The sequence below is a fragment of the Martes martes genome (genome assembly GCF_963455335.1).
Source record: "Martes martes genome assembly, chromosome: 1".
In the NCBI taxonomy this organism is placed as follows: domain Eukaryota; kingdom Metazoa; phylum Chordata; class Mammalia; order Carnivora; family Mustelidae; genus Martes; species Martes martes.
The window spans coordinates 119378152-119666509 of NC_137888.1; the positions used below are offsets into that span (position 1 = coordinate 119378152).

General features: G+C 46.8%; 2 protein-coding genes across 7 annotated transcripts; one reads left to right on the top strand and one right to left on the bottom strand.

Moving 5' to 3' along the window:
• Nucleotides 1-28610: 28610 nt before the first annotated feature.
• On the top strand, nucleotides 28611-175622 carry ADCY5 (adenylate cyclase 5; the record flags this gene model as incomplete). Its single annotated transcript, XM_080809387.1, has 21 exons — nucleotides 28611-29744; nucleotides 113232-113381; nucleotides 117766-117887; nucleotides 129792-129903; nucleotides 131464-131591; nucleotides 133319-133477; nucleotides 134396-134537; nucleotides 136430-136570; nucleotides 140965-140987; nucleotides 141834-141978; nucleotides 143023-143120; nucleotides 146071-146158; nucleotides 157832-157948; nucleotides 158317-158481; nucleotides 161320-161495; nucleotides 163430-163459; nucleotides 164814-164946; nucleotides 168608-168871; nucleotides 169901-170105; nucleotides 171082-171206; nucleotides 173179-175622. 21 exons carry the CDS (start codon nucleotides 28611-28613, stop codon nucleotides 173305-173307), a joined length of 3786 nt encoding a protein of 1261 aa, XP_080665513.1. The 3' UTR covers nucleotides 173308-175622.
• A 9543-nt stretch (nucleotides 175623-185165) lies between these two features.
• SEC22A (SEC22 homolog A, vesicle trafficking protein) lies at nucleotides 185166-250443 on the bottom strand. 6 transcript variants are annotated; one of them, XM_080809400.1, is made up of 7 exons: nucleotides 250404-250443; nucleotides 242997-243197; nucleotides 232702-232865; nucleotides 231158-231352; nucleotides 209715-209830; nucleotides 195216-195281; nucleotides 185166-185789 (listed from the first exon to the last, which is right to left on the bottom strand). In XM_080809400.1, exons 2-7 carry the CDS (start codon nucleotides 243176-243178, stop codon nucleotides 185589-185591), a joined length of 924 nt encoding a protein of 307 aa, XP_080665526.1. In that variant the 5' UTR covers nucleotides 243179-243197; nucleotides 250404-250443; the 3' UTR covers nucleotides 185166-185588. The 6 variants fall into 6 exon arrangements, with proteins under 6 accessions (XP_080665526.1, XP_080665528.1, XP_080665530.1 ...); XM_080809402.1 differs by having other exon boundaries at nucleotides 231173-231352; nucleotides 250404-250441; XM_080809404.1 differs by having other exon boundaries at nucleotides 185166-185467; nucleotides 250404-250441.
• Nucleotides 250444-288358: the final 37915 nt, after the last annotated feature.

Consider the following 288358-nt stretch of genomic DNA (forward strand, 5'->3'; position numbering starts at 1 on the left):
CCTGAGAGCACAAAATCCCTTTCCTTTTTTTTTTTTTTTTAAGATTTTGTTTATTTATTTGACAGAGATCACAAGTAGGCAGAGAGGCAGGCAGAGAGAGAGAGGAAGGGAAGCAGGCCCTCTGCTGAGCAGAGAGCCTGATGTGGGGCTCGACCCCAGGACCCTGGGATCATGACCTGAGCCAAAGGCAGAGGCTCTAACCCATTGAGCCACCCAGGCACCCCACAAAATCCCTTTCCTGCTCCAGCAAGACCTTACGCCCAAGAAGCTACCCAATCCGCCAGCCATCTCTGAGAAGCGGGATATAGGAAGGAACAAGAACATAGTGGCACCACAGAGCGACATCCCTTGCCAGACTTCCCAGAAGACTTGGCCTGCCCCACTCGAAGCTCAGTCTGTCTGCATGGCCCAGAGCTCTCCTGCTTGCTCATGGTAGGGCCAGGCAAGGCTGCCCAGTGCGTCTCCCTTCTTCCCCTCAGGACAGGCAGTCAGATTTGCTGCTGTCAAGGAAAGCACCAAGACCCTCACCAAAGCAGGAGCCCAGACTCCACTTAGGGGCTCCGTTGGCCTCTGGGATCCCACACAGTGATCACTCTCAAAGCAAGGCTGTTGCTGGTGGGCTGGGCGTATGCCAGAGGTGACCAGTTTCCCTGCATAGTCAGCTGACAGCCACACCTTGATGTGGACATGACCTCTGGGGGCTTCCAGGGGAAGAAAGGGACGTCAGCCACATTGACTAAAGCCAGTAGTTCTGCAGCAAAGAGCTTCTTCTAGCACAAGCAGAAACCAAGCCATAGCCAGGGCCGGGCTCTCTCTGGAGGTCCTAGGGGAGAACCCTTACTTGCCTCTTCCAGCGTCCAGTGGCTCCAGGTTTCCCTGGTTTAAGGCAGCAGAGCTCCAAGCTCCACCTCTGTGTTCCCTCGGTCTCCTCCTCTGTGCCCCTGTATCTCAAATCCTCTTCTCTTTTCCTGTCTCATAGGAACACCAGTCACTGGATTTAGGGTCCATCCTAAATCCAAAATGACTTCATCTTGAGATGAGATTGAAGTTTCATTTTAAGATCTTAAATGCCTTAATGGTATTTGCAGACTCTATTGCCAAATAAGGCCACATTCACAGGGTCTAGACATATCTTTTGGGGAGACACCATTTAAACCACTACACTTTGTTTCCTCCTCTATAAAATAGGGCCAACAGCAGCACCGTGCTCACAATGCTGTCAGGATCTCCTGGGTTAGTACAAATCCAGTGCTCAGAGCAGAGCCTGGCACGCCAGAACTGCTCAGGGAAGGTTAGCTCTCACCATCATTCCTCATCCTCCAAGATGCCACCCCATGAACTTGCTCTGAACCAGGCCCATGTCCTTGCCCTCACCCAGACAAAAGCCCTTGCCCCACACAGATGCTTCCTCCGTCTTGGTAGACCCTCCAGCTTTATCCCAGGGCTCGGTATGAGTGGGTGGAGGCTGGTTTCCTCTGCCAGCCTATTGGCTCCTTTTATAAAAAGCTGGATCTTATTCAGCTCCTTTAAAAAAAAAAAACCGTTTTTGAGTCATATGAAAATATCTTGATCACAAAAAATAATGTGTATATGGAGACATTATAGGGAGAACATATCTCGTCATCGTAAGCCCAAATGTTTCCCAGTTTCCTCCCGACCATTTGACTGGTCCCCATCACCTCTGTCTCAGCAGCAGCCAGTACAGAGCTGTCCACGTGGGGCTGGGGCCCTTCTATCAGCTGATAAAATGAGGGAGGATGGCAGCCTGAAGTCAGAGCAGAAATTAAGGAGCAACTGAATGTATTACCCAAGGACCCAAGGACCCTTTGACTGGGGGGACACAGGTTGACGGGAGGTTGGAAGGAAATCCTGGAGCCTGGGGCCCCAGAATCCCAATGAGAGTCAGCAATTGAGTCTGATGAAATGGTAGCTGGCATCCAGGAAAGCTCAGCCCTGAGAGCGAACCAGGAAAAGAGGCCCACTATGACCACTGGCTTAGCTGTGTGAAAGGCACAGCAGTTACCTTTGCTTTTGTGGACTATTTACTATGGATGACTAATTACCATGTAGCATAATAACAGTTTTGTGTATAATTATGTGGCAGATTAATTTGTTATAAGCTTTATTTAATTATACTCTAAACTCTGCTAAGTCTCTACTACCCCCAAAACAAAAACAAAACAAAACCAATTTCAAAGCCCCATTGCTCACCTCTGCTTTCTCAACTGGAGAAGGTAGGTGGGACCTGGCCCACCGTTCACAACGGAAGCCCATTCCCCAGCAAGAGTTACTCTTGTGGCTGTTGTTAAAAACTACCCTCTTGGGCGCCTGGGTGGCTCAGTTGGTTAAGCAACTGCTTTTGTCTCAGGTCATGATCCTGGAGTCCCGGGATCAAGTCCCACATCGGGCTCCCTGCTTGCCGGGGAGTCTGCTTCTCCCTCTCCCCTCTCACACTCTCTCTCTCATTCTCTCTCTCTCTCTCAAATAAATAAACAAAATCTTTAAAAAAGAAAAAAAAAACAAAAACAAAAAACTATGGTCTTGCACTGGCCCATGCTGCCCTTGGCTAAGGGACTCATGCCCAGCATGCATACTGCATGGGTGTCTCTAAAGGCCTAGGATGGGCTCAGTCCCCTCTACTTACCCAGGATGGGAGAGGGGTCTTTGGGCTCCAGCATTGGGGGATGGCTGGAAGGGACTCGTGGCTCCTGTTGGGTATGAGTTCACTCCAAGGGGGGTCTCTCCTGCCCCTCCCCCACGGCCCTGGCTCTGCCTGAGGCTTGGCCACTACTCCACACGTTCTTCAGCCTGGCCTACCTCACATTCTCCTGTTCCTTTTCTGTCTCTCCTGTCCCTGGTTTCTACGGTGACAGTGACAGCACAGAGCACCACAGAAATGCTGACGGACTCCTCAGGTTCTAGCCTTTGAGCCGAGTTGGGAGGAGGCCGGAAGCCACGGAGAAAAGCCAGGCAAGTTGTGCAGCAAACCTGGGACCCTACCCTTTCCAGGAGACAGTGAAGACATGTGTGGGAGCCCCGCCAGAACTCTGTGGGGTCCGGCCAGCCCTCCGCTCCATTCCCACTAGGGAAGTTCTTTCTCTCATCTAGCCTCATTCTTCTTAGAGGGCAGTTTCCTTGGTCTCTCTCCTCACAACGGGCCAGCCTCCAGTCCTGCCCCTGGCCAGCACACACCAAGACGGCCTGGCCTCAGTCCACAACAACAGTAGGAGCAGATAATTCCAGCTGACCACAGCAGGCACGGTCTTCACCGACACCTTCAGACGCGGTCTCACATGCTCTTCTAGAAGCCCCATGACGTGGGGGCTGCCACCACCATCCCTGTTCCACAGACGAAGAGGATGGGGCTCTGACACCCAGCTGGTAAGTTGAGAGGTGGGATCTGACCAGGTCTGTCCTGCTGGAAATCCCACGCTCCTAACCGCTGCATTAGAGCGCCTTCTGTCCTAGTGTGCACTCAACACGTATTACTGAACATCTCTTCAGGCAGAGCGTGTGTTGGATGCTGAGGATGAACCCACGCACAGAGTAGAGACGGATGAGCCCTCGTGGAGCTTACATCCAGGCCCACCTGGTACCAGGGGTTTGAGAGGCCCGAAGTGGGCCAAGGGGAGGGGCCAGTGGGCAGCAGTAGCGCTGACCACATTCCCGGCCCAAGAGGTACATTATTTGGGATGACCTGCATGTGCGGAGCAAACTTCCAGCAAGATGCTGATGCTGGACCTCATGGCTTCCCTGGGGATTCTACCCTACCCCAGGCTTGCACATCAGCTGAACCTTCCTCCTGCTGGGCTAGCCCTCCTAGGGGCACCCTTCTCCCAACATCCTTCTCTTTGATCCTTCAAGCAGCCATTCGTTGCTCTAGCTGGAGAACAGGCCTGCAAGCCCAACTAGCTCCCTACCTGATGTCATCGCACAGGAGGGAGACTCACTAGTCAACCAGACTGCATCTGTGAGCTAATGAAAGACAGGCAGAAATGCTAGGGGCCCTGGCCAGGCGGCCTGACCTTCATCCCTTCAGAGGAGCGCAGGGGAGTCGGGTGGAGGGAAGGGATACCACCTCCCCCTGAGAGCCACCTGGTGCATCCTGAAGGGTGCATCCTGAAGGCAGGAGACTCTCTGCTGACCCCAGGCCTCTGCAGACCAGTCTGAGGCCTCGCTGGGAAGGGCGGGGGAGAGAATCACCAGGCTGGACACCCTCCCCCCCCAGAAGCCCTGACTCAGCCCTGATGAGGACTTAGCTAGAAAGGACTACCCGTCGCAGAGTAACTACTGTGCATCAGGCCCTTGACCTACCTTGGGAGAAGAGATGTTTTTATTCGGTTGATGAGGAAATTGAATCTCAGAGAGGTGAAGTGATTTTGCTGAGGTCACACAGAGAGCCAACAACAGTTCTAATAGGTCTAACTCCAAAGTCAACACCTTTCTCCACCATGTCAGAGAGCCTCCTTTAGGGGCCAGGACTGGAGAGCACAGCTTCTGGAGGCCACCCTACTCCTGAGAGAAAAGGGAGGAAAACCTAATAGCTACAGAGAAGCTGCTCTGTGCCTGATCCCTACGCACCCACATGTGTCAACCCCACTGCCCTGCCCCCACTTTCCTCATATGGATTCTCCTTGTGAGATGGGCCCCCCAAACTAGAAGGTGCTGGCTCCTGCGTGGTCCCCACCCTGCATGATGGAGGGGCTGCTCCACTCCTGGGGCAATTCTCCCCCAGACCACAGTCCCAGGATCACAGAGACCTTGGGCCCAACCTCCCAGGCAGGCTGCAGCCAGGCTCTGGAAGGGAGTTTATCCCCAGAGCAGCCCAGGCTTCCCAAGGATGGCTGGAGGCGGCAGCATCCGCCTCACCACCACTGAATCTGGATCAGGGGCGCTAATCCAGTCAGTGGGATAACCAAGAGAGCGAATTCATTAACTAGAACTTGGAAAGGAGCTCAAAGCATACACTTACCACGTGTGTGCATCAGAGAGAAAAGCTGTCACCGGGGCTCCCTCCCTGGGATGGGGTCCTCACTTGCACAGGCATCCTTCCCAACCCACCTGGTTAATTCTCACCTCTCAGGTTTTCTCTGAAACATCACTTCCCAGGGAAGCCCACCCCAGGAACTCCGGGGTACCCGTCCCTCATGATCACTCTTGCTCTGCATTTCTCCCTTGGGGCCCTGGGACTGGTGTCACTGCAAGACCGTGCAGCTCATAGGTCAGCGTCGGTCTCCCCCTGTGGAATGTGGGTTCTGAGAGGGCAGGGAGTCGGGCCTTGTTGGCGCTATATCCCCAGCACTCGCACTGTGTCTGCTGTATGGTCGACGCTCGGGGATATCTGTTGAGGGCACAACCCTGGGTGGAAAGCTGGGAGGAGGAAGCTCAGGTTGAAGGAGAAAAATGGGGAAAAGAGACTTTACTGTGTGATTTGCAGGCCTGTCCCCATGCAGGAATTGCTCGGCCCACATAGGAATTTCACAGGGCCGTGGAACCCTCCCACCGTAGAATCATCTCCCCACCCCAGCCCCGGGTAGCATGGTTTCTGCCCGCATCCTGGCTTGCCCACTGTTCTCAGAAAACCTGCAAATGCACGTTCCTTAGCTCTCCTCTCATGTTCCTCATGCCAGTGATGTTAAGGAAGCTCTTCTCTGAGTCTGACTCTTGTGTTTCCTCTGCCGTCTTTACCCCCCTTTCCCTGTCCTCTTGAACACAGACTCCAATGATAACAGAACTAGACAGGAGCTTAGAGATGATCTAAGAAAATAGCTCTCAAGTCATTTTCTTTTATCTAACAGGAAAATCCCTTTTGTAAAACATCAGAATCTGAATCCTGAAATGTGAGGCTGACAAGAGGGGAGAAATTCTGATTGATATAGAGGGTGGGAACCCCAGGAGGATATAGAGGGTGGGAACCCCAGAAACTCCCGGAAACTAATTTGAAAACCAATGAGAGATCTAAGCCTGGCACTTTGTGGAAAAGAAACTCCAAAGAAGGGAAATGATCTGCCCCCGCCAGGATCACAGCCCAGGTCTTTCCTGCCTGAAGTCCTCAGCCAACGTTGTCAGACCTTAGCAGAAATGGCAACATTCGGGGTACTCTGCAATTGTGTGTTTTAAAAGTATGTTCCAGGGGTGCCTGGGGGGCTCAGACAGAGGACAATGTGACTCTCCATCTCGGGGTTGTAAGTTTGTGCCCCATGTTGGGGGTAGAGATTACTTAAAAATAAAAGTGAACTTAAAAAAATAAAAATACATAAAAAATTAAAGTATGTTCCAGTATCATTTGGGGGCTTTGAGTTTTGTGTTTTCTCCTCTATGATATCTGGCACTTAAATATGCCAAAAACTCAACAAGAAATTGGCAAAGGAAGTTATACAAACATGTCTCACAAATCTCCAAATCTTTGAACAAAGATGGTCATCGTTTTTTTCTCAAGCATTTCCACATAGGGCTGCAGAGTGAAGCCCATCTTTTTTGTATTATTTACTTATTTATTTCTTTTGGAGTGTGTCTTGAGCACAAACCATGCGATCACAAGCGAGATCCAACTGGAACGAGAATCAGTGGCATGCTTTGTGCTGGGACTCATTAAGCCTCTCAGCCCCAGGGACCTGGGGATTTTCATGGAACCAATTTCCTTCTTGGGATTGTTAACATAATCCCCTAATTGGAGCACTGAGGGTTCTATTAGTGGCCAGAGAAGTGCTCTAAGGGAGCACATTCCTAAGGACCAGGAGGAAGGTCTATACCTCCTCTTGGATTTCCCCGTGAACCCCCATGCTCTCTACCCCACACTCTCACCCTGCCGTCCCCCTCCAGCTGGCTCCCAGACCCCAGAGCAGGGGAGTGTGAAGTACCTCAAGTGAGTAGGACTAACAGGGACTGGACAGTAACCCCACTTCCTCATCAGACATCTGCCGCGTGCTGCCCTTAGAGCATTAGTCCGTATAGTCAAACTGTGGGTGCCATTTGTTAAGCTTCTAGTATGTTCCAGGCACTGTGCTAGTTGGTCTAATTCTGAAAACCAGGAATCACGATATTGTTATCTCCATTTTGCAGATGAGAACACTGATTTGTCAGAGGAGCTTGGGCTGAGCCAAATACTACCTCATTTAATATTTGCATATGTCAGTTACTCTAATACTGATAATGGTTAACTCTTAATGACTGTTCGCTATTTGTCTAAGAGCTTTACTTGTATAAACTTGCTTAATCCCCAAAACAACCCTATGAAATTGGGTATTATTATCATACCCATTCTTTAAAAAGATTTATTAATTTATTTGAGAGAGAGAGTGGGGGAGGGCAGAGAAAGAGGGAGAGGGCCAGAATCTCAAGCAGACTCCCCACTGAGCACGGAGCCCAACTCAGGGCTCAATCCCATGACCCTGAGATCACAACCTGAGCTGAAATCAAGAGTCAGACGCTCAACCAACAGGCTCAACCAACGCCACACAGGTGCCCCAGTCATCCCCATTTTATATATGAGAAAACTCAGGCACAGAATGGTTGAGAATCCGGCCCAAGGGTACGCTGCTCTCAGCCTCATCATCAGCTCCAAGAAATCTCAGTTCAGCTCAAGCACAGGCTGTGCTCCCTGCACAATTCAGGGGAAACAGCACAGGGAGTGAAATCAGATACACGTGGGGTCCAATTCCAGTTCTGTCACAGACAGGCTGTGTGGGCAAGCGCAGGCAGATTAACTATCTATTGCTACGTAACAAATTGCCCCACCACTTGGCTGCTTAAAACAAGAAACATTGGGTATCTCCCATTCTGATAGTATCTCCCATTCCGGGGGTTTGGGATGTGAGAGCTGCTTCACTGGGCGGTTCTGGCTTGGGGTCTCTCATGAGGTTACTCTCAGGATGTCATCTGATGTCTCAAGGCTTCTGACATCTGACATCTCGGTCATCTCAAGACTGAGCTGGGGCAGGAGCTGCTTGGAAGTTCACTGCCATGGACATCTGCACACCTCCACACATGTGGGGACTCCCTCGAGGCCCGAAGCTGGCTTCCCCAGGGTGAGTGCTCTAAGACAGGAGACACCCTACCCCAGATGGAAGCCACAGTCTTTCTGTAACTCAGTCTCAGAAGTGGCTTTCCATTACTTCTATCCTATCTTGTTTATTAGAGATGGGCCGTGAGTGCAGCCTGCACTCAGAAGGCAGGGGATTACACAGGAGCAGGAAGGTGAGGAGGAGGGCCAGATGGGGCCAGTGCAAAGGGCCTACCACACAAGTCACTCAGACTTCTGAGCCTCAGTCCCCTCATCTACAAAATGGGAATCCTAGAGTTCCTAGCTCAGAGAATTCTTTGAAGGCCTCAATGAGACAATGCCCATAGAGACCAGAACAGTGGGGCGCCTGGGAGGCTCAGTGGGTTAAGTGTCTGACTTCTGCTCAGGTCAGGATCTCAGGGTCCTGGGATGGAGCCCCGCGTCAGGCTCCCGGCTTTGTCCCTCCCTCAGCTTGTGCTCTCTCTCTCTCTCTCAAATAAATAAATAAAATCTTTTAAAAAGAGAGAGAGAGAGACACCAGAACAGTGCCCAGCAAATAGGGAGTGCTCCGTAATTATCAGCTGCTGTCACCACCAAGGCTGTAAACTACTTACGGGTGGAGACACTGCATTTTTCTTGATCACATCTGTCCCTTTAATGCCTTCCTAGCTCAGTACCTGGCACTTGCTTTCACTGCACAGATGCCTGACGGCCAGCATGGGATAGGGGAAAGATGAGACAGCCCCTGCTCTCAGGGAGCACGCCGTTCACGGCACTCTCAGTGTCTGTGGGAGAGAAATCAGGAGGGCATTAGGGATGGGAATCAGGAGGGCATCAGGAATGTCCCCTGTGAACCAGCCAGGACGGGAGGTTTAAGAGTCTCCAAGGGCCCTGGCCCCTGCTGGTTCTCAGCGTACTCTACTCAGAGATGCTTGAGCAATGCAGGTTACCACGGGGTAAGCGGGCCTGGGCATGAATCTGCCAGCCCTGCTCCTGTGGGCTCTGGCTTGGCCGATGCCCAAACACTGACCAGACCGTTCCTAGGAAGGGCTGGCACAAGGTATAGGACAAGTTCCAGAAAGACCACCCACACGTGGCAACAGTAACTGTTTGTGGCTCCCTTAGGCCTGTCATCAAGGAGTGCCATGTTGCCCTCTGTGTGCTTTGGCAATGGTGACTGCTGCCCACCATAACCGACCCGGGGCTCAGGGAAAAGAGCAGAGGAGAGAGGACAGCGCGGAGGCAGCCGAATCCTCAGCCAAGGACCGCATGGCCAGCCAGACTGCAGACCCCGCAAAGAGGTGGAGCCCCTCAGGGAAGTGGGGCTGTCCTGGGAGGGTGCATGTCATTGAATCATGCCCTTGGTTGGTGGCTCTATTGGCCGTCTGCTGGGTGACTCTGGACCGGCTGCTTTGCTCGCCTTCATCTCTGCTCCCCCAGCCACAAAATGACCTTCCACCTTGCACAGAGGCCGTGAGAACGTACAGGGCAGATGTGCCATGCCTGGCATACACTTGGGTGCTCCATCAGCGGAGCCATTGTTATTCTCAGGGTGGGACAGGGCTTAGAGGAAGACAAAGGTTGAAAGCTGGGTCTATTTTGTTTTGTACAGTTCACTGAAGTGTATATACACATTAAAAAGTGCGGGGTGGGGTGCTTGGCTGGCCTAGCTGATAGAACGTGTGGGTTGTGAGTTCAAGCCCCACGTATCATAAGTGTACAGCGAGATAGAAATTGACAAAGGGAACACACATGTGTTATCAGCATCCCCATCAAGGAACGAAACATCATGGACACCTCAGAAGCCCGCTTCGTGTTCTTTCCCGATTCTGACCCACCAGCTGGAAGAAACACTATGCTTCTAACTTCTAAGATTCTGCTTTTGCACTTTGTTAATTTTTTTTTGAAGATTTTACTTATTTGTTTGAGGGAGAAAGAGACAGAGCACAAGCAGGGGGAGAGGCAGGCCAAGGGAGAGGAGGAAGCAGGCTTCCCACTGAGCAGGGAGCCCAGTGCGGGACTCTATCCCAGGACCCTCATGCGGGACTCGATTCCAGGACCCTGGGATCATGACCTGAGCTGAAAGCAGGCGCTTAACCAACTGAGTCACCCAAGCATCCCTGCACTTTATTGAAATAAAAGTAAATAGTGTGCCCTCTCTTGTGTCGGTCTCCTTTGGCTCCACACTGTGTGTGTGATACTCACTCATGTTGTATGCGACTGTAGTTTGTTGGTTCTTGCAGCTCTGTCCTGTTCCACAGTGTGACTATGCCCCCGTTTATTTATTAATTCCACTGATGATGGACTTTCAGACTGTCTTTTGTTTGCGGCTCTTAAGGACAATGGTGCCATGCACATTTGACGGGTTTCCCCCGGACTTAGCACTTCAGTTGGAACTGTTACACAGTCTTCCCAAGGGCAAGAGCGTAAACTCCTGGCAGTGAACAAGCGCCCTCTTTGCTCGACATCCCTGTACACACTTGCATTTTTGCTTTCACATCCTACTGAGTATGTAGCGGGGATTTTAATCACAACTGAACTTGACTGTACTGTGCATTCTCTTGATGGCTAGTGGGGAGGGCCACCTCTTCCTACATTTATTGGCAATTTGGGTGTGAATCTACATAGTTTAATTTCAGCCCGTGATGGGGCTGCTCTGGGGGACTGACCCTCCTCACTCCTGCGGGAATGATTCGGATTTCCGTGGTTCAGCCACCGAATTGCCAATGGAAACAAAACAAGCTGCCATCAGTGACAGATGTTGCCGACTGCTCCAAGCAGCCTCCTCTCCCCTGTAGCAGGCTTTATGGCGTCAGGTCCCTCCATAACCCATCCTCTGCCCAGCAGACATGCTGGTGTGACATTGGGAAGGCAGAAGCGTGGCCAAGCATGTGCTTCCGTGGCTGCCACTGTTTCTCCCAGCTACCGCAGGGATGGAGACTGTCAAGGTGGTGGGGTCCTGGAGCTGGCAGACGGGACCAGTGGCTTCCCACTCCCCACATTCCTGATGGTGACAAGGCTGGCCGAGCTCTTGTCAGGCCAGTTTTTCTGGGAATGCCTCCCAGAAGCCCAGCCTAACCCTGCTCCACCAGCCCTTCCAATACTTTGTGAAGTCCTAAATCCCTGTAGTAAATTATTTCTGCTTAAAATAGCTACAGTGAGGGGAGCCTGGGTGGCTCAGTCGGTTAAGTATCTGCCTTCAGCTCAGGTCATGATCCCAGGGTCCTGGAATCGAGCCCTGCAGCAGGCTCCTTGCTCTGCGGGAAGCCTGCTTCTCCCTCTCCCACTCTTTCTGCTTGTGTTCCCTCTCTCGATGTCTCTCTCTCTCTGTCAAATAAATAAATAAAAACTTCAAAAAAAAAAAAGCTAGAGTGATTTGCTCTACCTGCCGTTAAAGTCTGACTGACACATTATGATATCCTGATACAGCCATTCCTTGAAAGAAAAGACTTTTAAGACCTACATAGTAAGAAGAACCTAATCCTAAAATAAAAGAACAGTTTCTTATATTTCATTAAATCAGTCCCACGAAAAGCCCATTTTCCTTTTCTTGTTTCGCTAGTGGGAATTTCAACACTAGTGCACTTCAAAGGAGGAAGTGAGTTTAAGAAGAGGAATTTAGAGGGAAAACATAAAGAGTGGCCCCTGAAATGGGACACGGGGAAGCTGAGAACTCCCGGGCTGTCATTTATTGATTGCTTACCCATAGCTCCAAGAGTAGCATGACCCTGGTATCGAACTCATTTAGAATGCCACAAATAGGGGTGCCTGGCTGGCTCCGTCAATAAAGCATGCAACTCTTGATCTCAGGGTCATGAGTTCGAGCCCCACAGGCAGGGTAGCATATACTTCAAAAAAATTAATAATAATAAAATAAAGTCACTTATTTAAAAAATGCCATAAATAATATTATGTCTGTACGTTCTTTCGCCCTGACCTGGATTTGAGGCTCAAGGAGGGCTTTTGATGAGGGGGTGTGTCCGTCAAGCAAGAGCCACGATAGCTGTGTCCCAGAAAATAATGTGAGTGACCATTAGAAATATTTGAGTAGTTATTTGGTAACTTAAATATTAATACCAGGATGTGGGGGAAACAACTCCTGAGAGAAGAGGGAGGAGCTGGAGTGAGGAGCCATCGGTGGTGAGGAGGTTTGCTGGGTATTTGGGATCTAGGAGGATCTGCCTGCCATCCTTGCTCAGCCGCAGCTGTCCATGGCAGCAAAGGCCTCAGTGCCGAAGACTGGCTGGGGAAGCAAGTCTCAAGGCTGAGAGTCAGCTCAGGCTCTGGCTACAGTAGCAGGAATTGGAGGTGGGGGAGGGGCAGCTCCTGATGTGGTCCAGTCCACAGAGTGGGGCTCTAGAGACAAGGAGAGGGGTCAATGTCCCCATGCAGGAACTCTAGGGATGGAAGGGTCTCAGTTATCTTTTGCCCCAGCGATGTGCAGTGATGCCTTTGCTCTCTGTTGTTTTTTTCCTTTTCTAATGGTTCACAGTGGAAATTTTCAAAGATACACAAAAGTAGAGAGAATAGTACAATGAACCCCCACGGACTCATCATCCAAAGACAACAGTCATCAACGCATCAATCCAGTGATTTTTAAGCTGTTTTTAGCCCCTGGTTCTCTGCTCTCTTATGTATGTGTAGCTGAATGGAATTACGAACTGTTTACTTAAGTGTTTTCCCTATCCCTTTCTCCCTTTCAAGCAGATGTTAAGAGAACTAGCAGTACCAAACCAAAATCAACAACAACAACAAAAACCACCACACACACACACACACACACATACACACACACACGGAGGGAGAGAGAGAGAGAGAGAGAGAGAACTAGCAGTACCTAGGAGAACATAAAGGGCTCCCAAGGGAGGTAAAAGAGGGGGAGGGAGGGGTGCGCCTGGCTGGCTCAGTCGATAGAGCATGGGACTCTTGATCTCTGCAAATCTTGATCTTGGGGTTATAAGTCCAAGCCCCATGTTGGGTGCAGAGATGACTTAAAAATAAAATCTTGGGGCACCTGAGTGGCTCAGTCAGTTAAGTGTCTGCCTTTGGCTCAGGTCATGATCTCGGGGTGCTGGGATAGAGCCCCTCATAGGGCCCCCTGCTCAGTGGGGAGTCTGCTTCTCCCTCTGCACCTTTCCCTCCCCACTAGTGCTCTCTGTCTCAAAGAAATAAATAAAATCTTAAATAAATAGAAATAAATAAAAATCAAATCTTAAAAAAGAAAAGAAGGGGAAGGAATCTGCATTCATTTGCTAGGGCTGCTAACGAAATACCCTCCACTGAGCGGCTTGAACAATAAAAGTGTACTTCTCACAGTTCTGGGGCTGGAAGTCTGAGGTCACTGTGTCGCAGGGCTGGTTCTGTCTAAGGGCTGGGTAGGATCTGTCAGTTCCCCGCCTCTCTCCTGGGCTCACAGATGGCCATCTTCTCCATGTGTCTTCCTGTCATCTTCTTTCTAAGCCTGCCTGCATCCAAATTTCCCCTTCTCCTATTGGACTAGGACCCACCCAAATGGCCTAATTTTAACTCAATTACCTTTGTAAAAACCCTATCTGCAAATGAGGTCACATTCTCAGGTTTTGGGGAGTTAGGAACCCAACATATCCTTTTTTGGTGGTGGGGGGGCACAGTTCAACCTACAACAGGACTCTCTGGCATAGACTGACTGAATGTCATAAAAAACACACACAAAGAGGGAATTCTCTCTAGGCTCCAAAGGGTTTTTCTGGGATGGGGTGTGAGCTAGAGAGAAGGGTCTGTGGGATGAGGATGAGAAAGTCAGACAGGGGACATTGGTCAGCTTCCAAAGGCACCCATGTCCCAGGGATAACACAGAATCAGCAGAGGCAGCTGGACCCGCAGGGGACATGGACAGAGATGTGGCTTGTTAGCAGACACCCATGTCCCAGAACTGAGCCACTGCCTGAGAGGAAAATTCCAAGAATAATTGGGGTGACAATTTCATCCATTTCATTCCATTCTGGGAATGGGTCCTGGGAGTCAGAGATTAACTTAGAAATTTAGACAATAAAGGAATTGATATTTCCTGCATCTTCTGGGTTGGTCAACTGAGAATTATATCTGCCAAACATAAAACAGATGAAAGACTGTTCTAGGTGGAGCTCACTCCGGATCCTGGTTCCCCTTCTTATATCCGATGGCAATCCAAGGAGCCTGAGGGTTCCAGGAAACTCAGTTTGAAAACACTTAAGGTCCACCCCCATCTCCACCTCCCTAATAAACACACAAGGGCAGAGAAGCTCAGAAGAGGAAAAGGGCCAAGGCACAAGGCAGATTCGTGGAAGAGCCAGACTAGAATCCAAGGCTCTTGATTTCTACCAGTGTACTCTCCTGGTGGTTTCTTCAAAGATTTCTCAGGGAGGCTGATACTGTGTCTCTGCTCCATAGGCAGGTGCTCATGGCACAGCAGACAGCTGGGGCCCTGAGCCGTCCAGGAGCAGGCATGGAATCACTTCTCGGGGACTTGTCAGGTTCTCGTTTTGTTCTAACCCTTCTAATAGATGTGCAGTGTCCTATGTGCTTTTGACATGGCCCCACTCGTCTTGGAGGGCATCTTTGCATTCTAGCCCAAGGAGACATTCCAGAGTCAACTTGTCCTTTCCTTACCCCATGAAGTTCTCCCTGGAATAAGCCATTTATCCCTGGTTCTAAGTTGAGTTTTGATAGCAGCTTCACAAGAAGAGGATTTGGGAAATTATGACATGTTGTGGGGGGAACACTGTTCAAAAGCCAGATCTCTGATGTAGATTTCATTATTCTACAGTCCGCTCATTCCCCACACACCGAGGAAACTCCTATAGGCAGAAATGGCCGCCAACCTCCTCCTTGAACTTGTTTCCAGCATCTTTGAATACATCCACTTCTGCTTCAGCTAGTCAGAGTGGATGCCGTTCTCTGAGATTAGATATCTGACCCTGTTGGATTCGAAGGCCACGGTGATCCCATTAACATTAGGAGATGGCATTCGCTATGGCAATACAGTTAACCTCTGTGGTCACCTTTGATGAAGGCAGGGTTTCAGAGAACAGAGCCAGCACTGAGATAAACCACTGTAGTGAGAAGAACGAATATATAACCTGGGGAGCAGGCTGGTAACTTCAAACCACAGAGAGCGTTTAAAGAAAATAACAACTTCAGGGTTTCCCCCCTCCCTTCCTCCTTTTAAAAAAAAGTTGTAAATACACTGTTGTATGTCGGTTATACTTCAATTTAAAAAATTGCTTTATTTGCTATAAATAGGTAATTTATTAAAGTGGATATGTATATTAACATAGGATAAACTGCATATATTTAAAGTGTACCATTTGATGTTTTGAGATTTACATGTACACACATACCCACACGCCCCCCCCCCCGTGAAACCATCACAACCATCAAGACAATTAAAATCCATTACCCCTTAAAGTTTCACCTGTGTCCCTTTGCAATCCATTCCTTCTGCACTTTGCCCCCTTGTCATTTCTGGGCAACCACTGGTTTGCATTCTATCACTATAGATTAGTTTGCATTTTCTAGAATTCTTCTATAAATTTAATAATACAGTATGCACTATTTTTTTTTGTCTGGCTCCTCCCACTCAGGATAATCACAATCATTTTGAGGTTTATTCATGTTTTGGATGTATCAATAGTTCATCCCTTCTTATTGTTGACTATAGTCCACTGCATGAATATACCAAATTTATCTATTCAGTTGTTGATGGGTTTGGGGTTGTCTCCGGTTATAAATAAACCCGCTATAAATATTAGCGTACAGGGCATTGTGCAGACATATGCTTATATGCTTTCATTTTTCTTGGGTAAATACCTAGGAATGAAATTGATAATTATATGGTATGTGTATGCTTAGCTTTTTAAGAAACTGCCAAGAAGTTTCCCAGTAGCTGTGCCATTTGACAACCGCATGAGCCTTGTGTAGGAGAGTTCCAGTTGCTCCATATCCTGCCCCACACTTGGAATGGTCCCTCTTGAATTTTAGCCATTCTGATGGATGTGTAGTGTTATCTTGTTGTGATTTTAATTTGCTTTTCCCTGATGACTAAGCATCTTTTCACGTCCTTGTGTGTTATCCACATATTTTCATCCATTTTTGGTGAAGTATCTGTTCAGATCTTTTGCACGTTTTTATTGGGTTGTTTTCTCATTATTGAATTTAGAGTTCTTTACAAATGCTGCATACAAATCCTTTATCAGAAATGTGGTCTGCAAATAATTACCCCCCGCCCTGTCTGTAGCTTATCTTTGCATTCATTTAACAATGTCTTTTGAAAGTTCTTAATTTTTTTTTAAAGATTTTTATTCATTTATTTGACAGACAGAGATCACAAGTAGGCAGAGAGGCAGGCAGAGAGAGAAGGAGGGGGGAAACAGGCTCCTTGCTGAGCAGAGAGCCCGATGCGGGGCTTGATCCCAGGACCCTGGGATCATGACCTGAGCCGAAGGCTGATGTTTAACCCACTGAGCCAATCAGGCACCCCTCTTAATTTTTTTTGATGATTTCATTCATTTATTTGACAAAGAGAGAGACACAGGGAGAGAGGGAACACAAGCAGGGGGAGTGGGAGAGGGAGAAGCAGGCTTCCTGTGGATCGGGGAGCCCTGTTTGAGGCTCAATCCCAGGACCCTGGAATCATGACCCGAGCCGAAGGCAGATGCTTAACAACTGAACCCTCCAGGTGCCCCTGAAAGTTCTTAATTTTAATGAAGTCTAACTTATCAATACCTTTTTGAATAACATGAAAAAGAATGATTTTGACTTTTGGTATTATAGCAAAGAAATCTTTATAACCCAAAATTACAAATATGTTTTTCCTGTATACTCTTCTTTCAGTTTTAGGTTTTACCCTTAGGTCTATGATAAATTTTGTATGAATTTTTGTGTGTATAGCATAAGATTGAGGTTGGCAAACTTTTTGTGAAAGGATCAAATAGTAAAGATTTTAGGCTTTGTGGTCCATCTGATCTCTGTCATAACTACTCAACTCTGTCACATAGTGTAAAACCAGGCTGGGACAATAAATACATGAATATGTCTGTGTTTCAATAAAACTTTATTTATTTAAGTTTTTTTTTTTTAAGTAATCTCTACATCCAAAGTGGGACTCGAACTTCCAATCCCGAGATCAAGATTCGCAGCCTCCACAGACTTGACTCAGCCAGGCGCCCTAAGACTGTATTTATAACAACAGGTACTGGTTGCATTTGACCCACTGGCCAGAGTTTGGGGATCCCTCTTCAAACACCACTGAAAGTCCTCGGCAACAGAAGCCGCTCCATCCATCCCTGCCTATTGGGTCGGGTCCTGCCTTGCTCAACCATTCTCAGGGACCCCACCTCAGGCAAGAGAATGACAATTCTTTTCATGCCCCACCTCTACACTCCTTCGTAGCTTTCTGACCAATAACTAGGGGGCATATTCCTGTAAGCCCCCAGAGGACCACGTCCAAAAATCTGACTCAGAAAGTGCTGTCCACATGCCAAACAAAACCAAACGGTAAGGTTATTCAACTTCCTCGTCTCTGCCTGCTCTGGGTTAACAAGAAAAGTCAAGAAGGTTGGGTCAAATTCTGCCCCTACTGCTGTGTGATACTGATCAAGTCCCCCCACTTGTCCTTCCTCTGTATCCCCATCTGTGTGGATTGGGGGTGGAGGAGTTTTCTCCTCACACTTCCAATGTTATTGAGTAGGTAAGAATAAGACAATACATTTCTTACCCACCTGGTTCATTCTTTACCAGACAATTCCAAAGCTGCCTTCTCCTTGAATAGTTTTTAAAGACTGCTTTCAGTCTTTTTAAAAGCACTACACAAATGCAAGGTATTGTTACTATTTTCTGTAAGTAATGCTAGAAAACCCAACCCCAGGATTTCGCAATCTGTCGCTGTCCCTTGGTGCCTCCGCTTGTTGCCAGGGAGAGAGATTATCCCAGCTTGGGGAAGGTCAGCCAGCCCCAGCAAGATTTCTAACACAGCCTGGTTTGCCATGCCGTCCCCAGCCGCAGATGCAGTCAGTGACACCAAAGTCAGCGACACCGAGACTGGTCGAGACCACTCCAAGGCCAAACAGAGTAGCCGCGGAGAGGAGAACAAAGCACTCAGCCCACCAACTCCCCACAGGCCACTGTGATCACCACCCACGCCTGCAGGAGGGCCCAGCTCTCCAGTCTGCCCGGCAGACAGGCTGCAGTCTGTCAGAATCCTGAAAGAGGGAATGTCTTTGAGAACAGAGACCTCATCTGCATGGCCCTGGGGGCCCTGCTTTGAACACAGCAGAGATGAAAGCAGATCTCCCAGACTACTAGAGGAGCTGGTGCACACGCAGCACAGACATAAAAATATTTATCACAGTCATCCATAAATGTATGCAAGAGCCTGAGACCTGGAGATGTACCTTACTCCGTGCTTACCTCTTAAATGAACATCTGGATTTATTAGGAATCAATTTATTCATTGGCTGTAATTAAGAATGACTCCAATTTTACCTAAGGATGAATCATTTGAGAAGGAATTTCTCATCATTGTCCTGATCCTCCTAACAAGGGGTCAACGTGGGTAGGAGAGCGTTGTCACCCTTCCTGGCTGGGAACTGCTGATCTGAGCGGTGAAGGGACTCGTGAGACATAACACAGCTAGAAGTTAGTCAAGCTGGTGTGGGACCTCTGGGTCTTCTGATTCTAAGCTTAGAGCTCTTCCCTTGTTGAATAGGCTCTGCCCACCAATAGGGAGACAGCTGTTAGGGTCAGACTGGGGAGGGGGGTTCCCCCCCCAACCACCAGCTCCCCTCTTCTTACCTTGCAACATTGCCCCTGGCTTACAAAACAAACACATTAGGGAGTAAGCAGCATACTTTCTTTACAAAAGGATTTGCCATGTACAGTTTTTTTTTTTTTTTTTTTTAAGATCTTATTTATTTATTTATTTATTTATTTGTCAGAGAGAGAGCACAAGCAGGCAGAGTGGCAGGCAGAGGCAGAGAGAGAAGCAGGCTTTTCACTGAGCAAGGAGCCCAATGTGGGACTCGATCCCAGGACCCTGGAATCATGACCTGAGCAAAGACAGTGGCTCAACCGACTGAGCCACCCAGGCATCCCTGCCATGTACAGTTTTGACTAGTATTCTCCCCAAGGGCATCTAAAAAAAAAAGGTTCTAACTATAAACGTGGTATGTAAACACAGTTTGGGGAGATATCATTACATTGTATGAAGTTCGTATACATGGTCAATTACATGTACAGAGAGCCACTGGGGTAATTAAGTCAAGGTGGGACAAAATGACCTCTGTAGCCTATAGATAGGAGTGCTCGATGCTTTCTCTCTTATACTCCGTAAAGGGGTGGCGGACTCTGTGTGTGTGTGTATACTCATAGAAAGGGGTGTATACACAGCAGAGGAAAGCCTGATTTTGAACTACTAAGGCTGAAGTTCAGTGATGCTGCCTCCCAAGAAGGTAGCCCTTGACTTTTCTAATGAAAAATTAATAGGCATTTACTTGCTGCTGCCTTTAATTACATTTGCTAGAGACAAGTGTCTGCCAACCAGCATGGCTCTGGCTGTCGTCTTTGCTGGATCTACTCTCAGCAAAGCCCACTGGTTTGGGAGAAGAAAGGGTGCCATTTTGGCTGAGCCCTTGAAGAGGCAGAAACATATTGGGTGAAGATTGTACCTTATTGATTGATTGATTGATTGCTAATGGGCCTTCATCCATGAACATTCACCTGACAGAGAAGTTGAACCAAAAACACCTTGGTAGAGCATGGACCAGAATTCTAAACCTGTGGCCTGATTCCTCAGATGACTGAGGAAATCTTGAAAGAGGGCCACAAAGCCCTGTCTGTAGGCAGAATAATCATGCTTCCCCTACAGATACAGAACCATTTTTCTAACATGTAGATGCTATTGGGATTAATAAAATATCAATCAATTGCTAACTTCAAATAGCCTTTTACCATTCTGTCTTTTGTTAACTAAAATTGGGGTCCCTGAACATTTTTTACCTTAAAAATGGGCTTTCGGAAGGAAAAAAAGCGACCTTCATATAGGAAAAAACTAGGAACTTAAAACTAGGATATTCTTTCTACAATTATGAAGCAGCGTTCCTCATAATTGTAGGAATGACCATTGAAGGAATGGTCTTTCTGGACCTCACTTTTCCCCATTTTTTAAACTGCTTTATTGAGATATAATTTGCATTCCATAAAGTTTATCCATTTAAAGTGTGTAATTCAATGGTTTTAGTATCTTTACAGAGTTGTGGAACCATTGCCATGATGTTTAGACAGTTTTCCCCACCCCGTTGTACTCATTAGCCATTGTCCCCACCTCTCCTCGAGCCCCTAGCTCTAGGCAGCCACTGATCTACTCTCCTATCCCCATGGATTTGCCTCTTTGGGGCATGTCATATAAATAGGATGGTGCAATAGGTGGTCTTTTGTGACTAGAGGAATGTTTTGGATCCTGGGAACTCCATCTAGCCTTTTTTTTTTTTTTTAATTAATTAATTAATTAATTTTAAAAATTTTTTAAAAGATTTTATTTATTTATTTGACAGACAGAGATCACAAGTAGGCAGAGAGGCAGGCAGAAAGAGGGGGAAGCAGGCTCCCTGCCCGATGCCGCAGGGCTCGATCCAGGGACCCAGGGATCATGACCTGAGCCGAAGGCAGAGGCTTTAACCCACTGAGCCACCCAGGCGCCCCTCCATCTAGTCTTTGATACACAATTTCTATGTATCCTTAAGGCTCTTCTGACCCCTCCCAGAGCCTTTCTTGCACCCCCAGCCTATAGGAATATTTGCCTTCTATTAGTAAGTTGTTTATCGTGTTCCAGAAGCACCAGCATAAGCTGTCGGATACGCTCTCTGCTGAGGTGGGACTGCTAGGCAGCCCTTCTTGTGATTCGCTCCCCTGACTTCTTGAGGGGGCCATCTTGCTGGCACATTTCTTGAGCTCCACCCCGCCCCCCAACTCAGCGCCCAACATAGTTTTCTGCTTGAAATGGATAATCGGTTTATGTGTGTTGAAAGAATAAATGACTCATGGGGATGCTTCCAGACTTTTAGGATAAAATGCAAGAAAGCAAGCAAATCAAGGACCGGGGCAAAGACAAAGCATGGAACGTGGACATTAGAGTCCAGAGGTTTGGCAGCTGCTGATCAGGCATGATCTTGAATTGACTGGAGGGTATTAAAAGGCCTCCGGGCAGCAAAGGGTCTCTCACTTACCTTCTGTAGCAATTGAAAGAAGTATTAGTCACTCCTTCAGCTGAAGGCATTAACCGCCTCCATTAAAATGCAAATGTCAACACCTGGGAGAGTGGCAGATAGAGCTATTATCAGCCATTTCCACCTAAGCTACAATCTGAGCTCTTTGAATATTTCCTGCTCTGTGAGGCCCAGGGGTTTGGAAGAGTGTATGTAGGTCTGGAAAAATCTAGGGCCCGGTTCCCTATGGCCAACTGCAAACTTCTTATTATCCTCGATTTCCAAGCCAAGGAAGCCAGAGGTCGAGAATGAGAGGGTTGATATCCTTGGTTCTTCCTAACTGCCAGTGGGGAAGGGGCTAAAATGGTGAATGGTTCCTAGGGACAGCAGGGACCTCTGCCGCCCGTGCCCAGTGTCTTAGCCACTGGGCCCCAAGCCTCCAAGGATGACTCCCTCAGGCCACTCCGTGCTCCATCCTCTTAGCGACTCTCTGATTTGGGGATAACAATGAGTTAGGTCTTTGTGGGGAAGGTAAATCATCTAGTTTGAAGGGTGGGGCTTCCTCTCAAAATGCAAATGTCCGGGGGTGAGTGACACATTTTTGGGAATAGGGTGATCTTTAAGATTCTTTCACCCTACAGAGAGCCCTAGGCGTTTTAGCAGTCCTTAATTCCAGGTGAAGAATACATGACAGGGGAGGGTAAATCCTTTTTTCACCTTCAAATCCTAACTGGCTTCTATTCTGCCCTCTTTCTTCCCCACTCCCTGGCACCTGTGCCCTCTTCTGGTTCCATTTGTCTTGGCAAATGCTCAGTGGTCCTAGGCGTTCTCTCCTTCCTCTCCCTCACTTATCTCTGTTCCTAAGCAGCAAGCATCCATTCTCTTATTGGCCCTGCCTTGGTTGGGCATTATTGGGGGAAGCCTGCCGATCAAACTCATTCACATTGACTTGATAACAACCAACAGCCGCGGCATGAATCCTTCAGTCTCCAAGGGGTACCTGCATTCATTTTTACAACTACTTTATTGAGATATAATTTACATACCATAAAGTTCACCTGGTGTGTTAAACTGTGCAATCTAATGGTTTTTAATACATTTCTTGAGTTGTGCAATCATTACCATAATCTAACTTTAGAGCACCTTCATAACCCCCCTACAGAAATCTTGTGCCCATGAGCCATCACTCCCTATTCCTCCTCAAGAATTCCAGGTAGCCACTAATCTAATCTACTTTCTGTCTCTAGGTTTGTTGCATTCATTTTTAGGGAATGATTTTCATCCCAAAACATGACTATCTAACGGTGGAATTTTAAGCAGTGTGAGGGAAGGTATTTTTAGGTAGGGGAGTAGTACTGATACCCACTTCTACAAATATTTCTAAATGTTCTAAAATATTAATATTCTAATTTCCAAAATAGAAATATTCTTCCAAAAAGGAGCCCGGGAGAGTGCAGAGTGAAATCCTAAAGTCTAACTGAGGCACAAGAGGGCCTCAGTTAGACTTCTCCTGGGGGGAGAAGGAGGTGTCAGCAGATCTCCCAAAGGACCTTCAGTGCCCTGGGGTGTGTGGTCACCTCACCTCTGCAAACCAAGTACTCATGTCAGCAGGAGGCCTGCTGTGGCGTTGGGTCAGCCCCTATCTGATGACAATAGCCAGGTGTGCATCCTGGAGTTGGTCTTCGAAACTTCTGCCTTTCGTTCCTTTCCTTGTCTACTTCTGACCTTGAGGACTTCTCCTTTTCCCAGGGGTTGACTCCTGAGTTTCAACCTTCCACAGATGTCTGTCAGCCAATGGCATCATCTCCATCACATCACTCTGGGCTCAGTCTACATGCACTGGGCAAGAGCTTCCTTACCAGTCCCCTAAGCTCTTAAATCTTGTTTTCTCAGTCTTTATATCATTGCCAGAGTTTGCCTCCTAAAACATAATAGACCAGAACACACCTGAACCCAGATTCAGGGGCTTTTTATTTTTTTAATTTTTTAAAAAAGATTTTATTTATTTATTTGACAGACAGAGATCTTGAGTAGGCAGAGGCAGGCAGAGAGAGAGGAGGAAGCAGGCTCCCTGCTGAGCAGAGAGCCCATGTGGGGCTCGATCCCAGGACCCTGGGATTATGACCTGAGCCCAAGGCAGAGGCTTAACCCACTGAGCCACCCAGGCGCCCCTCAGGGGCTTTTCAAACAGAGGCCCACCCTCCCTCTACACCGCGTTCAAGAGTCCACCCCACCTCTCCCTCTCCGTCTACTGTTGCCAGTTGCCATGCTCCCCATCCTGCCCCTCCCCCCAGCAGACTCCGTTCTGCTCACTATTCCTCAGCTGTACCATTTGTTTATCAACAAACAGTTATGGGGCATCTCCTATGTGTCAGACGCCAGGCTGAGCACGGGGCACAAGAATGAGTAAGATACCAACTCTGCCCTCAAGGAGTTCAGCTGACTGTGGAGAGAGTTCTGACAAGTTAAGAAAATACAATGTGACAAGTGCTATAATAGAGATTAAAGCAAGGTGTGCTGGAAGCTGAGGAGGAGGGAGCGCCTCACAGCCTGGTGAGGCATGAGGAAGGGTTTCACAGAGGTGCCATGAATGTCATCGGGGCAGAGTAGGAAAGGTGCTCGCTACAGAGGCTTAAGGGGCAACTCGGGGTGCTTCGGTGACATGGGGAAGTGATGGACAGTGAAAACAGGCCAGTGGGAAGAGGCTGTTTTGTGGACAGTTTTCAGTTAGGGGGCGTGACCTGCAGGATCAAAGTGGGGCACAAAGTGGAAGACAGATTGAGGGCAAGGAGGATGGAAGAAGGAGAGAGCTGGAGATTGTCCAGGCAAGGAGCAGGGAGGATATGTGGGAAGGTAGCAGCTGGAGAATGTGGAAGAAGACAGATGTGAAAAGTTGAGGGTGTGGAAGCAGGAACCTGCGACCGGGATAGGAGGGGAGGAGGGTTCACAGCTCAAAGATCAGGGAGACTGGGGGATACTGATTTCTCAAGTGGTGAGAAAACAGGGAGGAGCAGGCTTCTTGGGAGACAACTTGAACTTACTTTTAGATGAGCTGAACCTTTTCCCTGGTGGGTACCAAGGAGCACCATAGGAAGCTCGCCCGAGGACAGGGCTAACTAAGCTTGGTACTGGGAAGGGAGGCAGGGGCTAAAGATAGACATTTCCGAAATACCTTAAAGAAAAAAAAAGTTTATCCTTAGACCCAGCAATTCCCCTCGTAGGACTTTCTTCTAAGGATATAAAGATACATGTGATTTATCTGCAAAAATGTTCATCTGCAAAAAAAAAAAAAAAAGCTTTTACTGTTTATAACCGTAAAAGAGTGGAAACTTTCTATAAACTGCTATGATAGTGAAAGATGTCCAACCACAGGGGACTGGTTAAATAAATTATGCCATTTTCATGTAATGGAATTCTGTTTGGACAATAAGAGGAATATTGTAGATGAATGCTTACTGACACGAAAAAACACAATATTTAGCTAAGCAGAAAAATGCAAACTGTAAAATCATTTGTCCAGTAAAAGTCCTATTTTTTTTAGCCCTATTTTTTGTTAAGAAAAAAATTAAGATGTTAATGGTTTTTTTCTAGGTAGTATGATTATGAATGTGTTTGCTTTTGTCTTTTTTTGGTAGTTTTTCTATGCTTGATCATAAATGGCTTTTTGGTAAGTTGATGGTTATTTTATTTTGTTTTTTAGAAGATTATTTATTTATTTATTTATTTGGGAGAAAGAGAGAGGGGCAGAGGAAGTGGGAGAAGCAGGCTCCCTGAGGAGCAGGGTGCCTGACATGTGCCTCGATCCCAGGACCCCCTGATCATGACCTGAGCTGAAGGCTGTTGCTTAATTGACTGAGCCACTCAGGTCCCCCAAGATGATGGTTATTTTAAACATCTGAATAAGATGAAAAGGAATGAACTAGGGAGAGCTTCAGGGAATCAGAGGATCAAGGATGGAACCCAATCATCTTGATACCTCTGGCCATCTGGGTCTGTCCATGCAGCTGCCTATCTGGGGGTCCCTCTCATACCATTTACACTACAGGCTGTGTGGTAGAGTACAAGGAGCAGGCTGACCTTAGGTTCCATTCCACTACAAACTACAGGCCTTGATTCTCTAAGTCTCAGTTTTCTCATCTTTACAGTGGGGAGAATAACATCTTCCTCAAAATGTTTATATGACAATAGGATATCTACAGATACATAGTAGTTGCTTACTAAATGCTAAATATCAATCCATTCCTCCTTTCTTCTATTCATCCTTCTCTGCTAACCTGATTTGACCTCTAGTCTTTTTTTGGCCTTCTCTTAATGAGAAGAAATGCCTCCTCCCTAAACTCCCTAAATGACCAAATCGTGGCTCAAAACTGCAGTCAGTGGCTAGCTACTCTCCCTCCCTCATGGTAACCAAAGTTGGCTCATCTTTTTATCCCCAGAGCACCTAGCACGGTGCTTGACACAAAATGGGTGCTCTACGAATGTATGTGGGCCAAGTTCATGGTGCTTTTTTACGGCTTAGCTAATTATGGATTGATTATTCAAGGGCTGAATTGTTCAAGGGTTTCTTATTCAGATCTCTTGGATTTTTCCTCCCAATTTGTGACTCTGGCAAGGCTTACCTTGCAATCTGCAAAGAGATGATCAACAGAGAGAGAAAGGGAAGCTCACTCAGACTGCAGGCTCCTTCTCAGAAGTTCTGCAGAGAGAGCTGGAGGAAGAAGAGTAAAGTGAAGGTTGTTTCTCTCTCTCCAGCAGAGGTGTGCTACCCTCCCACGTGCCGGCCCCACTGTCTAGACTGCCAGAAACTCCAGTAGAGCAGCTTAGGGGCAAGGAGAATTGGGTAGATACATCATTCCACAGATCTAGGTCCTCATTGATGGGCAGTGAAGTCCTTTTCTCCACTCCTGACTCTTTGTGGCTGGTGCTGTGCAGGAGTGTCTGGTCATCCGAGGCCCAGGGGGGACCCCACTTCATTCTGGGTTAACAGCTTGCTAGGTGTACAGGAGGCAATTTGGTGGCGAGGAAAGATCTTTCCGTTGCAAGTTAGGGGAGTTGTGTGACCATGGTAAGCTAACCACACTCTCGAAGTCTCAGCTTCAAATTTATAAATTGGGAATAGTCACACACGCCCTGTTTGTTCTCTGTCACACCCCAGGGCTATTGAAGGAAGCCAAATGAGATTTAAAAAACGAAGGAACAAAGGAAGGAAGGAAAAAGGAAGGAAGGAAGGAGGGAAAGAACGGGGGAGAGAGGGAGAGAGAGGAAGGAAGGAAAAAAGGATGGAAGGAGGAGGGAAGGAAGAAGCAGGAAAGAAAAGAAGAAAGAAAAAGTGTGAACAGGCAAAAGCTCTTCACAAACGCCAGGTGTTCCTAGTGCTGTCTGCTGGGCTCCCTCTAGGTAACTACCCATCGAAGTGTTCCTGTCCGCCCCGCCCTGGCGGCATCAGCCTCACCCACTGCATCTCCATCTTTTCCGTCACTGCCTTCCTGCGTCTCAGAGATCCTCAATTTCTCCATCTCCCCCGTCCATTTCCGGGTCTGGCTCTCGCGCCCCTCCGGGGAATCTGGTCTCTCGCTCCCTGCGGCAGTCGCTGCCCAGGCGCCCCCAGCCCGGTGCGCCCTCCTTTGGCACGGCCGCCCGGCCACAGAATCGCCCAATAAGAGCGCGGGGCTCAAGTCTGACAGCTCAGGAAGCGGCCAATCGAGCCGGGCCAGGGAAGGGGGGCGCAGCGCGGGGGCTGAAGTTGGGTTGAATGGGGGGAGGGGGATTAAAGGGGGATACAAAAGAGGGGAGCTTGGACTAGGGGCGCAAGGACCTAAGCAGGGGGCGGGGGAGGAGCGCACGCCACCCAGGTCCAGCGAAGGGACTGCCGGCTGGACGAGGCTCCAGGCGCTTGGGAGGGAGGGGGCGCGGCGAGAAATTTAGGTGAGGAAGGGGAACTGGGGACCCCGCGGCCCCGGGCGCCTCACGGGGCCTGGCCTGAGGATGCCGGCGGGGCGCAGAGGCGGGGGCCGCGGCCCGGCCGGGGGCGGAGGCGGCCGCCCGCCTCTCTGAGCCGAGGCCGGAGCGGCGCGGGGGGCGGGGAGGCGGCGGGAGGAGGGGATGCGGAGGGCTCTCCGGCGGCGGCGGCGGCGGCGGCGGCGGCGGCGGCAAGCGGGCGAGAAGGGAGGAGCGGCGCGAGCGGCCGGAGCGGCACAGGGCCCGAGGCATGCATGGCGCGCCCTGAGCCCGGCTCCAGCCGGCCTCCTCGGAGCGCCCCCGGGCCGCAGCAGCTCTTGGGCGGACCCCTCTCGGCCGGCTGCGTCTGAGCCCTGGTCCTCGATCTCTGGATGCCGCACTGCCCGGGAGAAGCCCGCCTGCTTCGGGGCACAACGGCGGCGGCGCTGCGCCGGATTCCGCCCTCCGCCTAGTCCTTCTGCGCCCGGCGGCGGCGGGCCCGCAGCCGGCGGCGAGGAGCCTGGGGCTTACGGAGTCGGCGCGGCAGCCCTCCTGGGCCAGCGGGTCCGGGCCAGTCCCGCTCGGTTTGGGGGGAAGGGGGAGGCGAGAGGGGAAGGGCCGCGCCACTGGAGCCGGTCCTCGCCCCCGCCCCCTGCGCGGACGCGCTGAAAGCTCGGCTCGGCTTTCGCGGGGGCCTCGCTCCCACTCTCGCTGTGGGAGGTGGGGGATGCGGGCGACGGCCCCCCTGGGCTCCAGGACCCACCCCCCAGGGCCCCGGAGCTGTTGCTCCGCCCGCCGCCCCCTCCCCCGTCCTCTCCACCCCCCATCCCACCTCCCCACCCCTCGTAAGAAAATAATGCTGCCTGGCTCCCGCACCTCCCAGTCGCTCCTAGTCCGCCGCAAGGAAAGGGTACCCGCTCGGTCTCCACGCCGGGACCCCCGCCTCGCCGCCCTAGCCGCCGCCTCGCCGCGTGTGCCGCTGGGCCCCGCTTAGACAGAATCTGCGAGCGCCGCGCCCCGGCATTGCCAGCCCCGGGGAGGCGCCGCCCGCAAGGACACCTCTCCGTCCCGCCTTGTCCGCAACAACTCCGGTCCTCGTCGAGCTCGACGCGAACCAGGAGTCCGGACGTCCCTCTGCGCGCGGCGCAGCCACTCGAGCAGTCCCAGCTGCCCCAGCTCGGAGCCAACTCCATCTCGGACCTGGGACTCCGGACGCGGATTCTCAGCCACTTCTCACCTCGGGGCTGTGCCTGCCTACCCGCTTGCCCTCCTGCTGCTCTGCTTCTCCGCTCAGGACGGGGGTGCCAAGATGCCCCGCTGCTGCGCAGGGCCCCGGGCCGCCCTCGACGTGTGACCCCAGCCTGGTCCCCCTGCTCGGCCGTCCGCCGTCCCCTTGGAGACCCCCGGCCCGGCCCCGGGGGGAAGAGGAAGAAGACGACGAGGCCGAGGGGGGGATGTCCGGCTCCAAAAGCGTGAGCCCCCCGGGCTACGCGGCGCAGACAGCTGCGGCGCCGGCGTCCCGGGGAGGCCCGGAACACCGCTCGGCGTGGGGGGAAGCGGATTCCCGCGCCAATGGCTACCCCCACGCCCCCGGGGGTTCGACCCGCGGCTGCACCAAGAAACCCGGGGGGGCGGTGACCCCGCAGCAGCAGCAGCAGCAGCGCTTGGCTAACCGCTGGCGCAGCGACGACGACGACGATCCTCCGCTGAGCGGCGACGACCCCCTGGCCGGGGGCTTCGGCTTCAGTTTCCGCTCCAAGTCGGCTTGGCAGGAGCGCGGCGGCGACGACTGCGGTCGCGGCAGCCGCCGGCAGCGGCGGGGCGCGGCCGGCGGGGGCAGCACCCGGGCGCCCCCTGCGGGCGGCGGTGGCGGCTCGGCGGCGGCGGCGGCCGCGGCCGGCGGGACAGAGGTGCGCCCTCGCTCGGTGGAGCTGGGCCTGGAGGAGCGGCGGGGCAAGGGCCGCGCGGTGGACGAGCTGGAGGCCGGCGCCGTCGAGGGCGACGAAGGGTCTGGGGATGGCGGCAGCTCGGCAGAATCAGGCGCGGGGCCCGGCGCAGTGCTGTCGCTGGGCGCCTGCTGCCTGGCGCTGCTGCAGATATTCCGCTCCAAGAAGTTCCCGTCGGACAAGCTGGAGCGGCTGTACCAGCGCTACTTCTTCCGTCTGAACCAGAGCAGCCTCACTATGCTCATGGCCGTGCTGGTACTCGTGTGTCTCGTCATGTTGGCCTTCCACGCGGCGCGGCCCCCGCTCCAGCTGCCCTACCTGGCAGTGCTGGCGGCTGCGGTAGGTGTCATCCTCGTCATGGCTGTGCTCTGCAACCGTGCCGCCTTCCACCAGGACCACATGGGCCTGGCCTGCTACGCGCTCATCGCCGTGGTGCTGGCCGTCCAGGTGGTGGGCCTGCTGCTGCCCCAGCCACGCAGCGCCTCGGAGGGCATCTGGTGGACCGTGTTCTTCATCTACACCATCTACACGTTGCTGCCTGTGCGCATGCGGGCCGCGGTACTCAGCGGAGTGCTCCTGTCTGCCCTCCACCTGGCCATAGCCCTGCGCACCAACGCCCAGGACCAGTTCCTGCTCAAGCAGGTAGGAGACCATCTGGCCGTAGGGCCATGGATTGTGGGGTGCACAGGCCTCGGGCTGACTCCAAAGAGAAGCAGCCCCATCACCCTTTCCAAAGCAGTGAAAGAGCCAGAGCGACTTGGCTGTTCCAGTCAATGGTGTCTATAGAGCCTCTTAACCCTCTCTGAGCCCCAGCATGTCCATTTACAAATGATACCGTTGCCCCCGGAGAGGACACGTAGCCACTAGTGTGGGGAGAAGGCGTGAGGAAGGAGAGTTGGAGGAGAAAATTCTATGGCGAAGTCCCCCTCCCCTCCCCTGGCCCCGTATATAAAAGGCCCCTCACAAAAAAAAAAAAAAGAAAAGAAAAGAAAAATGCAGCCTCTCCCTCCTCGTTTGTTTCCTGGATAGAGGGTTGGGGAGGGGAGCTCCTGGGCTCCCCTTGCCTGGTCTCAAGGAGGAGAAATGATAACCCTGCCAGTTGTCTGAGGCCAAGGGGGTTTCCATCTCTCAAGCTGGAGAGATCCCTGAACTTGAGGGAGGACTGAGAAGTTTGTTTTGTTTACGAAAGTGCCCTAAACCAAAACCAAAACCAAAACCAAAACAACCTGCCTTTAGCAAAGGTGGGAAGGGGCCTCTGAGATGTGTGTGTGGTAGTCCCGCTCCTGGGCTGAGCAGAAAGCTAGCGTTGGGTGGCGTGACCCCTTTCCTAGGGTGTTCCTGGCTATTGCTTGTGGTGGGGGCTCTTTCTTCCTGCTGAGACTGGTTCCATTCGCTCAGAACGGTGGGCTCTGGAGGAAATAAAACCTCTGTTTGGTTAACTGGTGACTCCACTGAAGGCTTCTGGGAGAAAGGTGCGCTTGGTCTCCCCACCTCCGGTGAGACCGGCCCCTCTGATAGGCACACCTGCTTCCTTTAGCAGTGGCCTTGTCTGGAGCTGCATGGGGCTCAGGCATTGACCCCTGCTTCAGTGCAGCTCAGCTGTGAGACTCAGGTGAGCCCTTGACTAGGCTAGTTTCTTGACCGTGGACCCCACTGCACCCCACCCCTTTCCAGATGTCTGCGTCCTCTGATAGACCCTCTAACCATATTCCGTTGGCATACCCTTCCCCTTCTCCCCGCTTTTGATGCCTTTTCTCAGGCTTTGATCCTGTTGAGTACTGCATATTCTTTGAGGGATTTTTCTGTGCCCCCAGCTTCCTGGGTGTGGTACCCATCTCTCCACAGAGAATAACACCCGTATGGGCTTCAGGGAGCTGGGCTCTAGCTGCACCTCCAAAGTACTCTGTAACTGGGAGGGAGAGGATCTGCAGCCTCTCTGGGCCCCGGGTTCTTTTCTCGAGAATGAGAGAATTGTGTATGTTCCTTCCAGTTCCCACCTCTGTGCCAAGCCTCACTCTCTGTGCCAAGCCTCACCTCCTACCAGGAGCCCCTCCTTCCAGTCCAGCCACACTGGCCTTTCCCTCTTCTGCATGGTTAACAATAGAGTGTGAGCCACACAGCGGAGCACTTACTTATTTTCCAGCGCCCATTGGTTTTGCTCCCCGTCCAATGTAAGCTCCTTGCATGCAGGATTCTTGATCCTTCTCCACCCTCTCCCTTGTCTAGCACATTTTCGGGTACTTAGTAGGGATTTAATAACTGCTTGCCAGTTTGGTTGTGTTCCAGTGAGTGGAGTAGGTGGGGCTCTTGAAGCTTCAAGTTTTTCTGATCTGGGATCAGAAGGAAAAAAAATCTTCAGAGATCAGCTTTGAACTTGACAGAGAAACCTATCGAGAGGTGGGGGTATAAGAAAAAGTTAACTGGTATTGTTAGTGCTTATATAGGCTCCGAGTCTTTCTGACCTGAGGACCCAGGCTCTCATAGGGATGTCGTATCTTTGGGTGTTGTTCCTGGCTTGGGTGGGAGGCAGGTTGCTTGGATGGGTGTAGCTTTTCTGCAGAGGGAAGTGCATGTCATCCACATGGAGAAGCAGAAATTTCTAGGATCGTTCAGGGTATTTTCTCTGAACTAGCCCTAAGCCATCCTAGATGTATGGTTTCAAGGGACTGGAGTCAGATCCCAAGAAAGGAGTTCTGGTCCTGGGGTGCTCCAGCCCCATCTTAGCATACGAATGCCCTGGCCACAGCAGAGGAACTGTCTGAGGGGCTCCCCTTCTTTCTCCAGCAAATCTCCCTTCTCTCCCCCACCTTCACCACCTCCCCATCCAGGTTACTTTTACCTGTTATGGTCTTTAGACTTGGCTCTAGGCTTTTGGGTGGATTTACACTTAACTTCTCACATTCTGCTCCGTTGAGGACAGCGAAGCTTGTTAGCAATGGTCCAGGACGAGGGAATGCAAACATTCTCCTTGCCTTCAGAGAAAACTGTATTTTAGCGGGGTTTGTATTTGGTTATGCCTGGTAGAAAATTTGTGTTTCTTGACCAAACGGTGATGGATGGTAGGGAACCATTAGTGGGACAGTCTAGCATTAACCTCTGCCTCAGAGCAGCCGTTGTTTGAGGTTGGCTTGCATTACATGCCTTGTTCTTTTCTGTGATAAAGACACATGTCCAGGGAAATGGGGGAGTAGTGCATGGTTTCTAATGTTGGGGCATTGGGAATCCTCCCCCCCTTCGCCGCCCCACAGTGCCTCGGACACATAATAGGCTCTCGGAAAACCGTATTCTTCTCTTCTCCTGCAGGGCCAGCCCCTTTGCTCCCATAGCCCACGTCCTCAACATCATTATCTGACCCGGGTATTTTCTTCTTTCCCTCCCCCTCCTTATGTTCGGGGCTCCATCCTTTGCTCCAGTTAGGAGGAGAAGTACTTGGTTTCTGAACCAGTGCCTCCTGACGGTTTTTCCTCAAAAGATAAACGAGAGGTAGCCGTCTCTGGAGGACGGTGTTTCTTCCCTTCCTATGTCTTTTGCTCTAGCTCTACCCCCAGCATCCATCACCCTCCCCCTCTGCTTTCTCTCTCACTTCCTCTCTCCTCCCGCCCCCCTTCCAGTTCCCTGTTGCTCTCTGCCCACCTTTCCTCTCTTATCTGCCTGCCGGCTTGTGCTACTTCCCCATCTCTCACTCCCTGTTTGCAGCCTCCCAGCTTCTCCTGTGATCTTGTCTCACCGTTGTCTGCTCCGTGGGGTACAGTAGGAGCATCACGGGCTTGTTTTTTTTTTCTCCTTCTTTGCCTGTTAGAAGTCCCTCTGCTACACCCATACCATAAATAACACTCGAGCATCTGCCAAACACATTCCTCACTTGTGTTAATAGGGCTGCAATGATGCTGGAGCCTGTTGCCATGGCAACCTCATTTTTGTTTGATTGTATCCCACTCTGCTACATAAAGCCTCTGCACGCACTCACACACAAACAAGCACGCTCGCACAACCAACACATATGCTCAGCTATTAAAGATCATTTTGGAGAAAATCTCTCTGGGCTCCGTGGGTGCCGGTGGTCATCTGTTCCGAGGGGATGAACATTCCTACTGTCCGGTGTTACTCCACGTGGTGATGACAGATGGGAGAGGAAAGTAGAGAGTGCTGTTCAGACGTGGGGTATCATTATTATTATTTCTGAGAAGATTCTGACCCTGTGCGGGTCCCTGTGAGCTTGGGAGAGCTTCGAGAAGCTGCCCTCGTGGTGTGGGATGACCAGTCCTCCTCCCCCGCCCCCATCACCTCCTTCCTCTCTTCCAGCCATGACCCTTCTGGAGAAACCCCATGATTGCCTGTGTTTCTTCCTCTGTGCCTGTTTGAACCTGTAACCATCAGCAGTTGTCCCAGAGATCAGAGAGGCACAGGCGCTGTGTGGGTGATGTTCTGTGGCTGTGAGCACGTGTGAGTGTCTGTAGCGGGCTGGCTGGTGGGGGGAGGGGCTGCCGAGCGTGAACTGACTGCTGTGCATGCGCGGGTGTGTCTGCCTGTGTGCGTGTGCACACATGTGTCTGGTGTGTGTGTGTATGTGTGTCCATTGCATGGGCTGACACCAGCAATGGAGGTGGGCCTGGGGATGGCTTTGTGTTGACTTCCAAAGGAGATCACTGCAGCTCTGTCCTGTTTCTTCTTGGCTGGTGGCTGGTCTTTCTGATTCTGGGCCTTGACTGCCTTCCGACCTTGACCTCTGGCTCCTTGGGGAAGTATTCTGGGTACACATCCCCTACTATCCCTAATGAAGCTGGGGGCTAGACTCGAGTGGCCAGCTCCTCTGAAATATAGGGCTCTGATCCTTCCCTTTCGAAGATTCTGCCTGCTGCCCACTCACTCAGCTGCCCAGTGAGCCCCATTAAAAGGCTGCCTCCTTGCTCGGGAGCTCGGCGCAGAGGTGTGTGTGGTGGGTCACTGGGGTTGCCGCCGGCCACTCCCTCCTTGCTTGCTGGGGTGCTGTGAAGGAGGACACTCTTCCACCACAGTGCCTGGGAATTTCTGGCCACTAGTTACTGCCCCTATCACTCGCATTTCTGGACAGGAGAGATCTGGCAGCAGTCTGTCTGGGGTGGGGTGGGGGTGGGCTCTGAGTTTGGAGCCCAGGAGGGTCTGCTCATCTTAGCTCAAGGCTAATTGTTTTTGCCAATTTTTTTTGCTAATTGTTTTCAGTTATGTTGCCCCCTTCCCGATGCCACTGGGCAGGGGTGTTTGGAGGGGAGCAGAAGCCTGGGGGGGGGGCGTCAAGCAGGGCTTCTGGGTAGGGGGTTGTCTTCCAGATCCCGGGGTGCCTTGTTTCCGAGTGGGAGGACGTCAGGCAGGCCAGAGACCCAGCCGAGGAACATGACCAGCTTCCGTATTTGTGGGAATGTTCAGTGTTCGTAATTCCATCTAAGATTTGATCTGGAGCAAGAGCCTGAGGTGTGTGTGCCGTGAACACAGAACAGCGTGCTCACGTCTGTCTATAAAGAGGACACAGACGCTGTGTTGAGCCTGGTCGTGGGAACCTGCCCAATCTCACAGAAAAGTTTCAACAATCAGTATAAAAGTTCTGGACAGACGCTTTCCCATGCAGATGGGCCCTGGCCACCGGTCACCTGTTCTGAGGGGCAGCTGGCAGCAGAAGCAGGGCTTTGGCCTACGCTGGGCCAGGCCTCTTGTTCTCCTAAGGGTCATGAAAAGTACAGCCTTGGTCCCAGCCAGAGATGGAGTGGGTGTTGGGCAAGGCCAGATGGGATACTCCTGTGACTGTACCAGCCTGTCTATGGGAGATGTCCTGTCCATGACGCCTGCCTCAGTTAACTATGTGTATCTTGGGTGGGGGTCCAGCTCCTGGTCATTTACTTCTCAGGTAGGGTTGGAAACTCATGCCCATCAATCCTTTGGGTGCCGTTACATAAGTTATGTTTTACAATCGTCTCCTTTCATCCATGCTTATCAGATGGGGGCAACTAGCTAACTGAGGGCAGGATCAGCATTAATGTTCTCTGCCAGACCCAAAACTTCATGGAGAGAGTTAGAAAGCCCTATTTCCCACCTCCTCCTCCCAGTTTTTCAAGGCACTGTCCAGATGTAGGACAGGGAAGATCTCTCTTCTTATAAGGTTGCAAACAAAGTCTGGGGGTTTCTAGGTAATGGACTGTGTGTTCAAAATGAGCCTGCATTTCAGACTGGCTGTTTGAGAAGACCAGTGGGTTAATGGACATACCCAGTTCCTGGGAGGATTCAGGCCTCCTTTGAAATACTGTTGTTGATCCTGGAGTTTAGAGGAAGGTGACCAGTTGGGAAGGGGACTGGAGACTTGACTTCCGAGAGAACATTTGAAAGGCTGGGAGAGATTCAGCTGGGAGGAGAGCAGGCTATAGCAGGGTAAGAAAATAGCTGGGCAAGACATCATTGCTGGGACCCTTGTTACCAGACACTAGAAGAGGGACTAAATTTACTTTTAGTTGCTCCCAAGGGCAGGGTTGGGGTAAGTGGGTGGAAGCAGTGGACAGATTTCAGCTCCAGGAAGGAAGTACCTTTCCAGACTTTGGGGCAGCAGCCACTGAACCAGATGCCTCCCGGGGCAGTGGAGGCTTTCAAGTCGAGGCTGGCTGGCCTCAGCTGCACCTGTTACTGAGGAAGTGGTTCTGCTTTCAGAGGTCTGGCTTGGGCTCCAGGAATGGATCTGTTTTTTTAAACAGCTTGGATCTAGTTTTCAAAGTTCTCCAGGTGATCTTGATGGATGCTTAGGCTTGGGATCATTGACCAAGATGACTTCTTGGGTCACCATTGACCCTAGGAGTCTGGGGTTTAGTACCCGGCATCAGTGTGACTGTCCCCTAAGCCCTGTTGGGGTGTTCTGTTGTCATGCCCATCTCAGGCTCTGTTTGAAAGAAGCAAGAGCAGGGGAGGGCACCTGGCTGGCTCTGTCAGTGGAGAGTATGACTCTGGATCTTGGGATTGAGTTCAAGCCCCACGTTGGGTGTAGAGATTACGTAAACGTAAAAAATTAAATAAAAAATTTAAAAAAGCAAAATCATAGCAGACCTGATGTGAGACTTTCAGGTGGGGCTGGCCAGGATGTGCTGATGGGAAGATGCAGGTCTGGAAGGCGATGGGTGGTGGTGAGACAGGATGGAAGGGATGCCCCAGATCTGGACTCATATTCTCCCCCCAACTTTTCCCATCCCCTGCCTCCGGTTTGAGACATAGCCCTCTGTGGCCCTCTGTGGCTCACCCTTGGTGGTGGTGCTGGGGGGCATTCAGCAGAAAGGTCGACCTCGGTTTGAGTCCTGGTTTATTCATTCCTTTGTCTGGTAGTGGTTATGAAAAATACCGAGGATACCCTGGTCCAGAACAGATGCACAGGATGGGGAGAACAAGGAGTGGGGCAAGAGGTAGGTTTGAAGGAGGAGTAGGGCTTCAGGAAAGCGAGAGGAGATTGCAGCTCTGAGGATGGGGCCTGGCCTGGCCGTGGGGGCAGGGATGCTGTCTGGGAACAATGGGATGTAGTTACCAGAAAAGGGGGAAAGACAAACAAACACGGGGAGACAGTAGTGGCTTTATTCTTCAGGCCAGCCTCATGTGTCAGCGTGTGATCCTCCCACCCCCTCCTTGCTTGTAGTGGGTTATGAGCTGTTGCTTTCAGGCTTGAGGCTTCCTGACCTCACACTTGGGTGGTCCCCTCCCTTCCCCATAGGGGTCCCTGGGCTTTATCGCACAGCTCACTGCAGTCTCAGTTGGCTCTTGGAAGGGGTCCTCGGGGACCCCAGTGCCTGGCACATAGTAGGTGCTCAGTGAGGGTTTGAATGAGTGAATGAATGGGCGGTGGGGTGGGTGGACGGCTGCACACAGACTCTGTTGTGCCGAAGTGCTAGACCAACACCTCCACAGAAGGAAGCGATGCAGCTTGGCTTGGAAGCCTATTTTGGTGGATTGCAATCCGAAACTCCAAGCAAGGCTTCCAGAATCCCTCCTGCTGCAATCTAAAACGTGTGCCTTCTTGGAAACGGAGAGCTGTCGCCTGGCACTGCCGATACTATATCACTTCACAGATCTGAAAACCATTATTAAGTCATTCTTTCAGCCTTCTCCCCGTTCAGTCAGACAGCAGCTGTTTATTAGGCACCTACTGTATACCAGGCACTGTGCTAGGCCATGGCAGGGGGTGGGGTGCGATTCAGAGGCTGGCTCCCGGCACCCAGGACTGCCAATAGCCCAGACTCTAAGTGTCCTTTGGAGGGATGTTAATAGATGTTTTGCCTACACACATTTGCTTCTGTGTCAGATGAGCTTTGGACATACTGCCTTAAATAGAATTCTTTACCGTAGGACTTCAAAGCTTTGGATGTGTTAATGCATACTAAAATTTGTCAAGGGGGGGATATCATAAGCCTTTATCAAGCATATTTGACCCTAGAATCCATTTTTTAAGGAACATAACAGGGGTCAGTAGTGTTTGTTGGGGGGCGCTTGGGTGGCTCAGTGGGTTCAGCGTTTGCCTTCAGCTCAGGTCATGATCCCAGGGTCCTGGGGTCAAGCCCCCGCATCGGGCTTCTTGCTTGGTGGGAGTCTGCTTCTCTCTCTTCCTCTGCAGCTCCCCATGCTTGTGCTCACTCTCAGGCTTTCTCTCTCTCTCTGTCCAATAGATAGATGAAAACTCTTAAAAAATAAAAATAGAAAAAATAGTGTTTGTTGGAACTCACTTTAGGACACAACTGCTTCAGGAGCTGGGAGCAGGCTGGAAATTTCTCAGGCATGGGCCTCTGGGATAGGCCTAGGCAAAGTAATCGAGATGGGGCATTGTCTGGGGGCTTTCCTCCCTCAAGAAGGTTTCTCAGCCCACACTGGCTGCCTGCCTGTTTTAAAGTCTCATTCCCCATCTGGGTCGGAAATCCTTTATAAAATAGAGGGTTTTGATGGAAGGGACCACGAAGATGCCTCCTTTAATCTAATTTTAGTTTGTTTTTGTTTTTTTCTGCCTTTTTTTTTTTTTTTTTTTTTTTTTTGCTATCATTCGACATTGGAGCAGGTTGGTTGGGTTTCTGTATAATGACCCTTGGTGGGTCTGGGGTCCACTGAATGTCTTTCCAGAACTTTCTTCAGGCACTGATTATATGGCTGTCTGTAGGGAAGTAAGTGGTGGGTGATTCTAGATCATTCTTCTTCCCTAAATTTTGTTTTCTTCCTACCTCAACCCTCCAAAAGTAAGAAGTCTTGAAAGATTATTGATTATATGGGGTGCCTGGGTGAGCCTGGGTGGCTCAGGCGTTAAACGTCTGCCTTCAGCTCAGGTCATGATCCCAGGGTCCAGGGATGGAACCCCGCATCGGGCTCCCTGCTCAGTGGGAAGCCTGCTTCTCCCTCTCCCACTCCCCCTGCTTGTGTTCCCTCTCTCTGCCATGTCTCTCTGTCAAACAAATAAAATCTTTAAAACAAACAAACAAAACAAAACAAAAAACAAAGATTATTGATTATAAACCATGAGTATATACTGAATGTTTACTAGGAGCCTGAACCGGAAGGAACTAATCCCTTCCATACATGACCTCATTAAATCGTAATATCCCTATGAGAAAGACATTTTTATCCTCATTTCAGGGCTCGGATAATGAAATAAGAGAAGGTAAGTCACACAGCTGGTGACAAGGTCACACAGCCTGTGACAGAGCAGATGTTATGGCGTGCCCCCATATTCCCTGGGCGTGTACCTTTCCACTCTGGCCAGCCGTAAGTACCTGAGGGATTTTCTGGCCCTGAGCTTCTCTGCTTCCCCGTGTGGCAGGTCAGATTGCTGGGCATCTCCAGCCCGAGAGTGGCTCTCAACCAGTGACCATCGTGTGCTGGTGGAGGGATACCCCAGCTCCCTTGTCCCTGGGGTGTGGGGAGTCTCACTCTGAGACATGTGTTCTACCGGCTCTCCACCCCAAGGAAGTTGTCGGCCCTAGTTGCCCACAGTGGTAACAGGCTTGATGATGTTTCCTTTTTCTGGGCCTTCTTCCTTTCCTCGTCTCACTCCTCCATTCCCCTTTAGTGTTTCTTGGGGTCACCTCCCAGGTAAACCACTTGTACTTGAATCCTTGTTGCAGGATCTTTTCCTGTGGGGAATCCAAATCTAGAGTTGAGAAATGGGGATTCTAATCCAGGTCTGACTTAAACACCAGGAAAGGGGAGAGGCGGCTTATGGGGGTAAACATGCATTGGGTGCAACACTCGGTGGCAGGCTCAGAACTTAGTCTTGGGGCGCCTGGGTGGCTCAGTCATTAAGCCTCTGCCTTTGGCTCCGGTCATGATCCCAGGGTCCTGGGATCCAGCCCCGCTTCAGGCTCCCTGCTTGCCGGGAAGCATGCTTCTCCCTCTCCCAATCCCTCTGCTTGTGTTCCCTCTCTTGCTGTGTTTTTCTCTGTCAAATAAATCAAAACAATTAAAAAAAAAAAAAGAACTTAGTCCTGCCTGGGCCCCTCACTCCTACCTGGTAACCTTTGTCACTAGTAGAGTGGTTGTTGCTGGACGAGAGGAATGAAGTGGAGTATAAAAAACAATTAAAAAAATATATCTCTATAAATATACACTGCCTGGGTGCTGAGTGAGGAGCCAATGCGGGGCTTGATCTCATGACCCGAGATCCTGACCTGATGCTTAACTAACTGGACCACCCAGGCGCCCCCCATCTCTTTTTTAATGACTCACTTTCCCATTTGACTAGCACTTGACTGATAACAAAGGACTTTACCATGTGTGATCTCCCCTGCTACTCATGAGGGTTCTGAGGAGATGATGGGTTTGGATGGGGCAGACAGGAGCTCTAAGGCCCAGAGGCCCAGAGAAAACCCTCATTCTGTCCCAAGCTGAGCTGCTCTGCCCCCTCAGTGTTTCCTGCCTGTTCACGGGGTATGATAGATTCCTGATTGACAGGATCTGACATTGGGTGGCCAAAACAAAGTAATGCATTCCCAATTCCAGATCTGTGTTACTGATATTATGCTGGAGAGGGGGAAGTAGGGGTTCCGAGGGGTTCAGTGACCTCATTTAGGTCACACAGCTAGTCATTTTGCTTGGAACCTGCCCCATAGATCCCGATCTCTGACTCCAAATCCAGCGCTCTTTTCACATTTGGACTCAGCCTTGCCTCCACTTCATGGTGCATACAGAAGCTAGAGAAGGCACAGCTGTTGTCAGGCAGTTGTCTCGGTTGGGTTTTGGAATGCATGGTGTTTTATTTGTGATAGCCTTCCTTCCTTCATGGTGTCTGGCTCAGGTGGGCATTCAATGAGTTGTCATTTCCTGAGCCTGCGATGCTGCGAGGGAAGGCAGCCTGGTGGTGTTCAGGGGCTGCTTGGGACCAGATGTTTACCGATGAAGAGCTCTTGAGTGGTTTTATGGTTGTGCAATAGGGACTGAGACCCAGGGGAGGGGTCAGAAGTGACACTAGGATGGCTTACCTCGGGGGAGGCCGCCTCCTATCCACTCTTACAGTGGCATAAGTGGAGCAGGGGAGGGGAGGGAGGAGGCTGCTGGGGATGCGTCATGGTACTCGTTGGTACAGCCTGGAAGTCAGACCCCGGGTCTTTCTGACAGCACCATCTAGTAGATGTGCGGTTTAGTGCTTATGAGATTGTTCCTACAATATCGTTGAAGCCCGGCTCCTCACAACTAGCAACATCTTAAAAAGTACCCCAAACATCCTGTTTCACATCCTATTCTCTCCCTGTCCCTCTTCTCAAGAAGATGAGAGGAAAACATTAACTCCTACCCAAGTGCCATTTTTTGCTAAGTGGGATTTCAAGATCTTTATTTTCACATTCTCTTTTGGGGATGGGAAAGCTATTTATTTGTTTACTTAGCCTGCCAAGTCCCCAGTCTGCCTCTGGCCAACGCCCTGTTCCTGTCAACATTTTACCCTGTTGCACAGGAGGGAACCATCCGCCACCCTCCCCCACTTCCCAACTGGGTACCACCAGCAGGCAGCATCTTAGCCCTACATCTCAGCCGAGGAGTCTGCCAGGGGAGCAGTGCGTGAGCTGAACCTTGGTGAGCAGGGCAGCCTTGTGCCCCTCCAGGGGCCCTGCCTTTGCAATTGAACCCTGTGGCTCTTAATTAGAAGGTCCTCTTCTTTTACCCTGTAGTACTTACACTGGTATGTAATTTGTCTTGGCTCGTTTTTCCATCTTTCTACTTGACAGTCAGCTTTCTGAGGGTAGGGGTCTGTGTCTGCTTTAATACCCGGGTTTTTACGGAATGCTATTGACTGTCTGGTCCCTACTTGCCCAGCAGTGTGGGAAGACAGCGGACAGTTCCCATTCTCAGGTTCCGCAGGGATTTCTGACTTGGCAGAGAGGAGTCCCTTGTGGTGTCCCTCCCTGGACCAGGGCAGGCTCGTCCTCCACTGGCGGGGGACCACGTGCCTGGGGTCATGGCGTTAGAAAACACTGCTTTTCTTCTGTACCCTCTTCCCTCTCTCGGATTTCCTACTGGTCTGGCTGGTGGCGTCAAGCAGGACCCCTGCCGCTGTTTGCTCCCCACCCTACCCCACCCCATCCTCAATCCCCTGTCTTTTTTTTCTTTTCTTTTTTTTTTTTAAGGTTTTATTTATTCATTTGACAGAGAGAGAGAGAGCAAGAGAGCAAGAGAGCACAAGGAGGAGGAGCCGCATAGGGAGAGGAAGAAGCAGACTCCCCGCCCAGCAGGGAGCCTGATGCAGGGCTTAATCCCAGGACCCTGAGATCATGACCTGAGCCGAAGGCTGACCCCAACTGACTGAGCCACCCAGATGCCCAATCCCCTCTTTTTCTCATCTTTCCTGCTGCCTGAGTCCTCCCCAACTCCACCACTCCTGCTGTAAGGTGTGGGGAAGACCCCCAGAGACTTGCCAGGAGTCAAGTTTAACCATAAGGACAATAAATATGGGCACAGATAACTACACAGATGCCAGAAAGTGTTCTTCATGCTTCTGAAAGCAATCCCGTGGAATCGCGGTTCCCGCAGTACATTCTCAGCTTCCTTCGAGTTGGTTGGCGCATGCTCCCGAGTGCTCCGCTTTTCACCTCAAACTCCCAGGGCCAAGACCTCAGCTCTCTGGGTGGGTTAACCTCAAGAGACCTAACGGAGTTTAATGTGTGGGAAGTGAAGGCACATCTAGGGGTTCTTACGTAACCCCGGTACCCAGGCTCATGCAGGGGAAGGGGCCCCGGGGGTGGGGGGGAGCTGGGCGTCTGCAAGTTCTCATGTTCCTGGTGAGTCGGCCGCGCACCGGGGCGGAGAACTACCGCCCTGAGCTTCCCTCCCTCCGCCGAGAGACCGTGTAGATGACACTGAGTCTGATTTATGGCTATACTGAAAGGCAAGTTGTTCATATCGAAAGGGTTTATTGTGGTGATTCAGGAAAGAGTGATGGCCACTAAAAATTATTGCAGGCATGTAATGGGAAGAAAACTTGGTTGGTGGTCGGTGTATAAAATCTTGTCAGGCGAGGCTGTGGCTCGGTATATTTATGTTGCTCTTATCACCAGCAATTAGCCCCAAACGTGGCTCGATAAATGGCTGAGCATGGTGCTGTAATAACGGCAGGAATATTTTTGGAAATGACTGCCGCACCATGTGCTCGCCCGAGCCGCCCTAGCAGGGGCTCAAATCTCCCTCTATGGGCTGCGGCCCCGGCAGCGACACCTGGGTCCCTTCTGGTCCGCACGAACTCCGTCCTGTCTTCCGTACATGGCCTCTCCCTTCGGAGTGGGTGGAAATTGTGCAAACACCCGTGGCCTTCCTCCCCAACCTCAGCAGTGTTCGTGGTCCTCTGTGAGTCCCTCTACCTAGACTGTAAATGAGAACAGCGTCTGTAGTAGATGCTCAAAAAATATTTGTGGGATGGATGAATGAAATTGCCCTGAGGGACACAGCAGGTCACTAGCGAGGTTTGTCTGGCGCTGTTAACTACGGGTACTCCTTCTTTGACTCTTGATTTCTTGAAAAGCAAGGGATGATGTTGTTAGTGACTCCCTGTGTGCACTTAATGCTATAGCCTGTGTGGCGAAGACACCTTCAAGTTACTTCTTCTCCAGCACCTTCAGATCAGGGCAGGAAGCACAAGGGCTCTGCTTCAACCTTCACGCTCTGGGGACACCTAGAGAAGCACAGGAAATCGGGGTTCATCTGAGAACTGGGACGATGGAAACACACCAGGTGTGTGGGGTGGAGGCCTGGAAAGCACCCCTATCCAGGACAGAGCGATGTCCTTGGGTTAAATTGTACGCGAATGGCCACATGTGGATTACGCCGTGGTCTTTTTTGGAAAGGGGTTATCTGGGGAGAGTTAATTTTGGATTTTGCTTTACATTTATTTTTAAAGTGGAATATTTCTCCAGCATTGGTGACAATGGCCTAGAAAAGCCAGTTAGTCACCAGCTGACATCTTCCCTGTGTGGGGTGTTTTGCCCCTGCCTGTTTCCCACCTGCCTTTCTTCCGTGGGGTGGGTTTAAACCCTCTGCCTCTGAGGTGTCTGGGGAGATCGCACTGGCAGACAGGTCTCTAGGGAACTTCTGCTGGGTCTGGAGTGGTGTCATTCTCTGCTTTGATCCTGGAGTGTGGGTGTGGGGGCAGGTGAGAGCTTATAGGGGTGGCAGAACAGCCCCCAGGGGTGCTCTTTGCTTCTCCTTGGAGGAAGCAGTGGCATCCAGGTGAGGCTGTGTCCAGGTCTGTAAGACAGGTTCCAGCCTGCATTCTCCTGTAGTCTTTTGTTTTGTTTTCGTTTTTCTTTAAATTTGCTTTTTATCTTCTGGAAGTAAAAGGAAAATCACCCTAAACCCAGGTTTGGAAAATAGACCTGGTTTCTCTTAAGGAAACAGATGTTGGCTGCCCACCCCACTTCCCCTAGGGTCCTCTTTATGTTCCACTGCGGAAGGAAGAGGGTGCCTTGGGCCCCTGGGCGAGGAGGGCCCCCTCCACACCCCCCAGGCTGGCCCTGGAATGACAGGGAGCACTTAACTCATTCACTACAGGCGAGTAAACACTACCTGCTTGGAGACTTCCACTAGGTCTCCACAGCCCCAGCTGGAATGAGCCTAATAGGGATGGCTCAGGCCTGGAGGGAGCAGGGCAGTGGCTGAGGGCAAGTGAGCTTGGGAGGACCCATTGCAGTCCGGTGCAGGTGTGGGGGTGGGGGGATTCCTATCCTCCTTAGAGTGCAGGCGCTGGCAGCCTTGGGTTTCCAGAGAGCTGAGAAGCTACCAGGTTAGCCACACCCTGACTTCTTCCACTTGCTCCCACCACCTTGGCCAACCCCATCCCCTGGGGAATGGGGACTCTGGTGGTCTCGGAGGAACCTAGTTCTCTCTGACATTCAGGTAATTCAGGGGCTATGGGAACAAAAAATGACATAGCCCTGCGGGGACTGAAAGTCATGCAGCAGACACGACAGGGTTCCTGGATGCTTCTTTCCTGCTTTAACCTCCGTCATGGGTCCCTGTCCACCAGTCCTCCTGGTCAGTGTCCTTCCACCTCCTGGTACTTAGTATGTCCTAAACCAAAATTCATCAGCATCCCTAACTTGGCTTTATTTTTGTCAGTGTCATTTCTCTCTCTGCCTAGGTCCTGATGTCCAGGTTGGTGGACTGAGTTGTTTAGCAAATATGGCCCATGTGTTAAGCACTGGGAACCAAGATGAATCAGCCACAGACCCTTCCCTTGAGAGGAGACCTATAAATAGTGTACCAGGCTCTGTTCTAAGTGCTTCAGTTGTGTTAAGTCATTTAAACCCCACAACTGCACTATGAGATAAGCACAGGTGTTGTCACCCCCATTCTGCAGATGGGCACATTGAGACATGGCAGGTTAGAGCCAGCTGAACCGATGAACCGGGCAGCCTGGCTCCAAGTCTAGGCTCTAACCTCGCGCACCCCCGGGCTCAGTGGGGCGCCCTCAGTGTTGGCACCAGAGATAAAACGTGCTGGCTTCTTCCTGGTGGGAATGGGAAGTGCTGCAGCAAAGGGGAGCCTGGCTAGTAGGTGGGACTAGGTTGGGAAGAGTATAGATTTCTGGGCCAAGTCTTGTTTGTTTGGAGGCAAAGAGGATCTCTAGAAGGTTCTTATGGACAGTGAGTGGATGTGGCCCCATGTGTATTTAGAAATGTGGTTTTACTGTTGGTGTTGGGAGCTGAAGTGGGGAGGGTAGGATGTGAGTGGAGAGACTGCTGACCTTGGCCCTGAGACTGGGTGAGGTGGGGAGTGGGAGGGTGGAGATTTGAGGGTCGGGGCCTTCAGACAAGAGAGGGAGGTTCCCAGAGAGCACCTGGGCATTAGCCTATTAGTTTCTTCTTGCCTTGGTTTCCAGCTGCTCCCTCGTGCTCTCTAACCAGGACACCAGTTCTCCAATCTCTGGGCAACTGGATATCACCTCCTTTCTGGGGAGATCTGGGATGGATCCTTCCTTTCCTTTTCTTGGATTTTAAATATCCCATGTCAGCCTCCCCGACTTCGAATCCCTAGGGCTCTGCCTTTGTCCAGATGTTAAGCACTCAAACATTCAACCTCTGAGTTCTCCCTGGGGAAACCCTTTGGGACCCCCGGCCGCAGCCAGCCCAGCCAGGTACCCAGAGATCCCATGTCTCTGAGAACATTACCCTGCTCTGGGACCTGGTGTCTTGGCCTCGCTGACCCCCAACAGAGCTCCTTGCACTCCCAGAGTCCCATTACGTATTGTCCTTTCTCAGAGACCCCCCGACAAAGTGCCTATGGAACTCACTTGTTCATTGCTTGCCTGCCCGCCGTCCCCAGTAGGAGTGGCTGCTTCCCCAGGTAGAGCCTCATGCTCAACGACTGTCTTCCCTATGCCTACACGGTCGGAAGCCCCAGGTCTGCTGCATCCCTCTGGGCCTCCTTAGCAGGCCCCTGTCCCTTCTGAGCCTGTTTTGCATAAAATAGGATCTAATACAAATCGTGAGCTCGGAGGCTTGTGTCAGACATTATATGTGACGATATACACAAAGGACTTAGCACAGGGCCTGCCCAACTAAAATGCCCTGAATAAATGACCTGTGGTCTGTCCTGGCTGTGTCTAGTTTGTACTTTTAAATTCCCACACATTCTAGAAGAGCCTAGTGTTTTTCTCCAATGTCTGTGAGCATGGATGGCAGTAAAGAGGGTAGAAGAAAATTGCACTACCTCCCAGAAGAAGGCTAAGTGGAGGGAGGGCTAGGTGCTGGGGCGGGGGTTTTGATTTCAGGCTTGCCTCATCCTTATTCTGGCTACCAGATGACTGGCATAGACCCCCTAGGAGTAAGGCAGCTTCCAGAACCGACTGGGACTAGTCTGGGAACTGGGGCAAGACTTTCCTGGGTAAGCGTGAACTGGGGAGTGGGCTGGGCAGTCCCCCCCTGAATATGGTGGTGGCTGTCGCTGAGGAGGCTGTGAGAAGATAAGGCCTGTGACCAGCATCCCCTATCAGGACCGTTTTAGAGAGGCCAGTAAGTAAACTGAGAGTGGTTTTCAAGAGTCAGAGGCCCTGGGGGAGAGGGGGATACACATCTACTTTTCCCAGACGTACTTTCTTCTGTAACTTCATTAAGACACGTACTCAGGCAGCAAAGGACAAAAAAAACCACCCACGGACCACCAGAGGCCTCAGTGTGGAGAGCACTCTGAGCTGGGGAGAAGTCCAGAGAGAGGCCAGTCTAGACACTTGAGGGATCTGGTCTGAGGGTGAGGGACAACCAGGCCATTGAGACACATGGCTTAGCCCCTCAGTGAGTGTCTAGGTGGGACAGGACCTGGTCAAGAGATTGGTGATGATGTCCAGAACATTCCCCCAGCTGGTTAGACCTTGGGGCTAGAAACAGGGCTGGCCAGCTGGGTGGACTGTTGGAGAACTGCTGGGAAGCGGCCTGCCGGCTTCCTGCCTGTTCCTAACCTCGTGTGCCCCAGACAGGGCCCCTTCCCTCCAGTGCTGCTACCCTCCTGGTGCACCAGGGGCCCCCTGTGCCTGGGCTGCACTCAGGATGCCCAGGGAGGGGCTAGGCCAGCGCCAGAAACCACAACAGACCCTGACCCTGGCTAATGGAAGCGGTCTCGAAATGGACCTTTTTTCTTTTTGGCTAAATTAACATTTGGCATTTCAGGGTGCTGGCCCCATGCCCGGCTGCTCTGGCCTTCTGCCTGTCAGCTCCTTTGAGGCTATTTTTGCCATTCACTTATTTATTAACTATTATTGCTCCCCAGGACAGATGGGCACACAAACACACACACACTCTGACATGCATGTGTATGCATAAACACACACCCTCAACCCAGAGCCCATTGGAAAAGCTAGCCTGCACCCACCAGGCTGAACACAGGGTGCACAGGGGGACGTGATTAAAAGGATGGTCACTGAGTCAGGGTGGAGGAAGGGCTGATGGAAGGCAGTGGCCTCCCCAAGCTCATCATTCCCCAGAAATGCCTCCCACCCCCACAGAGCATCTCTGTTCCTGTTCTCTCGCCCTCAGGGATGTTCAGTCCTAGGAAGGGCTCATGGGGGAGAAGATTGTTAGCCCTGTCTGAACCATCATCTTTCCAGAAAAATAAGCAGGGCGCCTGGGAGAACTAAGGGCCCTCTTGGTAGGACTTTTCTATCTGGTTCCACCAAGCCCACGTCTTCCAGAGGAAACGTCACTTCTGTCTTCGGAGAGCTCCCAGCCTGGTGGGAGTAGCTGTGGGCTCTGTCGGGGAGAAGAAGAGTTCTCAATCCCACCCTCTGACAGCCAAAAGCATGAGAAGGGACAGGCATGAACCAAGGGGAAGTGTGCACACAGCACTGCCCATCATTTGATCCCCTTGAGAGCAGGTTGCTGGAGCAGAACAGATGCTAAGTCCCACAGCACATAGACCCGTGGGCCCCTCCTGCGTGCAGGGCACTCTGTGCAGTACAGGGGTGTACGACGTGGACCCTAGAGTGCTGCGTGATAATGCCCACATTTGTTTCCAGTCTCCTTGTTTCGGGGCCAGCCTCTCTGCTCTGAGGCTGGGGCCCTGGCCACGCCCCCCCTTCCCCACCCCCCCGCAGCCCCTGACACTGGGGCTCCCAAAGGCAAGTGTGGAGCCAGTGGGAGAATAGAATGAACAGCAGAGACCTTCCGCTTGAGGCTCTCTGGCCCTTTTCCTGGGCGTTGGCTTGTTCATGTGAGAAATGGGACTGACGCTCTTGCCACCTCCGAGATCAGGGGCTGGGGTGGAAGCTGCCTGGGAGTGATGGTGACCCGGCCTGAGTCCTGGGGTAGCTCCCTATTTTCTCCCACTCTGCTGGCCAGCCCCACCCTTCCCTTCTTAGGGTGTGTGGCAGCTACTTTCCTCATCCCTGATGAAATGCCTGCACCATCCTTCCAGAAAAATAAGCAGGGGGCCTAGGATGGTTCTCCGCCTCAAGGAGACACCGCACTCCTGTCCCTGGATGCTGTCTGCAGAGGGACAGCCAGCTGCTGGGCTCTGTCCTTTGGGGCTTCTGCCTTGGGACCCAGTGCCAGCCCTTCTCAGAATGTCAGAGAACTTCAGAGCAGAGGGCTTGCCCCTTCCATCAGAGTGGGAGCTAGGGCCGGGGCTCCATCTCCCACATCAAGACCAGGAGCTCTTGAGGACAAGGACCATGTCTCCCCTATCAGATTAGATGCTCCCTGAGGCCAGGGGCTGAGTCTGTCCTCACAGATTGGGAACTCTCTGAGGGCAGAGGATGTTACCTCCCCCATCAGACTGGGAGCTCCCTGAGAATGGAATTGGGCCTCTTCTTCCCCACTTTAGGACCCAGTTCCCGGCCTGTGGGACACAAAGATGCTCAGTCCCGGGCACCTGGAAAACCTGGAAAGTGGGTAGAATGCTCGGGGCTCTGCAGTTTATAGCCAGGGATGCTGGAAGAGGAGAAATTTCCCACCTTCCTGCAGGAAGTCAGAGCCAAGAATTAGATCCCCTTCAGCAGGAGTTTCACTCTCCTTTCCCTTCTCCCCAGGGGTGGAATGGGGATGGGTTTTACAGTCAGGATGTCATAGTATGCTACCAGGTGAGCTCTAAGGGTTTGTACTAAGCCCAGGGCCTGAGTCGGGGGTGGGTGCAGGTGTGGGATGGGTGGGTGGTCAAGGAGGACTGGGTAGCCCTCTGGTGGGCCAGTCTAACTGCCCTCTTGAACTGCTGCCTTACGTGACCCAATCCTGAGCCCAGGGCTGGAGCAGCCCTGGTTACTTGTCCTGTCCCTGCTTTGTCCTCAAGCTTGGCCCTGAGGCTTCTCCCCAGGAGGGACATTTGGGAGGACGTCTCTGCTCCATGCATCCAAATTATGCCAGCCTCCTGTCAGACTGTGATCTGTGTCTGTATCTTTCTCTCCTACTTGAGAAAGAACAGTCTTCCTGATTTGTGTGCTTGTCCCTCTCCTGGAATGGCCACAGCCCTTGGATTCTTCTGGAGTACCATGGCTTCTAAGGGCTCTCGGGAGCATGAGGAGGGGCTCATTGAGGAGGGGTCTAAGCCAACTGCCGGTGGGCCTGGAATGGAAGCCAGTGTCGTATGGTCTGGTCATTCTGGTGGGTGTTATGGGAGGAGGATTTGCAGCACTGCCGGTGATGAGCTGAGTTAACTGCCCTTGACCTGCAGTCATGACTCAGTTGCTGTGTGGTTTAACGTCAGGTGCTTGGGCTTTGCAGTCAGGCAGCTCTGGGTTTGAAACCTACCTCTGGGGCACCTGGGTGGCTCAGTGGGTTAAAGCCTCTGCTTTCGGCTCGGGTCATGATCCCGGAGTCCTGGGATCGAGCCCCACATCGGGCTCTCTGCTCAGCGGGGAGCCTGCTTCCCCCCTCTCTCTCTCTCTGCCTGCCTTGCTGCCTACTTGTGATCTCTGTCTGTCAAATAAATAAATAAAATCTTAAGAAAAAAAAAAAAAAGAAACCTACCTCTGCCACCTCCCTGCATACAAGTCACCTCGGATGAGTGTCCACACGTCTGACCCTCAGGATCCCCATCTGATCACTTCGGGCTGTTTCTGTCTATTCCGTAGCACTGTTCTAAGACTTGTGCGCTCATCTGTGTAAAATCATAGAAATGCCCGAGACCGGCCGAGAGGAAGAGTGCAGTCAGTCGGTTGTCTAGCTCCTTTGGCTCCTGCGCTCAAGCTAGTTTCTCCACATGGTCTTAAGTGTTTTAACTTCTAGCTGCTCTAGCTACGCATCTAAATCTCACCTCAGCTTTGGTGCCACTTTGCCGAGAGAAGGGGAGAAAGTGTGGCCATATTAGGAGCTGAGCAGAACCCCGGGAGGGCCCCTTTCTGCCCAGGAGGAAGCTGGCATTCCCAGTGCCGGCACACTGTTCTGCCTCCTAGGCAAGACTGCATTATTATGAGCTAACGTCTGTGCTGTCCCCGGAGCGGCCAGGGAAGAAATCTCGAGTAATACGATTACTACGACAGTAATAATAACAGCAACAACACCAACAAGGACACGCAATTATAGAGAAGCCAAGATTTGAGGACCTGGCTCCAGGCCAGGGCTGTGGTTGGTGCACGAGGGATGGCTGTGGGGCTGGAAGGCAGTGGGTTTCTGGCTCTTCATGCTCACCTCTCTCTCTCATTGTCTTCCCCAATTAAATACAAAGCCTCTGGACAAATGGGTACGACAGATTTTTGTTGAGTTGTATTTTCCTAAAAGACGTTGAAATTCTAATTCAGTACCTGTGGCCTTATTTGGAAATAGGGTCTTGGCAGATGATCGAGTTAGATGAGGTCATTGGCGGGGGGTGTTAATCCAATATGATTGGTATCTTTATAAAAAAGGGGAAATTTGGATGTAGAGATAGACATGCATTCAAAGAAGATGGCCTGGAGAAAAGGAAAAAGGCCGTCTACAAGCCCAGGAATGCCCAAGGCTCCCTAAAGGTAGGAGGGAGCCCTGGGACAGATTCTCCCTTCCAGCCCAGAGGAACTAGCCCTGCTCACACCTTGGTTTTCGGACTTCTGGGCTCCAAGACTGCGAGACAGTAATTTTTGTGGTTGAGCCTTCAGTTTGTGGTGCTCTGTCAGAGCAACCGCCGAAACGACTGCCAAGTCTGATGGGAGTATGGCTCCCTCACCCCACAGCCACCCTGAGCTGCCTGCCACCCTCAAGGGAAAAGAATGGGGTTGGCATGGAGCAGCCATGGTCTGTGGCCTGCTGTCAGGCTTGGGCTGGCCTTGGGCATCTGACATCTGTTTCAGAGGGTCCAGGTCCTTGGCCTGCAGATGAACAGAGTTGGAGCCATTTATAGGGCCTGAGACACAGAGAACCCACTCCTCACCTTCCGCCCTGCCTTCCTGCCCCTCTCTTCTGCTTCCGAGAGCACTTCCCACCTCCCCCCCTGCTCCAAGCCAGAGGAAATGGAGAAAGGAGATCCCAAATCCCCGGAGAGGGCAAGCCAAGGTGGGGATTTGGGCCTGAACATTACTGCCCGTCCCCTCACGGGTCCCCTGGAACCTTAACTCTGTTCTCTAGGCGGGAAATGGCTCGCCTGTCTGGTGTGTTTCTGTCTGCCTGTGCATGTGAGTGTGTGTATAGAGAATGTCCCTCATTAAGCTGCTGTAGGCCTCGTGACCATGACTCATAAGCGTACAATCAGGCTGCGCCGGACAGAGGAGACCTGTCCCTGGGGCGGGCAATGCCGGCTCCCGACGCGGCAGCCAGCGCCAAGGCCCTCCCTGGCGCACCTTGGCAGCCCGCCCCTGCCTTCTCCCTCCAGAGAACTGGTTGTTCAGTGTCACTTGAGGGAACAGATAGGTCCCAAGTGCCTCTGTCTGTAGGGCACGGGGATCCAGTGATAAGGAAGGCACAGGGCTCGCCCACTGGGAACGTGTCATCTGTGCAGGATGGAGGGGTGGGTGGCGTCTAAGACAAGCACATGAACATCTGAGGGGAATAAAATAAGGAGCATGGAGAAGTGCAGACTGAGAGTCAGGAGTGGGGAGAGGGCCTGGAGTGAGGAGGAAGAGCTCAGTAGCCGCTGGGGATGTTGGGGGCAGGGGAGGAGCCCAGGGGGTCTTCATGAGGGAGGCGCTGACAGAAGCAAAGGGCCGGACTCTGGAGGCTTGCAGGGTGTGTCTGGGCACACTGAGTCTTCCTGGTGACCCAAGCGCAGAGTCCTGCCTGGGGTGGTTGGGAGGTGAGGCAGGAAACGTAGCCCAGGGTGGCCTCAGACACGGGCTGCGGAGTGTGTGCGTAACAGAACTGTAGGCAGGGACCCTTCAAGGACAGGAGTGTGTGTTCAGGCTGCACTTTAGAAGGGGGTTGGGGAGGGAGAGTTTGTGGGGTGGGGAGCGTGCAGCCCTGGAAAGAGGCTGAGGCCGTCTGGGAGGTGGGTGGGGAGCTCAGTGGGAGTGGGAAGAAAGGTTGACGGGAGAGACATTTCTCTTGGACAGCTGACAGGATCTGGCAAGGAAGGAAGAGGAGGCACGGAGACGAGCCAGGGTAAAGGAATAGGGCTGCCATTCAAAGGGAAGCGTGTGGTCTGGGGCTTCTTGGCCTGTGGGCATTTGGAGGGAAGGGGCTGGTGTGCTTGGGGTCAGAACTGGAGCCTCTGATGTGGTGGAGGGCGGGTCTCTGGAGAATCGTGAAAGGGTGAGGGAGATGCAGGGCCAGGGCCCCCTCTGGGGTACCTGGGATGGTGGGATTCTAGGGTGAACACGTGGTACTTCCCTTTCCAGGATGAGTGAGCGGCGCGGGTCCTGGCTCCCAGGCCCCTGGCTGTTTCAGTAGCTCAGACTTGCCAATGGGCCTGGCGGCCAGGACTCCCCAGGGAAATGAGCCCACTCTGATTACTGTGGCTGTCTCCTTGCCACAAAAGAGTTGGTAACCACGGCTAGTTCAGGGTCTTCCTGTGCCGGAGGGCCTCTCTGGGTCTTCACCCAGCACGTTTCAGGCATCTCAAGCTCTTACCCTGCAAATCTTCACTTGCATCATTTTCTGCACTTTACTACATACAATTCTGAAATGTCAGAGGTTGCAAGAATGCTAGCTATCGTATCCAGTTCTTATTTTTAGTGGCATGAATGGAGGCCCAGGAAGGCGAGGTGACCAACCACCCAAAGTCATGGGGCTTGTCAGGGCTGATCTAGACCTTTCATAATTGATTGGAATTTAGACCAGTTTTCTGAACTGAGATACTCTCCACTTTCCCATGTCACCTTCCTTCTGTGTGGGTTTCTGGCCTCTTCAAAGTCAGGAGCTACGTGTCCATCTCTAGCACTCAGCTAAGTGGACATTTAATAAAAATGCGTTGCCTGAATAAAAGGACAATGCCTAGCATATGCAAATATTCATTTAGGGAGTGGTGAGGGCAAGGGCTTAAGGAAACGTCCTCTCTGGGGGCCTGGCTGTTCAGGGCCTGTGAGAGAGGAAGGCTCGCTGGCTTTGGCCAGCCTGACGGCAGGGTGACTTTTTTCCCTCACTGCCTTGTTGAGCCCAGGAAGAGGGCTGAGGAGGAGAGGGGAAGGCCTCTGGCTGGTGCCAACTCCTAGCCTTCCTTGGAAAGGCAGACCCTCTGTGGGCTTTTCTTGCCTCCTGCCCTAGGTCATGGCATGTGTTGGGTGAGGAAGGCCCAGGCACCCTCTACCTCTGAGCATGCTCGGCGATCAGGTCTGCTGACTGGGTCAGATGGAACTGCAGTGCGCCTCGGCTCCCTGAGGGGAAGAGTTAGTCAGTTTGGGCTGCCATAACAAAATACCACAGACTGGGTGGTTTAAACAACAGACATCTATTTTCTCACAGTTCTGGAGGCTGGAAGTCCAAGATCAAGGTGCCAGCAGATTGAGTTTCTGGTGAGAACTGTCTTCCTGCCTTGCAGATGGCCGCCTGGCTGGGTTCTCACATGGCCTTTCCTCTGCGCATGAGCTGTTGAGAGGGAGAGAGGAGACTCTTGTATTATAAGGAGACTTTTAATACCAGCCCTATTGCATGAGGGCCCCACTCTTATGACCTCTTTTAATCTCAGTGACCTCCCCAAGCCCCATCTGAGTGTCCCATTGTGCCTTAGAGCTTCCTCCCCTCCAGTTAGGTCAGGGCCAGGGATGGCTTTCGGGATGTCAGCGCAGCTCTCCCTCCGCGGGGCAGCGTGGTGTCTTCCTCAAGTCGATTAGACAAAATGTTCTAGTTCTCAAAGTTCCAGAGAAGGAAATTTGTGCTGTTAGCCCCTTTTGGGGAAGAGTCTGGAAATGAGTCCTAAAGAATGAAATCTCGGAAAGAGAGCTGCTGGGATAGAGGCGACCTGTTCGTCAAGACAGCGGGTCCTAGAGGAGAATGCCAACCTCCATGGGGGCATCGTCTTCCCTTCCAAACCCTCCTGCGCCATCTCGTCCTTCCTCCCGTCCCTCTTTCTTCCTTTTCCTGTGCCTTCCCTGCGTACCTCATCTGGTTTCTGCATTATGACGCCCCTGCCCCTGGGTGGGGCCTTTGTCTCAGATGTTTTAATATGAAACATTTCCAAGTAGAGAGTCATGAACTCCCACATATGTACCCATCATTCAGATGCAACAACTGTCAGGCTTTTCACCCCATTTATTTCATTTATCCTTTCTTGTCCTACTTGCCGAAGTATATTAAAGCAAATTCCCACCATCATGTCAGTTTTACCTCGATGTGTTTAGTATGGATTTTGGAAAAAAGAAAAAATCGACACCTGAATTTGACTTCTACCCTGTGCCATCCCAAGTCAGTGATGCCCTCAGTGCCCAGTTTCCTCACTCTGATTTCTTCCCAAAGGTACGGTGTTGGGGTAAAATAAAGGAGAGCTGAAAAAGAAAATCGGTGTAGTAAGGTGTATCAGGTTATACCCAGAGGCCTGGGCTTTGTAATTAAACTACGTTCTCCCTGGTTGGAGCTCCTCCCTGAGGCTGCAGAGGCTCTGTGGGATGTGCTGCCCCCTCTCTCTGGCCGCAGGAAAAGTAATCATTTTCTAAACCGTCCCCCAGACGCTGAGGAGAGGCTCATTAGTCCTCCCAGGGGCCCGCTGTCACCCCCGGGAGGACAAATGGCCCAGCTCGGAAAGAATCTGGGTCATTTTATCTTGTACCAGGAAGACCTCCCCGGCGCTCTGGTGAGAAGTGCTCTGACCACGAGACTGGAGGTGTGCGGGCACCTGGTGTGGAGGTGCGGAGTCTGTGGTGGGGTTGGGGGAGAGGCCGCTGAGGGCCTGTTCAAGGCTGTTTCCACACTGCTTCTCCGGCCCCCGCTGAGCCAGGGGAAGTGTAAGGATTCTGTCTCATTCCTCTCTAACAAATGAATTTCTCTCTCTCTTGGCAACCTCAGCCATGTTTACAGAAAATATCAGAGTCTAGAATAAACAGTTCCTGTCAGACCCCAGGGCCAGTGGAGATTCGGGCAGAACGTGTGGGCCTCCTCCCTGGTCACCGGTAGGGGGCTACTGGTCCTGCTGGGATTCACCCCATGGTTCTTCTCCCTGGGGGTTCTAGATGCTGGTGTGGTGGAAGCTTTGAAATCAGACAGCCCCACATACCTCCTGCCTCCTGGCTTGTCTGCCTGGCCGCCTCAGGCAGGTAACTTAGCTTCTAGCACCTAGCTCAGAACTGGTACTCAGAAGTGCTGCTTTCTCTTCCCGCTGACTTACAGCGCCCACGTCCCTTGGGCATTCACTTCATGACACAGAGAACCATTGGCAAAACAAATCACTGGTCGGGCGCCTAAGGTGGCTCAGTAGGCTAAGCATCTCCTTTGGTTCAGGTCCAAAGATCAGGACCCTGATCTCAGGATCCTGGGATAGAGCCCCTCGGCAGGCTCCCTGCTCACTGGGGATTCTGCTTCTCACTCTTCCTCTGCCCTTCCCCACCGCTTGTGTGCTTTCTCTCTCAAATAAATAAATAAAATCTTAAAAAGAAAAAAAAAAACAGATCATTGACTCCTGCCCCCAAATCATTGTTGGTAGAGTTTCTGAGGAGCGTTTCCCATACATTATCCCACTCATGTGTCAGTGAAGTATTTATTATCATCTTCATTTCACAGATTAGAAAAGTGAGGCTCAGAGAGGATAAGAGGATTTTACATAGTTGCACAGTAAGTGTGGCGGTGGGGCTGAGGGGAGGCACAGACTAGTGGGTGAGATCCGTGTGGAGTGGCAGAGGGGCTGGGATTGTCCTCCTGGGAGTGGAGGAGGCTGGGGATGGGCTGAGATGTGGTGCAGGCCTTTGAAGAGTCCGTGTACCCCCAAAGTCATTCTTCACTCTCCCGTCCTAAGGCAGGTCCCCCAGTAGTTTATATGCCTTTGGTTCACGACATACTGTCTGCACCACCTTTTCATCCTCTCTCTCCTTTCCCCTCTGAGATCTGAAGCGGAGCTGGCTGGGACCCTTGGGGTCACTCCACTCTCCCTGAGGACGAGGCTAAGTGCGCAGAGGTGAAGTGACCTGCCCAGGAGCACACAGTCCGCGGTGGGGCTGGGAGGCGACTCGCACATCTTGCGCAGTCCATGGCACAGCCCTGCCCCCTACATGGTCTCCCTTGGTCTGGGCTGCTGCACACTCTCCTTCAGGGCAGACGCTGGGGTTTATGTCTCTTGCCCCCAGCACCGTCTGGTTTAATAAGTGCTTGCTGCACGAAGCAAAGGGAAAGTGAACTCTTTCTGTCTATCTTTTCTGAAGAGAGAACAAGAAATACGTCCAGATGCAGCCAGAGGTTTTTAGGTTAGACTCACGGTACGGACAGGCGGCCACGCTGCCCCGAGTCTCTGGAGGCTGTGTCCTCAATTGTTCTCTCTGGTGAGAGCCACACTGGTCTAGGATTTTCTGGGGGGGCGGTGGCGGTGGTGATGGGGAATCCTATGCAGGTCTGGACCGACTTCAGGCCTCAGGTTTCTGAGGGGAAGCCCTCCCCAAGTGCATTTTTCTATGGTTCAACTCTAGAAATTCTGTCTAGGAGGGAGCATCTACCTCCCTCCCTCCCTCCCTCCTCAGGCTGAGATCAGAAATGGCCATCCTTCCTCTGGCCCCAGTCCACCCATGGGCCTGAACTCAGAGCCCAGGGATCTCGTCGGGGACAGGAAGTATTCCTGCCTGCCTGAGATTAGGGATTGGGGAAGTGTTACGTGTTTTAGGCAAACTCCGTGCCTGCCTTCAGAAAGGTCACGACTTAAGAAAACACTGCTTAAGCAAACAGCCTGGCAGGGTCTGTAGCTTCTCTCCCACAAACTGGCAGCCTTTCCAAGATGAAACTGGGAAAACATTGAACAGGGGAGAGAGGCTCTTCGTCTCCGGGATAAGCCTATGTTGTGAAGTCTGTGTCTGTTTCTACCACTGAGGACGTCTCCGGGGGCTCTGTGACTTCTTACGAATCTCGAGTTCACCTGAAACGAAGTCCAAACTGGCTGTGACTCCTGCTCTTTGAGGCCATCCTGGGTGTCTGGAACCCTGTGAGTGAAGGTCCCCGGCCATCGTGACGGGTGTGTTCACGGACCGGGCTCATTAGAGTGCTCATCAGACAAGCACACAACCATGACCGCCTTTCCTGGTTGTTTGTTTGTTTCGTTTTTAGCCCTGAGGACGGATCCAGATGTTTCTGATTCCCCAGATGTTTTTTGTGGTAAAGCTGAAGAGCAGAGATAGGAAATGAGGGGTGTGGGGCAGGTGGGTTCCAGAGCCTTCCACATAACACAGAACTGATTGATCATTTGTCCTCTGAGGGGATTCAGATTCCTTCTGTGCTGGACTTCTACACGGAGCCCGCTGACATTTCCAGCCTCTCTCTTCTTTGAGACTCTCCATCGCCAGCACTGTAATTGCTGTCCTAATACCCTTCACGTGTCACCCAAAGAACCAGCCCTGGCCCCTTTGAGAATCACAGTTTGAGGAGGGCCTGGATTTTTGGAAAACATTATGGTTGCATTATTTGGCATTTATTCAGAGCCAGAGGAAGACAGGTGGGGACAGTACTCTGGGGCTCTTTTCAGCCTTGCTGCTCTGTTCTCATCTCTCCCCTCCCCCCTATTTCCCAGTGGGGAGAATGCCTTCTCTAAGGGCAGTCTGCTGGCAGCAGTCTGAGCTAAGATGGGTCACCCAGTCTGGGCTGAGTGAGGCCCTTTGGGGGAAGGTGCTTTCTCTCCTGCTGTGACATCCCCCCCCCTTTTAAAAAAGATTTTATTTATTTATTTGACACAAAGAGAGAGGTCACAAGTAGGCAGAGAGGCAGGCAGAGAGAGAGGGGGAAGCAGGCTCCCTGCTGAGCAGAGAGCCCGATGCAGGGCTCCATCCCAGGACCCTGAGATCCTAACCTGAGCCGAAGGCAGAGGCTTAACCCACTGAGCCACCCGGGTGCCCCGACATCCCCCTTTTGATCAAGAAGTTTCCCTGAAGGCTAGTCTCCTTCCTTCCTGTTGTCTCTTCTGATCCTCCCCTATGTGGAGGAAGATTTTTTGAATGGGGACCTCACTGGCCCCTTCTAGAGAGGAGGGCAGAAATCTTGAACTCCTGGATGTTAGGGCAGGGACCCGAGGCTCTGAAGCTCTGCTCGCAAAAGGAGGGCGTGGTCTAGAAGGGGGGACATTCTATTTCAGTGGGTTTGGTGAGTGGGTTCATAGGATATGGGGACAGGAACTGGACTGTGTCTCGAGAACGATGATGAAGGCTGCAGTCTGTCCACGTGGGACTCTGTTGTGTGGTCAACACAGGCAGAAAGCCCTGCACGGGCCCACTCACCTGTATTGACATGTCAGCCCAGCTGTCCCCTTAGGTTACGCTGTTCTTAGGTGTGTGTGCCGGAGCCTGGAAGCCTGGGTTCCTAGGTCCCCGTGCTGCCCTGGCCTCTAGCATGTGAGGTCAGGAACAGCTTTAAAACCCCCACCCTGCTTCACTTTTAGGACCTGGGCTGAGCCTGTAGTGCTGGGCTGGTACTCTGGGAGCCAGGACTTAGAACATGTCTGGATGGTGGGTCTCAGCCCCGGGGGTGGGAAGCAGGCTGAGGACAGCAGGCAGGAGCTGAGATCCTGAGCTCAGGCCTTTGTTCTCTGTCCCCTTGGGGCTGGGTCAGCATCTGTTGCCTCTGGAGATTTCTGTCTCAGGCTGGGAACTCAGAGGATGTAGTCTCTCAGAACCTGACCTTCCGCAAGTGCCCAGGACAGGCCCTGAGCATGTAGGATGACTAGGACAGTGGTGGGAGAGGGTCAGCCAGCACCCATTTGCTCTCTGCTGATTTCAGGCTCTGCTTTCTCTTTGGAACCTGAAAGGATTCCATTCAATTTTCCAAACATCGGTTTGGCTCTTGGCCTTGCTCAGCCCTCTGTGAGGGGACCCCAGGGTGGACAACAGGCGCCCTGCCAAGCAGGCACTCATCTCCTGGAGGCCTGGGCAGGTTGCTGGGAGTGGGGGAGGGGAGCACAGTACAGGCAAAGAGAGCTTCTGACAGATGGAACTGGGACGGTCGTGGAGGTCTTCCATGGTCCCAGAGGTTGGGCCTGATAGTTGGAGGGCATAATTGACAAATCAAGAATGTCTTTCTGTTGTTGCTGGTTTGGAGAGGAGTGGGAGCCAGAAAGGCTAGTTCCTAGGTATTTGGGCTTTACCCAGTGGGTGATGATTAGCCATCGCAGGAGTTTGAATGAAGGATGGGCGTGATGGTGGTGTTGAATGGAGGGGCTTCTGTTGTTGAGCCTTTCCTGTGTGTACTTTGTGTTATGTCCTCTGATTTCATCCTCCCTGCAGCCCTCTAAAGAGGGTATTGTTATCTTGCTTTTCCAGAAAACCCGAATCTCAAAGGTCACCCAGCTAGCAGGAGGTGGAAGTGTGATTCCAAAGCCAGACCCCTGTGCAGGGAGTGGCCGGGGGCTTTGGAATAATAGGGGCTGAACCTCCCCAAACAGGCGATGGGCCCCTGTGGTCCTCTGACACCTGGGAGGTGGGGGTGCTCCCACCAGGAGGAGGAGGAAAGGAGGTGAAGGGCTCCAGGGGCGGAGCTGCCCTGGAGGGAGTCTTTGTGAGCTGTTTCCTGGAGAGTTCTAGAAAGGAAACTCCTAGTCACTTTGCCGCCCTTAGGAGTGATGAGCTGTGTTCAAGCCCTCATCTCTCCCTCCTTCATCCTCTCAGCTCTGGAGGGTGCCCTGGGGGCAGATGGGGCCTCCTGCAGGGCTGATAGGATTCTAGCTGTGTGGGGAGAGCACAGAGAGGTCCCAGTCACCTCCTCCTGTCCAGGGACCTCAGGGGCCACTGCCTGGGAGGCACAGGTTTCAGGTCAGGGAAAATGGGTGTGGGAAAAGCTAGGGCAGCAGCAGCCGCAGGCAGATTGATTTAGGCTCTGTCCCTTTAGGTGCTTGCCTTTCCCAGGCCAGTGGGCTGATGAGGAGAACGAAAGGTCATCTGTATTCAAGTGCTAGATGAGCTCCTTGGAGCACAGTACACTTTCTCAGCTCCGCCCCCTGGGGCCTGGAGGTGGGTGGGGCTGGAGCAGGTGTCACACTCTTCTTGCTGGGCTGGCCTTGCTGGTGAAGGAAGCAGGTAGTCAGGCTGGGCCCCACCCCTGTAGTTTCCAAATCACAAGGTTTAGATGGGGCCCAAGAATTTGCATATCTAACCAGGTCTGGTGTGGGTATCCCTTTCTGGGAACTGTCGTGCTAGACAACCGAGTGGGCATATATGGTGCCTCTTCCTTTGCCCAGCCTTGCCTCTTGGTTGGGAACTCATCCTCTCCACCTGAGAAAGCCACGTCCTGTCTTTAGGCCCTGGCTCAAAGGACACTTTCCCCTGTGGCCACACACAGAGCTGTGTGTGCTGGGCCATCTGTCCTCTTTTTTCCCATTCTGCCTGGGTATCTAGTGCTGTTGCACACTCCCTGAGGACTGGGGAGCTACTCTCATTAATGGGGGGCCCCGTGGACTTTGCACGGCCCCTGGCACATGGAGAGACCAGGGCTTGAGTGTGTCTGCTTCAGCTGAGCTGTTGTCATGGTTAAACCATTCTCCAAACCAGGAAATTGAGGTCTAGGCAGAGAGGGATTTCACAGAGGTGTCCCAGGCTTGTTAGGGACAGAGCCGGAAACAGCAACCTGGCTTCTTGGACTCCCATGATACACTGTCTGTACAGACCATTTTATAGAAAATTTCGTAAGCTGAAAACACCATCCAGTTCATGAGGTCTTCCCTATCCCAACAGAGATACACATTTATGGATGGAGCCTGCCTAGTTAGATCTTTGTGTCTGCTGGTTTTTTGAAACCTAACATTTTGTGTGCTCATTTTCCTGCTGAGTGTACAAATGAGTGTCTTTTGTGGGATGTCCCTACGTTATCTCATTTAATTCTCCCAGTGGCACTGAAGGCATGCATTTTGAGAGTACACCTGCTGTCGGACATCCCACGGAGGTGACGGTCCATGGCTTGCCTCATGGTTCCCCCAGCACAGCACACGGAGTTGGGGCTTAGCACGGACACTGTGGGTCCGGCATTCTCTGCACTGTCCCAGACCACCTCTTCCGTTCCTGTGTGCCCATGGTACAGGACTGATGGATGACCCAATCTGATTCTTTTTTTTTGTTTAAGATTTTTTTGATTTATTTGAGAGAGATAAAGAGTGCTCATGAGCAGGGAGAGGGTTAGTGGGGAAAGCAGACTCCTTGCTGAAAAGGGAACCTGGCACAGGGCTCGATCCCAGGACCCCGAGATCAGGATCTGAGCCGAAGACAGATGCTTAACTGACTGAGCCATCCAGGAGCCCCTGATTCTTTTTTTTTAAATTGAGGGGCCATTCGAAGAACACGAAGTCAGGCACGTCAAAGAGCATGAATTCGGTAGCATGTAGCACATTCACAGTGCTGTGTGGCCACCTCTTCTGTCTCGTCCCAAATGTTGTTTTCACCCCCAAACCCAATTCCAAAACCATGAGTAGGCTGTCCTCATCCTCTCCTTCCCCCAGGCACTGGCAATCACCAGCCCGACTTCTGCCTCCATGGGCTTACCCACTCCTTGTATTTCATGTAAATGCAATCATGTAACGCATGTGTATCTTTGTGTCTGGCTTCTCTCACTCAGTGTCTTGTCTCGGAGGCTCATCCCAGGTGTGGCGTTTATCAGGATGTCATTCCTTTTTATGGCTGAATAATATTCAGTTCCGCGGAGAGATCATATTTTGTTTATCCAGTGCTGTGCTTGTTGGCGACTGGCGAAACCTAAGGGCCAATGTTAGGGGTTATTTTCTGAGAAGGGAGGGGAGCTGAGAGAGGAGTGGGAGGAGTGGGAGGGTGTCTAGTGTTGGTGGTCAGGGTTGGGACTGGGGATGTGGCGTTGAGGAACTGAGAGGGCAGAGCCGACTGAGGGAGCTTGGCAGGGAGGGGCAGCTAAGGGCTGTCACATTCCTAGAAGAGAGGAGCAGGCAGTTCAGGGGAATGTGGCTGAACTCCAAGGATGTCCCTAAGCCTGGATGTGAATGGGTTCACACTGAGGGATTTTGATCCAAAACCAAGGGGTGACCTGGTGCCCTGATGGAAAAGGTCCTGTATTTCCTGAGAAACAGCAGCAGTAGCTGCGGCCTGGCCTGTGGGGTGGGCGTGCAAGTGTCAGGCCAACTGAGGACAGCTGTGTAGCCCCGAGAGGAGCCGGCGCAGGGCATGGCAGGGAGAGAGGCCTGGACACTGTCAAGAGCCTTATAAGGAGCCCGGCTGGGTGGAGTGCTGGGAACGTCAGCTTGCTCAACCCCATGTCACCCGAGTGTCCTTGTTCCTCCCGTCTTTACAGCAGTGGGTCCTTGTTAAACCATTGTTTGTGCCATTTGAGTGGTCCTGGGAGAGACAGAAAGGAAACAGCCTTGAGTCTCAAGAGCACGACTTCAGAAGGAAAAACCCCTTTCCTCTCCTCTTTACTGCCTCCAACTCAAATGAAAACACCACTTTGCTGGGCAGTGGGACCTGGAAATTATCTTTGTAACTGACTAAAGAACTCTAGTTCTGAGTGTTTTCAGATGGAGGTATTATTATAATTCAGGTGTGTTGAGGCCAACAGATCAGAAGATGACTTTCGCTGAAAAGATTCGTTGTTCCTCACAGTTCCCTGGGAGCGGGCACCGCTCTGTGGGACTCCCCCGATGGGGAGGTGCTGTGGTGGGTCAGGAGGCATTGTGAGGCGGAATCCTGAACGAGAGATTTTGTTGGACTTTCTAAGGGAAGAAGGGGGTGAGGCAGGGTGAGAAGGCCTGGGATGGGCTAGTTGGAATCATTTCAGTCGCCTCTGGGATATAGGGACTGTCCTGAGTTTGGTACCCGTCCCTGGAGTGATTAGGGCAGGGGAGTTGTGGTCTGGCCTGTAAGAGCTTGATAAAGGAGGTGCTTGGCCCCTTGGGCTCTGGGTTTGTTGGTTTGCCTATAAAAGGCTTGCAGGCAGGTAAGAGGCAAGTCATTTGCTATCTCTAGGAATTGACTGGGCTACAAGATGTCAAAGTCTCTGAAATACAGAAAAATAAACAGACCTGATTGCTGTGGTGGGGAATGCTAAGTGCCGTGTTTAAGCTGGGTCCTACTGGTCCTCTGTGCCTCCCCACTCTTGCAGGTTCTGAAGCAGAGCCCAGCTGGACTTCTAGCTTCTCTGCCTGTCTGGACTCTGCCCCTGGAAGGAGGATTTGGAAGGTAGATGCACTGTGATCCGAGAAGACTCTAGTCTGCAGGTCCCTCTCCATCAGCTCCAGGCTGGTGCTCAGAGACTCATGGAGGGGCTGAGGGAGGAGCGTGCAGGGGTGGGGCTGCTGCGGGCTACGGAGGGCCTAGGTCTCCTGGCTGCAGAATCAAGACCATGGCAGCCAGGCCTGGGGAGCCTGCACTGTTTGGCCCATAGGCCTTCACTGAGCAACTCTGCTCTTGGGGGGCTGTTCCAGCCAAACGGCAGTAACACTGATAGGAAACACTAACCAGTGGTTCTAGCATGCTTGCTTCCCACTGCCTTCCTTCTGGCATCTCTGTGTTGTCCTAATGGCACTCCAGAGGCAGGGAGGGTAGGTCTAGTTCTGTCTGTGCTGTGTAGGCATGCTGAGGCTCAGAGGAGGCCAGAGGCAGGGGCTCAAACCCCAAAGTAAACATATTTACCAGACTACTCTGACAGGCTTTCTCTTGGGAGCTGATTGAGGATAGGCTATGAAAAGATAGAACAAGACAGAAATCTGCGTGTCAGTCATCTTCCCTTGCAGCCAGGGGGACTCACGCTGACTTGTCCATGTTCAGCTTGATTCCTCCGAGGGTGCCTGGCTAGTGAGCCATGGTTCTGTGACTTTCTCACCATGCTCCCTCTGATTTGAAAATTCCCTAGTGCTGAACTCAGAGTAGCTCTGGAGACACACACACACACACACACATACATACAGAGCCCACAGAGCTGCCAGGAGCCCTGGTCTGATGGGGGTGGAGGCTCCCCCTTCTTTTCCCTGAGCTGTCTTCCCACCCAGGAGGCCTGTGTGAGTGTTTGTTCTGGGCATAGTGCACATTCTTCTCTCCAGAACACAGCTGGAGAGATGGGACAAGGCAGGAACCAGGCCCCAAACACAGGCAGGGACATGGGCCAACCACCCGCCTTCTGGCCCTACCCCGCCAGCTCCGCCAGAGCGGGAAGTCCTGGGCGGGGGCTGGTGAGGCAAGGCTAGTGGTACCAGAGGGCCCTTTGCTTGATGCTTTGAGCTGGCCAGCAGCTCAAGGATAATCCTGTCCATCCCCTGTGTCTGGGACAGTGTTTGTCCAGGGTTGGAAGCTATGGGAAGAGGAACTGCGTCTTTTTTGGGTCTTGTGTTCTCAGCAGTGGCATGCTTGGCTGGTGCTTGTTAACCCGAGTTCCTGCTGCATTTTAAAGTCCCTTTCCAAAGCCTGAAGGTAGCATCTTGGAGCTTGGCCCCGGCAGGGTTGCAACTCAGCTACTTCTGCTGGTACTTTGCCATCGAATGTTCTGTCGCCTCAGTGTTTCCTGGGTGGGCATATCTCTGTTCTTCCTCACTGGATTCCAAGGTCTTTGAGGGAAGAATTCCTTTCTCATAAACTAAGCAGACTTGAAATATTTGCTTTGTCAAGAGGATGGACACCTTCCTGCAGGTGACTGTCGTCAGATCAGCATGTAAAAAGGTGGTGGGAGAGATAGGATTCCCTTCTGGCTGGCAATGTCAGGGGAGACCTCACAGAGGAGGGATGGTGGATGGGCATGGATTCCAAAGAGACGGGATCGAAAACAGAAGAGATGGAAGGAAGATGGTGACAGGGGCAGAGAGGAAGGAAGGACCCAGGGCTCATGAGGAGTGTTGTGTGAGCAGAGGCCCTCTGATGGCTGGGAAGGGCTGGCTCACAAATTCATTCTTAATCTCATGGTCAGCAGGAGACCATTGGGAGCTTTTGATTGATGTGATTGATTCTTGCATCTAGCAGTGGGGTGGGAGTCAAGGGAAGGTGACATCCTTCAGAAGATGGAGGTAAGACCCCATTCCTCAATGTGCTGAGCTTCCCAAGAACACGCCTGAACTATTCTAGTGATTCTGGTAGGTGGCTCTTCTTACTATCCCCGTCTCACGAACGAGGAAACCGGACCTAGGTCCCACATGCCGTAGGTGGTGGGGCCACGATTCAAATCCAGGTCTTTCTCACTCTAAATCTGTGCTCTTCGTGATGCTCAAGACAAGGCAAGATGTGGAGGTCCTGGTAAAGAAATCCATTGATTTCCTTGTCCATCTCATCAGTATCGAGAGATACGTTCATGGTTTCCTTTTCTACTTTTTATTGCCAATCTTTGATTATATAATCAAGGTAATGTAAGTACATTTTCTTTGTCAAGAAGAAAATACGGTAGGCATGACTAGAGTCCTCTCCGAACACCTTCCCCAACCGTGGTCCTCAGAGCCATTCTGCTTTGGGATGCTCAGGTTAGAACAGACCCTCTCTTATACAACAAGGGTCCCCCTTTCCTTCCATCATCCTGCTGGCATTGTCAGTCACACAGCCACCCAGCTTCCCGGCAGTCCCTCGCTGTCAGGCAGCCAGTCAGTCCCAAGAATAGTAGCTCTGAGTCGGAGCCATACTCTGCAGCCCTGGAACTCCACCTCTGGGCCTGGCCCAAGCCAGTGTGTTTGCAGCGTGGAGGGCTGTCCTCCTCGCCATAGACCTTAAAAGGTCCTGCTTGTGGTTCAGGCATCCCTTGTGTCCCTTGATAACCAATCTTAATTTATCTGAACTCTCCCTGTGTCTGTTTTGTCCTCAACCTATCTCAACTTGGAGACGGATAGGGGTCAGGGGTTCCCATCCAGTTTAGCAGAAAGCACTTCCCTTTTGTGTCCTAACTGGGCTTTCTTTAAGCCCTCAGGGCCACCAGCACTGGTCTTGGAAGGGCTGGCTCATGATTCTGGCGTTTCATGGCCCTTGTCCATGCCTTCTTCCCACTGCCCCACCCCCCAGCCTGCTTTAGCCTGGCCAGGCTTCATCTGAAGTGTGACCCAAAGTCCCATCACTCTAAATAACCACTATTGGCAGTATGGTGAATTTCCTTCCAGTTTTGTGAATATATACATGTGCATATCCATAGGGGCACAAGAGTTTTCCTTTTTAAAACATAATTACAATTATATAGTACCAGCCTTTCTGTACCCCGCATTTTTCACATGGCCCAAAAGCACATTGTTGGTTGATGCTGCGTTCTTTTACATAACTGTATAACTTCATTAAGTGGATTTACCATATCGGATTAGCTGTTCTCCTATTATTAGATATTCGCTCACTTCCAGTATTTTAGCGTTCTAAGGAGTGCTGAGATGAAGGTCCTTGCACATAAGGCTTTTTCCTTATTTAGGATTATTTCCTTACGATTCTCAGAAGTGGACTTACTGGGTCAGAGTTTGGACATTTCGAAGGCTCTCGACACATATTGCCAAATTGCTGTACAAAAGGATTGCACTGGCAGGCATTCCCACTGGCTGGGTGAGCGGTGCCCGTCCAGCTGCCGCTGGAAGTCCAGCTTCTTATGTTTCAGACGAGGAGACCGAAGCACACAGATGCAAAAGCAGCGGTGAGCCAAGGATGCAGAGTTTCCGGGGAGTGGAGGTGATTTTGGAACCCCAGTCTACAGGCTCCCATTTTAGCCCTATTCACTATCCTTTCCACCTACTCCTCCTTTAATAACATTTCTGCTTTTGGAGCTCTGTCCCAGCCTCTCCGTAGGGGCAAGGAGAGCATAGCTAGAACTCTGCTGCTCCTGAGCTCTGTCCACTGCCCTGCCCGCACGTGTGCCGCAGGGAGCGTCTGTGTGTCAAGGGTTTAGGTCTCATCTTGGCACGGCCTTTGCACACTTCACTTCACCCCCTAACCTTTTGTTCTCTTACCTGTTAATATGAATATTCATGACTGGACTGCTTGCTTCACAGGGTCAGTGTGTGAACTAGCTCGTACCCAAAGCACCACGATACAGTAAGGGACAATATAAAGGAAATGTGCTGTCCCCATGGCAGTTATTCCTAAAGCACAACTGGGATGCGAGAGACTCAGCATTAGGGCACCAGAGGTCTAGCTTAAGTAACTAATTTGTAATACCATTTTGTTCCAGAGAAAATTTGAGGCATCTGTCAGAGAGGCATGCCTCAAAATAAAATAAAAACTAGGAAAAGTGATGGGGTATGCTAATGTGCGTAAAGTTACTAATGCAGTACTGTATACTTAAACATTTGTTAAGAGGGTAGATTTCCTTATATGTTTTTTACTACAATAAGCAATATGGAGAGGGGAAAAAAACGGTGAGTGATGAACATACTTCCGAAGGGACACTCATTACACCCTTCAGGGGTCAAAGAGAGACTCTTGTAACTGAAAGGTACAAGCCGGTGAACACACCCAGAGCTTTCTAGACAGGTCCATCCAATAGAAACACACATAATGGCAGCTGCGTGTATATTTGAAAATTTTTCTAGTAGTCACATTCAGAACAATGAAAAGAAGTCAGTACATTTATTTTTTTAATTTTTTATTATTTATTTGACAGAGAGAGAGATCACAAGCAGGCAGAGAGGCAGGCAGAGAGAAAGAGGAGGAAGCAGGCTCCCCCCTGAGCAGAAAGCCTGATGCGGGGCTTGATCCCAGGACCCTGGGATCATGACCTGAGTTGAAGGCAGAGGCTTTAACCCACTGAGCCACCCAGGTGCCCCCGATACATTTATTTTTAGCACTGTATTTTATTTAACTCAGAATATGTAAAGTATTATCATTTTAACCTGTAACCAATATAAAAAAATCATCATTGAGATATTTGATATCTTTCCTGAGTCTTTGATATCGTTGGAGGCTTACAATAGATCTCATTTTAGACCAGTCACATTTCAGGTGCTCGATAGCCCCTTGTCACTTGTGTCAGTATTTTGAACAGCTCAGATACAGAACATTTCCACTGTTGTAGAAAGTTCCAGTGGCTGGCTCTGCCCTGGACTTCTGCTGTTCAGCTTGCCTTGGAAGCCACAGCCATGGTGTGGAGAAGCCCATGAGGGGCTGAGGCTCCGGGGGAGGTGAGGTGTGCAGAGATAGTGCGCCCAGCCCTGTCCCTGGAGAATTTTCATGGGGAAGCTGGGCTGCTGGTCCCTAGGGAGTGCCTGGTCTGATGGAGGAAGCTACAATGTGGATCCTCTGAGAGCTCCCATTCTAACAGGGGAGTCTCACAGCCTAATGAAAGAGTATGTTTCCCGGTTGAGGAGTTGGCGGTGAAGTTAGAAATTTGGAGCCCACAATCAGATGGTCATTTACAGCAACATCATTACAGTGACAGATTACAGCATAGCTTGTTGGGGACCTGAAAGTGAACCAGAAGGCAATGACATGCAGGAGGCAGGGTGAGGGGAGGGGTGCATGATGGCACGAGCAGAGAAAACGTGGTAGAATGGGAAAATTGGTAGAGAAGACTGGTGTGGCTGGAATGGTGGGGACCTAGTGTTGAATTTGGAGTGTGTGGGGGTGTAAATACCATAAAGGTTTAGATGAGAGCTGATAAGCCGGAGCAAACTATTTTAGGCACTGAAGAGTGATTGGATAAAAATAGTATTTGGAGAAGATTATCCTGGTGGTGGCGGCGGCCGTGAGCTTGATGGTTTGGAGTAGGGGAGATTGGCGTGAAATCCATACCAGAGGAGGTGAAGGGCAAGTGGTGTGGTGGTGAGAGATGGGGCATATTCTGACTCATCCTTGCAAAATCTCAAGAAGTGAGCGTCTTCCAGTGTCCCTGTGTCATCTCAGCCCTGGGATCTCTGCAGCAGACCCTTTCAGACCATGTGATGGCCTGCGTGACTGGTCCAAATCAGGGCGCACACTGGCCTCTCTACCACTCTGTAGCCAGATGGCCTGTCTCAGCCCAGGGCTTGGCAGAGCCCTTGATTTTGGAGGAAGGAGGCTATGTCAGAGGTCACCTGGGGGCCTCCTTGCTGATGAGACCTGGTCTCCAGGTGCCTGGAGAGCTGGTTGCCATGGCGATGGGCACCTATTGCCAGTGCTCTGAGGAGGAGGGCAGCCCACACTGGCTTAGGTGCTGCAAGCCTGAGGGGTGGGGCATCCCAGACAAGGGGGTAATGGAAGCCAGGCACCTGTGAGCAGCTTTGTCAGTGCCCAGCGGCTCGCTGGCTGGCGGGACTTTGTGACAGGAGGGTTAACCCTTAAACTTCCCTTCTTCCTCTTTGTCTGTCCCCTCTTCTACACTCTACCCAGCAGCCTCTCCCGCTGTCTCCCCCACATGGGCCCCTTCACTGATGCTTTTTTTTTTTTTTTTGCTTTTTAAGGTTTATTTATTTATTTGAAAGAGAAAGAGGGAGAGACCATGCGTGTGAGTGAGGGAGGGGCAGAGGGTGAGGGAGAGAAACTTCAGCAGACTCTGCTGAGCCTGACGGCGGCTCCATCTCACCACCACCCTGAGATCGTGACCCTAGCAGAAACCAAGAGTCAGTCGCTCAACCGACTGCGCCACGTCGGTGCCGCTCACTGTTTTATCCCTAAGATAAGACAGAGCTTGAGCCAGTACTAGGGTAAGCCCTTTTCCTCATCCCTTTACCCACTCTGGTTGGAAAAAATCCAGTTCACTTAAGCTCGGGGGGGGGGGGGAATGGTTGAGAATGGGAAAGAAGTTCCTTCAACCCAAACAGGAGGGATTTAAGCTAGACATCAGAAGGAACTTCCCGATCTGGCCGTGCTGGAATGGCTAAGTCTGTTATTCCTCCCCATGGCAATCTTTGAGGCTGCGGGAGACTGCTGCCTGGTGAGGTGGGAGAAAAGAAGGACGTAGGGGTTCTGGATGTTTCTGCTTCACCCTGCACCGTGCCATAAACAAAGAATAAGGAAAAAGTCAGTGAGGCAAGACGCCGAGGCAATTGTTGGCAGGGCCCCTTTCCCTTCCACCTAGTTCCACCCATTCTCAGGAACACCAGTACAGAGACAAATTTAGTCCTTCTATTTTTTAGAGTTTATGGAGAAAGACATTAGCATAAAGTCCTTATTGGGCAAGGGGGAATTCCGTCCCAGCTGGACCTCGTTGCTTCCTTCCCGATTCTGGGAGAGCACATCGTGTGTGAGTTTCCCCAAAGTGGTGGGAAGGGTGAGGCCTGCATGTGAGGCGTGCACGCCTTTGTGTGCTCTGGAAAGCAGGGCAGTGGAGTGGACACGGGTTTTCAAATCCAGCAGAAGTTTATCGAATGCCCGTTAAGTGCTGAATGCCGTGCTGTTCCTGGAGGCAACCACACAGGCGGGTTCTGTCTGCACGCAGCTTACCATCTAGCGGAGTGGGGGAGGCAGGTGTGCACACAGCTACACTAAGTACAGGATGGGGAAGAGCTCAAGAGGAGCCCCAGGCAGGGCCTGCCAGGTGAAGGGGGTTTCAACAGGTGGATTAGGGTATTGGTGGGGGGAGAGCTAGCAGGCCCTGCACTGTGAGGCATGCTGAGGAGCACCAAGGGCAGACGAAGCCAGGCAGCGTGGGGGTGGGTGCGTGTGTTTGCGGGAGAGGAGGCAGATAGGGTTGGGGTATGGGAATGTCCTGGGGCCACAGTGGATACCGACTCTGGGGACACTGCATGCCTTGGGTGGCCCATGTGTCAGCTGTCTCGCCCAGGAGACGCTGGACTGAGGTTTCTGTCTGGGTGCTGGGCATGGGCCTGATGGGCCCTGTGAGTGCAGAGAAGTCTGTGTCCTTGAGAGTGGGAAGTCCTTCTGCTTATCACACAGGGCCCAGGGAAGGAGGAAAAGTCCAAAGGGCAATTTTCACTTTAAAAAAAACAAAGAAATGAAGTTTGCATGGTAACCCCTCTGCTCCCCGGAAGCCTTAGGGAGCAGGCCATTCTGTGTGGCATGCTTTTTCTAAATAATTAAGAATTTATGCCAGCATTTATTCTTATAATTATTTTGAAAGATTTTATTTATTTGTCAGAGAGAGAAGGAGAGAGAAAGAGAGCACAAGCAAGGGGAGCCGGAGAAGGAGAAGCAGGCTCCCTGCTGAGCAGGAAGCCTGCCCCTGGGCTCCATCCCAGGACCCTGGGATCATGACCTGAGCCTAAGGCAGACGCTTAACCAACTGAGCCCCCCAGGCGCCCCTACTATAACTATTTTTGATAGACGTCTTCTTAAAATATGTACTTTGTCCACCTCCTTAAGTGGTTCCCGGTATAACCTTTTCTGTGTGATTTGGGGAATCCTTGTGTGAGTAAATGAGCATGTTTTGCTACAGAACAAGGCGGGCAGGTGGGCGTGAGGATGTTTGCTCCCGTATTAAAAAGCCCCAGCTGCTGGGTCTTTTGGATCACTGAAGCATACTTTAAAAAAATCATGATCTGTCTTCTTTCTCCTTAATAGACCGTCACTTGTCACTTCTGAAAGTTATCACAGTGCCTGCCCAAGCAGCTCTCCACCTCTCCCTCCCCCACTCCACCACCTCCACTTCTAATTTGCTATTTCTAAACTGCACAAGCTTGGCAGCTATATTATTAGAATTTGCGGAGACTAACAGTTATCAGGTACTTAGTGATAACCTGAGATTATCACTTGTGGGTAAAGTTCATGAATGTGAGTGCATAGTCTTAAGCGACCTCTGTTTTGTCCCATACGGTGCCTTTTTGGTTATTTCTGGGTTCTAAGCTGTGCTGTGGAAGGATGAGGTACCACTGTAAATACACATTGTTTTTAATGCAAAAATAATCAGATCCCCCAGAAGGATCTGAAATCAACTAAAAAATAGTTGATTTGTTAAGGTGGGAAAATTTCATTATCTTTGATTTGGGTAAGAAAAAAATGGTTTTAAGTCAAATTCAGTTAAGCGGTTGAAAAAATATTTTTAAAGTTAGAAAAGGATTTAGAATGTCACCGTCTTAAAATCTGATGTTGTATGTGGTGGGCCAGAGTTCTCAGCAGCTGGGGAAGGAGGGGAAGAGGGGCAGCTAGAATGGGGGTGAGCCATTGGCGTCTGGTGCTGGTCGGCAGAGGTCTCTGCTGGTGGCCCCAGTGGCTGCCAGCTAGTGCGCACCTGGCCAGGCCAGCCCAAATGGGCACTGTGCACGTGTTATCTCGCGTTCATGTGACACCACACTCCTAGGAGTTAATGTCCTTGTCCTCATTTTGCACGGGAACTCGGAGAAGTGGAATAACATACCCACGGCTGCAGAGCTCAGCTCTGAGTGAACCGGTTTGAACTAAGGCCCGCCCCGCTCCTAAACCCTGTGGTCCTTTGCACCTCTGGGGGACAGCGGTTGTTGGTACAGTGTGTGTTGCTGGGGGGAGGTTTTGATGAAGGGGACCTGGGTGTCTGTGCCAGCTCAGACGTATGCCTCGACTGTGTCCTGATGCAGACCCTGCAGTGCCCACAGCCTTCCTCCTGGGTGCCATTGTCTAGGCCCAGTGCAGTCAGGGTCACATGTCCTTGGAGCCACTTGAGGAGGGGGAGATGGTGGGGACCTCCCCGAGGATGCTGGTATCCTCCCCTCACCAAAAAATAGCTTGTTCCATGTGTGGGTGGTGGGACACAGAAGGGCAGTGTGTGTGTCCGTGTCCATGTGTGAGTGTGAGAAAGAGAGAGAGAGAGAAAAAACGGCACAGAGAGAGATGAAGAGGAGGGAAGTATCAGTGCCCTTTGCCTGTGGTCAAGAAGCTGAGTGTGGGTTCAAGCTCAGCTTTACCGCTACGCCCTGGCTAACGGACTGTAGGTCTGCTTCATGTCCTCCAGGCCTCAGGCCTCCATCCTGGGGTAAGTGGGTTGGAGATGGCTTCTTGATCTCTAACTGTGGGGTTTAGAAGTGCCTCAAAGGGGTGCCTGAACACACGTCCTCACCTGAACACACCAACCATCTCCACTTTTTCCTCAGGCTTTGTAACACCTGAGAGGTTTCATCCCCCACGTCAAGCTCGCGGAGCTTTCCATTCAAGGTTTCTCTGAGGAAAAAAAAATCTTTATTGCATTTGTAGCTCTCTCTGTCTGATCATAAAAGCCATACATGTCTCTTGAACACCATCTGGAAAATTTAAAAAAAAGTATAAAGGAGAAACTAAAATCACCCTTAATTCTAAGACATTTCTGTATGTCCTCCTAATTGTTTAAAACCAACATAAGTATAATACAGGATGTACTATTTTGTAACTTGCCTCCCCCACTCCGGTCACTACATAGTGAATTTTTCTTAATTACATGAAGTAAATTCGATGCGAGGAGGAGGCACCTGTCCAGAGCAGGCAGGCCTCCTGAGGCCTGTGTCAGCTGCCTTGCTTCCGCTGGGGCCTCTGGAAAGGGCCCTGCCCTTACTCTCAGAATCTCTGCACAGTGGGGAAGCCATGAGGGAGGGGAGCATGGTGGGGACTGTGGGTGCTCCTGGGATCGGAGAGGAGTGGGGGGCTACTTGTCTGGAGGCTGGGAGCAGATGGCTGGGAGAGCTGGTTGTAGGGACTCCCTAGGCTTGACCACCCATTAGCCTGCCCAGTCTACCCCATGCACGGCATCCCCTGGGGTTGTACAAGGCCAAGGGTGGTCCAAGGCCCAGGGGACTGCCTGCGCGTCACCACTTGGGAGTTAACAGGAGCCCCGGGCCCTGGAGACAGCCCAGCACATTTCATGGGCTGGAGTTATTTTAGTCCTGTTTCCATTCCATGGCATTTGGGCCTTGGGAAGGGGAGATGGTGGGAGCTGGGCTGCCGCTGGGAGTCAGCCCCCGGAGTGTCCCTGTTTCTCGGCCTCCTCAACTGGGTGAGGGCTGCCTCTCAGGAAGGGCAATCCCATCGTCTGCCCTCCATCCTCAGTACCGGGGTTTCTCCCTCCTTCTGGGTGGGAAGTCATAACTGTGATTTATAGCTGGTCTTTCCCAAGAGATGATCTTTCACTTTTTTTGTCCGAGCTGCACTTGCTGTCTCCAGCATGGCCCTCAAGAACATCTGGAAGTGTTTAGACAGTCTGTGGTCATTGGGCAGCGGTACCACGGACTGTTAGGAAGGGTGGGCTTGGCCTAGTTTAGTGGTCCAACAGCCTTGGGGATGGCACGTGTTTTGAGAGTCTCAGAATGTAGCTCCTTTTATTTCATCTCAGACCCACACACTTTTGCTTCCTTTCCCATCCATCTCCTCCCAACCCACCCAGGAGGGATTAGCATGCCTGCACATTCTTTGAGCTTCCGGGAACCCCTTGGACAGTCTGTTTGGGCAGCTGGGCCTCGTGCGCAGGTGCACTGGGCGGTCCCCCGAGCTCCAGGAGGGGCAGCTGGGAAGTGTGCTGGCTCCCACCCAAGGCTGAGTCAGCACAGCGTGCTGGTAGTGTTTGCTTCTGGTTTTCTGAAGTCAGCTTTGGCCACCTCATTCCAGGGAGGAGGGAAACCTCAAAGTGCCCACCTTGCCCCAATGAGTTTCTGTTTGTAGTTCTTGAAGTTTGAGTCAGTTCTCCCTTCTCATGAGATTTTGGGGGACAGACTGCAGAGATGAACCCGTGGGGATACAGACTTCAGCCTGCCACCTTGAGCAAGTTAAGGGGAAGAAAGGAGCAGGACGAGGCCGTTCTGGGGATGTGACTGGGCAGCCCAGCTGCCAGGTCCAGGGTGCCCTGTGGCTTCACCCACAGCCACCAGAGCTCAGCCCAGCCCTTGTTCCTTACTCTGCGGCACCTCTGAGTCCCTGAAAACAACATTTTATCCTCCTTTGGGTCTCAGCCCCTCTGCAAATCGAAGGAAAGCTGTAAACCCTCCCTGTAGAGAAGGGCACCTCTGTACACAGAAAGAAAGCTCAAAATCTTCTTAGAGGGTCCTGGGCTCCTGAAGACCACCTGTGCGTGCCTTAGTTAGAGACCCTGCTAACCAGATCGCGCACAGCAAGGTTGGCCATCTGCGGCCCATTCCACCAGCGTGTGCAGGAAGGGTCGGGCTTGAAGGTGCAGGGCGAGGGCGTAGAGGGCGGGGGAAAGCCTGGCATAACACCCGGTGATCTAGTGGTCCCCGAAGGCTGTCCCGCACCTGCCCTGATTGCAGGCTTCCAGGCCACCAGCTCCCTCTTCTTTCCCTATTTGGCCACAAGCCACGAAAAAGTCAGGCCCGGCTGTGAGTTGTGTCTGCCAGGAAAGGGTAGTGGGGTGGGGGCGGGGGGGCCTCTTGTCCGAGCTGGTGGCTCCAAGTGTCTGTCCAACTTCCCAAGCTGTGACCAAAGCTAGAATCTTGATGGTTCAGGGACTGGCAGTCACCCGTCATCCAGGGCCACCTGCTCTGCACTTGTGGGCAGCCCTGCGTGGGAGCATTTCCCTGGCCCTCCCTCTGGCTCAGCCCCCACCTGTACCCCCTGCTGCTCTTGAGAAAGGACAGGACCATTTGCCGTTCCCTACAAGCCAGGCTCCCCAGCATGCTCTGTCCCCTTTGTTTCTTGGGGCTCGGAGGCCTGCTTGGACATCTGTGTCCTCTCCATTAAATTAGGTTTAGGTCATGTTCGCTCTCCTTTGGAGCTGATCCTGCTCAGAGCCTCGGACATGAAGTACTTATTCTGGGAGAGTTGATTGACCCTGTGGTCAGCGAGGGGGAAAGTTATAGGTTTTTCTAACCTCTGGGTTAGTGTCCCCCTCATCTGCTTGTCACATGCCTCCCTGCGTGCAGTGCTCTGCTGGGGGCATCGCCGAGAGCAAGAAACAGATGTGGACTGTGCTGGACGGGGGGTTCAGCTGTGATGTGCAGGGAGTGTGTGTGTGGGTTCTCTGGGGGAGAACTCTCCACGGGCAGAAGCACCCTGCTGGCATCCGGGGCAAAGGGATCGAAAGATGTAGGGACAGGACTACAAATCCGAGCCCAGAGGAAACTCTTCCAGCTGTGTTCCTGACTCTTCTGAGCCAGTTCCCCTTTTGGGCTGGAATTCCTAGCAAGGATCTTCTAATGAGGTTTGTGGTTTTATTCACATCCTCCTCCCCAGAGTGGCTGGCTGGAGGCCTCTCCACTGTCTCTCTAGCTCCCAGGCCTGTGTCACCCGAGCCCGCATTGTTGGCACATGAACTCCATACCTCACTGAAGACCCTTCAACCTCTGTCCCTCCTTCTCTTGGCTGACCTCCTGCGTACCCTTCCTGGCCTCTCAGAGCCAAGCCCAGAACCTGCTCCTGCTGTCCTGGCCTCTGTTCTGTCCCTCCAGGCCACCTCCCTCCCTCCATCCCTCCTGGCCTTCATTAAGCCTCCTCCCTCCTCGGCTCCTCCCTTAGATGCTGAGCATGGGCACCGGTTCTCCCACATACAAACCCAACCTCTTCCTCCCCCAGGCCTGCCTCCATCCCCATGTTCTCTTTCTTCCTTGTCACCACCAGCCTTCCTGACAGGGTGTTCTCAGCCCATGTGTCTTCCTTAAGCTCCCCAATTCTACCCCCCCAGGATGAGAGCGGCTCTTGCTACACATTTTGGGGTCTCCTGGCTGTCACATGGTTGAGGCTCCTTAGCTCTGGTCTTCCCCCTCTTGTTAGCCTGGCTCCGCCTCCTTCCTGACACTCTGTCCTGCACCATCTCTTGTCTTGGCCTCTGGTCCTCTCCTTCCTCTTTGAGCATTGTTTCCCAGGCCATAGTGGGCTATCTTCTAGCTGATCTTGCCCACCTCTGTGATTCAGTAATTGTCCCAGTATCTGTCCCTCTGGCCCAGGCCTCGCAGATAAACAGCTATCTGTCACTCCCAGGCTGTGTGTCCCTTTGGCTGATGGTTGTTGTTTTGTTTTTTTTTTTAAGATTTTATTTATTTATTTGACAGACAGAGATCACAAGTAGGCAGAGAGGCAGGCAGAGAGAGGGGTGGGGGGAAGCAGGTTCCCTGCTGAGCAGAGAGCTCGATGCGGGGCTCGATCCCAGGACCCTGAGATCATGACCTGAGCCAAAGGCAGAGGCTTAACCCACTGAGCCACCCAGGTACCTGGGCTGATGGTTTTGACCCTGAAATGTTCTCACCATTCCTCCCCACCCCCACTGCCCTGTTCTGCCCCTCATCTCTCATCCATACCATTGCAGCAGCCCTGACTTGGTTGCCCTGACTCCACTCTCTCCCTCTTTGGTGCGTTTGCTACACGGCTGTAATGCTACATTTCTGTAGCTCAGGTCTGAGCGTACTGCTTCCTGGCCGTTCCACCCCTCCGTACGGGATTCCCCCATCTGCCCTGTATACTTGCATAGCTGTCTCTCCAAGCCTCCTTGGAATGCTTTCTGTCTCTCCTGCTGCCCACTCTGCCACAGCTCCTCTGCATTCCTGAGCCCAAATCAAACATCACCTCCTCCAGGAAGCCTTCCTGGGCCGTGTCTCAATACACAGAGATGGGCTCTTTCCTTCCTTTCTTGGGGCCCTTTGGGGACTACACTCACCCAGCTGTTGTGCTCTCTCTGGTTTTCTTTGTCCCTCTCCCCCTAGACTGGGTGTGTCTCAAGATCCAAGACAGGCGTTATTTATTGCTGATTTCTCCAGCCCTAGCAGAGTGCCTGGCCTGCCACTGGCCTTGGTCCGTTTGTCTAATTAATGTTGTGTGAAGATAAATTCTCTCTTGCATCTGCTAATAGGTCTTTTTAAGGGAGGTTACTCTGTCACTTAGTTCGAATGTCTTGTGTTCGTGGCTGGGCTGGGATGAATGTCCTCAGCAAGAGGCAGGTTTCTCTCCGCAGTTTGTTGAATTTGCATATTTTTATTACTCTGACTTCGTGTATTCCCTCTGTGGTTTTCCCCCCGGCTTCTTGTCGTCCTGGTCACATCCTGGGCAATTAATACAAACTCCCAGGTCAATGAATTTGGCTGAATTGATTTTTTTCCCCTGGCTAGCTTCCCCAACCCTTAGTATTTTCTGAGCATGTAGAAGAGGTCTCAGAATCTAGGCTCATTTAAATAACAGTGTAATATCCTTGGGCTGAAACATCACCAATGAGGTAAATGTATTGAATAAAATCATCTAATGCATTTTAAAGCCTGATTCCAGGGATTGTCACAATATCCCTGGGATAGCTCACAACTCACAAGCACTGGTAACTAAATCTATATATATATGTTTGTGTGTATTTCCACCCTAATTCTCTAGGTTTTCTATATATTTTAATTTTGTGAGTTATGGTTTCACTGACTGTAGGACATAGCCTTGTACCTCACGTATGTTCAACCAATTTTTGTGGGATGAATGAATGAATGGAGCAATGATCGAGCAGACTAGAACTTGGGGGAATTTTCTCTTCTGAAAGACGTGGTGATTTCTCATGGACCTCATGTGTCTGTAGGCCATGCGAGGTGATGCATCTGGCTGCCTCCCTTCTCTATTCTGGAGTGGCCAGTTTCTGCTGGAGTCGCCTTCCACACTGACAGGCTCACGACCTTTGGTCACTTGTGCTGTGTTGAGAAGACCCAGCTGTGCTGCTTCTAGAAGTCACAGGCAGTGGGGGCAGGCAGGCACCGTGGGAAGAAAGTTTCCACAGCCTGGAAAGTAAAGGAGGCTGGTCCGGAGTGTTTCTTAAAGGTCCTTGGAACTGCCCAAGGAGGGTGGGATGTCCCCTTGGGTAGCAGATTTTGGCCCAGGGCTCAAGACCCCCCTGGGGGAGGTGGTGTTGGAGTATGGGGACCATAAAATTGAGCATCAAAACCAAGACAGTTTTGACAGTGAAGGGGAGGGAGCACCATGAATCATTGCTCCGAAACAGCAGGCATAGACCAGGACCCACCCGGACAGATGGGAACATCCGGTGTGGAAGACAGGCTCGCTCTAGGGTAGAGAGCTGGAGCACCGTGGCAGCGTTCTGGGAAGTCGGGAGATCGCCAGTGTGGGAGGCAGGGTCCCAGGCTGCGAACACCCTGTGGAAGACCCTCTCTTGGGAACTCAGGGCTCTGGGCACCAAGGGGTGTGAGGTGTCAAGGCTCTGGGCACCAAGGGGTGTGAGGTGTCAAGGCTCTGGGCACCAAGGGGTGTGAGGTGTCAAGGCTGAGATGCCCAGCCTGGTAGCCAGCCCTGTGCCCCCGCGCCTGCCCCAGCCCCAGGCTCCTGCACACCTGTGTGGCTTCCCTCACTTTCTCTTGGCCTCTTGGGTTCTGAAGAACTGGCTCTTCCGAAAGCCTTTGCACAGGGCCGATGCCTCTATTTCCGACTGTGTCTAGGACAAGCCTCCCCACAACCTCAGGCCAGTCGCGAAGCTTCTCTGAGCCTCTAAGATGGGGATAAGGACAGCTGCCTTGGAGCACTGCCGTGGGAGGAAGATGGGAGGAAGATGGTGGTCGTGATGATTCTCTGCTGGTCCACAGAAGTAGTCTTTTCGTAGACCGTGAGGGAAGGAAGAAAAATGGAGAATGGGATCATCGTCGCGATAGCTAATATCTAATTTCCACGACTCTCAAATACAGACACTGTTACTCTCCATTTTACAGATGGGAAACTGAGGCACAGAGCACTTAAGTAATCTGTTCAAAGTCACCCAGCAAGTAAGCGGTGCAGTGGGACTCGGACTCAGGCTTTTCTAGTCAACTTGGGGATAGATAGGACTCCTTGTGGGAGTTCTGGGGGCTGGAGGGTGCAGGGATAAGCATTCACGAACCTTGCAGGTCCCTCTACCCTGCTGTACACACCTCTGTCTCACCACCCAGGTCTCCAGAAAGTTGACGAGTCACGATTTCTGGCACTGACACTGCATGTCTGGCTGGGGCTAAGTGGGCTTATTTATAAAAGGTTTTAATAAAATAAGCATTTTGGCTCTACTGACATTCCTTCCCTCTCCCTTCTCCACCCCCCTCCGCCTCTCTCTCTCTCCCTCCACCCCTGTCTCACACACACACACACAGATTGTAGCACTGGTTGTGTGTGTGTGTGTGTCTGCGATGGACATTTTTTGCCCCTAGAAGGACTTGCTCTCAAACGGAGTGTAAGTGTGCAACTCCAGCTCGAGGGTGACCTCTGCAGGAAGGGCAGCTCTCTTGGCTCCCGCCATGTATTTGTTTATTTGTTTACTGCGAGTGGAGCAGGGCGCCGAGTGGGGAGAGGGGGCCGTGTTCATATTGTTCAGAGACATCTGCTGTTTGCAGCAACTTGCCAGCCAGGCGGAGCTGTGGGGTGGCTGGCTTTCCAGTGTTCCCTGTAAATATTATGACTTCGAGGACCGGGGCGGGGCCCCAGGGACGTCAAGGAGACTGCAGGGATTGTCCTCCGCTCGGTTGCTGCATCCCTGAAGTCCTGCTGTCCCCTCCTTCTCCTAGCTGAGGGGTCATAGGTGCAGGGACGGCTCCAGAGACAGCAGGGTGATGCGAAGGGCCTCTGTGCTCTGCAAATTGGAAATGTCGGCTCAGAGATGGCACTGGAGCTGAGCTTCAGCATGGGAGTTTGGGAGAGAAGAGGGACACCGAAGCTTAAGGCCAGTTCTTGTGACTTTAATGGGGAGGGGACAAAGAAGGAACAGTTTGCAGTCCCCTGGAGCTTGGTTCTGAGGTCAGAGAAAGGACAGGGCATGAGGATGGGCTTTACAAGGACTTACCTGCTTCCAGATCCCAGCTCTGTCCCTTACCTGCTGTGTCACCTGGGCGAGACTCTCAGCATCTCTGAGCCCCAGGCAGTGTATATGCAGGAAGTACAAGCAAGTGTTATCAAGGGCTCCGATTGGCCCTCTAAGTGTCCCCCCACCCCCAGTCTGCATGTGGGTCACGCTTGAGCTAGCCCCAAGCCCGGCAGAAGAGGCAGCCTTCTGTGACAACCATGCTCTGGGAGGAGCTCTGCGGCTCTGTGTTTGAGGTTTCTCTTGGTTGGAAGATTCAGCCTCAAGTCCAACCAAATTCCTTGATAATATGTACTGCTGAGCTTCTCGTTCTGTTCTCAGGGGAGACAGCTGGGCCCATCTGCAGCTGTGAGCTGCAGGCTGTTTATTATTAAATCTCCCTCAGGGTCTCTGCCTGGGGCCTAGCGACCTCAGGCCCTTCGAGCTGGGAATCATAGGTCACATGGTTCGTGACATTCACTGGGGCCTTCCTGGGTCAGAGCTACAGGGAGTGAGGAGCGTTGACCAGTTCCCTCCCTTTCCTAGGGCAGGACAGAGCATTTCCAAGGCCTTCCTGGAGGAAGGGTGCGTGTGCATATTTCCCTCTCCTTCTGCTTGGCCCCAGAGTTTAAGCCTCCTCAGCCGAGTGGTACAGGGGGCTTTGCTCGAGGAGCTGCTGCTACCACCACCGATGCTGTGAGCCTAAAATTAGCCCAGGAGGCGGGCCCTTCTTCATCTGGAGTTCCTCTCCCTGAAGAGCTCGGCCTTCTCCAGGAAGGTGGGAGAAGGAGCTCAGCCCTGGGCGGTCCTGCCCCGCCCCACCACACCCCGCCCTGGGGCTGAGGCTGAGCTGTGAGTATCTCCAGCTCTCCAGGAGGCCGGAAGAGTTTTCCTCTCCCCTCTCAGCCTTGTCAGTTGTGGGGACACTGGCCCTGGGGGCAGCTGCCAGGCTGGGCTGCAGAGGACAGAAGCCTCCTCCCTTCCTCCTTGTCATGCACGGTGGCCACCATCTGCCCCTCCAAGGGGCTTTCATGCAACTCAGAGCACCAGAGATGGAATTCAGAGTTGCCTCGAGGCCTCACCAGAGACTGTGTTTTCCGTTTGAGCTTTCCATCTGTTCACAGGGCCTGTCTCTTCGTCAGTGGCCTGGGCTGTGCACATTTATCTGGGTCTGAGGGTCCCTTACACATGCTGTCACTAGGAGGTGCGACAGAGCCGGAGCACCCCCTTCCCTCTCCAGCACGGGGCCGAGACTCAGCCACCCGTTGTGCAAGGTGGTCATTGTCACCTGAGATCAGAGTCAGACCGTGGCGTGGCTGTGGAGGAGGCTGATGAGTCCAGGAGGGAGCCCGGGGGCCAATGTGAATTCCAGATTTCACAGAATCTTCTACCTTCAGGCTTTTGTTCTGGTGAAATATACACAACATCAAGTTTGTTATTTTGATCATGTTTGAGTGTCCAGTCCAGTGGCAATCAGCAAATTCACCGGGCTGTGCAACCATCACCCCCAGCCATTTCCAGAACTTTTCCATCGTACTAAGCAGAGACTCTGTTCCTATTAAATAACAACTCCCCATTCCTCCCCAGCCCCTGGGAACCACCATTTTAGTTTCTGTCTCAGTGAATTCTGCCTCATGGAAGTTGAATCACACGACGTCTGTCCTTTTGTGTCTGGCTTATTTCACTTGGCGTGATTTCTGTGAAGTCGATCCGTCTTGCCGCATGGGTTTGATTTCATTCCTTTCTAAGGCTGGGTGCTATTCCATTGTGTGCACGTACCACATTTCACGTACCATGTTCATCCATCTACCCATGGACATTTGGGCTGTTTCCACATTTTGGCTGTGGCGAGTAACACTGCTGGGAACATGGGCATACAAACATCTCTTTGAGTCTCTGCTTTCCGTTCTTTGGGGTGTATCCCCCAAGCTGAAATTACTGGGTCCCATGGTAATTCTGTGTTTAATTTTTTGAGGAACTGTCATACTGTTTTCTGCTGCACCATTTTACACGCCGCCCCCCCCCCACCGGTTGTACCAGGTGCCAATTTCTTCACATTCTTGTCAATGCGCCATACTTTTTTAAAGACTGGATTAAGTGTCAACCAACTTGGGGACAAGGGGATAGAGATGATTTTAGAAGACTTCTCTGGCATTAAAGGGCTGTTTGGTCCTCTGTTTGGAAAGGATATCTGGGATCGGAGTGTCCCATGCAGAGGGAACAATCAGAGCAAAGGCCCTCTGGTGGGAATATGGCTGCTGGTGTTTTTGCAGAAGAGCAAGGAGCCAGTATGGCTGGAGCAGGGGGGAGGTGAAGGGAGGACCCCAGATTAAAAAGTCAGTGAGGGAAGGGAAGGATGCAGACTGTGAAGGGCCTCAAGGCCCCTGTCAGGACTTGGTCCTGCCTTCTACTCCGAGTATGGTGAGGACTACTAGAGGGTTTGAGCAAGGGTGATATGATTCTGACTCCTAGTTCGAAAGGATCCTCTGGTTGCTTTGTTGAAAAGAGACTGTAGGGCACAAGGGTCGAAGGTGGAGAGCAGCCTTAGGCATCCAGGTAAGCCCTGACATGGAGGAAGCTCTCAAACATGGAGCCTTGGGTGTGACAGGAGAAGCCACCAGGAGACAGGTGGAGAGGCCTGCTAAACCTTCTATGTAATTCGCGGGGCCTGGTGCAAAATGAAAATGCGGGGCCCTGAGAATTTCGAGATGAATTTTGCAGAGCGTTAAACTGAGCCGTTGCCAGGATCGCACACCAGCCAGCTTCTCCCAGGCCAGCGAGCAGCGCCGCAACGAGGCAACGCTTCCAGTCACGGAGCCGATTCCCTGGCACCTGTGGTGAGAGGCTCCTGGGATGGGTGCTGGAGAACCTGTGGCCCAGGTCCCAGGTTAAGGACTCCCAGGTGGATGGAGACGGTGGTCTCGTGGCTGAAGCAGGTGGTGAGCTCCCATCCCCCTGTTCTGACCCAAAATGATGGAGACCTCAGCTCTGAGAAAATTCTTGGCATTTTCTAGAAAGGAGAGAGCTGCTGTCCTCCAGTAATGGAAGAGTAGGATAATACACTCTTTTGATAAAAACAAAAAATAATGTGTTAGCAGTTTGCACTTATTAGTGCATATAAAATCCTCAAACCAGCCTACGGGGAAAGTACCGTTGTTATCCTTCTGTTGCAGACCAGGGCGCTGACACGCACACGGTCTCAGCAACTTGCCCAAAGTCACACCAGGAGGCAGAGAGGCCAGAAACAGAACCCAGGCTTGCTGTCTCCTGGCAGACTCCTGATCTCTCACTGATAGTGCTAATTGTGAGCTCCTGCTCCCCTCCCCGTCCCAGAGAAGCAAAGGAAGGGGAAAGACAGGGGAAGACATGCCTCTCCGGGCTCCACATCTGTCCATCCCTTTCTCAGACAGTAAGAGTGTTGGCAACAGTCTTAAAATTTTTTTTTTTTAAGATTTTGTTTATTTATTTGAGAGAGAATGAGTGAGAGAAAGCATGAGAGAGGAGAAGGTCAGAGGGAGAAGCAGACTCCCCAAGGAGCTGGGAGCCCGATGCGGGACTCGATCCTGGAAGTCCGGGATCATGACCTGAGCCAAAGGCAGTCGCTCAACCAACTGAGCCACCCAGGTGCCCGGCAACAGTCTTGATTGGCACAGTTAGTGCTTTTCAGGGTAGCGACTCACTCCTCAGGCCAACCTAGAGGATATCTCTGTTTTACAGAATAGGGGACTGATGCCCCATCACGTACTTGCCGTGCACCATGGGGGACACTTGCTGTTTGCACTTCTTGTAGGGGGCAGAGGGTATTTGAGGAAGGTCAGAGGTGGGGACCCCAGGCCCTGGCACTGCAAGAGCATGCCTGCCCTGATCTCAGGCTCCGGGATAGCCATTCAGCCGAGACTGTGTGCAAAGGGCCGGGTGGCGGGCGGTGTCTAGCCCATGGTTTAGGTTGGTAACTGAAGCTGACAAAGCTCGTTGCTCGTCACCTTCACACACCTCTTCTCCCGCCTCCCTCCCCCTGGGGGGCCCAGGATCTGCAATCCCCGAACGCTAGTGCTCGTGCTCGGAGCTTGGTTTTGCCAGTAAGGACCAAAACATCCTCTTGAAGGCAGAGGGCATTATCCTCATTTTCCTGCTCACCGGCTTCAGCTTCTTGCCCATTTTCATGGCTCCCCATACATGTTTGTGGCTGATAATCATGCTGATGGCGTTGGTCATTGTAACGGGGATCTTTCTGGTTTCTTTATTCCTAGGAGACCAAAATGTTCAAACCTGGACTCACGGTTTCAGAGACCAGGTGAGGGGCGAATGACTTCTAATTAGGGAAGGAGCCCCAGCTAGGAGAGTCTGACCCACTGCTGGGAGAGGCTCTTCAGGCCCCCTGGGTGTCTGGCTGTGTCCCTTGGAGTTAAAAGGACTCAGATTTGAATTCTGACTCCGTATTTGCTGTTTCTTCTGCATAGCCTGGGATTGCATTGGTTTCTCCTTTGAGTCTGTTTCTTTTTTCACAAGAGTGAGGATAATCTAGGTTAACGTAGAAACCCCGGTGAGATCCTTAAGTGGAATGACAAGTGCAGGTTCAGAAACTTTTGGAGGTTCAGGCAGTCTGGGCCCTGGGGCCCTGGCTGCATTTCTCACCTTTGCCATTACCCAGCACCCCCCACCGAACTCCCTGCTCCTCAGAGCCCCCGTGAGGCGACCCCACCCTCACCCCCACGCCCATCCCACGCTCTGAGCTGTCACACAAGCCTCTCCTGACAGCCTTCATTGTCTACCTCACCCACTCTCTTCTCACACCTTCTCCTCCCCTTCCTGTCTCTCCCATTTCCGCACCCCCACCCCAAGCAGCAGCAGTTGCTCTCCTAGATTCTCTCAAAGTTCTTGCAAACCCACCTGCTCTGTGGGCCTGATTCCTCTTGCCTCCTGCGCTGTCTGTTCCTTTCTTACCTCATCACGCTCCCCTCCCCAGAGTGGAGAGACCCTATGTTATTTCCAGAGATTGTCTCAAAGTCCTCCTGGAGGGCAGATCTCAGCCCGAGGAAAACTGGCCCAGGCTCAGCCTTGCAGTGGTTGTGAGCTCCCCTCCTCCTGTTCTCCCCACCCCCACTCTGGAGCCCCTGTACCTGCGCCACCCCATATCAACCCCACTCTCCAGCTCCAGAACCTCTGCAGGAATAAGACCAGATGTGATCCCAGAGCACCTGCGAGTGGTGTGTGTCCCTTGCCTGGACACAGTGGACACCTGTGTGCTGGACAAGAGCAGTGTTTGCAGGGTATGTTCGTGTCTGACGCCGTTTCCCCCGTGTACTGTAGAAGGAGTGAGCTAGCCAGTACCAGGAATTCACTTCACTTGGAGAATCTCAGCCTGGCTTTCTGCAAGCCAGGCTAGGACACTCAGAAAATGAGAGTGTGGGACAGGACATCGGCAGCACAGGCCTGCCGTGCAGAGTCAGAGGAAGGTCAAAGAGGAGCCCCCCCAAGGGGGGGTGCTTTAGGTGACTCTCTCTATAGTGACTGAGGTTGCTTTAATCGCAGCATCATTTTTTACTTCTCTTCCTTGATCTGCACACTAATCCTGGGCCATAGGGTGGAGTAGGTATTGGGCATCCTCCTTTTACCTTTCGGGAAACAAAGGCATGAAGATACACAAGTAAAGACATTGGGCCAGTCCGACTAGGGCTGGGAACTGAGCCACAGGTAGCTTTCCTTTGCTGGGGCTCCTTCCCCTGACACTTCCTCGGCATCTCAGGCAGATGACCAAGATAAGAGGCCCCAGTTTCCACGCAGTGGTGGGGCTTCCCCAGGATAGTGTCAGGCTGCCTGGACGGGATGAGCTGGCCCATTGAGCCTCCAGGAGCGAGGTGGGCATAGTCGGGGCACTAGGCCGTGGTCCTCACTATCGCTCAGCCCCCAGCCAGTCTGGAAGACCCTTGCTGGTCTCTGCCTGGGGGCTCTCTGCTCTGGGAAACTGGGCTCCTGGTCAGTCCATCATCTCAGGGTAGGAAGCTCTGTCCTCCCACAAGGGACATGGGGCCCCTGAGCCCACAGAGGCTACAGGTCACTGCAGGACTCTGGCGGGAAGTAGCCCCGGCAAGGAACAGCAGAGTGGTGGTGATGAGCTCTCCACACCATCCCGCTTCATGGGTTCTGCAGCCTCCCTCCCAGAGGATTGGGGCCCGGTGACTGACTGAGTTGCTGCCTGTGGAACACAGGCAGAAGCCACATACGCCACAATGTGTGCCACGTCCAGGACCAGCCCACAAAGCTACCTGTGTATTTTCTCCCACCTTCCCATGGTGACCCGAGAGGCACATGGGCCAGAGCGAGTAGAGCACTCAGCCTGTATTGTGTCTTCATTGAGCCAGAGCTAAGCTTGTACAGAGGGGAGCCCCCGAGATTCTGGGGTATACTTGTCTCTGTGGCCAGGCCTGGCCCGTTCTCACACAGCGGCACATGCAGTTGGGAGGTGGTCCCCACTGTGTGTCTGATCCTGGGCACCGCTAGTGTTTCCTCCTCTGGGAAAGGAAAGCGTCTAGTCCTTTTGGGGCCTGAAACTTGAAGATGAGCTTTGAATGACCCCGCTGGAGGAGGAAGGGTTCCTGGGCAATGGTGAAGAGTTAGGCAGGTGCCTGCAGTGCCCTGGCTGTTTTTCAACTTTGCTCCCAGGTGTGATTTGTGAATCTAGCCCCGCTCAGACCTGGTTATCTTACTCATTCATTCGTTTACTCATTCATTCATTCAGTGTTTCTTGAGCATTTATTTATTCTGGGCCAGGCACTGTGCGGGGCATGGGTTTTTCACTGTGAGCAGCTGGGCTTGGCCTTGAGGGAGCTGTCCGTCCAGTAGGGAAGTGGTTCTCTGATGAGAAGTCATACAGGCAATGGTAACCTCTCCCTTATAGTCAGCACAAAAGGGAGGGAGACGTGGGCCTGTGGTGGCTGTTAGGGAGAGGTCACAGCCACTTTGGGAGGTCAGAAAAGGCTTTTCAGAGGAATTGAATTATTGGCTGCCATCTAAAGGAAGAGTAGACAATAACAATGCAGAGAGGGGTGAGGGTGGGAGTTGCGTTTTCTTGGATGAGGGACTAGCACATGCAAAAGCCCTGTGGCATGTTGAAGCAGGGATTGAACTCGAGGGTAGTGACAGCAAGAGGTAGGGTGAGAAGAGCTGGGGAGGTCAAAGGAGGCAGAGGACACACGCACATGTAGCTGAGTTAAGGAGACTGGGTTTTATTCCAAGAGGCGTGGAGTTTGAAGTGGGGGAGGAAGCGGAGTTTACATGATCAGATCTGTGTTTTGAAAAGATCGTCTTGGCTACTGTCGAGCTCCAGCTCTTGTCTGCTCTGCTCTTGTCAACCGGTGGTGGACAGGTGTGTGTGTTTGCATGGGTGAACATGCACATGATTTTAGAAAGGCCATGGGCTGAGGTTCCCTTCTTCAAGCTGGGGCATGTCTCTCTGTTGGTCTGCGTCGGCACAGATGAAAAGCACTCCATGCTTGAAACACCAGAGGATGAAACTTCCCCAGGGGATGATGGGAATTCGCCAGATGCGAATCCTAATTCTGGGAAGAATGCTGATAGAGAAAGGAGCTATTGTCTAAAATTAGGCTTTGGGAATATTTCAGTGAAACATCTTCTTCCTGTCCTTTTCTTGCTGAGGGCTTGGCGCTGGTTCCTCCCACCTGCCTCCCCAGACTTCTCTTCTCCAGCCTCTCCTTCTGGCCAGTAAATCCTTTTAGCTCACTTGGCCCCATTGGCTCTGGGGGGCATGTGGGGCTAAGGTTGAGGGGTTCGTTGTTACATGTCTTAGATCTCACTGGCTATGCACATGGTAGGCGGGCTGGCCGTTGGCTGTCATTTCTCCTTAGCAGGTTTTGTCCTGAGGTCTCTACTGGAGGAAAGGCCACTAGAAACAAATGTTTCCTCCCCCTAATGAGGCTTTTCTCAAAAACATATGGCCTAGGACTGGGAGGCCCTGGCCCTGTGCAGAGAGAACGTACATACAGTGCTCAGAAGAAATTCGGATTCCTCTTACAGCCGTGCCAGGGCCCTGATCCTGCTTAGCTTTTTAACTGCGACCACCGGAGCTACACTCAGGGTATCTCCTTGTTCTTTGATCCTGTGGGCCTCCGAACCAAGGACCTCAGTCACAGTCCTGCTAAAACAGGCAGAACTGCCAAGCAGTCCTTGAGTCCCCCCTGTACCCTACTGCAGCCCCTTGGCCTGGAGAGCAGACAGATCTTCCAAGTCTGCTGCACACCCCCCACCCCCAAACAGCCACGAGAGAATTCAGCCTTTGAGTTAAGGACTCCCACGTCACTGTTGCCACCCGGACTCCCACTCTAACTCTGAAGGCCTGCAGGGAGCCCGGCCGTGGAACTCTGCTGGACTTCCTCATGGCAGGTGCCTAGGAATCACCAGAAGAGACACCAACGTGGATACATGACCAAGGTGTTCCCTCCTAGCTTTCCACATGTGGTGTGAGTGCCCCGTCCAGCAGCCCAGAGGCCACATGTCCAACATGCCATGGGGCCTCAGGAGACACTGAAGGATGAAATCAGTCCTTAGAATGGCTGGCCTGCCAGAGGCCTCTCACCCCTCTGGCACCTCATGCATTCTCGGGGCAAACTCTTAACTGCAGACATTCTTTCTCAAGAAAGCAAGATGGTGCCTGCTGACCTTGGGTTGTAAATATCCTTCCTTCTCCAGATTGCTCTGAAAACTGGGACCAGAGGGGCCTGTCCCAGATGGGTGGCTGAGCCCAGAGACGGGGGTGATGTTGGGGTGATGCCTTGACACTTGACTGTGGGGGCCCAGAGTTTCCAGGAAGGACACCCTGTGGAAAGCCCTCTTGGCTGTGATTCCTGGCAGCAGGACCTAGGAAAGCTCTGCGCCTGGTTTATCTCGTTTGTCGTCCACTGAGGAAAAATGAGTGTGCTTCCTGCTCCGAGGCAGAGCTGTTTATATCTGCAGGATCTTGATACATGCGTGCATGCTTTCACACACACAGACTCGGGCGTAATCAGTCTCCCACTTTGGACTCCACGGCCTTGAATAGACACTAACCAGATCGGGGCCATTTCCCCTGGGAACAGATGAGCTGCCCTGGAGGAGGGACTCTGGTGGGGTAGAGGTGTCCCTGGTGGAGGAGGCCTGCGGGGGGTGGGGTGGGGCAGGGAGAGGGTGGGACTAATTTGAAAAGCCCCAGGCTGGAGTTGGGGTTAGGCCAAGTGGGAGAACCAACTCCCCGACAAGGAGAGATGTCCCGGCATCAGCCATGTGGGCAACTCTCCACTCCTCCGCCCTGTAACTGGAGTACCTGTCAACTTTTCTGTCTCTGTCACAGGTCTCCTGAATGTTCAAGTCTCCTTGCGCCTGATGGGAGTCAGTCAGTCCTTTCCTCAGTACTCCCCTCATGGGAGCTCTTGCCTTGGGCCGTCCTCATCCTCGTTCACCTAAGGCGGCAGTGCTCCCAGTCTGCGGACCTCTCTGTGTTTCCCCTTCCTTGTGACTCCAGACAGATGATTCTTCCTTCTTGGTAGTGGTGAGGAGCAGTGTTGCACGATGGATAGTCATTTCCTAGCTGTGTGGCCTGGAGCCAGTTGCTTAACTTTGCTGTGCCTCATTTTCTTTGTCCATAAAATGGGAATTCTCACTGCACCCGCCCTGTCAGGTTGTCGTGACAGACACGGTACGCAGTCAGTAGACACGAGCTGTTATTAAATATCATCTCACCATGAAACTCCTCCCTGCCCCCACCCACAGTGGCTCCTCATTGGCTGTGATACCAAGTTCCCCATCTGGGTAAGCAGTGGCTTATCATCCAGGCTACTCAAATACGCAGGGCCCTCTCATCACTCGCTGATCCTGCTAGGTGGCCTCCACCACACTGGCCATGGCGGGGTTTTTCAAGATTGTCACTTTTGTGTGAAAATTTTGTGTGAAAATTTCCCCTCTCTGTCCAAATTCTATTCAGTGTCACACATGCAAACCTCACCCCTCCCTGAAGCCTGTCTTGGCATCCGGGGCCCACTGGTGACCTCTGCGTTCTGAACCCAGCTATCTTGCTCTTTGCCATCTATCTGTGTGGTTTCTCCCGGACTCTCCACCTTAACTGAGAGGGCCTTGAGCCAGCACCATGTCTTGAATGTCCATAACATGTCTTGTGGGGCCAGCCACACTGATTTGATTCATTTGGTATGGATAGTTGGGGATTGACTGTAACCATCAGTAGAAACATCTCCATCAGGCTCAGGGAAGTCCTATCCTGATTTTATAGGCAACGAAAGGTCAAGAGATGTGTCCTAAGGTTCCCCAGTGGCTGCAGTCGAAATGGGATTGGACTCCAGCCCAGGGCCTGTGCTCCCTCAGGCCTGATCCTGTGCTACCAGGGGGCTCCTGGCCAAATTCCACTGCTCAGCGAGTGTCACTGATGCAAGCCGGACCAGCCCTGCAAGTGCCAGGCTGTGGCTGTGTTTTAGTTTAGGTGGCTTGTGGGAGCACTTGAGGTACTCACAAGGACCTCTGTCCAAGCTCCCAGAGCCCCTCAGGACTTGGCAGGGGGTATCGCTGCTGGGAGTCCTGGGGGGGGGGGGAAGGGGAGAATCTGCCCCTTCCTCAGTCCCCATTCCCCCAGCCCTGTTCTGGCTCCTGGAGTGCCCCACCTGAGACTCGTAGGCTCCAAGAGAGGTCCCCACCCCTCTTGGTGTCAGTCCAGTTAGCTGCATTAAGCAAGGAGGCCAGTGAGCATGGTTAATACCAAGCAGCAGAGAATTTCTAAATGCATTTGATAGCTTGGAATGCACTGGGTGATTTGTAGCAGACTTCCTCTCTTAATTATTTTGAGCTCAGACTGAGGTCAAATCGGTCTGTATTCCTTGTGTATGTACGTATCTGCTGCCTGCAAATGGCCACAGCTAGGCTAAGCCAGTCACTCCTTGACGTGTTTGCCCATTCTCCTCCTCACCAAACATTTATCAAGTACCTGCCGTGTGCCAGGCATGGTGTGGGGTTCCGAGGCTCTGTGAGATGTGGTCTTGGCACCTGGAGGGCTACCTGGCCGACCCTGTGGGAATTTGGTGTGGGTACTTCTCAACATGAACAACTGACCAGGAGAGAACCTGGGGCCAAGTGTTGCAATGTTTCTGAGCACCTGCACCCTCCCCTCTGCTGGTCAGGGCTCAGCTGCTCCAGGATCCACGGAGGCTTTGCCAGGCTCTGCTTTCTGCTGTAGCCGTGGCCTTCTTTAATAAAGCCCCGCTGACGGGGTGCCTGGGTGGCTCAGTGGGTTAAAGCCTCTGCCTTCGGCTCGGGTCATGATCCCGGGGTCCTGGGATTGAACCCTGCATCGGGCTCTCTGCTCAGCAGGGAGCCTGCTTCCTCCTGTCTCTCTGCCTGCCTTTCTGCCTACGTGAGATCTCTGTCTGTCAAATAAATAAATAAGATCTTTAAAAAAAAAAAAATAAAGCCCTGCTGACAAACATTCAGACTCACGGAGCTAACTGACGATGGGAGTGATGGTTTGCTTCAAGTAGGGGACTACAAAGGCTGTGTCCCAGGCTTCCTGCACATGGCGACTTCCTCGGTGCAGACCCTGATCCACAGCCCACCATAGGGAGTGGCTGATGCCAGCCATGAGCCTGCTCGGGCTTTCCCGCCCTCATTGCTGGTGTGGGGCCAGGCACTCAGGAGTGGGGGCGGGTTTGGTGACCTGGCATGGGCTGCCATGTTCCTCTCCTCTTGAGTTGTCACGCTTTGTCATCCCAGGTACAGGCACGTGGCCCTGGGGTGAGAGCATCTTGTCTCGCTGGCTTGGGTTCTACTCCAGTCTGCCTTACTGAGGGCTCTAGTTCTTTTTATCTGCCTCAGTCCTGGGCGGGACTCTGCTTCCTCCAGATGGGGAGAAGGAAGTGCTCTCCGGGCTCTTCCAATCTGGGTGCTCTCAGGACGGCCGTGTCGTTCCAGGGTTGAGAGTCAGTCCACAGGCCATCGTGATGATTTCCCGGAACCCACCATGTTCCTGGGAAACGCCCATGTTTCGGGGATCAGAGCAGAGTGTGCTGAGTCTTTGGGGAGAGGTGAGGAGGGGGGAGCTTGCCAGAGGTGAGGAGTGCAGTTGGGGCACGTATAAGCAGCTGGGACTAAGGTCAGTGTGATAACATGGGGGTGAAGTAAGGAGAGACAGGGCTTTAGGCTGGCAGAGGAGGTCACCTTTAGGAGGAGACAAAGGATCCTGGACATACCCCTTGGCAGAGGGACACTGCCAGACAGGTTGAGCGCCCAGGGGTCTGTGCGGTGGGCTTATCAGAGGGTGGGGCTGGGGCTCTCAGGGATAGCCTATGGGGCCAGGCAAGGGCTGAGTTTCTGTTCACTTTCCTCCACCAATTCAAATAATTTTGGGAAGAAAGGAAGGAACTAGAAGAGAAAGAGGAAGACAGGCCGAAGGGCAAGAGGGGAACTGTGGGCGGTTCTAGTCCCACTACAGACCTCAGGGACTTCGCTGTCCCAACCTCTGCAAAATCTCTCACTGTCACCCCAGTTCAGTCTGAGCCCAAGGCCTGGCTGTGCCTGAGGCGAGGTACTCAGACAACTTTTGCTTTCCTGCACTGGCTGTATGGAAATGCCGAGGGCCCATCAGACAGGAACATGAGGTGTTCAAAAGCCTGTGCTGGCCCAGACCTGGCAGCTCGCTGAGAGCCTCTGCAGAAGCTTGAATCTTTGCTTTCATTCCTACGTTAGAGGCTTTCCAGATGCCTCCCAGCTCCCTGCTTTTAGGTAAAGGACATGTGGACTCTCTAGCAAAGGGCTGTTGTCCCCAGGCAAGAGCCTGAAGAGGCCTCTGGATGAAGGAGAGGAGTCCCTTCTCCAGCAGGAGTGGACCCTATCTTTGGGGGCCTCTTCTCCTTGTGGGTGGAGCCCCTGAGGTGCTGCCCAAGAAGCATGGGCACAGCAGCCTTTCCCCCAACCCTTGCCCATCTCTGAGCCTGGGCTGCAGGTGCCCAATGCCATGGGGCCCCAGGCCAGACCCCTCGCAGGTCTGCTCGTGTGTCACCTTCCCTGGGAGATGCTCTGGGAAAAGCACCCAGCAGCATTCTCGGTGCTTCAAGACCCTTGACAGATACCAACTGATGTCCTTCCCCTCCCTACTCCCCTCAGGGCCCGGGGATGGATTGGTTGGGGTTCTCGGTTTCTTGCTTTCACTGTATCTAAACCCAGATAGGCAGTGGAAGATAATTGCTTTTTGGACATTTTATATTATTGTCCTATTTAGTTTATCAACTGGACCTGAGAAGTAGGTAGTACATTCTTATTTTATAGAAGAATCTCGGGCTAACTAGGGGACATGACTCAGTGAACCCCACTCATCTAATAAGTAACTGAGCTGAGACCTGAACCCAGGTCTTCGGACACCAGATCCCACTCCTTTCCCCGTACCATGCTTTACCTCCTTGAGATAACACAGAGCTGCTCCTTCTCTCCTCTTGGCCTCTGTTTCCCAGCTTGCTGAGTGCAGCCACTGCACCTCCTTCCGCCCTTGAGAACCCAGCCGCTGTCTGCTTTGTCTCTGCTCTGGCGTCTGGGCTCGGGCCCAGCTCTTGTCAGGACCACTACCTCAGAAACTGTCCAGCATTTTTCAAGTGGCCTTCCCGTGTTCACACGTCCAACCCCATGCTGCCTTCCTTCATCTTATGCACCCTGCATGTCATGCCTTCTCACTTCTGCGCCGGAACAAGTATTAGGGGAGGAGGAAGAAGGATGGGCTCAGGCAGCCGTTGGATGCCCAGCTCTAGAAACCTCTGCTGTTTGCCATTTTGTGAGTTGGGGAAAAGGCTCTCAGCTCCACAACACAGAGATGCCAAGATACAGTAGCTTTAAGGAAATGGGTTTCTTTCTTTCGCATGTAGTAGGGTCAAAGTGACCTGGTCCATTTCCCTGGGGTTATTCTGCTAGCTACAAGGACGTTCTCCCCATCTGTGTGCTCAGAGTTGGGTTTGGAGCCTGTCCCTGTTCCAGTCCAGAAGAAAGTGCAAAAAGGTGCTGGTCCAGGTCTGATGATGGAGGGTCATATGCATTCTTCCACTCCCACCCCTTTGACCTGAGCACCGTCCTATGGCTGCAGGGATGGTCGCTGCACGCCCAGCTACTGTATGTTGTTTGGGAAGAAGGGGAGAATGAATTTAGATAGACCATGAACAGTCCCTGCCATAGCCTTTAAAAAAATGGATTTTCAAAATAAAAAAGTTAATGATGTACTCTAAGGGGATGTGGTAAGAGGTGGTAGTGTGATAATCTAGGGCTCCCCAGGTGGACCTCAAACCGAGATGATGTTTCTGGAGGGAGGGGAAGGGTGGGGGGGGCAGTCTGCAAAAGAACGTCTGCCACACTCTTCCTACTGTGTGCTTTTTATAGGCGTGCACCAGGCATGGCTGTTTAACGGCTCGCCCCTTGGCATCCGAGGTACGTTGACCTTGGCCCCGGGAAGGACTTGCCTCTAACTCCTCATACCTCCTGGCCTCGGTGCCAGCCCCGGTCGCCCTTCCTGCCCCTTATTAGCGGGGTGAATGGGAGTGAGTGGCGACTGGACTGGGGCCAGCTCTTGGTTTTCTCTCTGGCACGCTGAGTCACACCACAGAGAAGGCTCCCAGGATGTCAGGGCCCTTGGGAAGCAGGGAAGAGCCATGGGGTCATGTTCCCCTGTTTTACATAAGAAGAAACTTCCCAGCTCTCCACCAGCCCCCCGACCCCCTGCCCCAGGACTTGCTGAGGTAGCAGAGCCAGGGAGGAGGAGGGCTGGGCCTGTGGTAATCTCAGTCCTTTGCTGTTCACCCTGCCTCGCCAAGAACACGTTATGTCTCCCCTAACTGGCTCATCCTCCGGGGGTTTCCCTGGGATAGGGACAGACCCACGGTCAGCCGGCTAGGCAGGGACTCCCCAACACTACACCCAGATCCAGATCTCAGCCCAACTGAGCTTTCTCCTCCCCTCACAGGGTCACACAGACTTGTCTCGAAGCTCATCTCCCTGCTGGAAACCACCTCTAGGCCCTTCGTGTGGCAGTTAGTGCTGTGTTTGTCCATCTTTTACTGCGCCATCTGTGTTTTGTTTAATTCTGAGTCAGGCCCCGGCAGCCTTGTGGATGGGGGTCCTGTACTCCCCTCTCCTGCCTTGGGCTGTATGCTCAGTGTCTGAAGCAAAGACTGCTGGGGGCCTGGACAGTCTCCTCATGGGAGCTGGACTCCTCGAGGCCTTGGACGTGCCCGGCAGCCCTCAACTTCCTTTTCACCCGTTTATCCATTTAGCAAAGCATTTATGAGTGCCTGCTGTGTGTCAGCTCCGTCCTGGAGGGGGAGGCCCTGTAGTGAGGGGGGAGGCCTGGCCAGCCCCCAACCCCCCAGGCTTTCTTCCAGCTCTCATGGCCTCGAGCCACTCACTGTGTGGCTGGCCCAGGTACGGACGTGGGGAGTGTGCCTGCACCAGTATTTTATTAGCAGGTGACCTTCATTCCATTTTAGAGATGAGGGCTTTGAGATTCCTGTAGGTGCTGTGACTTACCCAAAGGCACATGGCTAGCCCCCGGGTCCCCAGACTTTCAGCACAAGTGCTCGGTCTGTTGTCTCTCCCTGCCTTCCTTTGCGGGCAGTCTGTGGGGTAGCTTCCGGAGCCCCCAAATCCCTGCTGGCACCTGTCCTGAGCAGTACCAGGTTACCTTTCTGCCCTGGGTCCTTCACGGGGTGCCTGGGCCTTCCACACAGACTGACCCAACCCCACAGCACATTGCGCTAAGTCAAGGTTAGGTATGTGGACTAATGGCAGTTTCACTTTCTCTCGAGCATTCCTGTTTTCCTTCCAAATTCAGCAGAGGTGAGGTCTGGAAGGAGAGGGGGAGGAAGTTCGTGGGCAGAGAGGCACGAGGAAAGCCTGCACTTCACCTGTGCAGAGTGGCAAGCAGTGCTCGGGGTTTGGTGGCGCTCTTTTCTCCCCCTCACCCCCGAATCCGATTCTAGCATTTTGTCAGCCCCTTCCCTCCACCTACACAGCCTGGCATCATCCTTATCTGTCATCATGGCTCACCTGGAACAATGAAAGCCTGTCTGACTTTCCTGGAAGGGGGAGGAGGAAGCTGAGAGTGGGGGAGCTTGTGGGCCGTGGGGGCTCGATAATTGTTCTCCAAGATGAGATTTTTGGAGGAGAGAAATTTCGTTTGCACTGGTTTATAAATAAACTGCTAGCCCCCAGAACGTCTTGCCAGGCCACAACACAAACTCTTCCTCACCCCGGGGATGAGAGAACTGCACGAGAAGCAGCTTATTGGGTGAGTAGACTCACCAGCCAGCTTCTCTAGAAAGGCTTTCACAGGCACTCCTGCCAGGCCAGCCTCCCTGTCACCCCTGTTCCCTCCGCCCTACCTGTGTCCTTGCTTTGGTTTGGGTGGGAATGTATTTGCATTTCCACAAGGCTTTGTATGTGTGATCGTGACATGGATGCTGAGGGACTCCAGCTTCCTCTGGGATTCCCCATGGATCCTGCACAGGCCAGAAGGGAGACCTTTGCAGGACTTCCAGCTGTGACCAGCTGTCTACATGCTGCAGTCTGGAGCATTCCATTGCATTTCAGGAGCACTGGGAGCAGAATATTTGAAATAGGGGATTTCTCAGAACATCCTGTGAGTGGCCTCTCCATTCCCACTAGTATGGTTGGGACAAGTGTCCTGCCTGAGCAGCCAGACTCAGGCTGTGGCTACTCCGTGCATTGTCCCAGGTGGCAGAGACCTTGGCCTTTACCCACTGCCTCTCTCGTTTAATGTATACACACATAATTTTTTTTTTTCAAATCCAGGATGAGAACTTAGCTTCCTAAGTCCCCAGTCCCTTCTCTATACTCTGCATCCTATAGACATTCACTCGTCGCTCCTAGGCTGCCCCTTCTTCCCATAGTTTTCAATCCATTTGTTTTCCCGGAACCCCTAGGCTTCATCACATGCTAGAGAAGATGACATGCTAGCTAGTCCTGCTGCCTCAGTCTGTACCTGGGCTCCCACCTGAGACTTTCTAGTCCCTTGGGGTCTTATGGGTGCACCTCTGTCCCCACACAACCCTTCCACTTTTTCCTTTACATTTTATGCTCCCCAAAGCCAGAGGGAGCAGCTGCTGTGGGGTGTGCCATCCAAAGTGAGTTCTGAGCCTGGCAGATGAATGAATCTGAGCCTTGGGGAAATGACCCCCCTAAAGGGCAGGGAGGGAGGCCAGTCTCTCTGAGGCCCAAAGGTGGGGCTCTAGGTAGAGTCACCGATCCTTCAGTTTTCCCAAACAACGGTTGAATATTCTGCAAATCAGCCCGTGATGGTGGTGGGTTCCTGGTCCCTCTTGATTTGCCTCCCCTTTGTTCTACGACCAGCTGTGCTGTTCAACAGAAATATAATGAGAGCCACATGCGTAATTTTAATTTTTCCAGTAGCCAAAAAATTAAAAAAGAAAAGCAACAAAAAACACAGATGAAACTAATTTTAGCAATATCTTTTTTTTTCATCTGGTATATCCAGAATATCCTACCAACATGTAATTAATATAAAACATTCTTTCAAACTCTGGTGTGCGTTTTACAGCACGTCTCAATTCAGACTAGTCATGTTTCACGTGCTCGTGGTCACAGTGGCCAGTGGTTCCTACCATGGACAGCCCTGCCCTGTTGTTCGATGGAGTTCTGTCCTTTGCCTCTTTAGTCCTCCATCCCTCTGTCTTTGGATAAACCGGGTTCTCCTGCCTCTCCTTCTGTTCCATGCTGTACCCACCCAAGCTGTAACCCACGCTTTCTCCCAAGCACCCTAAGAAAGAGCCACCTTCACTAGTGTCTTCCTCGCCGCCCCTGATGACTTACACCCTTGCAGTCTGGACCCCTCTACCTGATCTCTCTCTGAGGTCACCTGTGGGACCCCTGACAACCTTGGATTCCTCCTTACCTCTTCAGCCTCTCCCGCAGCACCTGACTGTGAGCTCTCTAGTTCTTGCTGAATCTCTCCCTTCCATTTCACTTTTATGACGCTGTCTTACTCATTCTGCCCACCCTGAAACCGTTCCCTCCATGGCTTTCCCTGCATGGATTAAGAACCAAAGCCCCTTCCCTTCCTCCTGGAGATTCACCCCTCTGAGATGCTTCCTTGGGACATCCTGAACACTGCTCCCCTTTCCCTTCACAGGGCCCCTTGCCTCCATCAGGCTCTGGTCCTTCTCATTTGTGCCATTTGCCCAGCTCTCTGGCCACTTTTCTTCTAGCACCTTCCTCTTTGCCACCTCCTTGCCAACCATGAAATTAATATTCCCAAAATGCAGCTCTGATCACATTTTCCTACTGAAATTAGAGGAGCATTAGAAGTTGTAATAACGGGGGAATGGACTTATGTTATAACGTTAACTGAAAAAAGCAGGATATTATAAACAGTAGGATTGCAGCTTCAAGAAAACAAAAAACTGTGAGTAGATTAAAAAAGAAAGAGGAATGAACTGGTTAACACCGGTTGTGTTGGGCAGTAAATTGAAATTTTCTTTAATGAATGTGCATATTAGAAACTGAAAATTATACATTAAATTAAACATATCGAGTTTTGGAAATGCAGCCACCAAAGAGCTCTACTGCTTCCTGCATCATGAGCCACCTCCTTACCCGTACATGGATATCCTTTGTGATATAGCCCTGAACCCCACCACCTCTCTGGCCACTTCCCCTTGCTTGTTCTGTTCCGGTCAACATTGACTTCCTGGAGTTCCCCAGTTAGCCTTGCACCCACTGAAGTCCCTCCACCCTTAAATCATGTGGTTTCTGGATGCCTGGATCTTGCCCACACTGTGAGTTCCATCTCCATAACCTTCTCCATAAAGCCTTCCTGGTTGCCACTGCCTCGAATGACTTTTTTTTTTTTTTAAGATTTTATTTACTTATTTGAGAAAGAAAGATAACGAGGAAGAGCACAAGCAGTGGAGGAGGCAGAGGGAGAGGGAAAGGGAGAAGAAGGCTCTCTGCTGAGCAGGGAGCCTGATGCGGGACTTGATCCCAGGACCTGGGATCATGACCTGAGCCAAAGGCAGACGCTTGAGGACTGAGCCACCCAGGCGTCCCTCCAATGGCTTCTTTTTCTGATTTGAATCTCTTTTCCCATTTGGCTTTTTTGGCCTGGTTTTGCAGGCATTTGGATTCTCATCTTATCTCCTCGGTTAGCTGAGAAGTTTTTGCAGCCTGCCCTGCTCACAGCAAAGGCATGTATTTTTTCCTTTTTCATATCAATTGATCGTTTTTGTCTTTTAAGAGTAATTCTTATAATAGAAAAGTTGGAAAGTGTTCAGTGGCCTAAAGAAAAAGGTCTGAAAAAGTACTTAGAGTCCCGCTGCCACCTAGAGACATGCTACCACTGTTGACACATACACATTTTTAGATTGGGATCATGTTGAATATGCAATTCTGCATCTCTTTTCCCCCCACTTGACACTGGATTTTGAAAATTTCCCCATGATGTTAAATCTTCTTCAAATAAAACATTGTGGAGGCCTTGACATGTTTCAGGGTACCGAAGCATTGCCATTTTCCTAACTCTTCTCCAGTTCAACATTTCTGTTCCTCGTGTTAAATTTTCTAATTTAAAATTGCATTTAAAGCCCTGTCCGGCCAGTGAGTTTCCCCGGGGAGGGGACTGACTTGTGGGTCAAAGACTGTAAACATGTTATTTTTTCACTGAGGTGCAGTTGACACAGAATGTTGCATCAGTTTCAGGTATACAACAGAGTGGCTGGACAGCTCTGTACCTTGTTGTGCTCAGCACAAGTGTAGCTCCTTTACCATGTTATTATAATACCGTTGACTGTACTGCTCATGCTGTACCTGTTATCCCTGTCAGTTATTCATTCCATAACTGAAAGCCCATACCTCCAACTCCCTGCACCCATTTTGCCCGTCCCTCCCCACTCCCCACTTCTGGCAGTCTTCAGTTTGTTCTCCGTATTTATGGGTCTGTTTCTGCTTAGTTTGTTTGTGTGTTCATTTGGTTTTTAGATTCTGCATATAAGTGAAATCATATATGTCCTTCTTTGACTTTTTTCACTTGGCATCACACACGCCAGACCCATACAAGCTGTTGCAAATGGCAAGGTTTCATTCTTTTTCTGGCTGAGTAATATTCCATTATGTATGTACACCACATCTTCTTTTTTTTTTTTTTTAAAGATTTTATTTATTTATTTGACAGACAGAGATCACAAGCAGGCAGAGAGACAGGCAGAGAGAGAGGAGGAAGCAGGCTCCCCGCCGAGCAGAGAGCCCGATGCGGGGCTCGATCCCAGGACTCTGAGACCATGACCTGAGCCGAAGGCAGAGGCTCAACCCACTGAGCCACCCAGGCGCCCCACCACATCTTCTTTATCCATTCTTCTGCCAGTGGACACTTGGACTGCTTCCATATCTGGGCTTTTGTGAATAATGCTATAATAAACATGCAGGCACGTATGTCTTTTCGAAATAGTGTTTTCGTTTTCTTTAGGTAAATGCTCAGAAGTGGAATTACTCGATCATACAACATTTCTACTTTTAACTTTTTGAGGAACCTCTGTACTTTTTTCTGTCATGGATATGCCAATTTACATTCCCACCGACAAGGCGTGAGGGGAGAGTATGAACATTTTTAAGGCTCTTCGTCCATACTCCCAAATTGGTTTCCGGAAGACTGGTACCTATTCTCATCCCCATTGATGGATGGAAGGTGTCTATTCTGTTGCATTCTTGCTGCTAATATTATCGCCATGAAAAGAAGTGTTGCTAGTTTAATAGGCAAATACTGTTTTCATTTGTATTTCCTGGTTTGCTAGTGAGGTTTCACCTTTTTTTCATGTCATGCATTTGTCAGTCATTTGGAGTTTTACTTCTTTGAGTAGTTTGCTCATCTACGTTACTGATTATTCTGTTCTACTTATTTCTTGTTAATTTAGAAAACACTTCATATTAAGACTGTTGTTTCTGCTGCCGTATTTTTTGCAAACTGGGTGTCTAGGAAACTAACTTGGAGTTGAAGTTTGCAAAGCCTGTAGCATGCGCGTCCTCTCAGCTCCTCTGTGCACATGCCTAACTCTGTCGTGAGACTTGAGTCCTGGAAGACAGGGGCCAGGTGGCCAGGGCTGAGCTTTCCCAGAGCCCCAGTACAGTGCTCTGTCCTGGGCTGTTCAGTCAGTGTTTGCTGAGTGCGGTAAGAGGATATCCTCCTCAAGTGAGGACTGTTCTGTGAAAGCTGTCATTTCTCTTTTGAATGAGTCTGTAAGGTCTGCGGTCTTCCTAGGGATACATAACCAAAGATGACAAATGTAAACTGTATAGTAGGACTATCTGTCTCTAAAAGCACAGTTGTTTGAGTTACAGAACAAACCATCTCACTTATTATTGTCACTATTTGCTTTAAAATTTAAGGAAATCCGGGGTGCCTGGGTGGCTCAGTGGGTTAAAGCCTCTGCCTTTGGCTCAGGTCATGATCCCAGGGTCCTGGGATCGAGCCCCGCATCAGGCTCCCTTGCTCAGCAGGGAGCCTTCTTCCTCCTCTCTCTCTGTGCCTGCCTCTTTGCCTACTTGTGATCTCTCTCTGTCAAATAAATAAATAAAATCTTTTAAAAAATAAATAAAATTTAAGCAAATCCAAACCACAATGAGATATACGGCCTTGCTCCCACTAGGATGGCTGTAATCAAAAAGATGCATGGAAACAGGTGTTGGGAGGATGTGAGGAACCTGAACCCCCATATACTTCTGGTTGGAGGAGAAAATGGAGTGACCACTATGGAAAACAGTCGGGCAGTTCCTCAAAATATTTCGTGTAGATTTACCACGTGACCCGGCTTCTTAGTCCATTCTGGCTGCCGTAAAAAAATACCATAAGCTGAGGGGCATGGACAACAGACATTTATTTCTCACAGCTCTGGATGCTGGCAAGTCCAAAGGTCAAGGCACCAACAGATTCTGTGTCTGCTGAGAACCCACTGCTTGGTTCATAGATGGGTATCTTCTCACTGTGTCCTCATGGAGTGGAAGAGGCATTAGAGGGAGCTCTCTAAGATCTCTCTCTCTCTTTTTAAGATTTTATTTATTTATTAGAGAGAGAGAAAGAGCATGAACAGTGGAAGGGACAGAGGGAGAAGCAGACTCCCCGCTGAGCAGGGAGCCCCATGTGGGGCTCCAACCCAGGACCCCGAGATCATGACCTGAGCCGAAGGCAGATACTTAACTGACTGAGCCACCCACACATCCTGAAATCTCTTTTATAAGTGCATGAATCCCATTCACTAATCTCACCCTCATGACCTAATCAGCTCCCCAAAGGTCCACCTCCTAATGCCATCTCACTGGAGATGAGGATTTTAACATATGAATTTGGGGGCGAGGAGACACAAACATTCAGTCCAGAACATCTAGCAATTCCACTCCTGTGTGTATATACCCAAGAGAACAGAAAACATATGTCTGTGCCAGAGCTCGCCCGTGACTGTTCGTAGCAACACGACCCACATGTTGGCTAAAGAAATAAAATGTGGTATATCCATTCTATGGAATGTCCTTTGGCCATAAAAGAATGTAGAACTGATACATGCCCCAACAGAGAGGGATCTTGAAAGTATTATGTTAAGTGAAAGTAGTTGGGCAAGAAGGCTCCCTATTATATGCTTCTGTTTCCAAGAAGTGTCTAGCATAGGCAAATTCATCAAGACAGAAAGTAAATTAAGGGCTGATGGGTGCTGGGGGTCAGGGTGCAGATGGAAGATAAGCAGTGATGAATGGATGTGGGATTTCTTTTGGGGATGTTGAAATGCTCTGGAATTAGATCATGGGGAAGGTGGCACAATCTTGAGAGGACATCAAAAACTACTGAATTATGTACTTTAAGAGAGTGAATTGTATGGCACAGAAATTATAGGTCAATGCAAAGGTAATTAAGGGAAGCTGTACTAGAGAAAGCGTTGGCCTCCCTGAGGTACGGGGTGGGCCTTCCTCGCCCACAGTGAGGCCGTGGCCGGGAGCAGGTCTCTCTAATCGGCAGCATTTTATGTGACCAGGATCTATGAGGAAGGCCTGGGGCACCTAGGGCGAGAGTGGAAGAAAGTCGAGTGTTTCTTTATTAAATAGAATAAAGCAAAAGTAGGCCTAAATTAGGTTGGGATAAATAACGGCTTAGCCCTGTAGAGTAGGATGAGCTCTGCACTTGGAACGAGAATTTGTGATTTAGGTCTGCTGCCTCTACGCTGTGTAGCCGCAGACAGCGCTCCTGCCTTGAGCCTCGGCATCCTCATTAGTGAAAGAGGGGTGATACCACCCAGCTTGCTTATCTCGGAAGGACGAGATAAGGAGGTGGTGAATTGGTGCATGTGAAAACTGTTTTAAAGCTGTATATTGATGCACCCAATGGTTCCTAGATTCTTGTCTTTCATCACATTTTAGTCTACTTGGTCTTTCCTAAAAATGTATTAAGCAGATGCTAATTATTGATTGGTGACTATGTCATGCCCTGCATATAGTAACAGCAAAATCGTATTAAGTAAACATTATCCTTTTGGATATTTTCCAGAGACAATGGGTAGCCCGTATGGTTGGGGTAGGAGATGAGAAGGGGAATGTGGCCTGTAATGAGGCTTGTAGAGACTAAGGCTTTTTCTTCCTGGTGATAGGGAGTCATGGCAGGCTTTGGAGCAGGAGCCATCATGATGTGATTTTGGGATCTCTGACACAGAGCCTTTCAGAGCAGGAGAGATGGACAAGCCCTGAACGACTAGATCCTTGCTGGAATGGAGAATAGGGGGTGCCTCCTGGGCAGGACCCCGTGGGAATGAAGACAGCAGAGAGCCTGGTCTTGTCTCCCCAGAGCCACTGAGATAAATCAACTATCTCCACGAAAGGGGATCTCATCACGAAAACCCCTGAGCAGAGATAATGCAGCTTTGATCACCAAAAAAGCATACAGCCGTCTTTATTCTTTGTAAGGGACACATTTTTAAGAGGCGTCACTATGATTTTTTAAAAAGTTAAAAATATGGAAGATTTTTAAATAGTCATTTAACACCTCATTGAGCATGGTGCAGTATACAAGGAAGCGAGCTGATGTGACTTCCTAGAGTATATAATTTAAGATTATCTTTCCTTGATTTATTGTATTTTGTATCATAATAGGATTCCACTGAGGTCCCCCGAGCTTCCCACCGCCAACATGCAGAACAAATGAAATCTGGGGCAGGCGGAAGAAACTCCTGTCAGGCTTGTCAGCTCCTTTTATTGGGGACTCATTTGGTTGCCAGCTTTGTGTGTTTGCAAATAGAAAAAGGACTGGAACAGGAGGGGCTGTGCCTGTCTTTAGGGCTTGGGTCCCAGGAGAGGACTTTTCTTCTCTTCCTAATACCAGAGCAGTGGGGAGCTGGTCCTCAGCCCGCAGGAGCCCAGAGGTGGTCTAGAACCTTGTGGCCAGATGGGTGGATTTGGAAAATCAGATCTCAGCTTTGGCGTGCTCTTAATTGAGGGGGTGTCAGACTTTGATATGAAGAGAGAGCACTGTGGTCTGTTTGTGAAAGGTCCATAGAGGGTGGAGGAGGATCTGGAAGAAGTAGGGTGGAGTGGGACCTGGGTCATCCCCAGGGTCCTAGGGCCGCCCTGCCGAGAGGGAGAGGGTTGTCAGAGTTGGGGGAGGGTGGGTTTGAAAAGGCTCCCTCCTAGGAATGCCAGGTAAAATATGGTTGCCCAGTTAAATTTCAGTTTCAGATAACAACAAGTAATTTTTTAATATAAGTATGTTCCAAATACCGCATGGGACATACTTATACTAAAAAATATTTTCTATTTACCTGAAATTCACATGTAACTGAACAACTCGCCCCCCCACCCACATCACCAAATCTGGTTCCCTGGGGTATTCTGATACCTTATCTCTGCCACCAGAGACACCCTATGGATCGCCATGCAGGAGGCAAGCCAACGTGTCCAGGACAGAAGCCATGCCAGGGAGTGAATTGCGAGAGGGTCTTCTCCTGCTCATTTCCTTCTGTTCCAAACCTGTTCATTCCTCATCCCCCTTTGCCTTCTACCTTTCCCAGGAGTGACAAGTAGCAAACCCCAGGAACGGGAGCGGGAGGTCAGAGAGGGGAGGTCAGAGAGGCAGTGACATTTGCAGTGCCTAAGGCCAGCTGCTGGGATCCCTTTGAGCCTCCACGAGGAGGCGCTGTGTACACCCGGCACTGCGGCTTTACCCTGGGCCAAGTCAAACCTGCTGCTAGCAGGCAGCGAGAGAAGGGGTTTCCTAAAGTGCTGGGATTTTAGAACTGTCACCACCACTGCCACCACCAGAGTGGTAAATATTCATAGGCATCTCTCTTGGGTTTCCTGGCGCAGAGACGAGAATTCCAAACATTCCCCTCTAGCTGGGGGGAGGGGGGTGTCTCTCCCAGTGTGGTCCTGAGACCACCTGCCTGGCTCATTTTAAACCAGATGCTGAGGCGAATCCCAGGGCTGAGGTTTGCTCTATTGTTAGGTCTCCTCATTACTCTGCCCAGTGTAGGTGTATGTGCACACGCGTGCGCGCACACTCACACACGCACGCCTGTGCACATGTTCTGTGTGGTTAGATGTGTTCCTTGAGGTCAACACGAGAAAAACCAGCAAACCCTTAATTAGGCCTTGTTGCTCTGCTGTTGTGAATGATACCTGTTTTTATTTACTAATTAGGTTTTTTATATATGGACCAGGTTTATACTTTTACTAAGTCTGCACGGGGCTCAATAATTGAAAATTGTTTTTATTTATTATTATTTTTATTTATTTTTAAAGATTTTATTTATTTATTTGAGAATGAGCGAGAGCGAGAGAGAGAGAGAGAGAGAGAGCATGAGAGGGGGAAGGTCTGAGGGAGAAGCAGACTGCCTGCTGAGCAGGGAGCCCCTTGTGGACTCGATTGTGGGACTCGATGCCGGGACTCCAGGATCATCACCTGAGCCAAAGGTAGTTGCTTAACCAACTGAGCCACCCAGGTGCCCTGAAAATTGTTTTTAGTGGAGAACACAGCCAGTCAGCATTTGGACCCTTGTGCTCAAGGTGTGAGATCATTTTTAAGCTACAAACTCCTTTCTAGAAGAAGGCTTTAAACGGAATTCCACCCGATTTTACTGATGCCTCCTCTCCATTCATCACATTAATGTCTGCACAGGAGTCTTACCACCTATGAGAACCGGGGCACAGATTTCTGTTTTTTGGTGAGTGGGATGTGTGTGTGTGTGTGTGTGTGTGTGTGTGTGTGTTGTAACAAACATATTCATCACTTACTTGTTTACTTGCGAGTGAAATTTGCTGAAGCCACCCTTCCCAATGAGCTGGCCTGAGACCCCTGTCTCACGCCCCAGCACCCTGTAACTGCTCACTCTGTTTTGTTTAGTCAATGAGAGAGGGGTTCACGGAGACATACTAAGCTCAGCAAAGCCATTTGGACCCCTATTGGGTTACTGGGCATCTTTTTACCTGGATTTGCACCGTCTGTTGCTCTCAGCCTTCTGGCTGCAGTAGGAGTCAGATTACAGCAGGAGAGGCCAGGAGGATTAGAACCGAGAAGCTCCAGTGGCCAGTTGATAATTACCTTGGGGGTCATGTCCCGAAATAGACTCTGACCCCTCTTTCTGACCTCAGAGAGAGGAAAGGCTGCTCTTTTTCAGTCTGGCCCGTGTTCACATTCTCTCTTTTAGTCCCTCCTACATCTTACTCCCATTCTTTTTTTTTTTTAAAGTCTCATCTACAAGCTGTAGAATTCACCCTTTCTGGCATACAGTTCTGCGGGTTGATGGAGGCATACAGATGTATAACCACGACCACAGTAAAGTTGGGGAATGGGTCCGCCACCCAGAAGGATTTCATGGGTCCGCCACCCAGAAGGATTTCATCCTGCTGCCCCTTGCAGCCAGCCTGTCCCTCCAGCCTCTGGCAACCCCCGGTCTGTTTGCGGTGCCTACAGTTTTGCCTTTTCCAGAATGCTGTGTAAATGCAATTGTGTGGACTTTCAAGGGTGGTTTCTTTCACTCATCCTCATGTATTTGTGACTTGTCCATGCTGTTGTGTGTTATCCCTAGGTCACTCCGTTTTATAGATCAGTCATACTCCGTAAACATTTCCTGCACAGAGTTTAGAGCGAACACAGCTTTTCATTTGGGCAAATACCTGGGAGTGAGGTGGCTGGTCATATGGCAAGTATGTGTTTAGCTTTAGGAGAAGTTGCCAAACTGTCTTCTTAGGTGGCTCGGCCATTCTTCATCTCTCATAGCAAGGTGTGAGGGTTCCAGTTGGTCTACATTCCTACCGGTCCCTGGGTTGGTCGTTCTTTTTTCTTTTCGTCATTTTATTTTAGCTGTCCTAACAGTGTTGAGTAGTACTGCATTGTTTTTAAAAATTTTCATTTCCCTAATGGCTGATGATTTTAAGCATCTTTCTATGGGTTTATTTGTCATGTTTACATCTTTGATGAATTATCTATTCAGATCTTTTGCTCTTTTATTTTTTAAAAAATATTTTATTTTTTCATTTGAGAGGGAGTGAGAGAACACAAGCAGGGGAGAGGCAGAGGCAGGGGGAGAGGGAAAAGCAGGCTCCCCGCTGAGCTGGGAGACTAACATGGGGCTCGATTCCAGGACCCTGGAGGTTGTGACCTGAGCCGAAGGCAGATGCTTAACCATGTGAGCCACCCAGGCACTCCTCTTTTGCTCTTTTAAGAAGTGGGTTGTTTTCTATTGCTGGCTTTTGAGAGTTCTTTATGAATTCTAGGCACAAGTCTTTTTATCAGGTATGTGATTTATGAATAATTTTCTCCCATTCTGTGGCTTGTCTTTTCATTATTTTAACAGTGTCTTTGGAAGACAAATGTTCTTATTTTTGATGATGTCTCATTTATCAATTTATCATTTCTTTTCTGGATCATGGTTTTGCTGTTGTATATGAGAAGTCTCTGCCTAACCCAAAGTCTTATGTTTTCCTGAAACATACAGTGAAAGCTTAACAGTGTCAGGTTTTGCATTTGGGCATATGAACAATTTTGAGTAAATTTTATGTCTTTTGTGAGGCTTGAGTTAGTCATATGCATAACCAATTTTTCTATTACCATTGTTGAAAAGATTGTCCTTCTTTTTAGTTGCCTTTATTTATTTGCAAAAAAATAAAAGTATAATCTATGATTTGCAGGTATTTTCTCCCATTCAGTAGGTTGTCTTTTCACTTTCTTGGTGCCTTTTAAAGAGCAAAAGTTTTTAATTTTGTTGAAGGACAATTTATCTTTTTTTTGGAGGGGGTCATTTGTGCTTTTGACATTATAACTAAGAAATCATTGCCTAATTACAGGTCATGAAGATTTACTTTTTGTTTTCTTCTGAGTTTTATAGCTATAGCTCTTACATTGAGGTCTCTGATCCACTTTCAGTTAATGTTGTATATGGTGTGAGGTAAGGGACCCAACTTCATTATTTTACATGTAGATATTAAGTTATCCTAGCATCACTTGCTGAAAATACTCTTTACTCATTCAATTGTCTTGGTACACTTGGCAAATATCAACTAACCATAAGTGGAAGGGTTTATTTCTAGACTCTCAACTTTATTCTGTTGATCTGTAGTTCTATCTTTATGCCAGTACTTAATTACCATAGCTTTATAGTAAGCCTTGAAATTGAGTAGGAGTCTTCCAATTGGTTCATCTTTTTCAAAATTATTCTGGCTATTCTAGTTGTTTTGTTTTTCCATATAAATTATAGACTCAACTTGTTAATATGTTTTAAAATATCCTGCTTAGGTTTTGATTATGATTGTGTTGCATCTATACATCTGTTTGGGGAGAATTAACATATGAACAATATTGAGTTATCCAAATATGTGAATATGGTATACCCATTTGTTCAGGTCTTTTTTTTTTTTTTCTTTCATCAGTGTTTTATAGTTTTCAGTGACCAGGTTTGCATGTTTTTTGTTAGTTTATACACAAATATTTCATAGTTTTGGTAATAATTTAAATGGTACTTTAAAAGATTTCATGTTACATTATTTATCACTTACATATAGAAGTACAGTTGCTTTTTATATTTTGAACTAGTATCCTGTGATCTTGTATTCTTATATTTCTAAACTCGCTCATTAATTCTGGTAGCTGTTTTGTAGAATTTGAGGGGGATTTTCTGCATGTCATCTGCAAACATAGACAGTTTTATTTTTTTCTTTTAATCTGTATGCCTCTTATTTCTTTTTCTTGTCTTAGTGCATAGTTGAGAACCCCCAGTACCATGCTGAATAAGAGTGAGAAAGGGGTCAAACTTGCTTTCTTCCTGGTCTTAGCAGGAAACATTCAGTCTTTCACTATTAAGTACAATGTTCACTATAGGTTTCTGTATATGCCATTGATCAGATTGAAGCATGTCCCTTCCATTCCTAATTTGTTAAGTTTTTCTTTTTTATCTTGCTTTGATGTTGAATTTTTTCATATACTTTTTCAGTAACTATTGAAATAGCCATATAGTTTTTCTATTCAGTCTGTTAATATGGTGAATTACCTTGATTTTTCAAAGTCGAACCAGCCTTCCATTCCTGGGATAAACCCCATTTGGCCATGTTGCATTATCATGATACATTATCCTATCTGAGGGTAGCTTCTCATCTTTTCCTTCCAGTTTTTCCTGTTTTTAGTCATCTGGCACCTTCCTCTCCTTTCAAAAGATATCTCCTAAGTAGAACGTTCTCCAGCATTCTCTGGAGATTGTTCCTTCAGCCTTCTCCTCCTCATTTCATTCTCTCTCCTTCCTTCTCTCTCAGTGGGCCCCAGTGGCTTCCTGGAAGCTTGTCTCATTGATCACTTGTGTTGGTAATACTGTAAGCCACAGTCTGTTTCTTCCTGAACCTTATCCCTCTCGTCCTCGGGGCTCTTCCTTCTGAGTCAGCTTTGCCTGTCCTGGCCCCCAGCCTCACATAGGTCTTGGGCTTCTGTGTCAGCCTCCTGACTGGTCTCCTACTCCCTACACTACTCTTGCCTCCATGAGACTTTCTGAAGGTGTGTGCTCATCCTGCTATTCTTTCCTTCAATAGTCCTTCATTTCCTTCACAGTCCTTCAATAGTCCTTCAATAGTCCTTCACAGTCCATTGTATAAGGACTGTGCTAGGCCTCCTCAGCCTGACATTCAGAGGCCCCTTCAGTGTGGTCTGGTCTGCCTTTCCAGCTCTATCTTCTCTCTGTGGACTTCCCCTCAGGATCATAGAACCTGAGTTATTTATTCAAGGACCCTGAGTACCTCACAAACTGAGCATCATGGATACTCTTTCCAGGGTATAACCTTTCCCATGCCTGCCAGACTTGCCAGCTCTGCCCCCAACTCCAGGGCTAATGTGCCCTGGCCTGCCCAGGGGTTCTCCTCTTGCCTCCCCATGATCTTCTCCTTTCTTTCTTCCTTGGTGTGAGGCTGTTTCTGCTTCTTGTCGCCAGTTCTTTGTCAGTCTTGACCACTTACCTCTTCACCTGGATTGTAAGCTTCGTAGAGCAGGGGTTTTCTTTCCTTGTGATGAGTAGGTTGTGTTTTCTCTGCCATGTTTTTACATGAAAGGAAGTTCTGAGGTGGATGGGTTGGGGTGGAGTTTGGGGGAGTTATGAGTCATCATCAGAGTTGGTGGAGCTGGTAATCAGTTTGCCCCTTCCCCAAAGGCACATCCAGGAAGCATCTGGAAGGTATCCAGGAGGTGCTCAGCTGAAGGACCTTACAGTGTCCTTCAGCTAGGAAACCAGGATTTATTGTGCAACCAAGGAGAGAACAAGACTTTGGGATGGGAAAGACAAAGTCTCTTTCTATTGATGGATTGGGACAGTCATGGTATAGGATATTTCCAAGGAAACATGGCACCACATCCAGCATGGGGCCCACATGGCCTCCAGGCCTAGGCTGGCCCAGGACCCTGGGCAGAGTCAGCATACATCAAAGCTGGGCTGGAGAAAACCTTCAGGCGAAACACAGACCTGAGTGCAGGACAGGACTTCTAGGTTCCAGAGACAAAGAGGCCCCTGGAAGAAGGGTGGAGGGAGGCTGTCTACCATGTCACAGTCAGGTGCTGAACTCCCAGAAAGCTTCAGGAGAAAGAACAGAAGGTGCCAGGGGCCAATCAGGGTTCTCTTCTGTCGTGGAATTAAGTTTTGGGAGGGAGTTATGGGTCTGGGGAAGCCTGAACATCTTTGCGTGGCTTCTGTCCTATGTGGCCTAAGGCAAGGGTAGGACCAGTGTAAGTTTACCCAGATACCCCAGGAGCTACACCTGCCAAGAAGTTTGTCTCAACAGCACCTTTGCCAGGATCTGAAATGTGCTGTGTAAACTTGCTTTTGTGGGGTGTGTAGTGTTGTGTTCTGTTTTCCCTTAGCTTTTCAGTAAATACTTCTTTCCGAAGAATTCCAACCTTGTCTCTGCGACCTGAGGGGCAGTAGTATTTTTCCACACACATATCTCCGTCAGCACAGAGAAGGGCATGAGTGCGGAGCAGAGGGCAATGGTGGCTGCTCGCCAACTGGTGCAGAGAAGGAATGGAAGCCCAGGAAGAGGAGAGGGGACCCACTGTTGACACTGACCCCTGCTGGCCAGGGATCCTCTCCTTCTCTCAGTCCCCAGAGGAGTCAGCGCAGTGCTGGGTATCTCATGGGTAGCCAGCACTGCTTGCTTCTCTGCAGTTGATCCTGGGGAATAGTAAACTAATATAAAAATAACCATCTTAGGCTTCTCTGCAAATGCGCAGCCCTTTGTCCTATGCTGGACTCTATCGCACTTCCAAAACATGAAATCCTGTGACCCTTATGGAACCTTCTTTGCAATGCCCCTGCCAGCCCCAGCATATACACAGCTCCCTCATAGCATTACCGATAAGCTGAACTTTTCATCGCTGGGGCTATGGGCACGTACAGTATGATTATTCAGAGACTCAGTTACTTAGGGCCACAGCCTGTCACCTGTCACAGGCCAGCCAAGCTTTGGGCTTCGGGGAAGTCAGAGAGCCTGCCCTATGATGCACGGCTACTCCCTGTGGCCAGCCATGGCTGAGTGTCCTTGGCATTGGTTAACTCACAGGTAGGTAGGTGTGTGTGTTTGTGCGTGTGCACTAACGTGGAAGCTGGGAGCTCCACGCTTTGGGGCTGGAGGATTAGGGTTGGGGCTCCCGTGACTGGTGCCTGCTCTGGGCCTGAGCTCCGTGTCTTCATCTCTCCCTCTGCAGCTTGTCTCCAATGTCCTCATTTTCTCCTGCACCAACATCGTGGGTGTCTGCACCCACTATCCGGCTGAGGTCTCCCAGAGACAGGCCTTCCAGGAGACCCGGGAGTGCATCCAGGCACGACTCCACTCACAACGGGAGAATCAGCAACAGGTGAGGCCCTCCTGTCCTTGTGTGGCTACAGGGAGCAGAGGCCCCAGACCTGCCTCAGCTTAGCTGCCTGTCTCCCTACCAACTGTGCTCCTTGGAGCTGCCCAGCCCTACTTCCCTGGGCAGGGGCCCAGCCAGAAGTGAATGTTTTCCCTGGAGGGAGCCTAGCATTTCTGGCTCTGTGGGAATGCTTTATGGAGACTTTGGAGAAAACTCTACCTCAGAATTTGCCTATTGCCTCCTCAGCATCCACCTGTGGGCTGCAAACAAGCCAAATCACCCAGGCCCTGGGCACCAGAGTGGGCTCTGCCCCCTCCCCAGTGCTGATGAGTGGGAGCACTGAGAGCTTTAGTGTTCCCATCTGGGATTAAGGTGCTCCCTGGGAGAGAGGAGAGGAGGTGGATCAGTCAGCCCCTGGGACACCCTCACTAGGCACTTTCTCTATGCTGAGTTCTGGGGTTTGGTTGGTTCAGAGAAAGGACGATGGACCTTGTCTCACCCTAAACCTCACTCTCAGAAAAGGTTTGGGCTGGGAAGGAAGCCATTCACACGGGCCACAGACTCAGAGGGCTGGGGCCGAGGGAGCTGGCCCTGCGTGCTCTCTTGGGTAGGGGCTGGGCAAGGACTGAGGGCTGTGTCAGGGTGCCCCCCCACCAGCTGCCCGGCATCCTGTTTGGGGCTCAGGACTATTGTGCCCTCTCCTGCATGTGAACCACATGCGGTCCGGGGACTCTGGGACATGACGGAGCTGAAGAGCTCACAGAAGCCCCTGAAGTGGGGCTGTGTGACCCCAGGGAGAGTGTGGGCAGGTCAGCAGGGTGACGGGGTCCTGACTGGACTCGGACTAGGTGTGGCTTGCCCAGAGGGCATGCTGGGGATACCCCAAGTGCACAGCAGTCTGACCCCAGTGTGAGAGGGTCTCTGACTCCATCTGGATGCCTCCCGAGGAGTTATGTGACACGGGCTGGCCAAGTCCAAATGGCTGAGTAAAGGTGTGAGGCTCTGCAGTGTCTCTCTAGCACTGCACCCCTCCCCCACCTTGCCTCAGCAGCCGCCTGGCCTGTCCCTGCTTCCCGTCCAGCCCTGCTGCTCTGGCCGTTGAGTCTTGCCAGTCCCCAGCTCATGCTGTCCAGTCGGAGGCCTGGCTCACCCCAGGCATTCTTTCAGCCCTGTCTGAACTCCTGGTCTGGCTCTTGAATGAACCCCATGCTTGGTGGTGTCCCTGTCTTTCTTTGACAAGCTTGCCGCTCTTCTGCCTCCTACCCTGAGCTCCTCCATGCCTCAGGAGACCCCTCTTGTCCCAGTTCAGGCCCTGGTATCGCTCATCTGAGATCGGGGTGCCTTCCTTCCCTTTTTGTGTCAGGGAGTATCCCCTGTCGTGTCCCCTGTCACTCCTGAGCCTTGTTCTTTCTCCAGTAAAATGCGTATTTTACAGCTCATCACAGCTGATTTGCACTGGCCCTGGACAGGCTAGACATTCCAGCAAACCCACAGGGATTTGGGGGAGAAAATCCATTTGCTTTACCATGTTCTGAGCCAAGAGAGCAGGGAGGGGAGGAGTGCTTCCTGGGGACAGGCACTCCTCACCCAGCCAGAGCCCAGCAGCTCTGGGGCCTCCCCCACCCTCTGCAGAAGGTGCTGCTCTGCAGAAGGTGCTGCTCTTTGGGTCCTTGGTGTGGCACTCCGAGGTGCCCCCTGATGGTGGGACTCCGCACCCATCCCTGCACCCATGCCCGGACCCTCAGACCCAGAAGTGGTTAGAAATGTGGGAAGGTCTCTCCAAGATATAACTATAGAGAGCACCCCTTCCCCCAGCTGCACTGTATTTCCGCAGAATTGTCCTTTAGTTTGTGTGTCTGTCACCAGGAACTGCTTACTGAGAGTTCAGTGAATAGCCGTTGAAGGCCATGTCCACTGATGCTCAGGGCGACCAAGAGCATCAGTGAGCACCTTCAATGCATTACCAGTGTTTTCCAGGCCCAAGGCTGTCACTTGTGGAGCTGAGCGCGACCCAGCTCCGTCCTCAGGGCTGTCTCACTGCATGCGCTGCAGGGAGACCCCGTTAACAGACCATGACACGCTGAGCGATCAGGGACTTGGAGGGAAGACCCTGAGTGGTAGGGGATGCCTCTGCCAGAGCCGGGACCCTCCCCACGGGAAACGGGGAGCCCGGAAGGAGGGTCCCTGCATATATGAGGATGGAGATTCTAGATGAGCTTGTGTGCAAAGGCAAGGAAACACTGCCAGGAGCTTGGAAAGCAGCCCGTGGTTCACTGTATCTGGAACAGAGCTCTGTGTGCTGGGCCCAGGGAGGGGTAAAGGGGAGCCAGGTCATGGAAACCTTCGGGCCAGGCTGGGCTTATGGACTGGTTCTGGAAGCTTCAGGAAGCACAGGAGGGTTTTACGCAGGGCAGTGATGGGGTCAGGTGTATGTTTTAGAAAGATCACTCACTGGCTTGCAGTGTGGATGGTGGAGTAGAGGCAGCAAGCTGGGATGCAGAAGCTGCTGCAGGGACTGCCCTGGTGGCCTGGGAGGGACCTGAAGGTTGCCGAGACCTGCGAGAGCCAGGCTGGGATGGTAGAGGGGCTTCAGAAGGATACGAATGGCAGCCAGGCCTGGGTTGATGGGAGCAGGCCAGGCACGGGAAAGGGGGCAGGTAGAATGGGGTTGTAGTGGAAAATAAAGAGGCGTGGGTTCATTGGGTCCAGAAGAATGCACATTTGATGTGTGTGGTGGAACCCAGGGAAGCTTTGGAGGCTTTGAGCTGGGGAGTGGCATGACAAAGGCAGTGTGCTGGAGAGACTGGGGCCATACAGGGAGCGAGGAGGGCTACGGTGGGGCCGGGGCCGTCTGTCTGGGATGGGATGGCCAGAATCCCACAGCTGGGTGAGAGAACTATGTGCAGGCAGTGGAGGGGGCCGTGGAACAGGAAGGCCGAGAGCCCACACCCACAGGACTTGGCCAGAGCTGGACATCGCCTGGGGCCAAGGGGACAGGGATGAATCTCAGAGGGAAAGTTCCGAAGAGTAAAAGCAGTTATGTGGGCGGGGTGTTGACCTTCTGACCAGGAGGATGGGGCGGGGGGTGACGCAGACAAAGGCAGGAACTTGAAGAGCCACTGGGGAAAAGAAACCTGGGAAGGGGAGGTGGTTTTGGGTGCGGCGTCAAGGTTGCAGTAGCCAGTCATCGAGCAGGCAGCTGGAGAGACGGAGCCTGGACAAGGTCTAGGGGGCAGGGGGTGGTGGGCAGAGGAGCTGGTGGAAACCATGCTCGGAGGGGTGAGAGTGAGCAGAAAGAGGAGAGAGGCGCGGATGTGCTGTGTGGGGGGCAGGAGGAGGGAGAGAAACCAGAAAGATGCAGGAACAAGAGCAGAGTCTTAGGGCCACACAAGGCGGGGGCCCAGCATCCAGGGGCGAGTGATGGGAGAATGAGGAGGGCTTGGACAGCCGGGGTGAAGGGCCCCAGGTGGGAGAAGTCCGTGAGCTAGGCTAGCAGCGCACCTGGCATGAGTAGTGGGCTGTCGGGGCACAGGGAGAGGTCGCCCATTCCTGAGGCTGCTGGACCTCTCACAGCAGGCGGGACTGGAGGAGAACGTGTAAGGGAGGTAAAGTTGGGACCCTCCCCTCAACAGCGTGCTCCTGGCCCCTCTCCCTACTACTCTCCCACCTCCTCTTCGACAGGTCTTAGCTTCTCTCAGGTTCTCAGAGTCCGTGTGTTTTCCCCCTCCCCCGGTACTATCCCCGACGTGGAAATGGAGCACCCCAACCTCATCCTTCTGGTCCCCATGAAGCCCTCTCTGGCCACCCCATTCCCTCCAGCCTGGGTCAGCTACCCCTGTGCAGTGCCCCGTAGTACTGCGTAACCCCACAAGACTGGGAACTTTGCGGAGGAGAAACCTTGCCTCTCCCACAGTCATAACTCAGGGACACCAGCACGGTGCCCAGAACATGGTTGGAGCTCAGTATGTGTTTGATGACTAATTGAGTGAATCTCATGTCATGCTCTCAGCAGCCCCCTCCCTATTTATAGATGGGAAAGCTGAGGCTCAGAGAGGTTCAGTCATTTGCCCGTGGTCACACATGGTCTTAGGTGACATCCAGGATTCCAGGGGCCTCAGTACTGGTTCACCAGGTGTGCTCTTCCCCAAGTACCTGCACAGAACACCCGGGTGGTCTTCCAGGGAGAAGAGTCCAAGTAGCCCTGAGGCATCACGCTGGCCTCACCCCCACATGAGTGTTCGCTCCTTGAATTTCACGCCAGCCTGAGGGGTTCTCCAGGGTCCTGTGGGTGGGGGGGCCCAGGCGCTGAGGAGTTGGCCTGGGGAGGGAAGGGGACCGCCAGGCAGGCGGAGGGAGCTGTGATGAAAGCATGTGCTTCCCTCCCCAGGAGCGGCTCCTGCTGTCTGTCCTGCCCCGTCATGTTGCCATGGAGATGAAAGCAGACATCAATGCCAAGCAGGAGGATATGATGTTCCATAAGATTTACATCCAGAAACATGACAATGTGAGGTAGGAATGAGGCTGGGGGGCGAGGGCAGGGTGGGAGGACTGATCTCCAGGGAGGTAACATCCCCACTTTCTGCCCTTCCAAGGGAGGTCTGTGGCTGATCTGACTGCATGGTCCTTGGCTTTGGGGTGCATTGTCTGGGGTGCCCCAGCCACGTGGCACCCTTGAGGTTGATGAGATGAATTATTAAGGGGAGGCCCCAGGGAGAAGCTAGGGAAGGAAGGAGGAGAAAAGAAAAAGCAGTAGCACCAGCTTTCGGGGAAACTCTTAGCCTAACAAGGGCGACAGAAAGCCAGCTTGGGACCTGCATGTTGCTATTATCATCTCCATTTTCATCATCATCTAGCAGCTTCCATTCCTACTGAGCCGGTGTGTGACAGGCATTACGTACGTACCTCATTGCCAGTCCTCCTGACCATGCTGCAAGGTGGGCTCCCTTATCAGCATCCCTCGCTTAGAGATTGAGCTCAGAACAGATAAGACCCTCGTCCAGGGTCACTCAGCCAGGAATGGTAAAAGGCGGTGCATTCTGGTCAGCCTGCCCCGGAGCCCATGCCCCTTTTACTGCACATTCGCCGCTTCTCTAGAGGGAGGCTGCTGACGGCAGGCCCGTGTAAACAGATACAGCCCAATAGAGTGCACAGTCTGCTTCGGAGTTCCGTGGGGACGGGGAGCGGCTCAGTGGCCTTCCTGCAGCGTGGCTTCCTGGAGAGCCCAGGAATCATCCCACAGGCCCAGAAAAGGAGCTGCTGAGGCTGCCTTAAGAGAATGACTCTCTCCCTGGGCAGGTTTTCCTTGGACCCACAAATATTCCAAGGCTGGTGTAGAGGGAACCCTCTGGAGACATGGGCTGAATTTTCATAAAGGGATTAAATGGAATAAAATGAATAATGGTGCACACACCTACACGCACACGCTGATAAACGTGCACTCAAGGTAAGGCTGATGGCTGCAGGGGTGGGGAGGGCACCGTTTTCATGTAGAAATCATCAGAATTTCAGGCGCAATTGCTCAGTTGCCAAGCGTACCCCAGAATCTGAGACTGTTGGTTGCCCTTGTGTCCTGTATCCATCTTCCAAAAGAGATGCTAAGCCTTTGGGAGAAAGAGGTTACCTGAACAACACTCGTGTCCTCAGTTTTTGGGGTACCCTGATCCCCCCGAAGCCCACACGTGTTCACTGTCAGGCAGGGAGAGCGTCGCCAGCGGTGGGAAGAAGGCTGCTGCAGGCCGAGTCCCCATGCCTGCCCAGGAGGCGTTCCGAGGGGCTCCTCTGAGCCGAGCTCAAGAGAGAATAGGGCCTGGGATTAGGCAGGTCATGCTGACATGTTGGTTCCCCACTTCTTCTCATACCCCTCTCTGCCCCCATAAGGCAGAAAAATTGCTCACAACAACAGTCATACTCATCTAGTGCCTCCTTTAACCCAGCACTCTTCTGACTACTTTCAAACATTTGCCGAGTCCACAGCATACATATAAGAAGTCGGTGCTACTATTATCTCTATTTTGCAGGAAACTGAGGCATAGAGATTAATTTGTCTAAGATCCTAGAGCTGGTTAAGTGGGACAGCTGCCCCCAGGAAACTTTTCGGTATCAGAATTCTTACCTAGTCTTACTAGGTATTTTTTACATGCCCAGGAGAAAGGAGTGTGTATGAGGATTTGTGGGAAGGAATCTCGGGGAGTCTCCGGCCAAGGGGAGACTCTGGAGAGACGTTTGGCTTCTAGAGAGAGAGAAAAAGAGAGAGAGAGACAGAACAGACACTATGGACCCACCAGGGGCCTTTCCTGTTTAGCAACCCCTGAAATCTGGGGGACTCTAGGACACTTAGAGAAATAGCCTTCCCTGTTAGAACACATCCTGGAGGCCCAAAGTTCAGGTGGGAGCCGACACACAGGAACCCCTGAGCTACCCGCTTCTGGGATATTCTCTCTCAGTCCCGTCTTCACGGCCTCACGGGCCCTGGCATTGTTCCAAGCACAGCACGGACAAAAGGTGCTTTTCTTGATTGTTCTCAGCTCGGCAGAGCATCTGGCCGACTCCGCTAAAGTATGATGTCAAACACGTAGGGAATGCAGAAAATTCCCAGCTCAGAAACAGCGTGGCAGGCAGGGTGTAGGTTCTCAGCCTGGCTAGGCTAGCACATCTGTCCACTTCTGCATCTCTGCCCCGCACCTGGCCTTCTCACCCCTCTGTCTCCTGCCCCTCCGTTGCTTTGGGCCCCCAGCTCTCCAGCAAGGTGGTTGAGGCAGAGGGGCTGACTTGGGCCTCTTCTGCCACCATAAGGAGTCACCCGCTCCTGGAGAGACATCCCCTTATCTTTCCACTCCCAGGGATGCTGTGACTTTGGGTAAAGAAAAGAATAATACCCTAATCACAGAGTGGCCTGAGTGTCCACGTGGCAAGAACCAGACCCCCCCAAGTCCCCAAGGGGGTATTTCTGTTTTTAGACGTGCTAAGGATCAATGGCAGCTGTCAGATAAAAGGGGAGAAAAATCAAGACGCTACCCTTTTCATAGGGATGGACATAATTCTGACTCTGAAATTGCCAGGCTGGTTGTGGTTGGTACACACCATAGCCCAGCCATGAGCAATCATATGCAAATAGCCCGTGGGAGCCGTTCCTGTTCTGTGAGCAGCTGTGGCCGCAGGTCTTGACGGAAACACATCGCACGCTCAGTCTCTGACTTGGGTGCGGGGCTGAGTAGTGGGTGGAGGGATAACATCAAGGTATAGAAACACACCCTGGGGCTGGGCTTGAGGTGGGGTGATGAGGTCTGGGGCCCGGGGTTAGTCGGGCTCTGCTGTCCCCTGGCCATGTGAGCAGAGCAAGTGGTGGGCCTTGATACTCTGAACTTCAGTCTCCTCCTCTTCTTTTTTAAGTTTTTTTTTTTTTTTTTTTGACGGGGAGAGAGAGAGATCACAAGTAGGCGGAGAGGCAGGCAGAGAGAGAGGGGGAAGCAGGCTCCCCGCCGAGCAGAGAGCCCGATATGGGGCTCGATCCCAGGACCCCAAGATCATGACCTGAGCCGAAGGCAGAGGCTTAACCCACTGAGCCACCCAGGTGCCCCCAGTCTCCTCCTCTTCTTGATGGGACGGGAAGGATACTGACTTAGCAGGGTTGTGGAGAGCGGATGAAAGCGTGTGAGGGAAGTGCTTAGCGCTGTGTCTGGCCCTGGCCACGTGTTCGGTAATTGGGAGCAGTGATTATCGTCGTTACTGCTATTATTGTGATGATTATCACACTCCTATCAACAAAGCAAGGCCTGGGGATTCTCTAGCTGGAGCGTGGAAGGGTGATGAGTCACGTTTGTCAATTCTCTGCGGAGTTATAATATTTAGAGAGGGTGATGACATGCTGCTCTCTAGCCCCCACCGAGAACAAGGCCACAAGAAAAATAAATCAGCCCTGTGGTGTGACAGACTGGGCTTGGATCTGCGGAAGGGCAGGAGACTAATGGGTGGGGAGAGTCTGGCCTGGGCAGGGAGGGGTGACAGCAGACCCCCACTGCTCTTTGTGGCCTCCCCCTTTCCTGGTGCCCGATAGAAAACTGCCCCTGGGACCTGCCAGGAACCTGTCAGATGCTTTGGTGCTGAGCCGCCACTGGCAATGCACTGAGGTGGGCCAGGGGCCCAGGAACCTTTAGAGACACCCCCCCCCCCCCCCCCCCGCCGAGTCCCCAGGCTTTCCTGTCTGATATGTAGTGACAGATGGAGATGTTTTAGCCCTTCTGGCTGGACAGGGCAGCTGGGACCAGGGCCTGTGGCTGGGGTGTCAGACCTGTGGCTTGAGGGCCCTCCTCCCAGTCCTCTCCCCCCAGACACCTGCCTCTCCTGCAGCCAGGGCAGTGTGAAGGTCAGAGAGAGGCTGCGCTATCCCCGCATTCCTGGGACAAAAGCCTCCAGCATGCCAGAGGCCTCCTCCTCTGTCTGGGAGGAGGGCACTGAAGTGGGAGGAAGGGGCTTGCCCTAGAAGCACGTAACACATTCCCGTGGGTCACAGTTAACTTACAGATGCTGCCAGTACCCAGCTGTCACCAGGGGACCCTTGCCAAGATGTCACTGTTGTGGAGCAAGATGAATGTCAGTGTTGAGCAGCCTGAGTCACACCCCTCTCTGCCACGTATTGGCTGTGGGAACTCAGGCAAGTCACCTAACCCGAGCCTCAGGTGCCTCATCTGTGACATGGAGATGGTGATGTCCCCTCACTCATCCATTCAGTGGCTGCTTTCCTGTGCTTCCACTGGTGGGACACTTAGCTACAGAGGCAGGGATTGAAATGGGAATTAAGAGGGACACTGTCTCCGATGTTGGGAAGCTTGCTTTCTCTTGAGGAAGACATACTGTAAACAACAGGTCAATCAGTAAGTTGGGAATGAATCACCTAAGGAATGGGGGTAGGGCTTTGCATTCTTACGAGCATATATAGGTGTTACAAAACTTACCACTCAATTTTTCTGTTAGGATAAAAGCCATAAAGGAACAGAGCCCCTAAGAGAGGGCCCTAGGACTCACTCCTCGCGGGGTGCTGGGAGGGGAGATGAGGGAGAGTATGGAAAGCCGCTGCCAGGCCCCCCACCTGAGAGGTAGCTGCAGACTGTCTGCCCTCTGGAGGCGGAGCAGGGTATGCGGTGAGAGTCAAGGTCAGGTGACCAATACCTCAAAGGTTTCAGGGGGCAGGGAACGTTCAAGCCAGCCCTGAGAGGCTACTGAAGGATGTGCTACTGCCCTATGGGTCCGAACTGAGAGAGGCAGCTTGGCACCTGAATGACATGTCCTCACGCGGAGCCCTGCAGTTTTAGAGGTTGTAGGTGGTGGGGCGGGCTGGAGAGCCGGCTCCTCCAGGGGGCGTTGGTCCTCACCTGGCTTCCTCTGTTTGGACCCCTGGAGGGGTTCTCTATGGAGTGCGGGTCTTGGTTCATTGCCTGGACTCACAGCCTCATTCTCAGGGGGCCTGGCCGAAGAGCTGGAACTCAGGGGTGGAAATGAGGTAACTGTGGGGGGTGTGGAGGGGCCTGGGGAGGGCTCCCTCTCCTCCCTCCTCCCCCCTTCTTACCTTCTCTCCCCAGCCTCTCCTGAACCTCCCCCTGTTTTTTTTTTTTTTTAAAGATTTTTTATTTATTTATTCGACAGACAGAGATCACAAGTAGGCAGAGAGGCAGGCAGAGAGAGGAGGAAGCAGGCTCCCCACGGAGCAGAGAGCCCGATATGGGGCTCGATCCCAGGACGCTGGGATCATGACCTGAGCCGAAGGCAGAGGCTTTAACCCACTGAGCCACCCAGGCACCCCGAACCTCCCCCTTTTAAGGTTATCATCTCTCCCGTCTCCTTCAAGGACTTGGCTGTGTTCCCCAGGTCGTTCTGGAGTCTGGCTCAGCTGCGGTGCGGCTCTGAATTATAATGGCCTCACGACAGCATCCGCGATGCTCAGATACCTGTGGGTGGATTGTGCACCCTGGGGGCAGAGAGGAAAAATATTTACCTCCAGTCACATTCCCGGGAACCGACCACATAAGGGATGGTCCGTAAGCCTAGCATTCCTGTCTCCAACCTGATACTAAGAAAAGTATTCTGAGCTCTACGCTATACCAATTATAGACACAAGTGGCCTTTATATTATTATCTCATTCATCCCACATTTATTGTGCTGCCCCTCTTTGCCACGTGTGACTAGGAATAGATAGAAAAGATACGGTGGTTGCCCCTCAGGGACTGTCCAGCCCTCAGCAGTGAGGTCGGGCCATGCCCAGTGCAGTGGGAACAGCAGCCTCATAACCCATCCGGTCCCACTGGGGAAGACCCTGGGGGCAGAGCTTTCCTCTTAAACAACCAGTTAATCCATTATCTTACTTGTGATTAAATAGACATGATATAAAACAGGCCATTTTGACCTTTCCCATCATTGTGCAACCACCATCACCATCTGTCTCCAGAATTTTTTTCACCTTGCAAAACCGAGACCCTGTCCCTGTGAAACGACTCCTCATTCCTCCCCTCCCAACCCCCGGCCCCTGGCAACCACCCTTCCCCACTGTGCCTGTGACTTTGACGACTCCAGGTACCTCATGGCCGTGGAATCCTACAGTACATGTTCTTTTGTGGCGGGCTTATTTCAGTCAGCATAACGTGGCCAAGGCTCGTCCATGTGGTAGTGTGGGCCGGGATTTCCTTCCTTTTCTCCGCCTAGTACTCCGTGGTGTGTGTACGCCACAGCTTGTTCATCCATTCATCCGCCGAACTGGGCTATTGCGAATGATTCTGCTGTGAACATGGGTGCCCAGGTCCCTCCTTGAGTCCCTCCTTTCAGTTCTTTTGGATGTATACCTAGAAGAGAAATTGCTACATTCTAATTTTTTAAGGGAGTCCACAGTGTTTTCCATAGCGACTGGCCATTTCGCCTCTCCACCTTGCCCGAGGTGGTTTCTTCACTTCCTTGCATGGACGTGGGTCTTCACAAGAGACCCGAGTTCGTCCTTGGACACGGAATGGGGATCAGTGGGGAATGGAGCTGGCAGCCAGCTAGGACTTATTATTTTAGCTCTTTGGATTCAAAATTGGGGGCCTTGGGGGTAGAGGGGAAGGCAGAGAAGTTAAGGTGAAGAGACACTGACCCGTTGAATGTGTCAGGCTAGGCCTTGGAAATTCTGAGCCTAGTAAGAATTCAGAATAAGGAGAATTATCCTGGGTTGGGTAGGTCAGAAAAGACATCATGGAGATGGAAGGGTTAGAATCAGATCTTAGAAGAACGTAATTAGTTTCCAGCCTTTCTTGTTCTACAAAGGATGTGTTTTCTTTGTAGAAAATTAGGAACTAACAATACAGAGAAGACAGTAGAAAGCACCACGAGCTCATCACTGAGAGGTCACTGACTACTGCTCAGTCTTGGTGCAACCCCTTACCCTTTGTGGGCTTCTCCTGTGGGCCACATTTCCCCAGCTCTTGCAAGGCTTTCTGAACACAAAGTCTGTAAGTGCGATGGGAGGTCCACTGTCTGGGCGGTGAGAGTAGGATTTGGTAGGCAGAAACAGGACCAGGGGATCAGGGGTTGGAATAGGGTCTGCAGGAGGCCCCGAGGCTGGTAAGAAGGATTCCAGGACATATGTGGACCCCAGACCCGCTGGATCCAATCCCGAGAGTCAAGCCAGTCACAGGGCCCTTCAGCTTTCAGAAGGAAGGTGGCCCGTTGCCGCGAGAGTGGAGGGGGCATGGTTGTCCAGGGGGGAATGTGTACCCATATCCAGTGTGTTCAGTGTTCTCTCTGTGGCCTCTCCCCTTTGCCTCTCCCAGCCTGTTCCTCAGAAGGTTCTCTGACTGCTCCTTGTCCAGATGCCCTGCTCTAATTGTTTCACACCTCCCTTGGAAAATGCCCAGTCATCTGGTGTCCGTCGTCAGCCAGATGTTGGTGTGAGCAGCCTGACTGCACCGTTCACCAAGTGTGTGCCAGTGACCCACCGCTCCTCCTTTATCATACTGGGGGCCTGGACCCAGGTTGTATGGCTTGGAGCACATAGAGGGCACGCTGCAGGGGTAGACCCCTCCCCAGCCTATGCTCCTAGGACCTCCAGGGCACATCCTGCCCTGCTTCCCTAAAACCTTCAGCTCCTGCTAGGCCCAGATCCTGAGAGTTGGGCTGAGACCTTGCAATACTCCCTTCCTGCCCTTGCCCGATGACCTCTGTTTCCCCAGGCCCCCACGCCCCCTGGGCTGGCCTCGACAGACGGTTTGCCTCCCAGCATTTCTTGAGTCCCCTCCTTGTACAGTGCTGAGAAATGCAGGTCCGAGAAGCAGGTCCTCGGTGCTGCCTTCCGCCCAGACTGTGAGGAGAAGTCTGTGTCCGGGTGCCCCAGGGGCTGCTGGGTGTGGCTTCTGTTCAGGGGCAGGGTCAGACCCCAACATCTTTGTCAGATCACAGCACCTGCAGGTGTGAGAGGGAACAATGGCAGGGAGAGGTGCCTCCCCAAAAACGCGTGTGGAGAAGCTGGGTGGAGCTGCGGTGGAATGCTGAAAGGCCTGTTGTGGTCACTGGGCCACCTGGGGGCCTGGCCACTCTGGCCTGCAGAGGAGAAGGTGGGCGGCTGCAAGGGACAGATGGCTGGGCTCAGGGAGGAGCGCGCCACCACAGTGGGCCAGCCCGGCTTCCACGTGCCCACTGACCCCTCTGCTCCCTCTGCCCCCACTGCCCCCACTGCCAGAGCCTGAATACATTGCAAAGCTGAGCTCTCAAGTGGGAGCTAATGGATGGAGGAGGACCTCGCTGCCTCTCTGGGCCCGGCATGCTTGGAAGATGGCCTTCAGGGTCACCCAAGAGCCGATCAGGAAATCTTGCCGGGGCAAAGACCGTCTGCAGCTGGGCAAACCTCAAAAACACAGGCACTTCCTGAGTGACAGCCGAGGAGGGAAACCCTCCACCGAGGCGATAGCAGAGGCGTGTGACTTCCCTCTGACCGGAGGTGGGGGGATGTGGAGGGGGCGGAATTTTCATGAATGTGTAGGACAGGCCGCAGGGCTGCAGAGCTGAGACCTTGGAGACCCTGTCGGAGCCTCTGCACAAGGGAGCAACCTGAGCTGAGCCCTGCTCCGAGCCACTCCTCTCTAGTGGGCAGGTGGCTCCGTCTCGCCCCAGCTTATCTGCCGGCAGCCTGTGCCCCCCCCGACTCCTCCCCTCCAGGAGGGGTTGTGAAGAGCAGACCCCAGCAGGCTGGAGAGGTCTCTGGCTCTCTCGCCCCCCCGGAGGCCCTTCACACACCACCGTTGTTTCCCACGCCTCCTGGCATGGACTGGGAAGCCACACATGGCCTCTGTAACTGTTCTGCGGTTCATCCCGTGAATGGTGCTGGACCTAGGCCCTGGGCCCCACAGGCTCCTGTCTCAGGTGACTTAGCTTGGGACTCCAAGAGGCCCCATGGGGTTGAAGGAAGAGCTGCTGAAGTGACCGGTCTTGCCTCTTGCTTGCTTTGAAAGGGTGACAATTCTCTTCCATTCAACAAACATACATTAGAACATTGGGTTGAACTGGGTCCCCCTAAAACATATGTTTGAAGTCCTGACCCTTGGTCCTTGTGAATGTGGAAATAGAGTCTTTGCAGATGAAATCAGGTTCAGATGCTAGAGTAGGGTGGGCCCCTAATCCAATATAAGGGGTGTCCTCCTAAGAAGAGGAAAACGCTGCATGAAGACCTGGATACACAGGGACAGCCCCGCGGGAGGTCAGAGGCCGAGATGGGAATAATACAGCCGCCAGCCCCGCAATGCCAAGCGTGGACACCCCCCACCAGCAACTAGGGAGAGGCAAGGAAGGCTTCTGCCCAGAGCCTCAGAGGCAGGATGGCCCACTGACAGCTGGCCGCTGACGCTGTGTAGTGTTGGACTTACCAGACTTAGTCTGGTATCTGCTGGCTTTGCATTCAAGATACTGACTCCAGCCCGGTGAATGTTTCTTAACTCTGGAGCTGTGGATCTTGACCCCGACCTGAACAAGCTCTGATTTCTAGAGAGCTAAAGAATTTCCAGAACAACTATGTGATGGCGCTTTTCCACAGACTGGGAGAGACCTTCTCTTGTTCCTGAGCGGAGCGGGCCAGTTGCCTGCAAGACTGACCGGCGGAGAAGTGGCAGCTGGGTGGAGAGGGGGCTCTAGTTAGTTAGGGGGCTGAGATCAGCATCGGGGGCATGGCAGCCTTCCCTCCCCTGCTCCTCTTACCACGCATGCTGACGCAAGGCGCTCCCCGTGTACTCCCCTTGGAGGGGGTTGCTGAGCCCATCTGCCTGGTCAGACCCCAGGCATCGAAGGCTGCTGGAGACTTCCGACCACCTCGCACCATCTGTGCCCCCGCCTCCCTAGCTGCCTGCTGAGGAACAGCGTGTCTGCTTCCCTGAGTTCTGTGACCTGCCGGGGCAGTGTCTTTCCTCTCCACTCCTCCTCCTCAGCTTTTCTTCTTTCCCCTCATTTGGCCCGTCTGTCTACACCTTCCCTCGTGTGGGCTGGCGGGCAGCCGCTGAGGGTGTCCCCTTGCTGAGTCCCGGACGCCATGTGTGGTGACCTGTACCAGCCCCTCCGGCTCCCTCTGCCCCTTTCACAATGCCGGACCCCTGAATTACGCTCATATTTACTTAAGATGGCTCTGGGGCCAACAGCTTCATATTTATGGGTTCAGCTCCTGGGCTGTGAAGCCAGGTTGCCTGTGTGGCCTTGGGCACAGGATGCATCCTCTCTGTTTTCCTCCATTTTCTCACCTGTAAAAGGGGGATATTGTCCTCATAGGTGGTTGTGGTGTTCAAGTGAGTTCATACACATAAAGGGCACAGAACAGTGTCCAGTTGTTTCAAAAGGCAGGTTTTATTACCAGCCAGATGTGCGAAGGCAAAGAGGTGAGGAGACAACTGCCATTGGAAAGATTGTTATTCATCCTGGGAGAAGCGAGCAGGTCGCCCCCATGCTGCGGGGGCCCCTGGGGAAGTGCTGCAGTGCCGGGTCAGGAGGCAGAGTGAGAGGGGTTTGAGGATGAGACTTTGTTGCGGTTTCTGCAGGAAGGAATGGGTAAGCAGGCTTGGGATGGGCTAGTTGGAACCATTTCAGTGGGCTCTGTGGTGCAGGGACCGTCCCGAGTCTGGCACCCATCCCTGGGGTGATTAGGGCAAGAGAGTCATGGCCTGAGCGTGAGAGCCTAACTGGGCTGTGGGGCGCTGGACGTTAAGGCAAGCTGTTGACAGTCTCTGAGACCTGACCGGCCTGGGACTGACAGGCTCCCTGGGGTCAGTGAGGCCCCAGGTATCAAACATCACAATAGAAAGACAGGCTTAATGCACCAATACACATTTTCCAGATAGAATGACAAAATATGCTTGTTCTCCGTTCCTCATTTTAAAAAGGAAGGCTATCTGGGGCCTCAGGAGCCTTGTGGTATAGTGGGAAGAACACAGGCCTCAGAGAAGGAGCCCACCATGCTGCTGTCGGCAGCTTCTTCCCTGGGGCTCAGCCGCCTCATCTGTGAGGAGGAGACACCAAGCCTTTGCTGCAGGGCTGCCTGGAGGACTTGGTGAGAAGACAGTCTGCAAGCTCCCAGCCCTGAGCCAGGTCACCGGGAGCATCTCCGTACATAAGGGTTATTACGTTTCTGTGTTCACTTAAAGAAAAAACTCCAGGGGCCCTTCCACACTCCAGCCCTGGGGCCTCACCTCTAGTGGTGTGCTGTGAAAGAAAAGGAAGATGGATTCGGTCTCCAGAACACAAGCTACAGACACAGACAGAAGACCCACAATAACCACCGTGGGGACCGGCTGCTGCATTTGACTCCGTGCCTGGGGATGAGGCTGCCGTTGCTGGCAGGGACAAGTTGGAGGCTTCCAGACATGTTTGCTGGCTGTGTCTTCCTCTCTCTCTCTCTCCTCCCTGAGCCTCTTTAGTCTGTCCCTTCTAGAGACTCCCTAGGGACAGAGGGCTTGGGCCCGAAACCCTATCTGTGGGAGTGGGAAATGAGACCTTAGTGGGATTGACACTGGGGCCTGGAACATTTTCTAAGCCCATGAATCAAAGGCCACAGCTGCCTTGAAGGGGCTGTTCAGGAGTCACATAGGGCAGGCCCAAGAGGGGACAGAACTGGGGGTGGGGGTGCGCAGGGCCCTGTCTTTGGTAACTCAGGCAGATGCACACTCCCAGGCCTCATATGCCTCTGCCCAACCCCACCCCCACCGCCATCCTGGGCGAGAGTGAGGGCATGATGAGAGCGCAGAAGTTGTCTCCTGGGCAGCATGGAGAGGCCAGCTCCCTCGACTCTCCAGGGCCAGGGCCCCTTGATGCCCTCCCCAGCAGCCATTTGGAGCCCCCCGTCCCCAGGACTCTTGCTGTCCAGCAGCTGCGTCCCCTGTCCTTCCTCCCTCACAGGGGTCTTCCTCCACCTGTCTCCCCAGCATCCTGTTTGCTGACATCGAGGGCTTCACCAGCCTGGCATCCCAGTGCACTGCCCAGGAGCTGGTCATGACCCTCAACGAGCTCTTCGCCCGCTTTGACAAGCTGGCTGCGGTGAGTCACCCTCCCTGCTGTCCCTGGCACCCGGGGCCTGTGCCAGAGCCAGAAGGTTGGCTCCATCTGGGCCGCCCAAGGGAGAGCGCTATGGCCAAGGCCCTGTGAGCCCCAGGGACGGGCCCTGGGCCAGCATATGCCCTGCTGGGCAGGGCGGATGCACACACTGTGGCTGTGTTTCCTCACACCTCACACAGTTGGACGTGTCTTGATCATGAGGGAGCAAGGGAGTGAGCCTTCCACCTGAGGAAGCGCGTGGGAAAGCCTGCAGGTGACGCTACCCAGGCCCTTGAGGAATTTCTGTTTGGTGGGGCAGATTCAGTGCCCGTAGAGCCATTTTCTTGGGGAGCTCAGCCAGAGTGGTAAGAAAATGAGTCTGAATCCCAAATGGCCTGCAGACAGCTATGTGCCAACCCCCAGAGGCTTCCATAAAGAGGACTCTGTGCTGTTCAGACAAATTGGAAGTAGCATTCCAGGCCATGGAACGGTAAGTGACATATTCACTCATTCAGTCCCTGTTTATACTGTCATCCTCTCCAGCTTTTGTGCCTTTGAGTGATGTCCCGGACCTCTGTTGAGTTATTTTATGTCAGGGCTGCCCACTGCAATGTCCACCGGCAGGCGGACTCGTTTCCTTTTGCCATCAGACTATTTATGAGAGGCTGGTGCTGGTCAGAGGGGTGCCAGGGCCTCCAAGGGCATTAGATGGCGGTCTCACACTGGCTTGGTGGTTTTTATCCCCTGACCATGGATGAGGGGAACTGGATATATGCTGGGCTCTCGGGCATTGGACGGGCCTTAAATGAGAATCCAGGCCACACGGACATTTGAGTCCCAGTGTCCTACTTCATGAAGTAACCTCTGGTGGCCAGACTTGGAGAGCTGAGAATTGGTGACTAGTGACATCCCATCCGAGTCCTAGTTCTGGCTCAGTTGTGACCTGCTGGGTGACCCCCGTTGTGCCCGGTTACTCTCCTCAGGAGCAGCAGTGGGCAGGACTTCAGCTCTGGGGGGTGGGGAGGTCTTAGTCCTCACATGCTTGCTGGTTAGCAGCGTGCTGTTTGGTCAAATCTCAGACAGGCTGAGGGGCAGGCAAGCTTTGGTTAAGTCTCATTCCTGCTTCAGCCTTTTTGTAAAAGAAGGAGAATCAGAAAACTTCTCATAGAGCCTTAGGCCAAGGGTCAGAGCATTCTCCAGGGCCTGGGAGTAGAAGCAGGGACACTGACTCTCAACCTGCGACCTTCCTCGAATTGATAAGTCTGCCCTCTTTGCTCCCACATCGGACCCACTGCACTCTTCTTGGGTCTCAGCAGTGACCATAAAAGTGAGTTCCTGAGCCTGGGGAGGCTGGAATGCCTGAGGGCTGCTCAGCTGGGCCTCCATCCCCCCCTCGGCTCCTGATAAGCCTGTCCTGGGGCCGGGGCCATGCATCTGTCTGTGCTCGCTGCCCTAAAAGGCAAGTTATTCCAGGCATGGGGTGAATCTGTTTGCTTCCCGTTTCTTCCCCTCCCACTTCTCTTTCCTACTATTTTTAATTTTTAAAATTAATTTGCTTTCCAGGAGAATCACTGTTTACGTATTAAGATCCTGGGCGATTGCTATTACTGTGTTTCTGGGCTGCCGGAAGCGAGGGCTGACCATGCCCACTGCTGCGTGGAGATGGGCATGGACATGATTGAGGCCATCTCGTAAGTGCCTGTCTGGGAGAGGACCATCCCACAGCCTGAGGAACTGATGTTGGAGGGTTGATTTGTGCCTCCCGGCTTAGAGCCTTCTCCTAGGCATCTTCTGCCCACAGCGGCCTGGGAAGCTTTTCCCAGAGGAGGGGAAAAGCTTTTCCTATAGGAGGGGAGAGCGCTGCAGACTCTGGAGCAGTGGGAGGTGTGGCCCCAGCTCTGCAGGCAAGGAGGACAAGCTGGCCATCATGCCGTGCTCTGTGCCTCCCTCCCTCGCCTCTCAGGGCCCATGGCCACCCAGCCCCATTTCTTCCCCGGCGAGAGAGGTTGGATGCACGGAGGTTAAACATCTCCCCAGGGTAATACAACATGCCAGGTGGATGCAAATGCAGGTGTCCCCATTTAAGAAAATCCATCCTTCGTGGGAGCAATAGCAAGAAGGATCTTTGGCCAATTCTCGGTCACTGCCGGCCAGAGAAGGAGCCCTGGTTATGAAAAGATGTGGAGCTAATCCAAACTTAGGCTCAGTAACTTGGAGCTTCAGAAGTAGCCTGGGTAGGGGCAAAGGAAGAGCCGCTGTGGACAAGGTCAGGGGCAGAGCAGCTGTCCAGGAAGGCAGCCGGGTCCCTTCGGTTTGGCGGAGCCCCTTTGGGCAGTGTTTGCTGAGTGTCCTTGTACGCCGCCCAGTCATGCAGAGCGGACGGCACCAGGTGAGGGGGGGCAGACTGAGATGGGGGCCAGGAGGGGCATTTGTTTCCGTTGGGAGGACCAGGAGAGGCTTCATGCAGGACGTGTCCCGGGAGTTAAGCCAGAAAGGTGGAATGAGATACTAGCAACCCGAGCAAGGGTCCTGAGGCACCGTGGATGGAAGGCACATTCCAGCAGGGACAAGTGAAATGATGAATGACATAACTCTGCCCTGCATCCGGTGTTCACCACTCCCTGGCTGCTGGGGAGGAGGGCAAGCCTCCAGGGCTGGTCCAAGTCAGGCTGCCGGCCTGCCACTGGCTAGTGGGCCTATCCCAGGGTATCTGAGAGCATGCAGGTCCCCAAAGAGTACACACCGTGTACCCCGCCCCCCCGAGCTCCTGCACCCTCTTCTGCAGACCCCGGGCCTCAGACTCATGCCCAGAGCAGTATAGCTCCTGTCACACTCTACAGCCCACAGAGGGGTCCCCCATGTCCCGGGGACACCCTCAGCCCTGGGTGTGGTGCCTGTGGTGGGAAGTGGTGTTGCTTCGAGCACATGGAACCTCCCCAGTCAGTTAACCACCTTGCTTATTATGCCATTAATATCCAAGAAGCAGCAATGGGCACAACTCTGAGCATTACACGAATGGGGTTTGCAGCGGCTCTAACTTCCCTGTTTGGCTCAAGTGGGCACTAACAGCATTTGCATCCTCAGAATACAGTTGAATTGACTGAGGGTAGCGAAGGCCCAAGGTGCCTTCCTGGGGAGGCAGTGGGGTCCTGATTGGAGTGTGAGGCACTGTGCCCCCTTGTGGCCACACCGGGAAGCGACGCCTCCCTGCTTGGAGCCGCTGAGTACCAGGGCCCAGCCCCTACCCACATCAGGTGAAACAGTCTCAGACTCCGGGTTTGGGCTGGACCAGAGAGAAATGACTCTTTGACCCCTGCACCTTCTGTCACACCCCCGACCCCGTGCCTTCCAGCCTCACCCCCACTCTGTGCGCCTGGTCCCTGACCCTCTCCTAGCCTTACCCCTGCTCCATCCCCAGGTTGGTCCGGGAGGTGACAGGGGTGAACGTGAACATGCGCGTGGGAATTCACAGCGGGCGAGTACACTGCGGTGTCCTTGGTCTCAGGAAGTGGCAGTTCGACGTCTGGTCTAATGACGTCACGCTGGCCAACCACATGGAAGCTGGAGGCAAGGCAGGGTGAGTGAGGGCCCAGACATAACTTCCCCAGCTCCTCCCCGCCATGACTTTTGTGAGGCCGGGGGCTGGGGTGGGCAGGATGGGGTAACTTGCAACTCCGGGTTGGCAGAATTTAAGTAAAAATTCCGCTCCTTAACAAATGACTTGCACCACACCAGGGCAAGTTGTACGGAGCATCCTCTCAACCTTTGCCCAGAACTTCACCCAGAAGATATTTGCATAAAACAGGGTGGCTTGTAGTGCCATGGGTTAGGTGGGGTAGAGTTCTGGAGGCGGGAGGAACGATGGGTAATTTCGGAGTAGCCAGGACAGAAAGGAAGTGGGACATGGGTTGGACTGGATGGCTAGGCAGGATTCTGACAGGTGAGGAAGGTGAGGTGGGGAGAGAGCCAGGCCGAGGGACTGAGGTGAGGACAGGCACAGGTGTAGGAAACATGGTGTTTCCAAGGAATGGAAGTAGAGCCCGTGACCTATTAGGGACCGGCAGGAGAAACAGTGCCTATAATAAAAGGACCTGTGTGCCCTGCAGGGGGATCTGGGCTCAGGCCTCTTCTCAGCCAGGGCCACTGCCGGCTTCAGAGCAGGTTAGCAAAGTTTGTGGGACCGAGGCTATGTCCTCCTCATGAGCCAGTGATGTCTTCTGCTATGACAACGCTACAACTTAAGTGGGATGTGGTGTGCTCAAGGTGGACGTGAGCGCGGAAGGGGCCTCCCGGAGCCACCGTGGCGATGACAGTGGAGGCATCCAGCACACTGAGATCGAGGTCAGGATTTAGGCTGGGGTTAGCGTTTGAGCCAAAGTGCGGTGCCCTGGGATCTGATCTGTGACAGTCGGTCACAGTGTGGTTCTGCATGGGGGCTAGAGGTCTGAAGTCACGTTCTCTGCCCTCCTCTCCCCGCGTCCCTCCCCACCTGCAGGCGTATCCACATCACCAAGGCCACACTCAACTACCTGAACGGGGACTACGAGGTGGAGCCGGGCTGTGGGGGCGAGCGCAACGCCTACCTCAAGGAGCACAGTATCGAGACCTTCCTCATCCTGCGCTGTACCCAGAAGCGGGTGGGCCGGGGAGGGGGCTGAGGGCTGGGGGGCCGGGTGGGGGGGGGAGAACCCAGGGAACGGTGGGGGCTATGGGGCCTTGTTCTTCTAGGGAGGAATGTTTCACAGCATCCCCTCCCTTCTCTTCTCGCTCTCTCCTTGAGTCTGGGCATGAACTCCTCACGCACTGTGGTTCCTGCATCTGGGAAGCTCGTGAGCATTACAGAGGGCTTGCAAAGGCCAACAGCAAAGCAGCAGTGTTTTTATTTTGCCTCCGTTGCAGAAATGCAACAAGCCTTAAATCAGTTAGCCGAAGCACAGCTGCAGGCCAGGCATGGAAATGAAAGAGCAGGGACTCCGTCCACTGTCTACTCTCTGTCCAACCATTGGTTTCGTGTCTATCCCGCTCCTTGTCTGTTGCCTGGACCAGGTGGATATTGGGCCATTTTCTGCCTCTATGTGTCCTGACTGTCTCTGCCGTCTGTCCCAACACACCTTCGTTTCTCTGGAGGACCTCCGTCCTTTCCAGGGTTTCACCTTCTAGTCCCTTTCGCCTCCCTCCCTTTGTCCCAGCCCACACTTGCCCAAATATAAAACTGAATTATTAGCAGACTTCGGCGTTCTATTTTTAATAGTGTCATGTTCCATGTTCTTAATTTTTAAAAATGAACGAAGAGAACATTTTCTATTTCTCCCTAGATTAAAAAACCTTTTACCAATGAATCTTTCCATTGAATTGACCTGTTGGTCAGTGACCTTTGATAGAGAAAAGCTTCCCTCTTTCTTTTGTAAGAAATTAGATGAAAGATAAAACTAAGCTGGGAGAAAAGTCCAGAGAAAGTCTTGGGTGACAGCAAAGGTACATTTGGGGGCTCCTTGGGGGCAGGTGTCCACCCTGACAAGGACATTACTGGGGGGACCTCATCTCCCACAGCGGGTCAGGAGCTGCATCGGGTCCCCCATAGAACACAGAGGAGGATGGGAGGATTTAGGCACTCCTGGGAGAGCCTTATTTGACACATTTTTGAACACTTGCTTGCTCTTTGATTAGAGTATAAGTAAACCGACTTCCTCCCAGGCCCTCCCACACCCTCCCCTCTGTCGAGGTGACAAGGTCTTCAGCCCCAGCTTCCTGCCCCACTCAGACTGAGGCCTCACAGGCTACTCTGGGTTCTCTGGGTCATGTTCTTCTGACAGGTGGCCCAGAAAGATGAAATGGAGACAGGGAGTGATATCTCATACCCCACCCCACCCCACCCGGAGCCGTGTCAGCTGCGTCCCTGATCTGACGGGCTCCCTTCCCAGGCTCGGAGAGGGAGCTAAGGGGAAGGCTGCCTCCAGTCTCCCCAGGGCCTCTCCAACCATCCGCCTGGAGCCCATTCGGATGGGTGGACGATCAGATAGAGATCGTGGCTGGCCTACAGGGAGACGGCTGAGGCCCCACTTGTGTATTTGTACAATTTATGTTGGCCTTTGCCTCTCAGGTTGTAGTGACCTGAAACTCCAGAAGCTGCCTCTCCGGTAGAACGTGGCTGTTTGGGATAAGTCGAGTGGAGACTAGAATCCTTGGTGTCCTCTTCCTTCCTCTCTTCCTCTCTTGGACCCAGGCTCTGCCCACCCCCTGAGAATTCCATGCCAATGACAGTCGCCCCCACACCCCTTTGCTTTCTCACGAGACCGGCCTCCCACCTAGGCCAGCCAGGGCTAGCGCTGGGGAGTGGAAAGGGATTTAGGAGGCTTTCTACAGTGAGCTCCGGGATCCCAGCCGACTAGGCTCCGCTGTGCACCAAAGGAAAGGCCACCTTCCTTAATTCCTACGTGGCCAGGCGCCCAGGAGGGATGAGAAACGCCCCACTCGGGCTCACCCGGTAGGCTCTGCCCACAGGCTGATGCTGTCTGTTTTACTCTCCCAGAAAGAAGAAAAGGCCATGATCGCCAAGATGAATCGCCAGAGAACCAACTCCATCGGGCACAACCCACCCCACTGGGGGGCCGAGCGTCCCTTCTACAACCACCTGGGGGGCAACCAGGTGTCCAAGGAGATGAAGCGGATGGTACGTAGCAGGTGGGGCCGTGTGCGGGTTGAAGCCGCTCCGGTGCTGGGGCCTTCCGTGGGTGTAAGGACTGGGCCGGGCCCCTCGGGTTGCCTGACAGAACCTTGGAGAGTCACAGAAGCAACACTGGGCTAGGAGCCGGAACGCCTACCTTCTGGCCCTGGGTTCTCTCCGTTGAGTCCCAAAGGTTGGAAGCAGACCCCGAGTCCAGGCAGAGCCTCCAGTCCTCCCATGGCACCGTCTGGTGGGGCAGCAACTCCTCAGACATCCTTCCAGTGCCCTCCGCCTTTCCCAGGCAGCTGAAACACATCCTGGGGCTCAGAAACCATCTCAGTACTTTCTGGCAAGTGTCAGGCAATGGCCCCCTTAACCCTCTGTGCTGAGAAGTGCCCCTGGTAACCTGCAGGTGTCTGGGGTCGAGCAGGCAGATTGGACCATGGTAAGGGTGCTACATCCCTTTCAAGGGACCCTGCCTGCCTCGAGGGACAGACAGCCCCGGCCCTCCCTAAGTACACCAGGGGCCGCCTAATTTGGGATGCACTGTCTGGGTTCTGCCGGAGATGATAGAAATAATTCAGAGGGTGGGACGAAGAGGAAGAGGGATGACAGTTCAGGTAAGGGTACAGCAGGAGTGTTTTCTTTCTTTTCATCTGAGAACTTGGTTTCCACATCCACGCTCGCTCCTTAGCTCGAGGGCAGCCTGATTCCCAGGCAGGAGGCGCCCACGCTGGGGAGAGGGATGAGTGAGGCCGGAGGGTGCAGGGAGCTGTGTGTGTCTGGGGGGCACTTTGTTCCCTCGGAGCCAGAGTACTGGAATAAGATGGGGCATGCTGGCACTAGGATCACAAATTTGGGGTCTGTGGGTTTGACCACATTTTAGCTATAGCAACAGGGACTGCAGGTAAATTCTATGAAAATCCAGCGGAGGCAGCAGACTGAGCCAGGGACAGGCTGGGGACCCAGCCACTCTGCTCCTTGCTAGCTGGCAACTAACAGATGACAAGGATTTAAGGAAAACCTATAGGGTCAAAAAATGAATTGAGTCAAGACCTTCATTTTAATTTTTGATGGTAAAGAAGCAACTCATAGGACACCAAGTTTATGAGGGGGCAGAGTGGAGGAAGGGTGCCTGCCTTCCTCCAGGGCTTTGAACTTGGACTTCTACAGATCTCCAGCCACCATTTCCCCTCCTGGGGGGGCCCTCCCCGAAGCAAAGAGCAGTTGGTGGGTTCTCTCTGTTCTCGCCCCAGCCCTTTCATAATCTCCTGTGGACTCTGTATCCATGTGACCAGGACCAGAGAGGGGGTGGGCAGAGGTGGGGGGGGATCACAGAGAGCCTGGTGCAGAGAGGGAGGCTGTCATTCAGGGGGCAGGGAAGGGGGAACAGGAAGATAGGAGGGAAAGGACAGAGGTGAGCAGGAGACTGTGGGAGCGAGGAGTGGAAGAGCCACAAGCAGGCAGGAAAGGCACCCGGTGGGCTTTCTCTGTTTAAAATCGTGGGGAAGATTTTTTCCTGGTGATATTTGGTATAAGTGCAGTCTAGTTATTTCAGAGTCTCAAAGGAGGCAGCTGGGAGTGTAAGCACTGGTTTAGCAGAGACATTAATCATTGTTAGGACCAGGAGCCTTGGAAGGGTTAGCAGAAGGGGTGTCATTGGGGAGACAGGCTATGTCTCCCATGGTGTTGGCTACCTCACAGCAGGAAGGGACAGGAAGTTGTGTAGACAAAGAGTGCTGGGGACACCTCTGCCACAGCCTTTGGGAGAAGAGACTCCCTGGCCCTCATCCTAGCTGGGCAGAGTCACCAGAGGCCAGTGTCGAAGGACACCCGCCACCCGCCCCCTCCATGTAGTCAGAGTGTCCAGGCTGTGGATGGCGTGGTCCCAGAAGCTGCCTGGCACACCATCGGCATTTGGTGGTACATTTGCCTGAGATCTTTGTGAAGGATACACAGAGGAAGAGCTTCTCCCCTGACTTCGGCCAGTGACCCGGGTGGGGATTAGATTAAGCATGATTGGGAGTGCTAAGAAAGGTACCAACTCGTAGACAGCAGTTAACTTCTTTAAATCTTGTCCCAACTTGGACTCAGCTTTAAAATGTAGTGGCGAGCTGCTCTGGTTTGTGCTGAGACCTGTCTGTCACAAGGTCCCTAAGGGTACTGAGAAATAAGAAGGCTGACAGCAAGGGCACCGAGGGGCCTCTGCTCATCTAGCCAGGGAGGCCCTCCATTCTCTGGGGGCAGTGGGCTGAGCCGGAGCGCTCAGGGAAGATGCAGCTCGCCAGCCAGGCGGGCAAACCAGAGCCCGCGCCTCCCCGTGGGTGAGCGGAGGGGCCGCAGCCCCTGCTCCTGCTTTTAGGCCCAAAGGGACAGGAATTGGGAACGAAACAGAACCGGAACTGCTCCCCGGAAGTGGTGTGGTACAAACCGCAGGAACCTGTCTGGGGGTCCTCCTAGCTGGGCTGAGGACTGCTATCCCAGAACTAGTAAGCAGGCCAGGGAACTTAAACCCCGTCTACTGGGCTGTATTATTTTTTTTCTTCAGATTTTATTTATTTATTAGAGAAATTATGAGCAGTGGGGAGGGGCAAAGGGAGAAGGAGAAGCAGACTCCCCACTGAATGTGGGCCTGACATGGATCTTGATTCCAGGGCCCTGGAATCACGACCTGAGCCAAAGGCAGATGCTCAACTGACTGAGCCCCCCCAGGCATCCCTGGACTATAGTTTTTTTTTTTTTTTTTTTTGGACTGTATTTTTAATGACCGTCTGCCCCGGTCAGTCTGCCAACACACTAGCCCTGTGCTCAGCTCTCCACACTAACATGGCACCCAGAGCAGACCTGGTCCCCCACCCAGCCCCAGCAGTCCTGCACCAGCCCCAGCGAATGACCAAAAGAGCATAGGAGAAAGTCAGAAACGGGTTTGTTAAAAATGTGTCAGATCTACTTCTGAGTGGCAGAAGCCAGCGCTGGCATAATAGTAGCGCAAGTTGTCCTCGATCCCAGAGTAAAGTCATGGCCGGCCCCTGTGATGGAATTCAGGGCCAGCCCCACACCGTATTCTGTGGAGAGCTGGCTGTCTGGCTTCCCTGCCGCCCACTTAAGCTCGTGCCCTGACGGATCCCGGGAGCACCCAGCATGGGCCTGCCTCCCGGTGGAGCACTCACGTGAGTCCCCCCCAACTCCTCCAGCCGAGGCTGGGATGGTGTCATGGGCCAGGTCTCGCCGCCCGGGCCTGATGATGCTCAGAGGGCAAGAAGAAGGTCTGGCTTGTCCAGGGAGGACCACTGCCAGGCACCCTGGGAGGAGCTCAGAGTCCACGGTCGGGCACTTGGATTTGCCGTTAGAGGCTGCCGAGGCCCTTGGAAGCCCTCCCCTCGGGGGTAGAATGGAGACACTGGGGCAGTGTGGGCCCCAATCTCTTTTAGCATCTGGCAACTCTGGTTCATGGAGAGCAACATAAATCCTGATTTTTGTATTTTTAAAACACGTCTGCAGTGTTTTAGGATTTGGGTTCACCTGGCACTTGCTGACCCCTGTGTTTGCCCAGCAGTATGCTCCACACTGGGCCACAAGAAACCGCAGGTAGCCTTCTGTCTTTGTCCTGGCAACCTGAGTCTTATCTGAAAAGGCCCTGGGGCTGTTTGCCGATGCCTCCGTCTCCCAGATTCTATCCCCTTCCCATTTCAGGGAACCCACCCTCCATTCTGCCACACCTGGTCACACCCTGAGACACATTTTCATGGATGTCGTAGATTAACTGTAAATAGGGCTTTGAGGTTGGCAACCAATAAGGGACTGTCACATTCACCCCTGCCCAGTGTATGTGAGCAGTAGTCACTCCCGTGGCAGGCAGGTTTCTCACCTCCTGGGTGCCCACCCAGTTTTGGCCTTGGAAGAACACACTGGTTCTCAGATACCACAAAGGCTGCTGCAGGTCACTGGAGTTTAACTCTCTTAAGCTCACAGATGGGGGAACTTTGTGTGCTCAGTGGGGGTGGGGGGTGTACACACATGTGGGAACTGATCAAGCAGTGGTTTCTCTTGTTCCAAGCTTATTTCAAGGCAGAATTGAGAGGGACCTACCCTGCCTGGGTCCAGGAAGAAGGGGAGATTGGGGAATTGGGTATGGGGACAGGATTTGCTTAGACACCTGGGTTTTGCCAGTGGATGACATGAAATCGCAGTGCCCGCCTCCTGCAGCGTCTAGCACAGGTCCTGTCCCATAGGAAGACCCTGGCTGTATTCGCTGAAGGAAGGAAGAAAAAACTCCTGAGTGACAGGCCTCCCTCAGGGCAGGCTCCTTGGTGAGCTGGACTGCCTTCCCACAGTCCCTTCTGGAAGCGTCCTCTCTGTTCTCATACACCTTTCCTTCCCTCTCTATCCCTCTCTTCTAGGGCTTCGAAGACCCCAAGGACAAGTGAGTAATAATGCCTTTCTTTATTCCTGCTCTCTTGGCCTGAGGGATAGCCCCAAGTTTGCCTTATAGCTCGGTTGCCCCGTGCTGTGTGGGCAGTGCGCCCTCACGGTCTTGGCTGAGAGTGACCGGAGCCCCTGCTGCTGACAGAGGGGCCGCCGGGCAGACAGGCCGGGCACGAGCGCCGCCCGTGTGTCCTCACCCCACAGACACAAGTGTGCACGCACAACTATAGACATGCATACTCTGTTCATGGCTGTGTGCGTGCACACACACACACACTCACAGGAACCTCAGCTCTCAGGAAAATGCAGACCCAGCACATTGGTCACGGCCCCTGGTCACATCCTAGTGCCCTGAGGGAATGTCTTCTTTCTCTTCTACTTCCCCACTCTGGGGGGCTAGCTACCCCACTGACAACTGGGTGTCACCTTGAGGAATAGGGCTTTTCGTGCAGCAGCCTGATCATGAAACCTGCTTCCCAGAGGGTGTCCAGGACTATGGTGCAGCTGGGCAGTGATGAGCAGAGACTGTCACCTGTGGGGAAAAACAATTAGACCTTCCATGATAAGTCATATTATTATTACACTACAATAATGTATCAGTAGTTCAGAAAAGCCTATTGTCAGCGAGGCCCTTCAGCCAGAGGGTCAGACATGGGCAGTTTTCTGTGCACGTGTGCGGTTAAGAGGGGGGACTTGGCCTCCAGGCCATCCTGGTCTCAGTCCCAGAGTCCCCGCCCCTTATTAGGGCCTTTCTGATGGGCCTGGGTGCTGGGCGCCTGGTGGGCCCTCTAGCGGCGCCCCCTGGTGGTCAGCCTGTCCTGCGTCTGCTCCTCTTGCTCCCCAGGAATGCCCAAGAAAGTGCAAACCCTGAGGATGAAGTGGACGAGTTTCTGGGCCGCGCCATTGACGCCAGGAGCATCGACAGGCTGCGGTCTGAGCATGTCCGCAAGTTCCTCTTGACCTTCAGGGAGCCTGACTTAGAGAAGAAGGTACGGCACCCTGGGTGGGAAGGAGGCCCTGGGCAGGACCAGGACCAGGGGGAGGAGGAGAGGGCGACAGTTCCCTGTTGTCCCCGTCACCACAGAAAGTGCCCTTTCTTGTCAGTGTCGCCTGCTCCAATGCCACAGTGCTCAGGAGATGGAGATTTCGGGGAGACATTTTGTGGTCAGCAGGGCTAAGTCATAACTTCCTCATGCCTCCGTTTTCTGACTTTCGTCAGAGGGTCGTAGTGAGGGTTAAACAAGTCTATATGTGTAAAATACACAAAATCGTATCTGCCACAGATGTTCAATGATGTTAGTTGGTATTTATTTTATTTTTATTGCTGTTACCATTATGAACATCATCACCAGAGGACCTCCCTGCTGCTTTTGGCACACTGACAAAAAGTCTGAAGGAACAGTCAAGATCTCTCTGTCCCATCTCCTTAAGTTGTGACTGAGGGGTTGGGCGATTTGCAATAGGCCACCAGTGAAGTAGTGACAGAGCCAGGCCCGACCTTGGTCCTGTGAGGCCGACCTGTGAGCACACGCTGCTGGCCCTGGGCAGGACCTGAGCCGCGAGCGCCCTCTCTGGTGAAGTTGTGCCAGCACAGCCTCGGTGGGCGCAGCTGGCTGGTGTCACGGGAGGAACTGGCCCTGGGGGGGGCGGGTGAGCTCTGTGATTTGGAGCAGGCCTCCTGTCCGCTCCTCTGCGAAGTGGCAGCTACACAGGTCCTGTTCCCGGGGCTCTTGCGAGGGTCTGCGAGGACACCACAGACGGGCGCGTGTCCTAGCCAGTAGCTGGTGCTCCGTGATTGGAGCCAGGATCATTATGAAGGACTCTCACGGTGACCCGACCCGCAGAAAGTGTCCGGTTTGACACAGTCCAGCTAGTGTCCCCACAGGCACCGCGTTACGTCGCTTCGAACGGGTTTCTTGAGCACGAGGGCTAGGGCAGGTTTCTCCCAGGTGTTGGGAGTGGGCTGTCAGCGTGTCTGGGCTGGGCGGGCCTGGAGCAGACTAGGCCCCCCTCACCCTGCACCCTCTTCTCAGTACTCCAAGCAGGTGGATGACCGATTTGGTGCCTACGTGGCCTGTGCCTCGCTTGTCTTCCTCTTCATCTGCTTTGTCCAAATCACCATCGTGCCCCAGTGAGTACTGTCCCCCTGGCTACAGGGCTCTGGGGGTGGGAACAGGGGTCATGGAGGAGAGCAGGGAGGGGGCGGGGGGTGCGCTTGTTCAGACAAGGAGAGCCTTCCGCTTGTGTCCTCGGAGGGACCGGGAAGCTGGGAGTCTGACTCCCCTGTGACAGGGCAGGAAGCCCTCCAGGCCTGCCTTGCTGCATGAGAGACTCCTTCTCGACACTTTATCCTTTATCATTTCGCCCCGTTGTCACCCACACCATGGTCGCCCTTAAATCACCCGAAGTATTCGCCAGGTTTGCTTCTGTATGACCTTTGGTTTTTGCAAAAACGTTAACACATCTTCAAATGATAAAGGTTTTCTGCTCCTCTGGGTATTTCAAAGAATGGATTTCTGGTTCTGACAGCTTTTCTCACAGATATGCCAGCACGCTTCCAAGGGCTGGCTGTGTCCCTGAGGGAGGCCTGTGGCCCCCAAGGGGACCACCCTGCTGTAGGCGGTGGGCTCTCGGAAATGAAGTCTTAGGTAAATCATCACAGAGTCACATGGAGACAAGGAAGAGAATTGCTTGTGTTATCTCTGTTATATGTGTGTGTGTGTGTTTGTGTGTATACACTGATATGTGCATGTATGCACGTAGCTACATGTTTGTGACTTTTGATTATGCAACATTGCAAACATACAGAAAAGCAAGGTAATTAATATTCTCAGCACCCATCCCCTGGATATAATTATTGTTGATGTTTTACCATTGTTTCATCTGTTTTTACTGATTATTTAAATTTTAGATGAAAGGACATTTTCCCCCTAAAAGCCCTTACCATATACCTATTTTCAGGGCATTTTCCTTCTTAACCACAATGCCCCACACACCAAACAAAATTAACCCCAGTTCTCTGCAATCATGTAACACCAATTTCACGTTCACATATCCAAAGTCATCTCCAAACAACTCCTGCCCTGAGTTTCTCATAGCCGGGATCTACTCGAGATCCCCTGGTTGTGTTTGGTTTTATCTCCTAAGTCCAGCTGAATCTAGGAGAGTCCCCTCACCCCAACACCTTCTACTTTTCATTTTGAAATAATTGTAGACTTACAGAAGCGCTACGGAGACAGTCTCCAGACATCCTTCATCTAGTTTTCCCTAACACGAACACTTCCGTGACAGTAGCCGAGGGTCAATGGCCAGAGATTAACCCGGAATGATGCTATTATCTGACTGACTGTAAACTAATTCCATCGGTGTTGCCCTAGTGGCATTTTTGTGTCCCAGCAGCCAGGTAGGATCCCACACTGGGTTTAGCTCTTTGTTCTCCGCAGTCCCATCTAATCTGTGACACTTACTCAGCCTTTGCTTATTTTTTGTGGCCTTGGAGCTTCTGATGAGAGGTGGCCGATTAATTTGTAGACTGTCTCCATGTGGGTTTGTCTGATGTGTTTTCACAGTTCGGTTGAGGTTATGCAGTTTGGGTGAGGATCCCACAGAAGTGGTATGTCCTCCTTAGTGCATGTTATCAGGAGGTACATGAGGCCTCCATACATCTTTTATTTGTAATGAGACACTGTTGCAGAGATAGCCCTTACATGTGTGTCTGCTGGGACTCTGTCTGGACCCCCCAGACACCAGCACCCAGCTCCACTCTGGTGGGTACCGCTAATGCCCATTGCCCCCCATGCTGAGCTCCTGCAGAGCTGGTGTGACTGTGGGTCCTTATTGACACAGGACCCCATTTTTTTCTATATGGAAATGGAGCTACAGGTATAAAGAAGAGACCCAGTCTTTCTGTCCCATTGCTGCTCCTGAGAGTCCAGTTAGCCTAGGTCCCTGTAACCCTGCCTCTGTGCCACTTGCTCTTTTGTTCCTGCAGTGTGGCTCATGGGCTGGGTTTCCCTCGGTCCCTGCTCTGCCTGCCATGGCTTCCTTCCCTGCCCGCTAAAGCTCCGAGCTGCCAAGGCATTGATGGAAGTCTTGCTCCAGCAGTCCTCTCTCTACAGAAGCATTAAAAGCTACTTTAAAGAGTTTTCTTTCCCTCTGAAGAGAGTTCTCTACCCTTGTTCTATTTGTTTAAGGCATCTAAGTGCTGGCTTCTGGGGGAGCCTGGAACAAAGACGCCCTTTGAATGCCTCTCTAGAGGTATTCGCCTGCCTTGTCAAGCCCTCTGTTTGCCTTTAACCTGCTAACAGCGCCTGGCACCTCCAGGCCACTCTCGCTCCCTACAAGGGAAAAGGGATTTCTGTGGCCTCCTGATATGACGGGGTGTACCTTAGCCAGCCCCTGCCCCAGGAGGGCCAGATGGAAAGTCACTGGCAGCTCTCCTGTCTGAGGATTCTGGCCTGTGGTGAACGATAAGGTCACCTGTGATCTGCCTCTGCAGGGATGGGGTAGGGGGAGGTCCTTGCATTTTCACGTTAAACTGGCAAGCTGAGTAGGACTTGTCATGGGACCTGGCAGGATACAGGGTTTGGACTCTGTCCCCCAAAGGGATACATCACCACTGTTTCTCAGAGTGTCTGCTTAGGCTGCTGACCAATGTGTTTTAAAAAATGATGGTCGTCTATCCCGTTTTCAGCCTTCATGGTTACTTACCTAGCCCTGAGTAACTGCCTGGAGGGAATAACCAGGTGACTTTTAAATGACTTTTTAAAATGGGTCCTTCCAAGCCAAATGAAGTGAGTCTCTGGATGGCTAAGATTTAGGCAAAATATGGAGTAGGTGACACTCACTTCTCCATTCAGCCCCCTTATGGCTTCTGTACCGTGCAGGGAGATGGCAAGAACGGGAGCCAGGCGATCGTGGAGGGGGTCCTGAATCAGTGCACAGGGCTGTGTAAGCCCCTTTCTCAGTGAGTCAGGGGCTGGAAGAGACTGGACAGTGGGTTCAGGGAGATGGAGCCATCTCTCCCTCTTTCCAGAGGCTTTCAGAGCCCCCAGAATTCCCCACCTCCTCTCTTTTTCCAGCTCCGTGTTCATGTTGAGTTTCTACCTGACCTGTTTCCTGCTGCTGACGTTGGTGGTATTTGTGTCCGTGATCTACTCCTGCGTGAAGGTGAGTCTGGCTGGCACCTGAGCCCTCTGTGACCTTCTTCCCTTCCTTTCCGGCCCGCTGATAGGAGCTCCTCCCAGGAGCCCAGGAGTCACACTTGGGATTGGGCTGCATGATGCTGGGGCACCCCTCTGGCTTGGCATCGGCAGTGACCTAGACCACAGGGAGTGCGTTGTTTGTGGAGACAGTGGTGGTAGTTATTCTCATCTGCCTTTGCCAACCTTGGCAACAAGAAGGTTGTGTCACTGCCTCTCCTGTCCGTCGGCTTGGTGTCAGGTGGGATGAAGGAAGAGCGTCTAGCACAAAGCCGTGGTCAGTAAACATTTGCTGGAATAGTGAGTATGGAAGAGACCTCTCTCAACACCCGCTTCAGTGCCCCCCATGTGCTTGGAATTGGCTTTGGAGGGGACCATAGGGATGATGGCTCTTGAGTCAGTCATCACAGAGATGAGGAGAGTGGCCCAGAGTGGTTCAGTGTTTCAGACAGAGCCACACAGTCAAGAATGTGGGCATGAGACCCTGTTCTCTGTTTTTCTCCCACATTTCCTCTTTCTCTTAGGCGTGCTGTGCCCCCCTCACCCCCCGTCCCAAGGCTGTGTCCTTCCGGGGGACCTGGTCACAAGCCATTCTGGTCTGTGGTGGAAGCCATTCACTTTCCCCTTTGCCTTGTCCACCAAGACTTTCCCTCATTTCCTTCCCTAGTGATTTAAGACTTCCCTCACAGGCCAGCCTAGTCCCAGAAAGCGCTCTGTCCCTAGGCGGGTATGAGCTCTTCCAGCTTCTGTGGAAACCATTTCTCTGCTCTTCTTTGCTGCTCACTTGGAGCCAAGCCCCAGGAAAGGTGGGGGGCAGTCTCCGCCATCATTCTCTACCTATACCTCCGCGGCCCCCGCGTTCTTCTTCTGGAGGGATTAGACCTTGGTCGCCTCCAAATTCCCCTTTCTCTCTCCACCCTCCAGGCAGGGTATTTCATTAGACTGGTAATTGTTTAATTATCTAATGGTCAAGGTCTTGGTGGACAAATGATCAGAACTGGAAGGCCCCCCTGGGAATCATCTGGAGCAGTGTAGGATTTAATCCTGATTTCCAGCCTTTCACCCGCTCCTTCCTCAAGGCTCTGTGTTCAGTCACACCTTGCCTTTTGGTCTTGCTGTTCTCATGCCTCCCCCCGCACCCCCCACCACCTGCTTTGTCCCAGGGCCCAGTTCCACTTTCTCCATCTCATGGCTGTAGAAGCATGTGGTACATTCACAACAGCCAAAAGGTAGAAACGACACAACTATCCATGGACAGGTGAATAAACAAAAATGGCATTTCTGTGAGGGAATGTTATCTACCCACGGAAGGCCGTGACGCTCTGACACACCCAACGACATGGACGCACCTTGAAAACATGCTGAGTGGAAGAGACCAGACCCGAAAGGACAGAGACTATAGGATTCCACTTATGGAATCTCTGGAATCTCTGAAACTCATAGAGACAGGGAGTAGACTAGATGGCCCTGGGGTTGAAGGAGCAGGGATGGGGAGCTACGGCTTCACGCATGCAGACTTTCTGTATGGAGTGATGGAAGGGTCTGGAACTAGAGCATTCCGGGAATGGAACCGTGACCGTTGCTTGACAGAGTGAAGAGAGTTAATGCCACTAAATCGTATGCTTAAAAATGGTTAAAATGCTAACTTGATGAAATATATGTTTTACCACAGTAAGTCGCCACAACCAGACAAAAACAAAAACAGAAACAGTACACCACAGCTAAAAAGGGCCTTTTAAACATTCTGTTTTGAATGTCCAGAAGAATCTTTTTTTCTTTTCAAGTTATAATCTGAGGCAAAGTCCTTGTCTGTTTGAGGTACCTAATTAGCTTATTCCAGTCAGAATCAAAGCTGTATGTGGTCTCTGATTTTAAAACTAGAACCTAGATTTCCCTCTTTCCTGTTAGCTGCTTTGGAAAGCCTCAGGTACCCTGATTTTGCTTGGTTTGGGTTTCCTGACTGACACGTATATCTGGGCGTAGGGGAAGAGGCGGGGAGGAAGTCTCATCTCCCACTTGCCCTGGCCATTTTGAGTTCATACTTTAGTCCGGTGAATTCTTTTTGCTACTCTTCAGGATTATTTATGAAAATCATTCCTGCCTCCTTGTGTCTCATTGAACCTATTTTGTAATCGGTGTCACATTCAATAAGTTTATTCTCAGTTCCTTTGTCCAGCCCACTGATTTTTCTGACAGTTCTGAGGAGGCCAGGGTCCCCTCAGGGGAGGAGGCTGGGGAAGGGAGTGCCTTCCTCCTGGCCCCACTCCATCCCTCGCCCCTCCACACACAGCCCCCCCTCAACCCGGGGAGGCTGCTGCTTCCATCTTACAGTATAGATCCTCTAAACAATTTATTTAGGAAAAAAGTGCTCCTGACTTATCAAGTCTTGCCCCCACTGATTTGGGCCAAGGGTCAAGTAGACTCGAACACCTGCCCTAAGGTCCTGCTGTGTCCTTTCCCCTCCACCCGCCCCCCCCTCACCTCTGATGCATCATCTCAGCATTTCTCCACTTTCTGGGAAGTAGACCCCAACCTGAGAAGTTGTTTGCAGTATGAATTCCTCTCCCATTTTGTTATCCTTTCCTCCTCCGTGCTGTGGACAAACTGTTGGCACACTAAGATGTGAAGAGTAATTCTCCTTTGGCCTCTGTGTCCCCATGGTGTGTGGCCCGTGGTGGAGCCCCGAGGGCGGACAGACTGAGAGTTGATTTTATCCCAAATTCTCAGGTATGGCCCCGACACTGACTAGACTGGAATTTTCCGTGTCATTCTGTTTTCCCTTTGAAAACATTTGCCCTTTGCTAGACCCCAGACATCTCTCATCTTCGTTCCATGGTTTTTCAGGAGTCACGGGTGGTGGCTTTGTGATGAGATACGACAGTTCCTAAATTACCTGCGGCCTGGGCTCAGCAGAACCATACCAGGCGGCTCTGTCAGCCACGGTGGCTTTCTCTGTTCCCTTTGTTCTCCCATGTCCCCAGCACAGCAGGGGCTTACTTGCTCAAATGTCCCTAGTTTACCCTTTTTGATGAGAGAACTGTGAAGAAAGTGTGGGCTGAGTTAGTTGAAACCAGCCCACTTTGTTGTCTTAGCTGTGTGTCGGGGAGCGCTGCCTGGGACCTTCCTGGGGGAAGGTGCCTGAAGCTCGCCACCCAGGGCTCTGATGGCCTTTTCGTCCTGGGCTTGTTTGATCTCCTGACAAGCGAGGCCCAGTTCACATTCACACCTAGATGTGGGGCTAACCTGGGGCCTTGGTCTCCTGGTCTCGTTGCCCCATTAGCTGCCCTTCAGGACCCTGCTGTCTCTGGGCTGCTTTGCCCTAAGGTTCCTCCCTCAAGCACTTCTTTTCTGGGGCCAGTCTGGACATCCGACATGTCACTCCTCCCTTCCCTCGGCATCCGTGCTGACCTGGGCACCAGAGCTGCTCATCCTAGAAAAAGCCATGCTAAATCCCTCCTTGTCATCACATGGGGTCTGCAGACTGGGAATCTCAAATTGGAAATGGCTGGAGTAGTGAAGCAGCCCAGACACCCACCTGAGGTTGGAATCCCTTTATGACAACCGTGCGAGGATGGGCTAGCCTCTGCTTGGTTACCTCCAGGGATGGTGAGCTCACTCATGTCTCCTGAGTATAGCCTTTTCCCTCTTTGGGCATCACTAACTGTTCCATCAACCTCCCTGTGGCTTCTGCCCCATCATCCAGTTTGGCAGCCCAGGCTTATGCTAGTTTTTGTTTTTGTTTTCTTTTTGTTTTTAAGATTTTATTTATTTTGAGAGAGAGCATGAGCAGAGAGAGAGAGAGAAGCAGACTGTCTGCTGAGTAGGGAGTCCCGCGCAGGACTTGATCCCAGGACCCTGGGATCTTGACCTGAGCCAAAAGGCACATGCTTAACTGACCGAGCCACCAAGGCACCCCTAGGCCTACTTCTGAGAGTGCCAGCATTTTTGCTACCACCACTCAGATACGTAGAAAGGGGTGACTCCCTCCTTTCCCCACATTCCAACCTGGACTCCCTGTCTTCACTGTGGCTCATTAGCACTTCCTTAATAGAAAGGCCAGACTCCTCTCCTGCATTTTGGGGCTGGAAGTAGATAGGCACAGAAGGAGGACTCGGTGCCATAGTTCTTGCAGTGTGTGTGTGTGTGTGTGTGTGCGCGCGGGTGCACACGCATGTGTACACGGGTACGTACATGTGTGTATTTAAATCTCCTTCTCCTCCAGGCTGCTGGCTCTCTCTTAGCTTGCCCCCAATGGACTTCTGGGCCCCAGCTGTCTGAGCTCCTGGGAACTGTGAGCAGAGCTGCATCTAGGCTCTGTGGGCTCTGTGCAGTCTCCAGAAACCTCTTCTCCCTCCCCGCAGCCTGAATGTCCTCACCAGGTCCCTCGCTGTGCCGGCTCTCCTTTCGACCCCCGCAGCCTGACCGCTGTCCCTGGTTTCTGAAATAGGGTCTGACTACACAGCAGTACCTCTTACCTCTTAGGTATCTTCTATCCTGGGAGGACTGGAGAACCTCCACACTCGTCTCCCACCAGCATGCTCAGGGTCCCACTCTGTTAGGGGGAGGGTGTCGTTGTGAGACTTGTGTTCCTTTGGGGATAGAGAACTCTTCACTTCAGGAGGCATATCTCAGGTTCCTCCCACGGCTTCTGAGTCTGGCAGTCTAGGGTCTGGATCCCAGCTCTGCCCCTTCGAGCTGTGTTTCCTAAGCCTCTAAGGTGGCTTTTATTACATCTGTCTTGCAGATGACAATGAGGAGGCTCCGAGGTGAGGCAGCCTTCCCAAAGCCTTGAGGCTAGGACGTGGTAGAGCTGGGGTTTAAACCCCAGTGCTTCATGACTGCCGAGCCCATAGTCCTTCTTCTTAAAGACACTGCCTTTGTTAATGTGTCCATTTAACCCCCGGGAGAGCAGTGGTATGGAGCTTGGTCAGCTTCTGCCTGCCTTGGCTGGCCTCTGAAGTTTCCATATCTTTTAAATAAAATTTTATGAGGTAGAAGCTACTGCTTTTTTAAATTGGTTTCTTGTCAGAAAGACAGTTTTCTTAAGATTTTTTCCATCAGATTTTTTAAAAAAGATTTTATTTATTAGAGAGAGAGCACAACTGGGGCTGGGGCCAGAGGGTGAGGGACAAGCACTCTCCCTGCTGAGCACAGAGGCTGACACGGGGCTTGATCCTGGGACCCTGACATCATGACCTGAGCCGAAGGCAGATGCTTAACTGACTGAGCCACCCAGGCATCCCCTCTCCCATCAGATTTCATCATTTTTTTCCATCTCTACACTACCCTGACCCCACATCATAGACAGGGAACTAGGGCCCCAGGCTCGCCATTGATTTGCCTGGAGGCTTTATGAGAGGCCAGGATCAAAACTACCCTTCACCCCAGTCATGATTTATTAATTATGTCCCCATTCCTGTTTTTTATGTTGAATTGATTTGAACTAATCAGACTGGGAAAGAACTGGTTTGGAATTTTTAAAAAATCAATCCTTTTTCTGAACTGTAATTGCGAGTGAGCAGGCATTGAACAATTGGTTTGCATGGGCACAATTATCCTGCTGTAAAGAAACGGTCTCCAGGGTCTTTGCGCAGCTGTGGTGCGTCCCTGTGAGAAGACGTGCCCTGGGTGAAGACTTTCACCATCCACACTGGGATTAGTGAAGACGGGATTTAGGGCAAACATATGGATGAAATCTCTGATCACAGGAGATGAGATACTCTATAAACCATTACCAGAGCAGGATGTCGAATCTTCTGGAGATTTCAAGACAGCAATTCCTGGGTTCCTGCCTGAGGTATTAAAGTTAAGAGCAGGTCTTTTTAAAGAGTGACGAGAGGGGTACCTGGGTTGCTTGGTCAGTTAAGTACCTGCCTTTGGCTCCAGTCATGATCCTAGGGTGCTGGGATCGAGCTCCGTGTCAGGCTCCCTGCTCAGCAGAGAGAGCGAGCCAGCTTCTCCCTCTGCCTGCCACTCTCCCTGCTTGTGCTGTCTTTCTCTGACAAGTAAATAAAATCTTTAAAAATAAATAAATTAATATAAAAGGGTGATGAGAAATCGGCTTGTAGCAACTCAATGCATGAAGTTAAAAATCGAACTTCTGCATGACCCAGCAATTGCACTGCTAGGTATTTATCCAAAGAATACAAACGTAGTGATTCAAAGGGGAACCTGTATCCCAATGTTTATCACAGCAATGTTCACAATAGCCAAACTATGGAAAGAGCCCAGATGTCCATCGACTAATGAATGGATAAAGAAGATGTGGAATATACACACAATGGAATATTACTTGGCCATCAAAAAGAATGAAATCTTGCCATTTGCAATGATGTAGATGAAACTAGAGGTCATTATGCTAAGTGAAATATGTCAGAGAAAAGACAAATACCATTTTTCACTCATATGTAGCATTTAAACAAAAGAGATGAACATAGGGGAAGGGAAGGAAGAACAAGATGAAAATGGAGAGGGAGGCAAACCATAAGAGATGCTGAACTCTAGGAAACAAATTGAGGGTTCCTGGAGGGGCGGGGGGTGGGGGGAAGGGATAATTGGGTAATGGGTATTAAGGAGGGCACTTGATGGAAGGACACCAGATGTTACATGAAACTAATGAATCACTAAATTCTACCTCCGAAACTAATAAAAATTAATTAAAATATATATATATATATAAACACCCCCCACCCACACACCACCCATCAACCGTTCATTAGATGTTAGAACTACATTCTGGATTCAGTGTAAAAAATAGCCTGCAGTTCTCCTCCTGACCTCTAGGTGGCTCCTGTGGGCTCCTGGTCCCACCATCACCAGGAAGCCCATGCGCTTAGCCTGTCCCCCCAGTGACCTTCGGCTAGCATCTACTTGTACCCTTCGATTGATAGGTAGAACTGAAACGATTTAAGTAACATGGGTTAAGAGGAGTACGACGGAATGGCAACATTTGAAGCAGACACAAACTGGGAACCATCTGTCGTACCTCAGGCTAGTGCCAGGACACTTTCCCCAGCTGTGAAACAAAAAATTCCTTTACTAGGAAACAAGGACTTTCATTCCTATTGGCAACAGAGCTCTTTAAAAAATGCAAATATTAACTAAATTTTCTGTTGAATTTCGCAGCTTACAAAGCACTTTAAAATGGATCATTTCATTGAGTCTTATAGCCCTCTTGGGAGAGAGATATCCCCCAGGTATCGATAAGAAAACTTGCGCTCAGAGCCCTTGATGCCTTCCCCAGGGTCCGACAGCTAGTCAGAGCTTGAGCAGGGTTTTTTAAGAAAGTGCTTTACTGAGCTACAATTCACATACAGAAGATTCACCTTGATAAAGGCAGATGAAGTTGTAATTGTTTTTAGTACATTCATGTAGTGATGCAAGGGAGCCCCAGACCTCTTAGTGGTCCCTTTTCCTTCCCTGCTCCGCACAGCCCCTGGCAGCCTCAAACTCTTTCTGTATGCATTTGCCTGAAATCTTACAATATGTGGTCTTTTGAGATTGTTTTCTTTCACTTAGCATAATACTTTCAGGGTTCACCCATGTCGTACCATGTGACAACATTTCATTCTGTTTTATGGCCAAATGATGTCCCATTGTGTGGCTGTGTCCCACTTTGTTCATCCCTCAGGGGATGGACATAGGAGTGGTTTCCACTTTCAGGCTATGATGAATAGTACTGCCAAGAACTTTTGTATACAAGCTCTTACGTGCACTTAGGTTTTCAGTTCTCTTGGGTAAATACCTAGGCGTATAGTTGTTGGGTCATCCGGTAACTGCTTATCGTTTTGAGGCACTGCCCACCTGTTTTTCAAAGCGGCTGTCCTGTTTTGCATTCCACCCAGCTTCTCTACATCCTAACGCTGGCACCAACACCTGACTCTTTGCGTATAGCCTTCTAGGGAATGTGAAGTGGTAGCTCCTCTTTTGGATTGCATTTCCCTGATGAATGACAAACATCCTTTGTGTGCTTCTTGGCCGTTTATATAGATTTTTTTGAGAAACAGCTATTCAAATCGTTGTTCCATTTTGAAATTGGGTTATTTGTCTTATTGTCGAGTCGTAAGAGCTCTTTGTATACAGTAAACCTTATCTAGGGTTTCACTTTCTGTGGTTTTAGTTCCTGGGGTCAGCTATGGTCTGGAAGCAGTAGACCTGTGGTCAGAAGGTCAGTGGGAACCTAACGCTACATCACAGTGCTGACGTCATTCCCCTTACCACATCCCATCATGCAGGCACTTTACCTCACATCACCAGCAGAAGAAGGGTGAATCCGGCAAAATATTTTGAGAGAGAGACCACAGTCACATAACTTTTATCACACTACATTGTTATAATTGTCCCATTTTATTAGTAGTTGTTGTTATTAAGCTCTTACTGTGCCTAATTTATAAATTAAGCTTTATCAGAAGTGTGTATGTAGAGGAAAAAGCATAGTATACATAATTTCAGGACTGTCTGCAATTTTAGGCATCTAGTGGGGGGTCTTGGAATAAGATGGATAAGAGGAGACCCTTGTATTCTGGTTACAAGACCCTCATTAGATATATGATTTGCAACAATTTTCTCCCATTTTCTGGGTTTCACTTTCTTTTTTAAATGCACATAATACAGAATTTTTCATGGTAACCTTTTCCAAATGTACGGTTGAGCAGCATGAAATGCATTCACATTGCTGTGCAAAGGTCAGCACCAGCCATTTCCAGAACTTCAACTTCCTAGACTGAAGCTTTAAACCCATTAAACCGTACCTCCCCATTCCGCCCTCACCCCTGGCAACCAGCATGCTACTGCAGTTCTATGACTTAGCGTACTCTAGGTATCTCATACAAGTGGAATCCTACAGCGGGATCCCTGTGTGGTGCCGTCGGGGAAGCATCCGACTTTTGGTTTCAGCTCAGGTGGTGATCTCAGGGTCAAGGGATCCAGCCCCGCATTGGGATCTGTGCTCAGTGCAGAATCTGCTTGAGATTTTCTCTCTCCCTCTCCCTCTGCCCCTTCCACTCGTGCTCGCTCAATCTCTCCCTCTCAAATAAACACATAAATCTTTTTGTAAAATATGGAATCCTATAGTACTTGTCATTTTGTGACTTCTTTCACTCCACCTGCTGTCTTCAAGGTGATGTCCACACTGTAGCAGGGCCCAGCATTCCATTCCTTGAGGCTGAATGATACTCCATTGGATGTATATTCCCCATTCGGTTTATCCATTCATCCATAGGTGGACACTTAGGTCTTCCACCTTTTGGCCATCGTGAGTTGTGAACACAAGTCCGCAAATAGGTGTACAAGCCTCTGCTTTCTATTCTTCTGGGTATATTTCCGGAAGTGGAATTGCAGGATCATACAGGAAGTCAATGTGTCGTTGGTTGAGCAACTGTTACACTGTTTTCCACATCAGCTGCCTCATTTTTTGTGCCCACCAGCAATGCATAGAGGTTCCAATTTTTCTGTAGCCTCGCCTTTTTTCACTTTCTTGTGGTGTTATTTGAAGCACAAAAATTTTTAAATTTTGATGACATCCAACTAATCTATTTTTTCTTTCTTTTTTCCTTCCCTTCCTTCTTTCCTTCCTTCCTCCCTTCTTCCCTCCGTTCGTTCATTCGTTCTTTGCTGTTGGTGTTCTAAGAAACCATTGCTCAACCCAAAGTCCCAAGGATTGGCTTGCATATTTTCTTCTATAAGTCCTGTAGTTTTACCCCTTGCATTTATGTCTCTGATCCATTTCAAGGTAATTTTTGTATGTGGTGTGAAGGAGGGGCCCAGCGCTATTCTTCTGCCTGTGGATATCCAGGTGCCTCCGCAACATTTGTTTAAAGGCTATTCTTCCCGCATCATGTCGGCAGCCTTGTCAAAATCAACTGATCAGAAATGTTAGGCATTGTTTCTGGATTCACTCTGTTCCTTTGAGTGGAATATTCTGTTCTCTGTGTCATTAAGCAGGATGTTCATTGAAGCTTATGCTCTCCAAATCACACATGGCTTTCCTTCTACCACAGAAGTGGCTTTAACCAGAGTGTCTTCTTTCTTACTCCAAAAGGAAGGGTATTTTCAGAATGCCACAGACTTGATGATACGTGAATATGGATGGGGGGCGCCCCTGTTGGAATCCAAGGTCTTCACTGGCCTGCGTAGAGTGTGAGGGTGGGAGACCTCTACCATTGCTGTGTGTGTCCTTCTCTGTGGTCCTCTCTCTCCTTCTGCTGAATAGGAGGTGGCCTTGTTGGAAGGCCGGAAGGGCATTTGGGTGGAAAAGATACACTGCTTCCCAACACGCATACCCAGCTCGAAGCCCAACCCCGAGGGGTGAGCAGGGCACTTACTTAATGGCAAGAACTGTAAAGGGTCTGAGATTTGGGTTCACCTTACTTGCAAGCTAGGAAGTGAACCTTACTATGTCATAGATGCTGGCAGGGGACGCAAGACTCCTGGGTCAGAGATGAAGGGGTCTGGGACTGCCAGCATGGCAGGCAGCAGGCACATCAGCATGTAACTGCCAGCTTCCCAAAGCCCCGTGGGGCAGGTGTGATGGGCCCACGTGGGTGCTCTGCATATAATGAGTGGGGGTCGCAACTGGGGAGCAGTAGACCAAGGTCCCCGTGCTGGCCAGCAGCAAACACCGTAGCACACAAGCCAGTCTCTTGCACAGTAGGAATGAGCAGTCACCTAGTGGTTACAGGGCGTCCTCTTGCCTGTTTAGCTGTCTGTGTGACCGTCCTGTCCATATCAGAGGAGGGATGAGCCTTGTAGTCTGGCCTCCTCAGCCAGAATGTGCATAGATGCTCAGGGCCCTGAGAGTCCTACAGATGGGGAGCCTGCAGAGAAGGGATGTGACTTGCTGAGGGCCGCACATGTCTAGAACCCTCCAGACTCCTGGTCCAGTACTTTTTCCACCCTCCTCTGCCCTTCCGGGTTCCCATAGGATACCTGGCCTTCATGTAGCAGATCAGCCTCAGCAGGAGGCACTGAGGTGGGAGGGGCAGGGGATGCCCAAGTCCACCCCTTTGTTTCTCTGTGTCTGCCAACATCTTTTTAAATTTAGGTTTCTTTGGAGATGAGGAGGGCATGGTGGACAAAGCCACCAATGTCAGATCTGGTGGAGTGGGTCATTTTATTACCAGAGCCGCAGGGGGTCTTTGAGTGGACATGCAGGTTGTCTAGTTGAAGGAAATGTAGGAAGGGTTAGGTGAGGAAGCAGGAGATCAGTGAGAGTCCTGGAAAAAAGGTTCACTGAACTCACTCATCCAGAGCCCCATCCTCCCGCTCACACCGTACTTTGCCCCCATCTCACAAGCCCGTCCCTCCCTCCAGACCCCAGGTCCTCTCCAAATCCTCAGACCCATGCTTCCTCCTGCCACCAAGCCTTCTGACCCTCCCTGGGAAAGTTCTGGGCCCCTTCAAGCCCCCCCAGCTGCCACCTCCCGCCCCTCCCTGACTGTAATCCTGACCAGCTCAGCTCACATGGTGCATTCCCGTGCTTTTTCCTGCACGCTATTGGGGTTAAGATAGCATCCTTCCTTCCATCAGGAAGCCCCCTGGGGTGAGGGTGGGGGTGGGGAGGAGGACGGGTTTCACCAACTCCCCTGTGGCAGTTTGCTGCCTCCCGCTGACTTCTGTTCTCTCGCTCTCTTCCCCGGGGCAGCTCTTCCCAGCCCCACTGCAGACCCTCTCCAGGAAGATCGTGAGGTCCAAGATGAACAGCACTCTGGTCGGCGTGTTCACCATCACCCTCGTGTTCCTGTCGGCTTTCGTCAACATGGTAGGCGGCTCCACCTCCCAGAACCTTCCCTGACTCTGTTGTTCTCCCTCACCCAGATTTCTTACTAGGGCTTCACCTCAGGTCCAGAATCAGATCTGACTCTGGAGCCTCTCACACAGGCTCTTGGTCCCTTGCCCGTGAGGCTGGCGGAACCAGAAGGACCCAGAGGCGTTCCCCAGGGAAGTTGATGAGCCCCAGCCCGGCAGACGGGCAGACCTTGTCTGCTCCTTGGCCTCTTCCAGGCTCCTCTCCCATCCCTGGTCTGCGGCAGGCTGCCCCTGAGTCCAGGGGGGCCGGGCCACCCCGTAGGAGGTGAGTCTTACTATGTCATGGACTCCGCGGCTCACCCGCCCCTCCCCTGTCCCCAGTTCACGTGTAACTCGGAGAACCTGCTGGGCTGCCTGGCGGACGAGCACAACATCAGCACCGGCCAGGTCAACGCGTGCCACGTGGTGGCATCGGCCTCCAACTACAGCCTGGGGGCCGAGCAGGGCTTCTGCCGCAGCCCGTGGCCCAGCTGCAACTTCCCTGAGGTAACAGGGGGTGGGGAAGTGGGGGAGTGGGGGGTTCTTGGGGCAGTTAGACACCCTCCCACCCCATCCCTCCCTGCCTTCTGCTGCTCCGAGGGAGGCAGGGCTCTCAAGCTTGCAGCCCTCCCAGAGACCTCCCTTCCCTAGGCTCTCGCTACCTGTGTCGGACCCCAGGGAGCAAGGCCTACCTTCTTAACCCAGTACTAGAACAGGAGGGCTGTCGTTTCCATAGTGTGCCAGGCACTGTGCCAAGTCCCTGACACGGCGTCACTCATTCAGTCCTCACAGCAACCCCATGACACAGACATGATGAATATCTTTTTTATACAGATGAAACTGAGGCCCAGAGAGGGTAAGTAACTTGCCCAGGGTCACACAGCTAATCAGTGATACATAGAGCCAGAGCTTTCACCCAGATCGTCTGGCTGTAGAATTCTTGGTCTCAACCTGAGGGCAGAGCTGTTTCTGGACCAGGAAACCAGAAACCAGACCTGTTTCTGCCAGGAGGGAAGCCAAGGAACCCCTTTTGCCGTCAAGGTCACCCAGTCTGAGTCTGGAGTTCAGTAGTTATTAGTGTATTCACATATGTGTGCGGTCATCAGCAGCATCGACTAATTAGAACAATTACATTGCCCCCAAGGAAATCATACCCCTAGGTTACTGGGTTTAAAAACCAGTGCTGAGAGTCCTTAGAGGGCAGCATGCATTAAGTGCCTATGGTATGCGAGGTGCTTTGTTCACCCTTCTCTTGGGGAGTGGTTTTGAGCAAGCAGCCGGGCCAGGCTTCCTGCCCAAGTTGTCCACTCCATGCACGGGGCCATGCCCACACCCCAGCTGCGTGCGGCCCCCACACAACCTGTGAGTTATTGCCCTTTCCTGGGGAAGGTCCAACCTTCCATCCTATTCCAGAAGGGCCCAGGACTGACAGAAAGGTCCAGAACTGCAGTGAGGGCCCCCTGGGCTGTCATGGTGCTGGCTTACCCTGCCCCTCACCCCGCCCCTCGCCCCGCCCGGGAAGGGGCAAGGGAAATTCAGAGGGGCAGGACTCTGCCAGTGTTCCTAGATGGGCTCTCCTCTCCCTCCTGCCCCGGGGTCTAGGCCAAGCCCTCCTCCTCCCCCCATGGAGCCCAGGCTCCACTCCTGCCTTTGTCTGCCACCCCCCCCCCACCCCCGCAGCTGCCTGAGCCCACAGGAGCCGCTGTTTGAGGGCCATCTGCGGAGGAGCAGAGGCTGTGTTTGATCTTGTACTTGCCCCTTGGTGATTGCTTCATGGAAGAAGCTGAGGAATGGGGGAAGGGGGTGGTGGCAGGTTTTTCTTGCTCATTCTTTGTGGGAGATGGTTGGTCCCTGCCTCCAGGCCTCACCAGTCCCACCAGTTTCACTCACACTGATCCCAGGCTTTGCTGACTACAGAGCTCTCTGGCTCCCTGGACCCCACAGTGTTCCGACTCAGCAACTCCTCACAGACTCCGAGGCCCTTCAGGACACCTACTTTAAGCCTTGGCCTCCTGGTTGTCTGGCTCGGAGTCTGCATGGGAACCCAGGCCGGCCCTGGATGATCGCTCCCCTGCTCCCAAGGACCGGATTATGATCCTTGGGGCTGGATTATCTGAGCGAGCCTCCCTGCTCCTTCCTCTGCCCCTGTTCCAGATAGTGGCTTGAGGCTGCTCCCTCCCGTTGCCAGTCACCAGGAGTCCTCTACAGCCCCTCTCTGGGTTCCAGAAGGCCCGGGGAGGCAAAGGTCCAACCTGGGAGTGCCTTCCACTGCCATTTGGCCACCAGCCCATGGTGGGCAGAGGAAGCGAACAGTGACACCCAAAGTCTGACTCAGAAGTAGTGATGCTAAATTTAAAAGAAATAACAAGGGATGCCTGGGTGGCCCACTCAGTTAGCGTCTGCCTTTGGCTCAGGTCATGATCCCGGAGTCCTGGGATCGTGCCCCGTGTTGGGTTCCCTGCTCAGTGGGGAGTCTGCTTCTCCCTCTCCATCTGCCTCTCTCCCTTGCTAATAATAATGATGCTGACGTGTCTAGGATTAGCCTCAGGGGATGACAGCAGGAAGGAACCACTGAGATCTGTGGTTCAGCTCCTCCGCTATCTGAGAAAGAAACTGAAGCTCAAAGGACCTCCCTAAAGTAAATCGTATAGGACTACAGTCCCTCATCTGAAGGCTTCCAGATGAAATACGTTTTGAATTTCAGAATTTTTTGGAGTTCAAAAGGGCATGTCACACCCCCGGTGTAGTCTGAGCAGCCCCTGCCAATGACATACAGTAGCACCTCTGCAGCAAGACGTGTGCATCGTCACAGGAGGCAGGATGAAGATGTTAATTAGCAGCACACCGGCTGGAGTGGTTTTTCCACCAGATAAGGCCAGCTCAGTACTGCCACCCTATCAGTCCTGAAACACTTTCCGTTTTCAGAACTTTGGGTTTAAAGTTGCAGATCAGGGGCTGGGGCGCCTGGGCTCCCCACAGTTACTGAGGGTGCCAGGCATAAGCCACCGGGTGGTTTCAGCTCATGGAACCGTCTCAGTGAGCCCATGACACATGAGCTTTTGCAGATGGGGAAACTGAGGCTTCGAAAGGTTGAATAATAAATGGCCAAAGTCACACAGACAGTCCATAATAAATCAGGAGTAAGACTCAGGTCTGTGGGAGCCTGAAGCCCAGCTCCTGGTTCCTAACCCGGGCCCTTTCTCTACCTTCCAAGTCTGCAGCAGCAGAAATGCCCTCAGAGCAGGCTGGGCCTGTGGCCAGCTCAGACTGGGGGGGATGCTGGAGGGTGGGTGGGCTGGGGGAGGTGGGGCCGGGGTGCTGAAGCTAGCCGCCCTCTCTCCGCAGTACTTCACCTACAGCGTGCTGCTCAGCCTGCTGGCCTGCTCCGTGTTCCTGCAGATCAGCTGCATCGGGAAGCTGGTGCTCATGCTGGCCATTGAGCTCACATACGTGCTCATCGTCGAGGTGCCCCGCGTCACACTCTTTGACAATGCTGACCTGCTGGTCACCGCCAATGCCATGTAGGTGGCACCCCTCCCCCCATGCCTGACTGGGTCTGGAGCATTGCTGAGAGGCCGGAAGAGTGGGTGGCTGGGAGCCTGGGGTGCAGGGGCCTTGCAAGGGCAGTGTTCTGTTCCTCCCCAGCTGACTGCCTGGGCAAAGCACCTCAGTGTCTTGTTTCCCTCCTTCCCTTCCCCAGTATGAGGGGTGGCCTCAGGGTGACTGGGTCCTGCTGTCCTTCTGCTTCCAGTTTGCTACTCAGTCCTGCCCTCAGGACTCAGTGAATTGTTCCTCATTTGTTCAGGGCAACCTCTGATGAGCTGTTTTCACTTAACTGCATCTACCTGTGGCACCTCGGGCCCAGGGAGGGGTCAAGACTCAACAGAGCTGAATAGCAAGGTCTGTGGGAGCAGAAAAACAGCCTTTGTTGTTCTTGGGCTCTGTGTCCTGCTTCGAGCTAGGCACTGGGACATGCATTATCCCTTTTCATCCTCAAAGCAACCCAGCCAAGTAGACAGGGCTTCCATGGATGGTTGGGTAGTTTGTGCACTGCTCAAAGGCTCCTAGTTATGACGGTGAGTCATTAGGTCTCACATCTAGGTAGCAGGCTTGAGAGTTGTACCCCAGGCTGCCTAGCTCCCAGTAAAATGGGAATCCTATCCATAGTAGTAAAATGTTCGTTAAGTGCTTGATGTCAATATGCTTCTGTTCCCATCACCCCAGTACACACACACACACACACACACACACACACACACCAGGAAATGCAAAAAATTTTCTGTGTGCCCTGAGAAAATGCAGCAAACTGTGTTTTCTCCAAGTTATAGGAAGGGATCCATTCAATCTTCTATCCATTCATCTGAAGGTATTTATTGAGGGCCTCCCATGTTCCAGGCACTCAGCCAGTGGCAGAACAGTCATAGATAAAATAGGCCATGACTCCAGTGTCAGAAATGTCACTTTCTAGTGAAGAGAGTGTCACCTGAGCAAAGGAAGGTATAATGAAGGGTCTAAGATCCAAGGACACCCTTCTCAGGGGCTGTGTGGAGCTGTGGGCAGACAGCCAGGAGACACAGTAGCTCCAGGAACGGGGCAGCCTGCGGTTCTGTGAGGACCAGGGGAGGGAGGAGGTCCAGGCTTTTCTACTTTCCAGTCAGGGCAGGAGCTGGGAGTTTGGCCTCCTCTTTCTTATGTGCTCCTTCCCCCACCCCCAGCCTCTTTTCTCCTCCTGCTGGAGCAGTAGCAGAGAACAGAGAGAGGTCTTTTCTGGTTTGGGAGACACTGGCTTGGCTCTAGGGCAGCTCTGTCCAATAGATTAATCATGCAAGCCATGTACATTATTTAAAATTTTCTAGTAGCTCTATTAAAAAAGCAAAACATGAAATTTTAATCTTTGTATTTAACCAATATATTCAAAATATTATTTTAATACATAGTCAATATAAAATTATGAATGAAACTTACTACATCTTTTCCCACACTAATTCTTCAAAATCTAGTAGCTCTTTTATACTTCCGGAACATTGTAATTTTAGCCACGTGGGAAGGCTCAAGAGCCACATGTGGCTGTGGTAGCCACACCGGACAGCACAGGGGTCATGTTTCTCTTCCTCTGGATGTGGCAAAGTGCTGGGGTGGGAGGTGGGCTGGCTTCTGCCCAGGTCGATATGCTGGGGGGCCCCAAGTAACAGCTGGCGATTTGTGGTCATGGTGACCAGATGCTAGCTGGGGCTGGGCTTTCTGCAAGCCTCCCATCCTGAAAGTATCCTTGGATCCAGAAAAGTGCTGGGGGTGGGGGATGAAGGAGCAACAGTAGTAGCAGTGGGCATGGGGCAGCAGAGCTAGGAGTGGGGGCATGGCAGTGTGAGGGGGGCCGAGCAGGGTAGCAGTGGGCGTGGAGACTGCCGATGCAGAAGAGCAGCCCCAAATGGCCCTCCCCACTTCCTGTTCACAGAGACTTCAACAACAACGGGACCTCCCAGTGGTGAGTGGATTTGCTCCTCCAAGTTCCATACAGTCCCTCCCTGCCCTTGGTGCCGAGCAGCTAGAGTCCAAATGCCCAGGGCCCAGGAGAGAAGGCAGTGGTGCCCCGCGGGGAGGGGACCTTGGCGGCAAGGTGGGCAGTGACGGAGGAGGCTGGAGGGGGCCAGGAAACCCTTTCCTCACTGGGTACCAAGGGGGCCTCCATGGGTAGATGCCCTTCTTGGATGATTCCCACCACCCTGAGGTGGTCTGCAGACTCAGAAGCTGGGTCATCCAGACCCACAGACCATCCCACATTCCATCAAGCTCTTCCCCAGGAGCATGTGTGAGATCCCAGGCACAAGAGAACGGGAGCTGGTGACCTCACCCCCCCCCCCCCCGCCCGCCCCTGCCCCCGCTCCCGCTCTGGAAGACAGGAGCCAAGGCAAGGCCTGTGGGGCTTGTAGGGTAAGCCCCGCCGTGGGGCGGCTGCTGGGTAGGGAGTCTGCAGCATTCAAGGTTTGGGCTCTTTGCTGGGACAGGGAGCAGGGTTTGGGAGAGCTGCTTGGTTTTGTGTGGGGGTTTTTGTTTGTTTGGGGTGTTTTTGAGAGAGAGCATGTGCACATGCATGTGGGAGGGGAGGGGCAGGGGGAGAGGGAGAGAGTCTTAAGCAGAGACTCCACACCCAGCATGGAGTCTGACGCCGGGATCAGTCTCACCACCCTGAGACTAAGCCCTAAGCTGAAATCAAGAGTCAGCCGTTTGACTGAGCCAGCCTGGTGCCCTGGGATAGCTGCTTTTATTAAGAGTACTTACTAATAATATTAGCAGGAATGTAATTAGCCATTATTAGCTACTGGTTTTGGAGTTCCTACTGTTTGTCAGGTGCTACACAAGGAATTTTTTATGCAGTATCTTTAATTCTTAGATGTGGGTGTCGTTACCCCATTTTACATATTAGGAAACTAAGGTTCAGAGAGGTTAAGAGACTTGCCCAGAGCTGGTCAGTATGGCCTGCCTGGCTCCCTTGTTACTGTGCCCACGGGCCCTATCTTGTCCACTGGGCGAGACTGGGGATGTACATACTGCCTTTTACCAGGGCGTCACTGATCCCCTCATGTGACCAGAGAACTTTCCCAGCCTGGGGGAAATGGGGGCATCAGGAAAGGAGTCATGACTGCTGAGCTGCTGGTGGGAGCAGGACAGCAGTCTGGGGCTGAGATGGGCTGCCAGCCAAGAAGGGTTCCTGGAAGAGGCCCTACGTCAGGAAAAACTTGAGCAGGAGTGTGAGGAGGAGGGGGCGTAGCGGGAGGAAGAGAAAAGCAGGGGCCTCAGAGCCCACCATGAAGCACCGGGGCATCTCCCTCGGCCCGCAGCCCCGAGCATGCGACCAAGGTGGCGCTGAAGGTGGTGACGCCCATCATCATCTCGGTGTTTGTGCTGGCCCTGTACCTGCATGCCCAGCAAGTGGAGTCCACCGCCCGCCTGGACTTCCTCTGGAAACTGCAGGTGGGTGGCCCTGGGGCTGGGCTGGGGAAGCATCCACACCTCACAGCACTTTGTGAGTGAACGGAATCATCACCTGGGCTGGCTGGGCCTTAGCTCTGCACTGCTGGGGTGTCCTGCTCAGGCCTCACCCCCCTCAACTAGTGCCCCAGGTCCCGGCAGCTCTGCTCCCTGCTTTCGGGAGTCCAGGGGCAGAACCCCAGAGCTTATTCCAAACACACCCACCTTGGTAGTGCTGGGACTTTGATGGATCACAAATCCTGAGCAGGCCCTACTGTGTGCATCCAGGGGCAGGGACAGGGCATGGCCAGCTCCAGTCTGCGGTGTGGGCAGCAAGGTCTCAGGAGGGGGAAAGGAAGGAGTAGCAGGAGGTAAGTATGGGGATGCTGCTGAGCAGGGCTTGAAGTAACCAGAACTGGCTTGAAGGCCCTTCCAGGGGAGAATGGATAGAAGGGGCATCAAAGACCATTGATAGGAAGTTTAGGCAGGTGGCTGTGCCCTCCCCCTGGAGAGAGGTGGCCCAGGCCGGGACAGAGGCAGTGTGTCCCGCATTCCACCCTCCAGGCTTTGTGCCTGCACCCTGATGGTGTCCACGTGGAGGAGGGCATGCCACTGGGCCACATGCAGGATAAGGCTCCAGGTGCTCGCAGGAGACCCAGTTGCTGTCGTCACCTGCTAGGTGGCCTCAGAAGTTCCAGGGAGGGCGCCCAAGGGCATTCATGGTGAGAAAGCCGTCTTCCCCGTGGGCAGCCTCAGACCTGTTATCCCAGCCCAGTCTCTGCCTCCCCTGGCCTGGCCTCCATTTCCAGACCCCTTCTCTGGCTCACCTGCGACCCACTTAGGCCTCCTCCATCCTCAGCTTCTTACTAACGCTGAGACTCAAGTCTTCGGGCTGCAGCAGGAGGTCCCGAGTTTTTGTTAAAGATGGGGAAACCAGTTGCCCCTGCCGCTGGATGTGTTGCATGAGGTTGGCTGAGGTCCCCGCTGAGCCGATGCCCTGAAGTTGGAGGGAACCTGTTTTGCATGTGGCATGCCCCTGGGCAGCCCTGGGTTGGGAGGGACCTGGGAGACCTCCAGGGTGAGGCTCTGCCTTCTTGGCTCACATTGCCGCCTCCCTGCCTTCTTTTGGCTCCCAGCCCTCTCCTTCGGGGAATCTCCCCAGAGGTTCCAGCTCTCTCCTAGGGGCTAATGAGACCCCAGGGTACCTAGGGCTGATGTCTGTCCACTTCTCCGCACACACACACACCCAACCTCCTGCATGAGCCCCAAGGAAGTCCCCTGCCCCCAAGATGGTTGCTATTGTGCAGCTCAGTTGTGCTGTAGAGACCTTGAGAAAGGGGTGGAAGCAAGGGAAGGGTGAACCTGCCATTCAGCCTGCCTGTGACCTGCTGCCCTGTCAGCCTCACCCCATGTCTGCCCAGCTCCTGAGTGCACAGGGTCAAGGTGAAGCTGCCTGCCAGGGCTGAGCAGAGCAGCCTGAGGCTTCCTCACAACCCCACCCCAGAGCTCAGGCAACAGCAGCTCCTCTCCCATTTTGAGAATAATTAAGAAGGCCTGTGCACAGATGTATGGGGGTGATTGGGAGTGAGCGTGTCTCCACCTGCCAGGGGTGTCGGCCTTTCTCCACTGAACCCCTGCAACAGGCTCAGGATGCTTACACATCCCTCCATCTCCTGTCCCCATCCAGGACTTTTGGGAGGGGGAACAACATGCCAATAAGCAAAAACTTGAACACAGGCTTTTGGGATGGGTGAGTGATAATCCATTGCCCCATCCCTAGTCTAATCCAGAAGCCAGTTTTGCTGTTGGATCTTTGGTCCTGGTGGGTGGGTGTGGTGCTGACAGGAAGATGGGGAAGCCTGCGATCCTTAGCTTCCCTGAAGCATCTGCAGGAGGCATCAAGCCTGCTCCTGGGTGGACCACTGGGTCTCAGTTCTTGGGAGAGCCCAGTCTTGTCCCTCTCCCACAGCACTGACCTTATTAGGCTCAGCAGGGGGGTCTGTGGGGCCCTGAGTCTTCCTTCCCCGCCAGAGCCCAATCCTAGAAGCAGCTGGCTATGTTGGGAGCTGTCTCAGGGCAAACTTGTCCGGATGTGGCAGGAGTCCCTGGTCGGGGCTTGGCCTCTGTTCCCAGCAGTCGCCATGCTCCCTGGGTCCCAACCCCAGCCTCCACCACCACCTGCCTGACACCGGGCAGATGTACGAGGGAAGGGTGCGTGTTGTGTTTCTGCCACCTGCGGGGCTGATCAAAGGAGCTGTGTTCTCAGCAGGCAGTAGGGCTGGAGGCAGGCCGAGCATTTGCGGGGGCAGATGGAGCAACTGGGCCTCCTCCGTGAGAATTACAGCGATCCCCACTTCGCCCTGTTCCCTCTGGCACACAGGTTTCAGAGCTAGGAGCAGGTGGCCCCCGTTTCTGAGGATGGGGGCAGTCAAAGATCCCACCTCACAGGAGCAAAGGTCACATGGGTTAGAAGAGAGCTGATGCCCATTGGGCCCATCTGGCGTCTCAGGGTCCAGTAACTTCCTTAGGCATGGCCCCCATTCTCAAGGCCATGTTTCCAGGGACTCTGGGCGTGATGGGTCCTCTCACCTAAGGCACAGGGCTACGTGAGGCCTCTGAGCCTCAGGGCCCCTAAGCTTTCTGCCACAGCTGCTGGATGCAGGTCCTGTGCCTTTGGCTGGGTGTGCCAGCTCTTTCCCCACAAGCAGCCACCATCCACCGGGAGAGTCACGGAAATTGTCCTGTCTTGTGGAGATTATTGTTGCTGCCAAATAGACCTCCACATGTAGTTAGGGAAGGCCCAAGCAGGCTGCCTAGATCTTTTCAGTGGCCCTGCTACTTATCCTTCACCTGCCTATTTTACCGACATGGTGACTCCCAGTTAAAAGGGCCATTTTGTTTGCCATCGAGGGGGAGGAAGGCAGGAGACTACACTCGTACCTCCTGTGTCACATGGCTCCTTGCACACCTTGCTGCATGACTGTCTCTGCGTTTCAGCCTGTGGGCCACCGTTGGCCTCTTGACTCGAAGGCTCTGCACTCTCCCTCTAACCTGGAGGGTGAATGACCACAGATCCCAGTTTCCCAGACCCAGGACCCAAACTGGGGAGGAATCAAAGTCAATGGTGATGTCCTCATCCCGCGCCGGGGGGCACTTTGGGGCACCCCCACCGTGTGGCCCCGGGGCAATTCTGCTATTGCAGGAGCCCCAGAGAATGGGCAGGGCAGGCCTCCGTGGGGCCAGGCTGTTAAAGTGAACTTATCAAACCGCAGTTTACGCTACGAAGAGGAAAATGGACAGTTGAGGAGCGCTTGGTAGCTGGAGGGCCTTCGGGGGTGTGCATGGTTTGGGACCAGCCCCATAACCCCCTGCCTTGGTCTAGCTTTGGCCAGACAGGATGCTTTCGGCCTCTCCTTCAGGATGTTTCCAGTCTGGGGTTCCCTCCTTCAGGGCCAACACCCTCCCTCGTGCCACGTTCTGAGGGGCAGGCAGGGCCCAGGCTGGGGCATACACGTCTCTCCCCTTCCTGATGGCCAGAGCACCAGCTGCTCCCTGTGGAGAGCCTGGGCAGGGGGGTCGGGGGGGATGGCGGGGAGGACAAAAGCCAGGCCCCGTGGAGGCATCAGGTGCACGGCCCTCCCTCTGAGTGGCTGCCGTGTCCCAGGCCACAGAGGAGAAGGAGGAGATGGAGGAGCTGCAGGCCTACAACAGGCGGCTGCTGCACAACATCCTGCCCAAGGACGTGGCCGCCCACTTCCTGGCCCGCGAGCGGCGCAACGACGAGCTCTACTACCAGTCGTGCGAGTGTGTGGCCGTCATGTTCGCCTCCATCGCCAACTTCTCTGAGTTCTATGTGGAGCTGGAGGCCAACAATGAGGGCGTTGAGTGCCTCCGGCTGCTCAATGAGATCATTGCCGACTTTGACGAGGTACGGCTGGGGGGAGCTTGGGTTCCTGGAGTGGGAGGGATACTGGGGCACCTGAGGACATGCACCTTGCCTCCATTTCTTCCCCGAGCCTGTCACAGAGGAGGAAACAGGTTCACGGATGCGGCATGGCTTCCAGGCGGTGGGTGGCAGAGTGGGTGTTCCAGCCCCGGCTACTGGGGTTTGAAGTCTCAGCACCCTGGCTATGCCCCACTGAGACCCTGCCCAGCTATCTCACTGACCCTGCCTGGCTATCTTGCCAATCCTACCCGTTCGCCACTGCTCCTCTCATGCCACCTACGGCTGGGCAGGCCCCAGGCCAGGGCCCAGCTTTTGAGAGAGTCCAAGGAAGAAGGGACTCCCAGGCTAAAGGAGGAGGAAGGACAAAGATGCAAAGCCCTGAACAGTAGGGACAGAAACACAAGCATGCACCCTCGCCAAGTCCCCAGTGTGTGCCAAGCGCTGGGTACACTGTGCCAATAGGGCATTTTGACCCTGGGAGCTCATTGAGTGTTGAGTGTGAGGGGGCCAACCCCAGTGGGAATGTAATGCCTGGGGTGAAGGATGATGGAACTGGGATGGGACTGTGCTGGAAGCAGCCCATGAAGGTCCTAGGGCAGGGGGAAAGTAAAGGTGGGTGAAATGGGTCTGGGCAGGCTCCTGGCTGGCAGGGCCTGGAGATGGAAGAAGGGGATCTCTCTGGACAAAGATGAGGCTGTATCCCTGGGAGGGATGGGGATGTGAGCCCAAGAAGGGGGGAGATGGCCAGCAGCCCCTGTTCGGGGCAAGAGGCTCTGGAGTGACAAGGGAGCTGGCTTGGGGCTCCTGGTGCAGGGCAGATGGTAGCACCCGGCCACCTCACATGGGTGAGTACTGGAGGAGGCCTGCTCTGTCGGTCTTGCACCGAGTTGGTGTGGAGATCTGCCCCCTGTGTGAACTCGGGGGGATGTGAGGGGCCACACTGCTCCCTTCCCTGTAGACCTCAGTGCCCCAGCCTTGGTGGTGACCCAGGTTTGACCTCCTTCCATCCAGATCATTAGTGAGGATCGGTTCAGGCAGCTGGAAAAGATCAAGACCATTGGCAGCACCTACATGGCTGCCTCAGGCCTCAATGACTCTACGTACGACAAGGTGGGCAAGAGCCACATCAAAGCCCTGGCCGACTTTGCCATGAAGCTCATGGACCAAATGAAGTACATCAATGAACACTCCTTCAACAACTTCCAGATGAAGATCGGTGAGCTTGGCTTCCGGCCATTTGGGCCTGGGAAGAGCAGGTGGGGTGAAAAGCTCCATGTGGTGTGGCAGGACCGAAGAGGAGGGCTGTGGAGGGCAGCGTCTTATGGACAGATGACATTGCTGTTTGGGAGCTTCTGCCGTGTTTGTGGTCCTGCGTCTCACACAACAGTGAGGCTTCATGCAACCCCCTGGTGACAGAGACCGTTTCTGTGATAAGAGGGAGTGCCCAGGGGCATGGAGACAGGGCAGGAAATGTCTAGATAATGTCAGTTGAGCCAGGTGTGTTGGGAAAGGCTCTTGTCTGCAGAGGAGGGAGGACACTTCATGTGGGGAGCCAGCACAGCCAAAGTGGAGTGGCAAGGTGGTCAGGGTTGGGGTGGGTAAGACTGGGAGGGTGGAAAGACTAGAGCAGACATGCCAGAAGTGAAACAGGGAGCCCAGGCGGAGGGCAGCGGCCTTGCCTCCTGGTGCTGGGTCATGATGACATCCCTGCCCTAGCTTAGACACCCAGGGGGAGGATCACTTGGACAGAGAGGAGACTGTGGGTTAGGAGCTAGGTTCTAAGAACTGCAGTGCCCCTGAAAGAAACTGAGGAAGTGAGGAGTAAGAAAAGGGGGAGTTATGGTACGTGGAGTCGGAATTGACATGAAAAGTTAAATGCCACTGAGAGGGATGATTAAAGGCAGCTGGATGATGCAGGTCACTGTGCACTTGAAGAGGGCGTTCCTGGTGATGGGCTTGCAGGAGCTGCCAGCTAGCTGGGTGGCCAGTACATAGGAGCAGTGCTGTGTAAACAGACCTCTGTGGTCGGGGTTAGCAGGCCCTTAATGGGAGCAGTGGAATGGGAGCCGCAGGGCCAAGCACAACCAAGCACGGCCTTAGGCCCAAAGGACCCTGAGTATCGAAGAGGAATGACAGTGAGTGTGAGCTCTGGTCTGAGCCCTGATGAACATGCTGACTTCGGTCCCCTGCAGGGCTCAACATCGGCCCTGTGGTGGCTGGGGTGATTGGGGCTCGCAAGCCTCAGTACGACATCTGGGGCAATACAGTGAACGTGGCCAGCCGCATGGATAGCACCGGTGTGCCTGACCGCATCCAGGTGAGTGCTGGAACATCCACCACCCACCTCACCCACATGGGGGGCCTCTATCTGATGCTGCGTGGGCTTTGGGCAGGCTGCCCACAGTCAGAATTTCTGCTGCCAAACTTGAAGGTAGTTAGGGCTGTGTCTTGGGAGCTTGAAAAACACAAGCCCTCAGGACCTTGGACAGATCTTCATGCCTGTGCAAAGCCCTCTACTGGCCACAGGAGGAATTGGGGGGTATAGGCAGGAGCCACGCCCATGTCAAGCCAGGAGTGCTCCTGTCACAATCCACGCATACAAGGGGACACAGAGATGGCTGCAGGGAGCAGGGTCTTGCCGACTGGAGCCCCCAGCACTCGGGGCCTGGTTCAGGAGAACCAGGCAAGGCCACTTGTCCCCCTGGGATGGTGCTCCCAACAGCTAAGGGGGCTGGCCAGAGACGCAGAGACTTTCGCTCCTCTCTCTCTTTTGCAAGCTGGTGCTTGTCATGCCCAGGTCTGCCTCTCTTCAGCTGCTGTTGTTTTTCTCAGGCCTTCCTTGATTCCCTCTGCTTCAGTCCGACAACAGTGAGGCCCTAGACTGGGCTCTCTTCCTGTACCTTCCAACCCCCAGTGCCCCGTAAGCCTGTGGACAGGTTACTTAGCTTCCCTGGTCTTTTTCCCATTTGACCTGTGCTCTCTTCAAGGCCCCTTGCTCACACTGACACTAAGTGTTCCTTAAATTCTCTCTCCTGTGGGACCTCTGAACAAAGGGTCAGCCCCAGCAAAGCCCTGGCCAGATCAACCGGGCCTGGCTGGTGTGTAGATGCTGTTGGAGGGACTGGGCCAAATGGCTTTCTCTCCCCTCCAACTCTGTGCCAAGAGGAGAAAGGACAACAAGATGGGAGATAGAGAGAGAGGCACATGTGTACAGAACTTCTGACCCCACCCATAGATGAGTGAAGGACTCTGCAATGACAGAGTGACCTGGCACCTCACCTTTGCATAGGGCATTCCCATTCTTGGAATACACATGATCACACAGCAGGTCTCCTTCCAGGAGCCCAGCCAGGCGTGATAGCCAGGCGGGGCCAGGATCCTCAGCAGGGGTGTCGTAGGGTGTGCTCACATAGCTGTCGGGTTACCTTGAAGACACATGTCTGCATTGCTGCTCTGGTCAGCCTTTCTCCTTCGCCCAGCAATAGTGCAGTGATGACTGAAGCCACTGGGGAGTTCCCCTCTCTGTTCCAAAAGCTAAAGCAGATGGGCAGTAGGACGCACAGCTGAATCCAGGCTCTGCCATTTGTTAGTGGTGGAACCTCAGGGAAGGGACTTAGGTTGTCTGAGCCTAAGATGAAAGTGCTTTCCTTAGGGTGCCTGGGTGGCTCGGTGGGTTAAGCCTCTGCCTTCGGCTCAGGTCATGATCTCAGGGTCCTGGATTGAGTCCTGCATCGGGCTCTCTGCTCAGTAGGGAGCCTGCTTCCTCCTCTCTCTCTCTCTCTACCTGCCTCTCTGCCTACTTGTGATCTCTGCCTGTCAAATAAATAAATAAAATCTTTAAAAAAAAGTGTTTTCCTTAGATTAAATGAGATAAGCAGTGGCTTTCCACCTGCCTGTGGTGGAGTGAGACGTGAGTGAGCACACTGGTCTTATGCTTGCTCTTGATGGCGGCAGGGTCAGAACGCTATGGACATGCCCACTTCTGCTCACCTTCTGCACCTCTCACTGTGGACAGTGACAGGCAGTTCAGGGACCACAGGCCACGCTCTGAGCAGCACTGAAAGAGCACAGGTGAGCTGCTGGCCACACTGCCTGGCACGGAGTAGGTGCTGCTGTTCTCGTTTCTAACAGGCAGTTCCAAGGATGAGCAGCTGTCAGTCCCTAGGAGCCCCTGCCCGGGAGGTGCTGCCCGCCCTCTGTGTTGGGGACAATAAGGCAGAACCACCAGACAACAGACTCACAGCTTAGCTTAACCACAGCCTATCCTGTCTCCTCCATTGCCTCCTCAGGTCACCACGGACATGTACCAGGTGCTGGCTGCCAACACTTACCAGCTGGAGTGCAGGGGTGTGGTCAAGGTCAAGGGCAAAGGCGAGATGATGACCTACTTCCTCAACGGGGGGCCCCCGCTCAGTTAGCAGCTGCCACCTGGTGATGCCAGGCAGCCTGGCCTCCAGAGAAACAGAAATGGCTTCTTTGTGCACCGGTGGGCAGGTGGAAGCCTGCGCTCTAGCCCATGTGGCCGCGCCGGTGAGATTTTCCACTTTGACTCCAGAAGCAGCTTCTGCCTTTGTGGGTAGGCAGCAGCCTCCGTCCCAGGCCCCAGGGTGCCAGCGTCCTGCGAGCACCAAGCTGACCAAAGATGTTTCCTCCGTAGAAGACTCCACTAGGCGTGATCTGAATCTCGAGTTTTCTAACGGGTGCCGCTGCTGCATGGGTGGAGAGGAGCTGCCGGAGCTCTCACGGTGTGGGGCAGCCCGGCGTGTGACGAAAGGGCTGAGGGGGAGGCCTCGGCCGAGGGCGGGTGGGTCGGCGGTGCAACTCTGGCCCCGGGAACCTAGGGGCCCCAGGGGTCCGGTTTCCTGTGTGAGCCTTTCAACTTCTAACAGAGGCCACGGCCCCTGCCCCATGGAAGGGCTTTCTGGCAGGAGTGTGGGCTGTGGCTGGACTGCGGCCTTCTCCGCAGTCCTCCTCCCACACCTACACACGTAGCCAAGGCCTCTTCTAGGGGAACAGAGCGAATTGTGCGGGGGAGGCAAGAGGACTTGAGGCAAGGAGGGGTGGTTCTGAGAAAAAGAATATTTATTAAATAAAACAACTTTCTGTGCCCTTCTTTAGACTACGCTAGTTGTATGCGTATAAGACCCACAAGCAAACGAAGATGCCACTGGGGTGGGAGGGTGGGGATCCCAACTTGTCTTTTTTGTATTTTTTATTTTGTATTCTTGAAATCCTTGGAGATCTAACAAATATACCAAATTCTATATTTTGTAAATTATACTAGAAAACAGCTGTGCACAGCATTTGTACCATACGTACGTCCGTGTGTGTACTGGTGTAGGTGTGTGTGTTTGTGCTGTTGACCTGGTCACGTACACGATGCCTGCTGCCCTCACTGCAGATGCGGCAGTTTTGGGTTTTTCCAGCTCCACCCAGAACAGGGAGTGTGTGTGCTTTTGGGGTGCCCCACGTGCAGATGAAGTGGGAAGATGCATGTAAACATCACTGCATTCAACACAGCACTTCCCTTAAGTTAAATGCAAATGACAACAAAACAAAAAGCTGTTTTCCCATCTCAGGCCCAGCTGGAACCAAGGGAAACAGCCCCAAGCTGCAGCACACCACTGTCTTGTCTCCTCTTGGTTCCCTGAGCTGTCAGCCATTTGCTGCCTGGGGAGAGGCGGCTCTGAGAGCTCAGGGACAGCCACGGGCGCTCAGCTGGTGTGCGGGCGGTAGGAAGCCTTACCTGCCTGACCTTCTCAGTTGGCTATTGTGCAGGTGGCTCTCCCAGAAAGAACGCCGCAGACTTGGGGGTAACGTGCAGCCCTCGGGTGTAGGGAGGGTGGTGGCTTTGCTCTCCATCTGCAGACCAGACAGAAAAGGGGAGAGCCCAGCTTCAGCATCCGAGGGGCAAAGTTAGCAGAAATTTTTTGTCTGGTTTTTGTTTTTGGGGGGGAGGGGGCAGTTAAATATATAGAAAAAAACATTTTTTATACCCTACCAGGGTATAAAATGGATATGGGCATGAAAGTGAAAAATGATCTATTATCATAGAGATCTATTCAAACAGAATCCTTGGGTTCTGTGCCCAGATCTTTTTGTTGCTTCTCAGGGCAGAATTCTTCTCCCCTCCAACACGAGCTTGCAGGAGGTGGGGTGCAGCTCTATGCTGGCTGTGAAACATGACTTTGACCCCCAGCCGTACCACCTCTCGCTGGGCCCTAGCACCGGCCTCCCCTTTCTGCACACCATCCCTCGCCCCAGTGTGAACTCTGCTCTGAGAAGCAAAGCTTACAGACCCGAAACTGCCAGCCCAAGTTTGTCCATGCTTTTGCCGCTCCATCCTTTGAGTTCTGCATTGCCACCCCCCCGCCCCCCGCATCTGTTGGGTGGGCTGGCTTTCTCCACGGTGGTGGTCTCAAGTACCCTCCCCCTCCATAGTGCCCACCAGTGGTGCCAGGTTTTAATTTTGCTTCCAACCTTAGTGACGTGTGTGTGCTGAGCTCCTCTGGTGGTCCCCCCCACCCCGTTGATTACGGTCTCCTTGGCCTCTTGGGGGCCCATCCCTCCTATCTCAGCAGTGACTGTGACACCGTGCAGTGCTAGCTCTTCATTCCCTTCAAGGGTGTGCACTCTTTTTATTCCCGCTCTTGCAAAAACAGATACGATTATGATTTCCCATGGAAATTTAAAAGTCTATTTAAATAATTTAACTATTAAAAACTTTCACTGGTAATGTGTGCTGGTCTGATTTGTGGCTTGGGCCATGGGCCTGGTTCCAGTCCGAAGAACAGTGCACTCAGCCCTTGGTGGGGCACTGGGGAGGGAGCCCCAGAGGGCAAAGACCTACCCTGAGTGGGGAATGGCTTGCTGCTACGGAGAGAATGTTGGCTAAGGGCCACAATCATCATGGCAATCAGGGGAGAGAACATTCGTGTTCTTGGCAAGCGGTAGTTCACTGGACTGCAGAGCAGGTCCCAGGGTGCTGGAGGCTGAGGAATGAGGAAAGACACTAGGAGTGAAGGGGACAAGGGACCAACGATGGTACCAGAAAAGATGCAGGGTTGAGGAGAGGATGTTTTAAAACCGGTGAGCCAACCTTGTTTCTATGCTAGGGGAAAGAAAGTTGCAAATACAAGAACACGGATCATGGAAAGGACTCAAGTAGCAGGGAGAGGAGGAGATGCTGGCTGGAGGCATACTGACTTGACCTGGATAGCTCGTAGCCATGGCTGCCATTTACTGGACAATGTGCATGCTGAGCACCACACAAACTTCATTTCATTTGTTCCTCCTGGCCACCTCACATCACTGACTGACTGACAGAAGTTGAATTATTTGCCTAAACTCACACAACTGGTAATTAAGAAAGATGAGATTCAAAGCAGGCCTGTCTGCTAAAGCTCATGCAGGTAACTTCAAGCGTGCCCAGCACGACTCTTAACTTGAGAGGAAAGGGAAGGTAGTAGAAAGGCAGTGCCTGCCTGCCACGCCCATCAAATGTAGGGTTCTATTTGGGTTCAGGAAATAAGAGCAGGGGGCTTGATCAAGCAAAAATGAAGGAGCCAGTGAAAAAGACCTCACTGGGCCCATTGCAACAATGGCCACCCGGGGCACAGATGTGGCTGTCCTGCTCATAGGCAGGCCCCCTGCTCCGAGGAATCGGGACAGCATTGGCAAGGACTCCACTGTCCATGGTGTGGGATGCAACTGTATAGAACTCATGTTCGACTCAGAGCTTTTCAGGCTAGGGTCCACCAGTTAGAAAAGGAAACCAAATGAAAAGGCCAACCTGTAGGGGCTGATTAGGCCAAGTTAGCAGGCCAGCTCCTGAAGAGCCCCCATCCTGCTGTGATGAGTGGAGTCAGGCAGGCCCAGCAAACAGCATGCACACCCAGCGCACACCAGGGCAGCCAGGGAAAGCAACTCAGAACTTCCAAGAGCCCTTCTGCTTCCATCTCCACTGAGCTCATTCCAGAGAACACATTTGTTTCTCCCTTATAGATTTAACTTTTTGGCAAAAGTATATCCATACCTGCAATGTTAATTAGCAAAACTTACTAGCAAAGACACCACTGATACGTGTAGTGAGTTCCAAACACCGCTTTAACATCCACTGACCGCAAAGGCCGTTAAAACCAAGACTGGACTTCAGCCAACATGGTGATGATTTGATTGTAGAGCGGGGTGAGCAACGTTTGTGGGAAGGCATGGTGAAGCTTGGTGCAGCAAGAAAGCTGGAGCTATGTACTCACCAGGTAGTCATGTGAATTTAACACTTTCAAAAATACAAATGCATTTACAGAACTTTTCCAAAAGCAAGCATCCCGAGTGGCATGTAGTCAAATGATGCCCAGAGCTGTGGTTTTTACATAATAAAAATTATTTTCCATAATGTTGCAACCTCACCACGAGTTGCTGATTAGCAGAAAGTGAGCCTCTAGAGCTTGGAAAAGATGCTGAGCCCACATCATTGCAGGCCAGGAAAGCATTCTTGGGCACTGGCATGGCCAATGCTCAGTAGTGCTGAGCACATTCTTGCTGCCGCCTGAACACAAGTAGGCAGTGCAGGGACACACACTGAAAACCCACAGCTTCTGAGCTTGCCTAAATCCAAATAATCGCTCACTGAAGACAACGAATGCTGTACATGTTGTCTCCCGAGGGAAGGGACAATTAAGTCTGGGCCATGCTGGCCATGAAAAGGTACCACTTAGCACAGGGGTCAGGAGGAGAGTTGGAAGGGCCAGTGTTACCTGTGGGGATTGGGTCGGGGAGGGCACAACAGACCAGGGAATACCATGCCCCCATACCCTGCCTTTGGATGAACTTCATCCAAAGTGTATAAAGAACTTTCCCATACATGTTCTCACTTGTGCTTGCCCCCAGGCCCAGGAGACGGTAGGAGAGAGGACTGGCGCATCTCCTGGGCTTCTCTGATCCTCCAGGGCGAAAGCTATCGCTCTAGCCCACAGGCATTTCTGTCCACTGTGCCCATCCGGCTGGGCACTGATGATCTTACAGGGACAGAGGGCCTGCCACTTCTCGAGGTTGACAACAGATGAGCTGAGGCCCATTTACTGTGGTACTATAGCTTTTCTTTGCCTTTCCGATTTTCAAAAAAGCCCTTCAGTGGGTGGTTTTTTCCCCCCTCTGTCTTGGAACAAGAAATATGGTATTTGCTGTCCTCTTCTTGCCTCTTTCCTTCCCACCTGTAAGGGTCACTTCTTCTCACGACAGACACAAAAACAAAGCCAAGTCAGGCCATCGGAATGGCTGACCTCCGAGGCTCCTTTCTCCTCTGGCATTCTCAGATTCTAAATATTTGTGTGACCCTGTCCAATCTTCAAGCGCCAGACCCCAAGTATGGCACGAACATAGACACAATCAAATCAGGATTTTAAGATTTTAAAGCCGAAGACAGACAAATGAGATGAAAAGCACCACACCAAGGTGGGGTCTGTGGGAAGATCACCTTCAAACCAAAGTTGCCAAAGCCTTTGCTCGGACTTCCTCCGGATACGCCAGCAGCAGCAGCAGCAGCAGCCATGCACCTCGGCAGTGTGGCCGGAGTCCTTGCTTACCAAGGGCCCTGCTCCATGCAGTGCAGAGGGTTAGGTGACCAGTCTTGGTTCACAGACCCAGCAGAAGGTCCAGCAGATGGGATCAAGGGGAAAGACAATAAGGAGAAGGAAGAGGATTGTCTAGGGCTGAGGGTAAAGTAGGCACCCTGTCCCAGCTGGCTTGCCAGCCCTAAACCTCACCCACCCGTCAGTTTCTAGTGAATGGAACGGAGCCACCCAATCACTGGCTGACTGCATCTGCATCCTCAAGGCCCGCTCCCTATTGCTGGTCTATTAGGCCGAGGAAATAAAGAGTTCTCACTGGAGTCCATGAGGGACCTCATCACTTTTTCTCCCCCTCAGCCAATTTCTAATTTAGACCTGCCTGAAATCTCTGGTTTGTCAGCATCTCTATTTTCCAAGTTTGCAAAATTTGCTTCTGTGCTTTGACTTTGTCAGTTAGCTAGAGTGGCACTTCTTGGCTCATGTGGGATTTTTGGGGGGGTGGGGGAGGGGGGAGTTGCATTTTGCATCAGACTAATCTTTTAAAAGCCATGTCGCATTTTGCACTTTTTAAGAGTGCCTTGAGCTTCACATCCCCAGCATCTATATGTTATTTCTGTATTGTGGGTTAGAGGCTGCTGGCTTCATTCTGTCACCCTTTGCTTCCCATCAGAGCAGAGACCACACACACATGCACACTCAGGAAGGCCCTTACATGGTGGGCACTAGGGCAGCCACCATTCAAGAGTACTCACTAGATCAGATCAAACAATGATGGGGCCACAGTGCTAGGGCCACAATGAACAAGTGAGGCCCCCAGAGGCACCTTTCCCTTTCGACAGCATGCCGGCACCTGGGAAAATGTGGGGTCCTGGAGAGCACAGTCTGCCACTGCTGGGCTGGGTGACACCAGACGACGTAATCCTGGCTCACTGACCTCAGATGGATTTTGTTACGCTCACAGAACCTGTACAGAAGCAAGCACAAGTCTCTACAAACCCTTCTCTCTTTGAATGCACCCTCACGACCCTGCCCAGAAGTCTACACCCAAGAGCTTGCCAGGGCAGATTTCAATAGGATCCTCACTTAGCGGGTGATCTCTGGAAAACTTTGTACAATGACTTCTATTTAGAGGCATTTACAATGCAAGAGACTTATTACCTTGAAAGGAATAGCAACACCAAGACAGACCATAATGCTGTGGACCATGCTGTCCTAGCACTCACTGTGCCAGGTTCTAAGTACTCTGTGTTTGCTGACTCATTTAAATACTCTCAGCAACACTTTATCCTGACTTTCCAGGTGAGGAAATGGAGGCAGAGACGTTACACGGCTTGCTGAGGTCACCATGCCAGAACAAGGGAGAGCCAGGGGAATCTGACTCCAAATTCATAATCACTATTCAAAATTGCAAATAGTTCTCTTCTATTTTTCATTTAGTGTTTTCAGATACATCTGGGACCACTTAATGCAGACTTTCCATAATATTACTTTGTATCAAAGAAGCAATTGATTCTGTCCTTCAATTAGAAAAAGTAAATGTTCGAGAGGTGCCTGGGTGGCTCAGTCAGTTAAGTGTCTGACTCTTGGTTTTGGCTGGGGTCATGGTCTTGGAGTCATGGGACTGAGCCCCATGTCGGGCTCTGCACTCAGTTGGGAGTCTGCTTGGGATTCTCTCTTGCCTTTCCCCCCTCCCCAGCTCATGCACTAAATAAATGATTCATAAAATAAATGGATCTTTAAAAAAAATAAGAGAAAGCAAATGTTTGTAACAAATGAATCACTAGTGAAGCTTTAACATTCTACATCAAGAATCATTAATTCATGAGTTAGTCTCACTACAAACAGCAGACTGTATAGCTTCTTGCCCTAAAATCTAAGGCTCACTTACATTTCACCATACCTCCCGCAGCCACATGTCTCGATGTACCATTATAGGCATAGGAATTTTGGGAAATCCTCTTCCTCAGTCTAGAATATCCACAGTGCATCCACAGTGCAGGAGTTAGCACTGACCAATTTCTTATTTAAAAAGTAATGTAGACTACTTATATATACATTCCAATACATATTCCTTATACACTTCAACATATTCCCATGTTGTCTAACTTAATATTACATGATGGTTAAGAACATGAGCTCTGGGTAAGACTGATCTGGATTAAAATCTTGGTGCCACCACATGAGCTAGATTTTTTGACTGAGGTCAAGCCCCTTAACCCCTGTATCCCACTGCTGTGCTGTGGAATACAGGAGAAAAGGGTCAATGGAACTGTGGGTGAGGTGGGGCAGAAAATACTGTTTGTTACCAAGGAAGTAGCAGGAACAATTTGTAAGGCTAGGCTATTGATTTCAGGAACTCCTTGAAAACTAAGCCTGTTTTCTTCTCGAATTTCCTACGGTCTCCAACTGTGCTAAGACTATTCATTATACACTGGCACTGCCAACGCAGAAGAAAACACGTATACATGTGTCAGTGGCAATCACTGTTCATGAGCAAGGTTGTTACCGGCCACATGACTTGCAACCACACAGTGCTTCCACACTGTGACTCCACCTGTGAAATAAAGTAATCTAGAAAGCTTGGCCACTCGGGGAAGAAGTTTCGATAGTGGCAGCCACAGGCAAGGTTTCTCTTTGAAAAGCTCACTGTTCCCACAGGAGGCTACAATAACGTCAGCATTCAGCAGCAGTCCCAAAGAACTGATGAAGATGATCGGACACCTCTAGCCCTCATCAACAGAACGACTTGAGTTACCTTCTCGGGCAACACAACCTTTACACACACACTCATCCATCACACTTGGAGCTGGAGGGGCTTCTTTCATTAACTTTTAGGGAACATATTACTAAAGCCAACTAGAACTAAAAATCAAGTTTGATTTTACTGCAGCATTTCCATATAGATGATAAAGCAGAAAAACACGAAGAAGGCTTGCCCATAGACAAAGACGACAGCCCTGAGGAGTCACCTGTAATTGGTGGTAAGGCTGAGTGTTCAATTCGATCCGAGTGCTGGCTGCTTTGGAAGTACAGCTAATCCTTGAACAACACAGGTCTGAGCTGTGCATGGCCACTTACATGGGACCTTTTTACAATCAAAGTACTATAAATGCATTTTCTCTTAAGATTTTTTAAAAAGAAAAAAAAAGATTTTCTTAAAATGTTCTCTTATTTTCATACAAAATACGTTAATTCACTATGTTATCAGTAAGGCTTCCAGTAAGCTGTAGGCTATTACTAGTTAAGTAGTTATACATGGATTTTTGACTGCACAAGGAGGGGTTGGTGCCCCTAACCCCGGCACTTGATGTTTGAGGTCAACTGGAATTTATTCATTCTTTTACTACTCCAGATAGCTTTTTTTTTTTCCCCAGATAGCTCTTTTTAAATGAACAAAAAGTTTCTTAAAATAAAAATCACTCTCTCTCACACACACACACACACACACACGTTTCATTGTGTCTCTTGGAAATCCAACAGCTCAGAGTGGGGTCCCCAGGTTACATAGTAAAACTTTTGGATTAAAGGCTAAGTAACTCCCTTATAGGTCGGCAGCTAATCTCAGCAGGAAGCACTTCTACGACCTAGAAGTTAAGGCTCATACGACAAATCTTGCTCTGTGGAGCCCTGACAAATCAAGTCTAATGAGATTCTAGACGTGGCTTAACAGGAATGGAGCCAGACATTTCTCCAGACTAGATTCCACTGTGAAAAAGACCACATTTAATACAAAATAAATGTGCTAATCCAGGGACAGCACATTCACTTGATATAAATCATAAAATTACAAAATTAGGTAAAGATTCTCCATGTCTCCATTTGTCTCAAATGGATTTTCAAGCCAATTTTAGCTTAGGATAAGAATTTTTCCTAATGGGAACAAAATCCTCTATTAACCACACCAAACATTCTTAAATGCATTCTGAAAGCTGTTACAAGTTGAGGATTTAAGGCACAATCACGATATGCAAATATCTAAAACAGTTGAGGGTTTTGTTCATTTTAGGATTTCACAGGAGCCCTAAGTGCCGACATTTTTTATCAGAATCCCTCAGGAAGAAGTCCCCCCTGAGGAACTGGTGTACTCTGACTTACAGACAGAGCTAGAGTAGTGCAAAACTTGTTTCCCTTCTTCTAAGCCATGACCTCCAGGAAGTTCAAGAGTCAAGTTTTACACCTAATAACAGCATCATGTTCCCTCTTCCTTCATTTTCACTGATCTTGTTTTTCTCCCTTTCTGTTCATATTTTATTGCTATTGCTGTATAAGTCTTATTTCGGTACCATGCTTCAAGTTCTTTTGGGAAGGAGGCCAGGTATAAATACATTACAAATACAGACCAAAAAAAACACAAACACAAACAAAAACCCCCAAAAACAAACAAACAAAAAACCCCCCAAAACCCCAAGAAAAAAGGTAATTATTTTTAGGATATAAAAGAGAGCATCTATGCCTTCACAGCATACCTTAATAAAAAAGCAGTATTTCAGAATTACCCTAATAGATACCCAGGATTGACACACCACGCCTGAGCTCCCCAATTCCCTGATTTCACCAAGAGCAGACCTATTTCCTGAATACAACCTTAGTTATCGTCATCAGTCCCCACTCTGGTGGGGAAGAGCCCCAAGGCTAAGGGATAAGAAGTTGTATGTGTTTAGCTCTGTGACCCTAGATAAGTCATTAACATTTGATTACCTTAGTTTCCTCCTTCATAACAAGAAGGCAAATAATTCTCCTACACTACAAAACTCATTATAATTGGGTAAACAGAGACTTGTTCTTTAAAGTAAAAGTACAGTATAAACGGAAGATATTACTATCATACACATTAGAAGTCTAATGAGCTTAAGAACTTTACATTCATGGCAAAAATTTTTCATTCCAAATTCATAATAGTTTCTTTGGCAACATCACAGAGACAGAGAAGTTATATAAACACTCAGCAATGCAGACACCAAATAATGAACGAAAGCATTTCTATACATAAACATTATTTATGCCTATTTTCATTTTTTTACATTAAGATGTAAACATCCCATTATCCAAAAGAGCAGTGAAAAAAAACAAAACGAAAACAAAAACAAATTAAGCCTTTAAAGACAGCTGGTGAATTTTAAAACGTCCCTGCTGAATGCTCCAAACACCAAACACTATAATTCAATAATTCAATAATAAGAAGAACCAAACTGAACCAAACTGGTAAGCGAGCCATAAAGTGTCAATACATAGTAAAATCGCAGAATGCTCCATCTTCTTGGTTAGCTGGCTATTTACAAGAGAACTCTTCTTGTTTTACCCATTAGTTCACAAAAAGCTTTCTAAACTGAACCACTTCACTTTCCTGGCTCAGTAAAAAAGTACAAAATAACAAACATACATCAACTTGATTTTGCTGATTTAATATCATGTAGTATATCTTGGGGTAGCTCTAGAATATACATAATTTCTGTGCAGTTTTGCTAGAGGCAGAAAACTGAAATGGAATTTCCTGTTTTAAATAAATCCCTGATATTACAAGTTTATTGTCTTCCTTTTGCCTCATTCTCCTAAAAGGGGAGTGCAGCAAAAACTTCTAGTTAAGCAAGGTTTTACAGTCGCAGATATACCTACATAATATGTGTTCAGGCAAACATGGTAGTTCAACAACTTTACCCCTCTGGACTATTCTGCTTAATAAATACACCCAGTAACATGAATTATACGTAACGGGTCCCTTATTTTCTGGATATCAAATTTTAGTACCTTATATATATACTTTTATAATCTTTTCTTTAAAAAACAAAAGAAAATCATTAATGAAGGTACCTTCCAAAACCAGGAGAGTTGGCAGATTTTGCTAGTGGAATCGAACTGTGCTTCCTATATTATTAATTCATAACTGCTTGAACGTTTATTATTATCAAAAAGCAAATAAGTTCTCTAAGATACTAGGTGCTGAACTCTTCGAAGCCACAAAATAGAAAGAGCTGCTGGGAGAAGTCACCTTCTGATTCTTAGCACAGGTCACTGTTTCCAGAGAGCACGACCGACACCACTGGCAGCACACAAGGGGATTTTAGGCGGTATACAACACAGAAGTAAATAATGCAGAATCACAGTGAAAATGTCATTCCCTTTACAGTTTTATCCTTCTGATAATTCCACAGAGAGAGCCCCATTTTCATACTCTCTCACTGCAACAAAGAGCAGGCTTCGGAGATTCAGGGCCTTGGTCGGTGGAGGGGGGGGGGGCATTAGTATCTAGTTAGAATTTAATAACATTTTTTGTTTTATTTTGTAGTTAAGTCATGGTAAATTGATGCTGGTTTTCCTCTTGGAGTACAGATTAGTTTGTCTTTAAACTATTTTAAGATTTAAAAGATAAATACTAAAAATAATAGTATATGTTAATACTCAAGTGATTGAAGTCTGGGGAACGATGGCTATAATCTAACAAATTCCATGTTTAAAAAGTGATTTCAAAAGAAACTACAGACATGGTCTAGGAAGGAAACGTATGTTACTATGCTCTCAATACTTGTGATGTTCTAGAGATAAGCTCAAAAGAAGCCTTTTCCTATATCAAGTGATTTCCAGAGTTAGGATTCAAGCAAAAAATATAAAAGGAAAAAGAACCAATTCCACACCATCCTGGACTTCATAAACTCGGGGTACTGTAAGTGTGCAAATAATGTGATATTTAGCAAGTTGTTTTAAACACAAACTCCACGGCATGTTTTTATTTGGGCTATACTCATGCCTCACAAAGGCGAACCCAGACTGTAGAGTTCCCGCTTGGTCCTCAGAGCATGTACCACACACATTTTTTGATTGAACTCTTCAGAAGGATTAAGGACTGCTGGCCAAGTCACCAAATGGCTTCTGACTGTTCTTCCACAGTTGTGGCCTTGGAGAGAGAAGCTTCCTCCTCCTCTGAATAATAATCCCGCGACTAACATGAGGAGTTTGCCGAGCAGGTGCTGCACGCTCCCAGGCATGCCATGCGGACTTAAAACAAAAAGGATAGCTGGCGAGAAAGAAAGCAGAGCTCCTTGAGTGTGGTGAACAGTTTCTTCATCACAGTGGCAGTTAAGATATGCTCCCTCCTTTTCCCCCGGAGGCCAGGGCAGTATGTCTGAAGGATGGGGTCAGACATCGTAATCAGGAGCCTTGCTCTGGGCTTGCCTTAGCCAGATCTGCAGTGTAACAAACGCTCCCACAGTCACGTGAAAGAAAAGCTGCCACAGGTTGCGCAGTTCATAGAGATACATGTTGCACAGACAGATTAAACCAAAAGTCAAAAAAGATTTGACATTCCGCCAGCCGGTGTAGTAGACAAGTAAATAACACTGTTCAAAATATAAAATGAAAGATGATTAGGGTTACAAGAAAAGAAATAGATGCTTCTACTATAAAATTTTAACAGGCCACAGAGTAAAATATAAGAGTGGAATAAGAGGATTTTTCACCTACACATAAGATAATGTAACCTCTTTAAGACATTCAGTTATGAAAGTGCTACAGCTTGAAAGGAAAACAGATTTTTCCTTTGATGTTTGTCATTTGTCAAAAGATACACTTTGTATCATATTTTAAAACAGAGTTACAACTGGATGACTCCCTTGCAAAGAGGCTGAGCACATCACACATTCCTCAAGGTGCCAGGCAACTATGAAGCACTCAGGGCCTGAGGGGATTCCATCTCTCATTCTCATCCCAGAAAAGTACAAAATACCTCAAACAAACCACAGCAAAATGGGCTCTTACACAACCTGAATCTGCATATTAACGAAATCCACAAATATTTACTGCTCTCCCATTAAGTGCAAGGAACTATAAGTAAGGTAGAGCATCTGAGTGAACATTTGAGGTAGAATTCATTCAACAGATGTTTATTGAGGGCCAGCTACAAGCTAGGCATTGTTCTTTAGTTTCAAGTAACGAAATAAAGCCCTTGCTCACATAGAACTTAAATTCTAATGGAGGGAGAAAGATTATATATACAAAAGATCATATTATGTATATAAAATACCAAATAGTTATGTCTTAAAATAAAAGATGGAACGGGGGACAGAGAATGTAATAAGTGCTATTTTAGAAAACAGAATAAAGAAATTACCCCCACAAGCCCCAAATCCTGGCAGTCACCTTTTTCTGCTTTATTTTTCTCCACAATATAAACATACTTTACAAATGTGCTTGTTTTGTCTGTCATATATATTCTTCCAATAGGATCTAAGTTTCATGAGAGGAGAGATTTTTGATTTGTTATCCAGTGGGCACTTTATCCAGTGCCCAGAATAGTGCTTGGCACATCGTAAGTGCTCAATGTTGAATGAATCGTTTTCTAGACGATGCCTAAATTCACAATCTGTTAAATATAGGAATTATATGTGATTATAAAGTCTTAAGAAAGACGCAGAAATTGTGAAATTCTATCCGGGCGTCAGGAGAGGAAGGACTTTAAGGTGTTTGCAACAATGCAGAAAGAATGTGGAAATGTTCTATTAAATCTTTTTATTTCTTTAAAAAAATTTTTTTAAAGATTTTATTTATTTATTTGACAGACAGAGATCACAAGTAGGCACAGAGAGAGAAAGGGAAGCAGGCTCCCCACCCAGCAAAGAGCCCGATGTGGGGCTCAATCCCAGGACCCTGGGATCATGACTGGAGCCAAAGGCAGAGGCTTTAACCCACTGAGCCACCCAGGTGCCCCAAATCTTTTTATTTCTTATACAAATTAGGACTTTGCTTACTTAAAAAGAAGACTGCTATCAAAGCAAAATGAACTGTAAGTACTTATTTTATTTGAGTGGTTTTCACTGTGTAAAAAAAGTTGAAAAGTAATTTTTCCTTTTGAAATAATTCTAGACCTAGAGAAGAGTTGTAAAAATCACAGAGTTCTTGTACATCATTCACCCTGCTCCCCAATGTTACCTTGTTGCATAACCACAGTATAATCATCAAACCACAAAATAAACATTGATACAATACTGTAGACTAATCTACAGACTTTATTGGAATTTTGCCAGTTGTCCCCTTAAAGCCCTTCTGGTCCTGAATCCAATCCAGGATAGCCTCTTCCATTTAGCTGTCATATCTCTTCAAATCTGTTATAGCTCCTCAAGTCTCTTTTTCATGACCTTGACAGTCTAAAGAGTATCAATTAGTTATTTTGTAGAATGTCCTTTAATTTTGGTTTGCCTGACATTGTCTCAAGATGAAGTGAGGACATGCAGTTTGGGCTAGAATACCACAGAGGTGATGTGCAGTATGTCTTCAAATTGGTGATGTTAACTTTGATCTCTTGGTAAGGTGGTGTCTGACAGGTTTCTCCACTGTGAAGTTACTATTTTTCCCTTTGTAGTTAGTAAGTTCTCTTGTGGGAGGAGAAATAAAGACATTCTCAGGTGAAAGACTAACAGAATTTGACACCTACAGATGCACCCTAAAAGAATGGCTAAAGGAAAATACCTAAGCAGAAAGGAAACAATAAAAGAAGAAACCCTGGAACACTGAGAATGCAAAAAGAACAGTCAGCAAAAGAATATAATAGGTTCTCCTTCTCCTCTTGAGATTTCTAAATTGTTTGATGCAGAAGTAAGCATTTGTAACACTGTCTGATGTGGTTCTAAATATAGGTAGAGGAAATATTTAAGACAATTCTATTATAAACAGAGGGGGGCAAAGGGACATAAAAGGAAACACAATTTCTAAGTTTCATTTGAATTAGTAAAATGACAACACCAAAAAACTGAAAAGTATGTATAACACAATACCTAGAGCATTTAAAAACCATACAAAGAGGGGAGAGGGACACATGGGTGGCTCAGTCTGTTAAGCATTCCACTCTTGCTTTTGGCTCAGGTCATGATCTCAGGATCATGAGATCAAGCCCACATCCCTCCCTGGGATTCTTTCTCCCTCTCCCTTTGCCCCTTCTCCCCATCTTGTATGCATGTGCATTCTCTCTCTCTCAAAAAAACCCAAAACCAAAACAAAGAAAAAACCAAGCTAAGAAATAAACTCAAAAACACTACAGATAAATCAAAATGGAGTTTTATAAAATGTTCAAGTAACCCACAGAAAGATAGGAAAAAGAAAACGTAAAAATGAAAACCAGCAAACAAAAAATAAGATGGCAAACTTAAGCCCTAATGTATCGATGCTACAGTAAATGTAATGGCCTAAACACAATAATTAAAAAACAGAGATTGGCAGAGTGGATTAAAAACAGCTTTTAAATCTATCAGAAACTCACTTCAAATGATACAAGCAAGGTGAAAGTAAAAAGATGGAGAATGTATTATGCAAACATTAATCAGAAGAAAGCAGAAATGGCTATATTAATATCAGATAAATATAAAAAATATTTCCCAAAAGAAATGGCTAGAGAGGGTTATCATTATATAAAATATTATATAATGATATATTATTATAAATGGATCAGTCCACCAAGAGGGCAATAATCTTATATGTGAATGAGCCAAACAACAGAGCTAAATGTGCAAAGCAAAATATGCAAAGCAAAAACTGATAAAACTGAAATGAGAAATATACCAAACCACAATTAGAGTTATTAAAAACTTCAATACTCTTCTTTCAACTGATAGAACTAGACAAAATCAAAAAGGATACAGAAAAACTGAGACCCATCAACCATCGTGATCTGACATTTATAGAGCACGAAATCAGCTACAGTAGAATATACATTCTGTTTAAGTGCTCATGGAATATACACCAAGACAGCCCATATTCTGAGCCACAGAATAAATCTCAACAAATTTAAAAAAACTGAAATCATAGAGTTTTCCAACCACAATGGAATCAAACTAGAAATCAATAATGGAAAGAAACTGGAAAATTTCCACACTCTTGGAAGCAAAACACAATTCCAAATAATCCATAATCCATAGGTCAAAGAGGAAACCACAAATAAAAAAATTTTTACATTCACTGAGATAAATGAAAATAAAAATGCAACATATCAGCCAATGGAAAGAGCCCAAATATCCACTGACTGATGACTGGATAAAGATGACATGGTGTGTGTGTGTGTGTATCTGTGTGTGTCTGTGTGTGTGTCTGTGTATGTATAAACCATTATATAAACATACATATAATGGAATATTACTCATCCATAAAAAAAACGAAATCTTACCATTTACAACAACATGGATGGAGCCAGAAAATATTATGCTAAGCAAAATAAGTCAGTTAGAGAAAGACAAACACCATATGATCTCACTCATATGTAGAATTTAAGAAACAAAACAGAAGAAATGTGGAGGGGGGAAGAGAGGCAAATCAGGAAACAGACTCTTAATCATAGAGAACAAACTGAGGGTTGCTGGAAGGGAGGTGGGCAGAGGGATGGGTGAAGTAGGTGATGGGTATTAAGGAGAGCACTTGTGATGAGCACTGCGTGTTGTATTTAAGTGACGAATCACTACATTCTACACCTGAAACTAATATTACACTATGTTAACTAACTGAAATTTAATAAAAACTTAAAAAATAAAAAAATAAAAATTTTAATAAAAAGTAAGATGAAGGGACACCTGGGTGGCTCAGTCAGTTAAGTGGCTGCATCTGGCTCAGGTCATGATCCTAGTGTCCCGGAATCAAGTCCCACATCGGGCTCCTTGCTCCGTGGGGAGCCTGCTTCTCCCTCTGCCTCTGCCTGCCTGCCACTCTGCCTGCCTGTGTTCTCTCTCCCTCACTCTAACAAATAAATAAATAAAATATTTTTAAAAAAATAAGATGAAAAAATGCAACATATCAAAATCTATGGGACACAGATAATAAAATGCTCAAAGAGAGAAAGGTATACCACTAAAAGTATGTATTACAAAAGAGAAAATTCTCAATAATCAAAGCTCCCATCTCAAGAACCTAAAAAAAGAAGAGCCAAATTAACCCAAAGCAAGCACGAAGAAGGAAATAAGGAAATCAATAAAACTGAATATATGAAAAAAACAACAAAACAAAGAGCAGATTCTTTGAAAAGATTGATGAAATTAACAAGTAAGTCTGACCAATATGAAGAATGAAATAGAGAATATCATTACAGATCATATAGACGGCGAGATAGTAAGATGCTACAATCAACTCTACACATGTAAAGTTGGTAAGATGAAATAGATCACTTCCTTATAAAATACAAACTATCATAATCCATGTATTATGAGAAAGAGAATTTGAATAACTGTGTAACTCTTAAGAAAATGGAACTTAATACAGCTTATACAGTCATGGTAATCAATACTACGTGGTACTGGCAGAAAGACTGACACATAGATCAATAAAACAGAATATAAAACTCAGATTCTCACAAAAATGTCCAACTGATATTTAACAAAGATGCAAAAGTAATTCAGGGGAGAGAAAAGAGCCTTTTCAAAAAATGGAGCAATTGGCTATTCATCCATAAGCAAACACAACACAAAAAAAAACACAAAAAAAAACACAACACAAAACCAAAAACACAAAAACACAAAAACAAACCCTCCAATCTAATCATCTAAGTCTCACATTTCATACAATCTTATACAAAATTTAATTAAAAATGGATCATGAACTTAAATGTAAAACATAAAACCGAAACTTTTAGAAGAAAACAAAGAATCTTCAGGGTCCAGGATTAGGCAAAGAGTATTAGACTTGAATCAATGGAATTATAATAGTGGATGGTGACAGATGGTAGGAACATTGTGGTGAGCACAGCCTAGAGTATAAATTTGTGGAATCACTATGTTGTACACCTCAAACTAGTTAACACTATGTGTCAACTATACTTCAATTAAAAAAAAAAGTTCTTAGACCTGATACCATAAATATTTTTCCATAAAAGAAAGAGCTGATAAAATGAACTTTATCAAAATTAAAACTTTTGCTCTGCAAAAGACCTGGTTAAGAGGATGAAAAGACAAGCTACTGACTGGAATAAGACACTTGCAAATTACATTTCTGACACAGGGCTGATGGCTAGAACTCTCAAACCTGACAGTAAAAACCAAATGATCCAAGTAGAAAATAGGCAAAGACATGAAAAGATATTTCACCCAAGAGGACACATCGATAACAAATAAGTACCTGAAACAATGTTCAACATCATTAGCCATTACGGAAGTGCAAATTAAAACCAATATGAGGGATCACTACACATCTGTCAGAATGGCTAAAATAAAAAACAGTGATAACAACAAATGCTGGAGAGGATGTGGAGAAACAGGATCACTTATAACAATGCTGATGTGAGTGATGTAAGATGTAAAATGTAAAAGTGTAAATGTAAAATGGAATGCCACTCTGAAGAACTGTGTCTGTCTCAATAAAACTAAGCATGCAACTACTATAAGACCTAGCAATTGTACTCCTATGCATTTATCTTAGAGAAATGAAGACTTATGTTCTCACAGAATCCTATACATGAATGTTTATAGCAGTTTTATTTATAATAGCCCCAAACTGGAAACCCAGATGTCCTTCAGTGGGTGAATAATTAAACAAACTGTGGTACATCCATACCCTAGAATACTATTCAGCAACAAAAAGGAACAAACATCGATATATGTGACAACCCGGAAAATTCTCCAGAGAATTGTACTGAGCAAAAAACCGCCAATCACTAAAGATTCATACTATATATGGTTCCCTTTATATAACATTACTTAAAATGAGGAAATTATAGAAATGGAGAACACATTAGTGGTTGCCAGAGATGAAGGGGCAGGAGAGAAGTGGATGTGGCTCTAAAAGGGCAACCAAAGTGGTGCTTGTGGTGATATGAAGGCTCTGTATCTGCCCACACTGACATCAATATCCTTGCTGAGATAATGTATCATAGTTGTACAAGATGGTACTACTGGGGGAAACTCAGGTAAAGGTTATATATCTCTCTCACAGCAATTACAATGAACGCAAATAAAAAGTTTAATAGGAAAAACAACTTTATACTCATGTACGTATCTGCAACTTACTTTATAGACAACTAATATACACATTATACGCATGCACATACAAAAAGAGAATGAGATATAGAAAGTGTTGCAGAATGTTAATAATTTGGTGGCTCTAAGTGTACTAGTCTTTCAACTTTTCTGGAAGTCTGCGAGTTTTCAAAATAAAGCACTGAGAGGAAAAAAGAGAAGTCTCTGGTTTCTAGATCTTTTGATTTCCTCTTTCAAATGTTCCATAGCAAGATTACTCCTATCTGGCTGAGTTCTGTGGGTCCATAAGTACCCCCAGCCTGGAGAAAAAGGCAAGAAACTACGTAGTCATAGCTTTTGAGGTCTGATCTAAAGGGGATTAAAAACATCCTCACAACTGGAGATGGAGCATGTTATAGGGTAAAATATAATCACATAGGTTTTACTGTGGAAAAAAACCAGCGTTATTATCACTCTGCTCAGCATATTTGGGAAGCGTGCAGTTTCATGCCTGTCAAAAAGAAAACTGGCTTTCTGCTATTCTTTTTTTTTTTTTTTTTTTTTTTTTTTTTTTAAAGATTTTATTTTATTTATTTGTCAGAGAGAGAGAGAGAGCGCGAGCGAGCGAGCGAGCGAGCACAGGCAGACAGAGTGGCAGAGGGAGAAGCAGGCTCCCTGCGGAGCAAGGAGCCCGATGTGGGACTCGATCCCAGGACGCTGGGATCATGACCTGAGCCGAAGGCAGCCGCTTAACCAACTGAGCCACCCAGGCGTCCCTCTGCTATTCTTTTTTAAAGCACGAATTCATTTAACTTCTCTCAAGTAAAAGAACACCTAGGTGACAGTCTCCTCTGAGAACGATTTTCAGCTGTTCCAGGTAATGTAACAGAGGTGTGCCTTTAAGAGAGCCCCTCTAAAGGCAACAGCACGGCTCTGGAGTTACACAGACTGGGGCTGGAGGCACTGACAATAAGACCTGGCTAGCCCTCAGTGAAAAATGACAGTGAAAACAAGATTAGCACGGGACTTTCTGTGAGGATTTAATGGGTACAAGGAATATAAAGAACTTGGCACACAGTAAGAACTCAATACATTTTGCTATTATTAGTAGTATTTAAAATTATAAACAATGAATCTTGGAACACTGAAAAAATAAAATTAAATTAAAAAAAATTTCATTAAGGCTCTTTGATAAAAAGTGATTTTTAAAAATATAAATTAATGAATGAATAAAATTATTTCATTAAGGCAAAACAGCCAAAAGTATATTTTACAAGAATTACTCATTAAATTATTTTAAAGTTAACATCTACCTGACATTGTTTTAGAATCATATGAAATAATGCATATGTTATAAAATTTTAACTGAATAACCTTATAGAAATTATACAAATATAGGAATTTTGCTTACAGACAGCATAATATAGTGGAATGAATACAATATTTAAAATAAGAAGACCCAGAGTTAAGTCCTGACTCTACCACATCCTGGGCTATATGATTTCTGGATAGTACCCAAACTGCCTCAAATTTCTCATTTTCAAAAATGAGATAATATCCTCTGTGTGACAGAACTGTAGACATTAAAGTTTTAAAAAAAATCTACACAAGAATATTTCATAAAATTAAAGCATTTGTGACAGTAACAAATACAAGTTTTCACATTTCCTGCATGAAATGTCATTCATTGTAGTTAAATCTGTCAAACTGTATAGAAAATTTCTAAATACAGATGATTAAGAAAAACTAGGGGCTTTAAAAAAAAAAACAGGAAACTAGGGGCGCCTGGGTGGCTCAGTGGGTTAAAGCCTCTGCCTTCGGCTCAGGTCATGGTCTCAGGGTCCTGGGATCGAGCCCTGCGTTGGGCTCTCTGCTCAGCGGGGAGCCTGCTTCCTCCTCTCTCTCTGCCTGCCTCTCTGCCTACTTGTGATCTCTGTCAAATAAATAAAGTCTTTAAAAAAACAAACAAACATGAAACTAAAATCTTTAATCTATCTTTACATAAAGTCAAATGTATATGTTCAAAGTATTTCACTAGAGACTTCTGAATTGTAGGTAGCCTTATGTTTGCAGTCCTCAATCTTTCTAACATTCTTTCTATGCAAGTCAGAGAAATGTGTTACTTATAAGTTAGGTCAAAAGGTCTTGCCTGCTGTACCACAGTTCAGCAAAGACATTCCTCAGCTTGAGTGACTGCCATGGTCACCTCTCCCTTTCCTACAAATCTGTGCTTCCTCTCTTCTCAGGAATGCCAGTACCCATTTCCCTATCACCAGGTGCAAAGCCTCCTGGCTCTGTAAGTCTAGGTACTAGGAGTCTTCCTCCTCAGTGTCATTCCCTCCCCCTTGATCCCTACTGCCATTATCAGAGTTCACTCTCTCACTGCCTTCTGCCTTAAGTAATGGAATCGCCTCCCAACCAATTTCCTTTCTTCCAATTTCTCTGCTCTGGCAATCCACCCCATTCCTCACTACTAAATTAAATATCCTAAAATCCGCTTTGTCTGTTTCCTGTTCAGACTTGCCCAAAAGTACAAAATCCTCATGCTCAAGTATAAGCAGAGCCCTGAGGCTCAATAATCAATCACCAAAAAATCTAGAAGTAGCCTTTACAGCCACAGGCAGATGACATACTGCCACTGAAACCTGACACAGAAGAGTGTTAACATTAAGTACACTGGGATCCAGGTCCATTCGAAATGGAGATGTAGATCATAAAGTTAACAGAGGCTCTAAAGAGAGGTGAAGAACTTAGACATTTTATTTATTTAAAGTGCACAAATAAGAGAATACCTGAAACAAACAGTAATAGGAAAGTGTTTCTCAAAAATTGGAGAGAACCTACCTGGTAAAGGCAGGCTGCTGTTCCAAGGAAAAATGCAACAATGTAATTAAAATCTTCACCATCACTCTGCAAAAACAAAATTAAAAATTACTTTTTTCCTGGCGGAAGCCCATTTCCAAAAACAATCCATCAGGATAGGATACAGCAATGTTTATGCACAAATGGTCAAATTTTCATCAAAACGTGATATGTGAAAATTCTCAAGAGTCCTGAAAGTTCCAAGGAGTTTGAGGTACAGAAAGACTACCAGTGTTCCTTTATGTTTTGACCCCTCAATTTCACCTTACCCATGTGTGCAAGATGAAATGAAATGAAATCACTTATGTCAAGGGTTTTTTTTTTTTTTAAGATTTTATTCATTTATTTGACAGACAGAGGTCACAAGTAGGCAGAGAGGCAGGCACAGAGAGAGAGGGGGGAGGAAGCAGGCTCCCTGCTGAGCAGAAAGCCCGATGCGGGGCTCGATCCGAGGACCCTGAGATCATGACCTGAGCCGAAGGCAGAGGCTTAACCCACTGAGCCACCCAGGTGCCCCTCAAGGGGTTTTAAAATGGTGCTAGAGGCCATTAAGGAGATGGACCTTTATGTACATCCTCACCAGATGAAGCCATGAACTTTGAACTGGGCCAAACTACAAATATTCCAAAGACTCTGCCCAAACCGCAATTGCTGTAGTAAGAGAAGTTGCTTAGGGACAACCTTAGCAGCCAATTATATTCAGCCAAGATTGGTTTTCTGCTGCCAACATCAAACAAAATTCATTGTAAACAACACATACAAACATTCCTTTTTGTCTTCTTTAAGCCCTTGACTTTTGTAACCTAAAGGGACACAATCTGGGTTGTTACCAAATCTGTGCTCCTCAAGCTGCAATTCTGAGACCCCAAATAACTGCTCTTATTTTATTTCAGCTCTGCCTCTTTTCTTAGTCAACCCAAGAAAAGATGAAAGCCAATGGGAAAGTTTCCACATAAGGTAAAAAACCTCTCTTCTCTACTGAAAAAAAACCAAACAAAAAACCCCCCATAAAACGTACAACACCCCAGTGGCCTATAAGTCAGTCCCACTCACTAGGATTACTACTTGACTCAGATAGATATTGACAAACCTTACTATCAGGTAAGCACATCACTGAAATGTCCAATAAAGTAATTTGACATGATTAAAAAAAAATTGAAAAGTTACTGTCCACTAGAGTGTGCTAAATCCCAATGAGAACAGCCACACATGCTGTGTGAGAAAAACAGCCACCCAGAACAGATACATCATACACAGAATGTTTTTCAAACTGATGCAAAACTAACAGAAAACCCAAGTGTTTTTCTATTCTCTTTTGAGTCCTCTTAAATATATTAAATTTCTTTCAGTGTTTTATAAAGTGAAATATAAAGCCCAGACAGGAGCCTTACATTTGGCCCTTATTTTAGAAAAAATATCTTTAAACAATGAAAATTTTCACAAGACATGGGAGTGTCTCTCATGCCCATGTCTTCATGAAATAATACACAGAGAAAATTCCTTTCCCACTTGCTACTGGGCAACAGAACTGACCATAAGGCAGAAGGAGAGTTGCTTATCTTAGTGAGATGATCTTAAAATAGGAACCATCAATCTGTCTGGGATGCTTAGGCCTGTTCCACCTCAGAGCCAAGGAAGGTCATGAAACATTTCTTTCTTTTTTTTTTTTTTTGTTAAGATTTTATTTATTTATTTGACAGAGAAAGATCACAAGTAGGCAGAGAGGCAGGCAGAGAGAGGAGGAAGCAGGCTCCCTGCCAAGCAGAGAGCCCGATGTGGAGCTCGATCCCAGGACCCTGAGACCATGACCTGAGCCGAAGGCAGAGGCTTTAACCCACTGAGCCACCCAGGCACCCCGGTCATGAAACATTTCTAACTTTAATAATTCTAAGACTAAGCTCCGCTTGCTTTTTCTTAGTCCTTTATTTTTTAAATGATTTTTTTTCTGATCATAAAAGCTTATGTTTATTGTACAAAATCTGGAAAATAGACTGTTACAAAGAAGAAATGCATATAGTCTATAATACCATAACCCTGGGATGATTACCACTAACCATTTCATGTTATTTCTTCCAATCTTTTCTATAAAATCATATATGTACATTAAAAAAAATGGAGTCACACTTTTATATACTGCTTTTTAGTACTATACATTCTATCATAAATACTTTCTCAAGATAATGAATATTTCTTAACCACATGATTTGTAGTGATTATACAACCTTTCATTGTAGGGCTATACCATTGATTTAATTACCCTATAATTGGATATTATTTTTTCCCTTGATTTACAATATCACTTTACGACTCTCTTAATTGCCTTTGGAACACTTAATGGCATATTTGTAGAGTCAGTCAGACCTGGGTTCAAATCTTTACTTACTATCTGTATAGTCTTGGACTATTTAACTTCAATTTCCTTTTTAAAAAAATAAAAGTTGTACAGATTAAATAACATTTGCAAACAGAGAACAGTAACTGGCACACAATAAGTACTCAAAAACATTCACCAACTCCTCTTTCCTTGAGGCTACCATCTGCATCATTTATCGGATAATTAGATTACCTTCTAAGTATACTGGTCTTAGCCTCAAGTAGACTCCGACCTTTTTTTTAATTGAGGTATAACTGACATATAACATTATATCAGTTTCAGGTGCACACGCCATAACAATTCTTTATTTGTATATGTTGCAAAATGATCACAATAAATCTAGTTATCATCTGTCACCATACAAAGTTACAAACTTTTTCTCGTGATGAGAACTTAAGTTCTCTTAGCTCCTTTCAATATACAATGCAATATTACTGACTATAGTCACCATGTTGACGTTATATCCCCATAACTTATTTAGTTTATAACTGGAAGTTTGTATCCTTTGACCCCCCCTTCACCCATTTTGCCCACCCCCCCAACCTTCCTTCAAGGCAGAAAATCAATCTTACTACTTGCATCAAACTGCACATAGCAGGAATTCAACAAATGCATGCCAGGTTGAGCTGAGCTTAAAAAAATCTATTTCTACTTGCCAAAGATTGTCTATGTATTTTCCATTGTATTTTCCATTCAATAAACATTAATTAAACACCTACAGGCCAGGTATTATATTATTAGATCTAGAACAGAAGACAACTAAATCCATCTAAACTCAAGGAGCTTACTTTCTGATTAAGAAGGCAGATACATTGGGGCGCCTGGGTGGCTCAGTGGGTTAAAGCCTCTGCCTTCAGCTTGGGTCGTGATCTCAGGGTCCTGGGATCGAGCCCCGCATCCGACTCTCTGCTCTCTCTGTCTGCCTCTCTGCCTACTTGTGATCTCTGTCAAGTAAATAAATAAAATCTTAAAAAAAAAAAAAAGAAGGCAGATACATTAACCAACAATTACCACTCAAAGTGATAACTGATGGGACAGGTGTGTGTACAGGATATAAAAGGAGACTACTGGAGACACATCTAAACCTGCATGGAGAAAAAAAAAGGTCAAGGAAATAAAGCTTAATCTGGGTCTTAAAGAATGAACTAGTAGAAAGGTAGACAAAGTAGGGAGAGAATTCCAGGCTAAAGGAATAGCACATACGGTCTCAAAGAGGGAAGAGCCTAGGATGACTCCAGCCTTCTTATTAAGGCAACATTTGAATTATAGCATTCACTAAGTTAGGAATATAGGAGGAAGAGTAGGTTTGAGAACAGAAAAAACTGAGTTCATTTTGGACATGTGATTGGGAGGGGCCAGTGTGACATCCAAATAATTATATTTCATAGATTTAAGTCAGCTTCAGGAAAGAGTTGGCTCTAGAGATCCTACTTCAGTCATCTATTTAAACAGTTGTTAAGTGAAGGCCTAGGACAATCAAATGTAAGTCTTAATTCTTGATTGGCTCCTAGAATGGAGAGAGAGAGAGAAAAAACTATAAAGGATATTTAGTCAACTGTAGAAATTCGAATATGAATTTTATATTAGATAATACTGCATTGATCTTAAAAACCTTTGGGTTTATTGTTATTATGCAGGAGAATTCCTAGTCCTTAAGGCATACATACTGAAAAATTTTCAAATAAACTGTCATGATACCTACAATTTTACTTTCACATGATTCAGGAAAGAAAGAAAAAAAGAAGTGTAAGTAGGTATACAGGTGGGTGCTAATTGTATTGTTTTTTTAAATCTTTCTGTAAGTTTGAATTCTTCTAAAATAAGAGGCAGTGGGAGGAAAGAGGAATACAAAATTTTTTTTAACACTATGCCACCACTAAAATGAATGTAATAGATCTCTATACACTGATATAAAATGATCTCCTATATAGTGTTAGGTGGAAAAGATGCAAATAAGCATGGAGTATACTGCCATTTATACAGAAACACTCTGTAAACAATTATATAACTAAATATATAAATTCATATGTACTAGCATACACACATTATCTCTCTAGAAGTATAACCCAGTGGTTGATTCTAGGGAAGAGAAATGGGAAAAGAATGACTTATTGTGACAACAGGCTTTGGAATTATAGGCTTTGAAACTGTAGGCATGTGTACATTTTTTTTTTAAACTTTATTTATTTGACAGAGATCACAAGTAGGCAGAGAGGCAGGCAGAGAGAGAGAGGAGGAAGCAGGCTCCGCGCTGAGCAGAGAGCCTGATGCGGGGCTCAATACCAGGACCCCGAGATCATGACCTAAGCCGAAGGCAGAGGCTTAACCCACTGAGCCACCCAGGCTCACATTTTACTGTGTGAGGATGTGTGAGTATGTGCACAAATTAACTTCTTTTTAAAAAGCCATCATGAAAATACCCAAAGAGAAGGTAAAAGTTAAGAAGAATATTAAAGCCAAGGGCAGAACATTGGAGAATGCCACTATTTAAAGGACAGATGAAGGAAGGAAGTTTACCAAATAAACTGAGGAACAGGAAGACAATGAAAAAAAATACAATAGGAGAAAATGGTTTCATGAAAATGAAGGGATAACAGAATGTCAAGAAGAACAATGTAGCAAACTATTAATAGTGATTTATCTGCTTCTAAGTTTTTGAAAAGAAATACTATTTCTGAAATTAAATAGAGTTACTTTTAAAAGGAAAACCTGAATAGTACGTAAGGTGAGGCAGAGAGGCCACAGAAGACAAGGCCTCAAGAGTGGCTGCAGCATTTGGCAACTGGAAGGATTCTAGAGAGCTTAATGGTCAGTATTTGAAAGAATTGGGGACAGAAAAGAGATCACAAGAGACTAAGAGAATAGAGGGAAGGGAGTGGGAACAACAAACACAGTTTATCCTTTCAAAAACAAGAAGGGACTCTACATCAAGAAGTTTGTTTGTTTTTAAAGACCGGCAAGCTATGGCATGTTTATGAGCTAAGAGCATCCTCTCCAGTAGAGAGGAAAATGAAATGCAAGGGAGGGAACAGCTAGTGGTCGAGGGAAGGTGGGACAGAGGATCAGAGTGGGGACAGAAGTGTGTGTATGTGGGGAAAGACAACCGAGGGTTGAAGGCAAGAGCAGAGTGGGGCAGATGTAAGGAGTTCCAATAAAAAAGATTTTTTAAATGTCACTTTCACCTTTAGGGGAATACTAGGATACCAATATACTGCTTTGAAAACTAACAGAGGAAAAGAGTATTTCTTTTTTTGAAGGTGAGGATGAAGAGATAAACAGAGGCTTTATATGACAGTCACACAATGTTTTCGGATGATACCATTAAACTGTTTGTAATAATTGGGAAATATTCCCTTTTTAATCTTAAGTGGAAAAAAGGGCACAAACTTATATAATGGATATGACATTATACAAGTCTATGTATATGTTTGTATGTATGTGCATATGTATATAAATATAGAGAAAATTTGGAGATGATTTTTATCTTTATACTTTGTCCCCTCTATTCTTTAACAATGAGCACAGAATCAGGAAAAATACTTTTAGTTCTTTTGAAAGCCAGTAAGTAAGCACTGCATCTTGGCATAGATATTATGCCACTAAGTAAGGCAAAAACATCTGTTGAGCTTTAATAGGCAGAAAAAAATCTATGGGAAATAACTCAAGGAATAAAAGTTGATTATTTCCTGCTTTGTAGTAGCCATTAGAAAGAATTTCAGAATCAGAGAGTCTTAGAATGCTAGTACTAAAGTGGTCCTTGAGCCTCTCTAAAATCTGCATCTTGCAGAACAGGAAAATGAGATCCAAGAAGGTAAAATAACCCATTCAAGGTCACTGGTTACTGGCAGATGTGACCAGGTAGACTGAATTCCAGGCCAGCATTTCTACTGCTGTATCAGAATCCTCAATTTTTTCCTAATGCACCACATGCAAATTATTTCTAGGTTGGTACCAGCTTAATTAATATCATTGTCTCAAGGTTGATAGTTAAAGGAACACAGGCAATATAAACCTAGTGTGATAAAAGCTTATATATTCACAAAATGCCAATTCACAATAAACTTATTAACATCTCTAAACTCAGAACAAAGTTAGGAAATGAGTGAAAATAATCTAATTTACACATTACTTGAACACCAAATCAAATTTACCAGTTTAAAATAAAACTGTGCTCATTCTACACCTCCCCAGTTTGAACTTACATTCCAAAGAAATGCTTCAGTGTTATATTTTTTAATAAATTCCATATTACCCTAAGAGGCAGTTATTAATTTAGAAGAAACAAACATGCTGCATCTTCAAACAATGTTAACAACATACAGGAATGTTGATTGACATGGGTTCTCAAATTGAAATGCGCCTCAGGCACCAACTTACATACCAGCAGATAAATGTGACAATCATTTTTCGCATTCAGAAAGAGGAGTTAAAATTCACGGCCTTAAGAAGGTAAACTTTAATATCAGTGTACTGCTCATACTCAGGAAATAGAATACATATTTTCAGCTAGATCTAAAAATATGACCCCCAAATAAATCCTAGGCTCTTCAATCAAGTATTAAAGAAATGCTGAGGCGACTTACTCTGTGTACTGCCTTCCTGCCTCCTCTATGACCACCATGAGTTCAGTAACTCCCCCACAGTCAACTTCAAAACAAGTAAGTTTAAGTCCCATGTCCTGGAATTTGCACTTGAGTCTACATAGCACACCATCTCAAAAAGATCTTTTACTCACCAAAAATTACCTACAATGACTCTAGGGATTATTTCTAACACAAAATACATGATGAACCACAGAGAAGGCTGAGAGTATGTCTTAAATTCAATGGCTCTAGTGACATTAAAAAGGACCCTTTTGATCGAGCCCCGCATCGGGCTCTCTGCTCAGTGGAGAGCCTGCTTCCTCCTCTTTCTCTTTCTCTGCCTGCCTCTCTGCCTACTTGTGATCTCTGTCAAATAAAACAAATAAAATCTTAAAAAAAAAAGGACCCTTTTATCCAATACAAGTCATAAACAATAATAAAATAGACTCCAATGAGGGAAAGTTAAAAGCAAGAAACCTCAGGCCCCCAATTCTGTATGTGTTTTTAGGTTAACTTGGGATGAAAGGATGTACTTGTTGAAGTTAATATAGTTTGTACCCCTAATCCTACTCTGCTTAACCTCTAAATTTATCACAGTGCCCTCTGCAATCTGGCATTCCTTTCTCTCCTTCTCTTTGCCTACTGTCCATTCCATCCATTAGGACACAGAATCCTTAGAAGGTAGATATTTCCAATGCTACACAGTGCTCCTTCATTATTCTTCTAACAAGACATGGAAAAGTATTGCCAAGCACCAGTCACTTACGAAAACATTTTCCTCTATACTGATATAAAATCCCCAATAACTGGAATAATACGAATCTCTACTTTTTGTCCAATGAATTTCTAAAAGCAATGATTCTCTTTTAGGTGAGGAGATCAGAATTTGCTGGAAAATCTTCTTAAACTACCTATGAGTGACAAACTACCTGTGGACAATATTCCCCCCAACTTTGTACTCTGTTTCCTTATTTCCTTCTCTGAGCATCTCTGTTTCAGAAACCTCAATTATTGATGAGTGTATGTGGAATATGTCAGATGGCTATGACAGAACAAAAATTTAAAACAACCCTAAAGGAACCAAGTAACCAGGTGTCCACAGTTTCCAGTCAGCTAAAAATCCCATATGGACCAATTTACAGTTCCTTGGATCAGATGAGAAGGAAACACTGTTGGAATAAATTTAGTCTAGGACAACAGTGAAAAAAGAGAATTCCGTATCAAGCATTAGAAAGACACATCTCAAAGATACAAGCATCCATTAAATTCCCAAATGATAAATGATCTACAAATAGAAAAGCCCCTTTTCCCCTACTTATAATTTACCCCATGTGTCCTTCACACTCTAGCACCACAGTTTTAAGGAACCATTTAAAACAATCAAAAAACCTTGAAGCTTCTAGGAAAACTGTGGACTCTATGACATGGCAGTAAGAAACTATAAAAACTCAGGAAAATTGCTCAGGCTCCCTTTAACCCCCACAAAAATATTTACCTTTACTCTACTGAAATGTTACTTGAAAACTACTTACTAGGTTGGGTTAACTGAAGTTTTGTGGGTTTTTTCCAATGCTTAAATAATAGGTGCTGATAAATACTCATTTTTATTACCGAAAATCTGAATAGTATATTCATATGGTTCAAAGAGTAAAAATAATATATAAGGCATATACTATGAAGAGTGTCATTCCTACCCTGCTTCTCATCTGTCCAGTTCTTACTGCATGTTTTAGTCTCTCATTGTTCCAGAGTTTCTTTATACAAATTAAAAGATATTATTTTCCCTGTCCATCTTTGGCAGGGGTATTTGGGGTTGAGCTGAGAAGGATGAGTGGGTATAGGGTCAGGGAGCTCTCCATTGCCTTTCCCAAAATGGCCACTATTCTCAGAGGGCACAAAACTGTACATCTGACCTAAAACATGAAATCACATTTCTAGACCCAGGTTCCACCCTGGCTGGACACTGACATCCCCTCCTGGCCTGTGTGAATGGGAAGGCTCAGGCCCTCCGTGAGAAAAGAAAGCCAATCCACCATTTTCTAAGAGGCGGCTGGGTACAACAGGCTATACTTTAACTGTTAAGTGGAGCCACACGTAATGAAAAATCAAAGCCCAAAGACTGCTCCTCCCTTCCTGGTCTTTGTTTTAATGTTGCTGTGTGGTATGTGTGTGTGTATGTGTTTAAATTAATAGATTTTTATCTTTAGAACAGGCTGACGGAAAATTAAGCAGTGTGTGTACTACAAAGAGTTCCCATATAACTGGCTCTTTCCCTGTTCACAGTTTCCTCATTATTAACATCTTACATTAATGTGGTACATTTGTTACAACAAATGAGCCAACAGTGACACATTATCATTAACTAAAGTCCAAAATTTACATTAGGTTTCACTCTTTGTGTTGTACATCCTTTGGGTTTTGACAAATGTATAATGACATAACCACCATTATAGTAACTACTGAAGAGTTTCACTGCCCTAAAAATCCCATAACCCAACTATTCATCCCTTCCTACCTCCCTCCAAACCCCTGGCAACCACTGATCTTTTTACTTATTGTCTATAGTTTTGCCTTTCCTAGGATGTCATACAGTTGCAGGCATGTAAGTATGTGGGTTTCTCAGGCTTCTTTCATTAAGCAATGTGCATTTAAGGTTTAGCCATGCCTTTTTGTGGCTTGAGAATTCATTTCTTTTTATTACTGAGTAATACCCCATTGTACAGACTGCCACAGTTTATTCTTTCACCTTTTGAAGGATATCTTAGTTGCTTCTAGTTTTTTGAAATTATAAGTAAAGCAGATATAAACATTCATATGCAGGTTTTTATGGGGGCACAAGTTTTCTATTCTTTTGGGTTAATAGACCTCGGAGCATGATTGCTGGATCATACAGTAAGGCTATGTTTAGCTTTGTGAGACAGCCACACTATCTTCTAAAGTGACTGTGCCATTTCGCACTTCCACCAGCATTGAATGAAGAGTTCGTATTGTTACATATCTTAACATTTGGTTTTGTCAATGTTTTGGATTTTGCCAATCTAGGAGTTTAGTGCTATCTTATTGTTGTTTTAATCTGCAATTCCCTAGTGACATATGATGTTAGACATCTTTTCATGTGTTTATTTATCATCTGTATATCTACTTCGGTGGGGTGTCTGTTCCATTCTTTTGCCCAGTTTTTAATTGCATTATTTGGATTCTTGAGTTTTAAGAGTTCTTTGTATGTTTCAGACACACGCCCTTTGTCAGATACGTTCTGCAAATATTTTCTCCTGGTTTGTGGCTTATCATTCTCTTAATGTCCTTCACAGACCAAAAGTTTTTAAACTTTCATGGATCATATTTTTGGTATTGTATCTAAAAAGTTATCACTAATCCAAGGTCATCTCGGTTTTCTCCTGTTATCTTTTCCAAGTTTTATATCTTACATTTAGGTCTGAGATCCATTTTAAGTTTTTTTTTTTTATTAAAGGTATAAAATCTGTGTCTAAAATTATTTTTTTGCTTGTGGATGTCTAGCTATTCCAGCACCATTTGCTGAAAAGACTTTTCTTCCTCCACTGAATTGCTTTTGTTCCTTCCTCAAAAATCAATTGACTGTACTTGTATGGGTGTATTTCTGGGCTCTCTATTCTGTTCTACTGATCCATCTGTCTATTATTTTGCCGATGTCACACTGTCTTAATTGTGATAGCTTAAGAGTAAGTCTTGAAGGAGCGCCTGGGCGGCTCAGTCAGTTAAGCATCTGTCTTCAGCTCAGGTCATGATCCCAGGGTCCTGGGATGGAGCCCCGCACTGGACTCCTTGCTCAGTAGGGAGTCTGCTTCTCCCTACCCCTCTGCCTGCGGCTCCTTCTGCTTGTGTGTGCACTCTCTGTCAAATAAGTAAATAAAATCTTTAAAAAAAATAGTAAGTTTTAAAGTTGGGTAGTGTCAGTGCTTTGATTTCATTTTCCTCAGTATCGTGTTGGCTATTCAGAGTCTTTTGCCTTTCCACATAGGATCAGTCAATATCTATAAAATATTGATTTTGTTTGGTGTTGTGTTGAATCTACAGATCAAGCTGGGAAGAACTAACAACTTAACAATATTGAATCTTCTCACTCGTGAACATGGAATGTCTCTCCATTTATTTAAATCTTCTTTCTCTTATCAGAGTTTTAGTTTTTCTCATATAGATCTTGTGTATGTTTTGTTAGATTTATACTTGAGTGCCTCATTTTTGGGTATGCCAATATAAATAATATATTGTTTTTTAAATTTCAAATTTCAATTGTTCCTTACTAATATAAAGTAATTGATTTATGTATATACATTTTTTTTAAGATTTTATTTATTTATTTGACAGAGATCACAAGTAGGCAGAGAGGCAGGCGGGGGTGGGGGAAAGCAGGCTCCCGGCTGAGCAGAGAGCCCGAGGCGGGGCTCGATCCCAGGACCCTGGGATCATGACCTGAGCCGAAGGCAGAGGCTTAACCTACTGAGCCACTCAGGCACCCCTGATTTTTATATATTAACTTTGGATCCTGCAACTGTAGTATGATCATTTCAAGAATTTGTCAATTCTTTGGGATTTTCTACATAGACAATCAGAACATCTGTGAATAAAGACAGTCATATTCCTTCTTTCCCAATCTTTATACCTTCTGTTTTCTTCTCTTACTGCATTAACTAGGTTTCCCAGTACAATGTTGAATGGGGACAATGAGGGGACATCCTTGTCTTGTTCCTGATCTTAGGGAAGAACCATCTAGTTTCTCATCAAGTACGGTAATAACTCTAGGATTTCTGCAGATGTTCTTTATCAAACTGAGGAAGCTCCCCTTTATTCCTAGTTTGTGGTGAGTTCATGAACAGGTACTGGATTTTGAGTCAAATGCTTTTTCTGAATCCACAGACATGATCATACGATTTTTCTTCTTTAGCCTATTGATGTGATGGATTACATTAACTGTTGAATGTTGCACCAGGCTTGCATACCTGGAATAAATCCCATTTGTCTGTGGCATGTAATTCTTTTTATATACCATTGGATTCAATCTGCTAGTATCTTGCTGAGGAGTTTTCCATTTGTGTTCATGAGTTACACTGGTCTGTAATGTCTTTTTTATATGTCAACAGGCTGAGAAATCTCAAAGCCATCAGTCAGTTACATGTAAGTGGTCATCAGTTTAATCAGAATATTGTTCTTTGGAAAGCGAAACAATTGCAGGGGGCAGAGATATTACCGCACAGAGGGAAAACATGAAACATTCAGGGATCAAGGCAGTCATCAGTCAGCTATAGCAGCTCAAGAGCACAAAAACCTTAGTTTATACTATTTTCCTTAGTTTTGAAGTTGTGAATCAGAGGAGGGAGAAGGAAAGAATCAGTCCAGGAAGACGAAGGATAAGATATCTTCTGAGTGCCTGAAAGAAACTATTTTTCTTTTCTTTTCTTTTCTTTTTTTTTTTTTTGTGAGATATAATAGCCTTTTCTGACTTTTAACTTAAAAATAATGGGGGTCTAAGCCCCTGGTTCCACGCTTTGACACTGTCTTCTGGGTCAGGGATGATAAGCCTCTGTAGCACAAAAACTTTTCTCTACCCAGATCTGCTCCCTCCCCTTCTTTATCAATTTGACAATTACAAACTACCCAAGAATTTTAACCACAGAAAACTATCTTCACAATTTTTGCCAACTCTAAATTATACCATTATTTACTTAATAAATTCCATAAAATTATGAAAATTAATCTTAAAAGGAAAATTTTATCTCCAACATTAATCTCTTTTTAAAATATTTTATTTATTTATTTATCAGAGAGAGAGAGAGAGCACACACAAGCAGGCAGAGTGGCAGGCAGAGGCAGAGAGAGAAACAGGCTCCCTGCCGAGCAAAGAGCCCGATGTGGGACTTGATCCCAGGACCCTGGGATAACGACCTGAGCCGAAGGCAGCGGCTTAACTGACTGAGCCACCCAGGCGTCCCTCTCCATTGTTAATCTTACCAAATACAGATGCTACACATTGACATACACTAAAAATATGACTCCTAAAGTTAAAAATATTTATCCCTCTACCACCTAAAGTCATCTACTGTGCGACTAGTGCTAAATGTGCCCCATACTTTGAGAAATACTCATGAGATCTCCTTCGTTTCATAAGTAATGAAGGTGAGGACCAGAAAGTAAAGTGAGCTATTTAAGGTCACAGAGCTAATCAGGAGCTGAGCTGTAGCCAACCCTTTCTCTCTTTCCTCCACAAACAAAAATCAACTCTTCACCCACCTATACTACTATTCTTTCTACTACATCAACTATTAAAAAAAAAAAAAAAAAAGGAAGAGGGTATCTTATTTATAACTTTTTAGTCAGCTTTCTCCAAATTGCCTTTTTTTCTTTTTTGGCAGGTTGTCTTACTGGCTCAAAACTGAACTCCCACTGGAATAAAACTGACCTGGCTACGAAGCAAGGACAGGAACACCAAGGGAGAGTAGCCATCTGTCCTGTGCCTGAAAGGGAAGAGGGGCTTTACCTGAAGGTTCATGACGGTTGAAAAAAGAATTGAAAAGTCACGAGAAGCACAAACTTCTCACTCAAGGGACAGCTCAGCTGCCTGGAACCTCTGATGTCCTCTGCTACTGGCTCCATACAGCAGAGGACATTCGGACGGTACTCAGAATGGTACTCTGAGTGTTCCCCAAATTAACAAGCAATTTTAAAAAAGAATATAAGGTGTATTAAGTGGTTTTTTACGAATGGTATTCTGAGCTTAATGCTGACCAAAAACAGAGAACTAATTCACATGTGGAAGTGTCAAAAAAAAATCTTTAGAGGAAGTGAGTAGAAACAAAGGTAAGGAAAACTGTCCAGTCTGAAATGTGCTAAACTTAAAGAAAGAAGTTTCAAAAAGTTTACAAAAAGAGAAAAAGTTAATATATACTGATAGCCATAGTCTGGAAAAAACTCCACTGGAAAACAAAATAGTTGCAATATCTGAAAAAAATAGTGGTTTCAGGTAGCCACCAACAAAAAGGAAAAAGAACAGATAACAAAGTTGAAATACACAGAAGTAGGACAAAAACCTGCCCATAAATACCCCCTTTTTCTTCCATTCCTCTCTGTCCGCTCAGATCCTTCTAGGTCCAGCTCATTCCTCCTCCACAAAGCCCCTTTCTCCTATCCTGACTTAAAATGACTGCTCCTCTTCTGAACTCTATGTACTTGGCAATCATTCATGTGCTGTTTTCCCCCTCCCAATTCAACCCTAGGCTCCAAGACAGCAGCACTCATGTCAGACAAACCTTGGTATCCCAAGAGTACCTATAAATAGTGCCTCCTGTGGAGTAAATAATTAATATGCCCTGAGTCAAGGAAGCCAACTAGAAATCACTGTTCTTAGAGGAAGGGGAGACTAGGGCAGGCGTAAAGAATACAGAATCTGAGCATGCACCATAAATTGTACTACACCCAAATCAATTCAAATAGAGTTACAAGTAGAATCAACAGGCAAAGTTACCTGAAATTGCAAAAACAGTACAGTACCTGCAAAAGACTTTCTATGGCATGAAAACCTCGAATTAAATTCAGAGCTCCACATAAAAGACTGAGGATAAATGCCACAATCCCTGACAGAGTCGCTGGTTCCAGTCGCTGGTGAGCTGGAAAATAAAAGAAATGGTTAGAAATGAACACCATTATTCTATGCCAATACCTAAACTTACATAAAAGGAAATTCACTGCTCAATTTAAATGGGTCAAACATGGATTAATCTTCATACATTTATTTATTAACATATTAGTAGTTAAATTTTTTTTAATGCAAAATGTCTGACAACATGTTAGTTTCACTGCCCTGAACTCAAGTTCAAGTAACTTCTTTTTCTCTATATTTTTAACAGACATCTAATGTGCACTTGGGGTATATAGGCTAAAGAGTGCTCACATCCGGCAGCGTATCATGTAAAAAACAAAAACAAAAACAAAAACCTTACTGCCTAAATAGGTCTACCATTTGCAAAGAGTTGCAAGTATTTGCAAAGGTGACTTTGCCTGAAAAATCACTGCATAATTCCTACTTTTTCTGAAAATGCTTAGATAACATTTTTAAGAACAAACACAGTTTGCTTTTTTAAAGCAAAAGTCTCCCTTATTTGGGTTCCAGGTCAACAAATATCATGGGATATAGGTAAAAGCTCCTATATAATCACCAATCTGAACTTCACAATAGAAAGTCTTACGGCTATGAAGTTCTTGATCCCTGAGGACCACTTGAAGACCACTACAAATGATAAAACACTAGCTGAAAAAGCAAGTGACCACTTCAACTTCACAAATGCATCCCCTTATGTCAGGGTTTCAGCAATGTAAGAAATTTAGTTATACAACAGTTTCACTTTATCATCATCTTGGGCTTAATAAACAACTGAGTCTAAAGGAAAATACAAAAGTAAATACATAATCATTTAGACCTCAAAAAGGAGACAGAGGAAAAGAGAGGACAACATAACTACAGTTAGGTCATTTTATTTAAATCACTGAAGTGTAAAAGCCCTAACAATGAAGTTAATGGGGTGGAACTTTAATATAAAGAAAGGCTTAAATCTTTGCAACTTATATTCAGCCATTACAGCCGAAAAGCTTCCCTAAACAGTTCACAGAAACACAAAACCCCGCATATCACAGGAAAGTATTTGTTCCTCAAGTTCAGCAGAAAATGCTAAGATGGGAAAAAGTTTCTGAAGTTTCTTCTGTGCCCAAGCTGATTGCTGGGTCTCTCAATCAATTTCCCTGAGATCTAATATGAAAGTAAAAAATTAAATATCTCTGTAAAGTATTAATGCCAAGTTTTATAGTAGTAGAGGAAAAAAACCCTCACAATTTAAAAATCTTTCCAACTAGTCTACCAATTAGTCATGTTTTGTATCCCTGGTCCATCCTTCCCCAAACCCTCTCTCAGGAGTAAGGGAAAGCTGGCTTCTAATAAAAAAAAGAAATACTTAATATGGGCCCCAAGCATAATACCTGAAACTAAAAAGATTATATAAATCGTATTTCTAAAATATACAAGTTTACTTTACAAAAAAACCCAAATAATATTCTGTATTATAACTAAAAAATATTAGCTGTTTATGGTCAAGAAAAGTATAGCCATTCTTGAATGGGGAAAATATAACCAATTTAATGTGTTGATCAATGTTTAAGAAATAAATAATAGGACTATATAAATTTTCTAATATTTATCTCTTGGCCTTCCAGCACTCTCTTTATAATTATAATATACCATTTGTTATTAAAATTATTTCAAAATGAACAGAAATATTTTTAAAAGCATAAAAGCAAATGACAAATCTCTTTTAACAAAGACAACACATGTATTATGCTGAAGGAGGGGCTGGAGCTGTGCGCAATCACTGTGGGAAAGAAATTCTCAAGTGGAGATTCACCCACTCCCACCCTATTTCCTTCCCTAGGACCTGTGGAAATGGTTACCAGGAGAAAATTCCATCTGCATACAACATGAGGGTGATACTCCCTAAGGACAATTTGTCATGTCAACAACTGAACAAGATATTTAATCACATTTTAATGTATTATGTGATATCTGCTACTTTCTATTTCAGTAAAACAAATTTTAGATTCATTGTTATCCACAAATGCTTACTTGACACTTCAATCTGGCACCATGATAGGTACTATTAGGTTAAAGTGGATTTGGAACAGTAACAAATGAGAGGCAATGTGGAAAAAAAGTTACTGAATCCAAAAAAGTGTTACCTGGTCAATTTTTGTTTTGTTTTTGCTATTATTATCTTTTGCTACAACACCATTTCTTTACTTAGCCTCTTTGAGCCCAATAATAGCATTTTCACAAAATTAAATTTTTTATGAACCAGTAATTAATGAAATTTAGACAAGTTCCTAAAGAAGTAAATCTTTTGGAACCAGAGGGCTATTGCTTATAGGGAATTAAGTATTTACTCAGCAAATACTTTTTAGCATAATTCTGTGTAAGATGTTGTGCTTTAGAAAATACAATGAATGATTTGCATAACCTGCCCTCAAGATACTTCTAGTCTTTTGAAGGGAAAAAAAAAAACCAGATAAGCCCGTGAAAGTAATAAGCATTCTAAACTAAAAGAGTTAGATTCTGAAGAGGAGGAGAGCTGGGTGGCTCAGTCTGTTAAGCATCTGTCTTTGGCTCAGATCATGATACCAGGTTCCTGGGATCAGGTCCTGCACTGGGCTCCCTGCTCAATGAGGAGTATGCTTCCCCGTGCCCTGCTCCTTGTGCTCTCTCTGTCAAATAAATAAATCTTTTTTAAAAAATAAAGAAAAGAAAAAAGAAATTCTGAAGAGGAAAGATAACTAGGGGGAAGGTGGTGATACAGCAATGGTAAGAAAACCAAGGAAGATCTTTAAAGATGGTTAAAATTTAGACAGGCACGAATGGGAAAAACTGCACTTCCGTAGAAGAGAATGTGAGCATGGAGATGGAAATGAGATGCAAATAAGAGTATGAACAACAACAACTACAATCACCTCTGCCAATCCTACTAATAGTGTCTGTTCTCAATGTACCAGGCACAAGTGCTTACATACATGATCTCATGTCACCCCTCCAGGAACCCACTGCAGTAGGCACTAGAATTATCCTTATTTTTTTAGATGAAACTAAGGTTTGGGGAGATTAGGTAATTTGCCCAAAGTAGTAAATGAATGGGGGATTCAAACCCAGGTAGCCTGACACTAGACCTCATGTTCTTAACCACTCTGCCACTGGGCACTGTTACTGGTTCTGTTTGGCTTAAAAGGATATTTATGAAGAGAGTAATAAAGAAGGTAAAAAAGGGGGGTTGAAGCAAATTAATGGATAGTTGGAAATACTAGACTAAAAATTATGAACAAGTTAGACAATGGGGAAACACTGAAGAGCAAGAGACCAATATGGTTAATGCTATGCTTAAGGAATATTAATCTATCAATGGGCTGTAAGGAGATTAAAAGCAGGAAGACAATATTTTCTCAATGCTTTCTTAGTAGGTATACTTTGTCCCACTTATCCTTCAAAATGAGGTACTTCATAAGGCAGGAATGACTAACTTCTCAGTTTCTGAATTTTTCCATCTGTCAATGGAGGCTAAATAATTTGCTCTAAGTCAGACAGCTAGTGTCATCTTCACAATTAGCACTTGGGTCTGTAAGACTGCAAAGCCCATGCTCTTTCCATAAATATACCTTAGGGATTCATTGAAAAAGACTGGCTGATAAGAGGGCCTGAATTTGGATAGTGACAGCAGGAATAAAGAAGAAAGAGGTGAGTGATATCACAGGGGTTAAAACTATTAGACGTGACAACTAGTTAGATATGGGAAACAAAAGGGAAAAAATTGTTTTTAAATGTCAAGATTTTAAGTGTGGGTAATTAGAAAGTTAATGGTGCTACCAACAAAGACGCTGGAAGAAACTCAGCTCTGATCAAGAATGGAGATTTTTTTTTTTAATTTTATTTATTTATTTGACTGAGAGAGACACAGCGAGAGAAGGAACACAAGCAGGGAGAGTGGAAGAGGGAGAAGCAGGTTTCCTGCTAAGCAGGGAGCCTGATGAGGGCTTGATTCCACAACCTTGGGATCATGACATAAGCTGAAGGCAGACGGCTTAATGATTGAGCCACCCAGGTGCCCTGAGAATGGAGACATTTTAAACATATCAAACTTGTAGTGATAATGAGACATGTTTAATAAGCAATGAAAGAATGAAAGAGTAGCAGAGCTGGAGAAACAGATGTGGTTTGTATCTGAAAGGAAGGGCTGGGATGAGATTATTAGGGAAAGAAGTAGCCCAAGGGTAAATCTTGGGCAAATCTTCGGCAAACATTACCTTTGCAGGGAGGACGAGGAGTCAGGAAGACAGATTGAGGAGAACAAGAGGAGGAAAGAGCCTCAGAAGCCTAGGAAGGGGAGGCCATCCAGAAGAAAGATATGGATAACAATGCCTGTAGACAGGCCAAAGACGGTTTGAACTCAAAATGAAAAAAAAAAAAAAAAAAAGATTTATTGACTAAAAGATGGTTGTTGACCCTTTTAAAAACAATTTCACAAGAGTGAAGGCAAAACTTAGACTGCAAGAGGCTACATAACTATTGATGGTAAGAGAGAAGCAGTAAGTGAATGCTAGTGCCTTTAAAGAAAACCAAGATGACAGCGTGACAGATAGACTAGGACTGAGAAATAATAATTTTTCCCCTGTAATGTGGTGGAGGAGGGAGATTTAAATACATTTATAGGTAGAATGAAAAAATTCGGTGTAGAGGAATCAGAAGAGTCAAAAGAAAGGGAAAATGATGAAAGAGAATACCAGAAGAAGCATTATGAAGATTCAAAATGATAGTACTATTCTAACCTTCAAACCTCCTCATAATACCACAGTGCCTACACTTTGAGCAAAAACGAAGTTCAGGAAGTACAGTCATTCAATGATGCCCTAGATATCAGGAGAAACAGATTTTAGAACATATGAGAGAAATTTCAGGTCCATTCCATCTAAATGAGTATAACTGATTACTAAATTATGACTGAAACTAATTGTATGGTATTAAAAACACACCATTCTTTTCACCAGTGAGGCCCTTTCTTATATCATTACCTGTCAAAACCCTGTATGTTGTTCAAGGCCCTGGAGCCTGAAAGTGGTACTTCTATTTATCTCTGTTTGTCTCTTTGGGAACATGTATCACATTCTATCTTGTATCTTACTTTCTTACTTATTGGCATGTGTGTGTGGGAGAGAGGGAGAGAGAGAAAGAGATTAGGAAATTTGTTTGCCTCGTGGGGCAACTGCTGAATAGAGTACCATTCTCAGCCAACTGACAAATTGTCTATAAAATCACATAGGTGGAAAAAGGCTGATTAATCTAGTGTTTATCCTAAAAATAAAGGTGTTAAAGAGACAGAAAAAATGTACTGTATTTAGAGTTTTGTGAAGTTTTTTAAAATAAAAGCAGAATAAAATTAAAAAGATGAGCAACAGTAAATGTTGATGAGAATGTAGGGCAATTGAAACTCTCATACAATGCTTACTTATGAAAATGTAAAATGGTACAACTATTTCAGAAAACCGGCCATTTGTCAAAGTGTCAAACATGTACCTCACTTTTGATTTGGCAAATTCCACTGCTAGTATTTACTCAAAAGAAATGAAAAATGTTGGGGCAACTGGGTGGCTCAGTTGGTTAAAGTCTCTGCCTTTGGCTCAGGTCATGATCCCCGGGTCCTGGGATCGAGCCCCGCATCAGGCTCTCTGCTCAGCAAGGAGCCTACTTCCCCCTCTCTCTCTGCCTGCCTCTCTGCCTACTTGTGATATCTGTCTGTCAAATAAAGAAATAAAATCTTAAAAAAGAAAAGAAAAGAAATAAAAACATGTCAACAAAAGACAAATATCTGTAGAAGCTTTATAACCCCAAACTGGAAATAAGCTAATGTCCATCAGTAGGAGAATGGGCAGAATGTGGCATGTTCATTCAATGACTACTACTCAGTAATAAGAAGGATCAAGTTACAGAGACCTACAACATATGATGTAGTACTAAAAGAGGACGAACACAAGAGTACACTATATAATCTTGTTTCTATAAAGTTCTACAACAAACAAAATTAAAAATAACTAGAGTATAAAAGATTAGAACAATGGTTGTCTGGAGGTGGGATGGAGATTGGGAAGAGACATGAAAGAACTTCCCAGGGTGATAGAAATATTCTATATCGTGATAGGGATATGTATTCATTTTTTTTTCTTATATTTTATAATTTGATGCTTTGATATCTTGGAGCCTTGCCGACCCTAGAGGACAGCCCTTAGGGCTATCTAATTCCCAGAGATAGCAAACAACTCACCTGCAAGAGTGCTTTTCAAAACCAAATCCCCTAACCCAAAGTCCACACACACTTTACCACCTCTGTGGGGCTCTCACACTCAGGGCCACTATCCCCCTGCCCGAATCACCCCAGGGTCAGGTATCAGACAACAAAGGACAGCCCTCTATCCCAAAGACTGCCATAAGTACTCAAGCTAGCCAATCTAAACCTGCTTAGCCTGCTTCTCCAGTTCCTTCCGAGGGAAAGCACAATAAAGGCTCTTGCTCATATTTTCCTCCCACTCCCTCACCTCTGGACCAACACCTACACTTCCCCACGTGGGCCTGGGTGGAGTAGCGTGAACTCTTCTCTTGGGATCTGAGTATAACAAACTACCTTTTCAGTGGAAGCTGTCTCCTGATCTGTTGGCCTTACCATACCTGAATAGTAATAAAATCTATACTTTTAAAAAGAGTGGTTTATAAAAATGTATCCATGTGTCTAAACCATATAGCAAAGATATGTGCATGTTAACATGTGCAAATTTTCCTTAAAAAGAAAGAACCACGGTGTGCCTGGGTGGCTTAGTCAGTTAAGTGTCTGCCTTTGGCTCAAGTCATGATCCCAGGGTCCTGGGACTGAGCCCCAAGTCAGGTTCCCTGCTCCATGAGGAACCTGCTTCACCCTCTCCTCCCCATTTGTGCTCTCTCTTGCTACCTTGGTGTCTCCCTCTCTCTCTCTCTCTAAGAAATAAAATCTTTAAAAAAAAAAAAAAAAAGAAAGAAAGAAAGAAAAGAAAACCACAGAAGTAAATTATCAACTAGATGAGTGGATAGTCGGTGGGGATACAGAAAAAATAAGAATGGCAAAATGCTGATATAGTTATTATAACTGGGTGACAGGTACATGAAAGTTCATTACACTATTCCGTTTACTTTATAGCTGTTTGAAATTTCTCTATGATAAAATGTTTTAAAAAGAAAAGAAAAAAGGTAAAAGTAGGACCTAGTGTTTAACTTAACATATTGACCCATGATGGACAGCGGAACATCTGTAGACTTCAGAAAATTAGAGAAAATATTCATGCTAGACTGTGCAGGGAGGGGTCAAAAGGTCAGAAAGAGAAAAAGTCAAGAAACCAAATGTAAGATAGTCTAAAAGAGAAAAAGGCCTGAAGAGTAATGTCTGTCAAATAACTATTAACCAAATTCCAAAATAAAGTAAATAATTTTATTCAGGAAAGAAAATAGGGAAACATACTTAAACTCAGAGATTATAGAAAGTATTACCCAGGTTTCATCTGGATTAAAAGAAAATTTTATGTTAATATTAAAATAAGTTCTAACTGTGAATTACTTTAAAAACTTCTCTTTCTTAAAATTTCTTCTCTCTCTTTCTTAAAACAATTATCAAATCCCAGATGTCCCTCCATCTTCCAGTGTCTGCTATCTGGTGATCCAAGATACCACTGCAGACTACAGGTCAGAGTGGGGACTTACAGAAGTCAAATACATGAACTTTCTAACAGAATTTCTCTCTTGGCAGGTCAAGTTGGATGGACCCCTACCCCAAATTAAAGACTAATTTTCTAGATCCTGAGTGTGTACATTAATGGACAGATACTCTGGCAGCAACACTGACTGCCAGATCTATGGAATTAGAACTATTAGAAAAGGAAAGGCCAATGGAAGCCATGGAGCTTCCCCCACCCAAACATCATCAAAATATTAATCCCTAATGTAAATGCAGAAATCAGTGTCATCATCCAAGGCTTATTAAAATATGCACAGATAGTGATTCCTACTACACACCCATTTAACTCTCCAGTTTAAGGCTCCAAAATGAGAGTGTCTTAGAGGAAGACAACAGATTACTTACTGTGAGTTCCAACTGCACATGCTTTTCCATATGGAACAATCAACTAATTCCATGACATGTAGTTGCTAATTTGCTAACACTTTCTTCTCTACCTAATAAACAGAGAAAATCAGAAGCATTTTGCTTTTACCTGATAAAGATAGCAGGGCATAGGAGCACCTGGGGGGCACAGTCAGTTAAGCATCCAACTCTTGATTTTGGCTCAGGTCATGATCTCTGGGTTGTGAGATTGAGCCCCATGTCAGGCTCCACACTAAGCATCAATCTGCTTGGGATTCTCTCTCCCTCACCCGCTTCCCCCAGCACTCCCTTGAGCTCTCACTCAAAAGAGAGAGAAAGAGAGAGAGAGAGAGAGAGAGAGATAGCAGCACATTTAGTACATTTACTATATTGCTACCAGGTTATATCAACTCTAAGCCAGAGATTAGTATGTAGCAGGGGTTGGCAAACTATGACCCACAGGTCAAATCCAGCCCACCTGTTTTTGTAAACAGAGCTTCACTGCAAAACAGCTTTACCTATTCTTTCACACATTGTCTATGTTTGTTTTTATATTATACCAGCAGAGTGAAGTAGTTGCAACAGAGACCGTTTAGCCTATAAAATCTAAAATATTTGCTATCTGGCCATATATAGAAAACGTCTGCTGACTCTTGGCCTGTAAGGACCCAACATCTTAACACCTCCTGGAACATTATACTGATCCATTTTGTTGATAACCTCATGCTGCCAGGATCTGAAGAACAGACAGCAGATACCCTGAGATGATACATGTATGGAAGAGTATGGAAAATAATAACAAAATTATAGGAGCCTACCACCTCAGTCAAGTTTCTGGAGGTTAATGGTCTCAAGTATACTAAATGTAAAAATTAAGATGCACCTTGCAACCCATACCACTAAGAAAAGATATGCTGCTGAGTATGCCTTTCTAGATTTCAAAAGCAACATTACAAGACTTGGGTAAACTGTTCCAACATGTTTACTGAATAACAATGGCTGAAGAGAGCCAAAGCAACTGAAAGATCTAGACTGCATTACAGGACATTTTGCCACTCAGCCCTTATGACTCACGGATCTAATGGTGTTCAAAATATTTGCAGGACATAAAGATAATGTTTTGAGTCTGTAGCAAATTCGGAAAGAAGAATCATAAAAGAGGCTCCTGGGTTTTGAAGCAATGATATGGCCCTTAGGCAAAAAGAAAAATGTTTTCATTTCAAGAACTAGTTCCTGGCTTCCTTTTTGGCCATGGCAGAAACTAGTGGCCCTACCATGAACTACCAGGTATATACTATAAACCCTAAGGTGCCTGCTAAAACAAACAAATGAAATGAAGAAGTATAAGTCAACCAAGAACAGAAAAGGGATCAAAAATAATTTAAAGGAAGGCAGAAAAATAGAAAAAGGTGACTAAAAGCAGATGGGATAAAAAGAAAACAATCATGATGGTAGGTTTGAACCCAACCATATGGGGGCACCTAGCTGGCTAGTCAGTGGAGCATATGACTCTTGATCTTGTGGTTGTGGGTTCGAGCCCCATGAGGGGTGTAAAGCTTACTTAAAAATAAAATCTTAAAAAAAAAAAAAAGCCCGGGATGCCTGGGTGGCTCAGTTGGTTAAGCAGCAGCCTTCGGCTTAGGTCATGATCCCAGCATCTTGGGATCGAGTCCCACATAGGGCTCCTTGCTTGGCGGGGAAGCCTGCTTCTCCCTCTGCCACTCTGCCTGCCTGTACTCTCTCTATCTCTCTGACAAATAAATAAATAAAATCTTTTAAAAAAAAGCCCAACCACATTAATAAACACATTAAATATAAGTGGCCTAAACACCTAAATGAAAAGGCAGATACTGTCAAACTGGATTTTTTTTCCCCAACAGACTCAACTAAACAATACCTAAAAAGCAACCACTGTAAATAGAAAGACACAGAAATGTTAAAAGAAAAAAGACAGAAAAAAACACACCATTACAATACTACTTGAAAAAGTTAAAGTGACTGTATTAATAAAGTAGATTGCAGACTAAGAATATTATTAGGTATAAAGAAGGTCATTTCAAAATGACAAAGGAGTCCATGCATCAAGAGAATAAAACAATCCTAAATATTTAACAAGTTTTAAAATATTTAAAACAAAAACTGACAGAGACCTAAAAGGAGAAAGATACAAATTCACAAATATAGTCAGAGTTCACCACCACCTTCTCAATAATTGAGAGTCTACAGAAAATCAGAAAGGATATGAAAGATTTGAACATTATCAACCAATTTGATCTAAATGACATTTATAGAGGTCCACCCTACAATAATAGAATACACATTCTTTTCAACACAGAACACAGAAAAATGGCCAAGATAGAACATATTCTGGGAGAGTAAAACAAGTCTCAATAAACTTAAAAGAATTAGAATCATACAAAATTTGGTATCTGACCACAATGGAGTTAAGTTATAAATCAAGAAATGAAAGATATCTGGAAAAATCTCTAAATTCTTAAAACTATGTAACACGTTTCTAAACAATCCACGGATCATAAAGGAAACTAAAAGGGAAGTTAAAAAGCATTTTAAATAGTATGAAAGTGAAAATACAATATATTAAACTTTATGAATGTAGCTAAAGCAATATTTATAGGAAAATATATACTATTAAATGCCTATTTAAAAAGAAGTAAGATCTCAAATAAAAAAATAACCTCCACTTTTTTTTTAAATAACCTCAACTTCTGCCTCAAGAACCTAGAAAAAGAAGAGTAAATTAAACCCTAAGTGAGCAGAAGACAGGAAGTAATACAAATCAGATCATAAATCAATGAAATTAAAAAAAAAACAATAAAAAGGTCAATGAAACCAAAAGCTGGCTCTTTAAGAAAATCAATAAAAACGCTAAGCTCTAATAAAAATGATCAGGAGAAAGAAGCAAAAGACAAAAATTTCCAATATCAGAAATGAGAATGATTGTATCACTGCAATTCTACAGATATTAAAGGGATAAGAGTATTAACTTATGCCAAAAAATTCATTAACTTAGGTAAGATGAACAGATTCCTTCAAAAAATCAAACTACTAAAACTCACTCAAGAAACAGATAACTTGAACATTCATCAAAGGAATTGGTTTGTAGTTAAAAACCTTTCCACAAAGAAAACCAGATGCTCAAAAAGCTTCATGATACTGAACAAAGAAGAAATAAAAATTCTACAGAAACATTTTCAAAAAAAAATGGAAGAAAAGGAAATATATCTCCCAATCTATTCTGAGACCAATGTTAATCTGATAGCAAAACCAGACAAAAACATTACAAAAAAGGAAAACTATAAACAAACTATAAACCAATTCCCACATGAAAACATATATAAAATTTTTAAATGTTAGCAAATTGAATCTCACAATATATAAAAAGGATATTATGACCAAGTGGGGTTTATCACAGAAATGCAAGGTTGGTTTAACATTTGGAAAGCAATCAATGTAATTTACCACATAATGACTTTAAAAGGAAAAATAATACAATCATTTCAATAAATAAATTTAGACAAAGTGACACAATACAACTTTCATTTCTGATACAAACCATACATCAAACTGGGAATATAAAGGTATTTTATCAACTGGATAAAAAAAGCATTTACATAAACCCTAAGTTAACATCATATTTAACCATGAAAGACTGAATGCTTTCCCTGCTAAGATCAGGAACACCACAAGGATACCTACTCTTGCCATTTCATTTTTTCAGTATATTTTTGTTAAGCACAGAATTCCATATTTGTAGTTATTTTCTTTTAACCGTCAGAAGATATCTAAATGGTCTTCTGGCTTCCATGACTCCTAGGAGACCAGGGTGTGTGTGTGTGTGTGTGTGTGTGTGTGTAATGGTTTGTGTTCATGTAATCCAAGTGCCTGGTGATTTATGCCTGGTTACTTCACTGTTTACCAAACATTCTATTTTCAAAATATTGTTGCAGATATAATTTGAAGCTTATGTGACTATTTCCTCCAGGAAACACGTTTGTTTGTTTCTGCCAGTATATTTGGAGCATAGCACTGTGGAATTCACTCAATCCAATTTTAGAGACCAATATGATTCAAAACTAAGCTGCAGTCCCCCTAAAAGACTGTCTACTTCATATTCCTGCCTACCTATATTCCTAGAGTGCCAACATCTAAAGCCCAAACCCAAAGCTGGGGTGGGGGCTTGGTGGACCCTATTTTCTAAACCCTGTCTCCCTAGTCTTGAGTGGCTGTCACAACTGTTCCCTTCAGTATGGTAAAAGCCCCAAAAGAAAAAATAGCTCCAAACATTAAGCTCATTTCCATAGGCCTCCATCCTTTTCTATATCCCAGTAATTCTTAATCTTGTTGGATATCCAAAGACTTCAGGAAGATTATATTTTAAATTCTGTATCATATCAGACCTACATATTCTTTTTTTTTTTTTTTTACCTACATATTTTATAGAATATATACATTCTACTCACCTTTCCTACATGTATTTTGTGGAACTATTGGTCTGAATTGCCTACTCCATCACTACTGGAAGAAGTCTTCAAAGTAATAACTCTCTCATTAATTACTGATTTTAAAAATTGGGAAAAAAATTGAAATATAATCTGAATACAATAAAATTTGCCCTTTAAAAGTATATAATTCAGGGGCACCTGGGGGAGCACAATTGATTAAGCATCCAACTCTTGATTTTGGCTCAGGCCATGATCTCAGGGTTGTGAGATCTACCTCCACATCAGGCTCTGTACTGAGCATGGAGCCCGCTTAAGATTCTCTCTCTCCCTCTCCCTCTGCCGTGCTCCTACTTGCAAACACATGTACACTTTCTCTAAAAATAAAAGTATATAATTAAAAAGATTTTTAATATTTATAGAATTGTGCAATCATTATCTAATTCCACAATCTCTATCACCTCAAAAAGAAATCTCATAAGCATTAGTAGTCACTGCCTAGTTCCCTGTACCTCTCCAGCTCCTGTCAACCATTAGGCTACTTTCTGTCTCTATGGGTTTGCCTATTCTGAACACTTTGTATAAATGAAACTGTAAATATATGGCCTTTTGTATCTGGCTTCTCTCACTTAATGTAATGCTTTTAAGGTTCATCCATGTTGTATCATGCATCAATACTTCATTCCTTTTTAACTCCTTAATATTCAGTTGCATGTATACACCATATCTTGTTAATTCATTCATCAGATGATGGATGTTTGCATTATTTCAACTTCTTGGCTTCTATGAATCATAGTGCTATAAATATTCATGTACAGATTTTTATTCAGACTTACATTTTCAACTTACAGTTTTCAAGGATGAGAATTATGAGGTCATGTGGTAACTATATTAACCTTTTTAAGGAACTTCCACAGTATTTTCCAAAGCAGCTCACCATTTTGCAACACTATCAGCATTATAGGAGGGTTCCAATTTCTCCATATCTTTGCTAATACTTTACTATTTTTTAAAACTATAGCCATCCTAGTGGGTGTGAAGTGGTAACTCCTTATCATTTTGCTTTCCATTCCATGATGACTAATAACGTGGAGCATCTTTTCATGTGTTAATTGGCCAGTTGCACATTTTCTTCATAGAAGTATCTATTCAAATCCCTTCTCATTTAAAAACTGATTATCTTTTTATTGTTATTGTTTTTACTTATATATTCTGGATACAAATCCCTCAGGAAATATATGATTTTCTGTGGATTATCTTCAATTTATTGATAGTGTCTGTTAAAGAACAAAATTTTTAACTGGGGCGTCTGGATGGTTCAGTCAGTTAAGTATTAAGTGTCTGACTCTTGGTTTCAGGGTTGTGAGTTCAAGCGCTGCACTGGGCTCCACACTGACCATGAAGCCTACTTTTAAAAAAAAAATTTTTTTTTAAATATTTTATTTATTTATTTGACAGAGAGAGATCACAAGTAGGCAGAGAGGCAGGCAGAGAGAGAGAGGGGGAAGCAGGCTCCCCGCTGAGCGGAGAACCCAACACGGGGCTTGTTCCCAGGACCCTGGGATCATGACCTGAGCTGAAAGCAGAGGCTTTAACCCACTGAGCCACCCAGGTGCCCCACCTAAAAAAAAAAATTTTTAACTTTGATGAAGCTCACTTTAATTTTTTTTCTTCATTGTGTTTTTGGTGTCAAGTCTAAAAAACCACTGTCTAATACAAAGTCACAAAGATTTACACCTATGTTTTCTTCTAAAAGTCATATAGTTTTAGTGGTTAAATTTAAGTCTTTGATCCATTTTTAGTTTTTTAAATTTTTAAGGTAGGGGTCCAACTTCACTCTTTTGCATGTGGATATCCACTTGTCTCATCAACATTTGTTGAAAAGTCTATTCTTTCACCACTCTCTTGGCATCCCTATTAAAAATTAACTGACTATAAAGTAAGGGTTCATTTCTGTTTGGAAGTATGAATCCTTCATTTTTATTCTTTTTCAAGATTATTTTGACTATTTTGGCCTGCGGTATTTCCAAATAAATGTTAGGATCAGCTTGTCAATATCTGCCAAAAAGACAGCTGAAATTTTCAGAGATTTTGCTGAATCTATATATAAGTTGGAGAAGTACAGCCAGTTTTTTTTTTTTTAAGATTTCTTTTTTTTTTTTTTTTTAGATTTTTATTTATTTATTTGACAGAGAGAGATTACAAGTAAGCCGAGAGGCAGGCAGAGAGAAAGCGAGAGAGGAGGAAGCAGGCTCTCTGCTGAGCACAGAGCCTGATGCGGGACTCGATCCAGAACCCTGAGATCATGACCTGAGCCGAAGGCAGAGGCTTAACCCACTGAGCCACCCAGGCGCCCAGTACAGCCAGTTTTGACCATATTGTCTTCTATGAACATGGGACGACTTGCCATTAATTTAGGTTTTATAAATTTCTTTCTACATTTTGTAGTTTACATTGTAAGGAATTTTCTTTCTTTTAAATTGCAAACAATACAAAGTATAATCTGTCTTGTTTCATCCAGTAGTTGCTAGGATTTTCTTAATTTCATTTTCAGATTGTTCATTACTGGTATATAGAACATAAATGATTTTTGTATATTGGTCTTGTATCCTGCAACCTTGCTAAACACATTGGTTTTTCATAGTTTTTTTTTTAGTGGAATCTCTAGGATTTTCTATATTTAAGATCATGTTATATATGAAGAGTTATTTTACTTCTCCCTTTGCAATCAGATGCTTTTTTTTTTTTTTTTCCTTTTCCTTGCTTAACTGCCCTATCTAGAACCTCAGATACCATGCTGAATAGAACTAGCGAGGAGTGCCTGGGTGGTGCAGTCCGTTAACCATCTGACTCTTGGTTTCAGCTTGGGTCTGATCTCAGAGTCATAAGGATCAAGCCCAGTTTTGGGATTCACACTCATCAGGAGTCTGCTTGAGTTTCTCTCTCCCTCTGCCCCCCAACCACATTTGCTTTTGCTCTCTCAAATAAATAAATCTTAAAAACAAAAACAAAAACAAAAACTACTAAGAGCAGACATTGTTGTCTTGTTCCTGATCTTAGGAGAAAGCATCAATCTTTCACCATTACATCTGAGTTTAGCTTGGGTTTTCTGCAGATGATCACACTGAACAAGTTTCTTTCTATTCCTAGTTTGCTGGGTATTTTTAATAATGAAAGACTGTTGGGACTTTTTAAAAATGCTTTTTCTTTATCTACTGAGATGACCATGAGCTTTTGTTTTTTATTCTATTGATATTGTATATATTAATTGATTTTCAGATGTTAAACCAACCCTGCATTCCTGGATTAATCCCACTTGGTCACAGTATATAGTAATTTTTATGTCACTGGATTTGGTCTGCTGGCATTTTTTTTTTTTTTTTTGAGGACTGTGGTCCATATTCATATGAGATATTATTAGCCTGTAGTTTTCTTTTCTTATGATGTCTTTATCTAGTTTTGTATTAGGATAATACTGGCCTCAAAGAATAGGTTGAAAAGTTTTCTCTCTCTTCCATTTTTTGGAAGAGTTTCTAAAGAACTGGTTAATTCTTAAACTGGTAAAATTCTCCAGTGAAGCCATTTCAAACTAGGGTTTTCTTTGTCAATGGTTTCTCTTTTTTCTCCTTTTTCTTTTTTTTAAAGATTTTTTAAGTAATCTCTACACCCAAAAGAGTCCCATTCATCCATTTAGCCAGCCAGGAACCCCTGTCAGTAGTTTCTCTTTCTCCCCCCCTCCTTTTTTTTTTTTTTTTTACTATTTCCTTTCTGGAATTTTTTTTTTTTAATATTTTATTTATTTGACAGAGAAGAGTGGGCACACACAAGCAAGGGAAAAGGCAGAGGGAGAGGGAGAAGCAGGCTCTTCTCTGAGCATGGAGCCCAATGCAGGGCTTTATCCCAAGACCCCAGATATTGACCTGAGCCGAAGGCAGATTTTTAACTGACTGAACCACCCAAGCAACCCAGTAGTTTCTTATTAGTAATTTAATCCCTATTCTTGGATACAGTTTATTTATTTCTTCTTGAGTCCATTTTAGTAGTTTATGTATCTCTAAGAATATGCCCATTTCGGGCAGAGGACATGAACAGACATTTCTGCAAAGAAGACATCCAGATGGCCAACAGACACATGAAAAAGTGCTCCACATCACTCGGCATCAGGGAAATACAAATCAAAACCACAATGAGATACCACCTCACACCAGGCACAATGGCTAAAATTAACAAGTCAAGAAATGACAGATGCTGGCGAGGATGCGGAGAGAGGGGAGCCCTCCTACACTGCTGGTGGGAATGCAAGCTGGTGCAACCACTCTGGAAAACAGTGTGGAGGTTCCTCAAAAAACTGAAAATAGAGCTACCCTATGACCCAGCAATTGCACTACTGGGTATATATCCTAAAGATACAAATGTGGTGCTCCGAAGGAGCACGTGCACCCGAATGTTTATAGCGGCAATGTCCACAATAGCCAAACTGTGGAAAGAACCTAGATGTCCATCAACAGATGAATGGATAAAGAAGATGTGGTATATATACACAATGGAATACTATGCAGCCATCAAAAGAAAAGAAATCTTGCCATTTGCGACAATGTGGATGGAACTAGAGGGTATTATGCTTAGCGAAATAAGTCAATTGGAGAAAGACAACTATCATATGATCTCTTTGATATGAGGAAATGGAGATGCAATGTGGGGGGGTTGAGAGGAGCTAGGAAAAGAAAAAATGAAAAGATGGGATTGGGAGGGAGACAAACCATAAAAGACTCAATCTCAAAAAACAGACTGAGGGTTGCTGGGGGGAGGGGGGACAGGAGAGGGTGGTGGGGATATGGACATTGGGGAGGGTATGGGCTATGATGAGTGCTGTGAAATGTGTAAACCTAGCGATTCACAGACCTGTACCCCTGGGGATAAAAATACATTATATGTTTATTAAAATTAAAAAAATAAAAATAAAAAAATAAAAAAATAAAGAATATGCCCATTTCATCAAAGTTGTCTAATTCATCAGCACACAACTGTTCAGTGTTCCTTTAAAATCCTTTATTTTGTATTGTAAGATCAGCAGAAATGTCCTTTCATTTCTGATTCTAGTGATTTTTTTTTTCTTGGTCAATCTAGCTAAAGGTTTGTTAATTTTATCTTTTCAAAGAACCAGTTTTTGGTTTTATTGATTTTTCTCTATTCTTCTACTTTCTATTTAATTTTCATTTCATAACCTTAATTATTTCCTTCCCCCTCTTTATTTTAGGTTTAATTTGCTTTTTTTTTCTATTATCTTTAGGCAGATCATTATTCATTTGAGATCTTCTTTAAAAAAAAAAAAAGGTATTCATAGCAATAAAATTTCCTCTAAGTACAGCTTAAGCTGCATCTCAGATTTTGTTATATTGTGTCTTCATCTTCATTCATCTCCCAGTATAAATTCCACTTTTGATTTCTTCTTTGACCCATTTATTATTTAGGAGTGTACTGTTTAATTTCCACATATTTGAGTTTCGCAAATTCTTTTGTTATTAACATCTAATTTCATTTCACTGCAGTTACAGAATATACTTTGTATTATTGTTAGCCTATTAAATTTATGAAGGTTTTGTATTTTAATGGCTTAGCATAAAGTCTACCCTAGAGGAGAATGTTCCACATATGCTTAAGAATGTATTTTCTAATGTTAACTGGAGTGTTCCATAGCTGTTAGATTTAGTTGGTTTATGGCACTGTTCAAATTTTCTGTTCCCTTGTTTATCTTCTGCCTATTCTATCCATTATTGAAAGTTGGGTATTAAGTCTTCAACCATTACTGTTTAAGTGTCTATGTCTCCCTTCATTTCTGGCAGATTTTGTTTCATGTATTTGAGAGCTTTGTTGTTAAATGCACCTATATTTTTATAATTGTTACATGTTAATCGATTAACTTTTTATCATTATCATTATAAAATGTCCTTCTTTGTCTCTAGGAGCAAATTTTGTCCTAAAACCCGTTATGTCTAGTATCAAAAAGCCACTCCACCTCTCTTTCAGTTACTATTTGCATTATATGTTTTTTTTCCTTTAACTTTCAATCTATTTCTACCTTTTGATTTTTTTAATCCACTTTTATAATTTTCAACTTTTGATTGGAATGTTTCATCCACTCACATTTTTTAAATCCAATCTCATTAATTATTGCCAGCGATTTACATATGCCATTTTACTTATTTCTTTATGTGTTATGCCCTTTTTTGCTCTATTTCTCCTTTATTCTATCATTGCATTAAATGAATGTTTTATACTGTAGCACTTTAATGATTTTCACTATTTTTTAAGTGATTTGCTTAGTGGCTACTCTAGGACTTCCCATATACGTCTTACCAGAAATAGCTTCAAATTTATACTAACTTAATTCCAAAGAGCTATAGGAACATTACTCCTATAGAGCACTACTCCTTTTCTTCCCTTTTTGTGGTATTGCTGTATACAAATTCATTTATAAACATTACAAACCCCAAGATACACTGTTAACAATTACTACTTTACATAATTTTATGTCTTTTAGAGCAGCTAAGAGGACAGCAATTTTTATAAGTTTTTTTAATATAAATTCTTATCACTTCTGGCTTTCTTCATTTGTTCCTGTGGATTCAAATTATCATCTGGAGTCATTTCTTTAGCCCAGTGAAGTTTTGCTCCCATCCACCTCCTGTGTGCTGTTATGAAAAATATATATTACATTTCTATACATTATAGGCCAACAATACATTAGTTTTATACACTTACTTTTTATATCAGTCAACAAAACAAAGAAGAAAAAAATGACTGCCTTATAATTACCTTTACTGTTCTTCTTTGATTTTGTTGGTGTGGATTCAAATTACTGTCTAGATCACTTGTCAGCCTAAAGAATTTCCTTTAGTAATTCTTGTAATATGAGTCTGCCAGCAACAATTCTCTCAGCTTCTGCTATTTGCAAATGTCTTTATTTCACCTTATTTTTGAATGATAGCTGGGCTGCATATAGGATTCCTGACTGATACTTTTTTCTTTCTTTGAGCATTTTGAACACGTTGTCCCACTGCCTCCTGATTGCCACTGTTTCTGTTGAGAAGTCAGCTGTTAATCTTACTGGGGTTCCCTTATAAGTGACAAGTTGTTTTTTTCTCTCACTGGTTTCAAGATTTTCTCATTGTCTTGATCTTCCAGATTTTTAATATGATTCATCTATTTGTGGACCTCTTGCATGGTTATTTGGAACTCAATGAGCTTCCTGGAGGAGTAATGTTGTTGAGTAAATTTGTTAACTTTTCACCCATTATTGCTTCAAATACTTTTTCTGCTCCTTTCCTTCTCTCCTCTCCTTCTGGTTCTCCCATCATGCACATACTGGTGTGCATAAGTCCCCCACATTTTTGTGAGGTTCTGTTCATTCTTCTTCCTTCTTTTTTCTCCGTTCTTTGGATTGCAAAATCTCTACTGATTTATCTTCAAATCTGCTAACTTTTGCTACTGTCAGTTCAATTCTACTGCTGAGCCCTACTAGTAAATTTTTTATTTCAAGTATATTGGTTTAATTCCAGAAGTTCCAGCTGGTTCTTTTTCTTTATAATTTCTATTTCTTTATTGATATTGTCTATTTGATACAACATCATCGTCATACCTTCCTTACTTCTCTAATCATGGTTTCCTTTAGTTCTCTGAACATAGTTACAATGGTTACTTCAAAGTCTTTGTTAAATCTGACATCTGATCACTCTCAAAGGCAGTTTCTATTGCCTGCTTTTCCCCCCCTTGTATATGGATTATACTTTCCTCTTCCTCTACACGTCTTGTATTTTTTGTTGGAAATTGGACATTTTAGAAAACATATTAGAACAACTATGAGTACTGATCCACCTCCTCTCTCCTGGGGCTTGTTACTGGTATTTGCCTGTTTTCGTGTTTGTTTCCTGATTGACTGGATTATTTTACTAAAATTTGCATCCCCCTTTCTCCCATAATTTGAATTAATCAACTGAAGAAATGTGTTCAGCCCTGAATGCCACATTTGAAGAATACTAACAAACCAAAGCACACACAGAAGCAGCTTCCAGGATGGGGAGGGTTTCAAAATGTCACAGAACAAGGCTAAGGAAACTGATTATATCTGCAATTGATCAGAGTAATAGGATAGAAAGAACACAGAGCTGCGGATTTCAAAGTTCTGAAGTGCTATTCTGGCATAGCTGACAAGCAGAGAAAAAGAGAACTTAGGCAAACAAGTTGGAATTACACGGAATTTTTTAAACAAGCAATTCAACAATGGCATATGCTACCTTATACAATAATGAGGTTTCCATTTTTAAACAGAAGTTCTCTATTGTCACAACTGTTAAGTATGGTATTTCTTGTTTGGGAGGGTAGGTTTGGGTAGATAATCCCATTTTCTGTGATAATCAAGAAACCTGGCCTTGAATGTAGCCATTCTGATATAATGCAAAACACTTACATGTACATAAATATATATTACAAATTAACTATTATTCACTTCTTGAAAACAAATTATAAGGAAATATTTAAGAAACAATTATGAAAAATTCTTAAACATGTCCCTAGCAGAGTTCCTCTGAGATTGCTATTTAAAGTATTTTCCTGATTAGTCACATATCTGGTAGATTACCATATAAACTACTGGGAGAATTACTTTAAATTTCTACATTCTCTCATGTACTTGCTTTAAAATATTAGAATAAAGTAATTAAATTTACAAGAGTTACTCAGTTCTTACAAAAGTTTTTTTTAATGAAATAGTTTGTAACTGAGATCCATAACTCACCAGAAGAAATCTTACCAGCACCTTTATAGTCAATAGAAAATGCAGATGTAACTCCATTGGCCGACCCCAGTTCACACATGGAAATCTGATAAGGGGGCCTCAGCTTGATTTCCATCTGCATGTCAGACAGATTTATCTTTGTTGAAAGAGACCTGGGATTATTATATCGCTGCTTGGTCCTCTGAATGAAGTTATCTATGCAAAATAAAAATAAATTTCCTTGCAGTCATTTGTTAATTAATTTGAGAGTGTGATGTTTATAGAATAAATTCTGCAGATCAACAGTTTAATTTTTTGTCCAAAAACTACTAAATCTGGGGCACCTGGGTGGCTCAGTTGGTTAAGCAACTGCCTTCAGCTTAGGTCACAATCCTGGACTCCCAGGATCGAATCCCATATGGGGCTCCCATCTCCACGGGCAGTCTGCTTCTCCCTCTGACATTCTCACCTCTCATGTTCTCTCTCACTGTCTCTCTCTCTCAAATAAATAAATAAAATCTTAAAAAAAAAAAACCAACTACTCAATTTGTCATGGAATATTCAAATATTGTTTGTGTTTAATAGTTTATATATCATGGAGTCATCAGTGTTTCACTCCAGAAATTATATTCTAGAAATAATTATAAATAAAACAAGGATTTAACACTTCATGACTGTGAGACTTTCTACTATAATATTCCCTTCAAGGAATTACTTTAAATTAAAAAACAAACCAAAAAAAAAACAGCTTTAATTTTAAACCAAAGTCTTAATTTTTATACAGTTTCATCGCTCATAAAATATTAAGTCTGTCAGTGTTTACCAATTGTAATTACATAAGAACATATGCTGTAAGTTGCATATTCTTATCAACCTGTTATATTTATTGCTTTCACCATTAGAATGTATGTTTTAAACAATGAATTTAGTGAAATCAATAAAAGACATTTTCTAAATATCTTCCGATTTTACTTTCATTATTTACAACTCAGTTTTACTTTTTTCTCCTCATACACCAGGAGTCAAGCAAACTAATGCCCAGAGGCCAAAGTGAGCCTGCTGACTGCTTATGTAAATAAAGTTTTATTGGCATATAACTATACTCACTCATTTATGTATTGCCTATGGCTGCTTTCAAGCCACAGTGGCAGGGCTGAGTAGTTGTGACAGAGACCATATGGTCCTTAAAGCTTAAAATTTGTACTATCTGGTACTTTCCAGCAAATGTTTGCCAACCTCCGTTCTACATTAAGCAGACTATAAAAGATTATCACATAAACACAGAACTCTGAATCTCTGGCTTATAAATTTCTCATTGAGAGATTGTCCTCTCAGATTAATTCTTTGTGCCAATAATCACAATCCCTTCCACAGCCCAAACACAATTTTTTTCAAATGGGCCAAAAGAAGTTGCCATAATTTATTGACCATTTGTCAAGTTATTCTATCAAAAGCAAGGTAGCAGAATTTTCCGAGTTTTTCCCCTGGTCCCCAGTATTATATGAAAAATCATTTACGACTGGATAGAGACAGGATAGTGAAAAGGAAAAAAATCAGGCCCTTACCAAATTCAATGAAACAGTATGGTCTGACAGCAGTATTTGTCTTCATCATGTTATAAGTAGTAATGAACTCCTTCTGAAGCTCATCCAGGAAAGAGAAGGCCAGAACATTTGGGTAATTTTCAGTGCACAACATCATGTAGCTCACTCCCAAAGAGCTAATAAAACTATAGTGTAAAAAACATGCGTGTTAAAATTTCAAATTAAATCAAGGTAATTTGTTGCTTCAAAAGACTGGTTCTATACACCATAAATTGCTGCTACAGTGGCAATGAAGATATTAACATTTATTATATATTCCAGCAAAAAAAATAAGGAAACCAAAATATAATACTACTTTCAGTTGCCGTTAAAAACAGCAGATAAAAAATTAGAATGTACCTACAGAAGGACACACACTACCATTCTAACACTTCAGTTATTTATCACTTGGGGTAGAAAACCGGCAAAGAATATACAAACATACCCCTGGGGCAAATAATATATGTTAAAAATAATTAATAAATTTTTAAAAAGGAATACACAAATATATAAGGATTACAGAGAGCTTAACATTTAACTATTCAACCTAGTGGGACTTAATCCTGTTGAATCAAGAACTCTTGGGGCGCCTGAGTGGCTCAGTGGGTTAAAGCCTCTGCCTTCGGCTTAGGTGATGATCCCAGGGTCCTGGGATCGAGTCCCGCATCAGGCTCCCTGCTCGAGGGGAGCCTGCTTCCTCCTCTCTCTCTGCCTGCCTCTCTGCCTACTTGCTATCTCTGTCTGTCAAATAAATAAATAAAATCTTAAAAAAAAAAAAAGAAGAACTCTTTAGAGATTCTGGTTAAAGTTATGGACACCCTCCTCAGAAAACTGTCCAAACACACAACCTGCCACACAATTTCAGGTTGGTCACTGACCTCCTAATGTCATCCACTAATTCCAGAAATAAATCCTCTACTTCACAGAATAATGAAGTATGAACCACTGGTTAAATACGAGTAATTGAGGAGTTTATAAGAACAAGTAAGTGGAGTAGAAAGGAGAACTCTTGCTTACAACAGAATGCTGAGTTCCAACCGGTAAATGTGTAGGTAGTGCTTAACTGGAAAAATCAGCATTTTTGCAACCAACACGGTAAAGACTGGACCAAGCAAGGACAATCAATGAATGGTAAATCCAGGTGGAAATTTTGGTGAGGAGCAGGAAATTTTGCATGGTTTTAAAAATGTCTTCCCATGGATTACTTATTTGTTGCAAGGGGAAAATATTTATTATACAGCAGAAACTAGATAACATCTTGACTACTGAGTACTCTAACACTACTAATGAGGGGTAGATGGGATTCCTGTGCCTTCAGTTGTGATATCCTCAGAAAGACATATCAGCTATATAGTATTCTAGCCAAGAATGCATAATCTGATTCTAATCCTGAAAGAATATCAAAATGATCAACATTCTCTTTTTAAAAAGGGGGGCTATATTTAAAAATCTCAATGTTGTAAAGAAGAAATAAAGGTTGTAAAATGTTTCTGATCAAAGGAAGCTAAAGAGACAAAACTAAATGCAATACGTAAACCTGATCTGGATCCTGAGCCAGAGAAGGGGAAAATGCTATTAAAGGATATCTCTAGGTCAACTAACAAAAATGGAAAACAGGCAGTAGATTCAAGTAGGATATCAATATTACTAGAGCTGGTATCTGTTCCATTGTTAAGAGAATACCCTTAATTTTAGAAAATACACCTCAAAGTAGTAAGGAATAAAGGGGCATGGTATTTTAAAGCTTCTCTCAAATGATTCAGACAAAAATAAATCAGATAGGCAGGAAGATAAAAACGATAAACTAAATGAGGTAAAATGTTAACAAAAGGTGACTCTGGAAATAGGTATTATGTATTATCATTCTTATTTATATAATTTTTCTCTAAGTTTGAAATTATTTCTAAATAACAAGTTAAAAATTTTTTTAAACTTCTAATTAAGCACTGAACTGTTCAAATTAGCCATGTTCTCTTGAAAAAAAAAATTCTAAAGTGTATAACACCTTAAAATAAGCAGGGAATGGGACACAAATTAACCCTTCTTAGTGAATCCTCTAAACATTCTTTTATAGAACTGTCAATGTAGATCATCTAGATCAGGGGCAGCAAACAGAGCACAAAAGTTATTATCTCCCACTCCTGTGAAAGACACTGCTAATCTAGCACAGCAATCTTTACTGAACAAACCCAGAACAAACCCAAACTGGATACCCCTCCCTTCTTTTTTCTCTAATAATGTAGAAGTAGAATTTATTATTTTAAATTTAATATGTAGAATATATTCACATGGTTCAAATTTTTAAAACAATGAAAAAATCACTACCTCCACCCAAAGATACTCAATTCTCTGTCTCTCAAGCAACTCATGTTGTTATTTTTTCCTAAATGATCTCCACATCCAACGTGACAACCCCAAGATTAAGAGCCAGATACTCGACTGACCAAGCCAGCCAGGCACCCCAACTCATGTTATTATTAAATTCTTTTGTATCCTTCAGTGAGAGTTCATGGATGCCTCCCTTCCTCCTTTCTTTTTTCTCTCTCTCTTTCTTTCTTAAAAGACCATCCAATGCAGCCAAATGATATGGGGTTGGCACATATTGATCACCTATTATTAATGGTGTGGAATATACTACCGGAAAAATTGTGCTGGTTTTACGGCTTCTGTAATAACCTGGAATTCTTTCTGAAGTTCACTTAATACAGTCATTTGATGCAATGTTTTTCAAACTGCAACTTGTGACCTATTAGGTCATAAAATTAGTATAAACTACATAAAGCATTTTCTTAAAAACTGAAATAGAACATAAAATATTGGAATGTATATTGTTTCATAAAACTTTTTAGTTTCCTAGTTGTATATAATGTTTACAAACTAAAATGTATCTCTTGGGAAGCCTCGGTGGCTCAGTCGGGGTCCTGGGATCGAGTCCCATGTCAGGCTCCTTGCTTAGCGGGGAGCCTGCTTCTACCTCTGCCTGCAGCTCCCCCTGCTTGTTCTCTCTCTCTCTCTGACAAATAAATAAAATCTTTTTAAAAAATTTAAAAAAATAAAATATATCTCTTCTTATGAATCATAGTCAAAAAAGTTTAGCCATACATATTGCATTTTTCTATGAAATTAATAACTAAATCAAAGGGCAAAGTATGTTTGTTTTTCCCAAGCAATTTTCTCTTTCCAAAAAATCTTCACTATCATTACAAAAATTCTTTGACATGTCATTAGCATTCAAACATACCCCCCAGTAACCTGGGGGATAAAACACAATTGGTGATTGCTTACCTCACACTCAAACACCCAAGTAGCTACCTAGGAATTGTTCTATTATCCTCCAAAAATATGACTGAAGCTTTTGAACTCGGACAAGTTTTTGTGTTATTTGTATTTCCATATTAATATAAAGTGAACCACAGACACATACGCAACAGTTTATCCCAGTTTCTCTTGCTTGCACTTAGTTAACTAGAGAATTATTTGTGAAATAAAGGGAAGCCTGTGTTTTTAAGATTATATGTCAGCATTTTCAGAGTCTTTCTTTCAAAGCCTTTAGTTTACTATAATTATGTGATATTCTCTGAAAAGGCCATAAAGTAGTCTATAATATTATGGCTTTTCATAGTGAATTTAGTCTTATGCTCTTGTCTTTCTTTGAAATGCAAAGCCAGTTTTCAACAGTACATACAAGCCTTCTATTATCAAAAAACTTCTGGCTTTCAACTATCACAGGGACAAACTCAAAGAATCCCATCCTTTCACGGAGAATTCCTCATATGAAATAGTCTAAAGTCACTACAGGCATGCCGGTTTGTGCATGCATTAGCCTGTCCATTAGATTCATTTAGCTCACCTTTCACAGACAATCTGGCTGTTGTCCTTTTGCCTTGAGGAGGAGAAGGAGTAATAACAGCAGGTACACTTTACTGACCATTTAGTCTGAATGAAACCCTCTGCCAAGTGCTTTGTGTATGTATTTTATTTAATTTCATTCTCACAATAAAGGGGCACTACTATCTCCATTTTACAGATGACAGAAGGGAGGCTCAGGGATGTTTAGTAGCTTACCAGGGCCCAAACACTATTAAGAAGCAGAGCAGGGTCAAACTTAGTTCTAACTTCAAAGCCCACATTCTTTTCCAACATAACACTCAACTTCCCCATGTTCTAGATAAACCAATTATGTGCTAATTCATCAACATTTTCCCCCCAATTTTTCAAGCCACAAATCAGTCTCTATATTTTCCCTCTAATTAAGAGTAATGAAACCTCAGGATTTGGGACCTTGTCTCAGGATATTCAAGAAGCTCTGCCAACTCCTCTACTTCTTGTGCAACTATACTCCTCCCTCTCTGCATTCTAGCCACACTAGTGTTATTTCAGATCCATAGGATACCAATGTACTCCCAGTCCTCCAACTTCCAATCTGAGAAACTTCACAAATTCAGTCTTCCTCACTTGCAATGCTCCAACCCAAACCCATCTCTACCATGCTCTAATTCTGATCTGGCTAATCCTATTCATCCTTCTTGGAGTTAAAGTTCCTCCCAGAGCACACAATCTAAATTGATCCCACTCCGGGGCACCTGGGTGGCTCAGTCCACTGAGCATCAGACTCATGACTTTGGCTCAGGTCATGATCTCAAGGGTTGCAGAATTGAGCCCTGCGTCAGGCTCTATGACCAGTGGGGAGTCTGCTTGAGATTCAATCCTTCTCCCTTTGCCCCACCCCCTACTTGCTCATTCTCTCTCTCTCTCTCTCTAAAATAAATAAATAAATCGTAAAAGAAATAAAATAAAAATTTATCCCACCCTTATGATTGTTATATCATAGTGGTTGCTATTTTTCTTCATTAAATTAAGCCAATTTGTAATTATATATTTATGTTTATTTGTTCTAATGTCTTTCACTATCTCCATTTCACTATCTCCACTATCTCTTTCACTATGCTCCATTGGAGCATAGATAATTTCTATACAGCTCACCACTGTATTCTTAGCAACTAGAATATTTGGTGTCTAGTATATAATAAATGCTCAATAAATTAGTGAATAAGTGAGTATAAAGATTACATCATTCATTCACCTATTTATATACTAATTTGTTGAGTATATTGTGTACATATAATTGTACAGCCCAGCAGTATCTACACAAAAGTACCTACATAAAGCAGAAGCTCAATAAATACTTGACTAAATTTTACAGAACAGAATACAACTTTACCTCCTCTTCCAGAAGGCTTTAGGGTTGAAGTCAGTGAGTTTTCAACATTCCCCTACCTTAAAGACAGAGATGATCTCAGATACCATGCAGAATTACTCAGCTACAGATTGCTATACATATATGTTAGATATGTCTATTGTCCTTTTATCACGGACAACAGTAATCCTCACACATCTTTTCTCATAGGACACAACTTAATTTCATGTGGTTCATAATTATTGCTTTAGTCATCATTGTTTCCTAAGCTCTGACATAAGTTTATATATTAAACATTTATGACAATTTAAGGAAAGTATCCTTCAACTTATGAAACAGATAAATTCCTTAAATAACAGTTGACCCTTGAACAATGCTGTGGTTAGGGATGTGAGTATCCCGCACAGTCAAAAATCAGCGTAACTTTTGACTTCCCAAAAACTTGACTAATAGCCTACTGTTGACTGAAAGCCTTACCAATAACACAATCAACAATTATTTTATATATTATATACTGTATTCATACAACAAAGTAAGCTAGGGAAAAGAAAATGTTATTTAAAAAATCATAAGGAGAAAATACATTTATAATACTATACTGTATTTACTGAAAAGAATTATCTTATAAATGGACCCATGCAGTTCAAACCCATGTTGTTCAAGGATTCAAGTATAAGATGAGAAGAAATCACAAAACTAGATTATGCACCCCCCAAACACCCACTAAGCAACAAGCCAAACTGAAAATGAAGACGTAACTCCATGCTACTCTGAACACTGCCATACCCCCAAAACAACCATCCCTCATTTAGCAGTTAGTATCTTCTGTGCAAGGCATTGTGCCAGCCTAAGCTCCATAGAATGGGCTCCATTAGCCAAATTCAAGTATTCAGCCACTACAATCTGATGAAGTTCATCATTTTCCCAACACATGTGGGGGGTGGGGGGGATTAAACGAATTTTCTCAATTTTATTTTTCTACTTTTCTAAAAATATTTTTTTAAAGATTTATTTATTTGAGAGAGAGAGGGAGTAAGGGTGTGCATGGAGGAGCAGGGGGAAGGGCAGAGGAAGAGAATCTCAAGCAGACTCCCTGCTGAGCAGAGAGCCTGATGTGGGGCTCAATCCCATAACCTGTGAGATCATGACCTGAGCCGAAACCAAGAGCTGGACACTTAAACCAACTGAGCTACCCAGGCACCCCAGAGTTTTCTTAATTTTAAAACACTATTCTAATTTTTTTTCTCAAACTCTACGGTATTCCTCTACCTATTCAACTAGATTCCACTGTGAGGTACCATCTGATTGAGCATATAACTACACACCTAGCTACTCTGTTTTGGTTCTCAGTGGTATTCTGCAAAGAACACCTGAATTTTTACAGAAATTTTAAATCCACAAAGTTAAGAGATGAGGAATCATTTATAAGCCAGAACAGATCAAGTATCTATCTCAGTGACTTAACTATAGAGAAAGGATACAAAAATTTAAAAAATAAATGCAAAATAAGAAAAATATAAATGATAAAACAAAAAACAAGTTCTATAGGCAATCTGTGTAAGGAGTGAGATCATGAGAGAAATGAAACAGTAGTAGCAAGGAAGAAGGTGACTCAAAAGAAGGAGGCTCTAAGCCAGGCTTCGACAAGGCAGACAGGCAGCCTGGTGCCAGTTCCAGACTGTGCTATGATGCTACGCCTGCAAATCTGTGAGTTTTATCTGGCAAGCACATGGGTAGCTAGAAAAATAGGTGTCACAAGAGAACTTTAAATAACTCAGGTAACATATAAACTCCCAATTTTATGATGACTTTATAATTCAGTCTACATGTATTGTCAAACAACATGAAAACCTCAATAAAATAGGAAACAATCAACAAGTCCTCTAATCAATGATAGTAAACATATAAAGTCCAGGTTCTTGTCAGGAACTAGAACTGAAACTTCTCTTGTTCAAACCTTTTTAAAAACTTCGTTACAAAAATAACATGCATAGAGGCTTTTCTATGTGTGGTTCCGAAGGCCATGTAATCTATTTATTCCTTTAGACATTTCTAAATTATATTCTTAGATCAGGCTAGATCAAACCACTGCTGATTCATTGTACTCCTAAACCTGTCTCATAAAATTGCTTTTTTGTATCATGTCATTTGCTTATACTAGGGAATATTATAAGAAAAATCATAAAAAGCTCATTGTTATGGGTGTTGGAAGAATGCTACCCAAACGCTGTCCCTCTTTAAGTATATCAGGTCTCAAGAACATGAAGAGCAAAGTTTGTATCCAATGGACACTGAATCCTGTAAATGATTCATTATCTTCCTTTGTTTTGGCCATGAAGATGCTCAGAGCAATATTTCCAAATCCTTTTCCAACAAATGAATGTGGACTATGTAGTCTGCATCTCCAGAAGGAAATGTTACTTCAGTTTATTATTCTCCTATCTCTATCTCTACTTTCATTTGATTCTCCTTCTTTTTTTTTTTTAATTGTTTCACATCCTTTGTGGAATAAGACGGGGTACAAAGAAATAATACATAATCTAGAATTAAAGCCAATTAAACAGAATTGGAGGAGTGTTAAAATCTTACCACATGATACTCTTAAGAAAAAAAGAGAGAGGAAGAAAAATGTTTGCAAAAAAATTTGTTCTTTCAAGTCCAGAATATCTGTCAGAATTAATACATGTTTAAATAATCTTCTGTAATGTTGACATAAAGGTCTACAGTACCATACAATAGCAACTGATACTCAGAATAATGACCAAGGGTTCTAAAAGTGCCTATTAAATGGAATATTAAATTTACAAGTTTTTCTCCATAAAACAGAAATAGGTTAGACATTATTTTAGATATATTTTAACCATCATCACCCCTACATTTCCCAGTTAAACCCTTTAAAAGCCCAGTTTAAGATAAAAGCTCATTATCTTACCATTACCTAGCTGATCTAAGTAATTATGGAGATTTCTCTAAGGTTCTATTTGGGTCTCTCAGAAACTCAGTGGGCATTTCTACTCTCACAGTTTCAACTTCTATGTGAATGATTCCAAAATCTCTAACCCATCTCAACTGGGCTGCCTAGTCACAAGCTCAAGTAAAATACTCAAAATAGTGCTTAGTTACCTATCTCTTCTTCCTCACTCCCATAAGCAACCCTTCCTGAAAAGCTCATTCTGTCCAATTCCAAGGCTGCAGTCATCTTCGGTATTCCATCTCTTCATCTCTGGCATTCCATCTTACCAGACTTAACCATTCCTTCTTTTGAAGTGTCTTTGTGACCGGCATTTTCTTTTGCATCTTATTAGGTCAGGCCCTAATTATAAGTTAATCTCTCTCAGACTTTCCATTTCATCTTACATTTCACTGCCTCAGCATTGTTTTTTAGCAAGTCACTTCTCTCAACAGTAACAGCTTCCTATAACCTATTACATCATAGTGACATCCCTAAGTCTGAACTTGCAGAGAAACCCAGGATCAGGCCCCACACTATTTATCTCACATTTCCATAACTATCCCAAAATCACCATTCACTATACCAGGCCAAACAGGTGAATACACACCCCCAGGCCAAGTCATTCTTTAATAATTCTGCCTCTCCTCTCTACAACTGGAATGCTCTCTTTTCTGTCTTAGCCAAATTGTACTAATTCTTCAGGACATGGCTCATGTGTCATCCCAATAATGAAGCGCTTCTCCTAATTATATCCCTTCTGAATCTTGTCATCTGATATCCTTCTGTATGCAAAATCTATGTCAAACTGCTCAAGAGTTAATTGTCCTGTTTTATGCATATGCTCTCCAAGGGGGTGGTCTTATCTTTTCCCATAGTTTTAATTATAAACTATAAAGCTGACCCCCAAATCTGTATCTCAGTATTGGTCCTTTTTCACTAGGCTCCAGACTTACACATCCAGCTGCCCACCTGACAGTGCCTCCTAAATGTCTAATGGGCATCTCAGACTTAACATGTTCAAACAGAACTCTTGATTTTTATCAATGAAACACACATTTCCAACCTTACTCATTTCAACCCCATTAGCCAAGTAATTATGGACATTCTCTAGGCCAAAAATCTAGAGGTAACTCGATTATTCTCTTTCCCTCACATGCCACTACTATCCATTAGGAAGATTTGTTGGTGTTACTCCCCAAATCCAAACACCTCTCATCATTCTCACTTTCATTCAAGTTCTAAGCATCACCTCTACCTGAACTTCTTTAAGAGTCTACTAAATGATCTCTCTGCTTCTACTCTTTTTCCCATAGGGCCCATTCTTCACACAGCAGCCAGGATGATCTGCTCAAAGCCAAAATCAGACTACGTAACTCTCCAGCTTAAAACTCTCCAATGGTTTCCTGTACATTAGACTCAACCCACTCCCTATCACAGCCTAGAAGGCTTTACATAACCTGTACCATTCTTAGCTTTCTGACCTCACCTTCTGCCACTCTATTAATCATCCAAAATGCTCCAGCATCTCTGGTTTTCTTTCCATCCCTTGATCAGTGTCAAAGGTCTTCTGCACTGGCTGTTACTCTGCCTTGCTCTTCATCCACAGCATCCTTCACCTGACTACCTTTCCCCCCATCTTTTAGGGTCTCTGCTCAAATATCACCCTTTCAGAGAGTCCCTGAACTATTATAAAGTCACTCTATCCCATCACCCATTTATTGTATTTATTACTTTATATACAATAAATAGAGATGTGCTAGCCTCTCTCACTATAATGTAAACTTAAATTCTTTGAGGGCAGGTATCATGTACAATTTTTCTATTTCCCAAGACAGTTTGCCTGGGTATGTAAGAACACCAATAACTACCTAGTGACCAACTTAAAAGATAAAATGCCTGTGATCTCCAAAACTATAAAAATTTCTAAAGCAGATATAAACACAGAGAAACTGCAAAAAGGGCGATGACAGGATGACTACTGTTTAGTTTAAGTTCAGAACCATATGATTCTCGACTTGAACACTTTTCTAAACTAAGTAATCACTACATTTTACAGCAACCACTTAAATTTCATGCAACTGGCAACCACTATGCAAATGATTCTAATGGAGCAAAATGAAGTCTTACTTAATGTTATAATGTCCAGTTTTCAGTGTACATCTATCAGGAAGCTGAGCAAGTTTCTTCGAGAGCATTTTAAAATACTTTCTGCACTCCTGCACACCTGTGCCTTGTTCATAGTCAGTAGAAGCAGAAAGTGGCAGCCCATCTCTGACACGAATGACTGATGCAGATAAAATCATGGACATTTCAACCAGCAGAGGAGACCTAAAACAAAACAAATAATTTGGGTTAGATAAAAAAATGAACGCCCAACCTGATAAATGGTGCAAAAATGTTCAACTCACTAATAATCAAAGATTCACTAATTAAAACAATGACATACTACACTTTGCTTAACAAATTGGCCTTTAAAAAATAATAACTGTTGGGGCACCTGGGTGGCTCAGTCGGTTGAGTTACCTGCTCTTGATTTCAACTTAGGTCATGATCTTAGGGTCCTGGATATCAGCCCCACGTCAGCCTCTGCATTCAGGGTGGGGTTTGCTTGTCCCTTTCCTTCCCCTTCTGCCTCTCCTCCAGTGTGCCCACACCTCTCTCTCTCTAAAGTAAATATTTTTTTAAATGTTTAAAAATAATACTTGCTTTTTTCTGGCATTTTTGTAAGTATTTGCAGAAGTAAATATTGGAATAAACACCATTCTCAAAACAATTTGGCAATATTCAACAGAGTTTAAAAATATTGATGCCCTTCAACCACAATAGCAATATAAATATATAACCCTACCCTAAGGGAAGTAATCAGATTCAGACAAAATTTTAAACAGAAAGGCATTCTTTCACAGAAATATCCAAAAACGATTTAGACATCCAACAACAGGAAAATGGTTAAATAAATTATAGTACACTATGATGGAATATAATGAAGAACAGTTATGTTTATGAATAATGTAGTAAAATGCTTACATATAAATCAGAAAAAAAGCAGGATAAAAACTGCAAATGTTTACTATAAAGACAAAGAGAAGAAGGGGGGGATAAATGGAGAAATAGATATCAGAAGGAAATATGCCAAAATTATAATAATGCTTATCTCCAGAAAATAGTATTAGGGATGATTATTATTTTTTAATTTCCGAAATTTTCATAATATTCCACAGTGGGCATATATTACTTTTGTAATCAGAAAAAAAATTTTATTGGGGTGCCCATGGCGCTCAGTTAGTTGGGGATCCAACTCTTGATTTCACCTCAGGTCATGATCTCAGGGTCTTGAAATTGAGCCCCGTGTCAGGCTCCCCACTGAGCAGGGAGGCTGCTTGGGATTCTCTCTCTGCCTCTCTCCCCACTGATGCACACTCTCTAAAATAAATAAATACATCTTTAAAAAACAAAAAAATTTACTTTTAATAAGTCTTTATTTATTTGACAGAGATCACAAGTAGGCAGAGAAGCAGGCAGAGAGAGAGGAGGAAGCAGGCTACCTGCTGAGCAGAGATCCCGATGCGGGGCTTGATCCCAGGACCCTGAGATCATGACCTGAGCCGAAGGCAGAGGCTTTAACCCACTGAGCCACCCAGGCGCCCCTACTTTTAATAAGTCTTAAAGCTAAAGGAATACTGGTTTTAGTACTGTTCCCAATTTCTTTACCAGAAAATAAGCCATAATGCTGCTTTTATTATATTCTGATCATGCTTCACAAAAATAGATAAAAGGACTTCATAGGCTGGGTCTGAAAGAAATCAGGTAATCAGAAACTTTGCTAAAAACCATACAATGTTGCTCAAATTTTAGCTTGTATAAAAACCATAGGAAGTTTGGTTAGAAACGCAGATTTCTGAACCTCCCCCTCCCCCAAATTCTGATCCACTGACTATGAGGTAGAGCTTGAGATGCTTCCATTTTTAACAAATTCCCAGTAATTACTATGCATAGTGTCTACGGACACTTTGAAAAACACTAACTTAAAACATGTTCACGGTCTGAAATTAAGTGATAACTCTTTCTTGCCAGGTCTTAGAGAAGAATGTCACTAAATACTGCCTCACTAGCAGTAGGGGAAATGGTGAAAATAGAAAATTTTGAAAACAATTTCATAGGCTTTTTTCAAGATACTGTATCTCAAAGACTAAATCTTCACCTGTCCTGTTCAGATAGCTCAATATTATCGCATTCCAAATGTGAAAAACTGAGTCTATTATATATCAAAAAATGCCAAAGAAAACCAACTGGTACCAACTTTGGAAATTAGTACTATAGTTCGTTGTTTTTATTGCCGTGTAAAGTTGCAATCTGACTGTCTACTCATGATGGTAACTGACATGAAAAATTAACCCAAACAACAAAGTTAATGCATTAAATATACTCTCCCTTTTCATTTTTTCATGAGGAAATTAAAGGAATGGTTAGGTATTAACAGGTCAATACTATTTTTCTCCTCCGTTCATTTAAAAAAGGGGAAAAAAAAAACCCAGGAATTAAATTATTCTTTACCATAATGGGATCTTCTAAAGAAAACCAACATGACATATTCAAATCACTTTTTTTTTCTATTCAATCAGATTCTTTTCTCTTCCAAAAGCAATAGCAAGAGAAAGCTGGGAATCTTCAAGGGACAACATCTAAACAACAAACCCCTTTTAAAAACTATTACTATGTTTTATTTAATTATTAAACCATAATTATGAGATTTAGCCTAAGTATAAGAAAGTAGGAAAATGTCTTTGAACCCTTAGGCATTCATTATTTAAACATAAAATTTTTTCTTCCGGAAGTTTACTGCAACGCAATGACTACTCTGGGAATTACCATGAGGGTAGGGTTGTGACTTACAGTTTCCAAGCACCCACATTCTTAGTATTTAGAAGTAGGCTGCATTCTTTCATGCCTGATCTTTCTAGGGTAGCAACAGAAATATTAGGAATAATCTTTATTACAGAGTGCCAATGTTCATGTAATCTTCAGTTACTCTTTTTTTATGAATTAAAAACTGAAAAATATGATTCATATTTCCTATAACATATACGGAGAAACAAATCCCAAACTGTAAGTTCCATTCATTTAACAAACATTTACTGAGTAGGTACTATATGCCAGGGACTATGGGAGACATCAGGATTACACAGTTCCTACCCTCAAGAACCATCAATCCAGAATTAAAGAAATTCAGATGAAAAGAGCAAACACAAGTTGTGTCACCCACCACTTAACTGGAAAACTATAGTTAGACAAACTCGCATTTCAGATATTCCTAATACATTTAGGCTTGTAACCAAAAGCACAACAAATCACTGACAGTCCCTGTCAAGATTCTTAAAAAGTTGTCAGAAAATCGCCTCTGTCAGTAGATAAAACTCCTCTGAGAAAAAGTTAAATTTCCTCCTCCCAGAGTCATTGGACCTAATATCCAAACCAGTGAGCTAGCCAACAACACTGTCATGACTGCCCAGTGAACACTGCCAGGCTTGACTAAGTTGCAGATGGACTTCAATCGCTTTAGGATAAGCAATCTCTCCTCTACCAACTACTACCTCCCCTCTTTTCTGTTTCTACCTTGGATTCTTAATGCAGTTTCTTAAACACACACACACACACATACACACACACACTCTTTTTCTCTCTCTCTCTTTCACTCACTCCAATATCATTTGGACTATGCCAGTAGAAAAAGGCATCTGTCCCCACAAAGGCCAAGCTAGGGTTAGAATACCCTTAGAGTCTAGGCACGGTGGTGGTTGGGAAAACCAAGAAAGACCCGATGGGAACTGAGGAAATCAAGAGGTTAACATTTGCATGGGAAGATTCAGGAGCAATAGTATTTTTATCAGGGCCACAGATACATTTTTAGGCCATGATCCATTTTCCCTCACCTTTAACACTGAAAAAAAAAAAATTTATGTCTTTCGACGGCAGAAAACTCACAGGGAATCTGAGTACTGACCTGTATATCCTTTCCTCACTAGCAACTGCTAAAGGAAAAAGCCCAAATTAAAATATGGGTAAGTCTGGGAAAACATTTATGTAGAGACTGAGGAAAATAAATTCCCACTATGCCAATGGTTTAGCAACTATTTAGTCCCAGGATAACGGGATGCTGACCTGTGCTTCGTAACCTTGTGAGGTACTGATTGTGGGCCCCAGGAAGGCACTTTCTCAAAAAGTAATTAATAAAACCCAACACTTAAGTACACTTTATATCTACTTTCCAGCAAGATGTTTTCATAAAAGATAAAGACACTTCATATTGGGTTAACCACTCATATCTTATCTTAGTTATTTCCCAAACTTGAATCATCCAAGTACCATTTTCAGAATTCTTTTTTTTTTTAAGATTTTATTTATTTGAGAGAAAACAAGGAAGGGGAGCGAGAGAGACAATCTCAAGCAGACTCCATGCTGAGCTTAGAGCCTGATGCAGGGCTCAATCTCCTGACCCTGAGATCATAACCTGAGCCAAAATCAAGAGTCAGCTGTTTAACCCAATTCAGCCACCCAGATGCCCCCATTTTCAGAAGTCTTACCATATCTACATCTCACCTGTACTATTATTTACCTAATATAGGTCTTTCAATTGACATTTTTTTTGCCCTATCCTTAGCAATAATATCTGTGAAATCAGTTTTTTTTAAGATTTTTATTTATTTATTCATTTGAGAGAAAGCACGTGAGCAAGAGAGAGAAGAAGCAAAGGGAGTGGCAGAGGGAGAGGGAGAAGGCGGTTCCCCCTGAGCAGGGAGCCTACACGGGGCTCAATCCCAGGACCCTGAGATCATGACCCAGGCAGAAAGCAGACACTTAACTGACTGAGCCACCCAGGCACCCCATGTGAAATCAGTTTTGAGATGCTAGAAGTTTTTCTCCTAATTAGAGATTTTTTATGTTGTTGTTTCATCCAAATATATGTGTGAAAATTCTTTGAAAATTATTTTTTAAAATGTTCACCTACACATCACTCAAATTATCTTGCATGGGAAACACTACAGTGGTACACACTTGATTGAAAATGCTAGCTGAGATCTGTAGGAATTAGAAACGGGGTTACTAGAGGAGAAGGCTATATTAATTGTGATGTATAGGGTGGGAGCAAGATTGAGAGAAAAAGGAAGGACTTTGCACAGTCATATGTTAACAGAAAGACACTTGAAAAACAGTTTAAGACACCTGAAAAACAGTTTAAGACACTTGAAAAACAGTTTGAAGAGGAAAAGGGGAAGGGTACCAAAGAAAATCAGAATTTATTTTGCAGCTTTGCCTATGCCCCCCACCTTACCAACAGCCTTCAATACTCCTATTACAAGTTGCTTGTACTACACAGTATGTGTAAGACCTCAGGCTCCAGAGTAATTATACACACAACTAGGAACAGGGCTCCCAACACATGCACAAATGTGTCAATCCCCAACAGTTAGGTAGCACCTCACAGTTTACAAACAGTGAGGTAGGTATTAACTCCATTTTAATGATGAGGAAATTGAAGGTCCTTTCCTCAATGTCATACTGCAAATACACAGCAGAACCGGTGCTTAAACCTAAGTTTCTTGTACCATACCACCGCTGTGCTAAAACCAACAATGGATAAGAACCCACTGATAGAGAAACTATTTATCTACTAATTTTGAAATAATAAAAGACCACCTTACATTTTAAGAGACAGTATAATAGTTAACAGGATGGACTCTGGAACAAATGCCTGTGTTCAAAAACTGGCTAACTGTAAACTTGAGCACCTGTAAATTGTGGTCACTAACAGGTATGTATCTCATAGGACTGTTTTAACAATACTAATAGTGGGGCACCTGGTGGCTCAGTGGGTTAAACCTCTGCCTTCAGCTCAGGTCATGATCTCAAAGTCCTAGGATTGATTCCCACATCAGGCTCTCCGCTCAGCAGGGAGCCTGCTTCCACCTCTCTCTCTGCCTGCCTCTCTGCCTACTTGTGATCTCGCTCTCTGGCAAATAAATAAGTAAAATCTTTAAAAATAAATAAATAAGTAAATAAAAATACTGATAGTATCTACCTGATAGGGATACATAAAGAACCTGAAACATCACCTTGAAGACCAAAAATACAATATTGTTTATTATTATTATTATTATTATTATTAATTGGCTGCCCTCTATTTTCTAGGCACTTTATACACTACTTCATTTAAGCCTTCTGATAACCAGTGAGAGAGGTATTATCAGTTCTATTTTACCCTTGAGGACATTCAAGCTCAGAAAAGCAATTTATTCAATTTCTAAGTTCATCAGTGACAGATTTAAATACAGGCCTAATTCTAACCACCCAATAAGACACTGCCTCACAACATTTCCAAGCTTCCTACTCAAGTATACAGAAAGTCACATGCACCCCTTTGATAAGACCTGTGCTTCTTTTAAACATAAATATAAAATATAGATTTTTAAAAATCAGTTCATACACCAAAAAAAAAAAAAAATCACTAAACTGATCTCATGATTCTCAACATAGGAAATGCCCAGATGTCCCACTAATTTACCGCATGGTCACATGTCAAATTCAAATACTGAACTACCTTCAATAATGGAAAGTATAGGTACTATTTCAAGTACTGCCTAACTCCTTATAATATCAGCATGTGAGCAAGTTCAGAGTTTAGAAACATGACTGTTCCACCTGTTAACTGGGATCACAACATCTCGCGTCTGGTGGCTGACACTCTAGCCCTGGACTTTGCCTTGGCTGTACACGTATAGGAGAGACTGGTTCTCAAGCTCTCCAACAGCCCCAGCGGATGATCCAGGAAACTAAGGCGGAGAAAAGTCCAAAGCTGCTTTCGCTGGCAGAGAGATTCAAGTCTTCTGTAGCTCGGCCTCCTATTCCGGAGCCCTCTTCCACCTGTCGAGCCAATTGCTCAGGTCTCCTTTAAGCCATATCGCTCTCAAAGTGTCATTAACAGGGCCTTAAAAGGTTTCTGATGGCGAACGCGGCCAAATCTCTGGGTTCAATGCCCATTAAATCCCCACAAAACGCAAAGTAAGCCACTAGTTCAAATCCCACCCTGCCTTTAAAAAAACAGTAAATGCCACGTCAAGCTCTCTGGGCCACCTCAATAGTCTAGGTGGATTACCGTGTTTCTAACAACTGGGCTCCAGGGAATGCCCCCCGCTGCTGGCAGCCCACAGAGACTGCCCCTTCCCCGGACCCCTCTGCTTGGGCTGCCCCATACCCAAGACAGGTCAACCACGGGGCAACCGCCGCTCGCGCGCACCCACAGTACCCCTCAAGCCGAAGGGGACCAAGCCCCCGCAATCCCACCTCTCCAGAGCTCGGCGGCTCCAACCACCGGGCTCCCGCCCCCAGGGCACGCGCTGGGTTCCTGCCCAGTGGGAGGTCTGCAGTCGCGAGGGCAAGGGCCGTGACGGCTGGCAGGGAGAGCGATGGGAACGCCTGCTAGGGGTTCGAACGACCCTAGGAGGGGAAGAATAAGAACTGCGAGAGGTCAGGTCGTACCTGTCGAGCCGGGACCCGCCGCTCCGAGTGACGCGATCCGCAGTGCATTGTGGGGCCAGGGAGTGGCCTTTCGGGGCAGCCCCGCGTCCAACGTGGCTGGCGCCAGACAGAATCAAGCTCCGCCCCCGTCCTTCGGCTCCCCCGGACCAATCAAGTTCTGTGGGAAGGACACGCTGACCCGCCCCCTCCTGGGGCCCGATGTAGTCCCGCCCCCATCCAAGAAAGATTGGCAGCTTTTCACGCACCTGCGCCGAGATGTTACCAAGTCCTCTGGTGACAGTGACTGATAATGTTGTCTCTCACAAATAAAGCTAATCTCTCCTGCCTGCCGCCTCTATCCAGAGGCACTTTGTCTCTCACGCGGCCCTACAGCAAACACTTATCCGAGCAGCAGGGGGAAAAGCCCCCTCTGAGTGAGCAAGAAAAAGACTTGCCCCATCTATCACCGCACAAGGGGAAGCACCTAACCTTGGCAGAGAAATGCCAGATGCAGATCCTGAGGCCCTTTCCAACCTTTGCAGGGGTCGTGTATTGTTAAATAAGCACTTAATGACTGTTTACCACGTGCAAAGCACGGTGTTAGGCATTGGGTTACAGGAACGAACTTAACACTGGATGAAATCTAAAGGGCAATAGAAGCAAGAGACGGTAAAGCATAAATCATTACGTAATTATCAATTGTCGTTAGTACTATGAAGGAAAATTAGTAGGTATGATGATGGATTAATTCTGGACTATCAGGGAAGATGTCTTTGAAGAAGTGCTTTTTAAATTCCAAGCATGTGAAAGAGCCTTAAAAAATGTTTCGAGCCAAGAGAACATTAAGTGTTAGATTGTTGGGGGCATGAAAGAACTTGGCGGGTTCTAGGAAATGAAAGGAAGTCAGTGTGGTTGAAATGTAGGGAGCAAGCCTGGGCAGAGATGACATGGAGGCCAGACCATGCAGGATCTTACTGGCCACATAATAGATTTCAGACTATATTTTGGAATGCATCCTAAGGTTAATGGGCAGCTAATAGAGAATGTTAAATAGAATCTGATTTACATATTTAAAAGCTCACTCAGGCTATTTGTGGGAAGTAGTTTGGAAGAGGGCAGGAAGGGTTGCTGAAAGGCCAGGTTGGAGGCAGTTACATTAGTCAAGGGCAGAGATGATGGTGGCTTGAACTGGGATAAGGGTAGTAGAGACAGTGAGAGTTGGATAATTTCAGGACATGCATAAATGAGAGATGGAATCCAAGGGGCTTAATAATGTATTGGTTTTCTGGGAAGAGTTAAGAAAAGAGGAGCATTAAGAATGACTCCTTAAGAAACTAGATGGATTAAGAAACCATTTACTGATTCAGGGAACATAAAAAGAGGAGCAAATGGTTTTGGATACGAGTTTGAATGCTTATAAAAAAAGTGTACGTCTGGAGAGCAGAAGAAATGTCTGGACTAATTATATAAATTTGGTGGTAATTGAAGTGCGTTAACCCAGCAGTTCCATTCCTAGGCATATATGCAACAGAAATGTATTCATGTGTTCACCAAAAGACATATATAAGAATGTTAATAAGATGAATAAATTTTAGAATATTCACATAGTGGAATAGCATACAGGAAAGAGAATGAACAATTTACTGGTACACGCAAACACGGATGAATTTCACAGTTGTAAAATTGAGTGAACTAAGCCAGACACAAAAATTGTATATTATATTATTTTACTTTTATAATATTCAAAAATAGGCAAAAATAATACATGGTAATAGAAGTTGGGATATTGGCTATCCTTAAGTGGTATTAATGTTTAAAAAGGGCCACTAGGGGGCTCCTGGAGTTCTAATACTGTTGTTCTTGATCAGGGTGTTGATTACACCAATATATTCAATTAATGAAAATTCATCAAGCTGTACACTTAAGATTTATGCAATTTTCCAGTATGCATTTTATTGTTCAATAGAAAGTTTGCATTTTAAAAATGTTATGCATGATCCAGCCATGAACAAGTTACTGGTACCAGACTAACCTTCCTATAACAAACAATAGAAAACTAGACCAAATCTATAAAAGAAGTGTTTTCAGACGTTGGACAATAGGTACACTGGGAAAAAGGAAAACAAATAAGATGAACCCAAAGTTTCCCCAGATTTCTTTCTGGATGTATTTACTTAAGCACAGGATAGGAAAAAACCAAACAGATTATATTACTCCTGCTAAATGAGGAGAGAAAAATTGGAATTAGGAGACATTGAGACAAATGAAATTTGCAGGGCAGAATACCAGAGAAAGAGCTTCAGAAATATGCATAAGGGTCTCCATGAATCTTCGGTGTAAGTTTAAGGATAAACTTCATGAGGCTAGTTAAATTACAACTACTGGGGGAACTGTAAGCTGAACAACTACTAAAGCTTGAATAAAGTTCGGAAACATTCAAGTTCTGACCAATTGGAATGAAGACACCTTATAAACACCTGGGGTGTTTGGTAGGGAGAACTCAAAAAGGCCACGCTTTAAAAATAAGGCTTAACTAACCCACGAGTAAAGCCTGTTCTATCCACTGAGAAAAGCTTATTTGTAAGTAATTAACAGCTTGCTTGAATGAAACTTAACAATCTTTAAATAAAGATGATATCCAGGCACCAAACCAGGAATACCCATAATGTCCATTACCCAACTTTAAAAAAAGTTACTGTATATGTGAAGAAGTAGGAAAATGTGAACCATGAACAGGAGAGAAATCAGTCAATAGAAGCAGACCCAGAAATGGCAAAGATGATGAAATTAACAGATGGGAACTTTATTTTTTCAAATATTTATTTATTTATTTATTTTACAGAGAGAGACAGAGAACATGGCAGGGAGGAGCAGAGAGAGAAGGAGAGAGAGAACCCCAAGGTGACTCCACAGAAAGCAGAGTCCCACATGAAGCTTCATGCAGGACTCAACATGGGGCTCAACCCATGACCTGGAGATCGCAACCTGAGCAGAAGTCAAGAGTCGGACATTCAATCAACTGAGGCACCAGGGACCCCAGCAGATAGTAACTTTAAAGCAGTTATAATAAATGTAAAGAAAAACATTAATGTAATTAAAGAAATTATAAAAAGAAACTATAAAAAGAACCAGATAAAACTTCTAAAGTAGTAAAATATAATATCCCAAATGAAAATTTCATTGGATGGGTTTAAATGCACCCTAGACACTGCAGAAGAAAAGATCTGTGAATGAAGAAACCATACCAAAAAATGAACTATGGGAAACCTGGGTGGTTCAGTTGTTAAGCATCTAACTTCAGTTTAGGTCATGAACTCGGGGTCCTGGAATTAAACCCTGCTTAGGGCTACCCACTCAGTAGGGAGTCTGCTTGCCCCTCTGCCTCTGCTCTTCCCCCTGCTCCTGTGCAAGCTCTCTCTCAAATAAATAAATAAAATCTTAAAAAAGAAGAAGAAGAACAAACTACACTACACCAAAGTGCAGGAAGAGTAAAGTTAAAAATAAAATGAACAGAGCCTTGGTAATCGATCTGACAATATCTAACACATGCATGTAACCAAAAGATCCAGGAAGACAGGAGAGGAGATTAAAAAATATATATATATGAAGAAATAATAGTCGAAAGGTTTCTAAGTTTAATAAAAAGTATAAACAGATAGGTCAAAGAAAGAAAACCAACCCAAAAAAAGGATATACACGAAGAAATCCTTACTGAGGCATACCCCACTCAAACTGCTAAAAATACAAGAAATGGTCAGAGAAAAAGCCAGAGTATTCAGCGAACAAAGATACGTATTACTACTGACTTAATATCAGAACGAATGTAAGCCAGAATATGATAGAATACAATCTTTAAAGTCCTAAAAGAAAAAGCTCTGGAACTTTATACCAGCAAAAATTCTTCCAAAAAATGAAAGTGAAATAAAAGCATTTTCAGACAAACAAAAGATGAGAGAATTTGTTACTAGCATATCTGTATTATAATAAATACTAAGGAAAGTTCTTCAGATTAAACAAAAATGATTCTAGATGGAAATATGAATTCACACAAAAGAAACAAAAACTGTCAGAAATGGCGAATATGTAAGAATTTTTTTACAATTTTCTCTAAAATATAAATAACCATTTACATCAAAACCAGTAACAATGTTTTGTGAGGTTTAAAGAAAATGAAGAAGTAAAATATACATTAAAAATATAAGGAAAGGGTGATAAATTTATAACTAGAGATAAACTGTTATAAGATTCATATACCAAGCTTGAAGTGGTATAATTTGAAGATAGAATGTGATAAGTTAAAGATATGTATGGTAAGACAAATGACTAAAAGTGAAAAAAAGGCATTTAAAATCTAATTAGCCAATAGAAGAATTAAAATCAGAACACTATAAAATACTCAATCCAAAAAGAAAAAAGGAACAAAGAACAGAGAGACAAATTAAAACCGAATATCCTGCATGACAGATATACACAAAACATATTATTGATAATTACATTAAATGCAAATTGTCTAAATTCTGCTTTAAAAGGTAAATTGTCTTACTGGATTTGAAAAATTACTCAAGACCCAACTATAGGCTATCTATAAGAAGTTCACTTTAAATAAATGACATTGGTAAGCTAAAAGTGAAAAGATGAAAAAAGAAAACCCAATCACTAACCCAAAAAAAGGGGAAGTAGTTGTATTAATATCAGACAAAGTGAACTTCAGAACAGGGAATATTATCAAGGCTAAAGAAGGATATTTCATAATGACAAAAAAGCTATTTCATCAAAACAGGCATATATTCTTTTTTTTTTCTTTCTTTTTCTTTTTTTTTGACAGAGAGAAAGATCACAAGTAGGCAGAGAGGCAGGCAGAAAGAGAAGGAGAAACAGGCTCCCTGTTGAGCAGAGAGCTGAATGCAGGGCTCCATCTGAGGACCCTGAGACTGTAACCTGAGCCCAGGGCAAAGGCTTAACCCACTGAGCCACCCAGGTGTCCCTGAAAACAGGCATATATTCTAAAAGAAATGTATCTAATAACAGAGTTTCCAACTACACAAAGCAAAAATAGATAGAACTGAAAGGAGAAATAGACAAATCCACTATTCTAGTTGGAGATTTCAACACTTTCTCTCAGGAAGTGATAGAACAAGTAGACAAAAAGTCAGTAAGGTAATTGAAGACATGAACTAGCAACCATCTTGACACAACTGACATTTATAGACCATTCCACCAAACAGCAGCAGAATACACATTCTTTCCTAGTGTACATGCAATATTCATCAAGACAGACCATATGTTGGCCCATAAAAAATAGTTTTTAAAAAACTATTATGTAAAACAAAAGAAACCAGACACTAAAAAGTACTTTCTGTATTTTTCCATTTAAATGAAGTTCTAAACAAATCTGTAACGAAAAGAAAATCATAAAATGGTTGCCTCTAGTGGTTAGGTTGACTAGAAAGGGGCATGAAGGAATTTCTGGAATTGGTGATAATGTTCTGTATCTTGATAAGGGTTTGGGTTGCACAGGTGTGTGCATTTTTCAAAACTCATTAAATGGTACACTTGAGATTTTTGCATTTCATTGTATGTAAATTTTACCTCAAAAGTGACAAATAGCATATAAATATTGAAGTCTAATTAGCAATTCTGAAACTACTTTCTGTATTTTCTAGACTTAAGCAAATGAGTAACTACACAGAGGATAATGGAAGCCAGTTTCTCCTGACAGGGAAGGTAGTTAAAAATAAAGGAGTTATCTAAAAATAAGGGAGTTACTTTTTAAAAAAGGGAGTTACTTGAAAATAAGAAAGTTACCTAAAAATAACGAACATAATGCCATTTCCACTGAAAGAAACCAGAGATCTTGGTAGGGGGAGTTGACCTCTGGCCTGGGACATTGAAAGAATAATATGAGCGTGGACCATCTTGTGTCAGAAAGCAAAGAAGTACCAAAGAGTGACAGGACATAGGAGCCAGCTTGAAGGAATTCCCATGGATTCAATCTGGGACAATATGAACATCAAATCAAACAATGATTGTAATGTTTTATAACCCATTGACTAGAATAAAAGTAGTGACTGAAACAAATAATCCATAGTCCATACACATAAATTTAAATAATAAGTAAATAAATTTAAAAATAAGGTAGGAGAGTTCTTCCTTATAGTAGAATGCCAACTAGTAAATACAAAAGGAATGATGGAATTAGAAAACCATTAATAGATGCCAATGCCAACATCAGTAGTCAAGAGCTTAATGAGGAAGAGGATTTTTTAAAATAATTAAAAAAAATTTTTTATAAACATATGGTGTATTATTAGCCCCAGGGGTACAGGTCTGTGAATCACCAGGTTTACACACTTCACAGCACTCACCATAGCACATACCCTCCCCAAGGTCCATAACCCCACCACGCTCTCCCTCCCCCGCTCCCCCTGGCAACCCTCAGTTTGTTTTTTGAGATTAAGAGTCTCTTATGATTTGTCTGCCTCTCAATCCCATCTTGTTTCATTTATTCTTTTCCTACCTCCCAGACCCCCCATGTTGCATCTCCACTTCTTCATATCAGGGAGATCATGTGATAGTTGTCTTTCTCCAATTGACTTATTTCCGTAAGCATAATACCCTCTAGTTCCATCCATGTTGTCACAAATGACAAGATTTCATTTCTTTTGATGGCTGCATAGGATTCCATTGTGTGTGTGTGTGTGTGTGTGTGTGTGTGTGTGTGTGTGTGTGTATGTGTATATATACACACACACAATATATAACACACCTTCTTTATCCATTCATCTGTTGATGGACATCTAGGTTCTTTCCATAGTTTGGCTATTGTGGACATTGCTGCTATAAACATTCGGGTGCACGTGCCCCTTTGGATCACTACATTAGTATCTTTAGGGTAAATACCCAGTAGTGCAATTGCTGGGTCATAGGGTAGCTCTATTTTCAACTTTCTGAGGAACCTCCATGCTGTTTTCCAGAGTGGTTGCACCAGCTTGCATTCCCACCAACAGCGTAGGAGGGTTCCCCTTTCTCCACATCCTCTCCAGCATCTGTCATTTCCTGACTTGTTCATTTTAGCCATTGTGCCTGGTGTGAGGTGGTATCTCATTGTGGTTTTGATTTGTATTTCCCTGATGCCGAGTGATGTGGAGCACTTTTTCATGTGTCTGTTGGCCATTTTGGACGTCTTCTTTGCAGAAATGTCTGTTCATGTCCTCTGCCCATTTCTTGATTGGGTTATTTGTTCTTTGGGTGTTGAGTTTGATAAGCTCTTTATAGATTTTGGATACTAGCCCTTTATCTGATATGTTGTTTGCAAATATCTTCTCCCATTCTGTCAGTTATCTTTTGGTTTTGTTAACTGTTTCCTTTGCTATGCAAAAGCTTTTGATCTTGATGAAGTCCCAATAGTTCATTTTTGCCCTTGCTTCCCTCGCCTTTGTCAATGTTCCTAGGAAGAAATTGCTGTGGCTGAGGTTGAAGAGGTTGCTGCCTGTGTTCTTCTCAAGGATTTTGATGGATTCCTTTCTCACATTGAGGTCCTTCATCCATTTTGAGTCTATTTTTGCGTGTGGTGTAAGGAAATGGTCCGGTTTCATTTTTCTGCATGTGGCTGTCCAATTTTCCCAACACCATTTGTTGAAGAGGCTGTCTTTTTTCCATTGGACATTCTTGAGGAAGAGGATATTTATCTAGTCTCAAAACATCTCCCTAAATTGCCTCTTAAACAAAGGAAACACCAGGAACTTTACAGTGAAGAAGATTGGCAGACAATGGTCATGACAATGCTAATGCAATAAACTAAAAGTCAATAAAAATCTAACCAAAGGACCTGGGAGGACCACAAAGGGTGACAAACTGAGCTGGAGAGAAACAAAAAATCATACAAAAGGAGGTGATGTTTGAAGAGACTTACAGGAAGAATAAGTTTATCAGGCAAACTGTGGTAGGGCATGGAAAAGGGAATCTGTATTTATAAAGATATAAATGTAAGGGCCTATTTAGCCAGAGGGATTTCATCTCGGTTAAACAGTGTTTTTGTTGTTTATGCAGTAAAATTTAAACTGACCCTGCCCCGCCCCCCCAGGGGAACTTACTTAAAAGCAAGTCCAGGAAACTAGTAAAATATGCTTGACCAGTCCCTGATAACAGAGCCCAAATACAAGGGTGGGTCAGGTCAGGTGGAGATAACAGCCCGAATGCAGGGATGAGTCGGGTCAGGTGGAGACATCCAATCAGTGGAGCGTGCATACTGTCTCCCTAGCTACCAAGGAATGTGGGCCCTGCCTTTTGGGCACCTTTTGGGCACCAATTCTGACCAAGGTGATAGGCTAGTTCAAATAGCCGCTATGGGGTGAATTGTAATTCAATTGGCCACCCGTGTGTGACCTAGCATGACTGTGCAGCTTTCTCTGTGTGTTACAATCTCATTGGCCACCTCTGTGTGGCCAGGCTCAACCACATGGCCTTTGCTCTATAAAAGTTAGTCTGTGAGGCTGGGAGGGGTCACTCTCTCTGTAAGAGGTGGCCCCGAACGGTCAGTTTGATTCTCAATGCTTGGCGTGAAATAAAGCTTTGCCTGACCTTTGCTTTGTATCAGTCTCGCTCCTTTGATCACGGACCTAACAAGAAACAGCATTATGAAGATATGGAACAGTATTAACGATTCAGGGAACTGCAAGTTGTCTACTAGTGCTAAAGTGTGGATGGAAATGAAGTGCCAAGAAGGCCAGACTCCAAAGAGCTGAAATGCCAAACTACCAAGTCTGACTTTTATCATGCAGGCAATAGGAGGGTAGGGAAGGATTTTAGATAGAGGAATAGTAAATACACATATTCAAGGAAGAAAGAAAGAAAGAAAGAGAGAGAGAGAGAGAGAGAGAAAGAAACCTTAGTGTTTTTAAAACAAATGTGTTCTTGGGGTGCCTGGGTGGCTCCATTGGTTAAGCACCTACCTTCTGTTCAGGTCATGGTCCCAGAGTCCTGGGATGGAGCCCCATGTTGGGATCCCTGTTCAGCAGGGTGCCTGTGTCTCCTCCCTCTGCCATGCCCTCCACCTCTGCTTGTGCTCTTTGGCTCTCTCTCTCTGTCAAATACATAAATAAAATCTTTTTAAAATAAAATAAAATAAATGTATTCTCTAATTATAAAAAAATTCAACAATAAAATAGCTGTAAGAAAATAAAGATGGATTTGGCTTTGGGATAAAGAAGCATTTCTGTGCACAAAAGTAATGAGGAAACCACAAAGAGAAAGATTAGTAGACCACACTAAAATATGAAGTGTCTGTACATGAAATAAATAAATGAAAAGTTAGACAACAAACTGACATATACACCACATGACAAAGAATGCCAACATATCAGAAAGAGAATTAGGAACATACCCATTGCAAATAGGCAAGGGCACTTAAAAGATAATTCACAAAGAACTATCAGTGGCCAACAAACATTTAAATGGTGATTAAATCCTACTTTTCTAGGAGGAGCTATATTTCAGAGTAAGCAAATAGTTCCAGTCAACGAGAAAAACTCTACTTAATGGAATAATGAAAATTGATATAACAGAAGGGATGAGAGAATTATAAAATTATTTTCAACTCAAATGAAAATACAAATTTAGGCAGAAACTAACTTGGTGGTAAAGTCAGTAGGCGAATGGTGGATGGACAGAGGACTCTTCTGATACCAACACATGCCACACAGATGACTGTTCAGTTGCAAAGGGGAAAACCCACCTGTAGGATGAAGGTGAAATGTTGCTACCACTCTCCTCCAGGGGGCAATCTCAACTTCCCTGACTGACTAAGAGGTTATGGCTCTGCCCCCTGATATGATGCAGTAAGAAGTACACATCACCTGTGATAGATTCTTTCCAGAAGATGTTTAGCTTGAATCTATCGTATCTTTAGAGCTAACTCCCCATCTACAAAAAACACATAACATTTTAATTTTTTAGACATATATCAAGTAAAAAAAGGAAAAGTCATCACCTCACCTTTTTAAATTAATCTTCCTCATTATTTTAGTGGGTATCTTCCACATGAACTTTTTTTAAATGAGATCATATTCTAGATATTGTTCTGCAACTTGTCTTTATGACAGTATTTCATGGACAATCCTTCTTCATACCCGATCTGTCAGTATCTGTGGATTTGCTTCATTCCTTTTCACAGTGGCAGATGGTAATATGGTTGTATGGTAAATTATTGAATCACTTTCTGTTAATGGATGATCAGGTTCCCCTTTCATGCCATTACAAACATTGCTGTCACAAACACCATCATATGTACATCTTTGTACAGTGTGTGTATTTAAGGAGGACAGATCCTTCAAAGTAGAATTTCCCAGTCCAAGGGCATGCAGGTTTAAAATTTTTAAAGCTATTACCAGATTGCTCTAAAAAAATCTTTTGCTATCTTATACCACCACCAACATGTGCATTTCCCCACACCCTCAACCAAAGCTGGATTCATATCATCAGACTGTTTAATTTTTTTCCCAATTTGAATAGTGGGGGAAAAAAGGTTATCTCATTGTGAAGCTTGCAATGCTGGTATGATTAGTGAGGATGGCAACTGTTCTATATATTCCTTGGACAAACGTGTTTCATCTTTTATAAACTGCCCATTCATCTGTCTCTTTGCTGAAACAATGTATAAGTAACTATTATTTTGATGAAACCCTAGATATAAGATAGCTTCTTCAAATATTACAAACTCTGTTAACCGAGGATAAAATGTTTCCTAGACTCTTGTTTTTAATGTTTGCCCGTTTGGATCCAAAAGTCCAAAAAATATTTCTGATGTTCTCCCTTTAAAAAAAAATAGACTCTTGTGCCATACTTTCCAGATAGTTATGTTCTCATAATCTTCCAGGTGGAGAACTTAGAGCCCAAACGTGTTCTACTTATTTAGAGTCACAAAGTGATTCCATGGCAGACATGCATCTCAAATCCATCATTCCATCTTATTTTTCAATTATGTGCCCCACATTTCCCTTCTCCAATTCACTCCCTTACCAGTCTCATTTACTGGAATAAAGAGCCAGTTAGTATTCATAGGTTTTATTCAACACATAAATATGTGAGTTCATGAAAGAATGCAACGATCATATATAAGCTATAAATTATTTTTTGTTCCTGTTTACAAATAATGTTTTAATTACTGTATACTTCTTAGCTATAGGAAAAATGACTTAGAAATAATTTTCTCTCCAACCAAAATTCCATAAGATATATGCTTTAGTATGGTGGTGCTTGCACAGAGAAACCTCAATGTGACATTGACAAAAATATATATACAAGGTAAGCTGCAAGGAAAGGACTTTAAACTTTTATTACAGGAGAGGGTTTTAGGTGGGGGAAGTTCTCCAAATCCAAAATACAGTTTCCTTAACTGCTATAAATACATCCGTCATTTCTTCACAGCCCCCATACAGCAATGACCTTGTAGGATAGATGGAGTGAAGAGGCAAGCCTATTTCAGAAATGAGGAGTTGACTGTGTGGCATAACAATACCTCTTCTTTAACCATTTCCTGGGGACTAGGAAATGTTGCTATTAACGCTGATAAAAATGATTTAAAATAACTATTACCATTTGTTTCTTATGTGCTAATTACTTTGCACTCGTCTCATTTAGTTTTTCTAGCAACTCTGCACCTTAACTATTATAATGATTATTATGTTATAGGACTAAGCCTCAGAAAACTTGGCCATGTTCCCACAGTTAGTGAATATAAGAGCCAGTATTCAAACCCAGGCCTGCTGACTCACATGCTGGTTCTTCTCACCGTGAAACTTAGCTGCCACTGGCCATTGGTGGTTCTGTAGGGCGCTGGCCGACTGGCTGTTTTAGGCTTGCCCTCTCAGGACATCTCCCATGTCACAGGGATCCAGCCTCGTCTGGGTTTTCCTCTCAGCTGTGCAAGTTCAGGAAGCCAACATTATGCATTGGTTCACGCTGCAGTGGAGTGAAGTACTGAGCCATGAGCATTGTGAGCGAGAAGATCCAGCAAGACACTAGAAGAATATGAATAGGGACAAAATCCACAGGTCCAAGGAGGGAGGAGGAGAGAAAAACCAGGGAGGCCACCGAGACTGGAGAGAGGGATCCAAAAGCAAGACAAGAGGAGATGTCCTGTCCGTGCCAAAGATCAGAGCGGTCTTTGAGAACCACATAATGGTGTGGTCAAAGTTCTCACTGGCTGGACAAAGGGCAGCCAGGGGCAGAAAGGCCTGTAGGAGCTTTGGCTTCTCTGATTTGGGGAGAAGCCAGACGGTGCAAATCTGGTAGCTAGCTGTGAGTGAAGAGGTAAGCTGTGGGACTGCAGGAGCAGAGGGCAGGTACAGGTTTCTGAGGTGCGTCAGTGGACCCAGCGAGGCAGCCATATTGGAAACTAAGTTGTAGGTTACTTTGCCCGGCATACCCAACCTACCTTTCCAGGCTAAGTTTCTGACTCATATTCCTGGAAGGATTAGTCTTTCAATGACACGATCCATTCCCACTTAGCCACAGCCTATGGAACCATCCGACCAGCAACCAATCTGACTCTCCTGAATTTGATCTACGAAACACAGTGAGTTGGTCAGATGCCATGTGCAGGGAGCTGCAAGGCCACATAGAGGGCAGGACGGCAAAACTATGAACTGCCACATGTGGCCCAAATTATAGGGGAGAAAATATTTAGAATATAGCAAGGAAAGCCCAAGAGAAATGAACAAGACTGTGTATTCCCAGTCTAGAGATGGAGGCAGGGAATTCATTTTATGGTTTCCAATGAGGATAGGCGATTTCCCATAATTGAATCTCTATGAGTTCCCCTTGATTAAAAACAACAACCACCTCTTTTTTTATGAGTTTCTTAGAGCAGATTTCTTATGAATAATTTCTGACTCAGACATTGATTTATGAATAAGAATAACATTGTGGTACAGCATAGGGAATACCATCAGTGGTATTGCAATAGTATTGTATGGTGACAGATGGTAGCTACACTTGTGGGGAGCATAGCATAGCATAAACCAATCAAATAGCTATGTTGTACACCTGAAAATAATGTAACACTGTGTGTCAGATTTTCTTAATGAAGAAAATAACTACACACACACACACACACACACTGCATGCATGGAGGACAAAATTCTATTTTTTTAAAATTAGAGACTTATTTATTTATTTTAATGAGAGAAAGCACAAGCAGGGGGAGGGACAGGGGGAGAGGGAGAATCCTCAAGCAGACTCGCTACTGAGCACGGAGCCCAAGGCAGGGCTCAATACCAGGACCCTGAGGTTATGACCTGAGCTGAAATCAAGTTGGTCACTTAACCAACTGAGCCACCCAGGCACCCGGACATAATTCTTTTTTTTTTTTTTTTAAAGGAATGCCATTGCCTTCATGAACAATGGGACAATCCTTTCTGACAAGAATATATATGTTCACATACATGGAAAATGGAATTAGTAATCAGAACATGGCTGGAGCCCGGAGTGTTGTTTCATCTCATAAGGAGTGTGGCTTGGACTGAGGCAGCAGGTGGAGAACGCTCCCTCCTGGAGAAGCAGGGGGGATATGAGCAATCTTTGAGCACATATGAAGGGACCCTTGGATGATACACAGAATTATATCATTTAATTCTCACAACCTTATTATTTAGTTATAGAATCTGAAGCTCCCAGAGGTTAACTAAACTGCTCAAGGTCACAAAACTAAAAGGAAATACAGTTGGGAATCAAAGTCAGGCCACTTTTCATTGTAGGTACCCTGTCTTCTAAAGACTAAAATATCAGCAGCCACCCATCACAATCCTATCCTCCTTGGGCAGTGTACTGGTTAATATTATGTGTCAACTTGGTTTGGCCACAGTGTTTGGTGGTGGGTCCAACACTACTCTGGATGTTTCTGAATTGGTGTTTTTTAGATGAGATTTCATTTAAATCTGTGGACTTGGGGCATCTGGGTGGCTCAGTCAGTTACGCATCTGCCTTCAGCTCATGTCCTGATCTCAGGGTCCTGGGATCAAGCCCCAGGTCAGGATCCCTGCTCAGCAGGGAATCTGCTTCTCTCTCTCCTTCTACTCCTCCTCCCTGCCCCCACCCCGTGCTCCTGCATTCTCTCTTGTTTACTCTCTCTCGCAAATAAAGCAATAAAATCTTTAAAAATAAATAAATAAATATGTGGACTTTGAGAAAAGCAGCTTGTCCTGCATAATGTGAGACTCATCCAGATAGTACAAGGTCTAAATAGAGCAAATACACACACACACACACACACACCCCCCATTGGTTCCGCATCTCTAATCACCCATGACTAATACAGGCGGTGACACATAGCTAATATTAGATTCTCTTTTTACTCTGGATAAGCCATTACTTCTAACATCTTGGGTGCCTAGGAAAGCACACAAAACAGAATATGGTATAAAAACCCCACTCTCTTGTATATTAAATCCCATTAGATTCCATTTTAGAGAGTGACTTTCCTGACCTTGTCTTCAGATTCCAGCTTAGCTCAGTGTTTCAAATAGTGGGAATATATAAATTCACCAGGATATTACTTGTCACTCTTTAATACTAGCAATAATAAGTACTGATTCTGGACCTATATTCTTTGGCGCAATCACAAATCTCTGTGACCTCTATCCACACACAAGTGTCATTGACACCTGCAAGTGCCAGAGAGATGTTAATTTGAAAACTTTTATTGGCCGTAATTTGTTTGAAGATGGTGAACTGAATCACAAATCAAGCTCAAGTTGTGCTTCAATACTCTCCATTAGTATACAGAATTGTTGGAAAGGTACAGGGACAGCGAGTCAAAACTGAAACCTTAGATCATTCAGTCAATGACACACGTTCTATTTTGAAACACTTTCCTCATTTCAGGCAACCAATAACTGTTTTGGTGGGGAGAGTGAAGAGCAGATGGACAGTGTTTATTAAAATTGTATTATGAAACTTTGTGCCAAATAGCACTGACATCATTTAGACTATAAGAATGTGCATATTTTGATAAAATAAAAATCATCATAATAAAAAGTTACAGTTAAAAATTATACAAGTCGGGGCGCCTGGGTGGCTCAGTGGGTTAAAGCCTCTGCCTTCAGCTCAGGTCATGGTCCCAGGGTCCTGGGATCGAGCCCTGCATCGGGCTCTCTGCTCAGCAGGGAGCCTGCTTCCCTTCCTCTCTCTCTGCCTGCCTCTCTGCCTACTTGCGATCTCTGTGTCTGTCAAATAAATAAATAAAATCTTTAAAAAAATTATACAAGTCCTGTTAAATTATATATTTTTAAAATGAATTATATTTTTAAATTACATAAAAATATATTCCATATGTTTTGAAATAAAAGGCATACTTAAAAATAACCCACGGATTAAAGGAAAAGTTATAACAGAAATTATAATTGTTAAAATTGTACAACAATGAAAATACTATATATGACAACAAAAGTGATATAAATAGAAATAGAAGCAATAACTGTGCCCTGCTTACGGTATAAACAAAAAGGGCGAGAAATCCATGAGCATGGTGTTCAAATCAAGAAGCTAGAAAAAGAGTCATAGAATGAACACACAAAAAAAGAAGCAAGAAAATGTGAAGTTAAACCAGAAATGACTGAAAATAGAAAAAGAATGACTAACAAAACCAAAGCAGATTCTTTGAAAGGCTAATAAAAAGACAAACCCCTGGCAGTCCCAATCAAAGGGGGAAACAGCAAGAAAACGCACAAGTAAATAATAGCTTTAATGAAAAAGGGGTTATGGCTGTAAACCCAGCAAAGATTTCAAAACATATTGGAGAATAATATAAATTAATATCATGCCAATGATTCTGAAAGCAGAGTTGAAATGGAAAGCTTTGAGAAAGGTTTACAGAGTTGTCTAGAGAAGGAATAGAAAACCTAGATGAACCAATAGTTAATGAAGAAACCGACTCAATGGTCAAAAATTGCCCCCCATCAAAAGGTGTCAGGCTCAGGGTTTTTTTTTTTTTTTAATCTTTCTAGTTTGAAATAATGTTAGACTTAAAGAAAAGTTGCAAAAATAGTGCAGAGTTCCTGTTTAATTCCCCCACTGTTAGCAGTTTACATCATTACAGTACAAGAATCAAAACCCAGAAATTAGAATTGGTGTTATAACTAAAATCTGCAGACTTGAAGAATTTTACTAGTTCTCCCACAAATGTCTTTGGGGTTCAGTCCAGAACCTCCCCTTTCCCCAAGGCATTTATTTATCATAACTCCTTATCCTTCAATTTGTGACATTTCCTCCATCTTGTTTTTCATGAACTCAATGCTTTTGAAAAGTACTGGTAACTTTTTTTATGAAATGTCCCTAAATTTGATTTTGACTGATATTTTCTTGATTAGCTTGAGCTTATCAACTTCTGGCAAGAATATCCCAGAAGTCGGGGCGCATGGGTGCCTCAGTCGTTAGGAGTCTGCCTTAGGCTCAGGTCATGATCTCAGGGTCCTGGGATTGAGCCCCACATCGGGCTCCCTGCTCAGTAGGGAGCCTGCTTCTCCCTCTCCCACTCTCCCTGCCTGTGTTCCCTCTCTTGCTGTGTCTCTCTCTGTCAAATAAATAAAATCTTAAAAAAAAAAAAAAAGAATATCCCAGAAGTTGTGTTGTATCTTTCTCCATGCACCATCACACTGAGGGGTATGTGATAGGGACATACTTTATTACTGGTGACGTACTACTTAACTGCTGCTGGGACAGCTCTAGCCCTTACAGCCTGCTTCGTTGCTACAGGATGTGGTGCTTGTCACTTTCCTTTGCTCCGGGAAAAAGGGAACCTTGTGGTTGAAGGCATGCACATCTCTAGGATCTCCCAGGGCCATGCTTCCTTCTTGTCCTAACCTTCTTTCCATGTGTGAAGTCCATGCCTAAGCCCCAGTTTCCTCTCCAGCATCAGACTCATGACTGTCTTGCCTTAATGAACCCCTGAGCATCCCTACTGCCCTTAAAGACAGCTCTAGTTTCTACTGGGCCTGACCCTATGCAGAACTGATGCTGAGTTGGCCTTTGGAAAGACGTCTTCTTGACCCTTGTCTTTTTTTCTTGGAAAAGCCACTGTGAAAAGTGCCTTATCTTTTTTCCCAATTTTTTTTCTGCAGTAGCCTGCCCATTCTGTGCCATCAGCTGGTTGGGGGGAGGTCTTGCTTACAAGAGTCTCTGTTCTTACCCAAGCAGCTTGGCTCTTCCCTCTGGCTTGGGAAATCCCTAATTCTGCCTGTTCTCCTTGCTCTCCTCTATTAGATCTTTTAGAGGCCTCTCTCTTCCACTGGGGAAAAATACTTAACCTGGCTCTTTACTGGGGACAACAGCTCAGAGACCAGTGTTCCCACTGTCCCAGGCAGCACCCTCTGGCCTCCATAAGGACAAACAGCCCCTGGGAAACTGCCCTGTCCCCACTGGGCACACTCTGGCCAGTGAGACCTGAGAAGCCAAAGTGTCTCACCAAAGGGCAGACCTAAGACTGGTTCCATGGCTTCATTTCAAATTTGAGCCCCAAATCACCAGCAAGCCACTCTTAAGACATGGTAACTAACATTCCTTGTGGTGGAGGACATTTCTGGGTCACTGGAACCTTGAGACTGCATAGACATCCATTTTACTTTGGGGAGTTTCCCAGGTCACGGTATCCTAGGGGCATATCTTGATTGCAGCTGAGGAGCTCAGCCTTGGTTATCTCCTGGGATTCTCTGACCCTCGAAGGAATTCCTAAATCAATCTTCCACATCACTTTCCTAATGTGGAAATCAGCATAGAGGAGGAGCCCACCTTCTTAAGCAGGCTCAAAGGATCAATGCCTGAGATTGTTGGGACAGCAGAGGCCAACCAACAGGGAGTCCGTGGAGATGAGCTCTGTGGGACAATATTCCATGGGACTGGGTTAAAGTGATGTATATTGGGTGTCAGATGACAGGGAAGGGCCCAGTGACGGAAAGTAAGGTCTTGGTGGTGAAGGTTTCAGATCGGAGTGTGGTCTGGGGGACAGAAGAAAAGGCAACTGTTAGTGGTAAAGGCTGTCCATTAGGGGTGTTAAGTCTAAATTTTTTTCTAGGTATTTCTCCTCAGGCAAGGGAAATAAAAGAAAAAAATAAGCTATTGGGACAACACCAAAATGAAAAGCCCTTGCCCAGTGAAGGAACTCATCAACAAAATAAATAGGCAACCCACTGAATGGGAGAAGATTTTCACAAATGATATATCAAACAAGGGGTTTTAATACCCAAAATAGTTAAAGAACTTCTATAACTCAACACCCAAAACACAAATAATCCAATTAAAAACTGGGCAGAGAACTTGAATAGACGTTTTTTTCCAAAAAAGATGTACAGTTGGCCAACAGACACATGAAAAGATGCTCAATATCCCTAATTATCAGGAAAATGCAAATCAAAACCACAATGAGATCTCACCTCCCACCAGTCAGGATGGCTGGTATCAAAAAGACAAGAAATAACAGGAGCTGGCAAGGATGTGGAGGAAAAGGAACCCTCGTGCACTGTTGGTGGGAATGTAAATTGGGGTAGAAACAGTATAAAGTTTCCTCAAAAAATTAAACATATGATCCATATGGTCCAGGAACTGACTGCTGGGTATTTTCCCAAAGAAAATGAAAACATTAATTTGAAAAGATCCATGCCCCTCTATGTTTACTGCAGCATTAGTTACAATAGCCCAAGTGCCCATCGACAGATGAATAAGAGAAGGTGTCACACACACACACACACACACAGTAATATTACTCAACTATAAAAAGGAATGACATCTAGCTATTTGCAACGAGGATGGAGCTAGAGGGTAATATGCTAAGTACAATAAGTCAGACAAAGAAAGACAAATACTACATCATTTCCCTTACGTGAAGAATCTAAACAAAACAAAACAAAACAAATGAATAAATAAACAAAAAGCAGAAACAGACCCATAAATGCAGAGAATGAAAGATGGTTGCCAGAGGAAAGGGTGGGGGGGATTGGGTAAAACAGGTGCAAGGGAGAGGGAGATACAGGCTTCCAGTTCTGAAATGAACAGGTCAGAGGATTGAAAAGCAGAGCCTTAGGAATAGAGTCAGTGGTATTATAATAGCGTCATACGGTGACAGAAGTTAGCTACGCTGCAGTGAGCAGAGTCTAACATACCGAGTTGTCCCATCACTATGCTGCACACCGGAAACTAATGTAACATTGTGTGTCAACTATACTTCAATTAGAAAAAAAAAAAGTATGTGGCTTAATGGAATTAAGTGATTTGGTGGTAGAGAGATGTCCAGTGGTGAGGGTGAACAAAATGGGGTCACTGGTGACAAAGAGAACATTGGTGAGAGGTGGGTCTGGCAGGAGAGAGGATCTTAGTGGCCAAGATGAGAAAGCTGGGGACAGAGGTGAAAAATACAATGAGCCCAATGGCGAGGAGAGCTTTGAGGCAGAGGAAATAGGGATGGGCACCAAGCTGATGACAAGCCAGTGTTTGGAGGGGTTCCTGTAGAGGGCTGCTAACTGCTCTCCCAGAGGGTCCATTGAGAGCCTGGGTGCCAGAAATAGAGAGAGGACAGTCACGACAACTGTGGAAGCCGAGGAGGATCAGAGGGAGCACGGCCTTCCAAGCACTCAGCCACTGACAGGTGGCTGTACTCAGCAGAAAATTTACCTGGCTGGCTGCAAGACCCGGAGGAGAGAGCTACACCAGAAGCAGGACAGGAAGGAGCACCAGGCAGGGGAAGGAGCCCCAGAAGCCATCAGCTCCTCACTTCCAAGCATCCACTCTGAGAAATTTGCTCGTGTACCGAAGAGAACATGCTCAAGAATGTTCACGTCAGCATTGCTTGTCATAGCAAAAATGAACTTTAGTCATGCAACAAAACAGGTGGCAATGGAATTTAAATGAATCAGAATCACACATATTAACCAGAAAAAAAAAAAAACTCCAAAAAAAAGTTAAATAAAAAAGTAAGTTCCAGGGGTGCCTGGGTGGCTCAGTGGGTTGGGCCTCTGCCTTCAGCTCGGGTCATGATCTTGGGGTCCTGGGATCGAGCCCCACATGGGGCTCTCTGCTCAGCGGGGAGCCTGTTTCCCCCTCTCTCTCTGCCTGCTGCTCTGTCTACTTGTGATCTTTCTCTCTCTGTCAAATAAATAAATAAAAATCTTTAAAAAAAAGTAAGTTACAAAATGTTACTAAGAGTATGATATCATTTATATAAAGTTTCCAATCTGCAAAATAACATTACTGTTTTGAATGCATATAGGATGAGTAAAAGCATAAAGACTTACATGGGAATGACAAACAAAATTCAAGATAATGGTGATTTTAGGGGTGGAAGGATAGTTGGGAATTGGATCCGGAAGGTGCCTTCAACTCTGTTTGTAAGATCTAAAGTGGAGGAATAGACACAGTGATTCTCTTTATATTCCTTTAGTGTCTTTTTATGTATCTGAAATAAATTATTTTTTAAAGAAGAAATTCAGAGGCATACAGTTTATTATTCCCTCTACTTTTCTAGAATTTGAAGGTTTTTTCCCAAATTAATAAAATACATTTCAATAATACTCTACACACAACTCCTCCTCTTCTGTCGCCTGTGTTTTACCACTTAAATGAATTAAGGGGAAGATGAAATGAGGTAGTGATATTATTTGGAAGGTGGTGAGCCAAGGCCTCCTTTACCGAGACTCGGAACTTGAAATAAATTAGGTCTGGTTCAGTCTGGAGTATTAATAGGATTTAATTATTCATAAGCTAAGTGTCAAAAGGGTCCCCAATCCTTAAAAGAACTAATCACATTTCAAAGGGCACTGAAAACCATATAAATGTAATAAAGTTGCACAGTCTAATCATTAGCTTGTTACCTGAAAGACTGTGGAGGAAGTGGCTTACTTATGTACACCCTAGAAACCAGCCCAGACTTTTGCATCAGACTTTGTAACAATGTCACTTAATATCCATGGAAAGGAAGCAAAGATTTTAAACACACACACACACACACACACACACACACCCCAACCCATATCTTATAAGGATACATACATATTTAACAACACATATCAGATACATTGGTGGATGATTATTAGGGTAAATGGGTAAAAATAAAATAAAATTATATAAAACTAGAAAGGGGCCTTATATGGACTGATAATGATAATTTGCTATGAATCAAGGAGCAAGACTAACCCAACTCTCAGCATGTAAGATTAAAAATAAATAAATAAAAACCAACAAACAAAAAACCCACCTGCTCCCTTGACCTTGAGGTGCTTATGAATTAGAAGGGGAAAAATTGTAATATAAGTGTGATGGCTTCTAAAATGCTAAGAACTTCTGGATTCTTAGCAAGAGAGACAGTACGATAATCTCTCTAATGAATCAGTAATTTGGTTACCAAACAATTGTTTTTTTTTCCAAAAGGGGCAAAAGACTACCATCCTGTGTTCGGAGGAAGGCATTTCATAAAGTATGCCCTTTTCCAAGTACTCAACTCTTTTGAATTGTTGCACTTGGCTTCAAGTGAAGGATTGATGAGTGCAGTTTGCAAGGAGAAGCCCATAGAGAGAAAAGAGAGCTCTGGCGAAGGATGGCTCGTCCCTGGCGTGGGTAAGCAGGAGCCCTCTCCCTTGTGGGACTGAAAAGAACATAAAGGCAAATATCCAAGTGATGCCACATGCAACATGGAAAGATACAGGCTTCCTGAACATCTGATCCTACTTATGCTCCTAAAAGCAGAACCAAATATATACCAAAATGACTCCCAGCTAACACGATGTGACACCAGCTCTGTGATGGGAGAATTTGGGGGGTTCTGCGTTAAAATGCAGTTTGTTTTAGGCAAGACAGCCAGAGTCGGCTTAAAATAATTAAGGTTTTTATTTTTCATTCATGTCACAGTCTGGTGTCAGGCTGCTCCCTTGGCAGCTCCTCTCCAAAGAGGGACCCAGGAATCTTCATCTAGAACACATGGCAAGTCGGGAAGAGAGAGCTGAAGGATCACACAGGACGTTTAAGAGCCAAACTGAAGGCGGCTTACTTCGCTCCCCTATATTACACGGATAAAAACCAAAGACACCCACACCTGCAAGGGAGGCTGGAAACGTAGTCATCCCGGAGGCCCAAGAAGAGCAAACAGGGCAAGGAATGCACTGTGCCATCTCTACCAGTATCGGGTAGAGATGGTATTGGGAAAATTATTGACAAAATAAAAAATCGCTAACTTGTGATGCGTGGGACAATAGTCAGTATGTGGCCACTTACAGAAGCAACTAATCCTGACTTTTCACACACAATTGCTGATCTCAACAGCAAATCTAAGTCTAAAAAGAGCAAAAGTCCAGCCCTATTTCTCCCTAGTTGTGTAAAGCTCAGTAAAATTGTAGAATTTATGCTGACAATTCGGATCTGCAAGTGATAAATAAATCTTTCATCCCTTTAAGGTCTATTTCTTTATGTCTCTCAAAGTGTCGTTTTTGAACCCAAGGTAAATTCACATGATTGAAAAAGAAACTCAAATTCAACCATTTACTTGGATGTGAGTTCCAAAAAGAGGAAAGAAAGGGAACAAATTAGTGGTGCAAAAGAGCAAAACTAAAAAAAAAAAAAAAGAAAGAAAAAAAAATATCTGGCTCTGCCTGGCTTCCCTCTGGGCTCCACAAAACTCAGAGGAAAAAAAAAAAAAACTAACCAGTATTAAGAATTCAAAATGCCCAGAAACCCAAAAGAAGGCTTCTCTCAACATTTTCTACAAATGCCCTGGGAGTTGGGGAGGTGCCCTCCTTGCCTTCCTCACTCACAACAACTGGCTGACCTGTGGCGAGAGGGCCTGGCAACTGAGAATGGCTGTTCTTAACTACTTTTTGGCGGTGCGGGTCTCTTACCACTACCCCCCCCCCCCCAGCCTTACGACCACCTCTGTTAGCCCACTATCACTAACCTGCACTTCCTGAATCTGCTGTAGGCCATGTACCGTGCTCTGTGCTAACACAAACTTTCTATGTTTTTGCTTAAAACAACCCAGGTCTGTACTATGGTGAGCACTGTGAATTGTGTAAGACTGATGAATCACACACCTGTACCCCTGAAACAAATAATACAGTATATGTTAATTAAACAACAACAACAACAACAACCACCACCACCAACCCAGGATCGAGAAATCATCATGATGTCTTTTGTGCAGAAGAAGAAACTAAGGTACAGAGAGGTCGGGTGACTTGTCCAACGCCACACAAGATCATAGCAGCCTTGAGCAAGGACTGTGACCCAGGCCCTAGCTGAACCGTGGAGCAGCTTTTCCTCACTAGTCCCCTGATAATACATAACAGGAATTCTTGACATGAATACTGGTTAACACCAAACAGAGGGAAAAAATGAAAATCACCCGTCATTCTAGAGGTTACAACAAGAGGTAACCATTATTAATTTATTGCTGTGTTTCCTTTAACCTTTTTTTTCTGCCCACACACTTGGGTCAAAATAGAGGTGACATTATTTATTTAACTGCCTTGTTGAGGTAAAATTCACATACTACGTAAGTGGCTCATTTAAAGTATATGGATTCAATTCAATTAGTCCTGCAAAGAGGTGTGCCACTGTCACTCCTATCTAATTTTAGATTATTTTCATCGCTCCAAAAAGAAGCTCCATATCCACTCCCCTACACTCTTACTTCCCAGCTCTGGGGAACCACTAATGTACTTTCTGTCCCTGTAGATTTGCCTACCCTGGACACTTCATATAAATAGAATCATACAATATGTGGTCTTTTGTGATGGCTGGCTACTATCACTTAGCATGAAGCTTTCAGAGTTGATCCATGTTGTAGCACTTATCAGAACTTTATTCCATTGAATTTTATACCATGATATGTGTATACCACATTTTCTCTATCGATTCATCTGTTGAGGGACATTTGGGCTCTTTGCACTTTTTAGCTATTACATATGGCTGTTTTAAAGATTGACATAGAAGTTTCTGTGTGGATATACATTTTCATTTTTCCTAGGAGTGAAATTAACCGTATGCTTAATTTTTTGAGGACTTTCCAAACTGTTTTCCAAAGCAGGTGCACCATGTCACCTTCCCACCACAGTGAACAAGGGTTTCCCTTGCTCTGCAGCCTTGCCAACACTAGCTGTCTTGCCTTTTTGGCTAGAGCTGTCCTAGTGGGTGTGAAGTTGTATCTCACTGTGCTTTCAATTTGCACTTCCCTAATGACTAGTAATGATGAGCATCTTTCATGTGCTTCTTGGCCATTTGTATATCTTTGGAGAAATGTCGACTTAAATCTTTTGTCCCTTTGAAAAATTGGCTGACTTCTCTTTTTATTGTTATTAATTCCTTGCCTATTTTGGTTACAAATCCCTTATAAGATATCTGATTTGTTGGGGTGCCTGAGTGGCTCAGTGGGTTAAAGCCTCTGCCTTCGGCTCAGGTCATGATCCCAGTGTCCTGGGATCGAGCCCCGCATGGGGCTCTCTGCTCCGCGGGGAGCCTGCTTCCTCCTCTCTCTCTGCCTTCCTCTCTGCCTACTTGTGATCTCTGTCTGTCAAATAAATAAATAAAATCTTTAAAAAAAAATAAGATATCTGATTTGCAAATATTTTCTCCCACTCTGCAGGTTGCCTTTTTACTTTCTTCTTCTTCTTTTTTTCTTAAAGATTTAATCAATTAATTTATGACAGAGAGAGAGAGAGAGCAAGCATGAACAGGGGAAGGAGCAGAGGGAGAAGGACAAGAGGACACAGAGCTCAACGCGGGGCCTGATGTGGGGCAAATCTCATGACCCTGAGATCATGACCTGAGCTGAAACCAAGAGTCTGTCACTCAACCAATTGAACCACCTAGGTGCCCCATCTTTTCACTTTCTCAACAATGTCCTTTGAAGAACAAGTTTTCAATTTCGATGAAATCCAATTTATCTATTTTTCCTTTGTTGCTTTTGATTTTCATGTCATAAAAAGAAGGTCAAGGCTTTTTAAGATTTATTTATTTATTCTAGAGAGAGAGAAAAAGAGAGGGGAGGGGCAGGGGGAGAGGGAGAGAGAGAATCCTAAGCAGATTCCGAGCCAAGCGTGAAACCCACTCAGCACTTGATCCCAGGATCCCGAAATCACAACCTGAGCCAAAGCCAAGAGCCTGATGCTCAACTGACTGAGTTACCCAGGCGCCTTGGTCAATGCTTATTTTTAATAAAAAATACTTTCCAAAAATAGGAATTATATTACATAAAACATTTTTTCTCCATACATTTTTTTCACAAATTTCATCATAAGCCTTCCATCTGTAATTTACCTAAAATTTTCTGCAAAATTTTACTTTAAGCTCCTACTATCTAGTTTTATCAAGCCTTTAGAAAAATACTAGAATTGAAAATGCTGAAAAAACATTGCCCCCCCCCCAAAAAAAAATCCCACACTAGCAAACCCTTGGTCCAAAAATTTAGTAACACATTGATTTTTTAAATAATATAATCAAATCAGGAAAATACAGAAAGTAGAGAAAAGGGATAAAAGTGCCCTCACTCAGGGCGCCTGGGTGGCTCAGTGGGTTAAGCCTCTGCCTTCAGCTCAGGTCATGATCCCAGGGTCCTGGGATCGAGCCCCACATCTGGCTCTCTGCTCAGCGGGGAGCCTGCTTCCTCCTCTCTCTGCCTGCTTCTTTGCCTACTTGTTATCTCTGTCTGTCCAATAAGCAAATAAAATCTTAAAAAAAAAAAAAGTGCCCTCACTCTGATCACCCTAGTAGCCCCATCATTATCATCTTTGTGTACTTAGTTCTGGTACTTTTTTTTTTAGCATATCTTTGAAGAATTGCAATCATATAGTATATATAAATTTGTGTTCTGTGTTAAATACAGCATGCCATAAGATTCTTTCCATGTTTCTCCCTAGTTTTCATAACTAGCATTTTTACCAGCTGTAGAATATGCCAGATGAATGTACTATAGCTTACATAACTATTCTTTTATTAAATACTTGGCATCTTTCCAGGAAAATCTCCTTCTTCTTGTTTTTGTTGTTGTTGTTTTTAAAGATTGTATGTATGTACGTATGTATGTATTTATTTATTTGACAGAGAGAGATCACAAGTAGACAGAGAGGCAGGCAGAGAGAGCGGGTGGGGAAGCAGGCTCCCTGCTGAGCAGAAAACCCGATTCCGGGCTCGATCCCAGGACTCTGGGATCATGACCAGAGCCGAAGGCAGAGGCTTAACCCATTGAGCCACCCAGGTGCACCTCCTTTTTTTTTTTTTTTAATCTATTATGAGTAATGCACAGATCAATATTTTCTTTGCTTATAGTTGTTCCCATGCTTAGGATTATTTCCTTGGGATACATTCCTGGAACTAGAACTGCTAGATTGAGAGTTACAATTTTGTGTATCTCTCAATATATATTGCCAGATTACTTTCCAAAAGGTTTGATTCACTTCAAAAGGCTGTTGATGGTGATTAATGATCATGTTTTGGGTACCATCATTTAAAAAAATACTTCATAATTTAGGTGAAAATAAAAGCTCCTTTTTAAATTTACATTTTATTTTTTTAGTACTTAAATTCAACATCCTCCATAGGTGTGACTTTCTAGTTTTATTTCCTCTAACTATTATTGTGAGAAACATGGTCAGATCTATCATATATTAAATATGTAGCTATCTAGAGCTACAGATATGTGAATTTGAATATATAGTTCCAGGGATCTATTACTTTCAAATTTTATTTCAATAGTAAATTTATGTTTATGACTTTGTCATAGAGATACAACTCCAGTAAATTTCTTCTGTAATTGCTGAACCAGGGTCCATACATAAGTAAAGTTTTGGGGGGTTTTTTCCTAGGCAGAAAGGCAAGTGAGGTGAATAGATAGATTAATAAAAAAATGCATTTAGATAAGGTCTTATTATGACTTGATATTGCTCATGTTAAAATTTTATAGCCAAGTTCCCATCATTTTGTAGACATCTTTCAGTATGTAATTATTTTAAATATAGCCTATTATTTTAATTATCTCTAATTAAAAGCACTTTCACATATCAATGTGTATTCTAGTAAAAAGGAACTTTGAATTCTTTCCGTTTTATTATACAGTCCCCTATTTCTCTCTTTAAAGTAATTTTATATGTAGGCAGTAAGTCCCAGGGAATTCCTTTAGATAAGCTATGAATTTTAAAACTAATCCACATTTTTATTTTATTGTGCTACAAAAATTATGTTAAAGGACTTCTCACCAAGTGTTTTTGTACCTTCACTAAGTACTTCTCTTTTATCTGATTATTCACATGCTGCTTTCAATGAATACTAACTACTTCTATTTGGGATTTTATTTCACAGTGAGAAGGTAGATTCACCATGTCCTAATTATCATTATTATTCCATCACCCAGGTAGTCTTAAGAGACCACAAGAATGTGTCCTGTTATTTGCAGTTATGATTCCAATCATCGCCATTGGAATTAATACACAATTAGGTCCAGTCATGAATATCCTGACTCAGATGCCTCTTCTGAAAAACTGGAGTTAAGGCTTTGGGGGCAATTTCAAAATGTATTTTTTGTTCAAAGCTTTTTAAAAGACCCCATCAGAAGTTTACAAAATAACATCCATTTACTTACCACCTAGCTTTGGGTTTTTCCAAAATTTAGGAAGCTCTAAGGGTGGGAATTAATTTGAGTCAAATGAAGGAAAGTCCAACTTACTTAATTTGAAGGTCTTTGCTCCATTTCTCCTTCTCCATTATTATGTTTGTCCCTCCCTGTTGTTGGTTTCTTCTTTCTTTCCTTAATACTATTTTACTGTAATCTCATCAAGGTCTGCATTCCCAGGTTACTCCCTCCTTCTGGGTGCCCTTCTTTTTGTCATCTCCTGCCCTTTCTTTGAACACCACCAAATATATAACTGTATTTCTAGTTAAAGGGACTTCACTTTTTAAAATAATTTCTGTGTTTTTTTCTTACTGTTTCTTAAGACATTTTCCTAATATTTGTCTTAATTTTTGTAAGTCATCAAAGTATAATACATGCCTATTACAACAACTGCAAAAACACAAAAAAGTAAGAAATGCAAACTTCGTGTTATTCCTACTTCCAAGGGTAACTGCTATTTATTGCTGTATCTTCTTCAAGTCTTTATTTTTTTTAAAAGATTTTATTTATTTATTTGACAGATAGAGACACAGTGAGAGAGGGAAAACAAGCAGGGGAAAGAGGGAGAGGGAGAAGCAGGCTTCCCGCTGAGCAGGGAGCCCCACATGGGACTTGATCCCAGGACCCCAGGATCATGACCTGAGCTGAAGGCAGGCGCCCAATGACTGAGCTACCCAGGTGCCCAAGTCTTTTTTTTTTTTTTTTTTAACTAAAAAACAAAACAAAACACAACTGAACAAATCAGCATCAGGATCTTATTAGATACATTTTTTTTTAAAGATTTAAAAAATTTATATGAGAGAGACAGAGAAAGAGAGGGAGCATACAAGCACACGAGTTGCGGAGGGGGCAGAGGGAGGCTCCCCACTGAGCAGGGAGTCTAATGTGGGACTTGATCCCAGGACCCCGAGAACACTTAATCAACTGAGCCACCCGAGTGCCCCTTTATTAGATACATTCGATTTTTGTATTTATCTTTTCTTACTTTACATTTCATTATGAGCACCTTACCTTTAATTTATCTAAAATTTGTAATACCTCATTGAAAAGAAATTGGAATATCTAGGAAAGCAGGATAAAGGAAATGAAAATCACCCATAATTTTATCATTCAGAGATAATCACTTTTAATATTTTGACCTATTTATTTCTGGTCTTCTTTCCTATGTGTATTCCTGTGCATATTATTATAAAAACTAGATAATACTCTAAATATAGTTTGTAGAATATTGAATTCTGTATGAAAATTTCCAAAATACTCTACAAACATTCATCAGGCACTTACCACATCCTGTGTGTTGGGGCAATATGGAAAAGTGGACAGGGGTGCCTGGGTGGCTCAGTGGGTTAAAGCCTCTGCCTTCGGCTCGGGTCGTGATCCCAGGGTCCTGGGATCGAGCCCCGCATCGGGCTCTTGCTCCGCGGAGGGCCTGCTTCCTCCTCTCTCTCTCTGCCTGCCTCTCTGCCTACTTGTGATCTCTGTCAAATAAATAAAAATCTTAAAAAAAAAAAAGAAAAGAAAAGTGGACAGAAAATATCTTTGCCTTCCCAGACCTTACATTCTAGTGAGGAAGAAAGACAATAAGAAACAAATAATAATAGACATGACATTCCAAGAGACATGGGCTAGGGAAATAAAGGAAAGCAAGGTAATGGGTGGAGGTGATGGGGAAGGGAGCTGGCCCCTTTTCATGGGGAGGTGAGAGAGGAAGGTTCCCTGAGGAGATGACAGTTGAGCAGATCCAAGAAAGAAAGAAAGAAACAAACAAGTATTATTTTTCTGGATTTGGTGTTATTTCTGGTATATTTCAGGTTAAGTGTTTCACTTGTGATTTCTTTTCATCCTGAATAAATATTTGCCTTTGTCCCTAATTTTGTATTCTTTTCCTTAAAGAGGGTCCCTAAACTGTATAGGCTTCAGTCTCCACCTATGGTGAACTCAGGGCTTGAGGCACTCTCTGTAAGGGAGGCTGAGAGATGTACCTCTTAACAATGGTTTTGGGCATCCGTTCTTCATGGGTTAGTGGCGTGGTCACTGGCTTGGTAGATCAGAAGCCCAGCCCGGCAGGGGAAGAGCCTGGACGCAGGTTCACATCATAGAACCCTGGGCAGGTTTAGGATTAGGGGCCCCAAGTACACCCAAAAGTGAGGCTGCAAACAAGAGGACAAGTGGAATACACGCAGAGCTAAAGGTGTACTCCCAGGTTCCACGGCTCCCTCCTGCGTTGGAACAGCCCCCAGCCCGCCCTGGCTGATGCAACCTGGTTTACTCCAGCCCATCCTCTGAGTTACTGCTATCAGCAATTGACCTTCCTCAGACATCTCTTTCCTTTCCCAGCATGTCAAAGACTTCTGAAACCCCACGTCTGCTTGCATTCAGATAAGCCCCCCATGCTTTCACGTGTTAGTTTACTTCTTGATAGAAGAATTTGAAACCCAGACCAATTTCTTTCCATGCTGTGGAAAGTGGAAGGTTTGAAAGCAGTCAGATGATGACAGGAATTAAAGTCTTAGTCTGCTGAGGCTTTAACATCCTGTTAGAGGAGACATTTGCTTGGCAGACTCCCAGCCTTGTTGCCAGGCTGATCATCCAGTGATGTGGCTGCATTTGAAGTGTCATGTTCTGCCTGTCCTGCTCCCTCCCTAGTCTGCACAGATACAGTGGTGGTGTTACCGTTACTTGCTCGGCTGCCTTTGAGTCGTGGAGCCAGGATATTTTAGCTGCATGGACCCTGCATTGCACTGATAACGTGGACAGATTTACATATATCGCTTTGTACTGAATGTTTTTTAGAAACAACTTTTAGGAGATTTAAAGGTAGCGGTAGATCACAAGCAACTTAATTACTTAATCATAATGAAAACTTTACAACTTTGGAGAATAACATTGGAAAAACGTCCTTCCTTTGATTTTTTCCAAACTCCCCTAGCCTTGCTTCCATAGGTGTACGTAAGCTCAGGGGTGCACACCGGTGAGGCCTGCAGGACTCAACCCACCGGTTCTGAACTTCAGCTGCACATTAGAACAACCTGGAGATCTTTCAACACGTGTCAGTGCCAGGGACCCATTCCCAGAGATTCTGATTCAGTGGTTTTGGGGTGGGACCCTGGCCCTGATAGTTTTTCAAGGTCCCCAAGTGGTTAATCATGGAGCCAGGATTGGGCACCACTGTACCTGGGGAAAAAATGGGCACGAATGTCAATCTATCCTTTTCCCAAGGAGTGACGAGGCAGAAAATTCTGGTGATTGCAGGAAATTCACCCTTTGGGGTTACTGATTTCCAATGACAAAAGGCTGATGGCATCTCTTCCTTCCTTTTCCTCATTGTGAGGGACTTGGAGCTCGAGGGGGGAAGGCATCTGGGACCCATGGGGCATAGTCTTCAGCTCAGGCTGTGGGGTGCTCTCATGGAAAGAATGCCTTTCCTCTAAGCTGAAATACTTGGACTAGGAGATGTGGCTGGAGAGCATGAAGACATTCCTGGAAATGTTTTCTGACTTTACAATCGGAAGTGATCTCAGTGAAAAGAAAAGGAACACACGGGGAAGAATCCAGTGGGGGTTGCGCTGGGAGGCTGGCTTATATCAGAAAGCAACAGGGAACAAGGAGGGCATATAAGGAGATCCAGAGGGGGTTCCTGGGAAGTCCAGCGGACTGAGGCTTGCAACAAAGAGCTACGGACAAGACAAAAGGGCTGCTGTAATGAAGTTAAGAGTGAGGGGTTGGGGAAAGGAGACCTGGGCTCACTGCTCAGAGCCAACTGCCTCATGTTGATGGAACAAGTAAAAGAATGAACCCCACAATGATTATTTCTGTTTACTCCATCAAAGAGAACCATTACTGTACTGAAAAGGATAGGATGATCTTGGATGACAAGGAACTGAGATCCAAGACAAAAAGTTTAACTGAAAAAAAAAATGCAAAAACAGTCAGGGAAATTACGAAAATAAAAAAGTAATTAGAATGGGATTTTATTTTATTTTATTTTTTGAAGATTTTATTTATTTATTTGTCAGAGAGATAGAGAGAGTACAGGCAGGCAAAGTGGCAGAGGGAGAAGCAGGCTCCCTGTGGAGCAAGGAGCCCGATGTGGGACTTGATCCCAGGGCGCTGGGATCATGACCTGAGCCGAAGACAGCCGCTTAACCGACCGAGTGACCCAGGCATCCCTAGAATGGGACTTTAAAAAAAAATGAAATGAAAATGGACAAATTAATGGAACAGGCATGATGGATGGCATTCAAATAGATTTTGAAATTTACTATGAGGTGAAGTGGCATTTCAGTGGGGACAAGACAAACTCTTCAAAATGGTGTTGGGGGCAAGTGGCTAGCCATTTTGAAAAAAACTGAAATTGAAATAAATTTGAGAGGTACTTTAAAATACCAGGAAGAACACAAATGAATTTATACAGTTGACCCCTGAACAATACAGGTTTGAACTGTGCAAATCCACTTAAACGTGGGCTTTTTTGATAGACTGTACTGTAAATGTGTTTTCTCTTCCTTATGATTTTTAAATGACACTTTTTCTCTAGCTTTATTATAGGAATACAGTATATAATGTATATAACCTACCAGATATTTGTTAGTTGACTTTATATGTTTTCAGTAAAGCTTCCGGTCAACAGTAGGCTATTAGCAGTTAAGTTTTGGGGGAGGAAAAAGTTACATGTTGTGTTTTGGTTGCATGGGGAAGTTGGTGCCCCTAATCTCCATGTTACTCAAGGGTCAAATGTATGTGACCTTGGTGGAAAAGAATTTTCTGGATCTGTGTATCTACATATGCATACATATACATACACACACATAAAAAGCATACTGTATGTTTGTGAGCCTCAAAAAGAAAACAAAACAAATTCTTGGCCGGATACTCATCAAACTTGACAGCAATTATTTCTGGGGCATGAAACCAGAGGACAATAAAGACAGTTTCTCAGGCAATTATCATATGATCTCATTGATATGATGAATTTGAGAAATAAGACAGAGGATCATAGGGGAAGGGAGGGAAAAATGAAACAAGATGAAACCAGAGAGGGAGACAAAGCATAAGAGACTCTTAATCTCAGGAAACAAACTAAGGATTGCTGGAGGGTAGGGTGGTGGGAGGGATGGGGTGGTTGGGTTATGGACACTGAGGAGGGTCTGTGCTATGGTGAGCGCTGTGTATTGTGTAAGACTGATGATTCACAGGCCTGTACCCCAGAAACAAAGAATGTATTATATGTTAATAGAAAAGTATTTACTAATAGTGCTATTAGATTTGAATAACCTATAAATCATTAAAAAAAATAAAAACATTTCTCTCTCTCCCTCTCTCTCAATCTCTCTATATATACAATTACATATATGTATATAATTTTTAAAAATATTTTATTTATTTGACAGACAGATCACAAGTAGGCAGAGAGGCAGGCAGAGAGAGGGGGAAGCAGGCTCCCTGCGGAGCAGAGAGCCCGATGCGGGGCTCGATCCCAGGACTCTGGGATCATGACCTGAGCCGAAGGCAGAGGCTTTAACCCACTGAGCCACCCGGGCGCCCCTATATGTATATAATTTGATTAACTTAGTGTACATATATAAATATATATACTTCTATACATAAATATACATATATGTATACATACATATCTAAAAATATATGCACACTAAGTTAATAACTAAATACATATTTTGTGTATAATATAAATATATATATAATATAAATATATATATATTTAAGTATTAGGTGTTAGTTGATTTTGTTTTGCAGAGAAGATATATAAAACAAAGACAAATTTGTAAAAAATCAACTTTGGTTGAGAGTTTGAAGAAAAGCACTTGCTTGCTCTAAGTATAATTTCAAATTTTTTGGCCCGGACGAATCTCTCCATTGGGGTCTGAAAGAATGTGAGACGTGGTGACGTCTCGGTCCAGGAAAGGGAAGTGGTACTGAGCAGCATTATGCTGGTTAGTTCAGCAATGACTCCTGGGTGTTGGAAAGGAGGCAACTGAAAGTTCTGTTGGTTATGGGGGAGAGAAAGGGCTCCTGAGTTGCATGCGAGCTCAGCCACCCACTTGGACAAGTTGCCTAACCTCATCTGAACTCCCGGAGCCTCGGCCTCTCCATCACAACACCATGGAGGGGTATGAGCCCTGGATGAAACGGGGCCGCTAAAGATGCTTCCAAGAGGCAGGGGTTGTGCACAGGTGAAGGCTTATTCTTCTTTCACGGGGTTATTAGATTGAGCACAGGAATGTGGTAGCCATAGTATATCCAGACCTGAACAAGATACCTGACGTCACTTTTCACTGTATTTTTCAGGAAAGGCTGGAAGATAGGAGCTGGAGGCTGGGACAACTGACTGGGTTAGGAACTTGCTGATGACTCTTGCCTACGGATGCGGAACTACTGGATTGACAGAAGTTTCTATTGGCCTGTGACAAAGTTCCAGGCTATCCTCTGTCTTTCATATTTTAATTCTTATCAAATTTGCAAGTGACATGAAGTTAAAGATAGAAAGCTTGTCAGAGACAAAAACAGAATCTAAAACATCCTGGCAGGCTAAAACAAAGATGGATTTTTGAGATAAATGTAACTAGAATAATTTTGTCTTACAATTATATCAAAAATATAATTTGCAAAGATCTTGAAAAATTCTAATCCCCAGAGCTAGTCAGAGTTAAAAAAAAATCAAAAACCCCAGGTAATCTCGTATACTCTTGGTAAGAATATAAATAGGCACACCACGGAAGGAAAATTGACAGTATATATCACAGGTGTTAAAGATAAGTATATTCTTTGACCCAGAAAGTCACTTCTGAAAATGTGTAAAATAACAAAACCAGAGATGTCCATCCCAGCATTATGTATGACAGAGAATAACTATAAATAACATATACATCTAGTGACACAGATTTGTAAGGAAAGGCTGAAATGATATGTAGTGGCAGTTCTCAACTGGGGGGTGATTTTGCCCAAGTCTGGAGTCTCTTGGTTATCACGACCTGTTGGGAAGGGGAGTGCTACTGGCATTTAGGGGAAAGAGGCCAGAGATACAGCTAAGAATTCTCCAATGCACAGGAAAGCTCCCCACAACAAAGAATTATGTTTGAAAATGTCAATAGGGCCAAGAAATAATGTTGAGACCCTTTAATAATGTTGAGACCTCTGTAAGTACAGCCAACTGTTTTCTCACAAAGGTGCAAAAGCAATGCAGTAGAGGATAGTCTACAAAAACTGGGCCAAGAAATAATGTTGAGACCCTTTACTAAGTTGAGGAAGAATACCTAAGGATACAGAAAAATTTGTACACACTCTGTAAAATGATTTTCAAGTCATAAAATACTAAGAGATTTCATTTGTGTGTGATTAAAAAAAACCTGTAAGACCAGGGTGCCTGGGTGGCTCAGTCAGTTGAGCATCCTACTCCTGATTTCCACTTGGGTTGTGATCTTGGTGTGGTGGGATCCAGCCCCGTGTGGGGCTGTGCTAGGAGCTGAGTCTGCGTGTCCCTCTTCCTCTGCCCCTCCTCCAACCTGTGCGCGCGCGTTCTCTCTCTCTCAAATAAACAAACGAATAAAATCTTTATTAAAAAATTAAGAAAGTACACCAACCTATTGAATAACTGATGAGTAGCAAGGCTATGAGTGATTTTTCTTTTGCATGCTTTTCTACATTTTTCCAAGTTTCTTACAACACAGGTGTTACCTTGAAAATCAGCGAAGAAAAAAATCTAATGAAAATGAACTATCAAGGGTTGGTCTTTCTGTAAATAGTACGAAAAGTTTTGATGGCTTTTGTTGAGAGCAAGCTGGTAAGCTTGGACTAGATTAGCCAAGATACATCTTATAGGATCTGGAATGAGGGATTCATGGTCTTTTCCCACTATGCTGGTCAGTTCTCAGCTGGATTCTTGTGTTCAGAACTGGGCACTACATTTTATCAGAAATGTAGGAGTTGTGTATTTACACAGTGCCTATTTATGCAGAAAAAATTGGAAGTGGGTGTGTTTTCCTACTAATTGATTTAGTAGAAGTCATGATCTCCGTCTGATCCAATAAACTGAAAATTCTCTTCAGGTAACTATAGGATGACTCCCTAGGTAAATGCCCAGTCTTTCAGAGCCGCCTTCTCCTACAAGGTGCAGACAAACTTTCACTTTGCCCTTGAGACAGCCAAGTAGGGACCTAGACCCACAGTGTGTCCTGCAGATCCTTGTGTGCCCTGGTAGTCAACACTGCACCGGGAGTGGTAGTTGCTGAGGGCCAACTGGGCCTGCTCTGGGGTACTCTGGGGCTGTCTGCTACTGAGCCACTCTGGGGCTCATGAGCCGTCTTTCCTTCTCTAGTCCTGGCTGGGTACCACCTAATACCTGCTGGTGGCGTACCCCCCCAACCCCCGAGGCTGGCTTGTGATGTCACTGAGGTGACACCCTCTAGCAAACTCAGCCAGACTCTGCTAACTTCTGCAGTCCTCTGTGGGAGCACAGGGGAACTCTGGGTCCTGGCCACGCAGGACACACAGCTGCCTAGAGACAGTTAAACTCGGGCCCTCCCTGCTAAACTGGATTGCTGAGTTTATGTATTGAGGGCAGGCTTTTTTTTTTTTCCATGTGTAATTTCTGTGTGTGTGGCTGTGGGGGGAAGGGGGCGGGTAAGAGAAGCACTTTTTATTTTGATGTAATTTCAAACTTATAAAAAGTCATGTATACCCTTTGCCTAAGATTCACCAGTTATTTATATTTTGTGCCTTTGGCTTTATCTTTCTCTGTGTGTTTGTATATACGTATGTATGTATGTGTACACAGACACATTTCTGTACATATACACACATATATGTATACATATATACTTTTTTCCCGAATCACCGGAAAGGAAAAAATCCCAGAAAAAGTTCTGATATAGACAAGATTCTCTAAAACTTATACGGAAGGGGCACCTGGGTGGATCAGTCAGTTAAGCGTCTGACTCTAGGTTTTGGCTCAGTTCACGATCTCATGGGTTGTGGGATGGAGCCGTCACGGGCTCCACGCTCAGTGGGGAGTCTGCTTGAAGATCTGCTCCCTCTGCCCCTCCCTCCATGCATGCTTACTATCTAAAATAGATACAAAAATCTTAAAAATAAAATAAATACATTTTATGTGGAAAAAGAACTGCAACAGCTAAAACAATTTTGAAAAAGGGAGAAATCAGTCTACTTGATATTGAGACTTATTATATAACTAGTACATTATATAAGCATAATCTTATATAACTATAAATATCATATATGATATATACTATATATCATATATAATCAACAGAACAGAGAATTCAGAAGTAGACCTCTGTAAGTACAGCCAACTGTTTTCTCACAAAGGTGCAAAAGCAATGCAGTAGAGGATAGTCTACAAAAACTGGTGCTGAAATAATTGGACACCACAGGCCTAATCTAAGTCTCACACCTTGTACAGAAATTAACTCAGAATGGATCATATATTTAAATGTAAAACTTGAGGAAAAAACATAGAAGGAAAACTTTAGGACCTAGGGCTTGGTGATGAGTTCTTAGATATGACACCAAAAGCATGATCCACAAAATAAGTTAAATTAATTTTGTTAAAATTAAAAACTTTTGCTCTCTGAAAGACACTGTTAAGATTAAAAAACACACTACAGATAAGAGAAAATATTTACAAGCCTCATACCTGGCAAAGGATTAGTATCTAGAATATATAAAGAACTTCCAAATTCAACAGTAAAAAAATAACAGTCCAATTAGAAAATGGGCAAAAGACAAGAGGCATCTCACTGAAGAGGATGTACAGATGGCAAATAAACACATTAAAAAATAGTCAACATTGTTAATCATTAGGGAAATGTACAGTGAGACCATGATGACATATTACTATACACCTATTAGAACAGCTAAAATTTTTTAAAATGACAAATGTTGGACAGGATAAGGAGAAATTGTATCTCTCATACATTGCTGGTAAGAAAGTAAATGGTACAACTACTCTGGAAATTTTGGCAATTTCTTTAAAAGCTAAACATACCCTTAACCTATGACCCAGCAATCATATTCCTGGTATTTACCCCAGAGAGATGAAAATTTACCTCTAGACAAAAGGCAGCTTCATTTGTAATGGTCCCAAACTGGGAACAACAAAAATATTCCCTATTAGGTAAATAGTTAAACTGTGGTACATCCCTCCATACCACGGAATACTGCTCAGCAATAAAAAGAAACAAGATACTGATACATACAATCTGGATGGGTCTCGAGGACATTATGCAGAGTGAAAAGAGTCCACCTTACTAGATTACTTATTGTTGGATTCCATTTATATAACATTCCCCAAAGGAGCAAAGGCTAGAGA

Excerpts from the sequence above, each read along its gene's own strand:
- SEC22A (XM_080809400.1), bottom strand. The coding sequence starts at position 243,178 with ATGTCCATGATTTTATCTGCATCAGTCATTCGTGTCAGAGATGGGCTG. Across the intron at positions 195,282-209,714 it reads CCATAGAAAGTCTTTTGCAG|AGTGATGGTGAAGATTTTAA; the intron begins GTACTGTACTGT and ends TTGTTTTTGCAG. Across the intron at positions 185,790-195,215 it reads CAGCAGCCTGCCTTTACCAG|TGTTATTTACTTGTCTACTA; the intron begins GTAGGTTCTCTC and ends TATTTTGAACAG.